Source organism: Chaetodon auriga, chromosome 5 (assembly GCF_051107435.1).
Source record: "Chaetodon auriga isolate fChaAug3 chromosome 5, fChaAug3.hap1, whole genome shotgun sequence".
Lineage (NCBI taxonomy): Eukaryota > Metazoa > Chordata > Actinopteri > Chaetodontiformes > Chaetodontidae > Chaetodon > Chaetodon auriga.
The window spans coordinates 21,523,632-21,803,371 of record NC_135078.1 but is presented as its reverse complement, the minus strand read 5'-3'; the positions used below and the strand labels follow the sequence as shown (position 1 = coordinate 21,803,371).

Genomic DNA, 279,740 nt, shown 5'->3' with positions numbered 1-279,740 from the left:
AAATAAGTGCGAAGGTACCAACTCCAAAAAGAGTAACGTTTTCACACCTTGGTGCGAACCCAGAGAGACACAACTCAAGTGATGAACTCGCCTCTGCCAGTGTTAATTTGGACATGCTGATTTTGCCGTGTTTCGCTTTCTCAACAAAATTACTGTTATCAAGCAACTGAATCTAAATCTGGCTTACGTGTAACTGAAATGTGTGAACACTACTAAAGCTAAACTGACTTTGTTTCACCATCATCATATTACAGTGATTAATCTGACATAACTTCATCATGTTGCATCCTGCAAATAGCTATTTAAAAAACAAAATACAGTGCTCAAAATAAGTTGCATCTTTCTTTCACTTGCCTCCACAACAAATTCACACACCAACAGATCAAGATCTTAACGACACGAGGCGGTGGAAACTTGTAGTTGCTTTAATAAATGAAAGAATACGGGTAAGTGTGTTTTGTTGATATGCTGCCGGGAGCTGCAGCAAGCATAAAGGTGCTGACAAACACCAGGAAAAGGTGTTAAAAAGTGTTTTATTTCCTTACTGGATAGTGACAGCGAGATGTGAGAACTTCTGCTTCAAAGCCTTGCAATTACTGGGACATCACTTCCTACATTAGCTGTTGCAAATCCAGATAGTCTGGGCGTCTCCTCCCGTGTTTCTCTGCTTTTTTATGAGGAGGAAGAGCTGCCATGAGATTTAACAGGCCCAGGTGTGACAGAGGTCACGTTGTGCATGACCCCCCCCCCCCCCCCAACCCACTCAAATACTTTTCTGCTTCTGTTTAATGGAGACATGTAAGGACCTGACAATGTGAAATAAACAACATTTCATCTCTGATCAGCTCCGTGTCTTGTCTAAAGCAGGTTTTGTATTAGAAATGTCGAAATGAACGTTGCTATTTTTTGTTTCCAGCTCAGTTTCTGCTTTTCACACTCTTATGCTATTGCAGTAATTTGATTTTGCTGTCTTTTAAATTACATACGAGTCCCCTGAATAGCAATAACAGTCACCATGTGAAAGCACACACATCCAGAGCATAAAGGGCCCCACATAACCTCAGCTCAGTCTGTCTGCAGACGGCTTCCTGTGTGTACGTTCGGGCTCCGGCTGGTGTCTCATGAAGACATCTCTCGCTGGTCGCACGCAGGAAACCAGATGCTTTTGTGGGTTGTACCAAAACACTGTTCAAGAAAACAGCTTTCTAAGACATAAACATGTGACAATCCCCATGTCAAGTCAAGTCAGCTTGACTGAAACGGCACCTTGAATGAAAGAACGAGGTTACAGAGCACTTCACACACAATCACTCTCAACCAAACGCGTTCAGGAGCACACTGTCCTTTTCAAGCACGAAAAGGTGACAGACTTTCTGTTGAGTCAAAGGCGTTTGTATTACAGCTTTAATACAAAGCCCTGATGACAAAAGACCACAAATAAATAGACCAAAAGTAGAAAAAAAACATCAAAATGTCACCATCTTTGCAACAGCAAGGCCATAGGAAAGAATGCGTCTTATTGCTTTTACTAACATACCAACCGAACACGTTTCTGAAGGTTGCTCCACGAGCAAGGGGCTGCAATAGCAAACACATAGTTCTCCTAGAGAACAGTGTGGGACGGGCGATTGCCAACAGAGGAGACGGAGGGATGTTGTAAAAATACCAAAGTTCAGGAGTAACACTTCTTCGTCTGGATCTGTGTGGCTGCTCTGGCCTCTGATCTCTGTCCTGGCTTCCCCTCTTCTCAACAACATTTGGCTGTCAGTACAAAGTCTCCGGGGAGACATCTATTTGCCAATTGCTGAGACTTAAAATATTGCAAAAGATGCTTGTCTTGTCAAGCACTTGCAACAGCAGGATTTGATATATGCTTACTCACAGTATTATCGTAGCCAACAGCCTTTGACTTCACACTGAATCAAATGGAGTTGGCCAACTGTGGTGCTTATAGCTGCTGAAATGGGGGTCAGCGATGTTATATTCGTTTAAGATGTTGATACTGTCAACAGGACGGAGAAGTCTTGGTTCTAACTGGTGTTTTGGTTTATATGATGGTTTTCGCTTCAGGCCTTTTGCTCTTTCACTCAGCTCTCTGCTTTCATGTTGATCTCTTCTCACTTCTGTCAAAGACATTTAACGCAACACTATGGAGACTCAACCCCGCATAGTGGCGGTGTCATCCTCGCAGCATTATCCCCTCTTATCAAGCCTTCCGTCGACCGTCTTCTTCTGTTTGATACTTCGTGCCCTTGCTCCCTCTCCAGTCTGCTCTTCCTCCCCTGCCACCTCTGGCTGCCCCCGATCTCATCCTCTGTGTCCTCTAACCACTTGACACCTTTTCAGATTCATCCCCATCAGTTGGCAGACAGCGTGCATTTCACCCCGGAGGGCACAATGCAGCGATCCTCACGAATCAATGGCAGATAAATCAATGCTATCTCTTTTTTCCATGCCTCTGCTGCCATCGATTTTTTTTTTTTTTCCTGTTACTTTGCTGTTTGTGGAGACTTGAACTTTGCTCAATTAAACTGAGTTCACTTTCAGGAACAAATTGTAACAGCGTAAGGCTTTCAGCTCAGAGACAGACACTAATGTTAGCTCTGGATGGGGTGTACAAGAGCTTTATTTATGAGATGCCCCATTTGAACAGAAGCTGCAGTGGTTTTTACTGGAGCTGAACCTGGATTTATTGGTATTGTGAACCCTCTTTCAGATGAGGCATGCAAAAGGCTTGCCTTGATAGTGAGGTCTTTGATTTTGAACCAGAGCTAATACGTAAAACAGAGACAAAGCAAATACCCTTTGATCATATTTACTAAGAAAGAAGGAGGCCCAATTAGCATGTGAATAACCCTTGCTTTGGTGTTTTAGTAAAACGCTCATAGGTTTTTTTCTGGCAGGGAAATATCTAATGTGATTTCATATCCAATCTCCAGCCTCTAGATCCTGTCACTGGGAATGATTTCTGGGAAATGCACAGACTCAGACATATTATTTTGAAAACTGCATTTAATATAGCCCACAGAAAATTATCCACTGTGATATTTCGCTAGTCTCTCCATAAATAATTCATTGTTTTTATGTGCCCTCATGCTGCCTTGGGGATTGGAACAGCTGAGTGTTTTCACAACGTATTTGTGTCCAATCTTCTGCGTATTGGGCGCACTCTAATCAAACCACAGTAAACATGCCTTGAATGTTTGTTGAGTCATCTGCTTATCAGCTAATCAAATGGCTTATTTGCCTGCCTGCCTGCCTCACTGGAGCACAACACAGCTCTGGTTGAATATTTTTCAATTAATTGTTCATCTGTTTGATTGACTCAGCAGCCACACGGCGTAGGTGATATGATTGAACTCCACAGGCTTTAATGTATGCTCTATAGGTCCACTGCAGCAATGAGGGGGAGATGTGATTGCAGCGAATACATTTAAGGGATTGCCTAATTCAGGCGCTCTGTCTCTCTGGAAATTTTCACCGTGCCAGGCACACTTTTCACTGTTTTATTTTTTTTTGTCATGTAGCTGTAAGATCACATAAAAACCCCACATGTACATACAGTATGCACCTATTTTCTGTGGAAGAACTAGCATGAAAGTGCAAGTCATAGAGAGAATTTCAAAGGCAGAAGCCAGGACAGCGACATGGAGCTGCCAGGGATTGGTGAGCAATCAGATAGGGCAGAATTGATGACCTGGCTCAGGATGGATTTCTTGGAGCGGGCTGCCAGACCGAGGTAATACTTTCAGGCTCTTATCAGCACTGGCATAAGCTGAGTGCTGCATCACCCACTTCCCAGCGTCAGCTTATTATGAGAGTCCATGATGTGTGATTGCTTGTACTGCCTTTGTGTGTCCCGGGGTCTGCGTGCACTGGACACAGTTGGCAAGAAGATGATGAAGAATACTAAGGCCCTCTGTCAACCCTCCACTTGCCCACTGTTGTAATGCCATCTTGCAAAAATAGGTGTTTTGCAAGGTTTCCTGTGAGTCATATAAGCTGGAGGTGTCAGTGAAGGCATTCTGCAAAGTTAAGTAGACAGTCACATATATGTCATACTTTTTAAAAGATTGTCTGGCTGAATTATATTTAGGTAATTTAACATTTTGAGGGAGTCGGTGGATTTAAAGTACGTGCTGTACGGGTGGCTTTATGCATTATTTTAAGAGTTGTTAAAAGAAATGATCAATATTGAAGGACTTTTTATGTGCACGTGATGCATCCTACATTATAGATGATTTAATAAATGTGAGCTCGTCAAGGACAGCGAACTGTCTCTGAGGTCGTACCAGGATGATCATTCACAGCAGCAAAGTTTCACATTTTGTCCTAAAGGAGTTTCAAACCAGTTCAGTTAAATATCATTTTACAGGCACAATTCATGAACTGTAGATTGATTTTGCATGCTAATCACTGATGATCGTGTCCCTTGTCCCTGTAGACCAGCCACAGAGCAGCATTCCGGCAGCTTGATGTGATTGCTCAAGGGCACGTCTGCAGAGCAGATGCCTGCAGGTTTGAGCTCAGGTCTTCTCATTAAGGGAATGGTGCCTTTAACCTTTCACTGGCTGCTGATAAGAAGAAAAGAGTGATTAAAGATCTCAATCTGCATTCTGCCACGGCAATTTATATCAGACGGTTTTTTTCTTATTCCGCGAATAAACAACGTGGTTTCAGACGCTTGGACGCCGAGCATCTCTATGGTAACAGTCCTCAATTACCGATGATTGGCCAACCCGTGGGAATGTTTCTATTCCCTCAGTACAGTGATTGGTCGGTGGGCGGTCTGTGCAGCCTGACAGTCTGCAGCGTTCCGGGTTATTGTCAGTCTCGGCAGCTCGGCACAAGGGCAGGACCGCATCCCGGAGCTGCCTGAAGCAGCTAGCTCTTTATTCAGACGTAACCATTTCCTATTTGGTTAATATACCAAAGAGCGCATCTTGGAGCTTTGCTATCGAGGTTACTCCACAGCCTCAGCTGGAAATCTGAGTCTGAATCGGGAGGCAAGACATCTCCGAGAGGCTGCCGACACCACGGAGAAAGTGACGGACGGAGCAGAGGCTGATCACCGGGATTTTACATCGCATCAGTTTAGGATATTTCAGGCAGCTGCTTCGGCCTAGCCTTGATTTCTTTCAGGGTACCTTCACACAATATTGCCTAAATAAAAATACTAACATTTGCATGAATATTTCACCTAAGGTCGTCGGCAGTGAGCAGGCGGACCACTTTAAACCCATGCGTAACAGCGGTGGATTTTGGAATACTGCGTAGCAGTTCAACCATCCAGTCTGTCGATTCTCAGTTCTGTTATTTGGAGGAATCTACGAGCGACAAGAAGAGCAACCAGGACCTTTTTATTGTGTCCCGGAGGCTAAACGGTGAAAACCCGAGGCGCACTTGGTGCGCAATCCTTCCGAGGACGCTGCTGAAATTGCCGACCTGCGCTTTTGCCCTCGACAAAAATTGGCAGCCGAGTCGAGAAAAAAAGGCAAAGCTTATTAACTTTACATGCTAGAGGCTATAGTGTGGAATCTAATTCGCAGGGTTACCGGTACAGTGTATTTGCATACCGTCGGAAGAGGAGGATAAACTTAATCAACATTTGACATCGACAAAGCGGCTGCTGGATTTTGGAGAACAGCATGAATCCTTTTTAATTTGGACCACAGAAGTATGAGGCAGATTGCTCAGTGAATGCTACAATCTGCATGGAGTTCTAGTCTGCACTACGGAGCAATTTATGGTAAATATGTTTTATGGTACATTTCTCCTTGTCTAAGTCTTTCGGGTTCAGAGCGGTTTGGGTTTGTAACCATTAGCGTGCTCACTGTCAGAGCCTCGCTGGGTCTTTTTGGGATGGCAAATAGACGAACGGCAGAAAATAACGAATGTTTGTAAATGCTCCCTTCTCCCAGGATGCTGCTCACATAACGATGTCTCAGATTTAAACCCTTTGTTTCCTTGCGTGACCCACAGTAAAGGAAGTGTTGTAAAAATCGACTTGTTAGAGAGCCGCTCCCGAATGGCTTTAGGAACTGCTTTGATGTGTAATATTGGTCTTTTCAAGTATGGGTAGCAATTAAGTGTATTGTCGAGGGTATTGCACCGCAGGCACCGCAGGCAGGAATATGTGGCACTGGAGGAGTTTGCGGCTCAGAGCAAAAGGTGCGAATTTTTCATCTGTACGCCCCCGTGCGTCACCGCGTGTGGGGAGGGCGACTGGAGTGTCTGCTGCAATTAGTGATTTTTCACCCCGGAGTGTTAATGATATACAGTCTCCTTTTATAGTGGGTCTGCATATTGTGACAGGCTTTTATGGAGGGAGTCATAAAATTCATGGAGATGTGTGCGTAACACTGTAAAACTTTTCACTTTGTGCTCGGCGACATGGATGATGCTCTGTGCTGCATTGAGGTCTGGAGGCAATTTGTCATTGTCCTGTGAATTCTTCAGCAAATTTGTCCTCTGCAGCCCAGGCCTTGAATGCAAATAGAGAAGTCTGATTGTGCTGAATGTGAGTGGAGTCCGTGCGTTATTTGAATGTGAATGCTGGCTGATAAAGTTTAGGCACTTTCGACTCCTGTGAACTTTGAGCCCCGTGCGTAGGGCAGGTTGTTTTTGCAAAATTTAACTCCGTCGCTCCCACCGCACACAGATGAGCCTGCGTGTCATGCTGACTGTGCAGTGAGAAAGCCGCACACACTATGTTTTATCATTAGACTACAAGCATCCTCAAAATTTATCTTCCTCGCTGGCTCCAGTCATTCTCTCTCCAGCAGCCCTGCAGACAGGCAGCTCGCTGAATGTAATATGGGCCCCTACAGCAGGGCAGGCGCCCCCACAGTCAGGGCACCTGCCATAGAGCCTTCCTGGCTGTATTGAATAAAACATCCAGTGATGTATGAGGCAGGGGCTGCACCCGAGGGGGCAGAACTGCCTCATTTACTTCCTCCACTCTGCGCCTGTGACCTGCTGAGCAAATTGTGCTCATATTAGCTCTGCGGCTGCTCCTCACCTAAACAAATAGTCTTCCCAGCATAATGCTTGCCTTAACTCAACATGATGGTTGGACAAGGCAGGGGAGAACGAAATGGCAGAAAAGCTTTAATATCTAGGTCACTGAATTACCTTTTGGAGTTTGTAGCTCTTGTTTTGCCTCTTTATTTTCTGCCTTGCTGTTGGATCTTTTTTTTTTTTCTTCCTGTAACATTGGACCTTCAAGTGTCCTGCTGCAAGACTTTCCTCACATTTCATCTTCCTCTTACTCTCAGCCTGTTTCCTGTTGCTCTCTGCGATTGGCTCTCTAACAAAGGCAAAAGTCCATTCGGGCTTTGCAGGTTGAAAACTTGTGTTGCATAAATCCTGATCACAGCAGCACTTTATTCTATTCTGCTTCACGTTCTGATGAAATTATGAAAAGCTAGATTACTAAAGTACTACTCTTATTTAAGATGGCAACAGTTGGAAGGTGGAGAGGATATTTTGGCATCTAGCTACAAGAAGTCTGGCATTTTTATCAATTTGCAACTCAAATTGCATCAGTTTGGTTGATTGATAGCGTTTGGGTTCCTTACTGTATTCTTTGCTTATTAAAGTGCCTGCCTGAAGTGAATAAGTGAGCTCCACTCATGAATATCGTTAAAGTCGCTGAAGTTTAATTTCCTGCACTGTGTATTAATCTTTTTTAATCCCTGCATGGTTTGATTGTCTCAACACCTACCCAGAGGCAGCAAAACTCATTTTGGCACTTAAGATGACTAAAATAGTAGATACAGATGTGTGTGTGTGTGTGTGTGTGAGAGAGAGAGAGAGAGAGAGAGAGGGAGAGAGAGAGTGATATTAAGCTAAGCATGTCCATTCTTGTCACGAAAGTGCTTCATTTTCATTCACTCAAATGAAATAACACTTTAAAAATTACTCTTCCAAACTCCTTTTATGTAAAAAAATATACTGTAGGCGTGGATTATCATGATAAATATCTTTCTCTCCTGTCAAAGAAAAGAAAAGACAGCTGCTCCGAGATGATCTGAGATCCTAGAAACGCACCGAGCTTCTTACTTGGAAATATCATCGGACACTTAAAGTAGCATGAACGTGTTCTCTCAAAGCCCCGTCGACAGCGGCTCATTAGAAACCCGATCAAAGTGCTTTGTGTCAGGAAAAGTCTCAGACATCTTCGTTTTAACACCTTTCATGTGCAGGCAAACAAAAGAGACGTGCCCTCTCTTTATAATATTACATGATTTAATACAAACTCTGTTGTCCTGGCAGCGAGGCTTGTCTTGCACATCAGCGCTCCGGATGTGGAGACAGAGAAAAGCCACATAAAACAAACGCATTTCACACAAATGATCACGGAGAAGCAAACACACCCTTCAGCCAGTCAGTGGGAATAAACAGAGGTGACAGGGATGTTCAGTTTCCAGCACAGATGACGCCGCTGATGTGGTTTGATATTAAATGTACAGCAGGATTAGCAGGAATAGTTTGTGTTTTTTGGCATTTGCAGGTTTTTGTTCTTGTTATAGCTGCTGCAATACGTCAGACTGCACACTGGATCTATTTTACTGCCGGATGATTGACCCTCAGTCTTATTAGCGGTGCTGACAAACTCAGATGAGCAGCTCTGGTTTTCTTCCCGGTCTCTTGATGTTTGCTCAATGTCGGGGTCAAATAATCAAACACAGACTCTTTTAAATGGTTCAGGGTCACTACTGGCAAAGGGCCGGTTCTCAGTTTTCAGATCAGCTATAAATGAGGCATCTGTAAACCATCTTTCCTGTGTTATTGACATTGTCCCAGTGAGGTATCTCATTTCCTGAATATCTGTCCAATCATGTGATGTCCCAGCGAGATTCCACTCATATGGTGTAATATGTAAAATTCATATCATGCAAACAAACTTAAAAATCTTTTCCACTGCTGTTCTTTTAGCATAACATCTTGTTTTCATACACTGGCGCTTAAGCAGTTCAGTTCAAGCATGTTTGTGTTTGACGTGGAGTAGCTCCACTAAAACAGACACCATGCATGTGATTACATACATGCACCCCTGCCGTGTTTCTGATGAGTGCTGCGTGTTAGCGAGGCGCTGTGCGGCTCTCAGCTCGTCGCTCCACAGATGATTTCCTGTTCTTTGGGGCTGTAGTAAAAGGTTTACCTGACCGCTGCTCAGCTCATGTGATCTGACCTGCTGTGATGCTGGACGCTGGCAGCTCTTCATCAGGGTTATCCACTTAGCGCATGACGGACAGCGATGGCCGTCCGACCTGCTCCCTCTCTTCCCCTCTCACCTCCTGTCAGACTGAATGGAAGTCACGTCTCGCCAGGCCCCGAGGTTAATGTACAGCCTTTTAATTTGGAAAGGTTAGGGCGGTTAGTCCATTTTTTTTGGTTTTAAAATGCTCTTGGGCGTGTGAAATATAGTCAACAGGAACTGTGCAGTTTATATGTGGTTAATGAGTACACTAGTATGGAGGGGCTGAGTGCTGTGCAGTTTATAGTTTGCTCCATAACCCAGCCAGAAAAGTGCGGGGAGGCATGCTCCTTCCAAAGTGTTCTTGGGAGTAGAAGGAGAATAAAGCAAATCTGACAAGCTCTCCAACAGCGAATTTGCTCTCCTTAAAAACAATGCCGCTCTTGCCTTCCTCATGGTCACATTGATTTGTTCTGGGTGACAGTGCAGGCTGCTGTGAAATCACCCCGGTGCCATTGATCTCAAGGAGAGGAGGAGGAGGAGAGGCAATGAGAGCCTGGCGACAGTGAGCAACATGGGAAAATCCTCAGCGTGCCCTCCTCAACCTTAACCAGTAATAAAATGAAGGCCTTGGTTGCTATCAGATCAGCCCCTGCTGTACTTCTTCAGCCACTGTATCGCAGTCTAGTCGGCCCTTTGATTTGTTTTGGAGGCCCGTGCATGCTGTTTGATTTGCTATTGTGCCTCGCCATGTTTCAGATTATCAGTTGAACTCTTTATTGCCACTGTTTTCCATGCCAGAAGCAAGGCTGTTTTTTATCTCACGCAGGCCTCTGATTAATCTCTCCCTCTATGCTGGTGTACTTTAATCTTGAATGGGAGATATCTGATTCTCCTCGGCTATTGAGGAAGATCAAACTTTAATGGAACAAGGAACTGCACATCATCCTAATCTCCATCTCCCTGCATTTTGGTTGACTGCTCTCCCTCGGGCTTTGTAGCTTTCTGCAGAAGCAGGAAATACATCAGACAGATAAGATGTTTTCTCTTCATGCTTTGGTAATTTATTCCCTGTTGACAATGGCCACCACTTTTTACATCTCTGCTGTTTGATTACCTGGTCGAAGGAACGGCGGGTAAAAAGCAGAGCAATTGATTGACACTTACAAATGGCTATCCTGTATGACCGAAACGTGTGAAACTTTTCCAGAAGCTTTAATTGGGGTTTCTCCACAGTTCAGTCATTCTACGGGAAAACGTGCCTCCCCTGTCTCTACTTATTGACATGCGAGAGATGTGACCTACGTCATCTGTCTATAATAGCCTGAGGAGGGATACGTCAGCTGTATGGATGTATTCAGGTTCAATGCATTTGATTACACTACAGCCAATCCAGGAATTAGCTATTGACCGCTATTTTCTCCATTCAGTTCCTCCATATCACTGAATAATGGTGCACATTATGCTGACCAGCATCCGGACTTTTACCGCCTAGATGCATATTGTTGCAAATGGATAACACTTATGGGGTGTCGCACCTCCCACAGACGGTTTGTGTCTGTGACAAAAAGAGGCTATTACCCAATTCTAAGGCGGTTGCTGTAAAGTAATGAAATTTCCACTGACTGGAGAAAACAATGTTGTCTGGTCCGGATTGTAATTGCAGAACCCACCTCACCATTTTCCTGAGTTCAGCGTGAATGCAACACGATTTAATAAAACTCTGGAGATTTTTATCATCTATTGCCAGGCCTGGCAGCCACATCAGGCAGAGTAAGCTGAGGCTTGCACAGATAAAACTCATTCAATTTACTTGTTGAATTTTAACCAAGCCGGAGAGCATTTACAAGAGAGCCGGCATGTGACCCATAGGGGAACGTTCTGTTTTTTTGTATAGGGCCGGCGCAGGTCAGCTATATTGTTTATATAAAGCCACCATTTCCTTAATCTAAAAGGAGGAGTAGCCTGGAATTTCCGTCATTTTCTCCAGTGTTATTATTTGTGTCAAGAAAGGGTTGAAAATCTGTGGGATATTAGGCCCTAAGGCCAAAGAGCTTCTGTGTGCCTGCCTCCACTCACATACAAAAACATAGGAACATTGACATGAGGACATGTATGGACACACACACACTCTCACACACACGCACGCACACACTCCTAGCCCTGTTTTATTACCTCCTGCCTGCTGCTGGAATTGCTTTCCTCCCTCGAGTGAGCCAGGCAAAGCCGGCTTTATTGTGTTAACCTATTTGTGTGTCAAGAGCGATTGCAGCGTTCTTTATCTCTGTTTGTATTCGGACGGGGAGACGGCAGAGAGAGAGAGCGAGAGAGCGAGGAAGAGGAAGAGAGAGTGGCAGAGGCAAAGGGGGGGGGGGGGGGGGGCGGTTTGCACAGGAGCCAGGCAAGCCACCGGAGTTAGACGGATGGCCGGTCACCTCGCTCCACTCTGGAGGATAATGACTGGTTGCTTAGCAATAACCCACCCCCACCCACTTCCAGACTTGCATCCAGAGTAATCACTTTTTTTTTTCCTCTAAAAGATTTCATATATAATTATAAGCCCACTGCCGGCCTTTGAAATCTGCCTAATGGGTCTTTTCATTTATTTAGCAGAGTGGGTTGAGGGTGCGAGCTGGAATTGGAGATTTTGGTGTGTGTGTGTGTGTGTGTGTGTGTGTGTGTGTGTGTGTGTGTGGGTATGGCAGGCTCCAGAATTGTGCATGTGTGTGTTAGCGTTTGTCAGCATGTGTTTATATCTGCTTTGTGCTGAGCAGTTGGTGGAGTTTGACCGGGATTACGACCAGGCCAAAGCTATATTTCCTGCTAGATAGCTGCTGCCGTACAACCTTTGACCTGCGTAATGCCGCAGTGGCAACGATGCATTCAAATAGATGCATCCGCACAAGCGCACACTTTCACGTAGTCACTTTTTTTGATGGGCGACCAGAGGCAATGAGTGCTTCTTCTTGTGAGCTCTTAGTTTTATTAACATTTTTATTGAGTTGAACAAATTGCTGACCTTTTGTGGCATAATGAATAGACCGGCCTGCTTGGGAAAAATGAGAGTTTTGGCAGAAGTGACTGGCGTCAATCCAAGCTGTTTAACACATGATTTGCGGCGTGTTTATTCAGCAGGTGACAACATTTAATACCGCTGAGTGTTTTCCAACATTTCAATTCTTTCTCAGCTGCTTTTTTTTTTCTTTTTTTTTTTCCTTCAAATCTTCCTCCTCAGTCGGGACATTAATCTGCTGTAAAGGCTGTCTTTAATCTGCACTGTTCTCCAGCAGGTCTCTATAATTTTAGGTAACTGTGTTTTTAAGTGGCAGGATAAAGGTATAATATCTGCACATGACCCCAATTTAAATTGCCTTTCATCACCAGCAGCCACTAATGTTGGCACAAAGTCCAGAGTCATTTTAATGCTCAGCCAATTATCCTCTCTGCTTTTGAAAATAGATTTTTTTCCTTCCCATCTTTTATGAAGATGTAAAAAATTAATTTGAAATTCCCTGTGAAGTTCATATTAAACTTTTACTTGTTTATGGTGATAAAAACGACGCGGCTGCTCAAACAGACCTCGTGGATCAGATGAGATGTTTTGACTTATGCCAGTGTAGCCAGTTGGCGATGCGTTGGATTGTTCATTTATGGAAAGACAAAATACAATTTACAGAAAATCTTTTTTGTTATTGAAGTTTCTTCAAATAATGTCAGCCGTGTCTGATAGTTACCCATCTGTGCTTCCTCTCCGTATCCTGATCACTGCCATCTTTCTTTATCCAGCCTCATGCACCATTGCTAAAACTGACAGCTATGCACGTCCTGGGAACTTCATACAGATAAACTAAACATACAGCACCATCCCCCACCCCCGTCTCTGTGGCATGCTTCTGTGGCTGCGTCTATAGGAACAGCTGTCCAGCTGTCACCGCAGCCAGCCAGTCAGCCGCTCTCCAAGGCAACATCTGTAGAGACTGAACGCACAAGGGCAGCCTGCCGCTCTGTGCTCGTCCCCGAAGACCACGGAAGTGTGTCAGGCCTTTTTGGCTGCACATTACCGCTGACCGCATCAACCGTATCACTGGGTTTTGATTGAACGTTATCTGCTCCTCTGCCACTTAAATAAGCTCTGCGAGGCGTCACACTGTTGTTTTTTTTGTCACCAACTTACAGCGATCTGTTACTGAAGCGATTCATATTATCACAGCAGTTCTTTAAAACAACGTGACTGTGCAGCCAAAAAAAAAAAAAAAAAAAAACCCACACCACATTATCGAAGCCATTAATAGTCATCTGCTTCTGCATGGGTATGTGTGTGTGTGTGTGTGCATGTGTGTGCACGCACGTGTGTGTGTAAACAAAACAAAATCCCAGCGAGCAAGGTGCAATGGCCTGGAACTGACGAGAACCCACTGGGAGAGTCTATCCTTGATGTAGCCCCCCGCTCCCCCTCCCCACCATCTTTTCCTCCTGGCAGCGGAGTGACGGTGAGGTGGGCGGCGAGGGGGGTGGGGGGGGGCACAGAGCCATGTGAGTGGGGAGATGAACAGAGCTGCGGTCCCCTCTGTCAGCCACAAACTAGGATCAGGGAGCTCGCATGGGACTCTCTCCGAGGATGAGCAAAGGGAAGAAGGGAGAAAGCAGCTGTTCGCTGTTTTTCTCTTACTTCTTCTTCACTTGTGCTTTTTTTTAACGCTCTCTTTCGTCTTCTCTGAGGCTGTCATTAGCTTCTGTCACGCTCTTTTTTTCGGTGGGCCTGTCTTTAAAGGAGGAAACGCTTTGAGTGCTGCTGTAGACATGGATGAGATGAGAATTTGCTCTTTAAAAGTGTCATAATCATCCGTGTGCCTCGTCTTGTTGTTTTTAGGGACTTTTAAAGGACTTGATGTCCTCATCGGTCCTCGTGGTAACCGAGGGCCTCTCAGGCATACTGTGCCTCTCCCCACAGACAGCTGCAGACTCATACAGGCTCTGGGCGAGGTTTGATGGATCCTGTTTACTGGAGCTGAGAGAATGCCTGGGTATCTCAAATTAAGTGTCACTTAAAGCTTGTCTTTTAGTCAGCTTTCCATTTTGTTCCCCCATCTCTAGTGACAGCACTGTGCTGCCAATTGTAACAGGGATTGAGAGGAAGACATTTGGTGATTACACATTCTGTCATGATTGAGGGGTGAAGCCAGCAACTCGAGGCAAAACCAAATTCCATATGGCTGCAGTGAAATCTCTCCACCCATAGTGAGTTACACTCAAACAGCCCCTGTCCTGATGACAGGGAAATCGCCTGCTCATGACTTATCGTTTTATCATTCAAATTTACCCCATTGATGCCTGCTGCTGTGATTGACAGCCGAGCTTGAAAGCCACAGCTATCTCAATTGAGCTGCGGCAGCCAGTTGGTAACTGTGACAATGGTCTCTCCTCTTTGCCTTGTTTTCACACTTTTTCTGCTGTCACAGAAACCTCACTGATTGCTTCTCTGCCAAGACAGCATCCTATTAATCTTTTAAATAAGGGCCGCAGCCCAGCAGCATTGTTTGCAGAAAACCGAGAGGACCTTGTGAGACCACACTGAAAGGGAAAAAGGGGCAACTGGGGCTGAATCTGTCTCATTGTGGCAGGAAAGCCGAGCCTCGGTAAAACCAACAATATTAGAAATCTAATAGCTGCTGTGGAGATAGATGGTGCAGGGGGCTGAATATAGCCAGCGCTCTCTGGCCCCACCTGATAACTCCGTGTGCTCTCTTGTCTTCTGCCGCTCTCAGCTTTGCTCTCCAGGTGCATTCTGTGCTTTCATCTACATCATGGCACTCTGAATAAAAGCGTCTGTGTTTATGGCCATTTTCTTTTTCTATGCACTTATTGATCCCTTTCAGCATGGGTGGAATAGGCTTTTTTTTTTTTTCAGTTCTGGCCTCAAACCGCACAACAGTGACATATTCTGAAATGGCAAACCATTGATGTATTGTGATGTGACCTAGGGAAGGAAGAATAGCAGTTCAACCTTTTGTCCCTCGGCTGGCAATTTGTTTGAGACAAACATAATGAAACGACGGTGTCCTTGCGCAAATCTATGTTTCTTATAACCCAGAAAAATCTCGCCTCTGCTTTCAAAAGGCTTTCTGCTCTCTGATTTCATGGACTCGGCTTTTGTGTTTAATTAGGTGTGATTTGTGAACATTTCCCAAGCGGTAGGAAGTCTTTTTTGAGTCTCTGTACTGTCTTGTCAAGTGGTTGTTAATGGAGAATTGCTGCAATGCTCCTGACACCTTCTGCTTTGTAATGAGTGCCTCCTATGCAAAATGGCCCCATAAACCAAACCTTTCAAGTAAGAGGAACATGTGGTGGCAGTATTTGGTATCTCAGTAGTTGCGGATGTTTACTCCACGTAAAGACCCTGAAGTTATGGGATGGTTATATACCTTCTTCACGTCTTTGTCTCGTCTCTGGCCATGGAAACCCAGTGAGGCACGGCAACCTAGATGACTAATTGACTCCCGGGTCAGAGCCACATGATAGCAAGACTGCAGGTGAATGGAAATTGATATACTTTCCCCTGCAGGGAGCACTGACTGCTTTGTGATCATCTGTGTGACCACGCACCCGCGCATGCACCCATTCATGAGAGTTTGAGTGTAGCTGTTCGTCCTCTGTGATGCAGAAAATCAGTCCCTTAATGATGATGATATATCACCACTAAAGCCGCGTTTACACCCAAAATACCCCAAACTTTTAGATCCAAGAACTTCTTTACAAGGAATTAAAAGGTTCCCTCAGCCCGTTGTTGTCTGCATTTCCACCACAGTCTAAAGACCAGCCAAGATTAGGCAAATTAGTCGTCTGAATGAAAAAGAAAGGGCTGTTTTTACGGCTCATTTTTGCATGCAGCTATACAGCGACAATGTATGGCTTTGTCGGTCGTATGCTCTCCTCTGTAACTCCAAGGCAATGTGTCAGAGCACATAACCCCCTGAGCAGGAACTTTTTGGGGGGTAATAATATCCCTGGAACTTAATTGAGATCCTGGTCCCTGTGGTGGAAACGCATTGGGTTCCTCCAACGGTTCCAAGTCTCTGGGAAAGTTCCTGCTTATTTATACAGGCTATAACAGAAAGCGTTTAAAAAATAAGGAATCTGTGAAGTAAAGCATTTGTGTTTTTTAATACTGTGCTTTAGCTATGCTGAATTGTGGCCTGGTTGTGTAATATTTGACACCAGTTTTAAGTGTATCCACTTCAGTATTTTATGAAGAAGTGTCCTCAGGGCGCAGCGACTGTTTTTCGGTGGTAAAGGTTTTCCCTGCTCTCCGTGCGTGTAGCCTCACTGCAGTGCTTTTTATCAACAATGAAGTGCTCTGTGCTTTACGTGCAGCTTGTTGTGCACAAAGACGAGCGAGCGTCTGTAACAGTTGGTCCTCGAAGTGTGCGTTAAACCGCGAGTCTGTGTTTCCTCTGAACATGCAAAATGTGTGCACATAGGGATGTCTTTTTGTTCTTGTTTGCAGGTTAAACACAAACACTGCTGTCCCAGATTCACACACAAGCCCCCCTCCACCTGAGCCTGATCCCCGGCAACCAGCCCGAGCGCCTCACACGCAGCCACGAGCCTCCTCCCCTCCGCCCGTCACCCAAAAGAGATCCTCTCAGTTCCTCCACTTTCAAAGCGCTCGCATAGCTCGGCTGTGTTGAAGCATGCCCCTCCTCCCTGACCCCACCTCCTGGAGACGGCACTCTTGACCTGCTGCCCCATTGTTTCCAGCGGGGATGGATGAGGAGCCGCCTCTGCCGCCGCGATCCTTCACTCAATAGCTGCTCCATCTGTTGACTGCGTGACTCTGGGTTACAAGCGGGGATTTTGCTCCGTCTGTGCAGGGGTGTGAAAGGAGCTATCTCAGGGGGCTTCCTGAATAGGGTTTTAAAACTGCAGTAGCAGGGTGTTGTGATGCCCCTCACACCCCAACCCCCCCTCCACCCGTCATCAGCCCAACACAGCCGGCTGGGTGTGTGCAGGATGAGAGGCCTTCATTGTGCCTGTTCACAGGCCCCTAGGCAACAGGGTCACCTTGTCCCCAAACAAATGCTGCCCTCAGAGGGATTGTTGGCACTGCATGTCTGTGTTTCTGTGTGTGTGTGTGTGTGTGTGTGTGTGTGTGTGTGTGTGTGTGTGTGTGTGTGTGTGCATAAAGGGGGAGTGGGTATTTGAGTGTAAGAATGCATCATCAGGGAGAGGGCAGAGGCCTTGGCTGTGAGGACATTTATCTAACATCTCTGCCTTTCACATCAAGGCCTATTCAGTGCAACCCGTCTGCGTCAGGCTTTCAAAGGACATCTGAGATAGAGAAACACTCTGGGCTGCTTTACAGGTCAAACTGCTCAGCATTTAGCCCAACAAAGCTGCGGATGTCATTTTCTATTTCTCTTGTAAATTCAGCCTAGAAAGGAAAAAGCATCATCTGCGCTCTGTCTCTCATGAATCCGAGTTCCCATCACTTGAAATAGTGGAATAGCGCTGCTTCAGCTGGTCTGTCCTGCGCTTCCTTCTCCTTAACAGAGAGCGTTTGTGAACAAAAAACTAATCCGTGGCTGCTTTGACTGCTGGTTCACCTTCGGTAATTAATGTTGAAATTGCAATCTGTCAGATGTTTGTGCTGAGGTCCTCTGTCTGTCTGCGTGGGAGTTGTTATTGGGCAAATTCGCTTAAGTGAAAATAAGCAGGATCCTGCCCTCTGGGATCCTTTTCTTCCCCCGAAATAAAATTCCCAACAACTAAAAGAAAAACCTGTGTTTGAGATGATTTTGTCTTTTATTGCAATGGAGATCCAAATAGTTGCACATACTTATCACTTCTAGGCTTTTAGAAGGTTTTCTCTCTCCCTCTCTCTCATGGATTAACTTGCTTTAGACAGACTGAATAAGTCAACTGCTGTTCTTCTTTTTATTTCGGTCTAATGGGGTGGTCCTCCTGGTTTGTCTCTTCTTGCCAGGAGCTTAGTCCTAAAGAGGCACAGCCAAGCACCCTCATCTGCCTTGTTTCCTGTTCTTTCCCTTTATCGCACAGCCGCAGCTTCACCGCTGGGGCCCGAACCCCTCAGCTGTCACAGGATGTCCCCAGCACACTTTTTACCTCGGCTAAGATGATTAAAGTAGCAGGATCCACTCTCCTCATGTCTTTAGCACAAGTGTTTCACCTCCACCTTTCTCCTCAGGCTGAGAAAAGACAAAGTGAGCAACAGTATCAGACAGGGAAGCAGGCGGCTGGTTCAGGCGTGGAGCCCCCTCGCCAGACGAGACGGAGTTGAAGGAGGAGGGGGATGTTGAGTGGAATGAGTGGAGGTAGAAAACTGCAGTGACAGCAGAATGAATAAATTGAAAAACTCTCTCATTGTAAATTGTCTATCGCTCGTGACAAACGATCTGATAGGCGAGCGGCCCGGGTTTCCGACGCATCCGTCCCAATAGAGCTGTGAATAACTGGTCTATCTCCACACTGCTTAGCACTGGCCCCGCACTTAATAATTCATACAGTGTGAAATATTTTCCCCGGTACAGATATGCCAAAGAGCTGCCGCCAGCAGGCGGGGGCGGTGAGGGGGGTGTCCCTGCGGTGCTAATTTGGGGGATGGTGACGTGCATAGATTTCTAAGGGGGCTGTAGTTTAGTGGAGATGCCTCAGACACATTTGCTCTCCTGTATGCTCTGTCTGTTATTGGAAAGAGCAGAACTGGAGATGCAGGGAGTGAGATTGAAAGAGTGCAGTTGACATTTAACTCATGGCTGATCTTTCTGGAATCAGGAGGAGAGAAGGGAAATACATTTCCATTTAAGCTGACTGAACACAGTTATCAGTGGCTGTGGGGACAAAGGGAGGCTGTAAACCTGCTAAGTAGTTTTTGCTGTTTGCCCCGGCGAGTGTTGTGGTCGCAGTTGACATCAGTGGCAGCAGGTGTCTGTGGACACCTGGTTTCTGTCTCCTGTTTCCATCAGGTGACTCCTCCTGCCTCAGGCTCCTGCAAGAGCTCAGCAGCCAAAAGCAGCTCTCATGGTCCCTGACCTTATTGTCCCCTTCATTCACAGCGCTGAGCTCACGCCGCCTGATTCTCCACGGCAATGAACCCAAAGCTATAATGGCCTTGCTCGCATGGGCGTGCACGAGCGTGCGCAGATGCGTGCTCGCCTGTAATGGTGGCATGCCATGTGTGTCATTTTTGTGCCGCGGTGCTGTGTGGTTTTGTCTGGCTTGTTCCGCAGCGCAGTCCTGTACAAACTGGGTTTTTATGGTTCGCATTCAGGCCCTGATACCAATTATGCAAACTATTAAAAATTTAAGGAGGACAGTCTTTTATAATTTAATCCTAAAGTAATAGATTCTATTAAAAATGCATGAGAGGAGCTTTATAGATGGAGCTAGAATTAGTGTCTATCAAAGAGTCCAGTCAAGGATGCAGAGGGAATGGGCGGCAGTAGTGGTGGTATTGCCTCATTATTCAAATAGGATATGATTACCATAGAGCAGGAGTCCCTCAGAGCTGAGGAGCAGAGCCCAGCTCGCTGGCCACTGTGATCACAAACAGGAGGAGTCTGGTTGGGCTCCTCAGGGAGAGCTCTCCCCTTTTCTGCTAAAATGAAACCGATTTTAGATTTCCTGTTTTAACTTTCACAGATGGGATTCGCAGCGGCGTGCGGTTCGCGGTGCTTTAAAGCATTCTGTCGTTGAAATACCCTTTGTCTTCTCAGGTTTCTCCTCTCTGGTGTTTCACTCGAGATTGTTTAGTCTTGTCCTCGCTGAAAGCATGTAGAAGGTGTTCAAGCATGAAAACAGGAAGCCTGCAGTGTTGTAACTTAATGGCTCATGCAGCAAGCGAGCAGCAGACCTTTCACTGGCCTCGGTACTCCTCGGTTTACCCCACAGAGCTTCCTGGACAGGTGGAGAGCGCAGTGAACACTTTGCACGGTGCCTGTGCTTTTTTAACAAAGCAGCCATATTTGCACTGTTTTTCTTTTAAACCTTTCAGTCATTTTGCACTCCACTTTATCCTCCTGTGGCAGGGGAGCGAGCTTAACAGTTTTTATGCACCACAGGTTTTATGGAGTGTAGATAGCAGTTGAATTTCACTCTGTTGTCATTGTGACTTGCTTCAATAATTACAGGTAGAGAACTGCAGTGATTCAGATACCAGAACCTCTAAAAAGACTCTGTGCTTATTAATGTGCTGCAAGAAGTGGATTGAAAAAGCCAATAAAAATTGGAACCCTCATGAAGCTTATATGGATTTCAAGTTCTGCCTCTGAGGTAAATTCCTTGCCTTTTTGATGTAATGGCTGCCTGTTTATGGAATAAATCCAACGGGCTTAATCGATCATCTCCGTGGAAAGGTCAAGAGGAGAAGCTCTGGTGTTTGAAGTGCTTATCCCATGGAGGAGTGCCAGAAATGTGACACCTCCTTATGAGTGGGCGGCGGCGGCGGGCAGATTAGTGACGGACAGGGTGGCCCAGGGGGATGATTTAGGGAGATTCAGCTCTAAATACTCTGTGTATATCAGAGAGAGAGAGAGAAAATTATAAGCTGCCTTCCTCCAATCCCTATTTCCAACCGAAAAGCATATTAGTAGATTAAAAAGGAAATTTCCAAAAGAGAAGAGTGGAAAAAGGAAACAAGGGAGGTCACAGCCGCGAGTGAAAGGTGAACAAAAGTTTATTTCTTTTGACCTCCTGTCCACACTTTCTGCTTAATGTTGCTTGAAGTTACCGGTCGGTTTCATCCCTCCGCAGTCTAATCTAATCTGGAGTGGGTGGCTGTGGGCAGCATCTGTGCTCCGAGTTGAAATAGGGCTTTCTCTCTGCCTAATCCTCTATCCAGGGATCACTCAGTAGGGTGAAGACAATTACCAGCCTGCTTTCTCATGCTAATGGAATCTCTAACTAGATCTTACAGAAAGAGGAAAAAATAGATGGAGGAAGAAGAGAAGCAGGGACAATGGCGCAGAAAGATGACCCAACTAAAATGGGTTTTTAGATTACCATTTAATTATTGATAGAGACCCAGTTGTAAGGCCTAAGGTCAGGATTTGGAGAGCATTTTCAGAGAAAAGAGATAGATTATCAAGTTATTTTGGTGTGTGTGTGTGTGTGTGTGTGTGTGTGTGTGTGTGTGTTGGGGGTGTCAGGAAGTTGCTGAGACAGGACCGATGTCACCGTCGGATCAGCAGCTGTGTGCCAGGTAGTCTGCCTTTCACCTTTTTATCACCTGCCTCCAGCAAGGTGTCTGGAGTGGTTTTAAATTGCATTAATATGCAGGAATTTATAGATTGCCTCCCTTGGCATTTCTGCAGGGAGGGGAAGAGAGTATTACAGTCTCCATCTGCACTAATTACTGGGTCTTGGCAGTGTTACCTGTCTCTTGTGAAGGACAAACCAAGGCACCGAGCGGCAGCACACAGAGCAGAAGGAGCTCATCTGCTGAGGAGTCTTCAGGAAGAGGGATGTCTCCGGGGCATTTTTACTCTGATATGTTTGATGTGTTGGGGGCCTTGACTGCCATAAAAAATCTCCGGTAACAACATCAATAAACTAAATGACTTTGTCCAACTTCCTCCGTCTAGCGCTCAGAGAGTAAAGCTAACAGGCTTTGCACCTGATTTCTCTGACAGTTAGCTCAAACTGTTGTGGTTAAATGTATCAGCGTAAATCTTCCGTTAATCCTGCTGGAAAACTTAAATTGACTGTCTCCAGTGTGTCAGAAGATTTAAAGTCGTGGCAGCTCAAGAGTAAATCTTAACAGGTGTACACCAACTGGTTCTCCTTGAAGTGTAGCTCTGAGACCTGAGACAGGAAGCAAGAGTTCGGTCCACCAAATAAATCACGGGAGCAATGAGATGTATCAAAAATCCTTGAGAGGGAAGAGATAATCAGGCTGCACGTGCAGCCGTTATCTCCGCGATGACCTCGCTTCTCAATTCTCTCCGTGCCTGGTCAAACTCGCTGATAACAGGACACCTTATCGGGTCGCTTTTGTCATGGAAAGCATCTACCATTTTAAATCATTACGACCTGCCCACTTTTTCACTTTCCCCAATCACTGAGCAGTGACACTGAGACCTTGCCCGTGGAAACGGGAGATCAATGCTTTAACTCTTCAGGTGGCTCTCCGGCTGCCAGCTTTCTGCCTCAAATCTGCATGCAGTAATTCCTCAGCTGGGTTTCTCAGGTTTCTGTGTTTGTCTGTCGGCCTGTCACGGAGACTTCTTGGATTGCTGCTGCACGAACATCTTGCTGCTGTTTGTGCCATCTGTGCCTTTAGCCAGCAGGTGATTACCAACTGCAGCCTCACCTCCCACTCTGTCCAATTGGATTGTCTCTGCTGGCATGGTCAGGGCCAGCTTTCAGAGGGAGCGGGATGACAACAGCTGGATAGCACACATTATGGCGCAAAGGGAAAGGCTGCTGAGCCTCGGCGTCGGGATCTGCAGCGAGGAGAAACCGTGTGTGCCTGCTTCCTCTCCCAGCTAGCTTAGCTGTGAGCGCTTGTGTCACCCTCTCTTTTATAGTCCTTAGCAAAAATGGCTTTGTCACACTTCAGATATATCAAATGAGATCAATGTCAACATTTCTACGGTGCACCGTTTGATTGCCTCGCGGGCTTCACAACACACTAATGCTATGCATGACTGACTATTGGATCTGTGACACCCTCCAGTGAAAGACGGCGGAGTTGTCCTTTGGACCATGGGAATTGGGGTCACCTTAGGCCCTGCACAGAGCGATGTTTGGAGTCAGGCTCCGGCAAGTGAGAGAAGAAATCACATTGTTTGAATTTAATTATATTCCATTGATTTATTGAACACCCATTAATAAGCATACATTTGGAGGCAGGGCCATTTTGCGCGAAGGTTTTCTCCCCCTCTCTCGCTCCCTCGCTTCTCTCGCCTGCTCACTCCATTTCATCATAAATTGACATAAGCCTTTCTTTGAAGTTCAGGAGCCAAGCTGAGGAATGACAGCACAACAAACAATGAACAAAACACAAAAAGACAATGAACACTGTTTGAATATTCAAGTGAGCCACCGTAGGATGGGTAGAGGCGGGGGGGGAAGCCTTGTTTTATTGTGGTTGTGTTAAGCCGTGAATGGACCTGTCTGGGACAATAAAGGATTGTGTCACACTGGGATAAGAAATTTTTGCAATATCAACAATGCTTTACAAATGAGTGTGTAATAAGGTTTACAGAGAAAATATAAATCCTTGCATGAAAACCGAGAAAGCGCAGCTCATTTTTCGCATCTGGCTGAAGTTACCGTGGAAGGTTTGTGATTTATGTTTAAAAGTCCTGCCTTGTGCAAATAATCTGTTTTGTGCACTAGAAGGATATTTAGTTTTTAATGCAGCCAGATTTGGATTCAATTAACAGCAGCCCTCTGGTGTATCTGTGATCAACAGTTTAGTAAAAACTCCACAGCTACTCTCCACATCTGCTCAATATGTCACAACATTCGCAGGGTTTCTGTGTGAAAGTGGTATTAGATGACAACCGATGCTGCCGCCTTACAAAACAATACAAGAAAGGCTGAGGCAATAAGAGGAGAGGAGGATGTGTTTCCCCTGTGGTTTGTCTGACAATCTTAAGCCACGCTCTCGTTGCTCAAACTCCCTCGCCGGCAGCAGCAGGAGCGCAGAGGCTCAGGCATGTTGGAAGAGCACCTCGGTTGCACCGTGCTGGTGGAGACGAACAGATTTTACCGAGGGGACTCTCCCAGCGTGGGATCGCAGGCATGCGCTGGGTTTCAGACGGGTGATTAGCCCACAGGATGCACAACTTTTAAAATTCAAAATACACGGCTGCAACCGTTATGACTTGTGGGTTTTGTTTGTTGGAGTGTTTTGTCACGTACTGTGCATTTAGACTCTTGTCACACTGCTGTTGTTACTGCACCGTGTTGTTGAGCTTCAAGCTTAATGAGTTTATACTATCAATTAAACATCATTTTTCATGCTCGTTTTAGCTTCTTTGATTGTGAATACATCTCAGCTCTCGTAGCTTCAACTGGAATCTTCTCTCCCGCTTCCTGCCGTCCTTTTCCCTCGTCTGTCAGGTCTGTTGTAACTTTTCTTTTAGGTGGCAGAAATGTGTGAAAATGTTCGTCCAGTGCCACTCTGGCATCTGAATTAGCTCAAGTAAGAGCAACAAAAGAGCTTATCAAACAGCAAATTAGCATTTTCCTGCACCGTCACATAACCTATTCATGCTCAGGGCACTTATTTGTAAACCTCACATGTGATCAGCTGATGTCAAGGTCGCACTAATCGCTGCTTAGCTCACTTTACGCCCCTGTACATGCTTCTCACGTCTAGTGAAGGTGTAAAAAGAGCAGCATGCAGAGCCTTACATAACTGATCCTTTGGTAAACCTCACCAAAAGCTGCACATGTAATACTTAAGAGAATTGCAGTCTCTGGTTGTTTCTGAGGACGGCAGTGGAGGACGCATTGTTTTCCCCAGAAGCTCGGGCTGCCGTGGTAGTCGAGAAACAAGCCTTGTTTTAAATATATGGAGACATTTTTGATTTCAAAATCACTCAAGGAAAGTATGTTATGAGTCCATGGTGCAGGGGCAGGTGCTGAGCGTGTGAGCTGGACCGAGCTGGACCATGATGGGGATCTCGTCTCGATCCTAAACCAAACAAAGATCCCCATCACCCACAACCACCTGTTGGCTAGTATCAAACAAAACTGTTTGGCTGGTGGACCTTCTGCACCAAGTTCCACCTGACAGGTTTCAATTTTACCCTCACAATGCAGCTCAGGTAGTGGCTGAAAATGTATAGTTTAATTCAGTATCGTACTCTCAGATTTCTGCTCAGACTCAGAACTGTCTCTGTCTGAATCTGAATCTAAATGTCATTCATCTCCATTTACTTCAGCTCTCTGCATTTTCTACATTTTGAATGTGGTTGCCACATACTCATAATGGCTCACTGCCTTCTGAGCCCATTATTTACTATTAATGAAACCTAGCCCAGCACAAAGATGCAGCAGTTGGCTGTGAAGTCAATTAGTCCTCATTGCTATTACAGGGTTGACATTAGCCTAGGCAGGCGTGTTTTGATTAGAGATGACAGACGACTCACTGCTATTGGATTGCCAGACATTCCTCACCCTTCATCCCACGGGTGAAGCTATTGAAGCTGACTCGAATATGGAAAGCTAACAGCTGAGTGTTTTTGCCAAGATGCCCTTCATCTGCAGAGAAACCTCTTATAAATACGACTGCACGGCATACGAGGCTGTATAAGCCCCAATAACTGTGACACGCTGCATCGTATATATAAGAATCCGCTGCCAATATGTTATTCCAGGGCTGTATATCATGGAAATAATACCCAAACTGTAGGCTTTTACACACAATGGCCTTTTGTTGTGCAGGTTATTTATTGTGCTGGTGTGAGGTTGTGCAGAGCTGGTGGGTGAGTGCATCCAGGGGCTTGTATTGTTAGGGAATCAGTGGCTCTTGTTTGTGGAGCTGGGAGGGTTTGTTAACAATGCCTTTTTTATGTCCCAGAGTGCGTGCCTGTCGGCAAACGTCCCCTCAGAATTTTTGTTTGTGTGTTGTTTTGTTGTTGGTGTGTTTGTGGATCAGGGTCGGCGAACATAACCCTCTCATTGTGTGCCACGTCCAAGCAGACCAGTTTTACATCAGGCACATGTGAGCATTAGTGTGCGTGTTCGTGTGTATGTTTTGAATATACAGTATGAGTGCAAATTATTTAGTGCGGATGTGTGGAAAGTGCCGAGCAGAAGGGGTTTACTGCCAGTCCTCGCTAATGGAGCCTTTCACTCTCCCTCCATTCATGTGACGGCATGGTGACGGAGAAGGGGGAGCCGGGGATTAAGGGGGTAGAGGCAGTGCCTTGTTAAAGAAAAAGAAAGGGTTTGAGTGTGTCGATTGGATTAACTTGTTTGGGCTTATTAAGAGGGGAGACACAGCAGCTTGTTAAAAGCACTGCATGGGGCGTCCCACAGTGAGACGGCAGGGTCACCATTCAATTAGGTTGAAGCCCCACCTCCGCTCATTGTGGCGGCTGTCTGCCAGGCTCCCGGACCACGGCTGGTCCTGAACTGGGAGGGGGAGTTTCACCGGAGACACTTAAGCTAAGGCAGTCAGACCTATAGAAGCTTAATGATTGGTTTTCTGGAAGGACCACTGAGGGATAATATTAGCTAAGCCTGGCAATTGTTTCTGCTACTGCTGCTGGTTTAATACTTGAGTTTCAGTATAGATGCCAGAATTATACCTGTTTTGATACCTTACTTTGAGAAATATTTGCATGTTTGAAACACCCCAACAAGAGCGTTGATTAGATGATTCTGCGAAAAATGATTGATGATTCTGCACATCATGCTTAAAGTTATGTGCAGAGGTTTGCCAAATAAACTGAGGTTACAGTGTTGTTCAGGCCAGGAAAAGATCGTGATTCCAGTTAATAAAAAGGGGAACATCAGTTATAGGTTGGAACAGGAGGTGAACTCTGATTTCCTGTTTAATCCAGACATGCTTCCTGTCCATCTACCTCACCGCCCTCCTTAGCTTTCAGCCTCGCTGTATAGAGGGCACGCTGCTTCCTGCTCAGCGCTGAATGTCTGCACTGGACTTGCCTGGATATGCCGAATATGAGCCTAATTCTGAGGGTACTTGACAAAAGAAGCCAAAATTCACAACTGTTAAGCGTTCCTAAAGCACAAGCAGCCATACAAGAGCGATCTGATCAAAGAATGAGCAAACAAGACTGTGAGTCTGCCACCATCAATGCCATCTTTGGTGCTTAACAGACTTCAGCTCAGTGAGGTTCGGTTCCCAGTATCAGCTGCCTCACTCCTTCTTTCACCTGAAACGCGTGGAGCTCAAAACACACACACACACACGCGCGCACACATACACACACACACACACTCACACACTTCGTTTATTCACCCATGACCACCCTGTTACACCCCGCACTTGGCAGGATGCTTATCTGGGCACACAGCTTTGGGCGCGGGGAGCCATCTCCTCTGATCTCCTCTGCAGTTTAAGAACCTTTTAACTTAGAAATAGCCCTCTGCCAAGCCCACCGCCTCTTGATTCCGGCTTATTCCCTCATCTCATGGGACTGATCTTCCGCCCCCATTGCAAACCCTGCAGCAGCGTTAGCAGAACGGGGAAGAGCCGATAGACATCCTGGCTTTTGAGATATCCCCGCACTGGTGTAATAGGAGACCTGTGAGTGGATTTGATGAGTGAGTGAAGTGCAGGTGGTTTTTCCAAAGGCGTGCAGGGCAGTGTGTGTGAGTGCGTGCTCACACACATCCTCCTGCACCTTCAGGGGGACTGACCTGGGTATGACAGGCTGTTTTAGGGCAGCTGGATGGCGGGTCACAGGGTTTTGGTTTGGACATAATTTCCTGCCACTGATAGACATCTGCTAAGTAGTACAATAACCTAATAGGGGGAAATGAGGGGAAAGGGGGACATGACAAACAAGCCAAAGACTTGCTCCTTCTGCTTCGCTCTTAAAGGCAATAATAGGAGAAAATTGGTTCTTGAAATTGAATTGAAAAAAAGTGGGTCTCTTTCAGCGAAGTATAATGCCTCAGAATACATTTGGTGAGCAGCAAATGGAGAAAAATGGAGGGTAGTTACACGATTGTCTTTCCTTTCAGAGAGGGGAAAACTGTGGAGGTATCCCCCGTTAAGACTAGCTTTTAGTCTCAATCTACACCGTGTGTCCCTTTCCTCTCTCTCAGCCACTATCTTTTAACAAATGGGCTGCGAGGATGGGCTCGTTGTGAAATTAGTATCCTCACAGAGAGGACACAGAGAAAGGATTATGTGAATAGCCAGTAATGAGCTCAAAGTGCCAGTGTGTTTGGGCCAGGCCTGCCTGTGTGTGAGAGGAAATGGCACTGCATGCGACCTTTTTTGCTCAAGCACCTGGCGAGAAATAGAGTGGCCCCTCTCTTCCATCTGCAATGTGTGTGTTTGTGTGTAAGCGTGTGTGTGAGAGAGAGAGAGAGAGAGGGCACCGTGAAATTCTTAGTCTAAAGGTTTAATTTACTTACATTTATTAGAGAGAAGCATTTTTTTTTGTGAACACCATTTTCACACCGTCAGGTTTGTGCTAAAAGTGTTGTTTTGTGCTGCTTCTGACAGGTTTTAAAAATACACATTTGACTCGGAGTGTTAAGTGCGTTATACAAGCCTCGGGGTCTGAGGTCAAATTTAATGTCTTGTGAAAAATGTTTTATCTAAAAACGCGTTTTGTGAGTGAAAGACTGAATTCTTTGCAGGGACGGTGCATTTTCTTCTGTAACACCTGCTTCTAATCTTTAAGTATTCAAACCAGGAAAGTCATTCAACGTTAATTATAGGCAGTAAATTTTGTTCTGTTTGTCAATCACGCTTCCCTCCTCCATTTCTCAATCCATACTTTAATCAGGTTTTACTTTATCCGTGAGAAAAGAAAATGTATTTGCGACAAACAGTGCAGTAAAACAGCGGCAGTAAACACGGATCGACTGCTCTCAGCTCTGTTTTAAAAAGTTGAAATCTGTGTGAGGATGCTATTGAAGTTTATACAAATGCACCTATTCTGGAAAATCTAGTCCATTCTTTCACATTCAAAGTTCAATTATACTTAAAGTGGTATCAGTCCATGTGGTGGATGTGGAATGGGAACAGCGTAAACACTCAGACCAAGACTGTTTAATTATTTTTCAGAGGATTTGTTGTTCGAGGTCAGATGAAGAGAAGGCGCTAAATTCACTTGATCAAATCAAAATGAACAATAATCTTGAATTCTGGGAGACATTTTGAGCTGTAACCTTCTATAAAACTGCATGAAAATGTATTGCACGGATGTGTTTTTTAACTTTCAAATCAGTTTTCGATATCGATCAGATATTCTGGGAATGTTCTGCGAAGGCTGCTTTGATCATCTGCTTCTGTTGGCGCTTTGATATTTTGATGTGTTTCACTGGTGATCTATAATGTCCTTTATTCCTTAAATGAGCAAGAACAGGAGCTGGCGCTTTACAGACTGCCATTAATTTATCTCGTAATCATTGTAATTGCTTTCTTTCATATTAAAATGATAATCTATACAACTCAGTAATGGACTGATGGCAGGTGGCTAAATGTTCATTTAGTGATTCACTGAGAAAATAAATAACAGAGGACAAGCCTGTGACAGGCGCATGAGAAATCATTTTTCAATAATCTGCCACGCATCATGGCAGGAGACGCTGGCGCTGACAGCATAGATGAAATATTTGCCTCTGTTCTTTGTTTTAATATGGGAGGAGACCAGCCCAGATGGAAACGATAGTGTTTCATATCGATGCATTTTTGGACAAGAGACTCAAACGCATTCAGAGCTTTAGATGAAGGCCGCAACGGCTTCTGAGCTTCTGCAGCGTACAGTAAGAGCACATTTTTCCTGGAAACCAAAGGATATCCGCTAAGTGAACTATAGAGGAGTGAATCTCGATCCTTATCATATAAAAACACTTTCTGAGCCTAAATGGTTTGCTTTAGCTGTTCTCATCCAGCCCATAATCCAAGTAGAAGACTTTGTAATCAGTCATCATTGTGCTATGTGACACTGGTATGTTGCTGATGAATGATACCCTCCATGCTACTCGATTGTCCCGTGTTTCCACCGGAGCTGTGATGGGCTTTTTGAGAGGAAACTGGCGGCGACTGCCTCGCTGTTCCTGAGTGAAGGTGGCTGTGGGGAAAAGGGGGAGTGTAGAGCTGGAGATTTATGGCCTAGAGGGAGATTGATTAGTGCCGTCACTAGCCCTGATGTACGGCTGGCAGTCTCCCCCACCCAACCCATCGCATTTACTCACACACACAGACACACATGCAGCCATACGGTTCAACACACAGCTACACATACATCCAGACACCGCTCAGTCCCCCAGGCCTCTCCTGACAGTCCCCCAGAGCTGTTGCATGTTAAGTTGTAGCAGACAGACTGCTGTTTTCTCAGCATTACCTTCTTTTTTTTTGCTGTCTATAGATAACGCCATCAATCACCGCATACACACTGCCCTGGAAGGAATGTGCCTGAGTGTTGCTACTTTCTGTCTGTGCCTGTGTGCTTGTTTTGAGGACGGTTTCACAGACGGGAGATGCGGTTGAATGGCCGTGTGGATGTGCCGTTTGAGGCTGCAGAGTGACTGGGCTGGTCTGTGCTCTGAACCCGTGTCAAACGTGCTGCCCCAGTGCAGGTGTGTGTTTATCATTCAGCACGCAGAGCTGAGAGGCAGGCAGCTGGAGGCATGCGTTCCCAATTAAATCCTGGGTGAGAAACCTAGCCCATGTAGCCCAGAGCCAGCTCCCGCTGCCTTACCGGACGCGGCCGTGGAGCTTTGACCTCGAATCATCCTGCTTAACTCACCCGGTGTTCCTTCCTTTCTCTTTTTCTTGCTCTTTCTCTGCTCCAGGTTGGCCGCAGAACTCCCCCGGCTGTAGTACTGTGCCCACCTCGCCATGCTGGCCTGTCTGCAGAGGAGGCAAAACCCTCCACCCCAGCACCCGGTGTGTGCCAGCAAGACCCTGGAGCCCCCGCAAGCCCTTGGACGGAAATGTGAGTTAAGAAAGTGACAGCGGGCGATGGAGGTCAGGAGTTCAGCTCGCCCAAAGCTAAGGAATGAGAGAGGCTTGTGTTTGGCGTTTGTATTTAATCTATCAGTCACGCTGAATGATGGAAACGGGTAGTTAACCCTGACTGTGAATAAGTGAAGGAAAATAGACTTTCCGGTTTCTGTTGTTTGTCACTGTGCTCTCTCTCCACTCTGAGGAATTCTAAACAGTTTCACTTGCTCTGCACTTAGACCTTGGATTGCCATGTTGTTTGGCTACTCATTGTGAGGGGGCCTGTTTAGCTGTGCTGATTGTGCAGTCGTGGCAACAGGGCTGGACAGACAGTGTTTAACGTGCCTCACTGGCCCTGGGTGACCCTGAGGGTCTGTAAACATTTACAGTGTCTGGCCCTGGCTGTGCCGGCCGCCTGTAAAGCATGACAGCTGCTCTGTTTGCTCCCCGAGCACCACCCTCTGTCCACTCACAAAATGGTGTAAAGGGACAGAGATGAGCCAGGGATGAAAACTGTTACAGGGCTGGCAAAACTAGTTCTAACCAGTTTGGGATTAGAGAGAGCTGCGGCAGTCAGGCATCTGGAAGGTGAATTTCTCCCTAATTTTGTCAAAGCTTTTGGATAAGCCTTTTTCACTGAGAGTCTGTTTTCTGATGACGGGGAGAAAGGTCTCTCCTCCTTATTGAACGCTCCGAGGGTCTTTAATGGCCTTTGTTTACATGGCAGGCCTATGAGCTACCTCGAGCCGATTAAAGGGGCTGTCTGGTGGAGAGCTGGGGAGCACTGACCCACCAGACTTTACCTCATTTCAGAGAGGCTCAGTGGGAATAGCAGGTTCTGTGCTTCTTCATCAGTGGGACATTGTATCAGGCCTGTAACCAGTCCACTGAAAGGCTTTAAAGAGGCTCTGATGGGCTCTGGGTGAAGAAATGAAGCACTGCCTGCGCTCTTTCTCAGCTCCTCACCGGCCAATTAGCTACTTCTCAGCTCAACATCACACTCCAATCGCCTCCTACAGAGGAGAGGAGAGTCACAAACAACAGGGTGACTGGGTGCTACCTCTGTCCTCAGATCTGGAGTTGTTTCTGCTGGTCTGTATGGATGTTTCATATGGAGCTGTGTAGGTGCGTGTGAAACAAGAGGGGGGATCGAAAGAGATAAACAGAGCTCCGGGCGCATTTGGATGGGGCAGCTCTTCAGCTGAGTGGGGTTCAACTGGGCCCACTAATGAGGTTTCCGAGAGAGGTGAAGTGAAAGGGAGCACAAAGAGAGGCTGCGCAAAATAGAATTAGAGAAGGTAAAGATGGAGAGGAAGGGAGAGAAATGGAGGGAGTCCTCAACAGTCGTCTTAATCGATTCCCTCCTTCCAATTTCGCAGGATTAGCCCACTTCCTCCCAGGGTCCTTCATTGAGGAGCAGCCAGTGGGAGTCAGGACTCAAATCAATAGAGAAAAAGAACAGTCTTCCCTTTCGCTCCCTCTTACTGACCCTCTCTATCTGACTCCCTCTCTCTGTCTCGCTCTCTCTCCACCTGTTAAATCCTTTGATTGAAAGACTACCACTGCGACTGACTTGAGGTTCATAATGAGGATGTTTGAACATAATAGCCTCCTTTCTGTCCTTGGAGGGGGAGGGGGGAGCAAGTGTTGGATTTCCACCACTGTGCAGCTCTTGGCCTCAATAAGGCAATTGTTCGTCCAGGCCCAGAAGGGGTGCAGAAAGGCAGACAGTGGGTCTGGCTGCAGAAGTGGGCACACTCAGGTCACCATGCTGAGCAGGTCCCCATGATTGATTGTTCGTGGCCCAGTTTGTGCCAACATGGAAGGGGGTTGTGGGTAAGGTGACCTGGGCTCTCAACAGGAGGCTGAATACCAGAATACACCCCTCAAAGAGACAGAGTGAGTGAGAGCACAGGAGGGGGATTACCTGGCAGTGAGGCAGAGGTGAGCTGTGTCATTTGCATCTTCTGTCCTTTACACACAAGTAGTGAATGTGTGTGTGTGTGTGTGTGAGGACTAGGGTGGCAGAGCAGTTGGGATGAGAGGGCGAGAAAAAGCCCCTGCATGCAGATGCCGAGTGGCTGCACAGTTCATTGATGCGACTCCCATTAAAAATCCCTCATACCCTCAATAAAAAAGGACTTAACTGGCTCTACCATCAGCTGGAAGCGTTCAGATCGGCTCGCCAGACAATCAATTTCCCCCAAGCGCACAGAGCTTAGCGGGAGAAACGGGAGGCGGAGAGCGGGATGTTTCCATTATCACAGCCCGCTCTGTGTCTGGACTCGGGGGGTTGGGGGTTGGGGTTGGGGTACTGTAGAGCGGGGAGTGCAGGGGAGAGAAAGGAGGGAGCGGCAGAGGGAGGTGGGGAAAGACAGACAAGTGGAGAAGAGAGCGAGAAGCAGAAAGGGAGACAGAGAAGCTGGCTTTTCAAAAAGCCATTGACCGCCTGCCCTTAAAAATATCATATTGGATTAGCCTCACAGAGACGGCCTTTTGATATTTTTTTCTTTGGCCGTAGAATTAAAAGGAGTGCGGAGCATTACTTGAATTATAAATCATAGGCACTTGCTTTCACTGCGCCCAAATTCCGCGCATATGTGGCTGCACTCTCAAGCGCCAGCCCCTGTCATTTTTAATTAAATCCCCCCTTATGGGTGACATTTGTAGCTTGCCCCCTCCTTCGTCCTCCCCTCCACATCTCTCTACCACTGCCCTAGATGGAGACATGAAAGGCAGAGGCGGCAGCGGAGCCAGGGCCTCTCATCGTGTTGAGCCCCAGAGAGAGGGCACCCATCCAGACAGATGAGAGAGAAGGACCCTGCGAGGGGAGAGGGGTGAATGGATGCCGCTGACCCCAGCCACCCTCAGCCACCCTCAGCCAGCGGCGACCTCCCTCGCTCCCCGTCCCTCTCCTTGATTGTCGTCCTCCACTTTGGGTCTGAAGGTCCGGGGAGCAGGGGTGAGCAGAGCAGCCCTGCTCCTAGAGGGGAGAGGGAGGTGCGCCAGGCCAGTGATGAGCAACACCGAGATGGCTGGACAGGAGGCTCAGCAGCCCCCACCACTACCCTGCCTCCTTCCTGGCCCAGCCAGCAATTACTCTGCCACATGTCAGCTAAAGGATAACAGGTCCAGAACCCCTCAATTGACTGCTTGATGGGAATATTTCTGCCTGGCTATTTTCCAAAATAATATCTTTTCAGATTTCTGCAGCTTTTCATTTGTTTATTCATTACTTAGCAGCTGCATTTGTCTCAGGCATGACATTTTCGAGGAATGGCATTGTCACACTGGGCGTGCGCTTTTGCTTTCTTTATCCAGCTGTAGGTTCTGCCCTTGTTAACCACACAGGTCACTGCCACTCCCTATTTGCCTTGCAATTGGGTCACGCTTTGGGCAAAATCTGGGTGTTCCCTCCTGTGTCAAACCCCAGCAGAGCCTGGCTGCAGTTCACACACACACACACATACTTTTGGTTACAGTGCAATGACTTATGTAAGTCTAATTAAGACAGAAACTGTTTCTCATCATTATGAATGCAATTGTGGTGAATTCAAACTCAGAAAACCAGTTTTGTCCCTTGTTAAATGTCTCACACCTGCAGCCATGACGCTCTGTGACACCACCCAGGAGGCCTGAGGTGCCAATCAGCCAAGTGTAGATGAAAAGTTCCCAGAAGGCCTGATAGCGCAGGTTCATGCTATGTCAGGCCATGTTCAGCCTTCCTCCAGCTTGAACGACAGAGACAACCTGGCCATGTCACACACAGCCTGAGGACATGACACGGAGGTTCACCTGGGGATTGTAGTTTTCCTAATAGCCCTGTGCCTCAGCAGGCAGAGCTGCCAGAGCCATTAGTTTGCTTTGCTTTTAGCAGCTTCTCTTCCTAAGCCACACTCCGGCGGAGAGGGAATATGCTCAGGTAATGACCTCCAGCCACCTCTCCTCCACTGTTGTCTGAGGCCGTGCGAGACATAACAGGGGAATTAGCTGGCATATCAAATTGCAGCGCGTTGTTCCAGCGGCTGTTATGTGGGGGGAAAAATAAAACAGGGGGAGAGTTTTCAGTTGAATATTTAAAAGTGGTCACGAGTGGCAGCAGAAATAACAACCTTTTCCCTGATTGCCTCAGTACCCCGAAGGTGGGGGGCATAAAGTGGAACTGGGGGAAAAAGACTGGAAAGAGAGCGAGGGAGAGAGAATCTGCATGCACTTGACCTTTTCCCACTGATTGAACCACCTCGTTTCTAACTCCCATTTGGAATTCCACAGAGTGCCCACAGAGACTGTCATTATTGCACAGTCTGCAGCAGGGAAGCAGAGGTCATGAGGTATTTTTCATAGTGAAAGGTGATTGACAGCTATCCATGGCCTGCCTCCTCCTGGGTGCCTACTTATGCAATCTCATTTTGGGGATCACTGGGTTTGCATAGCCACATGAAACGTGTCATTCACACTTTCATCCCAGTGCTATATTGCAAAATCCCGAGCATTAATGGAGTTTCACTTTATTTCAGAGGGACAGCCGTGTCATTTCGGTTGTACTAGTCTTAACTCATGCATACTACAGGCCCTCTTCTGTCATGTTGGCGTCTCAGTGCTGGCACACGGAGGATCATTTCCGGCTGGTGGCATCCCACAGAGCCATGCCTTCCCTCTGCCCTCTGCCTTCTGCTGTGAACACGGGGGGCGAAGCAATCTTATTGCCTCGGGAGGTGAGCTTGAGGAAGAGGGGCTCTGCTTTAGTTTTGGTCACAGCAGGATTTGGGTTGAAAAACAGGTTCCTGGTTCCAAAGCCTCCGAGCTGGCATTTGGGCATCCCAGGTGCAAGGCATCGACACCCTCTGTCTTCGCCTGCCAGAGAGTGGGGGTGGGTTGGGGGATGTGAGCGAGGGTACAGAGAGTGTCCGCGCTCCCTCGCCGTCCCACAGGAAACGACACGCAGCCTTGTGCCATCTCTGAGCTGAGCCCACCACAGACTGACCATGAGAGGCGTTCAGGAGGTGTCGCACGCTCCTGGCACGCTCCAAGTGTGTTTGAGTGGTCTCTTCATTGCAAATCTCAAAATAAAAATGTAGTTTTGGTCCAACGTTTGAATTACAAAGTGTGCAAGTAGGAAGAAAGGTTTCATTGTCCTTTTAAACTAGATTGCCAGCCTTTAATTGCTCTATTTCTGTCCAGTTCATCCAAACTCATCAAGAAATTACAGCACATTTAAAGGTGTTCATCAAAATTTCATTATATCTTAATATATGCAGAATAAATATTTTTTATGTTCTTTAAGTATCCAAAAAAAGTCTTACTTGATTCTGATTTACTCGTAAATTGGCCAACACACTCTAACATTTGCAGAAGGTAAATATTGATCATGGCCTCCTTTAAAGAGTCACCTTACGCTGGGAAAAGAAATGTCGTGCGATCCAATCGAGTCGCCAGCGGCAGAGTTTGGTGTTTTGGTCCGGACGAGTCATCAGCTTGCACCAGATTTTAATTCCATCCCTGGCTGTGGTTTTTCAGTGTGCTCTAATAGTGCAGAGGGTTTGGCGGAGAAAGCATGGGAGTGCAAACTGACCACAGCACAATGCTGAAATCATCGCTCCTGTGGGACATTTTACTACAGTTTCTGCGGTTTGCTCGTCAGGCTCGTTCTCATGAAGGCCATCTTCACATGCGTCGGTCTCATCGTCGTGTTTGCTTGGTTATTCGTTCAGGGTTAGCGTGTGTGTTTTTGTTTTTTTGCTGACCTCTGGTTGCCAGATCTAACTCTGGACCTCGAGTCCTTTGAACAGACTTTGGCTAACCTTCTAACGCTGGAGGAAAGCCAGGCCTGCATCCCGAAGTGTTTGATCTGTGAGGTCAATTTTATGTTTTATCTTTGTTTTTGACCAACCAGGTAACGTGAGGGCAAAAGTGTTACTTAATGAGCTGATGAAAGCCCTGCCAACCAGGAAGGTCTGACCCCACATTTGTCGTTCATTTTGTTTCACAGATGCATGAAATGAAAGTATATTAATTAAGAAACATTAAGATTTCAGCTTTAAGCAATACTTAAAATATAACACATGGCGTCTGTTAAATCCCTGCCTCCACAACTCCATTGACATTAAATCTTTCATAATGTTTTTTAATCTGACTGAAAACTTCCCATTTATGTATCTCTTTCCCCCTCGCCTCTCTCCTCTCCTCTCCCCTCCTCTCCTCTCCTCTCCCCTCTCCTCTCCCCTCCTCTCCTCTCTCCTCTCCTCTCCTCTCCTCTCCTCTCTCCTCTCCTCTCCCCTCCTCTCCTCTCCCCTCCTCCCCTCTCTCCTCTCCTCTCCTCTCCTCCTCTCCTCTCCTCTCCTCCCCTCTCTCCTCTCCTCTCCTCTCCTCTCCTCTCCTCTCCTCTCCTCTCCTCTCCTCTCGCTGGCATGTGTACTGCAGCCGAGTGCCTTGTTGTCTGTGCAGTGTTAAATATTAATTGGGAATCAGTGGAGGACTTGTCTCCTAAATGATAGAACAGAAGGGCCCAGGCTTGCCTCAGGCAGCCTGCAGGCGCCTTTCTTCTTCCATTTACCTGCAGGCCTGCGCACCAGCACTTCCTCCAGTCTGACAGGCCTGCCCAGGCGCCTCCAGCCTCCCCTCATCTCTCCCACTCTCTCCCTTTCTTCCTCCTCCTCTGCTCTCTGCACTGGTTCCTTTTCTTATCTCTGTGTGCGCTTACAATCTCTACCTCTGGGTTCCTTTACTCCAAACCTGTGTGTGTGTTTGTGTTGTCGCTGTGTCCATTTGAGTTTGTGCATGACTGTGAATGCTGCTCGCTCTTGGCTGTACATGAAGCCCTTTGAGAAAATAGTGTCACAGCGTGGCATATTCTCTTAAAGACAGGACAGGGAGGGCACAACATAAATCTTTCAGGTCAGGATTTTCACACGTCGTATTTCTTTCTTGGCTGTGTGTCCTGTGCTGCTCTCTGCCTCGTTGCTGAATGGTTTTATCTCTGTTCCTTCTTCCTGATGTTTCCCCATATCTGGCCTCGCAGTTTGGCTTTTTTTTCTTCTGTGAGCCTCCCTTTGTTCGTCTCTATCAGCCATGTCATCTGGAGAGGTGTACCGAGACAAAACAACTGGCACCAGCTGCTTTTTGGTGCACTGGCTGCCTCTAACTTGCAGATGACCCTTCTGGACCGCGTTAATTACGCTGCGGAGATTTGTTTTGGGAATCAAAGCCGTCTAACCTGTTGTTGTGTTTTGACTCCGTATCTGTTTGCGCTGGAGCACAGCTTTCCACAAGGTTCACTGAGGGTGTGTTGTGAAGTGGCAGGGCTGAATGTAAAATGGAAAAACCTAGAGAAAGAGGAGAGGGCAGCAGAGAGGCAGGGATATAACTGGAGGAGAGTAGGGGGTGGGGTTGACTTTGATGCCATAGGAATGAGTTCACAGGCTCATGAGCACAGGCCTAATCGCACATGACAATATCGGCTGGTGTGCCAGTCGCAACGCATAACCACCCCGCTGCTTGTGCTGACTCGGGGTATTTGCTGATAAAGCTCTGCTTTCTAGACCATGCTGTATGCACAATGAGGGTGGCCCAGGCAGGCCCGAGGGCTGGCTCATCACAGGCAGCCCGCAAACCGGGGGCTAGGTCCCCCCATCTATACAGAGCTGTGCACTCCACTAAGCCCTTTGGCCAGACTTGATTATTAAACAGAGAGCCGTTTTGTGATGAATATAGTTATTTTTTCCATTTATAATCTATTATGTTGCCCATCCAGGCCCATAAATTATTGCAAATGGAAAGAGCCTGGCGAAACTGGTGCCTGAAATGAGGTCGTGGCTGTGTTCACACTGTGAAATACTGAGGGATGATATTTCTCTATTGAAATGCCTTCTTTTTCCCCTTCTTCATCTTCTTTTTTGGCTGTCATGGGAACAAACATGGAGCCGGTTCTTTTTGTTTGGTCGTTTTGTTTATGGAGTGCAGCGTGTAGTGTGAGTTAAACATGTTGCCCCAGTTTCTGTGTTTTGTTTGGTGCACGGGTGTCCCACAAAAGGCCTGACATGGCTGCTGCTGGCCTGCATTCCTCTGTGGCTCAAAGAGGACATCAACTGCACACGGCGGTGTTGTTTTTGCTGGACAGACCATCAGTAATTAAGACGTGCAGCGATCCTGGGATTTCTTGCTTTAAAACACAACATAAAAGGCCTAATAAATCTGCCTAAATATCGTTTTGTCCTTTTAAATCTTCACAAAGGTTCGTGCTGATAACAGTGTTTTTAATTCCAGAGAGAGGCAGCAGGTCTGCTTTGGTGGTGCCAGTGGTGTTAATGGGGCAGGAATGCAGGACGAGCGCTTTCCCACGCTGTTAGTTTTCTTCTGCCGGCGCGTTTGAGACGAGGCTCTGGGCCGGCTAGGCTCTGCTAATGCAGCCAGAGTGCAGACAAATGGAAAGTGACACTTGTGTGTGTAGAATGGTATTTGTGGTGACGCTTTGACTACAGATAATAAAGTGTTCGCCCTGAGGTGATTTCGCCCGGCAAGCACCCCAGATGAAACTCACTTACTCAGAGAGGGAGACGGAAGAGACAGAGAGGGGGAGAATGAAGAGACAGACAGGGGGGAGGATGAAGAGATGGGGTGGGGGGGGGGGGGGGGGGGGGGGGATGACGAGACAGATGAAGCAAAAGAAGAGATAAAGAAAAATATAGAGAGGAGGTAAAGAGGACGAGGAAGCAGCAAAAAGATCAAGAGATGTGGAGAGAAATTCATAGATCAGAGGGTTCAGAGGTCATGGAGATTTGTCCCTTTGGTTTCATCCAGTTTCACCTGCTTTTGGAAAAAAAAAAAAGTTGTGCAGATCTTGCATAGACTTTATGGTTTTGACGACTAATAGGCATCAATGCTGGAGCTACTAAAGAGAAAGGATGTCAGGTTCATCCGGAGGGTAAAACGTTCGGATCAACTGTTGTTAGCAGGAGCTGTGCGTGTGTGTGTGTGCGAGTGTGTGTGTGTGTGTGTGTCTGTCTGCCAGGCCATGTGTACAGAGGAGTCCTTCAGGATCAATCAATTCTCAGTAATTTCCCCTACAGCCCATAAAAGCCAGGTCTGTCTGGAAGGAGCATGAGGTTGCCACATCAAACCAGCTAATTAATTTTCATGGCTGATTCAGTAACATCTGGCTTTAGAGATAAATTGTAACGAGAAAATGTAAACATGACTGTGTCCTGGCGGTATAATATTTCAGTTTCTTGGGAGGAAACCTTCATAATAGAAACCTAATTAGCTGTTTTGATCTGACACATTGACCACCATCAAGTTCTACACCAATGTGAAACAGGGAAATAATTATAGTATCAATAGACAAACATGTTGCGCAGAAAGTGTCAGTGGATCTTGTTTTTTTTCTGCTCCCTCCTGGTGCTATCTGTACCTGCAGACCTTATCTCAGCCTCAGTGTACTGTATTAACCGCACACGTGTACTGCCTCTCTGCAGGCTAACTAAATGACCTCATGCTGCAGTCTGTGTGAGGAGGAAGCCCAAATTAGGCTCTCAATTTGGTATTTCTTCCATCTGCTTGTGCAGGAAATAGATAGATTAAATCTTAGATGAGATTGGGTTTAATGAAATGAAAGATTAGATTTGGGAGTTTAGTCCAAGTTTTTTAAATCTCTTTTAATGATTAAATCCATTTTTGACATTGTGCCATGTCTGCGTGCCTGTGAAGGATCAGTGTGCAGATTGCTTTAACATTCTCATTATCCTCTTTGCTATTTGTGAAACATGTTGGCAGGTTAAAAGTCCAATATGTGATTGCAGTATGGCACCCCCTGTGATTTTATGTATTCATTCGATTCACATATTTTCTTGTGATTTAGTGTGTGACATTCGAATTAGACGTAGCACGGTGTTGACTGTGACATATACGGTTTGTTTACTTTGCAAAAATACAAATTTTTGACTTCAAGAATTGCACGAAAAATTACAATCGGCCCCTTCAAAAATAAACGAGAAGAATTTGGAGAAGACAGAGAGGAGTTTGGTGAAGAAGGCCGCGCTTTCTTTTCTTCTTCCTGGTGTACAGTTTGCGTTTGTTTGATGATTGTGATGACACAAGCAGTCGTGAATTCAGACAGCTCTATCCTCTGAGAAATCATTGCAGTTTGATTTTTATCTTTGCAATTATAGATAGCAAAGGCCTGACAAATAATTGCCTTGATTTTTTTCTCTCTCTGTGTTGTTGCACAGAAAATCAACCTTGAGATGAACAGAGGGAGATGAGTGTTCCTAAAAATGGCTTTTCTGATATCAAGCAAGCAGCAGGGTTCCCTTTCCCCTAACGTGCACTCGAATTGATTAGTCCTCTGGCTGAGGGCATATTCAACATGTCTGCCCCCCTGCAAGGCTGCTCTACCCTGTTGATCACTGGCTCATACATGTGCTTCCTCTGCTCCCTCTCTCCTCAGGAAGCTCCTGTGGGGCACTGAGGCTTTGATTGACTGGCGGCCGAGTCCACAGGACGCCTCTATTATTATCATCTCTACCTCTGCAGAGGGGCGGGGGGCTATGTCCAGGGGGTCTGGCCGACAGCCCCCGCTTTGTGTGCCCGATAGTCAATTAGAGGCAGCGCACTGCCGGAGACGAGTGGGATGCAGGGTTAATTGCAGAGGACCAAACAGCTGGCTCTATCAGGGCCCATTGTGTTTGCAGCAGTTGTCACGGCAATTGAGGCCTGGCTGTAATCGCTGACTAATCAGCCCTGTGCCAGATGACACCTCCATTAGCACAAGGCAGGTATTGTTCAGGATGCGAAGCTGCCTCTGGCTTCCCCCCGCCAGCCCGTCCTTTTACGGCAGGCTCATGGAGGTGGAGAGAGGATGTCATAGACCCTGATCCTATCTGCTAAGAGCTAAACAATAGCCGCGGGTCAAGGGTCCCTCCATGGCACAATGCTGTTGAATCTGCCCTTTCTAGGCTGCAGCGCATTTGACAGGTCATCCTTTTTTTTTTTTTCTTTGCAAGTTGAGGGATTCTGACGTGACGGACTGTTCTAGCCATGAATTATTAATTTGAATAACTTACAATTAGGGCAAAGTGTCTGTTAGTAGTGGAATGTGGAGAGGGGCATCCTGGTGGTCCAGCGGTGTAAAATGCATAGCACATAATTTAAAAATCCCCCATTTAAATCCTCTGTTGCATGCAAAAGAATAACATTTTGGGGGCGGAAAAAAGACCCAGCACACATAGCTGCATGTAGGTTGAAAAGATACACGATCAGTGTAGCAGCTAATGTCCTCTCTGGGCTCACACACATTAAACAGGAGCAGTCCCTCTCAGGGGAAAAGGCTCCCACTGAACCCCGTGTTTTCTTTCATCTTTCTGGTTCATCTCTGCTCCCGTTGTTTGCCCTAACCTCATCACAGACGGCTCTGTTTGTTTGGGCCGAAGTTAATGTGTACTATGCACTCGTTGTTCTGTGAAAACTTAATTGCAGTTCAACCAAACGATCCTCTCCTTTCATTTAAACAAGCGCTTTTCTTTCCCCCCACTGCTCACCAGTGTACATGGTCAGAGGGGATCAAAGCGTGTGGTAAGTAGGGATACAGGCTCGCAGGAGTGAGTGAGAAAACGCCAAGGGCTTTTTGATGTGTTGGAGCGTTTTCTCCACTAATAAGAAGAAACTTCTCCAACCTGCTCATAATTTTAGAACACTTGGAACACTAATAAATGGGAGCAAGGGCATTTCAGGCAGTTCTCTCAGATTTTTTCCTCTGCTTATTCATTTAAACCTCTAATTAAAATGCAAAGCATTCTCGTGGTCCTCTGGATTTGGTGCTGCACTCTCGCACAGCCTCTGACTCCCTATCTCCTCTCCCTTTTTTCTCCACTCCTCTGCTACCCCCCACCCCCCCACCCCTTTCCACCTCACCTAACTCCCTGCTCTCATACTCTCTCTGACTGCCTTTGCTTCTTGTGATCAACACAATTTGACCTCTCACTTGGAAGAAGTGCACAGAATTTAATGGATTTTTTACAGTCTAATCTAACCAGTTCCCTCTTTATTGCTGTTTTGTACCCAGTGGACCTCATCTTTACCAGCCCCCCCCCCCATGCCCACCTCCACCACCACCACCACCACCACCACCACCACCTCCTCCTCCACCCTCGCACCAAGAAAATTAGTTCATCAGAATTCAAAATGTACTGCTGGCTAATTAAAGGAGTGTTAATTGAGTGTTCAGAATTGGGTACCCCCTTCACTAAACGCACTCAGATACACACACACGCATGCATACACTGAAGCACACATGCAATCACAGTGACAGCACGGGGGTACACCAAGGACGTTGCGCTTGGGGAGTTTCATGCCAATCAAAAATGGAGAGAAAGGAGAGTGCCCATCCTCCAAGTGAAATGGGATTTCTAGATCATATCATGGCCTACTGCAGCTCAGTCTGCCATGTTATCCTATCCAAGCCTTGCTATCTCTGTCTGACCGCTGGAGAGTGTAACACTGCACAGATAGCCTCTCTCACTGCGTGCATCGTACTAATGAGGGGTGGCATTTAGAGATGTGCTGCTCTGACACATGGGCATTGTGTGCCAGGCACTGGGTGATTAAGGACGAAGGTCAGCCCATTAATTGCCTCCCTGCCATCTCCGCTCCCTGGCGCGTGATCTCTCAGAACTAATGCATGTGTTTGCCTGAGCTTTTATCTCATCTCCAGTGCAGTTCAATCATATGCTTGGTTTGTTTACATTCCTTTCATGTGAAAGTTTTTTTTTTCCTTACTTATTGTAAAAGCAGCACTAGCCCAGGTTTCCCTGTTCATTTACTATAAGCTGTTTCATGTGCTTGTGAGTGCACATAGCCTCCTGCTCTCAGGAAGGGAAAAAGCATATTCTTCCATCCCCAGGGGAAATAATTAATCCTTACAAGGCTGTCGCATGTCGAAATGAAGCGAGTGTGAAGCATTTAGCCCAGGAGGCATTGCAGGCTGTCGCCCGCACAGGCACCTGTTGTTGTCCCTGCCCTACATTTCATGAGAGAGCGCTGAGCAGAGGATAACAACATGCTCCACTGATGGCAAATGAGACACACAACTGCACATGCAGGTTTGTGTGTGTATGCGTGTGTGAGTGTATGTTTTTGCGCCCCCCCCCCCCCCCCCAACATTATCGTGCATTGTGTTTGCATGCACGACCACGCCGGGGAGTGTGCACAGGTGCAGGAAACCCCCTACCTTATGAGGAGGTGAGGGCTCACACAAAGGAGGCAGTGTTGGCTGCCTCAGAGGGTGTTTATCAGCCAGCACCATCTGTATGCTGCTGCTCATAGCTATGATCTACTGCAGCCTAAACCAATAAGTCACAGAGCGCCAGCCTAAAAAGAGACTCTCTCCTTTAACCTCCACGTCCTCACTTATAGACTTACTGCTCTGGAGGAGAGAGATGTGGAGACCCTGCGCATCAAACACACAGTGTGTATAACAGTGTGTGTATGAGAGTGAAATTACACCTCAGTTTGTGGCCATACTTACTGTAATCAACTTTGCTATAAAATTTATACCATGGAACTTTTTAAAGAGGAAGCTGGAATCAGAAGCATCCAGATGCTCATTTGCCTCCTCCTCCTCTTCTTCCTTTATGCCTGTGGGTTCTAATAACCGGAAGCCTTTGTGGAGCTGAGATGGGTTTTGTAGGCCTGAAAGGCCTCTAATCCCTGTGGCCTGTGAAGTGTGAAACCCTTTGATGCCAGGTTGGTGTGCCAAAGGCTCTGCCTATTGACAAACAAGGGCCAAGCTGGGAAAAGACGGAGGGAGAGGGCTTTCTCGTCTCTCAGAAGAAATGCAGGCTCAGGCATGGAAAATATGGACTCAGTCAGTGAGAAGGAATAGAATTAGCCACCCTTTAATGAATTTCCTGGCTGTTTTTATAGTTTTTTTTCCTCATGTGGCAGTAATTAGGTGGAATGATGGGCATATTGCAGCTGGGGGCTTGTAGGGGCGGCAGGGCACAGGCCCTTGATATGCCTGAAAGCCAAGTATCTTTCCTCATTTAGACCATGTGATGATCAAAGACAGGGTTTTTTTGCCCTCATGTAAAGAAGATCAGAAAAAAATGCTGCCATTCCATTTGCATGTGGATCAGCAATGTGCTTTGAAATGAGCATGTTTTTCTCTTCTGAGCAAATGAAATAAGTCTTCTGTCAGTTTTCCACTGCAAGTCAGAACATCAAAGCAAATGGCACTGCTGTCACCAGGGAAGCAGAGCTTTGCCTCAGTAAGGTTGGTTAGATCTTTGATAGGCTGACCTGGCACACTCAGCCTAGCCCATTAGGATGGCACCAGGTTCCCTCACTCTGATTAAAACGAAGTCATTAAAGCCAGGCTGGTTTTACAAATTTAAATTCTAATTTCAAGTGTGGTGTTTCTGATTTAGAGAGCATGTTTTCTGCAGGATGAGCCAAACTGACTGGAATGGGTTGTGCACAAAATTTGACTCGGGATATTCACAGTCTCTCCCCTCTGCTGTTAAATTCCCAATTTATTTCTTTTATGATATGGATCTTGTAGATTTAATCATTTTCACAGTTGGAGACCCATAGGGTTGTTGAAATGAACTCCCCATGCTATCTGTAATGGGAGCAAAGAAATGAGAATTGTGACTACTTGGCTGTGGAGTCTCTTTAAAATGATTTTGCAATTGCAAAGGAAATGGAGTGAGTCCCAGTCACAGCCTGCACCCTGCAGACTCCTTAGGTCGCCAGGACATTTGCTGACGGCACAGTTATGGCAGTTAATTTTTGTGCGTTTTGTTAGCTTTTGCATAAAAATGTCATTTTTGAAGGGGTTGCAAGTCATTTGTGGCAGCTGATATATTGCTTGTAAATTGAGTTCTTTTCCCAACCCCCCACCCTTTTTGTTACACTGAGCTAAGTAGCCATGAAATTGCCTGAATAATGTCGTTTAAATCCAATCTCACCGCGGCCCCTCACCTCCATGCCCAGCCCCCAAACAATGACACATGGTGCGGTTTTTAGAAATTGCCATTTTCCTGTTTGCCACCTCAATTCACAATGGCCAAGCCTTGGCTCATTGAGCGAGGGCCATTGCTAGTCTCGCTCGCCACGTTCACTGCTGAATTGAATTTTGGGATTGGATTGGTTTCATATGGCAAACAGTACAGATCATTTACATGTATATTTATAGCAAAGTCTTGTGCCTGCCTTTTGTCTGTTGTGCCATATATTATTCTATAATTGTAAACTGAAGACATGTAATAACAATCTATATAACAACACAACACAAGAACCTTTTTTTTGCTACTCTGTGTTCAAGGAAAAACCATTGGCATGTCTGATGTTTGAGTTGTTTGATCTCAATGATAATGAGTTTCTGTCTTTTTCAATACTTTTCGGCATGTGTTCATCTGCAAACCAATTTTTTCATTTTATCCTTGACTAAGTTTGCAAATAGTAGCACTCCAGCATTCTTGACTTGACTCTGGTCTGACATAGTTAACCTTAACCAGGCTAGTAATTCCCCATAGATGTTTAATTGGTTTTTTTCTGAGGGCCTCTCCACGTACTCCTCGATTGAATAAATGTGGAAATTCTGTGGCCAAGGGTAAGACCCAGTAAGTGATACCACTTATAAATCTCAAATGTGCCACTGCAATTAAACAAGCTTTTATCCCCTCCCCTTCGTCCCTCCTTGCCTGGTATCCAAGGCTAACCCAATTCAATGCTAAAGAGAGTCCGAATTAATTTCACAATGGACTGATTTAACAGCGCCTAAGGTACCAGGCTTTGACAGAATGAGTTTTTAAAAAGATCCATTTGTCTAGGGATGAACTTCCACAGGAGGGTGTGAAAATGAGATGGAAAGAAAGCTCAAATGGAGGAGGGGAGTGATGGAACATAAATGAATGTCAGCCCTGATTTACGATTTGCAAAGTCTGATTGGGTTCTTCTGCTGTGTTTCTGCTGTTTGCACCTGGTTTTATTCACCTGCTCTTGTAGAATACTGACGTTTTTCAGTCTGCTTTAGATGTAGTCACTGTAATGCTGCCAGGTTTTACTGTTGTAGCAGAGTAGTGGTTATTGCAATTGATTGATTGATCTGACTTTGTGGCTGCCATTGCTGTCGGCTCCTTCGATATTTGTGGTAATTAAACTCCTGGTCTGCTGTTCTGTTCTTCTACACAGACAGCCATCTGTTTTTTGTTTTTTTTTTATCTCAATTATTCATTTGACTCACACTCTTCTCTCTGTTTTGTCTTGCAGGTGAGCTGGTGGTGCCCACACATACCCCACGTTACCCCACCGCAGCAGAGCTTGATGCCTACGCTCAGAAGACGGCCAACAGTCCTCTGTCCATCAAGATCTTCCCCACCAACATCAGGGTTCCCCAGCACAAGCACCTTAACCGGACTGTGAATGGGTATGACACCACAGGGCAACGCTACAGTCCCTACCCACATCTCCACACAGGGGGCTACCATGGTCTGCTTGCTATTGTCAAGGCCTCCTCCTCATCGTCATCATCATCAACATCCACCTTTGTCCCTTCAAAAGGTGTTCTCAAGAACTCGGAAGGCAGACGGACTAAGCTCTCTCCAGCCCACGTAGCTGTTGCCCCATACCCACCCCCTAGTAGTAGCACTTTAGCCAGTGGCCATGGCCAAATGGTATACCACACTGGGCCCTCAAAGCCTCCAGAAGGCCCTGGACTGTCGGTTCCCCCAAATGTCACTGTAGCAGGCTCAGTGATTCCTGTAACAGGGGGCCGAGGCCTGGCCCTGCCCGCACAGTCCAACCTCCCCTCCATCCAGAGCATCATCTACCAGATCAACCAGCATTGCCAGGCCCAGGCTCTGCAGCAGGTGTGCCAAGGAGCGGCGACAGCACCGTCGAATTCCAGCCCCTCCAAGCAGGGCACAACTGTCATGGGGCTCTCTTCTAGCTCCTCAGGTGGAGGCTACGTGGTAGGAATGGGTCCCCAGGCTAACATGGTGTACACAGGGCCCGGGCTGCCGGCTCAAAATGCAGAGGCGATGAAGACCGGTGTGTACGCGGATGGTATGGACTATATCCTTTGGCAGAAGCAGCAACAACAGCAACAACAGCAGCAGCAGCATCAACAGGCCGTGCTCCGCATGTATAGTGGTGGTAGCGGAGGAGGGGGCGCCATCAGCAAGTCCCCCGAAACTTGTGTTCCAGGGGGCGGGATTATGGCGGCCCAAGTGTCCTCCTCTTCCTCCAGACCTTACCATCTGACGGCGAGTGCCAGTGGCGGAGGCGGGTTGGACAAAGTCAGTTCTTCCCCTTTGAACTGTGTGGGTATGCATGGAAATTTCTCAGTGGGTCAGTACTTTGCCCCACCGTGGAACAGTGTGCTGGTGACACCTGACAGTGACTGCTACAACCCCCAGGAGCTTATGGGCACCTCCACAGGAGGGCCAGCCACGGGGCACAGAGAGATGGGCTACCCCCATCACCATCACCTCTACCACCACCATCATCATCATCATCACCCCGCTATAGACAGCGGGGGAGGTTTGTGCTGCAGCCTGCCCAGCAAGAGCTTGTGCAACACGTCTGTACTGAGCAGCAGCTTGCAGTCTCTGGAGTACCTGATCAACGACATCCACCCACCCTGCATCAAGGAGCAGATGCTTGGCAAAGGCTACGAGACTGTGTCTGTGCCACGTCTGTTAGACCACCAGCATGCACACATCCGCCTCCCTGTTTACAGATAGAGGGGGAAGAAGAGGAGGAGGAAGAGAATCAAGAGTTGCGAATTTGTGAAGAAAATCAAAGTTAAAGAACAGAGATGCTTTTCTGGGTACAGATTGTTGAGAGTGGCACTGCTTTAACTAGTGTGGGAGCTTAGAGAAGAGCAGTTGATGTGCTGTGCGACCCTGGGTTTGGTGGTTTCAAGGCAGGCTGTGGGAATCCCAAATATGAAAGGTGGTAGTGATTGCCAGTGGGAGTGAAAAGGGATTTCAAGATTCTCCAGATGTTCCATTGTGTGGTTTGCCAATAGGAATTTTGGATTGATTTATTTTTTCTTCTTTTTTTTTGTTGTTGTTGTTGTTTTTTGGTTTTTGTTTTACTTGCCTGAACAGTTTTGACGAGAATCATAGGTTGACATGAAGTGCATATGCCACTCGTATCCCCCTTCCAAATACTAAGGATGAAGCTACTGTGTAGGTTGTCACTGAAACGGTCTTAAACGGGCCGACATTTAGGGCTGCTCTCAAAATCCAAAACTCTGTAACAGCACACACATAAACACTCACATAAACACACATACAGATACATGTGGAGACTAAAATTATAGGCAGTACTCGAGTGGGTATGTACAAGGATCATAAGGTTGAATTAAAAGGATAGTACAATATTAGTTATTATTGCTGTTATAATTGATACATAAATTGCACTGCTTGAATCTTGTTAACTTTGAAGTTTGGAATTGGGTAGTTTGAATATGATATATTTAAGAAACTTGAAAAACTTGAACCTATTTTTTGTTGTTTTATATATTTGTAGGTATATTATATGCATCGGCTGCTATGGGGAAAAGTGTCTCAAATGCTTTTTTTATTTTATTTTTTTTCCACTTTTGTTTTTATGGTTTAATGATTCCTCCTTAAGCTGATGTGCAGTCTCTTATGTCCTGGTGCGAGGCATAGTCGCTGCTTTGGTTCTGTAAGAACCCGGTCGGAGAGCTCTTTTTCCTAACCAACACTGGAATCTACAATAAATCTTGAAATACTTATTTAAAAAGAAAATGTCGCAAAAAAAAAAAATACAAGATAAAAAGAAATGTTACAATGAAGAATGTGATTGGGAGGTTATCTACATAACCTGTATGTTTATGCGTGTATGTGGCTGAGTGCATGCGCGTGTGTGCATTTTAGTTTGTGTTCTTCAAAATCCTCAGACTTTTTTTTTTTCTTTTCTTTTCTTTTCTTTTTTTTTTTTTTCCAAATTTTGTCATTACAGGATTTCTACCACCAAGACTGAAAAACTGATTCACCAGTCCCATGAACATCATATCTGAGTAATGTACAGGAGACTTGGCTCCCTGCTGTCGGAGGCTTTAGATATTCTCTGGAGCGTGAGTAGAGCTCACAAGTTCTCACGAGACTCCTGTAGTTACAGTGCTACATCCCCTGCTTCTGTCCAGTGTTATCATCAGGACAGAAAGAGGTGGGAACACATGGAAGTCCTGTTTTGGGGGTGCCGTTCACCCCTGATCCTGCAAACAAAAACAAAATGAAAACAATCATGCCCTGTCCTCTGGCATCAGATGAAATGAGACGAGGCTCACTGCTTGCCCTTGTCCGTTTCAGCCCCTGGTTGGGACACATTTAGCCCAGGCCAATCTTAACTTGATGATTCAGAGCAGTGAAATATTTATTATGACTGTGAGATTCCCTTGAATGTACTGCACTTAAATTACTGCAATGTGTTATTGCCTTGTGGGACTCAAGTGAAAGAGAAAAATTGGATCAGTGCAGCAGTCCTCTGGTCTTAAATTAGCATTTCTTTTGTCCGTCAAATTTCAATGGTAAATTGAATTTAGTAACTGGAGAGAGAGTGACGGAGCTTTGTTGTGGGGAAATACTGGCATCAGTCTAGATTTATGAAGTGCAATTATTATGACTGTATTAACATTTTTCTCTGAGCTTACACCAAAAAATGTAAACTACAGTTGTCAATACATTCCCAATGTACCACATCCCTAATCCCTCTCCTTTTTTGTTTTGAGGTGTAAAATAAATTTCTTTAAGAATATATTCAGAAGCCACATCTTGGCTTTGAAGTCTGTCATTATTTTTTAACGTATGTCCTCTAGAAGTCAGTGGGAAATTGGGCCCTTGTTTCTGCAGCTCTGTGAGATCCAGAGTGGAGCGTGACGTGTGATGTAGATCCTTTACTGTACTGTAGCGATAAAACCTCAACTACGGAGAAAACCTAGATTTTTTTTAACTGATCATCATTTAAATGTTTACACTTTGGCCATCCAAAGATAAAGGACAGACAGCATTGTTGAAAAAAGAAAGGATTCACTCATGAATATTGAACACAAAGTGAAAAGCAGGAAATAATGTTTCTTTGATCATTTGCACTCCATAAATAGATCAGTTTCTCCCTTAAGATAACCCTTGTTTAATCTTAACTGTGAGCCTTAAATTTTGAGCTAATGGTGTTTGTAGACACGCTGCTGTGTTTGAAGGCTGACAAAGATTTCAGTCGAAAGAATACCAAGCCCCTTGGCTTAAATTTGCACAGTAAGCCTCCTTAACATTCCAGTGAAAAATTTTCATGTTGTTTCAACAGCTTAATACCCCAGCCACAGTGTGATTCCAGCATATTTTCTGTCTTGTAGAAATATTTTGACAGATTTACAGATACATCCCATCCCTAAATCCCCTCCGTTTGGCTTCTGCATCCAAGCATTAAACCCTGTCACATGATGTTGAAGTGAAGAGGAGACACTTGAGGCAGTGGAGTTTCTAGTGTCTGGCCTTTCCCACCAGTGGAGGTCTGAGACACCAGGCCTCTCTGCTAATGGGAATATTGGGTGACGCCTGGCTGCTGGACACTGCCAGTGGAGAGTATTCATTCACTCAAAGGGTTGAAATCAAACCCTTTTCAAATAGCAAGGGATTTCCTATTAGGCACTGAGAGGAATCTCGCCATTTTGAGCCAAGTTCAGCTGAATAAAACAGGGAAACAAAGACACAAAATAAAGGAATTTCTATTTTTAGCTGAAATGTTTAAGTCGGTTTCATTGAATTGTATGAAATATAAGGTGGTGTTTAGTTACTTTTACTATCTTTGCTCTGTGGCAACATTTTCTACTGGAAAGACTCCAAACTGTCTGTCCCCCTGGTCTTTTACACACATTAATGAGCTCCTATTGATGGGATGCATCTTAGCCCTCCAACTCTGGTCCATTCCACAATTCCCGATTTGGACAATGGACGCTTAGCCCATATTAGGATAATAGAATTAAATTTCAAATAGATTTGTGCCTGAGCTGATCCATGCACGGCTCACTCAGCTGCAGAGGCAGAGTGGCATATGGCACGTCATTATCTAAGCCCACCCTCCCCCTGTCCGGGGCCAACAGGGTTCAGCAGTGCTTAAACAAACTGAAGGTTAGGACTGGCTGGCTGGTGTTGAAGGGGAGGACGGCAGGGTTTGTAAGGGGGGGGTGGGAGGGGGGGGTTGCTAAATCACAGCCTCCACAGCGTCTCAGAGGGCCTCAGCACCGCACCATGGCGCCTGGGCTCAGAGGCCTGCTTGAAAAGCTGGGCTGTGTTTGATGGAGGGGATTTGTTTTCTGTTGGATTATACATGGTTGCTCCCTGCCTGGCTGAGGGGCCCTGTGCAATGTGACAGATCTCCGCAAAAGACAGAGAGAGGGAGAGAGATACAGGGAGGGATTTTGGGGTCAGAGAAGCCTCGAAGCATCAGTAATCAGGATAATTGCCATGTTCCTGGTGCTGCTTTCAGCCCCCCCTCTTTGGCTCTGCGGCCTCATATTCAGATTCGAGCTCTGAGGAAATCACGTTCCTCACTGAAAGACTTACTGTGCCTCAGTTTACTGAAGTCTGCTAAGTGAAATCTTGATTTGTAATTAAGTTTTTAATGCTTGGAAAAATGTTGCCCAGGAAATGATAAATTACACCATCCCAACACCATCTGAAGGGGGGCTTTTAGATCTATAGCGTATCTCTGTGGCTGCAGACTATTGACTGTTAACACGTTTTCAAGGGCAATGAGACACTCACGAGGATGGCCTGAGGGCAAAGTAGAGGGAAATTGACTTATGCCGTTTGTAAAAATCCCTTAGTAAATCCCAATAAGTCCATGAAGACCTTTACCCAGTGCAGACGTCCAGTCGCATATTGTGCACCTTAAATACTGCTGAGGAGGAAGGGGAGTGGACGGACCCGTTCAAAGCAGGGTCAGCTCTTTCACTCACAACAGAGGGGACGGAGGGATAGAGAAAATAAAGGCAGCTGCTCGCTCTGTAGAGTCTTGGCGCTGCTTCTCTAACATACAGATGACAGAGGGAGGTGGGTGGTGGGGGCTGACGTCCCCTCCACACCGCTTTGGTCAACCCCAGTCATGTCCCCTGGCTGCCCTTGGGCCCCTGGGGCTCTCATCTAAGAGTCCTTCCCAGCATCCCTCCTTAACGTCGGCAGAAGATAAAGTCATGAGGCCAGTCTTCTCCATTTGGCTCCTACCTAGCAAGAAGATACTTTAATCAATAACACAGACGGTCCAGAGGAGGCTTGTATCGTCGGCCCACCGGCCTTATAGCTGTATTGCACAATGTCATTAAAAATTTGTTGTGTTTTGCCACAGAATTAGAGCACAGTACCATCTCTTTAGTGCGACTGAATAAAACTGGATGGGTCACATGTGAGCACCGTACAATTTAAATGTTGCTTTAAGCATTTGTTAAATATAACACAAGATTTAAAAAAAAAAAAGAAAAAAAAAAAAAAGAACAGCACAGATCGCAAAATAAATCAGGATCTTTCTTCCAAAGGCACAGCCCCAGAGCCCTTTTCTAAAAGGCAATGCAGCAGGTTGTAATTCCAGAAGCTTATAGCTTTTTCTTCAGCGTCACAACTATGTATGTTCAGCTGATAAAGCTTATGGCCTCCAAATATTCATCTAGTTTATGTGGTGGGTACATTTCTGTATCCAATCCAAACACAAAAGTCTGGGGATTTTGCTTTTTTTCTTCCTGTTTCCGTTTACTGTTTGTGTGGCTCTCAGAATGTTCCTGTGGACAAACAGGGCTGTTTTTCCCGAATGATCTCAAATGCACCAACGCTGCCAAAGTCTGAGGGTGCCGCAACCTTGAGAAAATCATATATATGGAAATGGGAAATCTATAAAGCATCTCTCTTATTGTTCTCCCTGCAGTGTTGTATTTATGTTTAAAAAATGATTTTGTCTCCTCAGGATGAAAAAATGTAAAGAATACCTTGCTTTTTTTTTTGAAAATGATAATATATGAGTCTTAGATTTCGAAATAAGAAGTCTGAATATAAAAAAAAGCTGTAAAATCCTTTAGTCGTGGGGTTTTCAACTTTTGAATGTGCCTACAGCCAAGCATCCCAGTGATTGCTTACCTTCTTCCCCCTCTGCAGTTCTGCAATCTCCCCCTAATCTCCCCACAACCATCATCTTCAATTTGCTGAAACTGCCACTGTCCCCCCTCCATCCCAACGACCACAGTAGATATTTTGTCTGTTCCCTGCTTTTTGTCAATCTCAGGACTGAAATTTCTTTATTTTAATGTAGATGGTTGGTTTTCATTTGACCTCTCCTCTCTTACGTATTATTGTTTGACATAAGTAAATAAAGCAGATGACTTCTATGCTTGTCTTGTTGCTGTGCTCATCCGTTGTTGTTCTGTCTCTCTCTCTCTCTCTTCCTGTAATCATCTTCTTAAACATTTTTTAAGACTCTGGACGAAGCCTTACTGTAATGAAGGTAAGCATATTAGTCTTAGGATTCACTTTGCACATCACCGCCATATGCCAGCCCCTACAATCCTGTTGTTCACTTGACCTTTTTCACCTCTGCAACAGCATGTTTGGCATAACTGAGGCCTCCCAGTTCACTAAAGATGTGTCCTCTGTGCCATCACTGGAAAACAACCTCATGTTGGGTAATCAAGAAAGAAAGAAAAAAGGGGACAGAAGCCTCAACTCTGTGAGAATGGTTGACATTTTTCCTGGATGAGGACTTGGAGAAACTTCTCTTAAGCAGAGGCAAAGGCGAGCTAAGTCTCTTAACATGCAGTTGACCAAAGTGGCAAAGACAAGGCAGCCTGGCTGTTCAAGCCATATAATGAGGAGACATCAGATGTCTCAAATAACCATTTTTCTGAAGCTAATTAGCTACAAATCAAAGCACAGCAACTCATTTTTGTCTCTTTCTGCAGGTCACACTTCATTCAAAAACACACTGAAATGCCAAATTAGTGCTTATTTCTGCATTATATTTTAATTTCATCATTGATAGTAGATATTCTAATGCCAAGCTATCAGCCATACTCTTGTTTATCCTTTTTGTGAGCAGGATTACACCTGTGCAATATGGTCTTAGTCCACTTCCTGAAGATAAGGAACACAAAATACACCCAATCTAAAATGTTTAACAACACATGCGCCTTCAAGAACTCAATATTGACGCCTTTCTTCCTTTCTCTCCTCACTCCCAAACCTCTCCACCCACCTAAAACATCAGATAAGCCGTGGAGTGATGAGCCGGCCGCCTCCACCAGAGCGTGTGGTACTGGGAGACTGCACACTGATTTCATACACGCTCGCTCAGACAGAAAAAGAGCTCTGTGGAGCAGAAATGCTCCTCTTATTAGCAAAACTCATTCACCTGCACGCCACATTGAGTCCATGGCAATTTCACAATAAATCATGAGAGATGCCTATAGAGGCCGGGCAGCAGGCTGACGCTCCGCCGCAGCCGTGCCCTCGCCTGTCAGTTTAGACACTCTGAATCATTTCGGGTTCAGCAGCCTCGTTTCATCTTAGATGAACTGAAAGGTCATCTCACAAGCCACCTAAACAATATGTCTCTGGCTCCTCATCTCCCAGCGCTTGCAGTGATTGCTCATTCCATTTAGAAATACCACACCTCGTGTTGTTTCAGCGGGAATCATGGAAGGAATTTCAAGCAATTATTTGAAGGCAGAAAATTAGCACTGACTTAAAAGTGTGAGAAACCTGCTCCAGGAGTTTTCTTTTTAGTCTTAACCTGACTTCATCTTTTAGCCAAGAGAATCAGTCAGTGATGATCAATGCACCTGTTTTGCAACATTACTCTGTGAAATGATTAATGAGACTGTGACCCATATGTAGAGGGGTTTCGCTCCCTGTATCAGACTGCTGGACCTCAGGCAGACAACAAATGTTTCTCTTGAAGCCATCAGACAGTCTGGAGTGTTGTTTAGTGAATAAAGAATGAGTTGGCCCAAGTCCAGCCCAGTAACCGCTTGAGACTCATCAGCCTAAACACCTTAAAGCTTAACTGGCTGGACAATAGCTGAACAATCTGTACTGCCAATACCTAAGCTAGTTAGTTTACTTAAGACCTTTGGCTGAGACTGTCAACTTTCACTCATGTGCAGTTACTAAATGAGGGCCGTTACAACATGATCCTGCTTGGCTGTCACTTGGTTTGTTGAGACACATTTGTGGCAGCGAGCACACACATGCTGCAAGCGAGTGAGCCATTTTGTTAACAGCTCACACTTCCTGTGCAAGTGTGCGGTTCCAGAGTTGCTGACAGTGACACTTGCAGGACCGAGCCCTGCCCTACTTAACAGGCTGCAGGGAGGAGGGCAGGCCAAGTTGTCAGCAGCGCTAGGTGCTCGCTGCTTAGATAAACCTGGAGGATTAGTGGCCCAGTTAAAGTTGGGGCAAAGAGGATTAGCCTCTTCTCTGAGGTGGTGAGAGATTCCCTGTGTCCTTCAGCGCTGCCCGCCTCAGAGGGGAGAGAGAGGAGGAGGAGGAGGAGGATGGGAGGTGAGGGGTGAGGCCCTAGTTATCATGAGTGAGAATCACCACTGTAGCATTTTAAAGAGGAAGAGGAAAGGTGAGGTGTAATTATGAAAGGTGAAAGGAAATGAAGCAGTTCATAAATTGTTGCCAGCTTGTGGTTTCATTAGGAAGGCAAAAGCCCATAATTACTGGCTGTGTTAGAGTGAGGTCAACGAGACCTGAGAGCCACAGAAAAAAATGCTCCATAAGTGGACTGCATTCCACAAACTATAACCTATTATAGTAATAACAGTTAGCACTGACAATACAATATTTACAGCTATGATTAAAAAAATTTGTGCCCTCGCAGTAGATGCACGAGTAGACGGCTAACGCTTGTCTGTCTCAACTGGGATCTTTACACCAACACGGCAGACGAATTTAGACCTCTGCAGCCATCAGCAGGCCAGAGAAGGAACTGCACAGATGAGGACTGAACAGAACCCTTCATCTTTTTTGGGGTTAAATTGGATTGAATGTAGAGTGTAATGACTGTACCTGTTGTTTTTTAGAAATACACTGAGATCAAGAACATGTTTTTTACACTGTAATGTCATAAAATCCCTCTGGGAAAGATTGTTAACCTCCAGTATGGTACTATAAGATGTGGGTTTTCATGCAAAGAATTATAGAACAATATTGTGGTAATAGTGAAATTGTATCACCATAAATATAAATATTTAAAGGTTTGTCCAGATATACTTCTCTACTATCGTTTTGCTAAAGCACAAATGGAAACAGAATGAGAAACCAGATTTTAAAAACCCAGAGAAAATCTTATTTTCCATGTGAAGCTTTTCTTTCTATTTCTCTTTCATCATCTCTTTCATTCATTCCATATTGTTTTTGATTAAATAATGAAATCAAATTAATAAAAATGAAAGAATTTCCAGCAGATGCTGATTAGTAGCACAGGCTAAAATAATACCCTCGCTGAAGTAGCCCACTGATTGGAAAAATCTTCTGGAGAAAAGGATCTCATATCTATGCAGGAATTACAAGACAGATTAGGGTTTATTAAATAAATTCAGTGTTTATTGTTCTGTGCAGCAACGTACAAACAATACAATAAATGCAAAGACACGTCTCTTTATAAAAGTAATGCAAACATAGCGAACAATGACCTGTGACCTTCAACAGCAATGAATTAGTGAAAATGAATTGTAGGGTCTATCTGCTCTTAATCAAACACTGTCATGCAGTACAATAACACGAATACATGCATACATACAGTAGTTGCGCATAAACAAGATGCTATATAGGGCAAGGAGCCAATTGCAATGAAAACACTGCAGCAAATATGGGAAGCACATAATGGCAAGGCCTGAGAGTTGATTATGCAAATACCCCAGCTGCAAAGGAACAATAACTCTGGAAATTCAAAGACAAACCATAACACGGGACGCTATTGTCTGCCATTTGCATATTTGCTTGACAACTATAACCTGCTCATCATGCCCATCTTGTTCAGAACAATGTCTTTGTGTTCATATAATAATGCACACATCAGAAATTGTCATAGTGCATTGTTTCAGTTCAAATGAGAGCTGTGCTGCCTGAGCCGGCAGTCCAAGTCAGAGACTTCCGTAGTTTTGAAACTATTTGATTAATACAAAACAGAAAACAACGAGAAAATATACTTTATAAAATAGATATATGTCCTGTTTCTATGCTCGCTGAGCTTGAACAATAAACATTCAAATTAGCATATACAATATAATCTGTATGATACATCATATATGAACCTCTTAAAGATAAACCAAGCAAATAAAGGCTGATTGTATTCTATTCTAAGTCTATGAATATTTATGGAAATGTTGAAGAAATATCTCCCATTGTGATTATATCTGTAGATGGCATTTCTCTCAAAGCTTTTGTTTACACTGCTATAATATAGTAATTATGCTTCTGCTAGCTATTAGATAAACCACGATTCTGTTTTCTGTAACACTATAATGAGACTGGAAATGCTGAAATATCTTGACTTAAATCCCTGAGTGGTCCGCTGCTGATGTCTGAAAAGCAGAGGTACAGTACGTTTATGAGAATGAGTCCTCTATTCTTATGTGACAAGTAAAAAACATATTACAGCTCACTGTGCCATTCATTTTGATCTCAGGGTTCATTTTTAAGACATTGTACATCCAGTGTCTCTGTGCTCAGTTCTCTATGTCCTATTACACTGACTGTCTTACTGTAATATTTACTAGACTTCCTCTTAACAAAAGGCACTTGAGATCTGTGCAGATTAGTACTCATATTGGCCAAATCGTCCCCTGCAGAGTGATCTCACTGGTACTGATGGCTCTCTGCTGTCTCCTCATAAGAAGGACAGTAAAAGTCATGTGCAGGGGTCAGTGTCTGGGCGTCAGTGGCTCCATCTCTATCACCAGATCACGAGGCCGCGGACCCTTACTTAACTCCACCACCCGCGGGACCACTGTGGACCAGCGGTCTGGAGGGGGGTGAAAAGAAGAAAGATTTTCTTTTATCTTTATGAATAAATTAGAGTGAATATATACGTATTTGTCTATGAATTTATTCATGAGAGCACGGTGAGAATCTCACCTCTCCTCAAGGCTCTGACGCTCTGCTGCAGCCCGTTGGCTTGGCAGGTCTCATTCTTGCCTGGATCCTCGTTGATTATCGCTAGGTTCTGATTCCAGTGGCACCAGTTCACCTCATCCACCCTGATATGACAAGACGCCATTGGGATTGACAGTTTTCTTTGAAGAGGCATTGGCATTGTGATTATGACTCGTGCAAAATACCTGAAGCACCAGCGTCGGTCAGGTGTGCCATCCCAGTTCTTCCCCACCGTCACCATCTCCCCTACTCGAAAAGACCTGCGAAGGCACACCGGGAAAGAGCGCTCGATGTCCAAGATGGTCGTTGCCCACTGTGAGTACACATTATGTAAACGTATTTAATTATTTAATTCATTAAAACAGCAAAAAAGCATTTCTTTATTCACCTCCCAAAATTAAAAATTGACTTTCGATAACTGGATGGATTTCTTTGAAATCTGGTGCTAGAGGACGGATCCTGACGAGTTTGGTGATCACTTTACTTTTCCTCTAGCGCCACCATGAGGTTCACATCTGTGTTTTTAAGGGAATATCTAAGCAGCTATTTCAGGGATTGCCATGAAAATGTGTTCATGGTTAAAAGATTTTGTCCTTTACTATTTTGGTTTAGGACCAAAAAACTGGGAACTGAAATGGTTGATAAGGTAACGGTAATGTATGGTAAGATTAGCACACTGTTAGCATTTAGTTCTCTAAGTAACTCTAAGAGCTGCTAGCATGGCTGCAGGAAAACGTAACTTTTTTTTAACTGTACAACAAACAGAATTTTTTTTCACCTCACATGTTGAGATTGATGCAGACATCTCAGAGATGGATATCTCAAAACCCACAAAAATGAAGCTAACAATCTGGCTTTATACAATGAGTCATTTTTTGGGAGAACTTGTCCTTTAAAGCATTAGATCATATTTCATTGTCCCTGCCCACCACAAACAGGTACTTCCAGCCCACCTGAAGCTTCCAGATCTTCTTGCTCTCCTTCGACACCTGTCCCACCGTCTCCCCCATCAAAGCGATCAACATGTTGAGCAGCAGCACAAAGGTGAGGATGATGTAGGTAACCAACAGGATGAGGAAGACTGCAGGATACTGTGCACTGTGGATCATATCCAGTTCTCCCATCCCAATGGTGAGTTTAAAGAGGTCCAGGAGGAAAGTACTGAAGGTGTCTGGGTCCCTGCAGTTGGGGTAGGTGGGGCAGCCCCCGTCACACTCTGTGCCCGGGGGAGGACACACTGTCAGCAGGGACACCAGGGCTGTGGGGTGGAAGCAGAAGAGGCTGGATTATGTGTCTTATTATGTGATAGCTGAGATCCAAACCACTCTCATGTCTTTCTGTTTAATGTGAAACTAGAGCCAAGAGACGTTAGCTTAGCATTCAGACTAGATGCAGTAAAACCACAACTTGACAATTTTACACTACAATTTTTCTACAGACAGCTCAGGTACAGTTATCTTAGCATAACAAGATGACTGGAAATTTGGGAAACACACTGTTTGCTTAATGCTAAGCTAACATCTCCTGGCTGTCGCTTCATATATACTATATTTATGGACAGATACGAGAGATACTAATGACTCCTAATCTTCCTCCTGACATGAGTGAGTTTCCCAAGATGTCAAACCATCCCTTTGAATAATGCAGACAGACAGTACACCTGTAGAGGTAGGTGACCATAAACCTACCTGATGCATATCCAATCATAAAGAGCACGTACACCAGCAGAAATCTGAAAAGGTCTTTGAAAAGAATCTGAAAACCAAAAATAAAAAGAGTGTTTACATACACATGGATGCTGATGTTCCATTTTAATTCTATTTCTGTTCATTTGCTCCATTATCTAACCTTCTGTATCATGATGCTATAGGTGCCAGTGAGCTTCAGGCCTCTGGTGAAGTAAAGAGTGTTCATCCAGCCCAGGACAAGTGCAAACACCATCACAGACACATAAGCCTTAATGCCAGACAGGTAGAGAGCAGCGGTGACTACAATCAGTACAGAGTAGATGAAGCTAGAGAGGACAGAGAAAAAGCTTGTCAAGGAACTGGTTCCAATGCTGAAGTCTGTGAGACTGAAGTGATACATGAAGGCATGAAAACAAGACTGCTGGCATTTAGCATTTTTAAGAGAACATCACAGCCATGTTGCTAATGATTTAAATCAACACAGTTCAGAGAGGTGCACGACATTCTCAGCTCTTTGTTTGTATCATGGGCTTAATTAAAGATGTAAACTACAAAAACATGCCACGGAGGAGGTTGAGGAATTAATTAGATAACTCAATTAAGAGGAAGCAAAAATTTGCCTCGGGTAACAGTCAGCATGAGCTACAGCAGAGGTGATGAAGAGACGGAGCAAGGACAGAGGATGGAGACTTACTACAGCAGTTGAAAGGACCCATCAATAAATAAAGACTTCACCCCGGGGCACTTCTTCAAGAAGAGGTCCTTAATCTGCAAAATGCAGGAGAGATATTTCCATAATGACAACAAACGCTGTTGTTACAGGTTTGAGTCTGATGCAGGAGGCTGGGAGACGGCAGCGAGCAGCCAATGATCAAACCATAAAGAGGCATCAGAGCGTACTGACTCACATTGGTGAGGAAGAAGAAGATTCCTGATGCCAAGGTGACAATCTCTCCCACCATGCGCAGGTAGTCAGAGGATGTTGTGTAAGGGTACGGAGGCTGGGAGGAAGGAACACAAAGTTTATCGAGCAGAACATATTCATTTAATTCAGATTCAACTCAATCTGAACATGTCAGCAATATAACATGATGCATACAAAACATAAGCCATACTGAGAATTAGCATCTGACAAAACCAAACATTTTGGGAACTACACCTGTTTGCTGTCTTGCCAAAGGTTAGATGAGAAGATTGTTATCAATGTAAGACTGCAGCCAGATAGCTTAGCTTAGCATTAGCACATAATTGGTATCAGTAAACAAATAAAATGTAATGTTTTAATTAGAAGAAAATAGAGGTGCCAATAGATGGATTTCTTAAACTTTGGAAGGAGCCAGGCCACCTGTTTACCCCTGCTTCCAGTCTTTATGCTAAGCTAAGCTAACCAGCTGCGGGCTGTGGCTTCATATTTAAGATACAAGTACAAGAGTGGCATCAAATTTTCTCATCTACTTCTTGGCAAGAAAGCAGATAAGGATATTTCCCAGAATGTTTACATTTTCCGTCATTTACTGCAAGAATTCAGACTTTTCAGGTCTCACGTGCAAACAGTATTAAACCATCTAATGTAAAGCACATGTGGCCTTCATCAAAAACCCAGAACAGATACACTAAATGAGTGAAAAGTACCTAACAACAAACAACAAATACCCGCTATGATACTAATATGCTCATGTGGTGTCCTGAAAAGTGCCGCATCGGCACGTTCATCAGTTTCTCATCATGAATCATTGATCATTTCCCATGCAATCTGGCCACGCTGTGAAAACATCTACATTTTCAGCAGCTTCTCACCCACCGTTTCCTGCGTTGGGTGGTAATATGCCACTAAGGTGAAGATGATCATGGTGATGAGGTAGGAAACCACGCTGATGTAAAAGGTGACTGCAGCAAACTTCTGCCATTTGGCCCTCAGCAGCTCGTTGATGGGCTCCACTGCCAGCATCTCGTGGCGGTTCTGACATCAGGACCAGAAACAAAAGATTAAATAAGAAATCTTTGTGCACACACACAATCTGTGTGTGCACAATTTTTTGTGTTGTGTTGCTCTTAATATACTGATCAGCAATATTTCATGTAAGCTCTATTTTCTAAAGTAGGAATGACAGACTTTTCTAAACAAAATCTTCCCATTCACCTCATTGCGATTGTTGTAGACGAGGATTTCCAGGACAGACGGTTCCTCTCCACATGTATCCAGCGAGGACAGATCATAGAGGGAGGAGTACACTGGCCCATAGGCCCAGTCCTTAAACTTACGTGACAGGTGACGAGCTTCCTCATCTTTGATCTCACGTCGGATAATGTGCTGAAACACCTGGAGGAATATGGAGAAGCTGACTTTCGACTTGGACTTAATATTATTACGACCTGAGGAAATGTGATGATGCAGATGTATCATAAGATGTATCAGTACCCCTATCTTGCCCAGCTGGGCGGCCATCATGAGAGGTGACATGCCGTCGTTGTTCAGCACTGTCTCCAGGTTGCAGTCTGGGTAAAGCTTGGCACTCTTGATTAGCAGCAGGTCGTACATCTTTGTGAGGAAACGTGTGTTGTCCTTGGTGTTGTCTGCGATGTGCACCAGGGCGTGCAGCACCGTGTTTCCACGTGAATCCTGTCGCCGCAGGTCGGCCTTCTTGTCCGGATTCTCAGTCAGGTAGTGCACTATGTCAGGCTGGTTAGTGCATGCAGCCAGTGAGAGAGGAAGCTCACCTGGGCACAGAGAGAGAGAGAGAGAGAGAGAGAGAGAGAGAGAGAGAGAGAGAGAGAGGACACACTTCATACTGGATTCACAGGGGATTAAAGGAACTGTATTTCAGATTAAAAATAAGCAAATCAACAGGAGGGTTAATTAAGAACTGTAGCTGGCATCTGTATGTTTTCGCAAAGCGTACTAAACATGGATCAAAGATTTGACTTAAATCCCCGCTATGAAAACAGCACAATTAGCAGTTGTTTGAGGGAGGGGCGCAAAGGGGCCAGAGTGCCAAAAGCAGCTGCTGAAAATGAGCCGTTGCCATGGGTGACAGATTACTTTGTCACCTCACATAGAAACGCTCCTCTTCATGGATTTGCACGGGTGCATGCAGAGTGTTAGCGTGAGTCTAAATCCCATTAGCCATCAGCCCTGCCAGGTTCCTGTTCACCTCACTGCAAAGCTCCGCAGCAAATTACTCACACTGTGCCCGGACACGCTGGGATTTGGGAATGACAACCGTGCTAAGTGCAAATAGAAATCATCTCCTCTGTGATGAGTGAGGAGTAAAACGCATGAGTGTAATCAAATAAACTGTTCTTAAAATTGGGTTGGGTAAAAAATAAAACAGGGTCCATAACAAGCTTTTTCTACCTTTTATTCAGTGTTGTTGGTGAGTAACATTAAAATCAATTATATCTGCTATAATTATCATCGGGCGGTTCAGAGGACACACTTTTATACATGCAAAAATGTCTTTTTCTGGGTACCACGTACTGTGATGCGGGTGGTTGGGCGTTAACAGTCGCCAGCAGAGGGCAGTGTGCTGAGCTTAATTTACAGACTCATTAATTTCCAGGCCGGTGAGGTTCTTCCCAGAGGAGGCTCAGCAGAGGATGTTTACTTTTCTTAACTGCAGAACACTGACACCTTTCACTGGACACACCTCTTGAACATATGACATAATGGTTGTCTTTTCATGTGTTTTTGGAGCACTACCAGTGACGGTTTCTCGTACGATACTTCAAAAAACATTTGGGCATAGGGTGGACTTCACCTCTGGACCACAGCAGCATCCTGACAGTGTTTGCTCAGCTAAAACCTGCCAGGTTAAAAAGAGAAAGGGTGGGGTCTAACGTCACACCATTTCTTCATGGAAACAGAGGTCTCTTGCCAGGACCGTGTACCACATGTTAACTATTTTAGTGTATCCTGGCAGCTGCTGCAGTCCACATCACAAAACCTTGATGTTAAAGACAGAACAACCGCTTGATAGAAAGTCAGAGCCAAAGTGGAAACTGAAAGATTTACCAGTGAAGTCATAGAAACCACAGACACACTACATCATTTCCACCATATGAGGCAGAAAATACACTAACGCTTTTCCAGAACTCTTTGTGTGATCCTCTGCCTGCAGTGTTTTATCAGTTAATGATAGACTATAGGGTTTGCTAGAAGCAGAAATACAGGAGCACAATGAACTCTTTTGTTCCCAGACTAGATTTATGTGCTGCCAAAGGTCATTACCGAAGTAGAAGTAGCCCCCCTCGTCTCTGGGCTGGAAGAAGCGTCCCCTTGCCTGGGCGTGAACATCAGCTCCCATCTCCACCAGCAGCTTCACATACTGCTTACAGCGGCGCTCTATAGCAATGTGGAGCGCCGTCTGGCCTGACAACAGCACAGAAACATTTGGACTAGTTATCAGTATCAGCTGCTGCTTTGTTTGCCGTGTTCAATTAAAAAATATCAGCTGAAAGAATGTGTTTTCCAACAGGTCATTACTGAAATGAGGTGCACAGGGTTAAATGTGTTGACAGGCATTGTGTAAGCAAAAAAGCACAGTTACACAACAGAAACGGTGTCGACTCTTGCCATTTGTCTGCAGGATTTTTTCTTTTTTGAGAAACTGACGCCCAGTTATGAGCTTGAGGGTGGAGGTCATAAAAAAATGAACTAAAAGCCATGAGGGGTAAATTTATGTGCAGGTTGTTTCTATGCGGTCAGAACCCATTAAAAACGAAACGTTAAACATTTTTTATGTTGTCTCATAAAAAATGTTTCATGCATGGGCCAAAAAAAGGACTTTTCAAACTGACTACCAGACTTGTGTGAAAGTGTGATCATGTAAATAGGCCGATCAGACAATCATGGAGAAAACAATGAAGATCAGCACGACAGTTTGTGTAACAAGGTGTTCCTGAAACCTAAAGGCGAGCTTTCCAAGGCCTGGATCTTCTCATTTACAGAGCTTTAAATAGCCATCGTTCATATACATACTGTACTGTAAATACAGCCCTGTTCCCCATAATTGGGCCTCACCCACCGGGCGAGAGAGCTACAATAACAAAACACTGTCTGTGTCAGTGGAAGATGAAGGGATCTTCCACAAAACAGCAAAATTCAAATCAGACCATCATTTATTTAAACGACTCCCCTAAAAATGACAAATGATTATGTGGCTGCATGTTATCGTTAGTGGTTTATTTCCACACCTCTGTAGTAGACATCCCTGAAGGGCGAGTTTATGAACTCTCTGAGGTTTCCGGTCTTCTCTGCTATGTCCACCAGCAGTGGGATGGTGACGTTCTGCCCACCGTAAAGGTTCAGCAGGGCTTTGGGCAGACATGTCTTACCTGTGGATGGCTCTGGAAAAATGAAATTAAAACAAAGAATATTTTTTGTATAAGTACATTTATTTATGTAAATTGTGTAAACCTTCATCAGCACTACCCATCCAGTTCTAACTATGTAAATGTGGATATTGTGATTAGCATTTGTCCTTGCCCACTGAAGCTGACTCTTCTTTCTATCTTTAATAGTTTTTATTTTTTTATGATAAAATTATAATTTCTAAATATTTTTTGTTAATTAGTTGAACAATCTTTCCACAAACTAACTCCAGAAGTAGCCTCTAGTAACCCCTGATTGGGCCTCTACTGTCATGGCCTGTAAAAAAAAATGACTTCCTGGCGCGCTCCTCTAAATGTTCTACTGGAAACGAGTAAATGACAAAAGACAGTCAGAGTTGTCGGGAATTGTCGCATGCAAATAAGCATTCAGGGTTCATAAGATCAAATTGTAAAGGACGAGGGTCAAGCAAGCACTATTTTTAGTCTCTCAGTTTTAAAAAAAAGTCATGTTTAACTCTCTGAAGGAGTCGACAGTTTGCTGTGATTTCTCTCTGCTCCCTGTTATCAGCCTGAAAAAACTTCTTAGACACACACAGGAAGCTTCCCCTTGGCCTGCCTCTATCAGAACAAAACCCCTGATGTCACCCCACCTTCTCCCTCTCACATCCTCTCACCCAAAAGCAACAATGACAGAGGAGCAGGGGAACAGAAAAGGTCAGTGAGTAACGCCGAGTTTACAGCGAAGACAGTCGAGATTGAAGAGAGAAATGAATCTGTGTCACAGACATCTGATTTGAGTGACAGCACATGCTAGTCTCACCTCTGAAGTCCTCATCAGTTAATCTCTTTTCGTGAGTTTGCAGGTACTCCAACAGGCCCTCGAGGGCCTCGGTGTCTGCACGTGACACACACTCGAAGAGGATAGAGCGGTTGAATATTTTCATGACTTTCGGCGGGTCCGAGCTTTGACCGTCATCACAGGACGCCTCAGTTTTACTGAGGAGACACAAAAACATGACATGACGTTACTGTGTCAAACATTCACCGTAATTCATGGATTCTTTCTACATTTCATTGACAGAAAATAAAGAACTGAATGGGCGTTTGGTGCTCAAACCATCTTTTAAGCAAACGGCCACACCCTCGAGTGCTCCAGTAAATAGACCTCTGTGTGTGTGGGACAGGTAGAGCAGCCAGGAACAGCCAGCAGCCTAAATATTACCTCAACTGCTGCTGCAGGGGGACCAACAACATGTCCTCTGTTAGATCAGTGAATGGGCTGAATGAGGGAGCGCTTGGCCTGCAGTGTGTGTGTGTGTGTGTGTGTGTGTGTGTGTGTGTGTGTGTGTGTGTGTGTGTGTGTGCGTGTGTGTGTGTGTGTGTGTGTGTGTGTGTGTGTGTGTGTGCGTGTGTGTGTGTGTGTGCATACTTCCTCATGTGGCACACCTCTGTCTACAGAGTGGCACTTGTAGGAGTTTTTTGTTTTTATGACATTTTTCCAAACCAGCCCTTTTGTGCCTGGGAAAAAAACAGTCCAGGTTCCCAACTGTTAAGACAGTAAAAGTAAACCCTTAAACTAAGAAGTCTAAAGGAACACACATTTAAATCCTATCGTTTAGAGACAGTGCGGCCCTTTCTCACCCTCTTGGGAGCTTCTTTCTGCGTCGCTTCTGGTTGCTAGTGTTCCTGTAGGTGCCATAGTCAAAGAGCGAGTCCATGGGTGCTTTCTTGGGGCCTGGAACCACATTTGACTCATATATGGTAGATTCCAGTAGGTCCATCGGGTTGGAAATGCCCTTCTTGAAAGCACCCTGGAACTTCATCCGCAGGTTCTGCCTGCTGTCCGCGGGCTGGCCGGGCTGAGCCAGCTCCAGGGCCGAACCCTGACTCGTGTCCTGAGCGGCCGGGGAGGCGTCCTCGCTCTCAAACAGGTCTGAGAGCTCGCCCAGGGGGAACGCCGCATCGCTCTCAGGATGAGCGGCCCCGCCATCTCCCGTGTCAACAGAGGCGGCAGCTCTGGAAGGGACAGAGCCGAGGGTGTCGGCCTTGGACAAGGCGAGGTGGCACCTTCTGAGGAGAGCAGAGCGGCCCTGGAACAAACACCATGACAAAATGATCTGAGTGAGCTGCGTGGCCTTCAGGTAGCAGGACAGTCTTGTTCCCTGTGGAATTTCCTTCTAAACAAACAGAAGTTATGTTTACATAACTTGTAACTTGTCATGTCAGCATTCAAATATACAAAAGCTGGATACTTTAACTGCATGTATCCCAGGTTAACGACATCAACATTAGCACATTTCTGATCTGCTAGAAGTACCTCTGCCGCTACAGCAGTTTGTCTGGCATTTCCTTTCTCTTAGTCGTAAGTTAGAGATCAGCTGTCATTTCCATGCATGTGTGTGTGTGCGCAGTCTAGGAAGTAATTATTACAATTTACTGCAGGAAACCCAGAAATAGCGACAGTGACATTGGGTTTTTCTATGCTACAATCAGAGCAAACTGGACAAAATAATAAAAAACTCAACTAATGAGACACTGCACTACAATTACCAAAGAGACCCTAGAGACTCCCACGTAAAGCTGAAGTTTATTTTAAGGTACACATTTGACCTTTAACCCCTCTGTACCTCATTCATCCCTTTTATCACAATGATGTGTCAAATTCCTCTTCAGGGGAAACTGGAAATGATGCTGAAGCATGTGGGCGTCCTGTAGAAGCCAAAAAAAGAGTAAAAATCATATGAATAACACACAGAAGTCCAGACATCTGTACGTCCTGAGTGACATAAAAAGAGCTCTGTTGTTTGGGGCTGGGATATATGGAAAAACTAGGAGAGGACTGATGCCAACACCAATCACACGGCTGTGAGTCTGGCCTCTCATTGGTCAGAAGGATGTGTTTCCTCGAGCAGGCGGAATCACACCACCTGTCTGTTCAACACATAAATCACTACACACATTTACTCACTTCAACTGGTGCATAAGCACAAGCTTCTCTGCACACACAATCAACATGACATCCTCACATGTCCCTCCACGGCTTCCTTTTGAATCACACAACTTTGTTCCTGACACTGACAGCTCATCTAAGCCAGACTTTGCTGCAAAGGAGCAACACAAACACCAGAGCTGGGGTCCCACCGAGGGAGAGGCATGACTCACAGCCCTGTCTGACGTCGGGATTATCATGCCTTTACACTTCAGCGGGCAATGGACAGTAAAAAGACGGAGAAACAAAGAGAGGCTGCCCTTGATAAACTATTAGACAGACTAAAAGCGAGGGATTAAGTTGTTTGGTGGAGGTGTGTGAAGGCAGAGAGGACCAACTGCATATTAAACCTGTCCGAGTGATAGAAAGGGATCATAAAATACCACAAGGACCCAAAGCTCACATATCATCCACTTATTGGGTCATGTAGTGGAGACCCTCTTGTGAAAGTTTCTAAATGTGAGTGTTTTTAATATTCCTCAAGAGATGTGGGACTTCCTGCTCTGTCACTGCTGATGTGACATTATCCAGAGCAACAGAAGCTGGAAGCCGCCCTCTTAATGTTTTAATTGATAACAGATTTTAAGGTTTTAAAGGCCATACCATGGATTAAAAACAAATAATCCCACAGAGGTAAGGATGCATGGAAGGAAGTATAAATGAAAAGAAAGATAAATAATCAGCATAAAAATATACATTTGAAGAAAGGAGTGTGAAAGTGATGAATGATAAATAATGAGATTCAACACAGAAAACATGTGGAAAGTGAGGAATCACCAAAATCTAACTTTCTCTTAAACAGTGTCTCAGTAATTAAACTAATCTTGAGGTCAGTTGAAAAGTTTTCTCTCACACTAATTTTGGGTAAATCGAGTAATTTGCCTTGGAGGTCATCTAATGAAGAAAAAAGGACAAAGAATAGAGATTTGTTACTTACCTTGCTCTAATCTGGGGATCTTGTTTTCCGTTTCTTACAGACAAATTATTCCGCAGCTTTTCATAGTTTAAAAGTTCCCAAACTTATTTTTTCTCTCCAGTGTTGAACACTTCTAACCTCTGCCAGATTCATGTGCCCGACCGCCGGTAAAGTCCAGCAGAACAACGGATGCTTTTACGTAAGTTAGGGTGGGACAGAGGCGCTGCTCACGGACTCGCCTAAAAACCTGGAGTCGACCATGAACGCAACTGACGCGGAAATGGGAGGTGCAGTACCAGCGGGGGCCGCTAGGTGCTGGCTCAAAACTTCAGGCGAGGAGACCACTGAAGACTGGTGATGGAAGAAGTATTCAGATCGTTTACTTATGCAGAAGTACTAATACTACGCTGTAGAAATACTCTGTTACAAGTAAGAGAAAATGAAAATGTATTTAAATAAACTAAAGTGCTCAATGCAGGGAGCGTCTCCTGTCACTATTAAACTATGATTAGGATTAAGACTATATCATCACTACTCATGCATTGATGTAAAAGCAGGATTTTGCTGTTTGGTTGAGGTGGAGCTAATTTCAGAAATATTTTCCATGTGAATGAACTAATGATTGTTTTCATTATGATTTTCACAATGATCTCTCCAGAAAGTCCATTTAGTAGCTGTTCTGGAGCTTTCATCACAGCACAGGGTCTTCCTCATCAGTTGTCCTGAGCTGTAGATGTTCAAATACTCATTTTTCTATCCATGCTGATTGAAAAGCTGAGAGTGAAACCTCATTTGTGACCTTGTTTTCTAACCCAGAGTGCCCTTCATAGGTGGCTTCACTGCTGAACAAACATGCCTGCAGGGAGCAAAGTTTCACAAATACTGACCCATTTGTCAACTATTCAAAATCACACAATAAAGTGGAGTCCAGTTAATGAATCTGTGGAAGGGGAAGGTGAGGCTGCCAAAGGGAGCATGAGGAGCCTCACACCAAAGAGAACAAAGAGAAATAAGTCCTCTTGATGTAACAGCGATGAAATGCAAGGACCAGTTGAACTTCTAAAGGTTCATCATCACAAAATATTATCACAGTTTTAACCAGTATTGGGTAAAACTAATTAAAATGAGAAATATGGCACTTCTTAACGAAAATATACCATTAATAATTTTGTCAAAGAAGAAATACAGAAGTATCAGCAGCAAGACGGATTTAAAGTATCGAAAGTGCTCATTAGATAACAAAAAGGCCTGTCGGGGTGTCACATTTTATTACTGGACTGCTACTACTGATGCATCAACATGTGAACAGCAAAAGGTAATCTTACTGTTTTATTTACTATTAAACAGTTTAATTCATGACGATACATCATAAATCATACATAAATGGCTAATCTTCAAAGTAAAAGTATCTAAGATGTCAGATAATTGTTGTGGAGTAAAAAGTACAATTTTTCCCAGTAGTGGAGTAGAAATATAAAGAGGCAGCAAATGAATATACTAAAGTACAAATACCCTGAAACTGTAGACTTGGAGTATGTATGCACAGTACTTGTGTACTTCCCATGTCTGCTGAAAGAAACTGAAGCAAAAAAGAAATTGCATGAATATTTGCATGTATTTTTATTGCAAATTCTGGTTTACACAAGGTGAAAATACAAGGTTTGTTGTACACGATACACACACTGCAACATATAGTTTCAGCCCCAAGAGACACCAGACAGGCGTTTTAGGACATGCACTCAAAACAGTATTGATGAACCACCAGAAAAACCTCTGTTCAAAACATCACATTTGACATCTCAGGTAGCTTTGAAACACCTGAAATTCTATCTAATAGCTGTGCAGAAGGCAAGAAGTCATATCGCAGCACTTTATATCCCCTCGACAATGAGGTTAAAAGGAAATACACGTTGAGTTTAATGTGAGCACCTGAGAGCAGAGTGGACAGAGAAGCACTTGCTTTGGACAAATCGTGAAGACATTCAAGTGAATAACATAGAAGTAAGAAAGAGGCAGACCACACCTTCAAGTCCCAATTATGTGTTCCTAATTAGCCTGCCTGGTTTACACAGAGTGACACATATAAAAATACAAAGCACTAAAGGCAGAAAAGTTGACATTATTTAAACACTTTGCACCTCGAGCTTAAGGCACAAACAGGCGCGCAGCATTACGAGCCAACAGTGTACATACGTTTTCTTGTGTTTTGAGAAGTTTTCAAATATAACATCTGCAAAATATTCTCTTCATGAAGCTGTGAAACAAGCTAGAGAAGTCACAGTGGTGGTTAAACTCATTATGTTTTGTATAACTACATAACTTAGAACTGGGACAACATAATTCAAACATTAAAGTAGAATCCAATCCCCATAAAACATGGACAGCTGAACAGTATTTGTTGTGTGAGATGAAAACATGGCTTCTTCAAAGTATTTGTAGATGATGTCTTTTAGATCTTTGTTATTTTATGTTAGAATAACAACCATTGCTGCACCACATATTGAGTCCTTGTTTTGTCATTTTTTGATATTTCCTATGATTACAAATACAATCTAAATGCAGCCCTTATCTTTCCCAGAACACAGAACAATATTCGCTGGTTGGTTGTGGACATTTCAAACTGAACAAATTAAAAACTCAGTATCTATAGCATAAATCCAGAAAAGTAAACAAATCACTGTAAGTTAAAATGAATTCTAACAAAGATTAGATTTTCTCATTATGTTCAGTTTTGATGGTGATGTGGCTCATTAACTCACACCACACTCATTTACTTAAAGTCCAGGGGCCTCATTTATAAAACTTGCTTACGCACAAAACGGGGCTTGAAAGTTGCGTACGCAACTTCCTACGCAAAGGTTGTGATTTATAAAAATAAACTTAGCGTGAGAATGTGCGCACCGGTACGCCAACTTTGATGCTTGCGTACGAACATTTTGGAGACGGGGGAAACTGGCGGTGCAGATGGTGAGGTGGTGAATTGAAGCCAGATTGATCTCATACATTTAATGTCATCACATATCAGACTTATAGACCCGCGTAATCATAAACACCCAAGTCTGCAGTGTTATAGATGTGTTCCTTTAATGAGCCGTTAGGCCTACTACTGTATGCACAATGTTCATATATCATACTTCCATCTTCAAATGATACAGAGCGGTGGATGGCACTGATGGATTAGTAGTAATTCTGACAAGGTGTGTAACAATCATTCAATTTGCTGAGTAAGCATATAAATAGTGCGGTGACACTCGTGCGTAATGCTGCACAATGGATGCGCTGGCACTGCTGGAAGATCACGCAAATGGTAGGATCAGGATGGAGAGAAATTTTAGGGACCACGGAGATTTGCTGGCCCATGATGATGACTCGCTAATAAGCCGATTTAGATTCCCTAAAGCGGTGCTGTTGGATCTATGTGCTGAACTGGGCCCAGTGTTAGATAGACCCACCCGCCGGAACCGCGCCATCCCGGCGCATATCCAGGTGCTGACCACTCTGGGCTTTCTGGCGACTGGCTCCTTTCAGTGGGAATTAGCCGACAGACAAGTGTTTGATATGATTAATATTATATAATGTTACATTGTCTGTCTAAAGCCCCTTTTGGGTATGATATAATTCAGTTAAATTGTGTCCTTAGGTCTGGGATATTTGCAGCAATGTCCGGTTTCCCAAATATAATCGACGCAATTGACTGCACTCACATTGTTATAAGGGCTCAGAGTGAAAATGAATTTGCTTATGTGAATCGAAAAAATGTGCATTCACTCAATGTACAAATTATTTGTACCTCGGACATGATCTTGACGAATGTAGTGGCACGGTGGCCTGGGTCAGCACATGACTCATTCATCCTGACGCACAGTCGTGTAGGGATCTGTAATTTCTGCCACACATCGCTCTGTGGCTCTGGAACTATTCACTGCGGTGACGATGTGCCGCCACTCTTTTTTTTTTTTTTTTTTTTTTTTTTTTTATTGTATTCGTGACGCCACTACTGTGACCACCAAACAAAATATCCTTTCTGGCCTCCACCTCACCCACAAGCACCTCGATTTCAGTCTCCGTAAAATTTCTTTTTCTTTTCTCTGCCATGATCGAACGTAAAATGCCATTGATCAGCAGGCGTATTTATATGCAAAGCCATTCATGAGGTACTTTGCATTGACCATTCATGGTAAAATGTGGGTGTGTCGGAGGCGGGATGTGAGGTGAATCCACCTGCGCAATCTTCCAGGTGGAGTGTGATTTATAAAGGGAAAATTGCGTGCAGGTGTGAGTACGCACGTTTTATAAATCCGAATATTTTTTGGCGTACGCCATTTTCAGCTTTTGGGCGTACGCACACTTTTAGTATGGATTCTACGCAATGTTTTATAAATGAGGCCCCTGGTCTCTAAAACATTTGTTGTGTACGTAGCACTTTGATTCTTGGTGTGATCATCACACATTTGTGAAAGTACTTACTATCACGCACATAAACATCTGGCTGTGCCACTGCTTTAAAACATAACCTGTCTCCCTTTAAGGACACATGACTCTTCAAATAGAGAACAAATACAGAGTTTAAATCTGCAGCCGCTTTGCCCTCAAACAGTGAGAAAAAGGTGCGCTGAGAAAGCCAGAAGAGGCACACAGGCGATTAAAAGTGCAAACATTTGATGTGTAGTGACAGAATATTACAAACACACTCCGCAGAGAGCTGTCAGATGACCTGAGGGGAAACATGTCGAGATGCAGAGAGCAGAGCTGCAGACTGCGGGATGTAAATGATGTTGTAAACTGAGTGGATCACTGGAGGAAAGAGCGTCCTGCGGTCACACTGTGTAATCAAGATCAGCATTCATCTTATTGTACATCTCATAAATAGCATCAACAGTGGCGGTGAAGTTGATGAGGAATTTTCTGATTTTTTCCAGGCACTCCTCTTCCTTGACTTCCCGACCCTTGGAGAGAGCCTTCAGGAAATCTGACTTGTATGGAGCAGCGAAAAGAGCTGCCTAAAAGAGCCAAACGAATTACACATTTATACACAACTCTATGCATTTTATACTCGTATGCTTCTCTCATAAAAGACTCTGAACTCACCTTGAAGAGCTGTTGCACCAACCATCCATGATACTTTTTCAGGGCTATTTCATAGGCTTTGGTGACGTTGACTCGAATGAGGTTTGGGTTGCTATCATCCTTTTCACCATCTGCCAGGCTCTGAAGGAAGACTTGAATGAATCGTAGACCCCTGGTTGATGAAGAAGACATGCAGGGTGAGAAGACAGTGGTCAAATCTAATGAACACAACCCAAAAATCTGTGAACCTGAAGTGCACAACATCTCAAACCTCTTTAGCCACATAAGAGCCAACGTCGCTCCAACTTTGGGCCATTGTGCTCCATGCATTTCCTTCTCTGCCTCCACAATCTGCTGGAGTGTCTTGAACCGTCCTGGGTTGGTATCATAAACCGCCTTGATTTTCTATTAGGTAGAACAGAGCATCTTATTGTCTTACAACGTTACAGAGAAATGCAAGAGTAGACTGACAGATTTAACTCATACTTACTGTGATATTACCGGATATGTCAGCTTTGATTGGTGCAAAAATCGTAGAGCCAAGGCAGTCTGAGGAGGAATATTTACACAGAGAATGGCTGAGAATTCAAGGCATGAATACACAGAAACAAAAACTACCGGGTCTCCATGAGCTTATCAGCATTGTTTAGAGCTTCTCTGGATGAACAACGACCTTGATCAATTAACAAAGAAGCTTCAAACAGATACACGCCTGTATACAAGGCTCTTTGTTGGATATTATCAGAAAGTGTTGCACATTTCCAATCATGAAAATCTTGTCAATACGCCATGCAGTTACTGAAATGCATTGACTGTCCTTCATGGACAAATAGACTATTGCAGGCAGAAAACATCATTTTAAAAGTAATCACTTTATAAAATGTCGTGATATGTGTAAATATTACTTAACATTAAACTGTCATTGCAGACATCTCAAATGTTACACTGAATTAAAGGGACAATATGCAAAAAATGATGCAGAGGACATTCAGATTTTTTTCAAAATTAACAAATTGTGCAGCTATTAAATTGCACCCTGGATCTGAATATTTTAAGTGATTTACATTATGTATGACAAAGCTGTAGTGAAGTGCTGGATCAAGCAGATAGAACAACACTGTATATGTACTGTTGTCAAACCCTGTGAAAACAAAATGTACCTCAATGCTGATCGACATAAGACACACGCTGAACAGTAACTTAACACCAGGCTGAAAAGTTGTGTTTCTCTGCCTTCTCTGGTTCAAGGCCTCAGGCCTGTTTCATGTTTGCCATTGGTCTGAAATGTGCTCTGTTGCACCTGTAACACTGCACAGTGATGTCACAGGGTCCTGGAGTACACCTGTACATCACTGCTGCGAGGTGAGAAGTTAAACCACTGAAGTTCAGCAAAAACAAGATTTTAAGTCTCTGGCTGACAATAACAGTACAGCGCTGGGAGGTGAAGCAGGTCCAGTTGGATTAGACGTTTTCACAGCCACTTCATCACAGCATCATCATTAGGTGTCCTTTAATTAGGTTACTGTGGGACCTGAGTATTTGGTGATGGGATAGTGAACAATCAGACCTTAGGAGTGTCGACTACACAGAGCTCCTGGCTGACCCACTGACACATCAGCAGCTTTCAGCTCCTGATCTGTTAGAGGAAACAACTCATGACAACGTCTGATGTGAGCCATCGCCACAACACTGAAGGCAACATGTCTTGTTGTGGAGCCATCCTCGTGTCTTATGGCTTTCTCCATATATTTTCCACTCTCTTTATGAGATTTTGTTACAAGCACACAATTTCTCCAGAGACAGCATGCAATTAAACTACTCCCTGAAAAGTAACAGTATCTATTTCTCAAAAACACTGAAATAAACTAAAAGCTTCTAATAACAATTAGTCCCAAACAGCATCATTTGTTCAGTTCTTGGTTCATTAAACATGAACACACAGGTGTTAATTATTCTGGCTAATTAGACCTCTTCTCAGGTTGGAGTTGGACAGAGTTTAATGAGGTCACGAAGGGACTTATACCTAAAAAAAGCATAAAGATGTGAGTTGTCCTGCTAAAACAGGAGAGTCAGGAAACACTGTCCTTGCAGTCCTGAAGAAGAGGTCTAATTAAGCACATTAATTTAAAGCACTCGTGTGAATGTACTGTGAGAGCGTGCAGGACTTTAATAGCTTGTAGGAAAGTTGGCCAAGAAATTTCTAGGTCAGAAAAAACAATGGTGACAAGGAGGAAAGAGCTTAATATCGACATCAGACTTGGTTCCTCTCAAGGGTTTCACGTGGCAAATTCAATAGAGGACCTTTGGCATATTAATACAGAATGAAGTCGCACAAAGATGCCCTGGTGCACTGTGCCGCCGGTGAATGGGCAAGGGGAACTCAACACCGTACTAATCATTTTCACAACTTAAAATCCAGGCCAGTGGATTAAATAATGCATGCCAAAGGATTGTGGACAGCTTGATGGAGAGAAATACGATCCAAAAAAGATTATCATTTGGAACGAGCAAGATCGTTTCATTAGACTTGATAGAGGAGTTGTGACAGATTTCCCTCACAACAAGCTCCCTGTTTATTAATCAAAGTTAAACAAATCCCACATGCAGAATGTATGATGGTGGAAAAAGGTCCGTTACAGGGGACTTCTAGAAGATAAAATCCTGCAATTGTGTGCATGTTTGGTCAATTTCGTAATCAGTAGGCTTGAGTTATATGAATCCACAAGCTTAAAACTAATTCATATTGCTTTCTCGCTGCCTTTGGTCTAACTGTAAGCTCTGACAAAGTCAAACATAATAAGTTGAATAGAAATAAATGTGTGCATAGAGCTGGCTCTTTTCTCTGCAGCCACTGACGTCTGAGGATTATTTTTTTCCACCTTTATTTCCACACAGCTTCATATGCAGGAATGTCAGAGGTGCCTACACGGTCTCTACTGTGTCACACTGTGGAAACTTCACTTACCAAAGAACGGTGGAAGGTATGACACGGCCTCCAGAAACGGTCTGGTTTCCACCTGTCTGTCAGCTGGCAGCTGCCTGAACTGGTGCTCCATCAACAGAGCCATCTCCTTGGTCCGGACACACTCTTACCTCTGAAATGATAGCAACAGGCTGTCAGCCCTCTGCTGCAGATTTACAGTGACACAAGAAAGAAGCTGTGTGTGTGTGTGTGTGTGTGTGTGTGTGTGTGTGTGTGCCATGCCCCACCCTGAGAGAACCAACACACACACACACACACACACACACTCCAGTTACACTGAATCCAGGTGGTGGTGGTGGAATATCCAGCCGACGGCTCGTGTGATCGACTTGTTACTGATAGATCCGGGTCATCGCCACCTGTCGGGTAAAAAGGCCGATAAACGGCGCTTAGACTGAAGTCCAGAAGAAACAGAGAGGCAGCTGATGCACTCTGATCAGCTGACACTGGGCCTCCTGTAATCACACATGCTGCTTTACCGCCAACTAATGGAGTTTTGTGGAATATCTCAAAATGTACAGTTACAGTTAATGTAAAGCAGCCTGATCATCAGCTTATATGTTTATCTAAATACGCATATCAAATATTAATCATTTAACTCACTACTGTTGTTGTTGTTGTTGTTGTTGTTGTTGTTGTTGTTTTCTGAGTTGAAACAACATGAAGAGAAAACAGTGTCACACTCAAGTGATTATCGATACACAGTACTGGCATACTGTATTACGGATACTCATTATTAGTACTTCGTTTTCCTATTGGACGAGCGCTAAAACACAAAGCAGGATTTATGCTGAGAAGGTTTATGTATTTGCTGTTTAAGTATATAATTGTAGACAGCTTGCGAAGGAAATACGGATTCGCTTTTTTGTGCCAGTCAGCATTTTTGACCTTTACTTCATGCCGTAGCGTGGGAGTAACTAGGAAGTGTGTTGGTAACTAAGGACATCTCGGAGGTTGAATAAAGGCGATTTTTCTGTGTGGAAATGCTAAACATCGACTGATTTTTACAAACACCAAGAGAGGGCGATCCACGTTACCACCGAGAGGATAAGTAAGTATTATTTATCGATGTATTAAGTTCCATAACTTCGTTAAGAGTTGCTGCGTCGTGGCTACGGTGTAACATACGCTTTGTTCGTATTTTCCTTTCTTTATTGCCCGTAAATAATAAACGTTACATTGCGAACAACGTATATAGCATTAGCAAAAACATAAAGGTAACGGGGTACGTTGTGTTTCTGTGTGAATGAGTGGCCTTTAGCGTCGACTCAACAACACATAAACAGTGTTGGTTTAGTGTTGAGTTGGCAGGTAACTTAGCGAATATAAAACAAGCAACGTTAGTTAGGACCAGACTGAGGTCATCACTGTTGATGATGCATGTTAATTATGATTCAGGTCCATGGCTTTGCCGACCTTCTCGGCCCATGTGCCCAGTCGGTCCCGGGTGCTGGCCGGACAGCTGGCCCGGCAGCGGGAGCAGGAGGCCCGTTGGCGGCAGCAGTGGGAGCTGCATGCTCAGTACTTCAAGGAGCAGAGTGTCCGCAGCCAGAAACAGGCGGTGTGGAGCTCCCGTCACTCCTACCAGCAGAGGTAACCTCACCGCCATAGCTGGACAGGCTCGGTTACCACATGATTTCACCATCAGAAATATATATCAAGGATAAAGCAATCCAATCAAAACAACTAATGGTTATTGCCAGTTAAAGTTTTTGTTGATGCTTTCCGTTTTCTTCCATTTTCATGCACATATTTCATATAGGGGGTAAGTAGGGGGCTTCTACACTATCTTTTATACCTTTTCTCTTTCAATGCCCTTCCTTAGATGGCTCTGTAAGTAATCATCCAGTACATTTAATGTCTCTGTATTCCAAAAGTCACAGAACTGGTCAGCAATTTGTAAAGAGGCAGTGATTCACAAAGCAATCCTCCCATTAAATTAAAGCATATGTAGGCAAACAACTATGCCAAACAATTCACCGTAAGGGTGATCTTCTGGGTGTTTATCATACACAAATACAGTGTATGTTGAGAGAGAACACTAAATACAAGTAAGTCACTGCCTCTTTTTCAGCATTTAGTACTTGTTGATTACACTGTAGGTGTAAAGAATATCAGCATGTGTTCCCTTTAATCTGTGTATTACCCTTAAATGTGTGGTATTATCATGTCTGTTTGTTTGTTTGTTTGTGTGTGTGTGTGGATAGTAAAAAGACACCATGCAGGCATAATCTTGTAGCAGACAAATGACAGACAAATATGCCAGAGAAAGACAACCCAAGTCTTTTTTTCACCATTTTGTCAGCATGTCAGCATACCATAAACAGAGACTGAAGGAGGAAAAGCAGGCCAGCCTGGAGCGGCGCAGGAATCGGCTCAGAGCCATGCTTCAAGAGGAGCAAGACCGGCTGGAGGCGGAGCTCAGGGAAGTGCTTCCTGACAGGAACACATTGGAAAGTCAGCTGGTGCAAAAAACTGAAGAGCTCCGTTCAGTGAGAGAGGAAAGAAGAAAAAAGGTTGGATATTTCCCTTTAAGTACGGCATCATGATGCTCTGCTGTCAGTGTATTATATTTATTGCTTCTGTTTTTTATCCCTAGCTTGCACAAGAGCTGCTGAGGGAGCACTGGAAGAACAACAACCCAGAGTTGCGAGAGGTAGCCAAGTTTAAACTATTCATGCAAAACTGACAAGCTGCCAAACCTCTTACCTAAAAGTCTGACTGTTGATGATAAATGGGTCTCAGGAATCTTGTGACCATCCTGTGCGCCTGAACAATTCTGCAAGGAGAGAAAACAGACACTTTTTGTCAAGACATCCACTTGATCTGGAAACTAATAGGGCTTGTGATGCAGATATTCCATTACTTTTTGGTTCACCTGAGTCCAGTGTTGACTCAAGAGAGTAAAATGTTCTGGTATCCTTTCCGCTAAGGGTCAGGCTCATCAGTATCTCTGTCTTGTCTATGTCACTACTCGCTCTTTTAATCCGTCCACAGGTCGAGTCAGCATTACATAAAGATCACGTTGTCAGCCAATGGCAGGAGCAGATATCTGAGAAGAAACAGGTAAGACATTCATCACAGCTGTCAGACAAAATGGCTGAGCTTCTCTTCATTCAAGTGTTAATAACCATCTATGGATAAGAAGTGTTCTTGTACTTTTGGCCCTTTGTCACACTTGTGACTTGTGAGTTGATACATACTCCATTTCACCAAACCCTATTGTGGAGAAATTGCATTGTCCTCTGAAGTGTCAGCTCCATCAAACCAGTGATGACACATAGGACCCACACGCCTTTAAACATTGTCATTGTCCTTTTACAGGACTAATTATTTATGTAAGAAATCAATTTTTAATTAAACGGTGCTCATGTGTAAGCACAGTATCAGGTCTGAAATCTGCTCAGCTCAATCTCTTCCATGTGGTACATAATTGAGAAAGTTTAGACACCTACTGTAAGTGACCCATCTCTCCACATGTGCAGCACGAAGTGGCAGAGCAGGAGGAGAAGAGACGCTTTGAAAATGAGTACGAGAGGACCCGAAAAGAAGTCCTGGAGAGGATGAAGCAAGCAGAGGAGAAAAAGAAAGTAGAGGAGCAGAAGAGGGCGGAAGAACTTCGCAAACAGATGGAAGAACTGAAGTTGAGAGAAGAGGAGGTATTAAGAACTTGGACAACGTATTTCTACTCTGCAAAATGATACAGCAGATGTGTTTTTTCAGCATTTTTTCTCTCTCAGGCAACTCGTCTAAAAAAGGAGCAAGAGGCTTTGCTGGTCAAGCAATGGGAGCTGGAGAGGATAGAGGAGGAAAGGAGAGAGGTGGAAGAAAGACGAAAGAAGTCTGAGATGGGGTAAGAGAAGCTCTTTCTGCAGATAACCGATCACAAGTGAGATGATACTTCACTCTGCTGAGGCATTAGGTTCATTGGATTTGTGTTCCACCAGGCATTTCTTGATCCGGCAATATCGTGCTCAGCTGAAGCGGAGAGCCCAGAAAGTGCAAGAGGAGCTGGTTAGACAATTCACCCTCTTTTGATCCACTATACTTCTCTACGTGTAATCCAACCTGCCTGGCTTTCACACTTACCTTGAATTCCTCTGTGCCGACCAGGAGGCTGACCGTAAGATACTGGCAGCCTTGCTGGAAGGAGAGCAGGAGGACCGGAGGATGGAGACTGCACGAAGGGAAAGGGCCATCGCTGACACTGCCTGGATGAAACGTGTGATTGAAGAGCAGCTTCAGTTAGAGCAGGAGAGGGAGGCTGAGTTTGACATCCTTCACAGGTGAGCATCAAGATTCAGTAAGCTCAGACTCTGCAGGGAGGGACTCCTGCTTCTCCTCAAATACAAACCAACGAATTTCATCCATTTTAGAGAAGAAGCTCAACGTGTGTGGGAGAAGCGAGAGGCGCAGTGGGAGAAGGAGAGGAAAGCCAGACAACGGCTCATGCAAGAGGTGAACGGGCTTCAAATGAAACTTCGTGTGTGTAACTCAAAAGATATGACCACTAAAAAAACAGGTCTCCTTTCTTCTTCATGGGAAGGTGCTTGCCGGCAGACAGCAGCAGCTGGAGCTAAAGATGCAGAAAAACCGCGAGGCTCAGGAGGAGTCCCTGAGGAGACGAGAAGAGCTGATCCAGGAGCTGGAGCTGGAGAGGGAGCTCAGACGCCAGGAGACGGAGCGAGACGAGGGCCGTAAGACCGCACGGCTGCAGGAAATAAATGCCCAGGTTAGCACATAGTGCAGCGGTTTGTGTTTCCATAGCACGTTTTTTCTCCACAGACCAAAGTTAATTATTTAGGCCTTAAAAAACCTACTGAGAAGCCTCTTTCACACGTAGCTCCTGGTAAATTTCTGCTAGTGATTTCCCACATGCAGCTATATTCAGGAGCATTTCCCTGTTGCACCTGTTCACACATGCCACAGCGGTGCCAGAGTAGATGGAGCAAGTTGGTAATGCAACACTTAGAGACGCCATCCACCATAAAACTCCACAGAAGAAGGAGATGGGGCGAGGCCGGATGTATGTGTACGCGGCAGAAGAAAACAGAAAACAAGAGCTTTAATTAGTTATCAAATCAGCCGCAAAGGTGTCGGCAAGTCACAGATTAAAATACGTCATCAGTGGAGTCTTGTGATTGGTTCAATATTAACACTTTCATTCACAACACAGCCGTACCAGGAACTGTTCCTGTACATCTCAAGGTTAGGCTGCGTATGTGAAAAGGGCAGTTATCTCTAACTGTGTGCTGTAGGTGGAGGAGCAGCGCCAAAAGCAGAGGGAGGAGCAGTGCAGGATGGAGCAGGAGGAGGAGGAGGACAGGGAGGCTCTTCGAATCCAGGAGGAGGAGCTGAGGCTGGAGATGCAGAGGATGGCCAAGAAAGGGTACCAGGAGAAGGTAAAAGATGAACGTGAAGCTGCAGGAAACTGACGATCCCAAATGTTCATATTCCAGGTTTCAAAAAGCTCGTTGATATTAAAATCTGCTTGAAACTGTCTCTTTCAGATTCACAGCAGACCTCGATCAGCCTGGACATGAGCAACCTGCAAAACTGAAACCAAAGCAGAACTGTGGATGTATGTTTTTCTACGTGAAATTAGCTTTGACGTGTGTCTTAAAACAACACTCACGTGCTCGTATGTAAGTTGAAAAGATGGTGGATTCTGTAATCCTTCCATTCCTGATGTGAGTCCAAGTAGCTGACGGGGGACAAAATCCACACTTCATAAAATCAAGCAAAGACTTTTAGTACAAAATTCCCTCTTTTTGCTCTCCTGCATGTTTTCTCTTTGAGCGGCAGTGAAGGACAGTAACACAAGCAGAGAATTTAGATAGAAGAAGAATATTTGAGCAATGCTGACTCCTGAAGCTCCAGATAATCTTTGATTTTTCGCACGGATCAAAGACTGTTAATTTTGTGCCCTTCTTTCACATTGGAACTGCGCTGTGAAGGACAATTTTATCAACCAGTAGCTCTTTAAATGTACAAATGGGCATTATTATAGATTTGAGTACCTGTGAGCCTCTCCTCTAATGCCTTTTAAGACTGAAGCATTTATCATTTGTGCCATCCTGATGTTAATAATTTAATGCTGTTTTTTTTGCATATGTAGAAAAGAATTAGATTTTTTTTTTTTTTTTGCACTTTAAGAGCTGTGTATTTTCTATTCTGAATTTGTAGACTGTTTTTAATAAAAGTATTAAAAAAAATAATTCTGTACTTTGTTTTAAGACAACAAAAATTGATCATAATCAATACAAAATCTGGAAAACCACAACAAGCTATAGTTATAAATTACGTTTATTTAGAAAATAATTATTTTTCCAAAGTGCAACTTAACAGCTGCATCACATACATCCCTGCACTCCATTCAGGTGCAGAGAGGGACATTACCTTGATCAGATTTCAAAATGTCAATGAACTCTGAAACACTTGGTGAGGATGAACGTTGGGTTGCACAATTATACAGGAGACGAGTTCTATCCCATATGTTGCACATTAAATACAAAACTAGCAGCAACAGAACAGAGCACAAAACACATGGACATACATACAATATGGCTGTGAGCTCTGAGTAACATCAACAACACTGCAATGGCACACAAGACCGCAGAGTACAATGCAGTGTGGCGCCTGTTAGAAACACACCGAACCGTTTTAACTTAATACAACAACATCTTGGCGCTGGTGAAGAATATAAGTTGGCCCCTGAACAAGTGTTATTTGCATTCACTGACTTGACAAATGGGCGTACATAAATAGCTGCAATAAGTGCACTGCAGACTGAATTACACTTGGACAGGGGACAGACCGTATAAATAGCTTTTTCGATTGCAACAAACATTAGCATTGCAGAGCCACAGCGTGTGCATGAATGAAGTCCCAACATTTAATGGAAGTTTAAATTTGTTTTTGGAGAGGAAACTTTACAGTATGATGATGCTTGCACAGTGAAATTGATGAGAGGAAGCTCCTTTAGCTACAAGAGAGTTAGCAATAGCATTCGATGACAGTGGATTCATGAGTCCTTTATGGCTTTTCAGCATCCATGTCTGTCTTTGGACTGATAACATTAACTAATATCATCATGTGGATTCTCTGTACTGTGCTTAATTCTTTCTCTCAATAAAAGGTATTTACAGTATAGACTGATTAAAGATTATCTGTAACTAAGAGATAGTTTTACTGTAATTGTTAAAGAAAATTTTAGAACCCATTACAGTTCCCAGGCCTGCTAGCTGCTGCAACATGATCTGTTTTCATTTTACCCCAAGAGAAATTGTGCTATTACAACCGCTGGGTATCCCAAAGTAAAGTTTCTGACTTTTTCCCTTCACGCTCAGATTTTGTCCAGAGTTGGCTTTAAATATTGTCAAGATTTATTCATAAATTAAAAAAAACAAGGCATGCATATACCACAAATACGAAAAAACAACAAAATCATTAAAAATATTGATAAGAACAAAACTGAGATGCTGACGGCTTTGCAGCCCTGTAAGTGCTGTTAGTTGGTATTCTCCTTTGTGGTGATGGTGACAAGCTGCTTGGCTGCCTTGGCAATGTCATAAGCACATTGGATGACCTGCTGGGTGACCAGCTGCATGTCCGGTCCCGGGCAGCCCTCTGAAGGCACCGCCTTCCTGCACTCGCTCTGAAGCCGGTACGCACTGGAGGTCAACAAGCGCAGAGAGCCTCTCACAGTCTCTGAGCGAGGCTTCTGCAGAGGAAGGTTCAAATATCTTAATAACTAACGGGAAGTGTCTGCTTAAAAGTCAACAGATTTGTGCAAAGAGGCAATTTAGGGCAGATCATGTAGAACCACGCTGACCTCTGCTGGCCTCAGAGTGAACCTGGTCTGAACATTTTGTCTACCGTTTTCTCTTTTCTTTTAACACTCATACATTTGAGAATATGTATATTTAACACATTGTATACATCTAAGAGTAAAGACCTCGAACCTTGAACCTCAGATATTTGCTAGCTAACTGGCTGACTGATCCATTCTCTCCAAGTAAAATAGACACAAACTTGTTTCCGTACCTTCGGAAAGAGGGCAGCCATTTCTGTCACAGCCACATGTATTCTTTCTGAGCAGGGTATGAAGCTGTGAGGAGAAGAGATTTGTCGATGAGTTCAGCATATTGATGTGACATTCATGAAATATTATTAAAATCGTAGAATGAACATTGATAAAATATCAACTAACCAAAAGCTTTAATGTGCAGGTCAACTAACAGAGTAAGGTGCTATATAGTATTCACAACACGCCATGCAGGCTAACATCAGCTAACAGAACATGCAACAACACATTTTATGTATTAAAAAATATCGTATTATTATATCATTATTCATTATTCAGCAACACCAACCTGAAACATGTGTTACATCAAATAGTCACCTACATATGAAAAGCAAGTCGCTCCACATATGTAACTGAATTAACTGTCATCAACATAACTTATCATGGACTGACTGAAGCAAAGTCAGTGCTTAAAGAGGAAAAATGAACACATTCAGCAGCACACCAGAGAAAAAGAGTTATCTTGTTAGCAGGTGAGGCAGAGGGAAAAGGACGAGGCAGAAACTGTGAGGGAGAGGAAAATAAAACTGTGCCTGGGAGGCAGGGACAGAGGCCAGAGTACCAGGAGGCGGGGTCAGGGGACCGGAGGCTGAGCGGCTGAAGGGGAGGGGGGGCCTTCTCGGCCCAGGGCACCAGAGTGCTGAAACATCCCAGGCTGTGCCTGAGTCGACGCACGCCTTCGCGTTCGCATGGTCTGCTCACAGGGGTGAGGGACGGGGACGCCGTGACACCACAACAACATAACAGCGGAGCAGAGTGGAAGTAGAATGAGGGGTGAGAGTGCAGATAGCAGACAAAAGGGAAATGATGGGAGATAAAGGCAACTACACATAACAGAATAATGATGAACGTAAGAGGAACTTAGGGCTTAAAATGGAAGCAAGGAAATGAAAAAAAAGAAACAGGCCCTTAACTGCCAAAGAAAGCCTTTCTGTTCTGCTCCTGACCTGTCATGTTTGTTCTCCTGAGCAGCTCGCAGCAGCTCCTGGATATTCTTGGTGATCTGCTCGGTTTTGCGGATGACGTCCTCTGTGCTGGGAAGCGTGGGGTCTGACTCCATCTCCAGGTCATCCAGCTCAGGGATGGAGCTGCCCTCACCCAGCCAGCCGCTGCTCCTCAGCCTCACTCTCCGGGACAAACTGGAGAGAGAAATTCAGAACGAATCAGGTCTGCCGCCAAACGCCCTGCTTATTGTTATTAGTCTAAAGACAAAATTGTGCCTTATTTCAGAACAAACTAGCTCCTGGGTGATGCTCTTACCCTGAATCATCCATCTCAGAGTCATTGAATGTGTTGTCATAGTCACTTTCTGGCATGCTGCTTTGCTTCTCTAACTTGGAGGCCTAGAGAGAAAAGAGAAGGCAAAAGCAAAAGCTCACTGTGCAAAGCGTCCCATGTCAGATGATACAAACCAGAAACAGCTGTGGTGAAATCAACAGTTTCTGTGCTACATGTCAACTTCATCGACGAAGAACAAACACATACTGCAGCCCTGCCCCTTTCTGTTTGCTGTGTGTCAAACTGGAATATAAACCAGTGAAAGCGATGCGGATGACTCTGAATGAAACAAGGCAATAAAGCTGTGAAGCAAGAGCACATGATCAATTGAAAGCAATCAATATAGGATTAGCAAGACAGATTATGCAGAGTTCAGATTTATTTATTCACACCAGTATGAGATAATCACTGATGCAGACATTCTTGCTTGAAATGGAGCTGATCCTCTCAGTAACAACGTGTAACTCTTGAACTTGTGAAGTGAGGATGGATTCATGGACGACAAACAAAAAGCCAATACTAATAATCAGCAACACATGGCTAGAAACATTACATCAGAACCATGACACACAAGCTTTACTCATTCTCCAAACTGAAGGGGAGTAGACCCAGAGCGGCCTACTCCCCTCAGGTTCAGATCCCACGCAACACCAGTGTATCACACCAAACAGGAGTGTCTGAGAAGCTCACTGTAGCTTAACTTTATGCAAATTCACTGCATTCAGAAACAGGAAGCAGAGGCACACAGGACCTACTGTACAACATGTTCACAGCCTTTCAATCTATGTGCAAGAATCTACACAAACTCTTCCTCACGTATGCAGCACAAAACGCAGCACGCATAGACTTGCCTCAGGAAATGTGGTTTAGATAAATCTCTGTTCTGCTTTACCAGAAGATTAATCTTTTTAGACTATAAATAACGGTGTTTGTGTGCTACTGGAGGAAATGAGAGCATGCTGTTGGAAGCTCACTGTGCAAAATGGCCAAGCATTTGTTAGACAACGGGGTAAAAAGGACTCCTCTTTATCCTGAGGGCGTTTGAAATGAAAAACATGGTGAGTTTAACAACTACACAGAAGGGTAAAAGACACGTTAAATAATCGACAACAATCTTTTCACACGTCATCTGCTACACAGGTTTCTGAAGCCAAGAGAGAAAGTTTTCAAATTAGCAAGTGCTGCATCGCAAGCGCAACTTTCTGCTCAAGGCACAATTCCAGCTGTTTAGCCGCGCCGTGAAGATGATGCCGATGAAGGCGAGTGTCTGACGGTGAGGGCAGCTGGTGGTGGGGTGGCTCATGCAGCGGGGCAGATAAGGAGCAGCATATAGGAGGACAGAGGAAAGCGAGGGGGGGGGGCAGAGGTGAGAGTGGTAAAGGGCTCCAAGTGGACTCGCTGCCGAGTGAGGATGTACTTAACCTTTTGAGCACTTTCGTCCTTCGACCAAGACAGGGTGGATGGAAATGAGGGGAGGGATGAAGAGGTGGTCACATAAGCGCCCCTTTCCGTCTAAAGACAGGGTTCAAATCACATTTTAAGGACACAGATTCCTTAAACCACAAAGAAATGTTTATACAAACTAAGTGAGATGAATTTTCCCAAAAGTCTCTTCAAGCCAACTGTGGCTCAACTGAATACAGTGAGAATGGAACTGATGGAAAACTGTATCTGTGCAATGACCATGACCACTAAGTTCAGCATGAGAAAACTTTAATTATTTAAGACAGTTGGGCTTAAGATAAACTGATATGAAGGCAACTTAAAAGAGCTTATTGTTTGATCCTCCTACATTTATTCCCCGAGCTCACAACCATTTCCTTTCTGAGCTCAGCGTCCTGGAAAAGAAATGCAGACTGGAGAACCGGGGAAGTTAATCCATCGAGAGAAAAGTACCAGAGAACTATGATTCACAGGCTCAAATTTCAATGCACAAGTATCTCATTTGAATCAAAGAGAGAACTGAGAGATGAGAAGATTGTGAGTTTGTGAAAATATCATGCATTACAAAAACACAGAGTATTTGTATGGTAGTTTTAATGCTTCATCAACATAAAACACAGTACACACCTTCAAAGTATATCAGAATAAGTACACAACTATGTTTTGTCTGACAAACAAGCAGCACTCCAGTGAACAACAGATATATGCAGGATAATGGTTTGGAATATGTTTCTGGACAAGATGAGATGTGACTGGCTCTGTCTGAACGCATGACATTGTGCTTTTTGATGACTCTGTCTTTGATGCTGCAAAAAACCGCCCAGTGGCAAATGAGGAAGGAAAAAGATTTAAGAAAAGAAAAAAAAAAAAAAAAAGGCAGAGAGAAAGGTCTGAAAGGTCTGCAGACAGGGTGAAGACATGAGGGAAAGTGGTGGAAACAGGGCAGTGGAGAGGAAACGGCAAAGGAGAGCAGGGAACAGGTCTTACTTACATGAGGTGGGAAGGGTTGCAGGGTGGGGATACCCTCCTCTGGGTAGGGAGTTTCCCCTTTAGGGAGATAGGGCTTCAGGCCTGAGCCGGTCTCATACATAGACATGGGCCGACTGGCCCGCGCAGACTGCCGGAGTTTCAGGTGTGAGGGGCTGGAGGGGTCAGGGTAGTCTGAACCGCTGGGGATCTGATAGATATTGGTTGTGACCTGCCGCCTGAGAGAGGTGTTCTCGCTTTGCAGAGATTGCAGCTGGAAGAGACGTTCAGCAACACACTAAGAGGCGCTCTCAGCAAAGCAAGCTTTGTTCCCTGTTCTGATCCACTTTACCTGAACAGCATAACATATCAGCCTTTATCCCATTCTTCCTCAATACAATACTCTGACAGCCTGCTGCTGTCAGCGTGCTAAAAGTCCTTTAGTTTTGCCAAGCTTCCATTTGGCAGGAATAAAACACATCTTTGCGGGCATCATATTGTAAAATTTGAAAATCTAACCCTGTTACTCCCATGATATAGAAGGTACAGTCAATATCTAGAAGAGAGAACCAAGTTTCTGATATGTCACGTATATATATTAAACCTAAAGCTGCTTCAATGACTTAGAAACACACCTGAGAACATTTTCCCATAAGCATCACATCCTCCTTCAACTTCATTGCAATGACCGTTACTGTAATTGTTACTAAACCTTCTAAAATCATAGGAATTACATGAATTTTGCACTGGGAGGGATTTTTCTCTTGGTCTGAAAAATGCAAAGCAAGTGATAAGCAAGCAAAAGACTGTTGCATAGGTCAGCAACACAGCTGCAGCTTAAGTCAAAGATGTAGCCACAGTACAGATGGACTGACTCAAGAATTATGAGAGGATAAGAGGCATCCAAGAACGAACAAAATCAAGACGATTTTGTCAAGGATGTAACAGTTTGGTGAAGAAAAAATGGCCTTAATTGATAAAACTACTTGCGTTTAGTGCAAAGTAAATGGTAGATCTTGTGTACAGGTCAGAAAAAGGAGTTGGATGGTTTAGTTACGAACCTCAATGTTTGGTAAAAGCTGTCAATCCTATTCGAGCTGAAGGTAAACTACATTCACAGTGTGGTGTGCGTGTCTGCTGGCTACTACGATATGTCATCACAAGTCACATGTCCTGCTTTCTCCTCTCTAATATCTTCATCTGTTTGTGGTTTCCTTTGAGAATCAGTCCCACCGTCAGCTAACACAACACCAAATCACATCATCAAAAACAATACAGTACGCTACAGTGCTGTATGTGTACTGCCGCAACCTCGTGTGCAACCGAGAGTCACACAAACAAACTGAGAGATGAATGATCTGCATGCTCCTCCCAAACAGCCAAATTAAAGCCAGTTTAACAGAAGGGAAAAAAAAAACTTGAAGCGTCAACATGCTGAGATCATCTTTGGCCAAAATGATCACTGTCCAAATAGTTTGCGTACATTTGTGCAGAATCTCGAACTTAACAGTGTCTATAAATGGGCAGTTTGAAGCAACACAGTAACAGTATGCAAACGTTTGTGTCTTTCTGTGAAATCTCTAATGCGACCACTTAGAAAACATGTCAAACAATAAATCAGTAAACACAACACATGTGATGAAGCAAGGCACACACATACAGTTTCAGTTAGTCACTATGTACTATGAAGGGATTAAAAACACTGTCAATGACGTCATGCTTTTTCTAAAAACATGCTTGTTAGTAACATTAGACAGCACAGCCTGAACTCTACTTTATTCATTACAAAAAGAGGGACTAAACTGTTTTTGTTATTGACTGGATTCAGGGTGTATTTCTTCTCAAATCCAGAAAACAAACCAACAACAACAAAAAGAAAAAAAAAAAAAGCAAAGAAATCTCCAGTTTACATTCAAGCTTTGAGACTGAACATGCTGGCCAAAACAGAGGGCGGACCAGCAGGGTGTCGCAGCAGCCTTATCTCGCAACAGAGCATTCCCACTCAGATAGCTCGGCCCTCGTTACAACCCGCAGGCTGGGCCTCCGCGCCAGAGGGCGATCACGCTGCTGACCACTGTGGCCCCCCCTCAGTCCGGCCCCCGGTGTTAGTGATCTTATTGGTGCAGCACGGTGGATACCTTTTTCTGCATCAGCCTCAGCTCATCGCTCAGGTTGTTGTTGGCTTTCATGAGGTGCTGGATCTTGGCTTCAGAGGCGGTCAGCGCATTTTTCACCTCCATGTATTCTTGCATAGTAATGGGGCCGTCCGAGAGGTCGGAGTCCAGGCTCTGTTGGAGGGAGGGGTTAAAAAGGTGAAGCCAAGAGAGAGACAGGCTGAGTGTTTCAGGGTTTTCATCTGTGAAAGCGATGCTGATACCTTGGTCCGATCTCCTTTGCTCGAGGGGAGCTCTTGATCTGTATCCTCGTCGGACGCCACGCTGTCATAGTCAGGCTGGTCGTTGTCCTGGCTGTCGCTACAATGCCTGACAGCCACACTCTTCAGGATAAACTCAACACTGTCTGGAATGAAGAGACACAGAGTTGAAAAGTTGCTGGATGTCTGCACTACACCTCCGAGTCAGTAAGGTTTGGGAATAAAGTGAGAGTAAGATGCTGACCTTTGGGGCTGGTGATTGAATTCCCTTGCTGTCTGCGCTTCGCATCGCTTAATATGTCAATCACGAGAGTTGCAAATTCATGTGCATTAAACCTTGCGAGCTTCTGTCGTCCCTGAGCCAGAAAAAGAACGTTGCATCAGCAGCAGTCGAACATCAAAGTGAATGCGTGCAGCAGGAAACGGGGCAGCGTTTGACTGGGAGTTGTGGGACTTGCCTGGTTTCGTGTCGATGAATACTCTGGATTCACGGGAAGGAAAGGCACCACAGTTGTCTCCGTCACCAGAGTGCTGTGATTCTGTGTAGCCAGCCACACTACAAATAATAGATTGAGAGTGAGATCAGGTGTCTGGTTTGGAGGCAAACACAGCTGCAAGAGGTATCAGAGTGAGACGACTCCGCTTTTACTGGATAATTTTACTTCACCTGCATCAGTCTCTCGTCTGTCCACCTCATCATACACATCCATGGCCAGCTCCTCGAATAAATGATTACTGAGCTGCATGAAAATGACAGAATGACACTTTTGAAGTAAAAGGGAGAAGAGAGAGCTCAGTACAGCGAGTCTGTGAAAATACTTACAGACTGAAGCTTCTTCTTTGCAGCCTTGGCCAGTTCTGATAAATCTAAACTGCTGCAAACAGACAGAAAACTCTCATAAACATGTGCCGAAGGGTCGGTAGATGACATCATGCGCACTTCAGGCTGAGTAATACTTACACGTTCCTTATCCATCAAAAGAGAGCAAGGAAAAAGATCAAACGCATCATTTCAAGTGCAAAAAAAAGCACAGTGTCCGTTCTACAGTGCCTGTTTGCTCGTTTGCTGATAAGACTTGTTTGCAATGTTAATTATTTGCAACAATTACAGAGCTTTTTGGGTCTGTCAACTACTTGAGTGGGTCTGCTTCCCCTCACACAGATAACAGCTGCTGCAGTGATCTCGCCTGCGTGTCTGAACAGGCCTCACAGCTGCCTCACTGCGCTCACTTCGTTGGCTCGATTCAAGTTGTTAAACGCACAGCACGTCATTTCTGCCGCGAGGGGTCTCTCAATCAAAGCGGTGAAAACCAAAGATGTAGTTTGAAGATGAAGCAGCGTGGGATTGTGGGAGTTGCTGTCTTCACTGTTAAACAACCACCTCTGAAATGTTCACAGAGGTAATGTATTAAAGCTTTATTCGGGTTAGCCAACTTCCTGCCTCACTCTCTGAAGTACCACCTGGGGTTTCCTGTGTCACCACTGAATGAAAGTTTGAACGTTGTTGGAACCATTTGGGCTGATGTATGTACACAACACAACAGAATACAACATCGGTCTGGTAGCTTTTAGTCATTGTAATGCAGAAATGTGACGTATTAAATCACTTAACGTCGATTTGCATCATGCTGACTTACAGCTTATGCTTCCTTACCTGTCAGCCATCTGTGGAACAATGAAGTGCTGGCCGTTTTTATGATCTGAAAGGAACAACAGTGTTCTTCTGAATGACTGCCAACGACATCATCGATACTTGTGGGAAACGTAAACACTTGATTTAGATGAAGTACATCATCAGTGTCCAGAAAGCAAATTAAATACTATGAGCAGATGTTTTGGTCTGCTTGGAGCGCCGCACAGGTGAAATCTGTCATCAGGTAACCAGGTTACTTGGTTGCTTACCTGGCTTTCTCCCACACAGGTAGAACGCCAGTCGATCAGTTAGTTCATACTGAACCTCCACCAATCTGTCTGCCAGCTCATGGTGGCCCGCTTCCCTACAAAGACATGTTCAAAAACACTCTGTAACGCTTCAAAGGTGGAATTGAAGCACTTGTGCTTGAATTATAAAGCGTCACTGAAAACAGCTGACCTTGCATAGTCAATGGGAGTTTTGCCATTGCTGTCAGGGGCTCCAGGATCTGCCCCATAAACAGTTAATAATTCAGCCTGAGATACTTGTCCTGCCTTTGCAGCTACATGCAAGGGAGTGTTTCCCTTTTCCTGGAGGAGAGGTTGAGCAACAAGATAAGATAATCTTAATAAGATTAAAAATAAGATAATCAACAGAAAAGTAAATGTAAAGTTTTGAAATACAGCAGGTGACTCTTACAGGGTGAAAGAAATTCGCTTGTGCTCCCAGGGATAGCAAGCGCAAACAAGTCTCCAGATTCCCGGTGCGCACGCTTGAGTGAAGTTGCTGGAAAAAAAACAAAACAATAAAGAAATTTTACTATGACTTGATCAAACTTATCAATGAGGCTTTGTGCAACAACATGCTTCAGTTTCCTCCTCACACCTGCAGCAGCTCCTCCTCCTCACCTTGCTCAAATCCTTAGCCGTCGAGCTGTCGTCCTCCCGGCAAGGCATGCGATGGACAAACGCCAGCATTTGATATTTGGCTTTTATAAACTCTGATTTGTTTGGGCTTTTGGGACGACATGGAAGTTCAGACAGAAATAAGGAGGCAGTTAATGAGTCAGCGGCACATGTTAAACTTAATAAATGAACATGGAGTGAACAAAAGTCCTCTTTCATTATATCCAAACAGGATGACTCACTGCAGTTTGTCCTGAGGGTTGGCCTTGCGTTTTCCACTCATCACAGACGCAGGGTCCAGAAGAGAGTGCTCCCATATTGAATTTGCACCATTGCTGTATAATGTCTGCACCATCTAGGGTGAAATGAAAAAGAAGCTTTAACATTGATTGAGACTGTAGAACGCTGACCGGCTGTTAACAGTTCCCTTCCTGAATAAACACTTTCTATATTTGGACAAAATCAATACAACTCAGTGGGATTTGCTGTATAACTGCTGTCAACAGATTTATCTCGAGCAAAGATCAGAGCTTGAGTGCTGGCTGCCGGCCAATCAGCTGATTACTCGTTCAAGTCCAGCCGCAGACTTTATCATATTAATTTTTGATTGTAATAAAATAGTTCTGATTAACAAGTTGTGATTCGCCATGTGTGTGTGCTTCACAGCCACGAGCCTCTGCTCCAAAACAACGTGAGCGTAATGATAGAGAAATGTGCCCATGTGTCGATCAGTCGTGCCTCCACATGCTCTATATGAATGTGTGTCTGCGGGCTCAGCTGAGAGGTTGTGTCCCGCCGAGCAGAGAGCAGAGTCGTCTTCAGCGTTCAGCAAATATTAGCAAAATAACTGGTGACAAAACACATTAGGAACTGCACAGACAGGGGACGTACTCATTAGATGGACTGCTTTGGAAAACACCAGTGGCAGCAACTTAACGACGGTGCAGTCCACTGAAAGCTCTGCATCTTCCACACAGACGTTTATGGGCTTAATGAATTAATCATCTTTATTGACAGCGAGCGCTTTCCAGCAGAGTCATCTCTAACACAAACAGGCAATGCTGTCAAAGCCATGGGCCTGTGTCATATGGGGAAAATGTAGGCTATGCCTCAGCCTCACACTAATGTTCTACAATTAAAAGTGTCGTTTTTGACCCTTGACCTACTATGCAAACTCATTGTGACGATGTAATGGAACTTCCTGCAGTAATATATATGATCAAGTGCAGTGGTTTGGGGGGCTTCTGAGCCTCTGAGAGCTCATAAATTACAAAAAGAAGACAAAAACTTCACAGCAGAAACAGCAATATGTAGCTTTACACAGGCAGATATAAATATAACATCTTCCTGCTTGGGGTTATTACCTGTAGCTGCGTGGGAGGCCACGGCGTGTGCGTCAGGTGGCGGACTTGTGAGCTGTGTCTGCCCAGACTCCGATGAACGCTGCAGCACTCATCGCAAATCAACACACCCCTGTTGACCGAGGCCCAGCGAGGCTCTGGGAGGGAAGAGAAAACCGCAAAGTGAAAGTCATGACCCTTCACCTGATGAACCACAACTGATTAAAGATGTCATTTCAGGAGTAGCTAAAAGCACAACGTTGTATCCTGCAGCTCTCACAGGTTCGATTTGCTCTGGCTTTATCTGTAGATAGTCTGGGCCGAGCGAGCTGGAAAGGTATCACAAGGTATCACACATTATTTAAATCACTGACACGCTCCCTTTGGTCTTTGCTTTCCACTTCTCCTTTTCCTCTGCGCCTCACGGACCCTGAGAAACTCTTACTTACAACTACTGTAAGAAAGACAGGCGCTTAATGGATAAGGCTGGCCATATTCTACATTTTCACTGTCACAAATCCCAGAAAAAGATTTAAAACCTTTCAAAATCAGTGAGCCATGCTGTTGTGATAGGTGTGCTAGGCTATCATTACATGAACTTGGGCATTGTAGCTAATTTTGAGTCAATCCCATATACAGGGTACTCTAAATGTGTATTAATCCATGGCTGAAAATAGTCTACATACACTACTTAATCCTGCTTGTGTAACATTTGCTGAAAAACACAGAGAATTGGTGTGTCAGGAAATTACAGCGCCCTTTAAAAATTTTATTTCATACATTTGACCTGTTTTTAAAGATTTACGTCATGGTTAAGATCAAATTGAGGCTGAGTGCCACGCACAGGGAAGAAAAAGCAGGGAGTCATGAGAGACAGACTAACACAGTGTTGGTTTTGGTCTTTTCATGACATTTTTTCTTAACAATGAAGAAAATACAGGATGATGCCAGTCTCATCCTTTAAAGCCCCTGAGTATATGTGCCCAGCTCAGACCAGTGGAGGCATTATTCAGGCTAATGTTACATGAACCATTAACACAACACAGCGCACAAATACCACTGACTGCAAAATTCAGGTTAGACCATTGTTCAGCCTTTTATTATCAGGACCTGCCTGGAGGCGGCTTTCAGACCACATGCAGACAAACACAATCTAAATAGAAGAAAGAAAAGACAAAAGCCAAACCTCAGCGGGCAGTAACAACAGTAGCCCTAATAAGCATGCGAGGCCCTTTCAACACCAGATATAGGTGAAGCTATGCATTGTCTAAAAAGGAAGTGAGGACTAGCAGCTGTAGGTTAAAGCATCTCAACCTTATTGTTGAGTAACAGAGCAGCTTCCTCTTTCCAAACAGCACAGAAAATGACAGACAAACGCTATCAAGAATGTCAGTGCTGCACATTCAAGAGAAGCATGGTGATAGAAACCGAGACAGATACAGTATACGCTGAGACCAAAATAAATACGTTTACTTAACCTTGACCTATTTGGCATACTTCACTTCATGCAAATGTCACAGAGTTGTGCCATCTGCCACTAATACCAAGACTCTTATGACAGCAAACATCTCAGGACCAAAAATACTGTAAATTCATACGACACGCCGATAGCCAATAAACTGTTAAGCAGATTGAGTGTCTGGCACCGTGACAGGACAGACAGTGAAGAAGTGTCCCAGCAGCAGCTGAGGAACAGCTGCAGGGGTTGCTGGTCAAATTCTGGTCCCCAGTTTTCAGAGTCTCCTCCTAAATTACTCTCCAGCAGGACCTGAGAGATTGTGCGGCCGACATGCCTCTTTTACCCTTTCCTCAACAAGTGCTGCTAAATTTAATACCACATCTTGAAACTCTAAAAATATTCACACCCAGCAACTGGCAACAGTTGTATAGAAGGGCAATCCAGGCCAGCTGCCGTGGAAATCTGAGGGGTTTAACGAGTTTGAATGACATGATGAGAGACTAGGCACTAAAACTAGGGGGAATACTGAATATTTTGCATATTTGTTATTGTTTTCTTGATTTTTACTGTGCATTAGACAAGTGACCAGTGCAAGGTTTTTTTTTATATATTTGGAAAGCAATTTCTAAAAATATATATTTCTGACAATAATTCATATTCTGATCTCACAGTTTATCATATTTACAATACACTGTGGTGCCACAATAGAGAAAAAACTCCTCTGCATTGAAAGCATACTGCCGCTTCTCTCAGCATCCTGTTTTGCTTCCTGTGCCTGCTGAAAAACATCACGTCATTTCTATATAAATGGGACTTGAGAAAGTACCTCACACACAATGCAACTATTACTTGTTGAGTTTTCACAGAAATGTCTGATTGTAAATGCTTAATTCTCTCACTTCTAATAGTATTAAGACCAGCAGACCTCTGTCAGAAGGCGCTGGCATTGCTCTGTTGTCATATAATGGACACAGGATGAAGTTGTGATCAGTATTTTATCTGCATTAATGAAATCTGCTGCCAATCAGTACAGATCAGTGCACTGACTGGTTCAATCTGACAAAAAGAAAATAGATTTGGGTTTAGGATGCCAATCAATCAATAATTCAACAACAATTCGCTTCATTTTCCACAGCAGTTAACATCCAAAAAGAAATCTGTAACATTAAAAGTCCTTTCATCCTGTCTTTCCTCATCAACACAATTAGTGAAGTTCAGTCTGACAGTGTCAACATGGGTCGGCTTCTTTTTACACCCGACATCCCTGTGTGGTGTCCAAAAAGACCACCAGACCCACTGACTTTTTCTGAATCATGCAGTCATCCTGGTTGTACTTCAGACATGACAGAGAGATGGCAGAGCTTCTTCCTGCTCATCTGATGAGCTTTCATATTGGATGATTACATTTCAACGAAGCAGGAAACGCCTGCAGGTCACAGACATCACTCCGAGCATACACAATGTTTGTTACCTGTGACAAACATTTGCAGATACAATGAAACAAATCAAAAATACCTGACTTTAAATACTTAAAGTGAGTAACACCGGATGGAAACGGTTAAATAGACAGCTGCATCCTCAGCTGTGAGCTACATTAGCGACCTGTCAATAACACCAACAACTTGCCCAGAGCAGCACTGCATATTTAACTTACTGTAAAGAAGAGAGCAGCGTGGGCCAGCACTGATAATCTGATTTAAGACAGATGAGTTAAGTGCAAATCTTCGGATTACCAAACGTCAGTGGACAAATGACGGCTAACAGCTAAACCCTGCAGGGATGGTCTGAATTTGCTTACCTGGAACACTGCAATCAGCGCAGAGTTCAGTGTTTCGCAGGCGTTTAGACATCCTTCACTCAGGAAGATATCCCTTGTAATATGAGCAGACTGTTGTGTCCGTTACGTTATGCTAACCATTGATTACTCTGTGAGGATGCCTTCCGCGTTAGCTAGACCTAGCTAATTAAAAACAATCCAAACAACGACCTGCTTCTTCATTCAACTGTTGCTAGCCTCTTCGTTTTGGCTAGCGGTCGCGTTACAAACATTATAACGTCACCCCACAGGAGTAAGGTACAATGCTGCTTGCCTGCAAGTTAGCTGACTTAGCACATGATTAGCTTCCTAGCCTGGGCTCGCTTAGTACTTCACTCTTCGGTCTCTGGTAGACAGACTACATAGACCTAGAGCATTCCCAGTGGCAGCTGCAAATGTGACTTATTTTAAATGGGGGTACTGTGCCCAGGGTTGCGCCTCTCAGGAAGTAAACTTCCCCCCTGCTTCATAGAAGTGAGGCCTCATTACTTCTTTCGCTTGTATGAGCAAAAACCAACCGTGGTACTGATATTTACGTCTATAAAAAATAATGTGTTGTATTCCAGACCTAAATACAACACATTATGTTAGGTTGAAATCCTCTGGTTTGGGCGGTACACAACCTGATTGACCCAACTGAGGGCAATTAAACACCACAGTAAGTACGTAGGTGAGTTTGATCTATTCACCTTAGTGGCACGTTAACAAAAGAGTACTTTTTATAACAAAGGGACGACGCTTAATGGACCCCCTACCACCGGCAGTCATCTTTGAAAGCACTTCGCACGTCAATTTCACTGCTGTACTTTTATATAAAATAACGAGAAAACAATAAATCAACAATATTATACAACTGTGGTCTGCCTTGCTGTATGATGGATCAACATCCAGTGTGTTTAAAACCATATCCGCAGAACAGCCACCATCCAAGCATACGTGAAGAACACACCGCCACATGTTAACGTTATATAATATCAGCTGTGATTAATGGTTTAAAACTACCAAGACTTGTGTGTGTGTGTGTGCATCCATTACACTGTAGCATGCTGGTGGTAAAGTTTCAGATTTTCAACCTCCCAGTCCCTCCCCGAAACGTAAAGGCGCCCGTCTCATTTTGACATTATGGCCACAACAGTTCGCATACAGCAGTTATAACATTGGTTTTATGAATTTTTGCAGGACAGCAATGCATCAAAACCAAGTTATTTAACACTGAACGTATAAAGGCGGCACGCGGAACAACGTTTATACAGGAATTACACTTTAAATTTAACGTTCTGTAACCCCCCTGCGGACACGTTGAATGGTTCCGTCCAACTGGAACCGACTATTCTTTTTTTCTACAGGCGATTGTTTTATTTACAAATTAGGTTTCTGTCTTGTAGCAACCAAATAAATAATTGTTATAATGCATGAATTACATTGGTTTGTAAAGGACTTGGAAATATAGTCTTAAATAGATGACATTAATTAGATTGTGAGTCGGTTTCTATATAGGACACCCCTGTCATTATTGGACACTATTCTCCTGGCACTTCCTTGTTCAAAAGTTTTATTTAGGGGAAGGCTTGGGGAAAAGTTGGACACCGGTTTCGATATTTCGACGTTGTTGTTGTCAAATATTAAGGGTATGGATCATATGTATCGTACATTTTTGGCACAAGTAGCGTGAAGGTACTGCAGTTTTCCCATGGCTGTAATTATTAGAAGCTGGCTAACGTTGCACTGAGCGGCTCCATAAAGAGGAAGATGTCCACGGCTAACGTTAGCGAAGACATCCGAGAGAAGTTTCCTCTGCATTCCGCAGTGTGGGAGAACGATTACCGGAGACTGGATGAACAAATAACGTTGCCACAGGTTGGTAAAACACCGAACAGGTCACTAACCCATGGCTTCACACCGATGCTTGCTAGCTAGATGAAGCCAGGAGTATGATGTTAAATCTCCGGAGCTATCCAGTGAAAGTAGGCCAGTCGTGTTGACAGATGCTCCGTAGTGTCACACAAAGATAACGTTTGAAATGTCTGCGAGGACGCAGCTATTCACCGATCAACAGGTTCGGAAGTTAACTTTACGAAAATGTATTCCAGAATAGATTGATTGCATGTTTTCAGATGTCAATTTAAAATACTAACCCAGTTCACTGGATTACTTGAACTCATCATGTAATCGGACGAGATTTGGTAACATAAGAGCTGCTTTACCAAATAAATGAAGAAGTTTGTGGTGTTTTGCGTTTCTGACACTTTAAAGACAGGCATGTGAATTGTGCTGTTAGTATGCTCAATACTTTACATTACGGTGGTTATTATGTCCTGTCATCTCTACCGTGTCATTCCTGTCAAACATGCAGCAAACGAACAAATTATGAACAAGTATAACAAAATTTTCAAAAGCATCTCTAATCTCACAGTAACTGATCACAGTCAAATACCGTGTATTGTCGCAGTATATTTACAATGATCCGGTCGCTATGACTGATACCACCCAGCATGGCTGATCAATAACACATTTACCTCAGTAGCATGAGTCATTTGAGGACCAGACATGATGCTCGGTCTTGTCAGTGTGCTGAGAGCTGTGGTCCTATATCATTATGTGTGATGACGTAAAGTGAAAGGTGTAGAACTATGACTGTGAGTTATACTCTGAAGGCCCTCAGTTGAAAGTGAAGCAGCATTACAAGCCCATGTTCTTTTGTTCGTGTAACAGGTTGTCATGTTGATACAGAAGTATTTAGTCTAAGCAGGTGCCTAGTTTTTCCTAAACAAATAAAGGCACATTGTTAACGTGTGTTGGTGTCTTCCTGATTCTGTCAGAATGACATCGAGGCTGTGGATCCCAGAGGTCGGACACCTCTGCACCTGGCTGTGTCGCTCGGGCACCTGGAGTCAGTGAGAGTCCTTCTCAGACACGGGGCTGAAGTGACTAAAGAAAACGCCAAGAATTGGACAGGTTCGCTAAAAAACTGGCTACCTAACAGACAAAGACTGCTATGATCCCATGAATGTTTCCTTTGCAGTTGTGCTTTCTGATGATTTGCGGGTTGCGATCACTTAGAGCCCTTCTCACATTATCCTCCAAGTGATCTGCTGTTAATGGGGTTTCTTGGAAAAACACGTCTCCACTCCTCTGCCTGCAGTAAAACAGTTTCCTGGGTTATTACCGTCATTGTTGAGGTTTTTTAATGGATAGTTGCTACTCCTGGGGAACAGATGCTGTTACCTTTAAAAGGTTTAGTGGTTTGTTGATCCTTGTCTGCCTCTGTGTAGTGCTGCAGGAGGCAGTCAGCACCGGAGATCCAGAGATGGTTCAGTTAGTGCTTCAACGCAGAGACTACCTCAAAGCCTCCACTGCTCTGGGAGGAGTGCCTGAGCTGCTGTCAAAGATCCGAGAGGTTTTGCTTTATATAGTTTCCCTCATTGTCTTGTTGTCCATCTGCACCTGTGCTTGGAAATATTTAGTGGCAAAGGAAATAATTGCTCTGTCTATCTTCTCATCCACAGTCTCCAGACTTCTATATGGAAATGAAGTGGGAATTCACCAGCTGGAGTAAGGCCTTTTTCATGTGTGGATATGTTTCATTAAAGTAAAGTAGACTGTGTGCGCATGCTGACCTGTTCATTTAACAAAGGCTGCTTATCAACAATTCAGTATGCAACAGAAGAGGTTGCTTACAAATGCTCTCCTGTGCTGTGCCCCCACAACATACACCATCTTCACTGGCCAAGAGGTTTTCAGCAGGTCATACAGGAAAGACTACATACCTGCCTCTTGTTAGCTGAAGCATTTGTTTTGGTTCAGTAATGAGCCACATTGTTTGTCATCTGCCGATACATTTCTTTCTGTTGTGTGACATTCATGTGCCGTTGCTTCACAGTCCCTCTTCTGTCCCGGGTTTGTCCGAGTGATGTTTGTCGCATCTGGAAAAGTGGCGCCAGCCTGCGAGTGGACGCCACTCTTCTCGGCTTTGAAAACATGACCTGGATCAGAGGGCGCAGAAGCTACATCTTCAGAGGAGATGGTGTGTGTTTTAACTTGCTTACACACTAAAAAGTTTTCTGAGTTCGCTCTGTGATTTGTAATTTTTCTCTAAGGTGACTTAAGTGTATCCCTGACTGTATTTTGGCAGATTCATGCGCAGAGTTGATGGAGGTGAACCATGACGATGAAGTAGTGGACACTGAACGCTTCAACATATCCCAAGAAATGGAGGATGTCACACTAGAGTCGATGCAGCCAGCTGAGCAGGAAGTAGCAAAGAGGCTGACTACTCCGATTGTCAACACCTACTTGGACACCAAGGATATTGCTTTTGAGAGGCAAGAGCTGTCCTTTTTCTCACAGCATTCATAGATCTAACTCACTTTAACCAGCCAAGAACAAACTCCACTATGACAGTATTTCATGACAGCTGGCATCTCAGTGATTTTCACACTTGCTTTGGTGTCATTAGTCACTGAGTGAGGTTACTGTGTAAACAGTGATTCCATTCGGCTTATTTATCATCATTCTCCACCACCGTCTGGATAATATTTACAGTATCATCCAAGCATCTAATTGTCTGAAATGCAATATTTACACTGACTTATTCATCCAAAGGTTGTCTTACCGTCAGTACACATGTTGTGCAACCCTGCAAATGAATAACCTGGAGTTAAAATAGATAGTGATAATGTGAGCAAATTTAATTTGGCATGTTAGTCAATAGCATGAGGTGATTTTGCCTTTATATCATCTTGTTAATCTTCATGGGGATAATTTCCTCAAACACAGTTGACGATTTTACTTGGCAGAAACTGTGATTATGTTTGTCTTGGACGGAGGGCCTGTCTTACAGTGGACACTTGTCAAACACTCGTTTAACTAATAAAAGTAGTGATGGCTGCACTCCATCCAGGTTCAGCCTCGGTGTTCTGTACAGTGGCTCAGATGGATAACTTAACATATGTTGTGGAAGGTATTCTGAACTGAAGTCTGTGATGGTGGATATTGCCTGTAATGATGCTTCTGTTTTTGCAGGACCAAGTCTGGGATTTGGGGCTGGAGAAGTGACAAAACTGAAATGGTCAACGGATTTGAAGCAAAGGTTCACAGAAGTTCCATATTTTCTTTCCATCATAACTGAAGTGTAGTCATTCTTAAAACTGTGAAGCCCATTTATGAAGTTTGACTCTGATTGTTTTGGCAGGTTTTCAGTGTGAACAATGTAAATGTGGTAATCAGGACAAGGACAGAGCATCTTACAGACGAGGAGAAAGCCAGGATAAAAAGTAGGTGGAAAATCTTCTTTATGTGTTACGTTTCTGTCCTTCGGTGTATGTGTGTATTGTACTGAAGCTGACTTTTGTTGTTCAAAGGTGAAAGGAACATCTTGGAGTCTCTGCTGGGGACTGTGGAGCAGCACATAAGTGCACAGGGGGTAAGACGTGTGTTCAGCAATCGAATTAAAACGATGTGTTTGTTTCCCACTTGGCAGCTGATTTCATATAAGTGCTCAAATTTACAGGATCTGACTCTAGAGTATGCAACTGCCACCAATCCTACTGCCATCACTCCAGAGGAATATTTTGATCCTGACTTTGACCTGAAAGACAGAGACATCGGCCGGCCCATTGAACTGAGCATTCGAACGCAGAAGTGAGAAATGCAGCTTTATGGCTATAATAACCTCAAACTTTATCCCTCATAGCTGGGCGTCACCTATATCAAGAAATTGCATTCTCCAATCTCGTCTCACGCAGGTTCAAAGGCACACTGTGGATGAGCGAGGAGCATCCTCTGTCCCTGGTGGAGCAGGTGACCCCCATTATTGACCTCATGGCTCGGACCAGTTCCCATTTTGCGCGCCTACGAGACTTTGTGACCCTGAACTTTCCTCCTGGATTTCCTGTTAAAATAGGTACGCAACATTCTTTTCAAGTGTTACATCCTGAAGTCTGTTTTTACATCTGATCGGTTATATTTTCCTCTCTTGCAGAGATTCCCCTGTTTCATGTGCTGAATGCCAGGATTACATTTGGTAATGTCAACAAATGCAGTACTGAAGAGGAGGCGAACACAACGCCAGCAGCCACGCCAACATCCTCAGGAGAAGATGAAGAGTCTGCAGGTAGGAACGCAGCCAGTCTAACCTCTAAATCTGACGCTGTGTTCGGAAAGTTACACATCTGTGATTCCTGGTCCGCTTCTGCTTTTCATCCGTCCAGCACTGCCTCCGTTTCAAGTGTGTCCTTCAGTGTTTGAGGTGCCTGTCAGTTACCACCGTCGAGGAGGCAGCCGACACGCACCCGTGTCCAACAACGACGAGGAGCTTTTGCAGTACGCCATCCACCAGAGTCTCCTGGAGTCACGCAGAGGCCCGAGCCCGGTCAGAGCCACCATCACTGAGTCACCTCACCGCACACAAATCTGCTCTCTGCATTTTTCCATTGCTCACCTTGATTTTGTGCTGATGTTTGTGTCATTCTAGGAGGGGATTTGGTATGATACTGATGGGGAAGTCACTGACGTAATGCCCAGTAGCCAGAGTGACAGGTAGGAACACAGGTTAAGGTTGGTGGCATAGAAATGACATAATCATATGTGGTGACAGGAACACTCCTTGAGGCTTGCGTGTCCTGCAGGGATTTAGATGACGCTGTGTATCTGTTCACCTCTTGTATGTGTCAGTAAAAGCTAGTTCGGTCAGGATCGCCCCCGTTCAAAATAAACATACTGACTTAAAGCCACGGAAAAGAGCTGATTCTCACTGTCCTCTGTCCATGTCATTCTAGGAGTATCCCAGAGGGGGTGCTAGTGGAGTACGGAGACACCCCCAGCCTCGTCAGCTCTCTTTCTGCCTCTAGCCCCGACACAGACCTCCGCCTGGCCATGGAGCTCTCCGCACAAGCTCAAGCAGAAGAGGAGAAAATGAGGAAGCAGGAGGAAGAGGAGCTGGAGAGGATATTGCAGCTATCGCTCACTGAGAAGTAAAAAGGAATAAGAGGGAATAATAATAATAATACGACTTTTCCAGATCCAGAAGCAACCACCACACCTCAATTTTCCTTCCTAACCACTGTAGTCATCTATGCAACCGCAGATTTCTTTCTGTAACAGATCATTCTTGCGCAGGCAATATCAGACTCTCAGTATCCAATATTTTCCAAAAGGTATTTTTGGTAAGAGCATACTCCTTTATATATATTTCTATCTCAGCATAGTGTGTCTCCATCGTCAAGCTTAGACTCTTTCAGATCATTTTCGGGTCGGTTCTTCTTTCTATTTATTTCTTTTCATTTCCAAATCAGAGTCACTGCAGCAGCCCACATGTGTTGATCATGCTGTTGTCCGGAGTGGGGTCCAATAAGTGTAATTAAGGTTCTACGAATAAAAATGTTTGACTACTTGAGGTGACTTCATATAGTGCTGGCACTCAAATGTGACATTTATGGTCCAGAACACTGTAGGTTTCTATTATTAGTATTATTAGTAGTAGTAGAAGTAGTATTAGTATTATAACCTCAGTCCCTGATTTTTAGAAAGCTGGAAAGAAAGCAGCCGAGTACAACAGAAAACTACACATACTGTGGCCCTGAAGGGACAGATTTGAGTGTTTTCACTATGAAGTCTTCCGACAGAGTCACTTTGTTGAGGACCGTGGGCTCACTGAATAATGGAAATCTCAGGGTTCCAATTTTACACATTTTCACTTTGGAATTAGTTTGTAAACCAGTTGTAAAACTATCGGAAATTGTAGCCTGACAAATGTTTCTTTGGTGCGAAATTGTATCATTAATGCATATCACTCTATGCCATATCGATATTAACTGAGCGAGTTGAGTTCAACGTGTCAAAAGTTCATAAGTAAAAGCTTTTCTTGTACTTAGTGAACGTAGACTCTGCAGATGGGTAAACAAAAGCATGTTGCTGTGAGAGAAACTTTAAATCAGCTGCATGGTAACGTAATCTTTGCTGCAACGAGGATGGGGGTTAACTTTCCTGCCTGGGATTTCTTCCTTTTTAATTGAACATTTTGTCAGATTTCATTGAGGAAAGGACATTTTTCTAAAATGTTACTGAGAAACTTCAAGCATTATCAGCTCATTTCAAAACGCAATAGCGAAGACCAGTCTGTCTGTGGATTCACAGCCGTCATGCAAGCAGTGCTGCAGAGATTATTCAGATTCCTCAAGGCAGTCTGTTCACCTTTTGTAGCCATGAACAACTCGAGACCTCTGAGCAGGAGAAAAGACAGCACAGACTCAAAGATCAAGCATGCCCGCCATATGTAGGATTAGTTTCTTCAGCATGTGCCAAGCTCTGACAGCGCTTTGTCTGGGCAAGAGGTGGTGACAAATTAATGCAGTGCCACTCCGACTAAACTTTTGAGCAGATTTTTAGACATTTTGTATCTTAAAAACAGGATAAAGAGGTTTCAGTTGTACTAGGGTGATGCTGAGTTACATGCATTAACCACTATAGTTGATTTCACTGACAACCAACCACTTACGAAAGGTCCCTCTGTGTCGCCGCGTCTGACTTTCAGGGGCTTCGGCTGAAAAACTACTAATTATAACGATCAAGTTTCCAAACTGACTGAACAGTCGACTTTAAACAAAGACTAGCTTTGGTTAATTTAATGCAGCTGTTTGTAATGCACCGTTCCGGCTGCAAAGGTTTTTTTTTTTTAATATGTTAAAATTTTAAGAAAATGTGTCAGTTTCAAAGCATTGTTTCTTAAATAAAAGCACTTTATTTCCATGAGGATTAAACGTGGCTTTGTTCGTGTGCTTTTTTCACAAAAACACAGCTGATGACAAAGGAGACAACCTGAAGTACCCAGTGATGCAGCAAATCTTCCACGTTCATCTGACTAATCAATCGCAGAACAAAATGATGTAGACCAACAGTTTTATTTCGGGAAACTGAGCAGATATTCAGTCATTTCTTGGTATCACTTGATTTCATCTGAACAGGAGCCTTCATTAACATTATTTAAACTGCAGATTAAAGCAACGACAGCTCTCACATCATAATCCCACCGCTGTATATTTAATGCACGTTTATTAACAAATTTCCTTTTTAAAAAGCCATAAGCCTCAAAAGCAAACCTGTACACAACATTTCCTGTAAAGTTCTGTCACATAATCAAAAAAGAAAAAGAAAAGAAAACAGGCTGGCAGTTTGTGTCTGAAAAAAAAAGAGCTGATTTCCACAAAATTTAAGGAAAAACTGGTTTAAATGATGTAGATTTAAGCAATGACAACTCTCACTCTGTAGTCCCACTCAGATGTATTCAGTGATTGCAGGCCTCCAGACTTAGTGACCACATTTCCCTTCAAAAGGGTGAATAAGACAAACAAAATACACCTCATTACTGCGTTTCTTTTAGAAGTGAAGTCCAACGAAAAAACAAAAATCCAATAAAAGGTATGTAATATATGTAATAGCCAACATTATTGGGAGTAACAGGCAAATATTTTATATCCCTCCGTTTACAGAAGTCGTTTGAAATTAAATAAAAGCCTAATAATAAATCCAAGTGAATAAATAATTGTGCAGTCTTGTTTTATGCAGCTATTGTATGGTGGCAGTGTGTGTTTTCCCTCAGCTCGGTCTGGCAGGAGGCGGCTGTGAGACCGGGGCTGAGCTGCTCGGTGCAGGGCGGACAGCAGCCTTGTCTCCCGGTCCTTCCCTCCTCCTGGATTTCGGGACAGTTTCACCGACGAGGCAGCGGTTTGTAGACACACACAGCCATGATGATCATCAGCAGCAGCAGGACTGCGAGGACGCTGCCCAACGTGACTGTGAGGACAAAAACACGAGCTGTAACTGCCGATCTCAGCCAACAACAACAGACAAACAGGCTGCCTAGCAAGGTGGATTAACCTCTTTTGTTGGCTTTGATTCTCCTGTTTAATTAGCAAGTAGCTGTCCCTCTAGGATAAAGACAAAAAGACCATTTTGGACCCATAAGTGCCCCGGAGGAGCCTGACTGTCAGCATCCCTCCCTGCACTGATTGGCCCTACAGTCTCCAACATCAGGTCTCACCTAGATTCTGCTTCTGTAAGACCACATAAGCTCTCTCCGTCAGTCTGGAGTCCTCGAGTTGTCCGTTTACTAACATGCTAAAACACATTATTAGCGCTTGTGGGATGAGGCGCAGCATCATAGCGATGGAGGCTGGAGGATGATGATGATGATGATGATGATGAGAGTGAGGCGCTTCTTCTTCCGCTGTAGGATCTGGGTCCTAAGCCCGTTGTATTATTTTATTGACTCTTGGAGCTGAAACGACTGGCTGATTGATCGATTTGTCAATTGACAGCTACTTTGATAAGGAATCAGTCATCACGTCATCTTTGGAAACACTGTCACTTACAGGTTGATTATTTCCAGGAAGGAACTGTGTACCTTGGTGCTTGAAGTAAATTCAAGTGAATGTTTATTCATGTGGACTGAAAGCTGACTCCCTGTGTTAAAGTATGAGTTAATGGGAATTAGTCAATTAGTCATCTTCCAACTCTATATTTATGCTATAATTAATTACTACCAAATTGTATGATTATTTCCAAGAAAAATGTGTGTAAAATATGTAACATGAAATGTTTTGCAAGCCAAAAGTGTCAAACATTTACTAGTTCTGACAACTCAAATGTGAATTTCTGTTGGTTTTCTAAGCCTATTATTATATTTATAGTATTAAATTTGGAGGTTTGGGACTGTTTTGACATTTTATCAACCAAATGATTTATCAATTAATCTTAATCTTAATGTCAGGAAATTGAGAAAAAGCTCATCACAGTCAAAATTACAGTTAAAAAACTCAAAGATATCCAGTTTACTATTAAAGAGGACTGAGAAAACAGGAATATTCATATTTCAGATTGTTGAAACAGTTAATTTATTTCGCTTAAGAAATGACATTTGTAAGTAATTGATTATCAAAAATTTCTGCAAGTTATTTTGTGGACCATCAATAATTGATTGATTATTTCGTCTCTAGCAGCTTGATGAGTATACTGCTGCTGTTGGTGTAATTGTGAGGGTCTCTCTGCAGCCTGGACTGCAGCAGGGCTCTGAAACTTTCAGGTGTTTGCGGACTGTGTAAAATCAAAGTGCATAAAATCGCTTCTCTTACTGGGAACCATCAAACAAGTGTGAGGCCCCCATCACATTTCCCATTTCTGAAATGTCAAAGAGCAATGAAGAATAGATATAAAGGTCAAGCTCCTTGGGGTTATGTCCTTATATAATTAGTCTGCATGACTGATGTATATGGCCTTTACCTCCATCCTCTATAGAACTTAAGTGTAGCCACCATTACAAACACTTAGTGCTCTTAATTATATGCCAGAGAAGCTTAATGAGCGTTAGGAAATGTCACTCACGGCAGCCTGAAATTAAAACTGGAGGCTTCCTGGATAAATCATCACAATAAGAAAACATTTCAGCACAGCATGAATGCAAAGATCCTGTTTTAATAGGCCACCCAAAGGCATTTAAACTGAATGAACTCAGTTATGGTGCAGGCTTTTTGGTGCTAAACTTATTATGAGCATGATTCTGTGACTGCCATTGTTCTTATCTGTTCCTGTTGATTCATGACAGCAGATGTAGGGGAGCATTACATAAGCACAGTGTATGTGTCATGCCATTACATCATGTGACACAAATGCACAGTAAACTGAACTCAAAGGCTTTTGTTAACACAGTAACTGGAGTAATCTTCACTGAAGACCGTCTGGCAGATCGGTTTTTCAGGCCTGATGCTAACATTTTGAGCTCTGTGGTCTTCGTGCATTTTGCAGTTTTAATAGAGACGAGGGGAAACAGGTTTGTGTGCAGGGAGAACTGCTCGTGTCTTAAAATCAGGGCATCAACCCGGATTCAGCTGTTAAAATGCAAACAGGTGAAGTGAAATATTGCTGTGAAGACAACAGATAAATGACCCTTTTCCTAACAGGTTGGTTGATGGGAAACAGTGTTAGTCTCAACCTCCAGTAAGGGACGGCGATGTGGTCCTGAAATAATATCACAGTATTTCTGGGTATTTCTGCAACAATGATATTCTTGATGATGAATATCATGATTGTGAAGTGATGTTACTGTAATTTTCAGCCGCGCTTGTCGTTGTGTGCAACAGTATGATGTTATTATGTAAAGTCGGAATATTGGCATTATCACAATATGATCTAATATTATGATTTTAAAAATGACACCAATATTATTGTGAATAATATGACATGGCACACCCCCAACCTCCACCTCTCTGTGCGGAGAGTCCTCTCTGCTGATTTTGTTTCCTTCCACAGTTTGTGCACATTTTCGGGCCTTTAGGACTCCATCTTCTACTGTGTCTGCACTATAATCTGACAGATACAGGATTTTTTACACCAATATCAATGTTTTAGTTTGTTGTTTTTTTTTTTTTTTAAATCTAGTAATGAAATATGTACCAATTGTAATCCTGATGCAGATCCAAGACATACGTACTGGGCCAGACATATTTTAATATTGACAAATCCAGCTGTCAGTGCTCCCTGTTGGACCTGCTGTGTGATCTAAACACTAAATTACCTCCAGCCTAGTTTGGTATTTCTGCACTGCAATGCCCTCATATACACCCATACTAAGAAAGTATTGGCTGAAAATATATAATAAACAGGTGAATGTGAATTTAGATTTGTGATCTCTAATCATTCATATGCATGTGAGTAAAGAATATATCGACTGGTGCATGTGAGGCTGGGGTCTAAAATGTGTGCAAAGGATCACACACTCATGGTTCTCCTGCAAGTTAAAAAGTCCTGTGAAATTCTGTTTTTTATTTCCACCCTAGCATCTGTGTTTTGTCAGGATTAATGGAGGCAACGTTTCAGTCAGAACATACACGTACACTATCTATGCTGTCATTTTTTCCCTTAATATGCTGTTTGTCAAGCTCTTCGTGTCAGGTAGAGAAGAAACCGTCTATTTAGCAGCGTCTCTTTTATGTGTCTCCTGTGCTTGCCTGCTCTCTACTTCAATAGCAGTCAGTGACACAAAAGGGCTTTGATCTGCGCGTCCATCAACCAGCAGCTCAGTGGAGAATCATATGTTCCAAACCACTTTCTACTCTCGTATACGTTCATACCTGTCGTCCTTGAAGTGATCGGGCCTGGCTTAGGAATGAAAATCAGTTGAATAAGTAAAGATCTGAAAGGTGCTGTAAGTGGGACTCATGTATTATTTGTGTGTGTGTGTGTGTGTGTGTGTGTGTGTGTGTGTGTGTGTGTGTGTGTGTGTGTGCGAGAGAGAGATAGAGAGGGTTTGGGGAGTATTTGAAGGGGAGAGGCTGCTCTGTTCCCTTGTATGTTGATGGATTCTGGATATTGCAAATTAGCTTGTTAATTAGAATATCTAATAGAGGTGAGCAGCAACAGCCAACAGCCATTACAAAGACATGAGGATCACCATGTGGAGATTTACAGAAACATATCTCTGAGGTGGTCTCCCACATACTTACAAAACAAACGCACGGCCTGCTTTAATATAGATAATGGAATTTAACTGCCTAAAACGCTGTATGATGTTGTTGGTTCGTATTCATGCTTAACCTGCAGGAATGAAAAGAGTCACAAAGACCAAATGTGTAATGTATACAATAATGAATTTATACACATCTGACTAGTACATAAACCAGGTTGAAACAGACTGAAAATCATCACCTTGCTCATCATATTATTCTCTAAATAGAAATAAAGCATAAAGTGCTTTTAAAGACCCAGGCGATATAATGCTGTGTGTCAAAAAAAAAAAAAATCTTAAATTAGAGAGTGAAACATTGGAGAGGCACAATATCAATACAACCTTTACAATTTTTGTACATACAGTGAAATATTTAGGCAGATTAAGGCAAAACAGGCTATCTGGAGTTAAATGAAGCCATCAGATGAAGACAAAAAAGTTCATTTTGATTTTAAAGAACCAACACACTTACAGTTGTACATACTGTAGTGTATCTCCAGAAAGCACACAGACTCTGCTTTCTATAATGCTAATACTAAACGATAGTACACATATATTTTATCTGAAAGCATTAAATGAACTGATGTGGTCTTTGTCTGAGCTCCTCACTCATCTCCATTTCAAACACTTGTAGGGAAAAACAGCATTTTTTAGCAGATATATCCAGCAGCTGGCATGAAATCCTATACAAGCCTTTTATTACAGTACAGAGCTACTCTATAAATATTAAATACAGCATTGACAAAATAAGGGAGGGACTGTAATTTACAGTCAAGCTGATTTAGGTTTGGTCCCATTTAATCTCTCTCCTCGTGGAGATGTACTGCCCAGTGGAAACAAAAAAAAAGTCTTTACACAATCCACATATAATATCTGTTAAAACTGCCATTAAAATACAGCAGAGCTGGTAACACATGGTGTGAAAAACATTAGCTTTTAGTCTACTGATGGATAAACAGCCCGCTGAATAAAGTTTTTTCAGTATGTGAAATTGCACGCAGAACACTGCTGCCATGATTCTTGTAGTGGTGCAAACCTGTGTTAACCTGTGTTAACGCTGCGGTTTCCGTCGTTGCTGTAGCTGAGCATGCAGAGCCGATGTCATCTAACTTTCACAAACTACAGAAAATACAGAACTTAACGAGAGAAGACGGCCCCATGCAGTGCTGCTGAATCTTACATAATAGAAATACATGTTTTAATTTTCCTTGGCATATTGTTCTCATGAGATGAAGACAGCTGATTAAGGGGATAAGCAGACCGTTATTTAAACACAGCTCCTACAACCACATGAACGCAACATCTGAAGGCTACATACTGTCCTGGTGGCGCGGGTCCATCTGAACGCACACAGACCACACAGTAAGGTTTGAGTATTGCTATCTCAGCTCCTCTTGGGATCATAAATTTAGCAGCATTTACCATTTTACAGAGTCGACATGTTCAACAGTCATGATGTCAGATAATGTTCAGGTTCACTCACAAATAACTTAAAGCTGAGGTTTAAATAAAAAAAAACTACAAGCGGGGGATGAGTGTATTTTTCATGTGTTATGGTGGTTTTTCTTTCTATGGCACAGTGGCCATGTTGAGGCTGTCAGCGTGGATGTCCGGTATGGTCCTCTCTGGTCTGAGACACACCGCCAACCTCTGTGGAAAACGAGAGCGTGGGAGAAGAAGAGGACAGACGAGGTTCATGTCAAAGAAAGTTCACATTTTCAGCCTTTTGCACAGGTTTTCTCCCTCCCTTCATCCACTGACCTGTTTGAGAGATCCAGGAGTCCACACCAGCTTGTAGACCATGTAGATGGGGATCCACATGAAGGATGAAAAGCCAATGATGTATCCCACTGTGATGCTCCAGTCAGGGTACTTATAGTCAAACAGCGTGAGGGGCGGCGCTTTGAGCAGGGAGCTCACTATAATATACTGAGAAGAGTTGGGATATATAAAGATATTTAAAATGTCCATATATGATAATGAGAGTTTTATATTCTTCCATAAGACATAATATTGGGAAAGGGTAATATATCTGTCACACGTCCATACATTGTGAAAGAAATATATAAAGGAAGCCAGTGTAATAATGCAAAATGTCAACTGGAAAACAACCAGAGAGATGGATGCAAGTAAGAGACAAGGATATTAAACTGTATGAAGAGGAGGGAAATTGACATTTGCCAAGGCGTTTTTGCAGAAGGTAGAAAAAGTTTGGAGGAAGACATTTCAAGCACAAAGGAGGGTTAAATCTACAGAGAGAGGGTCAGCTGTTAGGTGACCGCGGTCCACTCGTCTTTTGATCTTACACCCAGCTTGATTGATCTCCGCGTGATTTAAATATGTGACGCTTATTTGATCTTTTTAAAGGACCACATGTTAACATATTGTAAAACTCAAAATCACATGTTACTGTCATGTCAAATTTGTTCTGTCTGTTGTTTCCATTGTCGACATTTGGATCCACCTGTTGTAATTGTAAGGCAGAATTTTCTTACTGCTAGAAATGCTGGACTGATGGCGACCCAGCACACCCTCCAGAACAATCCTGGAGCTTTGCCCAGCATGGCCTGAACATCACTGCTAAATCTGTTGATGCCTGAAAGCAACCAAATCAACATGAATCACAGTAAGAGCACATTTGATTTGATATATTTGACATTGCAGATAAAAGAATCTGAGAAGCAGCCAGCTGATAATAATCTCTTGTTTACCGTAGAACCAGGAAACCGCGATGGCCTCAAGGAAACCCACAGCTATAATGGAGCATCCTACTCCGAATTCCTCCAGCAGCTTCACCACATAGGCACCACCCTGTCAATGACACCATCCATCATCACTCATTTCCTCCAACAGGCTGCAGATCTCAGTGTTTAATCCACCACAGTGCATCCAAGACCACCCGAACCTGACGGCAAATGCAACTGAAAACAATCATTTGAACTGACGAGGGGCTGAATTTCTGTTCTCTAATTTAAAATGTGAAAAACTTACATTTGTAAGGGTGCTTAGAGAGCCCAAAAAGCAGACAACTACCAAGCACAGGACAAAAAGTTCACGTCTGTGAGAGAAATGATCCGGGTATTCATCCAACACAGCAGTGATGATGGCCTCCAGCCCGCCAAACTGAAACACAGAGAAAGCTTAAAACATACAGTATCACACTGTAGTCTGTACACATTTCAGCCTGAATATCATTCATCAATAGATTTGGCTGCTTATGTGTACATTTTTGTAAAATTTATACTGAAATGTGACTTAAATCAAGTATGCTGTTTAGCTGCCCTCTCTGTGATACATGAAGTGATCCTGTGGCCCTCATGTACTCGGGGCGTCCACAGTTCGTACCGTGCTGTCCAGTCCCAGTGTGATCATCATCACAAAAAAGATGATTGCAAAAAAGGTCGAGCCCATCATGTTTGCAATGGCTTCTGGGTACGTGATGAAGAGCAGACTCGGTCCTGAAAGCATGTAAACATGAACAAGAAGAGATCAGAGTCTGTGTGTGATTTTTCTTCTTCATCTAAAACTCCTTCGCTGACCTTTATCTCTGGCCACATCCTCCACCTCCACCTTCCTCATCTCGGCCATGTAGCCCAGCACCGTGAAGATGACGAACCCCGACACAAAGCTGGTCAGACAGTTCACCAAACTGGTCACGATGGCGTCACTGTTTGGGGAAGAAATCGAACCCTGTTAGAGGACATGTTCCAAAGCACTGCTGTCTGAGGTGAAAGCTGACCTGACCCTTCTGACCTTCGTTTAATGGGCTCCTTTATATTTTCTCATTATCTTTGTGCATGACGCATGAGGATGCTCCTAGCTAGCAACCATCCTGCGACAATGCTAATGAGGAATACTCTACTAAAGGATGAATGTCGTGTGTTCATTCGAGATATCAAACTCTCTTACCAAACATCCAGCCGGTGTTGGAGTAGTTACCAAGTGTCAGCCAGCAAAATGCTTTATGTGACAGAAAATCTTCAGGAAAGCTCAACAGAAACAGGAAGCAATGGTTTTCAATGAATAAGTGTTTGTGTTAAAACTGGAGCACATTCTCCCAAAAAACACTGCCATTACTTTGTCTTTTCTTCCATTGAGAAATACAATGTTTTGAGCAAGAACTGGCAGTTAGTCAGGTATGTTACAACTGAAATGTATTTTTTATGTAATAAAGAATGAAATTTAATGGTAATAAGTGAAAGAAATGAAAAACATCCCTCTCACACTGACTCATTACATTCTTGAAATGCGCCTGAGCTCTGTGTCCAGACGCGGCAGCATCCAGTTTCATTCATGATCTGTGTGTTTACTACTGTTTCCTCACATGCCACTCCGCTCCGCTCAGCCACACACACACTATTCATCATACTGGGAGTGTACAGTTTAATTTCGTCTGTGTACAGCTTGGCATTTATACCCACCATGCAGCATTCACCACTCTAATATCACCGTCTCGACCACACCATCTTGTTTAATTCATAGGCAGTGAATCCCACAGCTGCTCTCATGCTGACCGCATGCTGTGCGCTAAAGTCTTCAAACTCAACCCTTAAATTCAACAGGAGCTGCGATTTCTCATCATCCAGAGAGCAAAGAACGTTTAAAGGTTTTGGCCTTTTATCTGGACCCTCTGCCTCTACTTGTGAAGCTGTGTTCAAGCCACAGATGTGGGTTCACATGACTCAGCGTGTCTTACCGATAGCAGTTATTTGTGAAAGGGTTGTAGCTGGAGAGAGCCAGGAGCACCCCGAACCCGGGCCCCAGCGAGAAGAAGATCTGAGCCGCAGCATCCACCCACACCTACAAAAGACCACAAGAGAGACAGAAGGAGACATTACTGTACAGGTTCTGGGATGCTGCAGGTTCTAAGGGCAATTAACGGCATAAAAATACAGTATTTCTTTCACAGATTAGAACCAATTCAGTTTTTTCCTTTGAGTGATTTAATGTCACCCTTCATATTTTCATTTTCATATTTGTGTTCCGATCCCTCAGTATTTAATTGGCCGAGCAGAGAGGTGTTGTGTCAGTCGTATAGAAATCTAGCTGCCGCACAGCTGGACGCAGGGAGATCTGAAGAGGAGCACGCATTCGGCATTAAAAAGAGGAGGGCAGCGTTGGATATTGGTGAGTGAGACAGAAAGGGAGGCCTTTGTTAATGGGCAGAAAATCTAAACCAATTATGCATCTTATTATCCTGCTCTGTGGCTTATTTATGCATCTCATTTCATCTCATCCATATTCCCTGCCAACCAAAGCACTCACACATGTTTAGCAAACAACCACAATGAGCCAGAGAGGAGGAAGAGGACGCTTCACAGATCGAGAAGAAATATAGGCAGATCCTCGAGGGACTGCAGTGAGCAGAAGCAAATGAGGATATACTCTATTAAATTACTGCCTCTCATGTTTGGAAGATCCACATGTGTTATTTCATTACACCAGTCCAGCAAGTTAAACACGAATCAGAGACTCCTAACTCTTGCCAGGACAGCAGCGAAACACATCTTAGTCAGTCTCTGGTCTTGCCCAGACATAAAGACCCTTTATGCACAAATTATACACAATGAAATACAGCATATCATTTGTGTGTGTGTGTGTGTGTGTGTGTGTGTGTGTGTGTGTGTGTGTGTGTGTGTGTTCATCTATTTAAGCTTTTATTATTATCATCATTATTGAGTCTTCTCTCCCCATAAAGATCATTTGAATTAAACCTATGAGGATGACCATGTTTTTCATGTAAGGAATGAGGGAATTTCATCCTTTTCTGACAAACAAGCTGACCAACCAACTTTGTAGAACTCACACTGGTCTCCAGCAGCTTCCCCCACTGGGGTTTTAGGTAAAACACCACACCTCTCCAGGCTCCCGGCAGAGTGGCGCCTCGAATCAGCAGGATGAAAAGGACTATGTAGGGCAAGGTGGCGGTCACCCAGACCACCTGGTGTGGAAGGAGGAGATAGATCAGGAAGAGTTGGAGGACCTACAGGTCATAGATACGAGATTAAAATAATCTACTATATTGTTAGGGCAGTAAAGCAGCTGCAGTTACCTTTCCTGAAGTCTTCACGCCCTTCCAGAGGCTGAAGTACACGATGGTGAAAATGAGGAAAAGGCAGAGCATCAACTGCCAGCGAACACCCCCAACGTTTCTCAGCCCTGACGACTTGTGGATCTCAAGAACGTTCCTCCTGTAACACATAAATCATCACCTTACTATCACCAGCTGACAGTGTTTGTGTAGAGTATTACTGTAAAACTATTTATATATGCGGTTTCTGTTACTCACACTTACATGCACTTACGTGTAAAATTCCTCTGCCGGAGACCTGGAGGAATTCGTCCAGGTGACGTTGTCCATGCCAAAATAGTTAGTGCAGTCGGGGGTATTCCACACATTGTCGCAGTTTGTCCATGGCAAGATGCTGGAGAAAGAGGAGTAGAAGTAGAAGAGGGCCCAGGCGATGATGGTGTTGTAGTAGAAGGACACATACAGAGCGATGATGCAAATGGCGTATCCTATACCTGAAAGAGAAGAGGAGGATAGACAGAGGATTGTCTTGAGTTGGTTTTGAGTCAGATTTCTTATGGTAACTCAGTTTCAGTGTGTTGAACATCTGCTTCTGAGCAGCGCAGTGTGAGGCCTTACCTTTGAAAATGGGACAGATGTGTTTCCATATGGATATGGCTCCGGTTCTGTGGAACTGCCCCAGCGCCAGCTCCATGTAAAAGAGCGGCACCCCACCAAAGATGGCCATCAAAATGTAGGGAATGAGGAAAGCACCTGCACGGGGACGCATGAGGGTGCATGTTATGGAGGGCTTTCGCATGAAGGTCACGATGAGTGTCAGTCTCATGCACAGTGACATTCATAATCAGAGGAATTAAGAGGGCATGAATCTGATTTTAAAAAAAAAGAAAGAAATCTGAATGAAACAGAGACCTCTCTTTGGTCGTTTACATTACGTTTTCAATAGCTTTATTTTGATCAAACCATGGACAAGAAGAGAGCTCATTAAGGCTACCTTTCATGTTTAAAATGAAATATCTAAATAATCTTCCGTTGATTCCCTTTTTTTAATCTTCTATTTGAGCTTTTTAAACAAATTATTTTAATAATCCTTCATTTCTTTTAAATCTTAATGCCTTTTTATGGTATCTGCAGCACTTTGAATCGCCTCGTTATTGAAAGGTGTTAAATAAATAACCTTTCTTTGCAACCAGGTCTGATGCTGTAATGTGACTGACTCAGATGCTGATTGGCATGTGAGTAAAGCGCATCCTTTCCCAAATCCAAAATACAGGATGACTTCAGTCTGTGCACATCTTTTTGAAAAAGCAGATATTAATTTTTCTATCATAAAATAAAACGCTTGTCCTGATAGGAATTTGTCAAGCTCCTGAATTGTAAACATAATGGATAAAAAGCGACCAAAGACACAGGATTATGTCAGAGGAAAAGTGGTAAAACTTTTTCGAGGACTTTTCATTGACGTGGAGGCGACAGATGCGCACTTCAGCACCATGGACAGTTTCTGCTGTCATGCGTCGCTTCAGCCTTTTTTCTGAATGGGTTGAAGCCATTTCGAGCACAAATACGGACATTTAATCGATTGAGGACTCACTAAGTATTCGTCAAGTGGCTCCACACGTAATATTTGAAGTTACACAAATCCTAACTTGTGAAACAAAGCTTTAAAATCTCAAAACCACTTACCGCCTCCGTTTTGATAACATATGTAGGGAAATCTCCAAACATTTCCCAGATCCACCGCAAAGCCAATGACAGACAGGAGGAAATCCATCTTTTTGCTCCACTTGTCCCTGGAGTCCGTCTGCGTGATGACCGGCACCGGGACCGCGCTGTTGGGGCTGTAGCCGGGGCTCGGGGAGCCGTGGTGGGTCAGACTGCCGGCCATGACTGCTGAGTCCTGTCGGGGCATCGGACTGTGAAAAGTCAGCCAGAGGACCAGAGAGGAGGATGTTTCTCCTGTAATGATGACAGGCCGAGTGGGAGGAGTTGGTGGAGCTGCTGCGGACTCTGGGGGATACCTGCGAGTGGAGGCAGCAGCTTTCAGCAACTCCAAAAGCTGATTTTACACGTGCGCTGATCGATGGCATTGATCACTTTTTAGTAGCTCTGTAGCTTTAGCTGCATGTCGAAGGGTTTGACGTTTTCACTGCAGATCAGTGGGTTCACCAGCAGCTTAGACTGACAGGACTGCAGCTTCGCTCACTTTACACATACTTTTGGCAAAATCCCATTTAATTCATATTTAACAGCAACAGGATGTGACAGGCAGAGCGCACAATGGTCCCTAATTTAGCTGTAATCAACTTTATTGCTGCAAATCACATTGACACAATCACAGTATGTGGCAGATTGTTGATTGAACTTTCCAGCATTTAACAAGAGGCCCTGAATGAAGGATTTTCCATGAGGTTTCAGGCTCTTTTCGCTGAGATAGTTTGCTTCAATTTGAGTTACCATTTCAGTAATATGAAAAACTGTGATTAATGTTCTGTGAAGTGGTTTGCAGCTTCTACATGCTGCCAAGCCTCCACTCGCACAGCAAAATTGTGAGTTCACAATGAACCATGATTTCATTCTTTTGAAGCAACAGGTTGGCCTGCAAAGTAATTACAGTATAGGAGATTTATGTCTGCTGTCTATCATTCGTCACTAACACTGATGTGACATGTAGCTCATGAATCACACTATCACAGTGGATGCACCAGATTAGACATATTTTACTTTCCAGCTTCTAAAAAGAAGTTGTGATGTTTGATGTTTTCAGGATCAACTTCAGTTCTGATACCATGTGAACAACACATGAAATACAGTGATTACAGCCAGGCAGTAATCTCACCACACGGTCCATTTAGTAGCTGTTCTGCAGCTTTCAGACACGATCATTTGCTGCTTCTCCATGCAGCCAACCCTCTAAATGTAAAGCTACCCTGTAACATGTTTAGTTTCAGGGACTATCTATATTCTTCCATGTATTTATCGACAATTTTTTATTTTCCATGTCCAATTCGGAAGGTAAAAGTACTTTGCGATAAAAGACAAAAGCAAAAATCAAAGTAAAATACAGACATAATATAAAAGTAAGAAATAAAATAGAGATAGCATAAATAAAACAATGTTAAGGAGATAAACAGGTGGGTCAAAACTGGAGAAAAAGTAAAAATTATATTAAAAAAAAAAGGGGGTCAAGATCTCATTCAAACCAATGAGCAGGCGGTCCAAGTTAACTTTTGAAGTTTGATACAGAAAGCTATAAATAGCACCTTGAGCCATCTTGGCTTCCTAATCCCATGTTAATATAGTTTGGTGAAGACAGCAGAATAGAATCACGGCAGCTTAACTGCACTCATTAGGAAAAACCTAATAAAAAGACTTCGTAATCAAATCCAGCGCTTTTAGCAGTGAGCACTTCGAAAAAGGCTGCTAACTGCATCTTCAGAGAGCAGCGGTCACGCAGGTCTGCAAGCGGAGACGGAGTGCATCAAATGGAGTTACTTTGGGAAATGGATATGACACAGAGATAGGGCAAGAGGCATCAGGAAACTGTCACTTCAAAGCCAAACTGTCTGGCTTGGCTGCGTCACCTCAAGCTGGGAAATGCAGATTGTGTTGTTCGATAACTGTCACTGAAGTCATTTTCTGCCATAGAGTGCATCAGAGGAGATGCAAAATCCTTTTCATTTCCATTAGATAGATTCTTTGTTCACGGTTCAGATTCCCTCAGATCCAACATGTCCTCTCACTGCCAGAGCCAGGATGGGCAAGAGTAAACAATCAGCTGGTGGGAAAAGGCTGCGGTTGCTCAGCCGAGGTGCGGGGCCCCCGAGGGCCAAAAGCCTAACAACAAACCATATAGCACTGGCCTTCTCTAACATACAATCCTGTCAATCTGCATTGGCACACATGGGCAGAAGAACATCAGACTGACAGGAGCCTCTATCACATGCCCTGCTGCCTGTTAGAGCACGTCGACTCTAATCACACATGGACATGTTGCATGTTGGCCCTGCCCAGAAACTCTGCTGACAGGCAAACAGACATGGATATGACACAGCATTGTTATTTTTAAATGTGGGATTTTATTTAGTTTTGAACTGATTCCCCAGCATTCAGTCATTGTAAATTCTTCTTATTGTCTCCTGAGCATAGAAGATCGCGTAAATGAGACTTTCCACTTCATTGGTGTTTCTGACTATTTCACTTAAACGGGACAAAATCAATTCACAGTCTTTGTTTCTGCATGTTATCCATTTGACTTTTTGACTGTTAACACATTTGGTGTCTTGTGAGCCTTGAACCGACAAATAAATAAAAGCTGTTGTTTCCCCATTGACAAATAAGCAAGGTCAAGCTGCACAGATGCTCTGGTGTGCTGTTTACTCAGGCAGAAGTCCTCGTATGGCATTTAACAAGACATGCTATTACCTCATATTATCTAAAGCCACTGCAAGGGATGAGTCACCCAGCGAGGGAATCCTGGGTTGCTTGTGAGAAAAAAAAAGGAAAAAACAAGATCAGTCGTCACAAGGAAGCCACTGCAGGAAGAGGGCCCCTTCATCTCAGCCGGGCACACTTAGACTGCGGCTCTGGATTGTAAATGAATATCCTCAAAATGGCATCATCCCCAAATCACACTTGAATGTCTGAATAGTTTAGTTATTCTAGTTTGGTCTGTCATTATCATGTAACACTGTCAGATTACAGGTCCCGACATGTGATTAAGACTTAAGACCAACCTCTTGTTTTTTCTGAAACTATGAAGGGAGCTTTTTTGGGGGCGGGGGGGCTCCTGCTCCTCTCAGTCTGTCATCCTGTGTTATCCCTCCATCCTTTCACCACCTGATCTACCTGACAGCTCAGTCCTGCAGGCTGAACTGGACTTATGGCTCAAAGGAGCTCCACACTTCACTGCACTGACGCCTACCAAGCCCTCCTGCTCCCATTCTGACTCAGACTGGTTTTCCCAAACATGCCCTCACTCACGCAACACACACGGATTCTTATTTAAATCAGAGTCCATATGGAGTCATTTGGGAGGTTTTGACAGGTTTCATTGTCCTTGTTCTTAGCTCGTCCTGAGTAATTACACTGAGAGCAACAATTGGAGTCAGAATCTTTCTATGTGCACACACTTGGGCAATAAAACTGATTCTGATTCTGTTTAGGGTCTTGGGCATCAAAAATGACACAGTCGCCATCTTCTGGACAATATTTGATACAGCTTTTTTCCAAGCATAACTTAGAAATAAGTAATTAAGCACACCACAAAAGGATTAAATGTATTTGTAGATATTTTTTTCGAATATTTTCACGTTTTTTTAACAACATTGTTGAAGTAAAGTTGATAAATGTCTATATCAGCATCAGTATTAATGATATTTTAATGTGGGGAAGCCGGATAGCTTTGTTTTCTGAGTTCAAATAGATTAATTGTGCTCCGTTCATCCTAACTATTGATATTAACCCAGAAATTTGACCTGATATGCCCCAAGTTTTGAACTCCAGGCATTTTCCCCAAGTGTCGCCTATCCAGCAACAGGTGCTCTGCATGTGGAGCAGGAAGCACGTTTGTTTTGAAAAGCAGTGTGCCCAGTTTATATCATATTTCACAGGATTGGAGCACAATAAGGATTACATGGTTTGACTATAAATCACTTTTTAAAGATCAGTGTGATTTGCAGATAGAGTATCAGGTTCATCCCAAGAGTTTGTCTCCCGGTCATTCCATATCTTGACCACAAGATGGCGTAAAGATAAAATAATTTAATTTACAACAAGCGCGTATGTTTTCGTTTTCAGTTCACGGATATTTTTTATGCGTTTGCGCTGAGTATCTGCATAAAATGATTTCTGTTGAAACATAATATGACAACAGGAAGATCACAGCATTAAGCTTGTGTCAAATTCAGTGAAACTTATATTGACGTTTCAAGTTAATCAACCTTATGGACAGCTATTCAATAAATATGCAACCACAGCTTATTTAGTGAAGAATGCAATCAGATTTTAATGCTAGAAAGCTGTCTTTACCTTAATTATATGTGTGTGTGCTGAATTGATGTTTGGGCCACCCAATGGACGCGCTGTGTGTGTCTTTAAGAGGCGTGTGTGAGAGGAGGTGGAGTCGTGAGCTTCATCGCAGAGTGCAGGCAGCACTCAGCTGATGGGAGGAGTGGCGCTCGCAGGCAGGAGACAGGATCCATGGCAACAATCATGGCAGGTGGGAGCAGAAGAAAACCATGAAGGGAAATATTTCTAAATTATGTGCTTTGCGGTGAACGCAGAATAAGTTAAGTTTTGACTAACTGTGAAAATGTCCCGTGTGGGGCTGTTTGTGTTTCAGAGGCAGAGACCCGTCAGAGGCTGCTGCGCACCGTCAAGAAGGAGGTGGGTGTTTTCAGCTCAGCAGTTATCGAGTCGGAAAAACAAACACGTTGGTTTGTGTGTAGTTCATCCTGCACACGGAGAGGCTGCCCAGCTGATCCCTGACAGGGACTGGCTGACCCCTCTGTGTCTGCACTGCATGTTCTGTCTTTTCCCGATGATCACTGACAGATGCACGTCTGAATCCCAACCTCTTTGACAAGATGAGAAAGCAATACCATGCTATAATACTAATAGTAGTCAGTAAAGTATAGGGTGTTGCTTTTTCTTTAAAATCAGTGTTTCTTATTCGTTGTTGCATATCTGAGAGTTGGTGCTGCAGCTCAGTAATTATTCGGGTGGAGAGGCAGCGTGAAGGAAACAGATTGTCCGCATGTGTTTGTGGTGTTCAGAGCAGAGCAAACCATTAGTGTGTGTGTGTGTGTGTGTGTGTGTGTGTGTGTGTGTGTGTGTGTGTGTGTGTGTGTGGTGCCACTGTAATGAGCTATATGGTGTTGAGTGGAAACAAATATGGAAGCAGCTCTGGTGGTTTGTTCAGCTGCTGCGTTTTGTTCATCATTTGAGCTTCCTGCAGAAAACCAGAGTCCAGCAGGGATCAAATGAGACGTCCCAACCATTAAGACTGTCTGACATTACATCTTCTCAGGGTCCCAAACAGGACATGGAATCAATGAACGACCTGTTATTGACTGTTTAAAAATGCCACATGAAGCCTGCCATCATCTCACATGGAAGAAAACAGGGCTGATGCTCAGAAGCTCACGTTGCATGAGCATCCATTCAGAGGAAGAAGACCAATAATTTGTTATTATTTTGTCTTTGTCTGATATGGAGGGTTGGAGGACATTTGGACTGTAAGTGTCAAAAATCGCAAGCATAAATATGTATTCAGGTGCTTTTAGTCATTGTAAACCTCCGAGTTTAGACCACAGGGTCGAGTTTCACCGGCGACTCATAAACCCATAACTGTGTGTGTGAAGTCCTTCATTAAGTCTTAAAACCAGCTAGTTTCAAACTAGTGATTGACCGAAACTGAAACCATCAAACTGAACCATTAAAACTTAAAAATGCCTCATTGAATACTTTGTAATGTGTAAACAACTACTACGTAAAAATGTAAACCAGCGTCCAACCAATAGCTATTAATTAGGCAAACAGGAAGTCACTGTCGCATCACTAAGTCATGAAAAAAGAAAACGAGTTTTAGCCAGGAGATGTTTTAAACTTACCAGACAGTCGTTTGCAAATGTAAGTATGAACATGTTTATTCACACATGGAAATATGTGGGGGTTTTTTAGTACTGTATAGAATGAGAGCGAATAGATACCTTAACGTAACGGACGTTATTTGGACATTTCAGGCTAACGTTATTAGCCTAATGTTTTTGTAATATGAAGTAGTTGAGTTTTATAAAATTGTAAATTACAATTTAAGGACATTTTAGCTAATTGTCAGGTCAGATATCGGAACCACTTATTTTACTCGTCTATCTAAAATGGCTAACTCACATGCACTGTAGTTCCAGTATATTAGCAAGCTAACGTTAGCTTTATCGGTTGCTTCTGGTTGCTGCCCAACAGTTAACTACGCCGGATGGTTACAGCGTAAAACTATTTAGTAATGCTTTCTTTGGTAGAGCTAGTTTGTGTGGTGAAACCATTTTTAATTTGCGACGCGTGTCGTTTATCGTTATCATTTTCACTTAGTTAAAACCTTAATCATAACCGCGCTAAGTTTGAACTCAGCTGGTGCAAATGGCAGGAAACTAAAACTCCACAGAAACCCAGAATTATAATGACCATATTCACAGCATTGTGATTAAATATTTACACCTGAGCCAATCTCCTCTCAGATAAACATCCACTGTATTGGAGACGGATGATTAGTAATTTTTTATTTTATTTTTTTTGATGAAAACTGAACAGGTCCCTCCATTGAGCCTGCAGCGGTGTGCGCTTTGAGGTCACTCCCGTTGAATTTTTCATTTCCCTCTGGGGCAAGTTCTTCTCAAAATCACCAACACTTCACTCAACATTTGCACATTTACAGTCAAAACATTCAACCCTGGGAGCTTTCCAACGTAACGTAAGCTCTTCCACTGCTGTGGCTTCCTGGCAGTAAAAACCAAACTGGAGCTGAGGCACAACAGCAGTTTTAATGCATCAGAGAATCTTACTTGTTTCCTTTTCCTGGCCAGATTTACCTCAGTTCAGACCGCTTTTTTAACTTCCTTCCGTTAACAATTAATAGATTTATTTCAATAGTTTCACCTCAGATGGCCTCATAAATTACAAGACTTTATTTCTGCCAGACATACAAAGATAAAAATCACATTCTGGACCTTCTGAAAGGAGGAATGTAGAGACTTTAGTCTCCTTTGTTTACCTCAGAGTCCTCTTTGCAGTCTTATCAGTGGAGACCAGACCCTTCCCATGATTAAACCTGCCTCCTGTGTGCTGATACGACCTCGCTGACATTAATTCACAGTGGCCCTTTCACTGTTAAGCACAAATGCAGCCTGATAGAGTCTGTGGATGGACCAACAAAAGAGTATGATAGCTCACTTTATTCACAGATAGCACTGTAAATCACCATTAATCTGGGCAAGTCAACAAAGGATTTAGATTTATTTGCTGTTCATGTTTTTCAGATGCATCTATTCCTCTTAAAAGAAAGAAAGATGTTATTGCTTGTACCCTTTTCCCATTGGTTTATGCTTATTATTACTCTGTGTGGGTTATACCATATGGTGTCTCTATGCTGTGTGTTCTCACGCTCTCCTTGGCCAGCTGGTTATGTGCCACCAGTCTGCTCAGATATACCTGGATGTGGGCCATTATCCAGAGAGCGCAGGACGTCTGTGCCAGCAGAATTACCTTCTGGCACAAAATTGGTTTGAATGACATCTCTTATTTGTCTTAGCTTTGATGCAGGACCCCTCTCGTTCTGTCTCTTTATCTTGCTCTCATCGTTCCTCTGAAGTGTGCCCCGCCCTCTGTCTCTTTCTATATCACACGTGCGCACAGACACAAATACACACCTGTGTTTGCTAAAGGAGGTTTGTGGGGGGGGGGTTAGAAATAGGGCCGCAGAGATCTGCGCCATTTACTTTCCTGTTTCGGTTTGTTAAGGCTGAGTGCTTACTCAGGGTAAGGTTTCAAGCAGGGGAGTCTAAGATAATAAGCCCGTCTTGTTCTGTGTTTTCTGTTGAATAGAGATTTTCTGATTCCAGATAGCATGTTGGCAGAAAACATGAATACCAGGTTGATTCAGACTGCAGGAACAAGCTGTAGAGATGTCGTTAAATATTGCTGTTGTCATAGACACTGATAGAGATTACTACACTGAGACCATCATACAGTTTACGACCTTTCTCGGTCAGTCTTTTCAGAATCAGGTTTTGGTATGGTTGAGATCCACTTACCTGGCCGAAGCAGTCGTGTGATATACACCACGCCTTGTAGAGTTTGTATGCTACTTATAATCAGACAGAACTGCAAGGTGCCACTGCCAACTGGGGCAGTCGAGGTAATGCTTAATAAAGCAGACAACCAAAACTATGCGGCAGCTTTATGGTCCACCTCGACCAGGAGTGGTGTGTGTATGTGTGTGCCATGTAAAATTATTTCAGGTCGATGATGAAAGTTAAGCCACCATGGTCAAGAAGTCCTCAGAGTTTTCACAAATCGTGGACATTTTAACGCCTACATTTCCATGACAACTTGGCAAGCCCGTCTGCTGAGGAAGATGGTGTGATATGATCAAAAGCTCCAGCTCAGCGTTGAATGGAACCTGTGGTGAGATTGCCTCGTCAGCCGTTTCAGGCTGCGTTGTGGTTGCATTGATTTTGTAGTGGAATCACGTTTGCTGCCTTTTAATACGTGATCAGTCTGCTTATTCATTATTAAAGAATTTTTCAAATAATAAAGTCTTAATTCAGATTGTGATACGTACCCTTAACTCAGAAGTTCGGCTCTCTACTCATGGAATAACATCCATAAGCAACGATGGTTTTCCTTGTCTTTCCATTGTGTGCTCCCTTCATCAGTCTGCCTCAGAGATGATAAATAATGAAGGGTTGGATGTTAATGGATGGGCTTTCTCTCTGGCTCTTATTTCTTGGCTCTGCTAGTTCAGGAGTTAATTGGAATACTTTGAAGATCTTTTATCACTCTGGCTGATGCCTTCAAGCTACATTGGTTAGTTAGAGCAGATTCATCATGCTTCGCTGCTATAACAGAGACATTAACTGACTGTTGTCCCGTCACACACATTTTTATCTGTAAATATTGGTGAAAATATGTTTTGAAGTGGTATTTGGGATCTTATGGCTACTCCAAATGGTACACTTTGCGTGATTGTCCTTTATTGATACCAAATTAACACATTAGGACTCAAGGTGGCTGGATAATATATTTTTAGTTACTGTATTTGGGGAGCTGCCGTCATTTAGTTTATGTCAGAGATGAATGAATGTTTTTGACGCATCTCCTCAGGCGGAAGTGATCCACTGTGCGACACGTGCCGTCTCCATAGAAACCTGCAGGTTGTCTGTGCTTAGACACTTCACCATATTAAATTCCTCAGAGGCCCGATCTGTAGCCCAGATGAGAGAGACGAGAAAACACAAGGAGGAGTCTGTGTCCTCAAGTTGGCAAATCAATCAGCTTTCTATACGTCAGGTGCACTCAGAAAGAAAGCTGGTGTACTTAAGTCGCCTGTGTGTGTGTGCGTGTGTGCGCGCGCATGTGTGTGCATGCGCTTTTATATAATTGTGATCGTGAGCGGAGCGAGTGTGCATCTCATCAGACTGGCACTGTCTCTGTTGTGTTGGCAGCATGAATCATTTCTGTCGATGCTGAACATAACAATGGCACTGATGCGAGCAGGCCGAATTTGTGTAATGACTGCTGTTTAATTAGCAAATGTTTCTTTATAGAAGTGTTCTTTTGGGGCGGGGGGTGCTGGGTTCGGGTTTGTTTTCCAAGTGTTTTGTAAACCCTCTTTAGTTTTTTTACAAGAGAGAGATTAGCCAGTTTTAGGTCCCCATCCGGCATTAACAGCGAGGGTCTGAATCAGAGCTCAGTGGGCAGATTTTTCTCAGCTCCAACAAAGAAAAATAAGTTGTTTTGTGTCTCACAATTGAATCTGAAATCATGGTCATCATGGTCTGTTTTTATTGTTCTTTCGTTATTCAGGTGGAAAGGAACTGACTGATGAATGTGTATTACATAATGTGTGTTTAGTCACTCAATTTTAGACGTACATGTAGGATTTGACAATACGACGTTATATACTGTGAGATGATAGAAACTCATTAACTGTCAGAGATTTTTCACAGTACTCAGGTATAATCTTGAGGCACTTGTCTTGCTTTGGTTACCTCCATTCTGTGCTACTTTATACTTCTTCTTTTCTACCTTTCTGAGAGGAACTTTGTACATTTGACTCCACTACATTTATTTGACAGCTATGGCTGCTTCCTTTGAAGATTAAGGCTTTACATACAAATCATGTGATCACTATGATGCAGTGTCTCCAGATTAAACTACTCAACATCATATATAATAAAGTAGGTACGGTTAGCTCCACGGTGTCCAGCCACAACGTTTAATTGCAGCATTGTGGTTCATTAGTTATACTAATCTAATTAGAACATAGCTGTCTGACAGTGGCTACTCTTCTGACTAACGAGTACTTTTACATTTTAAATACATTTTACTCATACTTCCCTCTGCTTAAGTGAAATTATGAATGCTTAATGAATGACTCAAAATGGCAGCTTTTCTACATTTTATGTGAAAGTCACAATGCTCTTCCATTAATTACAGTTACAGGTATTATAATCTATTATTATATATTATGAACTAAATTGAATCGAAACTTTATCTCCTGGAAAACTTTTATGGTCAAGCTGTAAATATCCAACCATGAAAACTAATATTGTTAGACAGCAGGCGGCTTCATGACCACTGAACTGCCTCACAGAGAAAAGATTTGCTCACGCTACAGAAAGATTGAATTAGCGTGTAGACTGGGAAAAAAGGTTCAGATAGAGCAGAGAGAACCTCAACCACCGGAGCAAATAGCTGTGTGTGTGTGTGTGTGTGTGTGTGTGTGTGTGTGTGTGTGTGTGGAGAGGGTGAACTGGCTGTGCAATATGGTCGTTGTGGACAGACTCATTTCAACAGGAAATTATAGCTATCTGTGTGGCTCTGTCCGGAGGTTGATATTCCCCATGCAGATTGCAGAGCAGTGCCCACACAGGGCGACGTCTCCATAGCCACCAGAGGGATTGATTTATCAGTTGTCTCAACTGTCTGTAGCTGTCCGTGTGTCTGTAGCTGTTGTCGGGTCAGCAGGGAAAAGGACACATCCCCGTGATGACAACATCTAACAATGAGCGTTACCTTGTGAGCAGGTGAACTTGATGTCATCAGCCTTTGACGCAGTAGAATCAATTGCTCCTACTTAGGATTATAAACTGTTCAGAAAAGGGGGTCTGTGATGGATGAACCCGCCTCCTCTCCCCTTATCCCCCCCCACCTCCAAATGTACCAGCGCCAATTCCCAGAGGTCCTTGGGATGAGAGCTGGTGACTCATCCACCAACTTAACATGCACTCTTCCCACTCACTGTTTTTTCCTTCCTCTTAACTTTTCAAACCCCAGTTCACCCCTGCCCCCCGCGTTCGCTTCCCATCATCTTACCCTCTTGCATTAGTTTTCTAAATGCTCATAATTATTCTCTGATATATTTTTAGCACTCAGTCAAGCTCTCACCAACAAGCCCCTGACAGACTGTTTGTGTGCCGTTTGTGGCATGTTAATGAATGAGTCATCGAGCATCTGCCGTGTCATTGACAGGTGAAGCAGATTATGGAGGAAGCCGTCACCAGGAAATTTGTTCACGAAGACAGCAGCCATATTGTGTCCTTTTGTGGTGAGTAACCAAACATACAAATTAATCACATTGCTTTTGCTCATTTTTAACACTAATGCAATACCAGCTGTCGGAAAGTTACTGTGAATGTTTGCTAGCTTTATCTTAGGACAAAACTGAATACATGATTAAACAAAATAACACATAGGAAGGCAATTAGGAAAAATGCAGCATTGAGAAAGATTTCACTGGCAGTTGGAGCCTCAGGTAAGTGTTAACACCAGCTGCTGATAGTTTAGTTGTGTTGGGTCCAGAAACTGAAGACACAAGCCCAAAACCAAAGCTGACTGTCTTGCTTTGCCTGTGACTCATGCAGGTGTAGCCAGTAAAAAGACACATTCTGCAGCACATCCACAAGCGCTCCGCGTTCGTCATGTGTTCAATGTAGCCGAAGCGTAAGAATAGACAGTTACTCACAAAGTCAAATGGAAAGTTAAAAATATTACTTAATGTTTCCGTTCTCAAAAACTAGCAGAAGCAAATGAATATAACCAAAGGGTCCTTTAGGCTGTATTGAGCCAAACTAAGAACATCCCTCCCTTACCAACTAGTGACTAATGAGCTTTTTACATCTGACTTCTACATTAGGAGCCAGGTGGTCAGTGTCAGTCACAGGGTATTTCAGCAGTAATATCAGAATAACAAGCACCAAAGGTTAAACTATCACAGAACAAGAATTATTCACTATTACCAGCAGATCATTTGGACACAGAATTCTTCACAACAGTAAGATGTACAACAGTAGGTTATGACAAAGCTATCTACAGTCACATACACGCAGTGTTCTTTGTTAGGTAATTACTCAGGAGCCAAAAGTAGAATTCAGACTTAAAGACCATGAAAAGTTTAAGCAAGAGCACTTTATTATGAGATTAGCTAGTGGTGGAAATCGGGAGCAATGGAGCGGCGCTGGTTGCATTTTGTATCGTAAGTCAGAGGCAAACAGCAGAGCAGGGCAGGCAGTAGCTGGAACTGCTAAGAAGAACACTGGAGACTGACGAGGATCAGGGCGTAGCAAACCAGGAAGGCAGGAGGCAACGACTCATATGTGACCTTAAAGACAAGAGGATAAGTGCCCGGGACTGCCAGCCAGTCAGTTAGAACTGAAGAAGCCTGTGAGGTGAGAGGTGAAACATCTTCTAGAATCTCAAGCAAGTCCAGTTGCCTCTGTCAAGCACGTAGAAGTACGATGACCTGGACGAATGAGAGTCTTCACAGACAGCAGAAGCACCAGGGATGAGGGAGGAATCCTGTTAGACCCTAACACACCAATTTTAGTCCATCACAGAGCTGCCAGGGATATATAATATGGGTCTTTGTCCAACAATAACAATATATTTGCTGCATAAAACCTCTTTGATAGGCAAGGAAGTTGAGATTGTAGCTGCCACATTACAAAAGGGGAAGTCAGTCCAAGTGTATAATTAGTGTTAAATAGAAATAAAGAACATTTAAAGTTCAATATTTCACCAAATGTTATTGTTCTTGCCTCCAAATGGCACCAATGGAGTGCAGTATGATAACTGTGAGAAACACACTGCCCACATGCAGGCGCTCACACTAGACAGATATCTGGCTGAGTCCAGAGCTGTAATCAGTAACAAGATATATTTGGGGATTTCAGTGTGAATACAATGACTCTCGGCTTGCAGAAAATGTGATATTTTTGATAGTTACTAGCCATGTGTGCAGACAACTTCTTAATTCATATGATGAGACTATCAGAAAGCCATGTTTGGCCACGCGTTCTCATCCACATCGCAGTGGATATCCCTTGAAATGCAGCATGGAAAGAAACAGTGTGTTGTGCTCTGTCTAAATATGCTTGCCAACTAATGGTTCGTGAGATGCAACTGTGGGCTATTTTAGAGAACTGGTTGATCATCGGTTGATCTAACGCTTCACATTTTTCTTTTCATTGGTGAAAGTCAAGATTCAGCTCAACAGTCCAGGACATATTTCATAAAAAGTCCAATAGAAATGCACAGAAAAAGATGACTTGTGCAATGAGCTAATGCCAAGATGTTTTGGGGTGTGTGATCATTAAGCAGAGAAGCAGTGTAATACATTTTGATGATGGCTAAGAAATTGATAATGTAATTGTACAGAATCATCTGCATGAATGTACCAAAGCATTCGCATTTCGTTCAAAATAATGATAAATCGCTTTTATAATGTGCAAGTGACGAGGTAATGTGGAGGTTGAGCAAGCAGTTTGCAGAATTTCAGTTCTAATCTGAGAAATGTACCAAAGCTGCTGAGAAAAACTGTAAACAAGTGAACGGTGATGAAACTTTCCCTTGGCACAGACTTTTATTACCATGTAGAAAAATAGTGCCAATAAATGAGTCGTCTTCATCATGCCGCTGGGTAAACAAGTGCAGGGAGATTATGAAAATATGGAGAAAGTGTTTATAAGCCTGTCAGCTCTGTATTGTTATGAAAATGTAATTGCATGCTTTCATTGCACAGACTTAGTGTGGCAGTGGGCAACACTATTGGATTTGGTAAAAAAAAAAAAAAAAATATTGAGAAAGGAAAGTTAAAATCTGCATCAGCGTGAGTCACAGTTTCACCAACTGTTGTCAGAACAATAATTCAGCCTCACACACACAAATAGACACTACGGTCACAGTGGCCTGTAGCTTATATAATATAACTTCATACACATATGGGCGCAGCAAATTTAGAAAGACGAGGAAGTGAAACTAAATGTTGTGAAGAGGCTCAAGAAGGGCAGTTTTCTAGATTCAGCTTTAGATTATGGAGAATACACGATCAATGTGTGTGCTGCTTCTTCTTCTTAGAGGTAAGATCACGGCCTCATGATGTCCAAGTTTAGCTCATTTGGATTTCATAGAGTGAAGGGAACTTGAGATTGAAAACATATTAAACCAGCAGAAGCAAATGATGCTGGACGTCCTTTCCACCCAGTAGTCAGCTCAATGCAAATCCCTTTTTATCGTTCTATTTTTCTCTGAGAAGGTTGTGAAAATAATTAGTCTCAGAACACAGATTTTTTATGACAGTGAGATGAAAAGTCTTTTGCTTTCCATGGGTCAGTGCTTTATGTGTTTCCATTAGTGCTTTCATGTCTGCATATCAACAGTTTTCCTGCCCTGCGGTGTTCGCTTTATCATCTAACAGCCTGTTTTAATAGCTGCTGTCAGTCTGAGGAGTTCTACTCCCTTCGTACCTCCTCGTGGACACGTAGCAGCTCAGGCTCACCCTCTCACTTCTCTGTTTTGATGTCAGCCAGCATCCTCCTCCTCCTGACTCCTCCTGTGATCCGTATAGTGGCTCTTGTTACTACACATCCTCTTTCAGCTGTGGCCTGTTTAGAGATGAGTGAGTGGAGGATGGGAGAGGAGCTCGGCCAGATCACCAGGGAGCAATTAGCCTCCACCATCATGGCTACTTTGATGAGCTGCTCAGGCAGAATCTGAAATGTAGACGCTGTGGAGGGCATGTGTGTCAAAACGCCACTATTGAGTGGAGTTAGGAGGAAAGTAGCACAGCAACACTAAAAACATCCAGTTATAGTCATAGATAAGAAGCTCTCTCTCTAGATCCTTATTTTAATTGTTAATCCTTTGTTCACCCAGTTACAAATAGCACTTTCTTTCTTTCTTTCCCTGTTAAAGCCTTCGCTTCCTCCCATATATCATACAACCAAAGTCATTCAGCATACAGTGAACTGAAACTTAGCTGCACATTTCAGAAGTAATCAGCAATTGTGTGTTTTTATCATAGTGGATAAACAACACAAATGATATGTTATTGAAAAACATCATCAGATCCACTTACTGACTGACTGACTGACTGACTGACTGATCGTTTCAGCTGTGTCCATATGAAGACCTTTTGTTGGTGCTTTTTGGCTGCCCTGAGTGAAGTGTTGGTCAGCTGTGTGTCACTGTCCGAGAGTCTCTTAATGCACTCACTGAACACAGATACACCATGATTAGAGCCAATTTACTGTGTTAGCTGTTTTCACCAGGAGGGGCTGCACAATGGACTGATCCTACTGACATGATGCTCATTTTCTCCAAAGCACATTTAGCTGCTGTTTGTGATTATCATTATAGGAAAATGGTTTGGAAAAAAACACTTAATTTTACTAATAAGTTGACATTCTCTTATGCAACAGTGTCTTGTTCCATCTCCTTGTGTCTTATACTGAATTCTGAATTTTTATGTATACGAGCTCTACAGTGATAAATACATTCCCCAAGCGTGGGATAAACACAGTATTGTTTGTAACACAGCCACTTATGCTGCTGTTCATTTCAGATGCAGATATTGTGGCACACTGGGGATTTTCTCTATAGTTTGGTGGATAGACAGTCGATCTCAAAAAGTGTAAAGGTTCAGGAGTTGCTTCTTTGCACTTTGGCCACCTGAGGCTAGTTAGCAGAAATGATGAGCGAGTAAGGAAGATGAACTATATTTGGAGACCTTTTAATGTCCTGCTTTGTTCTGACATTTAGCTTCTTACTCTTATAATGATGTGGGGAAAAAAGCAGCTCAGACAGATGAAGAGCTAAACGCAGGAAAAGAGGGAGAAGAAACAAAGATGCAGAGAAGACGACAAGGCCGTATTTTAATGTAAAATCAAAAAAGTGGAAGTTGATGGCCGTGATGACACTTTCATTGCCGAGGCTGAAGCAAAACCCTGCTAACAGCCATCGTAGTAACAGCAGTGAGGGATTCACAGCGCGACAGCATGGAGGCAGGAGATGATGGGAAGAGAGCGATCGCGATGCCGACGAGTCGCCGCCGCCCCTCCCTCCGCTCGTCTCTCCCTGAGCTCTATCGCTCCATCATCATGGGGTTGCCATGGCAACCCCAGCCTTCCCCCTGACCCCATGTGAACAGAGCCACAGGATTAGTCCTGAAAGACAACTCAAATGTCAACACAGCTCCAGGCGCTGCCACGTAGGCCTGAGAGAGAAGAGGGGTGTCTGCTCCTCTGCGCAGTCGAGTGATTGTCCAAGTGTGTCATCATGCTGCCGACTTGTGTGTTCACTACAGGTCACTGGAGCTCATGCCAGGATGATTATGTGAAGGCATGAATTAATTACATTCGTCTGCACCTAAATAATCCATTTCGGAAATACGCAGCTTTCAGCCGAACAAGCAATGAACACAATCCTCCTAAAAAAAGTAGGAGAATTGATTTTGTTTCCGGAATATAAACCCAGCCCTGAATAGTTACCTTCTCTCATTCAGTCACATTTTCAAGATATGTAAAGAAGTTTGTATAATACAGTGACGCAGTGTGTGTGTAGTGTTTGTACGCTTATGTAAGACAAATACATACTTTGATCAAAATGTCACAAAATTGCGTTTTATGACACACAATGTTAATCTCAAGTAAAAAACTGAACTATTTGATTAGTTTATATTCACAATGGGTTACTAATAATGTTATTATTATCATTATTATGATGCAATGTTAGAATGTTTTGGTTCTGTGGATCGTAAATTTATTGTTTTAAGAGTCAGATATTTCTCCCAGTAGCTGGTGGAGACCAAAGCCGAGCTAGAAAAGGAGGGTGAATGTTGAACTTGACCACATCTTAATAGGTCAGTGTTGTTTTTGTAGCTTGTTCCGCTGCCCTCAAAGGAAATCTAGAATTGCTTCTTAATTACTTAATTGTATGGTGGTTACATTGTAATTACACCAATATAATGTTTTTAATTGCAGAGTAAATAATTTACTGATACAGCTTAATTGGACATGGATAATGTGTTTTTTGTGTTTTTTTCCTGTTAGTAGCAAAATCTGAGAATGACAAGTTCACTCTGTCCGTTTGCCCAACACTTTAATCCGGAGCAAAATATCTCAACAACTTTATGTGACACTTTTTCTGTGGCCAGTTGCTCACATAATGCAAAAACAAGTATTTTGTGCCACAAATTGTGGCTGTTGTTTTCTGTTATACTGTGGCCATTCATTGTTATTTGTTATTGTGGTGGTTTCTTGTGTGCTTTTTGTGAAGCTGCTCTGGCATACAGTTTTAATAAAGTGCGCTTCAGTAAAGATAATATTGTCTTTTGTCCAACCCTGTGTTTCTGTCCACACAGCTGCCGTGGAGGCATGTGTTCTGCATGGGCTGAAACGGCGGGCAGCAGGCTTTCTGCGCAGCAACAAGATCGCGGCGCTCTTCACGAAGGTGGGGAAGAGCTTCGCTCCAGCTGAGGAGCTGTGTAGGAAGGCCCAGGAGCTCGAGCAGATCATCGAGACAAAGTGAGAGACGCACACATCACCGCTCGTTCTCACACATCACAGCAGACTTCAAAGCACACATCAAAGCCTCGCACGAGCAAAAGCGCTGAAAACAAATGGTTGTCTGCTTACTTGAAGGGCTATTTTTTAATATGGAAAGCTTCTAAATAATTCATGCTTGGAAGCTTTTATGAATCATGAATCCCTGGTGCCAGTAGCTTTGTGCGGATGTGTACTTAATGGATTTTTTTTTGAACATGTCATACTGGTTTTGTTTAAATTCAAACTTGTGATTCTCTACTTCTGCAGACGAAGCCAAAGTTTGCAAAGTCAAGACAGCCTTCGCAAGATGCCCCGACTGCCCAGCCTCACCCCGCAGGGAGTCAAGAACCTGTGGATCCGGACGGCTCTTTTTGAGAAGGTGCTGGACAAGATCGTCCTCCACCTGGTGGAGAACAGCAGGTACGTTTAGGAGGGCCGGTGAATGTCTGTTCAGCTGTTTGTGTTGTGTGAGTCCATGTCCTTTCAAAAGTGCCCCTTCATGTTTGTCTTCCAGTAAGTACTACGAGAAAGAGGCTGTTCTAATGGACCCTGTGGACGGACCTATCCTTGCCTCTTTGTTAGGTAATTATGTGTGACATTGTGAGCACTTGTATCTTTTAATGTATTCATCTGGCTCGGGCTTATGAAAATATGAATACCCTTTACAAGGGCATTATGTTGCTCTTTTCCATTTTTCTCTCAATTTGCTCTAATAGCCTGTTCCTCCTGTACTGCAGTCTTTATCGCCACAAACTTCAACTCTTTACCAGAGAAGGTTTTAGACTGAAGCAAATAGTGCTGACAGGCTAACCAGTACAAGTGGGGCCGAGCCAGAAATGCTGATGCTTCAGACGGCTTTTGGGTTAACAAGATAGGAAACAAGAAAAAACACATTTCTGTCACAAAAAATATGTTTATATTTTGTTTTTCTTTCTCTTTGCCTGTGAATCATTTGATAATCTTGCATCTTAGAGTCCCCACAAAGTAACAACAGTGTGGGAGGCAGAAGGGGTCGTGAACTACAGCCCTAAATGATTATAAAATACTTTGTACCTTATGGTGGATCTAAAGGTTGATCATCTGACGCCTGTTATGGTACATCTGTGGAAACTCTAAAACGTACGCCTTCTACTTCTCTGTTTTTGAGTGTGCTCATTGATGTTTAAGGTAATCTGATTCCTACAATTAGTTAACAAAATCTCAGAGCTCGTGTCCGCCTCTTTGTCTCAGTGGGACCGTGTGCTTTGGAGTACACAAAGATGAAGACAGCTGACCACTTCTGGACAGACCCGTCTGCTGACGAGTTGGTGCAGAGACATCGCATCCACGGCGGCCACTGCAGACAGGATTCTCCCACCAAGAGGCCTGCACTGTGTGTAAGTGTAGAAAATGGTAAAACAGCAGCTGTAAGGCCCTATGAAGTCTTTGTCATTAAAGACAGTGTCTTATCATAAGGACATATTTAAGATATAATTAATATCAATTACTTTGATGTAACACCACATAGCACATTTTTTTTTTATCAAAACAGACCATTAAACCATCCACATTTTGCCAATTTCCACAATATTCCACATTTTGCAGTTGATTCTGTTTTTATTATCAACTGCTGCAGTCCTGTTTTCTCTATCATGGGAATCATAGGGCCCTACAGATAATCATACAGTTAGTACCAGGCTCCTTTTATTGTATCCCACGTGTATCCAGCATATATTTATTGTGGTATATTAGCAGGCAGGCAGAGTTTCAGTGGTGCGTCTCATCAGTTACAGTCCCTTCTGAGATGCTGTCTGTCTGATTAAAGAGGACCTGCCTAGATTACTGTGCAAAGTGAAGCACAGCACATCCCGGGAGAAAGAACAGAGTGTATCTGAGACCCTCACACTCGTTCAGTCTTCAGCATATCAGTAAAACAGGTCAACTCAGCCTTTCTTACAACAGCGCGATACTCCTTACACTTGTGTGGTGTTGTGTGTTCGTATGTGTGTATGGAATCTGGAACAAGGGAGGATGCGTGTGAATGAATGACATATTTCTCATTTGAAAAAGATTTTTATTCATGGCAAAAGGCTATACTGTGACTGACGGGCTGCAATGCATTCTGCAGATAGTCATCATTTAGTTTGCGATGTTTGTTATCTGATTTGACATATTCTGTGCTGTGCAGATCCAGAAGCGACACTCCAGCAGCAGTATGGATGAACGCCCCTCCCCCTCGCCATCAGCCCGTGAATATGTGGAGTCCCTGCATCAAAACAGCAGGGTGACCCTACTGTTTGGCAAAAACAATGTGCTTGTACAACCGGTAACTGTCCAGTTCCTCTTAATCACTCATAGAAATGTAGATGTGACGCTCCCTAGGAATATTGTCTCTGTTTAATGGCATCAAATGAAACCATCCATCTTCGTGGTGGTTTCAGAGGGATGACATGGAGGCTGTCCCGGGTTACCTCTCTCTGCACCAAAATGCTGACATCATGACCCTGAAGTGGACACCCAATCAGCTCATGAACGGCTCAGTTGGAGACTTGGACTATGAACGCAGGTGCAGAATTACACAGCTGTAAATGGATTGTGATGGCGGTGACTGTGTCTGTCTGCAAAGCCTGCTTTGATAATGCTAGCAGTCCTTCTCCTATTAAGACTAGCTAACATGCAGTGTGCCTCCTCAAAGACATGTAAACCCTCTGCATTATTTCTTTACTTCTTCTCTCTGTTGTTTGTGTAACACTCGGCTCTTACTGAATAATGCAGCGTGTTTGCGTGGGGCTCAGGGGCTCAGTCTGCAGCTGATCTGATGAGACTTATTTTCAGCACACCAGCAGCCAGTAGATGGCTTATTGACTGAGACACTGTCAGACATCTCTGAGACTAGCAAACCATGTTCTCGTGCATGGTTTCTCTCACCAAAAAAAATGGATTATTGCATGAGGCAACTCTTCGTCCTTGTCGTCTACATGCCTGACTACTTAATTATCTATTATATTATTAACCCAGTCTGGGTTGGTATTTTACTGACTATGTATTTGATTTAATATTTTTCAGTGTATACTGGGACTATGCCATGACAATCCCTCTAGAGGAGATAGTTTACTTGCACTGTCATCAACAAGGTGGGTCCACACCATCCTTAGCTTTGATACCACAATGCAGTGTTCGTGTGTTTTTACTGCCCTTTCTATTTATTGTCAGTGTCTGCAGTTAAAACACAGCTGTCAAATAAAATGTGAATGAAGTCAAGACATTGTCTCCTGTATATCTCCTGTAGTTGACAGTGGGGGGACAGTGGTGCTGGTCAGTCAGGATGGGATCCAAAGACCTCCTCTTCGCTTCCCCAGAGGAGGCCACTTGCTCCAGTTCCTCTCCTGCCTGGAGAACGGCCTGCTTCCGCATGGCCAGCTGGACCCTCCACTCTGGTCCCAGAGGGGAAAGGTCAGTACAGGAGGTCTTTCTATGGGGTCGCTCCCTGGCTTCAGACGCAGAGCACAAATTACACATATTAGGCATTCTTCTGGAGAACGAAATGCTAAATCAGCCTCATCTGATCAATAAATCAATAGAAAAGACATTTGGATTTGGAAATAGATGCACTGCCTGGTTTCATTCATTGGTTGGAGTGATATTGATGAATGCCTGACTTAATGCTCTCTCTCCGCCACCACATAAGAACTGTCTAATGAATGGATGTTTTTGTCGTACTGTGAGTAGCGCTGTATCTGCTGCTAAACTGAATAATGATAACCACCCACGCATGTTCAGCCACCATTAATAAGCTTAAGCACACGGATGCTCGTCATTTTTAATTCACATGGATGGCTCAGCTTGGCTCTAGTGGTTTAGAATGTTTTGTTGCTGGCATTAATTTAATAACAGTTATATTCTCGTCACAGGGGAAGGTGTTTCCCAAGCTGCGGAAGAGGGTTCCTCAGGGATCAGGATCCACTGACTCGGTCTCAGACAAGGAGGAGGACGAGGCCACAGACTATGTCTTCCGCATCCTCTTTCCAAACAGCCAGTCAGAGTTTGGTGAGATTCTCTCGAGAGAAGCAAATGAATATGAGCAGCACCCACTGGCCTCTCCCGATTGTTGCATTTTTATGAAGATGTTACTCATTTTTTACAGTGACTGTAACCCACCTGACTCCCACAATCTCCCCTCAACTGAGTGGACAGTCCCCCTCCAAAACAGGAACCCTGGTTGTACCCAAGAAGTCCTGCAGCTGTCCTGAGGAATCCCCCTCACTCACAGGAACCAGCTGTAACACTGTCACACCTCGGCTTGTCTGTCCCTCTGTCAGCTCAGCTTGCTTTAATTCCCAGCATCTAATATCCTCTTGGCCTGTCCTGCGCCTCCGGCAGAGTTTATTGATGTGTCCCGTTATTAAAGCCCCTCCCACTCCCTGCCACCTTGTGTCACACCCTGTTTACTGCGCAGTAACCTTTCAGCAGCCAATGGGTGGACCGCTGATTGATCGAATATGGTTCCTGAACTGAGAAAGGCTCTTGCTCGATTAATCTTTCTCTCTATAATAATGTAATTGAGTGTGATGGCTTCATCCTTTGAATTATGCACCAATTCCAGATTGCATAAATGTTTTTGTTGATGTGCTTTATCTTCGCTCTGACAGGAATCAAGCACAAACACATTGTGATCTGAGGTGCTTTCGGCAGATCACAGTTGATCAGCATAATTCTGCTTGTGCGAAATGGTTCCAGCTGGGTTTAAATCATCAAAGTGCAAATGTAATTGTTCTTGAAAGCCTGAGCAGCATGATGGTTTTAAAGTGACAATGATGGTGTCTGTGTGTGCATGTTGCAGTGACTCCTCCAGACTTGATGGATCAGGGAGCTACAATGTGGCATCCCACTCTCAGGAAGTCTTCGTGTTCTTCTTGTTCTCAGGGGAGCTTCTCCGATGGGGCGACACCTAAGGGGTGCAACCATGAGAGGTGAGCGATAAACACACTTCAGGCTAGACTGAGTTGCTTTACATCGTGACAGGGAAACAGCTGAAGGCTGCAGAGACACACAAAGCCACAAACTCATTACTGAAAGGGACGCATCTGATTTTGATTCAGGGTCAGAGGTCCGGAAAGATAAGCGATAACATGGCAACATGGCTCAGTTAGTCCATGTTTCTTTATTTCTTTCTTTTTGGGGTGGCTTTTGTTTATCCTTTATTAGTTAGAACAGCTGTGGAGATGGGAAATGGGGGGCCAGAGAGAGGAGAAGACACAGCAAAGATCCACAGTTTGGAATCGAACCTGAGCTGCTGCTGAGGACTCGGCCTCACTAAATTGTGTGCTAGTGAAAACAAGACGTGTTCTGTATCTGTGATTCAGGAGCTGATAGCAAATTATCTGGTGTAACATTAATGCATGAACACACAACTCTCTCTCCAGCAGTTAACGTGACAGCCATGTCAGCGAAGGGGAATAAGCCACATTAAAACCACATTAATCTGAGGACAAGGTCACCATGAATGATCTCCAGCTACACTGTATATTCAGCGTCAGTTCAGTAATTTATTGATCAATAGAAAATGTGTTTTACACTGCAGACCGTATTGTAGCCTAATTGTAACACGAGCTGTGGGCTGGACCCTGAGTGACTTGCTGTTCCATCCGGACTTTGAGAGTTCCTGCCTCAGTGCCAACCAGAAATCCTCAACAATACATATGAAACAAAGTAATTACCCAGAAGACAGTTACGTGACATTTGCCTCACTAATGTGAGAGTGTGTTGGGGAAATGAGGTGATAAGCAAGGGAGATAAAAATGGATGGAGGCTATGAAAAAGGGGGCCAATTTATTCTGTATGGCAGTGTAATAGTTTATCATTTGAGTGATAAAGGTTAGCCCCAACGCTGTAATAAACTCTACATTAGATACAGTATCTCTGACATTCAGAACAATGCGAATAACTTCTCATGCTCTAGATGATTAGGTTAATGATAGTTTAATGATAGTCTTTTAAGGAAAGAGAGCAGAGCCATTGCATAATGTATAAAATGTTTCCTCCACATAAGTGAAAAGCTGTGTGCTGTATCTCCCTGCAGGGCTCCTCTGAAGCTGCTCTGCGACAACATGAAGTACCAGATCATCTCTCGGGCGTTTTATGGCTGTATGTGATTGCTTATTGTGTACACTGGCAATATAAGATAATTATCAGTATCTATTCATGTTCACTTGAAATTGTCAGGAAGTAATGCATAATATCCTCATTTTAATTATACCTAACATCTGCAGCAGCCTTAAGTAATTAACTGAATTGTCAACCAGGGTTGGCATACTGCCGTCACCTGTCCACTGTGCGCACACACCTCTCTGCTCTCGTCAATCACACCATTGTGGCGCCCGATGTGCCGCGTGATGCCTACAAAGGGCTCACCACAGATGTGTGGCAGACGTTCCTCCAGGACTGCACAGTAAGCATCGCTGGTGTCACAGCACCGCAACACAAACTTCACACCGCTGCTCACAGTATGCCGTCCACACACACACACATGCATGTCCACTCCCAGGCTCTCTCTTTCACTCTGTCACTCTGTCTGTCTCATCCATATTCATCCTCTGCTAATCGTGTGGCTCACACCATTAGTCTCACAGCAGTGTGTGTGAAGCGTGACTAATGGACCTGTCAGTCTCAAAGTCCACGTCTACAGTTTATCTGGACATGAGTTACACAGAGAGTTTGACCTGAACATTAAAAGCAACAATTATAAATGTTTAAAAGCAAATATGTTCACTGGTTTCTTTTTATACATTTATCATACCTATGTAATATTTGATTATTATTGGGGTTGCCAATATTGGACTCAGCTACTGAACAAAAACTTCTGTCTTGACTATGGAAACAGTTGTTTGACCAAAAAAAACAAAAGTTCCACTTAAATTTCCCATCACATGACCCAGAAAATAAAGGATAAGATTACTGGTTGAGTAACAGCTGTGGACAGATGTTTTTAATCTAAACCTCCATCTGAAGTTAATAAATATTGAGCACATACATACTGTACAGTGACAGTTGGGAGGTGCACCGGTGCCTGTCGTCTCCCCCATCTGCCACCCTCTCGGATGGATTAATCATTAGCTGCACTGACAGAGTGAAAGCCACTATGATGCTTTTCTCTACAGGCTGCCTCATTGTTAATGTTGTTGTTCTGCAGCACAGTTGAGTGTTTTAAACATATGGTAGTGTTTTTGAAATGAAAATCCGAAGGTTGACCAGAAAGCAAGCACTGATTGATTGAAAGTGTGTCTTGTGGCTTCAGGCATATGAGGAGAAGGAGCTGCTTCGCCTGGTCTACTTCGGCGGGGTGGACGCCTCGTTGCGTAAAGAGGTGTGGCCTTTCCTGCTGGGTCATTATCAGTTTGGAATGTCAGAAGCCGAAAGGAAGGAGGTTTGTACTTTCCAACATTATGACTTTGCTCTCGAAGCGTCTTCCATCTGAACCACTGACCCTTGATCCCTCACCCGTCACCTCAGGTGGACGAACAGGTCCGAGTGTGCTACCAACAGACGATGCGCGAGTGGCTCGGCTGTGAGGAGATAGTCCGCCAGCGGGAGAAGGAGCAGCATGCTGCAGCATTAGCAAAGTGCTCTTCAGGAGCGAGCATGGACAGCTCCAGTCAGAAGATGATCCACCATGACTCCACTGTCAGTAATGAGGTGAAGCAGTAATGCACACTTATAGTCAGAGGCGGACACTGCACACAGAAAAGTTTACGCTCTGAAAAGGAATCAGTTGTTTCTGTCAGTATTTTGGTCCTTTAATGCAAACGTTACAGTATGCCAACCCTAAATGTGGCCAGTTTTAGTAGTTAAGGTCAGTTTTCTACGTCTTGTGAAAACAGTCATTTAATTTCTCCTGCTCTGGAGTGACCTTTCTGTTTGATAAAAATCTGTATTATTAAAGATGCATGTCAAAGACATGGTTATTTACTAGGTTTAGACGGTCCAAAGAAAAGTTGTTGGTTGCATTATGGGAAATGTAGAATCCAGCTTTTTAGGTGCTTGATCCAAGCTAGCCTGCAACTTTAAAAAAGTGACATACTAAAGCACTGGAGAATCCAGATAATGTGAGCACAGCACATGAACCAATGTGCAATAAGACTGTATATCAATAAAAACTAGTTTCATCATCATAATATCTTGGCCTTTGCTATGTCTTTATTACCCAGTCCCAGTCCTCCCAGAGCTCAGACAGGCAGAGTCTGGCTCGTCTGCAGAGTGACTCCAGCAGCAGCACACAGGTAACATATTACAGCCTGCAGAGGAGGTCTTTTAAACATGGGTTTTCAAACAAACTAAACTCTGCTTCTGTTACGCTTTTTAAAATGCAATGCTGATCTTTTGTGACACTTTTCTCAAGACATTCCCAAAGTAATGCATGTAATCTCAACTTTTTGAACCAATATTCCTCATCCCTGCATTCTCTTTCCTGCTAGTTCTTCACATCCTCCCATCCCTTCCCCTGGAGTAGCCTGCTTCCCTTTGGCTTGTTCTTTCAGGTGTTTGAGTCCGTAGAGGAGGTGGACCAGATCGAGACGGAGCCCAAGAACGAAGAGACCAAACAGGTGCCAAAGATACCCAATGGAGCTCTGCAGAACGGGACAAGCTCTCCTGACTCTGGCCATCCCTCCTCCCGCAACTTCTCGGTCACCTCCGGCCTGTCGGACGGCTCGCTCAGCACAGAGGACAGCGCTGCACCCGATACAACCTCCAGATCTGCAGCTGTCCCTCAGGTGCCACAGAGCCCCGTCAAACCTGCAGGGGTAGAGAGCGAAGGTCTGGCTGAAGACAGTCAGATGAAAGGTAAAGTGAAGGACAAAGAGGAGGAGGAGGGGAAAACAGCTGATGTGACCAAAACTGAAGAAAATACCAAGATTGAGGTGACAGGTGACAACAACATGACCCAAGCATTGGAAGAGGGGCTGGTGAAGGAACCCAAAACACAAGAAACCATTGAGGAATCTGGAGCAGTTATAACAGTGGGGCCCAAGTGTGAAGATAAAGGCGTGGTTGCACTGGCAGACGTTAAAGGAATTACATCTTCAGGGTCAGGGAAAAGAGAAAAAGAAATGTCAGAGGAGGACACGATGATGGTATCAGCAGCTGCTACAGAATCCAAAGGAGGACTCGAGCAAGTGAGTATTGAGGGAACATCAAAGCTCATGAAAACAGCAGGAACAAATGTGGAAAAGACAAAGGAAATGGACAAATCAAAGACAAGTGAACCACAAGAGGTTTTATTGGCAGAAAGAAAAGAAAATCTATCTTTAGATCCTCCTGAAGTTGAAAAGAACCTTGTTTTCTCAGCAGACATCAAGGACACGAGAGCAAGAGAAGCGTACTTTACGTCTCAGAGAGACGAGGCTCAGGCCATGACTGAGTCTGATGAGTCTCCCTCAGCCATAGAGATGGAGGAGATCCCCAAAGCCAAAGTTTCCATGGTGCCTTGGAGCAGGAAGGGACGCTGTGAAGCATCGTCTTTCTCAGACGACTCGTCGCCTCACGAGGAGCTCAGGCAGGAGGAGGAGCAGGGAAAACCCAGTCCAGAGGGCACCGAGTCCATCCTGTCTGAGGAGCCGGAGATGGAGAGCCTTTATCCAAACTTCGACTCTCTGGCTGGTTCTGAAAACACCAAGAATGAAGCGACCTCTCGAGATTCTGCTGGGAGTGCCTTCTCTGTATGCACACATATTCAAATCCATTTATCCTCAGACAGATCAACGATTTAATGAGCTTGTCTTATTTATTCATTCATGTATTGTTTTGTCTGTTTCAGCAAGAGCTTTTGGATTTGTACACATTAAACCTGCACCGCATTGAAAAGGATGTCCAGCGCTGTGACAGGAACTATTGGTACTTCACTCCTGCCAATCTGGAGAAACTACGCAACATCATGTGCAGGTAACACACGGGCAGCATCAGGGCTGTGACAGAGCGTAAACATGCTCAGTTTAAGGTGACCTCTTTTTCTCCCTGGTGCACCTTCACATAAGCCCCTCTACCCCTAACAAAGGACGAAAAGAAAATTTCTCTTCACACCTTAGCAAAGCCTAATCGTGTCAGCATGCATGATATTAATGCATTTCTGCACTTCAAAAGTAGTTGCCTTGAAACTCTGAGGTGGAAAAAGGTGGAAAGACCTGTAAATCTGGACGGCAGCGTACGATAGAAACAGCCGAGGATAGTTGAGTTCACACCTCTCGGTTGTGTATTTTCAGTTATATCTGGAGGCACCTTGACATCGGGTACGTACAGGGCATGTGTGATCTGCTGGCTCCTCTTCTCGTCATTCTGGATGACGGTGAGTCAACGCTCTGAATCACTTCTTATTTCCCCTCGCCTCTGACATTCCGTGTATTTTTACAGCTGTTGATGGAACAACAGAGAGCGGTTTGCCCACTCACTTTCTCACTCCAGCTTCCTCTCTGCTTCCTCCTTTCAGAGGCCATGGCCTTCAGCTGCTTCACTGAGCTCATGAAGAGAATGAATCAAAACTTTCCTCACGGAGGAGCTATGGACACTCACTTTGCCAACATGCGCTCTCTAATCCAGGTGAGACAGCACCAGTAAAGCCTTTACACATACTGTAGCAGTCAGGGACCACTAAATCCATTCATTACCCCAAACGCCTTGCTTTTTCACACTTTTCCTCCACAGCCAGTCTCATTATTTCTTTTCCTGAATCTCCTCTGATCCCCTCTCGGTACAGATCCTGGATTCCGAGCTTTTCGAGCTAATGCACCAGAACGGAGACTACACCCACTTCTACTTCTGCTACCGCTGGTTTCTCCTAGACTTCAAGCGAGGTAAACTGGCAGCATGGTTCGAAAGACTCTGTGCCAATTAGAGAAGTCGGGGATTCACGCCTCTCTCAACCGAGTTTGTGGATAAGATGCCAAAACCACTTGGCAGCTTGCTAACAAGACATGTGGTTATTAAGGCTTGGAAAGGATTTAGAAGTCAGTTATATTTTTGGAAAACATTCCTGGGAGTTGCTTATGAAATAGTTGGCATGAACTGCCGCTGCGTGGATAGGTTTGATAATTAATTATGATTCACAGTGAAGAATCAACTACGGACTTTCTTGTTTTCTGTAAACAGTTTTTCTGCGTATCTCAGTATATCCTCTCTCCCTCACCCCAGCAAACACCTGCTTCCACCTTTATCTCTCTCCACTGATAACTCCACCTCCTACAAACTCGCCTCCCATCTTGACCCTCAAACACAGATGTGCTTTCACTCCCGTTCCTTTGCTGAATGTTCTGTGTTTGTCTTCCAGAGCTCGTCTATGATGATGTGTTTGCAGTGTGGGAAACCATCTGGGCAGCCAAGTATGTCTCTTCCAGTCACTTTGTCCTCTTCATTGCTCTGGCGCTGGTGGAGATCTACAGGGACATCATCCTGGAGAACAACATGGACTTCACTGACATCATTAAGTTCTTCAATGGTAAAACATGCAGATTTACAGCTGACGTCGTCCATGTGAACGTCCTCTTATCCCTGCTAAAGTGGCCTTTCACTGACTTGTACTATTCAGCCTGCCCTCATAATGATATGAAAGATGTGGACACTTCCCAGGCATGAGGGGTCTAACAAGACATCAAGTTGCATTATGGGAATTGTGGGACCCAGCACTGTAAAAGCCTGACAGTCAGAATACTGTATGTCGCTGTCTGCCACGCAGATTTTGTTCATTTGTTTTTCCATCTGTCTCTCTCAAGTCCTCCCAACTGCAGATTTAACAGTTATGATTATTCATGCTCATCGCAGTTGATGCAGTCATTTCGGACCAGTTTTTGTGTGTGATGGGTGTAAACTTAAAAACTTCCAATATTCATCACATCAACGCAAACTTTTAGTTAGAACGTGATTTGCTTTATTTTAAACGGGCTGAAATGAAATGAAACTCGAGGCTAAATTTGAGAAAAACACATCAGATCACTTTGCTTCAAATGATTCTATCGCAGGAACTGAACTGGCTTGTTTGTTTGTCTTTCAGAAATGGCCGAACACCACAACATCAAGCAGATTTTGACCCAGGCCAGAGATCTGGTGTGCAAGGTGCAGATGCTGATAGAGAACAAGTGATTGTGCTGTTTGTCTTCTTTTCCTTCCAAGTAAACTATGAATGGCTGTAGCAGCACAAGAGTCAAATACATATGAGCGCACACACACACGCACACACACACACACACACACACACACACACACACTACACAAAGCCTTTTCAATCAGTTTGCTGCTATGAGCCTTATCGACTGTATCCAAGATGTTGTTTGTGTTGTCAGCAGGTGTGTGAGAATATTATGCTTCATATTTGTCAGTATGTTCAAGTGAAAAAAAAATATCAGAAATAGTTTCTTTAATTTCTCAATATTTTTGTCAGAAATCCCTTAAGTGTCGATCTCAACCGAGTGCACTTAATATTTTGAGATAAGGATGGTTTTAGTTGCACATTTCAAAGCAAAATGCAGAGCTGAAGTCAACCAGAGATTATATTTATGAGAAAAATACATTGTGATAATAGTTTATAATAATTATTTTAATAGTCAAAGTCTACAAGATTAAACATAAAATATATCAGAAAGTTATCCCTCTATTCCTGTCCCTTAATGAAGGAAAGAATGTCAGCAGACTTTTCATTTTCTTTAAGTACAACACCCCAAAATCCAATTAATTTTCACCGATGACTGATTGAGAACACTGGCCTGTCGTCCAAAATGTAACCCAACCTCAGTTTTAACACACAACATCAAGAAATTAATTTAGCTCGTAGCACCATGTCAGTGATTTAGCATCCAACAGTGTTTTTAATGTCCTTGAACTGCCTTGTCTGCCAAATATTATGTCTTTGTTATGTGTGAAATGTACTGTACTGAGAGAAAAATGTGTTTATCTTATGAGGATTATGTTATGTTAAGACTTGTAAAATCATAACCTAATATTTAAGTGACTTATGGATGTCTGAGCAGAGGTTTATATAAAGTAACAAGCCTGATTTGATAGCCCTCCTCAGTTATTTTTCATTATCCAGTGAACCACTGTACATTTTGTAAATTGTGCAGTTTTGCTCACCTTGATTTTTGTCCAGTATTGTCTGCTGCCTGTTTGTTGAGTGAAATGTTCATTTCAGCTGGAGCATCATTGAATATGGAAGATCAGGTGAGCTGGTGATAATATTTAGTCACAGTGACCAAATGAGACGTTTTGTGGTTCCATGTTATTCACATTATTTCGTGTGACTTAAACACAGAGATGAAAATGAAAGGTACAGTTTGACAAACTGAAAAAGGCCTGATGGCATGAGGGAAACAGTTTGTATGTTTTGGCAGATTCGGGGCTCATGAGGACGTTCAATATATATGCGTTTAACCATTTAAATTAGTTCTGAAGTGTTGCTTCATCAGTGTGGTAAGATGAATTGCTTTCAGTATCGATGTTTCTTTGTGAATGCTAAATCTATTTTAATTTATTGTGACATTTGCCAAAGTATTTATTTATTTATTTATTTGTTCATTTTCTCATTCAGATGCTGCTTTGTTTGTAAAGCTGATATTTTTATTTTGTGGCCAGTTCTAATTGTGTATTGTAAAACAATCAAATTCTATACTAAGAGTTCATATATATATATAATATTACATGGTATATGTTCTTATAATAAAAAATAAAAATGGAATCATTATTTTTCCAAAACATATTGCAGTGTGCATTTTACTAAATTCAGTCACACTGAAGTCAGACAGGTAAGTCAAGTGATGTTATCTCCAGTGTCGGTTTCCCTCTTGGAAATATCTCAACTATGTGGCACCATCTACAGGTCAAAATGTTAAGTTTTACACTTTTGTGTGACCAAATACCAGCAAAACAAAACATTCCTATTCACCTCAGCCAGTCTTTGCTTACTGCTCATTAGCAAATGTTAGCATGCTAACACAGTAAACAAAGATAGTGAACATGGTAATCATTCATTTACACCCGCTGAACATCGCCATCGTCACTGTAAACATATTAGCATGCTGTGGCTAGCATTTAGCTCACAGTGCTAACTCACAGAGCTGCTAGCATGGCTGAAGAAAAGCAACAACAGACAAGCTGTCGCTCCAACGGGATCCTTCAGATTAGGTCTCTGATGTTTCACTAACTCATCAGTATACACTGACAGCAAATATCACCAGCAGGATGTGTATCAACATGTGCTGAAACAGTATTTAATAGTAGCTGACTAAGATAGATATAAACCGGCAAAAATGTAGACAGACAGCATGTTGAAAGGACTATTGTAATACGTGATAGTGGTCATTGTACGAAATACTTTAATAAGGGTTTGAAATCTTGAAGATTTTAGAGTAAGTAGTCGACTACATGCAGCGCTATCCTTAAAATTATGGAATTAGGAAAGACCTTGACATAGTGTCAATAAAGTTAAGGGCTGTTAATGTTAAATTAGTGCCATTGGTGTGGTGTTGTGCTGCCTGTATGGCAGCGCAACTAAGCTTTGTTATTGCTGACTGAGAAGAATGAGTTATTGCCTGCAGGATGACTGGTACGAGCCCGGATAGCTCAGTCGGTAGAGCATCAGACTTTTAATCTGAGGGTCCAGGGTTCAAGTCCCTGTTCGGGCGTACAGTTTTTCAGCCGCGCAAGCTACATCAAAACATTTCCATGTTTTAAAAGCCATCTGCAAATATCTGCCTATTATCGCAACCACCATACTTTGATAATCGAGTCCCGTCCTTCTGTAACTCCTCAGTGACGAAGGATTACCTCAAGGTGCCAGACCCTCTGCGGTTACATGTTAGGGAAGGTGGAACCATGGTCAGTTTGCCAATAATGAAGGAATTTTGTTGGTTGCGAGAATAGGGAGAAAAAGTAGACGCCCGAACAGGGACTTGAACCCTGGACCCTCAGATTAAAAGTCTGATGCTCTACCGACTGAGCTATCCGGGCTCGTGTGAAGTTCTTCCCAAGGTGGCAACTCATTCTTCATGATGAGGGAACAAACTTGGTTGTGAGAGTACTGACACATATCGGCTTCTACTGATTTCCCAAGGTTGCACCGAACACCGTTAACAACCATAAACCTTATTGACACTATGTCAACGGATTTCTGTCTATATTTTAAGGATAAGCCATGTAATCGACTTACACTGATTTCATAACTATCATGTATTACAACAGTGCGCTAGCGCTAACGGCAGTGTGCGTCATAGGAAACGCAACGCCCGTTCGACAATGTTATGAGTGTCTTTCAAAGATGTTATGCTTCATGTGTTTGCTGCGGAAGTATTTTAAAACACCCTCATTGTATCTTGACTGAAATGAATCCGTCTGATGTCTGCCTGGCACCTAAGCGAAGAAGGAAGTACGTGGACGTGAACCCTCTTGCTTCAGCTCGTCCTGCATCCTGTTGGGTAGCAACAGGAAGTCATTAGCTACACACGAGCTAGGTTTTCCCCAGCGATTCCCTGATTGTCGACCCCAACGCGGGACTATCCCCGGTCGGCACTCTCCCGCTAGCCAGACTATCGAGCCCACCGACATATAACGGAGCTAGTTATCTTTTTTTATGTTAGTTTTTTGTTACGTACAAGTGTATTTGACATATAATTAGTGACATATTGTTTCAAATACACCTACAGTATGACCATTAGCCTATGAATTGACTTTGTCGTTACGTTTTAACAAGTGGTGGATAAATCCTCTTTCCGTTTCCGGTCAGTTAACGTCACATCACAGATACTCTTGAGTTCGCCATGCCTCTTTTCACCAGGTGAAAAGGTTACACACATGTTCTCCTGGCATGGGTGGAATTGGAGGGGTTAAATACTTTATGGTTCCAATCCTATGGGGAAATTGGTGTAAAAATCGTTCCCATATGGAAGCTTTTGTTTTGTTTTTGGTCGCTTGGTTTGGTCGCTTTCCGTTTCCGATAATTGTAGGCTACCCTCTTTCCGTTTCCGTTAACAACATTGCTAACTTGTACCGCAGAGCTAACGAAAACTCCGGACCATTCTATAACTCCCGACCATTTATGCGTGTAGATTCTATAACTCCCGACAATTTATGCGTGTAGAAAAGAGCGAACAACAACTCCGGACTAGCAAACCAGTCCTATTACTGGCCAAGAACGTCCTGTTACTGGCATTACTGCCGCTTCGACTGGCATACTCCGCCGTCGTTTTATCCAGTAGTGTTATTCTTACTGGAGTGGTGTTAAGAAATAATACGTGTGCCAATACATAATATATGCTATAAATGACACGAATACGTGAAATATAATCAGGGGGCAGTGTATATATATGATAATACGTGAAATATAATCCGGCGGGATAGATCGTCTAAACCACCTGGGGCTACGCGTCCGTGAGCGAACTCAGTTGGGAGTCTCCGTCTATCTACCTCCCCGATTCCCTGATTACGCGTCCGTGAGCGAACTCAGTTGGGAGTCTCCGTCTATCTACCTCCCCAGCATGTCCTTCCTGGTGAGTGATATTTAGAAAATGCGACACCGTTCTTACACAACTCGGACATAACTGCCTCGCTAAATGTGCTGAAAATGTCAGTGTTTTGCCTCACTGTTAAACGCACATGCTGCGTCGCGTCACTCAATATCACTCGGCCTTCATGTAGCCTGTTAGCATCGTTTGCTAACAGGCTACATGAAGGGTACCAGGTAACAAACGTGAACTTCCAAAGAAGAAGATACAGCAGCTGCCAAAAGGGCCAAGTCACAAGCGTAACGCATCCTATGAGCTCCCAACCACTTAACTCTAAGGTAAATGATTATTGTTTCAATTGCAGTCGGTTTATTCAGCAGCCAGTGCAGAACATTGACTTGTCGGTCTTGTTTATTGGTTGTCTCTCCTGATAGATACCACCGTTTCCAACATGGGAACCAGTACCAGAGGACCAACTTCCGCAGGTAATACCCTCATGACTGGGTGAATGTGAGCACAATACAGTGCTTGCAGGGTGTTAAGTACTGCATAATGCCTTGAAATTCATGTTGGATTTTAGACATTTAGTTGAAAGCCCCTGACTCTGTGTAGATTCTATTATGCTTTGCTTGATGTGATCTTTCCTCCTGTTCATGTTGGCCATTAAAAGATTCCTTCCTAATGCAAAATGTATTCGGGTTTATCTGTAGCAGTCTGATCATGTGAATATCTGATAAAATTAGTATTAGGACCATATTTCCACAGTGTTTCCTTGCAGAGCTGCAGCAGAGGAGTAGCTACACAAGGAGGAAGTTTCTTGTTTAAAAAGTCTTTTTGTTTTGAAGGACATCAAGACAAAGTCACACAATGACATCAGTAAAACAAAACATTACAAAACAGAAAAGATTGCCAAAGATCAAATGATGGCACAGGAGTCATGACAGTGTTTTGTCATTAGATATTTTAAAGGATGTAATGACTTTATTCAGTGGCTGGTTACAGTTTAAGGCGTCTTTAAGTGATGGTGGGAGGAAAGTGACACACACAAGTTTCTAAGAAGCACACCGTCCATTTTACAGCCTGCCCAAATCCCTGCTGACCTGGTGGACAAACTGGAGCGACTGGCCTTGGTCGACTTCCGCAACAAAGAGGGACTGGCCTGTTTGGAGAAAGCGATAAGATTTGCAGATCAGCTTCATGTTGTGGACACGTCGGGGGTTGAACCGATGGATTCAATTCTGGAGGACAGGTGTGGTACAGACAGTCATGAAAACAGCTTGTTTACACCTGGGTCTGTTCATCACAGTTATAACCAGTTGTGTTTTATGCGTGCATGCACACTCAGGGCATTAAGCCTGAGGGACGATGCAGTGACAGAAGGGGACTGTGCTGAGGAGCTGCTCGAGCTCGCCAAAAACACAGTTGAAGAGTATTTTGTGGCTCCACCAGGTAAGAAACAAAGCCTGAGTACAGTTATGTTTAAACATTAGTGTGACTTTTATGACTGGTTGCAGATTATTGAGATAAGTGACTAAAATGAAAGCTTATTGTTTTATTGTAGCTGGTTGACTGATGTTTATTGTGTTACTGCAGGAAATATTCCTCTACCGACGAGGGAGAAGAGGGTGGCCATGCTGAAACACTCAGAGTTCTGATGTTTAGGAATTCATCCTTATTATTTATTGTTCATTTTTCATTCGGGAACCTGTTGTGTACATTAAAAACCTGCTGGTGATGCATTCAGATTTGTATTTTTCCTGTTTCATTTGTCACCAAGGGCTGGATACCATTTTAGTTTCAGTACTGTTTTTTTAAAAGTGTGAGTGAGCAGTGTGATGGCAGCCTGTGCAGTGACGACATTCAGTACGACACAGTGTAAGCTCCATTGTTTTGATCTGTGATTGACATCTTTATGTGTCCTGGTGTCATTGTGGCATTGTTTAACTTAAACTAAAAATAAAAACGTATTGTTTTCTCTCTCTCACTCTTTTTCTGCTTTCCATAGAAAACATGTAAAACAAGTAAAACATATGTACACACATGAAGAGTATTGACATCACCTATCGCTCACTCACATACCACCTTAACAGCTGTAAACAAGTATGAGCCAATTACCACCTTTACACCAAAATGATCAACCAGGGCAAGAATTCATGAGCACACAGCTGCGACTTTCATGGCCAGAAGTAGATGCATATGGACAAACTATATATTGCAACCATTCACCTCTACATCTATGTGACCACCCCTCATATATATTGGAAATACCTTACTGGGTGATAATCATCATCATCATCATCATCATCATCATCATCATCATTGTAAAGTTATCACTCAAGAGTCACAATGTAAGAAAACATATTCTTTTTAAGTATGTGGCAAAATGTAATGATTCAGCTTTTCCCACATAAAACTAAACAGACCTTTTAGAGTCTGTATTCTTTTCCGTTTCCTGAAACTCATAAACATGTCTTTGGGCAATCTCGGTAAAGCTCACACAGTTGCTGCATCATTTTTGGAGAATAGAAAACGAAACTTAGCGACTGAAAACAGAAAACGAATGTTAAATGAAGGGGGGCGTGTCGAGCAGCTGAGGCAGCCTGTATATAAACAGGTGAGCTGAAGCATCTTCACAGCTGCTGCCCGGCGACATCCGTACGACACTTTTCAACAAGTTTTTCTGAGGATTTTCTCACTCGATCACACGGTATGAAGCTCTCTTCATTGACGCTTTACTGAAATAATCTCCGCTGAACAAAACCTGTTTCAATCAAACATACTGACTTATCTTTCAGACCGCTCTCATCATGGATCTAACCATCGTTATGCTGAACGGGACGTCCCACACTCTGAGGGTGAACCCGACGGACACTGTGGGCTCTCTGAAGCGCCTCATCCAGCAGAGACTCGGATTTGCTCCACACACGCAGAGGCTGGTCTTCGTCAACGGTCAGAGGACTCCGCTCAGCGACGAGTCCAGGCAGGTCTGCAGCTACGGGCTCCAGTCCGGCTCCCAGGTGTCTCTGCTGATCACCCAGCCGGCCACCATGCAGGTGTTCCTCAAAAACGAGAAGGGCCACCTCACCACCTATGATATCAAACCCGACGAGACCGTGAGCGGCCTGAAGCGCAGGGTCGAGTGCAGAGAGGGGGTCGCGGTGAGCCAGCAGAGGCTTGTTTACCAAAGCAAGGAGATGGAGGATGGTCGACTGCTGTCTGACTACGAAGTGGCGCCACTGAGCACCATCAACCTGCTGCTCCGCCTGAGGGGAGGCTGAGGACACTTCTGCTTAATGTATCAGCAGCTCCATGTTTTTATTTAATAGAAATTTAAGTCAATCGGCATTATTTATTTCTGTTTTCATTTGGAAAAGTCCATACATTCCTCCACATGTAATTCTGTCATATCTTAAGAACTTGTTCAGGCTTAATAGATGATTTTGTTTTGGACATACAAATGTTACACACACACACACATTGTCTTAACGTTTTTTTTTTATTTTCACAAATACATGTTTTAATTATGTTAAATGGGCACTTAAAAAAATAAAAATAAAGAAGAAAATGAAGTCCCAAATGTGAGTATGTGTCTTTGCATTTCCTGTTCTGTCCTGTTTGTTGAGCTCAGAGATGAAGCTGCAGCCTGTACAGACCACGACGGGTAACAAAAAGGCACTTAAGCATGACAGAGATCAACCTGACATTACTCCAGTACGTGAAAGACTGTCTCCATCATAGAATTCCAGGTTTACTGTCACGTCTTGGCAGTGCTCTGTAAAAAAAAAATACTTTTGTAATAAACTACATTCATTATATTGTGTTATTCCAAACTGTCATGTATTCAAACTATCACAGCAGCGTGTTACGATGGCTTAAAGTCTTTGGTTTGTTAAGAGATAAGGAGAGGAAGGTCTGGATTATTATCCAGATCAGGAACAGGTAAACAGCAGTTCAGTAAACTGCCTGAAGTCACAGTGAAGAAGCAGTTTTCCTCCAGATTCGCTCTCTGCTCATTTCCTCACAGATGCCAGGTAGGCGTACCAAAACAAGGCGACCATGTTGGCAAACAGCACTCGGAACTGAAAGCACCAAACGACACAGAGGGTAAATAAACATTAGTGGTGTCAGTGCGTGACTCATCATCTGCAGGATACCAGAGAAAAACATACCTGCACAGGCACAAAGTTGATGTTGATGAACTGGAAAGGAGTCCAGACTTTCCAGTTCATCTTTAAGGCAGTCCAATAACTCGCTCTCATCTTTTTCTCAAAGTCTGCCCAACATTTAGCCTGAAATAGATTGGAAGGACTGCATTTTTACATCCATTTTGCAACTTTAGAACGTGTTTAATATTTGATGTAACTTATCAAGGCAGTGGACTAAATACTGTGGTTAATATCCAAGATGCAACGCTGCATGAGTGCCAACTTTGATCGTCAAAAACAAGTCATGGGAAGCACTACTGAACCTATAAACTGCAAAAACAAAATCATAACAACAAAACAAGTGTTACAAACTCTGTGTATGGAGTTTGAAGAGATGGGTGGGTGAGGGTTTAATTAAATAGTACGCATTATGGGAAGCAGCAGCATCTGCAGCCTCTGCTGCAGAAATTTGGACCATTCTTGTCTTTTAATTTGTCTCTTCTAAGTCCTCCAACTTTATGGCAGTGCAGTGCATCAAACGGCTGAAGTGCCCCTCAAATGAGATGATTAGGAGTGACAGTTTGTGAGATGACCCACCTCCAGGACGTTCATAACAAAGAAGAAAAGGAGAAGAAAGCCGGGGGCAAAAAAAAGCCGATCCAGTATCAGACGTTTGACGATACAGTATGGGTCTGTGCTGGGTATCCACACCTCCATCAGCTGGTAGAAGTAATGGCTCACCGGCCCCGTAATAAACAGCCTGCAACAGACAAAAAGGCAAAAAAAGAAACAATACATAGATGTAAGAGGAGAGTTCAGACAAAGATTTTAACTATGTTCTCTCTTTGACTGTGATCATGTTGCCCCATAGTCGATGTATGTCACACTGTCTGGATCACAGCATCAGATTCATTTTCTTGTTGTAGGTGAGCCACGAAAAGCATGTCAGCCCTCAGTTTTGTGCTGTGTGAGGTCTCACCCGTAAATGGCATAGCGTGCAGCTCCAGCTGCGTGAATCGCATCGACCGGGGCTCCATTTCTGGCCTTTTTTCTCGCCTCCAAAGTCTGGGACAGAAGATTTCCTAAAGCTGAGAGGATGCCACTGAAAATATCAAGCGCACACACACACACACACACACACACACACACACACACACACACACACACACAGCTATATCAACATGCAAGAGGTGCATTCATAATCTGACAAAATCAACCGGTGGGGAGGTTTTCCTGGCCAAAGCTGATTGGCTAAAGCCAGAGTGCTGACACAAAAGGGCAGTCAGTGCAAACAAAGAGACACTTTGACGTCAAATAAATATGCTAACAAATGCTAATACGAGTTACAGTGTTGGAAACAGTAAATGACAGTAACAGTAGCTTTGTCAGTGCTTCAGTGAGTAAGAAAGTCTTGTTTTGCCTGTCAAACTGAGGAAACAAGGCAGACAACAAGCACCAGGTTGCACAACATGAACCATCCAGTCAGTGAAGTAAGAATATAAAGATACTGACCTCGTCACAGACTTGGTGAGGATGGGATATTTCTTCAGAAGAAGCAGATACTGCTGCAGTAAACGCAAATGGACGGGCGCATCCCGGACGGACACACTCTGCACGGGCATTGTCACTTGTTGGACTGTACAAACATGACCACAACACGACTGACTGGGGCGAAGTTGACAGGAGAGCACTCTGCCGAACCCTTCCGGTCGACGCCACTGCGTCACAGACGGAGCCACGCCTTCACGCTGACGTCAGAACAACCAGCGCAGATTCACGCACAGAGACATTATTTTAACGTGCTGGTTAAAATTCCTCCTTTCAGAGGCATTAACATGGGTTACCGATTTTATCTTAGGGCAGCACTACTTTATCATATTGATCTTTATCATTTTGACTGAATTTAACTTCATCTTCATGTTTTAAGGTTTTTCAGCAATATTATTAGCTGAGTTTTAGCATTCAGATATTAAAGCATAAAAGTATATTTGGTATCTGTAACCATTTCTGTTAATCTGGCCACTCCTGATGACACAGCATGGTGACTTCTAATAAAAGTACTTACCTTTCTCATGGCAGATTATTAATGTTATCACAAAAGTAGAGATGGCCACCATCAAGAGAAAGGCTTATTGGATACCAGGAATCATGTAACACAAAAGGTGTCACCACACAAACCAACAGTATTTGTGTTTGAGACATTTTATGGAAACCATGAATGCATCGTGCTCAAAAGCCAAAAACTTGACCGGGTGTCTTTTCATACCTTTCCTGTTGATTCATTTGACTTTCATTTTCTTTAGCCTTGTGTATTTATCACCAAGATTTTAACTTTCGCTGAAGCTTGCTGCACTCACAAATTCACAAAAACTGATGACAAAGTGACCCTAAAACTCTGCAGCAGAGCTGCAGTTTCAGACTGCACTGAGCAAATTTAGAGGCATTAATATACAACATCCATTTTTGGAACCACTTTAATAGAACCAAGCTTTCAATAAAAAACAGTAAAAAAAAAAACAAAACACAAACGTATTTACAGTGTTGAACCAGACAAGAAGTGCAGATCAGACAAACATGTATCAGAACAGCTTGCGATGAATATTCAGTTTATACTGCCAACATAAACTCTTTCATAAACTAACCTCCACACATACTTTTGCTAAAACAGGAAACGAACAAAGCTTATGGGTGGGTTTTGGTCTGTAGTTCACAAACGTACATGTTAGAAAAGCTGACATGCGTAACAACTTAAAGTGCCTTCCAGTTCACGGGAGACTTTCCGGATTTCTTCAGCAGCTCGTTGGCCTTTGAGAAATGGCTGCACCCGAAAAAACCTCGATGAGCAGACAGGGGAGACGGATGCACCGCCTGCAGGACGTGGTGGCGTTTCTGCAAAGCGAGAGAACATGAACTCAGATGAATGGACGCGGCAGAAAGCGTTGGCTTAAATGGGTTTGCATTAAACCAAGCGTTGACCCACCCTGTTAATAGCGGCTCCTTTCTTCTGAGCATAAGAGCCCCACAGCATGAAGACCAGGCCTTCCATGTTGTTGCTGAGCCAGTGCACCACGGCGTCGGTGAACGTCTCCCAGCCTTTGTCTTTGTGGGAGTTAGCCTGGTGCGCTCGGACAGTCAACACAGCGTTGAGCAACAACACGCCTGGTGAGCGAGGTCATGGACGGAGAAGACGGCAGGTCTGTTAATGCCAACTGATCTCTGGCTGTGTAAACATTCAGACTGCTCTTTAAAAAAAAAAAAACAAAAAACCTTGTTTGGCCCATCCAGTCAGATCTCCATGTCCAGGGTGCTGAAAGCCTTCAATGTCCGACACCAGTTCTTTGTACATGTTCTCCAAGCTGGAAACGAAAAGATGCAATAAATACGTCGAAAGTCTCCACAGCTCATGTGACCTGAAGAGTGCAGATCACAAGAGTTTAAAAGGGAGAGAAAGACACTGAAAAGGTTCAGACCTGGGCGGAGGAGGAACTGGCCTTTTGACACTGAAGCACAATCCGTGGGCTTGGTTTGGACCATGATACGGATCCTGGCCAAGAATCACCACTTTGACCTGGAATGAGAGACAGAACTGGGACAGTTAAGACCAAACTGAGGGACACTTCAGAGAATACAGCTCCAGATAGATGAAACGCAAGCAAATTAAGAAAACACCGTCGTTAATTTGGCAAAAAAAAGAAAAAAGATGAACCCAGGCTTGTTGTTGCCGTGGTTTGTGACTTTTTAAGTTATCGAACATAACGTTAGCATATTTCCCAACCAACTGTGTATTTTGGATGTGTTGTGATATATTTGCAGTGCAGGTGTTGTCAAACTGTGGAAGTGTTGCATCCCCTGTTAAACTCAGATTCCAGCATAGATTTAAAGCCCGTCTATATCAGATAATCCCACAAAGTCTCAGAAAACCCAGATGAGTGCAAATCTTAAAATGTACCTGATTTTAGAGCTTTGTATTTTATGTTTTGTGCACATCATTGCTCCTTGATTTTGCCGTAGTCTCTTATATCACCTTTTCTTCATTCTCCCTTAACGCACTTTGTAACTTCTGTTTGAAACGTTACACATAAATGAAATTTGCTTGCTGAGATCACAGGACTCATAAGAGTCTGCTAACTAGTACTGAATGATTCACACTTTACGCTCACATTCAGGTTAAATACAAGTGTCAGTGCAGCTCAACTTACATCCCGGATGTTACACATCTGCGTCCAGGTGAAGACATGCTCGGCAGGTGGGTACACAGTGTGGCGTTTCCTCTCCTCGGAGACAAAATTCATCAGCTGTGGCAAAGATATGAGGTTAATTAAACCGCTCAGAGCATCAGAGACACAGTGCGCAGCAGTGTGGCGACTTCTCTTCTCACCTGTTTGAAATACGGCTTTCCAAACTCCGCCGACAGACTTTTTCTCCAACTTTCTCCAAACCCCGGAGGTGTCTGAGCGGAAACGAGTTTCTCCAACGCTGCCCTCTTGTTGCGGGCGATCCTGTCTAGCTGTTCCGGGGACAGAGGAGTAGGAGAAGTGCTGGACGGCTCTGGCTCCGCCGCGGAGGACTTCAGCTTCTTCTGCACAATTTTAGTGTATTGACCAAAATATAAAGTCGGTATAAAGCGTGCAGCTGGATGTTCAAGTGGCTTCAGAAACCGTGCACAGTGCAGCACAAACATTGTCGTACTGTCGAGGCTGTGGGCTGTGAGCAGCGCTTTTAACAACAACCAAGAACACAGCGGTGCTTGTGAACGCAGCTCGGATTACGCTCAAGGTGTCGCGGGAAAGAGCAAGTCCCCCAGTGTTTGAAATGCTCTACAACTCCACTGTAAGTACAGCTTTATTATGAATAAAGTTTAGTTGTAGCATTAGAAACTTCACATGTTGCTAATGTTAGCCGACAGACTGAAGCAGAAGTGACTCACCGGGTCTTTGGCATCCTCCTCGGCTTCATTTGAATCCTTACAAATCCTCTTTTTCGACACAGGCGTAAAAAATGAGTTGATAGTTTTCTGTCCAATCATTCTGTTGAAAAACACGTTGGCGTTAAGATGCCGTGAACTAATTAACTTCACTTATCTGCTGATGTGGGAGCGAAACGGTGAAATCCAACCACATCCACAGCCCGGGCACCGGGATCAGAGAGTTTCGCGCCAAAAGTGACGAAAGCAGAGTTATGCAAATGAGCTGAGGGCTGTTCAGGACGAACTGCTGTCAACTGTTCACCACCACAAAAACACAACTGACCATTATTCAACACCGTAACTCAGGAGCAGGACAGATTGTGACCATATTTCACATTCGACACTAATCTTGGTGTCCACCTTCAAACTGGGCGGACTGTATTGATCTTCTGTGCTGCCGGTTCAAGATGTGTGTGAAGCATCCATGTTTTACAGTTTGTCGCTTTGCAGCGACATCCATATTTGAAGCATTGTTGTCCACCACGAGCTCATTGGTTCTGCTGATATTGATCTACAGGTGATTGTCGTGAAGCTCTGCATCAGTGCTCCGTCCTGGTCTGTAAAAAAAGTATCTAAGTCAAGACAGCCTGTTACTCACTGGACACTTTTCACTGTTGTCATACATGTTGATATAATCATGTCTTCCATTTCACCAGGTCTTCACTACATGGTTAGTGGAGGCAAACAATCACAAGGCCGTTTCAAATGTATTCATACCTCAAAATCTGTGTTTCTAATGTTTAATTCTTCTTTGTATCATCCAGGACCTAAAAAAATACAGTTAAGAGCCGCAGTGGCAGGTTAGTGCAATGGAAAAGTTTGTGGTTCGCGTACAGAAGAAACGCTCCTGCACCGATGATGCAAGAAGTCCACAGAAGAAGCTCAAACTGGAGAGTGATGAGAGGATGAAGCACGAGGAGGAGGAGGAGCTGGAGGAGGAAGACGACGAACATGCTGCTTTTGCAGAGTTCTCTGATCCTGTTCCTTGGCGAAAAATAGAGGCAGAGGGCCTCGACTGTGATTATGCGCTGCTGTTCTCCAAAAAGGAGGCAGATGAGCTTTTTAAACAGCTGGAGGAGGAGGTGGAGTACTCAACAGGTACAACATCAAACCTTCCCTGTAAGGTTATGACCAGAAGCTGCCGTGTAGTTGAACGACTGTTGCCGTTTTTGTTCCAGGAGAACAAGCGAGGGTCCAGGTGTTTGGAAAGGTGTACGATATACCGAGAAAGCTGGCCACCTATGGAGATGCAGGCCTGACCTACACGTACTCCGGAGTGACGCGTTCAGCCTGTCCGTGGACTCCAACCTTGGAACATATTCGGGATGCTGTCACGAAAACAACCGGACAAACATTTAACTTTGTGCTGGTCAACAGGTGAGAAATGACTTGTAAAAGTCACAGTTTGATGTCCGTCTCCCTGCTGAAGTCATTCTTCTCTGCACCAGGTACAAAGATGGGCAGGATCACATGGGCGAGCATCGTGATGATGAGAAGGAGCTGGACCCCCTCTGTCCCATCGCCTCGGTCTCTCTCGGAGCAGCACGGGACTTTATCTTCCGGCACAGAGATGCTCGGGGAAAACAGGTCCGCCGCCAGATTGAACCCGTGAAGCTGGAGCTGGCTCATGGAAGCCTGCTCCTCATGAACTCGCCGACCAACACTTTCTGGTACCACAGCCTCCCTGTTCGCAAGAAGGTCTCCCAGCCTCGTATCAACCTCACCTTCAGACGCATCCGGCTGGACAGAAAGAAATAACTGAGCTTCAGTCATGAGCGGTGGGTCCACTGCACAAGATGATGAAGGGACCCTACTTTAGGCTGAATGGAGGACAAGCCCCTTACTGTTTTTGGACACATATACTAATATCACACTCTGGAGAATGAGCATATTTTACAGTTAAAGTGACCCAAACTTCCAGCTGATGCAGGTTCAAACTACAGCCTCAGCTGCTTTCAGTGGGTTATGTTGTTGTTGTTGTGTAGATACTGTTAATGTTTCTGCAGCAAACAATCAACAAATCCAACACTAAACAGTTCAGTCTCCTTGAAAAATGACAGCTTCTCACTTAGTGTGGACCATGTGGGCTGCATTTAGCTGCCTTTGTTGCACCTTTCATGTACTTTGACAGCAATGTACGCTGACTGCAAGTTCAGCCTTTTACATGTTATCGTTGAAGGAGAGTTCTGAGTATCTACAGTGAAAACCTTAGTTTGAAATCCTTCAGTGGTCAGCCAACCTATTTTTTAATACCTGAAAACAATCACCTTTACAGATTTCACACAAATACACACAGTCTCACGTGAATATACATTAGTGCAAATCAGAAACATTAACAAGGAGTTTTGCACCAGGCCAAATTTCTCAAGGTGACTTAGTTGGTTTGGTAGGAGCAAAATGGCAGTTATCAGTTACAGAATGAAAAATATTCAGGATAACTTGCCCAAAAAGCTGCAGTCATACTGCGGCTTTACGAACTGAGAGAAGATCAGGATCAATCTGTTCAACTGTTACACATCAGCACCAGGCCAGACGGCTCTGATGCATCATATTGTACGTTCACATTAGGTGATGCACACATGGCTTCATGTGTTAAAAGACAACATGGCACTTTGACCTCAACTGTGCAGCTCTGCAAATCAGTGTAAGGATTACTGGAAAAAATAGAAAAATATCAAATTCATCCGCTTTTGAACGGTGTCAATTGTTACAGTGTTTCCAGCACAGCCTACGTACGCTGCTGGGACCGATTAGGCAGACCAGACGATAGAGAACCAGAGTTAAGGAAAATTCTACCTATTTGACTTTTCATAACATGTAACAGCCTCTAAGTAACATCTCCAGGAAGTCCTAATCAGCTACTTCTGTACTTCTGCGTCTGTAATGTACAGGCAGTGGACAAAATAACAAGAACACCTTTGAGTATATGTTGCAATCAAATTTAACACCAGAAACTACAGCACCTCTGACGCCCTCAACGAAAACATTGTACGCTTCTCATATGAACAACGTGTTGCAGGGCTGTTATGTTGTATTGCGCTATGCTGTCAGGTGTTCCTGTTTTTTTGTCCCATTGAAGCCACATGTTATGTGAAAGAAATTGTTACTCTGTCAAAGAAAAGTACTTTACATGTTCAAAGATGTTTGACTAAAAATCCTCCAGGTCCATAATCTTTGGGATTGAGAGCCTCCTAATCTGGATCAGAGAAAGTGTCCACTCATGGATTTAGCATCAGAGCACGTTATACAACGACCATCAACATGTTGCTGTGATCCGTGACGCAAAATGAACTCTACACAACACTCTGGTCTCATTGTCACAAAGTCCTAATCCACCGCACTGTAACCGGCACATTCAGCTGTGACAGTCTGTCCGGAAAGGCAGAAGTCGCTCCGGCTGTCCGCCTCTGGTTACTCCTCTAAGCGCAGAGCAAGGTTCAGTCTTCGGACCCTCTCGTAGAACAGCATGTAAGCGTTGGAAGACAGCACCTCGTGCAGGCTGGCTTTTCGTACCGAGTCGTCCGACACCCACAGCCACTGAGAGCTGAAGGCTGAGGAGCTGCGAGACGAGGAGGGGCTGCGGCGGTACGTGACGAAATGTCCTGAGTGCATGTCACCGTGGTGAACCAGCACAGCCGTGAGCTGGAAAAGGTACTCTGTGGAACTGGAAGGAAAGACGCTGTGATCAGAAAATATATACAGACACGTTCATGTTCATGTTCACACTGTTAGCATTTAGCAGTTAGCAAAGGCGTTCATGGTACCATTCAGTCACCCCTCGTGCCCTGTATGTAACATCTGCCTTTGAACAGATAGACAAAGCCCGTAATAGTATGTATTTCATGTCTGAAAAGGCTTTTAATTACCACCACAACACTGAATATCTTGATATGCAGGAGCTTTTGTACAGTTGTATCTTGGTATTAAGCTTACCTGTAGTCATATGGGAGGCTGAGCTGTGGGTTCACACCAGGAGAGTGAAGAAATACAGACGTACAGGTTCCATTGGAAAAAGGTTTGTTGTTGTTGTTACGATGTTCTGCTTCTGGAAAACAAAACACATCAAATGTATGATGACAAAAAACAAACAAAGTGTGAAGCAGGATGTTACTGAGTTGAGAAATTCAGCATACCGGTCCCATTAGCAGTCAGCTTCTCCGCGGGATCGTCTAAATTTTCTGGCCTGATGGGATTTGGAGCACATCTGACCCGCTGACTTCTCTGCGTGGAAGCAGTGTGTTTGTAGCGGTCCATTGACAGATACTCTGCAAACTGCACGTGCTCCTGTCTTTTGATGGGGGTTCCTTCGCTGGACCACGTCAGCCTTTGTAAATGGATGCAGAGGCACTGGGGGAGCTGGCAGAGAGAGGAAGACATTAGATTTCACTGAAAGGACAAAACAATAAACATGATTTCAGGATACTAACACTTAGCTGATACTGACATGCTAAACATACAGAAATGTCAGTTACCTTTCCCAGTTTTAGCTGTTTAACAAATGTTGTCCTCTGACTTTCAAGAACTTGCCCATTTACTGTGGTCCCTTGTTGAAGCTGAGGAGAGAAGTTCATGTAACATGTCATAATATGAATGCAAACAGAAGTACATTGATACTAGTTCTGTCACAAGTGTTTCCTGTCTATGGTTTGTTTTCACTGAATTACAGATTTGGCAAGACACTGATGCTGCAGGAACGTACCTTGGTGCAGTTTTCACACTCCACTTCTTTGATGGTTTCTGAGGAGATGAAATGCTGAAGACACTGATCTAGAGACATGGGTCGGCCCTGAGGACACACGCAGGTATGTCAAGTTATGAGCAACAAAAAGTTTCATTAAGCAGTGATGACATAATAACTCTGAATTGTCATGTTTTCCTGGCATTGTTGCTCACCCACTGAGGTAACGGGATGGACAGGGAGAGGCTCTCAAATGAGTCATAGCGCACCGGACTCTAAACAAAAGCAAAGCAGAGATAAAAATCACCTCAAGAAAGTGAAAAGTCAAATATCACAAACTAACTTGTGATTCGTTTCCCTGGCAAAAACACAAACTCACTCACTTGTTGTTCGCAGCGCTTGCAGGACATGTTGCTTGTTAAACGACCATGAAAAGGATGCTGAAACTTCCAAGGACTTGGTATTGGATGAAGAGGGGCTACACAATGAAAAATGAACACAGATTAAACACTTTTCCTTTGTGGTTTGATATTCTAGGCTCCACAGTTTCTTTGTCTCCCTACCTCGACTTCTGCAGGTCATAGTTTTCTCATCTTGATCAGGGAGACTCTGGTATCAAACAAACACAGAGAAGAACTGTGAAGTGAAGTACAACAACAGTTGAGAGATCTGAAAAGGGATGGGAGGAAGAGTTTGGGTTAACATGGAGCAAAAACTTCCAAGTCACATTTTAAATGCCACTGAAATTTGTGGCACCTTGTGCTGTGCATTACGAAGATTATTAATAAAATAATAACATGTTTAACTGACTGCTATTTCCGGCATCGACTAGTGAGGGAAGCAAAGTTTTAATGGACTAGTCGACTTATGGTGCACGTCCTTAGAGGGCAGTTTAAGGGAAGAGCAAGCAGGGAGATGATAACTTGCCTCCAGGGACTGCATGTCAAAAAAGTGAGCGACTTTGGGTTGACGATCCCGCTCCTCCTCCAGAGAAGATGTAAGGACATGAAAAAGTTCATGTGCATCCTGAGAGAAGATAAACCAACACAAACAGACAACAGGTAAGACTTTGATAAATCACTGCACCTTACTCATATAGATATATATTAAAAAAAAAAAAATACCACTTAAAAGCATTACTGACACACCTGCTCTTCAAATGAACTGATGTGCCACCGATACAGTCTGAGAACATCAAGGAGGCATCCGGCATCAAGTACATCTTCCTCCCCAGGCTCATCACTGGACAGAGCTGTCAGCGCAGACACAACAATATGAAGGACGGCTGCATGTCCACTTGACTCTACCGAGTGACATCATAGACTGGTTTTGTATACCTCTGAGAAGCTGAAGCAGTGTCATGGACAGCTGGTTGTCTTTGCATGACTGGATCATGGGTGAGCCTGAAAACTTCTCCAGCCACGTGATGAAGGACGGACATGCTGCCAGACCCTGGAGCAAAGAGTTCAGGAAGCAGGTGTTGCCTAAGTTCAACAGCCCAGGAACCATGCCTATAAGAAAACACAAGTCATTATAAGTTACTGCTTTACAACCAGCGCCCTCCATAAGACGTCTGTCACACTGTCATACCGATTCTCACCTCTCTTCCTCTTCTTTCTTTCTGTAATTGGGCCCCACAAAACGTAAACTCCAGCTGCAATCGCAGCAGCTATCCCACCAATAACACCCCAGTTTTTTATCATCTTGTTTCTGAAAAGACAACATAATGCACAATGGATGAAAAGTATTTTCTATGACAAAAAGGAAAAGCTAAATACAGCAGAGTCTATTCTGTGTGACATCCTCTCCATCAGACCTTCAGACTGAGCATGTAGGTTGTTGGAAAAATGAGTTGGAAAAGGATTTTAGGAATTTATGGGAACCTTTGATCATCACGTTTTCTTGCTCAGGGTATCGTATTTACATGCTCTCTCCCCTTAAGACACAGACAAAACAACGCGTCAACTAATGCAAACTAAATGCATTAATAATGCGATCCATCTGAGCCGTTTAACAGAGGTAAAAACAGACTTCAGATAAGACAAAGCCTCTTCCAAGTTGGCCTCGTTTTCTGGTGCCACAGTAAGCACCTTTGAAAATGTTAGTTAGTTATTTAGGAGCCTCTACGCGACATTACCGAGTTAGTGACGATACTAACCACCCCCACCTCACCGACGTGTCACCATGAAGCAGCTCACATTACAATTAGCATACAGTGAAGGTGCTAGCTTTAGCAATTCGGCTAACTTACCGACAACACCGAGGTGAGGCTGCCCTCGGCGTGCTATGTCGCCGCCATAAATATCCAAGATGCTACCCTGACATATCAGTAAAAGTAATCATTGCTGCGTATCTTCGTTCGGAGTCGTTTTTTAAACTGTTACGTTAAAACGGACTCCGTGTCTGTCAGTCCTGTCTGCGCACGTTCGACTTCTGTGTCCAGCGAATGGCGACGTCGTGACCCGCATTTTACTTCAGTCCCAGTGCACTAAATAAGCTTTACTTGTTGTTTGCCAGGGGGGAGGTTTTTACCTGACTATGGGTCCAGTGCCAAGGAACTCCCCAATAAGCTTATCAGAGCTTTCTGGTCTGCACCACAACATCCTGCTTTCATTGCGGAACTCCCGTCATTGGTGCTGCGTTTCAGGACGGACCCACGGAGGAGCGTACCGATGTGTTCACAATTTACACTCCGACCACCAAAATGTTTGTGGCGCACATTTCTGGAGTCACGTGTATTAATTGAGCTAAAACCTTGCGAACGAACAGTTCAGCGAATAAAGTTAAAAGCAGATGTTAATAGAGCTTGTTCCCTCTTTAAAACAGGGTCTGAAACACTGCTGCATTTCTTTTGGTTTTGCTCTGACTGAAGAAAAATTAGGCAACATATTTCTAGATTTGTTATTAATATGTTCTCATATATAGTGTGCTCTTTGAAACGCTTACAAAGAAGCATTTTTCTTCTCAATGTATTTATATTGTTGGCCATGCATATAAATATCAATTTTCTGGTCACAAACCTCTTCATCTCTTTTCATAATTGCATTTGAATATAATTACTTGTATCAACAAAAGAGTTTGTCAAAGCTTTATGTTTGTTTTTTAAAAAAATCTTTTTATGCACTTTTGCGTTTACTCAAATTTTCAAATAAAGTTTTTAAAAAGCGTAATATGTTGTGGTCATACTTAAAGACTAGTAGTAGAAAAACAGAAGACTAAAACAACGTGAGGATAAATGGATTTTGATAGAATAGATAGCAGGAGTACAGGGGGGTCATCACAGATTTCATGGACTGGTGTCAGCAGAACCACCTGATCCAAACACCAGCAAGACCAGGGAGATGGTTACTGATTCCCAAAGGAAACCTTACCCTCACACACCGGTGAACATCCAGAGCTCGGTTATTGACATGGTGGACTCATTTAAGTACCTGGGTGTTCACCTCAACCACAAACTGGACTGGACAGACAATACTAACGCCCTGTACAGGAAGGGCCAGAGTCGCCTACACCTGCTGAGGAGACTGAGGTCCTTTGATGTGTGCAGGGCTCTACTCCGGACTTTCTATGACACTGTGGTGGCCTCTGCAGTGTTTTATGCCATAGTGTCCTGGGGAGGGGGCAGCAACGACAGAGATAGGAAGAGACTGAACAAACCTTTTAAGAGAGCCAGCTCTGTCCTGGGCTGCTCACTGGACTCCATCGAGGAGGTGGCGGACAGAAGGATGTTAGCCAAGCTGACATCCATCATGGACATCTTCTCCCACCCCCTGCACCACACTGTGAGGACCCTGAGCAGCTCCTTCAGCACAAGACTTTTACATCCCCAGTGCAGGAAGGAGCGCTACCACAGGTCTTTCCTGCCCACAGCCATCACACTGTATAACAGTGCACAATAACATCCATTCAAATGCAAGTTTTACTGATAACCTGATCACATCTCACATTTTTCCTCTGTTTTCATGTTCAATCGTCATTTTTAAATTACCTACGTGTGTATGTATTGTATATATTGTAAATTACCATAGGGTATATAACACTTGTGCAATATTTTTTTGTCTTCTTGTCCTCTGACTTCTTGCACTCTGTCTTGTTGCTGCTGTAACATGTGAATTTCCCCCATTGTGGGAAAAATAAAGTCTATCTTATCTTAATGCACTTGCATTACCTACATGACCCACTTCGAATTCCCTCTGTGTTTCAAAGGTGCTGCGCGCCACTTGCAGTTTTAATAAGAAATAAGCGGTTTAAATTTCATCAGTCATCTCAAATCTAGTTGTGCACAACGTGACACCAACAGGGCTGGTTTGGAGGTGTTCATAAATATAAATACTACTGCTCTGAGAGAAGATTGCACCTTCTTTGCATCACCTGCGCTCAGCTCGAACCTGGTGATCTGTGACAGTCAACCAGCCCGCCCCAGTGAGTATTGATAAGTCATGTGTGGGACCACAGTGATCAGCAGGCAGGTACAGTCTGATCCTCCTCGGCTCGTCCTATCCACTCTCCCTCTCTCCGGGTCTCGTGCTGTGACTCGCGCACGGCGGCTCCTCATTGGCTGTCGGCGGACGCCTGGAGCGGGTCGCTCTCCTCGGTGCTGAAATCGCTGCTCGTCGTGATTGTAAACGGCGATGAGGCCAAACGGAGCGTCAGTCAGCAAACACCAAAATGGACGATGATCTGTTCCAACTGAGACAGCTGCCGTGAGTAGACCACAGTCTGCAGATGAGCGCCGTTCGGGTTTTATTCAGTCCATTTTCAGCCGCCACAGCGTGTCCGGCCGACGCGTCGCCCTCCGGCAGCCTCGCGTCGTGTTTGTTTGATTAGCTCGCCGGACCACAAATAGCGAGACATTCCTTAAAAGCAGCAGTCATTTAATATCAGCTCTCCAGAGAAATAACAGGATTAAGGAGGAAATAAAAACAACTTAGCATGCTCGGGCACCGCGGTTTGTTTACACTCGTAGCATTTTCCTGAGACTATTTTGGTTTGATTTATTCATAAAAAGCAGGTTTGCTGTGATTCCTAAGCTGATCAGTTTTTTTGTCTTAACTTGTAATTGTGTTCGCTGTCATGACTCAGTACCTAATCTGATTTATTTCAGCCCCGCTGTGCATACATTGAGCTAAAGGCTGGCGCACACAAGACATCCAGACAAATAATCACATATTGTCCTCTTGCGAGAATTACATAAAGGAAATGACACATGGATTCAAAAAATGAAACATTTTGTATGTAAACAGTAGAAATGAAGGATTTTGGAATAAGTACACAAATCTATTGTAATTAGTAAAACAATATTAATTAAAAGACTAATTTCAAGAGGTTGCTGCAGTATTGCTCTACATTCATTTATATGCACTTCTTTCTAGAGATCTTGACAATGAAAATTAGTGGCTGGACATCTCACAAACTCATCTGCAGCACCGATACTTACCATTGAAAGTAGGTTATGTTATGTAATTACAGTGATTAAGGCATCACAGGCACTCTCCAAGTTCTCTTTGAGTGTTTCATCCTCAACAAACCATTTATTATCTACATGTGGGTGAAGATTATACCTTCCATCTGTAGAACACAGGCTTATATCTGGGTCTTTAGGCTTTATAAGCTTGCCAAGCTGTAAAGAGCAGTGTGCAGAGCTGTCAGTTGCCCTGATATGGTTCACCCATAGGATGATATTACCAGCCATTCACAAAATCACAGCGTGAAAAAGCTAAGCAGCAGCCTCTGACTCTCGTCTTTGCCCTGGCACTAATCATCTGAAAATCCCCCGATCAGATGAGTGTTAGAGATGTTAGTCTTTCTGACCTTTAAAAAATGTATTCCTTCTTCTTTGTAGTGTTGTCCGCTTCCGTCGCACAGGTGAGAGCACGCGCTCCGAGGATGACGGCGAGAATAGAGAACAGGTTGTCAAGATTGCAGAGCAGACCGACCTGGAGTCTGTGGCACTTGCAGATGGAGCTCCAGTTCCTCGGGAGTTCGCTAATCCGACTGATGGTACAGTATGACAGGGCTCCATCGTGGAACTTCTTTAACTTCCCCGACTTTCCTTCCTTTCCAAAGTAACAAGATTTCAGTCAAGTAATATTTCGTCATATCAGTTTCCAATATCAATAATGAACCCTCAATCACAAAAGTCACCTTGGCTAAGAGAGCAGTTTCTCCAGAGGCGTATTTGCTGTTTAAAGCTCCCGGTTTAACTTTAAAACCATCATCAGAAGCATGTAGATGTGAGAGGAAACACCAGCTTATTGGATCAATTAGGTGATGTCACAGGCCTAACTTATTTGTAGGAAATCAACACATATTACCCATAACCCCCCATGCTCTTGTCCTTGACTTCAGTTCCTCATAAAAGCTGTTAGACCACCTTTCAGAGAAGGTTCAAATCTGCTAATTGAAATATTTCCACATTGCTCATTCCCTCAGACACATTCATGGTAGAAGATGCCGTAGAGGCCATAGGCTTCGGGACATTTCAGTGGAAACTCTCCATCCTCACTGGTCTGTCCTGGGTGAGAACTGCTCTTCACTGAAAATACACCAGACACTGTGTAGGTGTGTGCATCCTTTCAGTCACCATATTGTGCGTCTCTTGCGCTTCTGTTTGCTCAGATGGCCGATGCCATGGAGATGATGATCCTCAGCATCTTAGCCCCACAGCTCCACTGTGAGTGGAGACTGCCCAGCCTCGAGGTGGCACTGCTAACGTCGGTAATGGCTCTCTAATGTCTGTAAAGTGCTCTTGCTTGCGGTGCAATATGACTGTCCTGATAGTTATTGATTAAGTGCTTCCAGATTGTTTTGAAATAAATGCTTGTATTGAACAGTGACAACCATGTGGGAAACAATAAGACCCCTAATGGTTTAATGTCACCAGATATGTGTTGAGATATGTTGATTTGAATGACTATCAAAAGCATATTTACTTTTCAGAGCATAAAAGTACAGAGGAGATGCGACAGATTTCATTGCATAGAGAGGCCAGTGCAAACAGTGCATATTTTTAAAGACATCACTTAACTGAGGTGCAATTAGTAGAAAATTCACGGTTCATGAGAGGATAATCAAGTGCACCTACAGTACTGTCTACAGTTTGCAAACATGCATGAATGGATGTTCATAAAATCAGATATGAGCAGTGAAATTGCTGCAACATGCCCAATTATCATTCTTTCTTTTATTTTCATCGATGCAGGCAGTGTTTATTGGGATGATGATCAGCTCTTCTCTTTGGGGAAACATATCTGACAAATACGGCAGAAAGACAGTAAGTTCTAATGAAAGCCTCTGTTTGACATGGATTTATATTTAGTTGATGCTTTACTTCATAGCCATTCAAAGATTAGCTTTTCTGAATGGAAGAAAGTGATCAGACACTGCACTGTATGCTCTCTGGAAGAGCCTTATCAGACCGCATCATTTATTTAGCAGCTTGTTGTGTTTTGATCGCGTGCACACACAGGGTCTCAAGATGAGTGTGCTGTGGACGATGTTCTATGGCCTGATGAGTGCATTTGCGCCTATTTATGGGTGGATCCTCTTCCTCCGTGCACTGGTGGGCTTTGGCATCGGAGGAGCCCCACAGTCGTGAGTAACCTTCATTTATGTGTCTAACAGGAGCACTGTAATTAATGATCTGAGTCAGGATTAACTGTGAAGTGTCTGTCATTATCAGGGTGACACTGTATGCTGAATTTCTGCCTATGAAGTCCAGAGCCACGTGCATCTTGCTGATTGAGGTGTGGACTACCCTGCACGACTGTTTCACTCATCTATCATCCACTTAGAGCTGTACAGCACTGAAATGCTCTGTTTGCTTGCAGGATTTTGCATCATTTTAATTTTGCCTTGCAGATATTTTGGGCACTGGGCACTGTGTTTGAGGTCCTCTTAGCAATCCTGGTGATGCCCACTCTGGGCTGGCGTTGGCTGCTCGGCCTTTCTACCATTCCTCTCTTCATCTTTGCCATCCTATGTTTTGTGAGTATGCCGCTATGAGTCTTGAAATGTTCTATAATTATGTAAGCATAAAAAAATGACAGCTTTATATGTCTGGGGGGGTGGTGGGAGCAGTGGCTTCCAGAGAGTGCTCGGTATGACGTGCTGACGGGGAACCAGGAAAAAGCTCTGGCCACACTGAAGCGCATTGCCACAGAGAACGGAGCACCAATGCCACTGGGAAAACTAATCGCTGCCAGACAGGTCGGAGCCTGTTCCTGCAGAGCACAAACTCTCTGCACATCATTCATGTAGCTATTGTGCTGTTGTGTTGTAGATTCAGGATTTTTTATGTCTGTGCTTCTAATTAGGAGGATCGCGGAAAGATTCGAGACTTATTTTCATCACATTTTCGCTGGACAACAGTTCTGCTGTGGTTTATTTGGTAAGTGGAGCGAACGATGATGCCACCCAGTCATATTCTCAGTCACTGGTTTTCTTTTCTTCCTGACTTTCTGAAACCTTGTGCTCTCCAAGTGCACAGACATATTGATCTGTGCTTCTCTCTTCTGGTGAACCAACACTGTTTCGTCCCGTGTCTCCACAGGTTTGCAAACGCCTTCTCTTACTACGGACTGGTGCTGCTCACTACGGAGCTGTTTCAGGAGGGAGGTGCATGTGGAAGTGAGTCACTGATCCAACACCAACAGACGCCCTCACACACTGAAGGACACACACTCATTTTAATTTGGTAAACTGATAAAAGAGACATTGCATTTCAGTGACTTGTGTGTCGAACCCCCAGGAGATGAATGTGCTTTACGTTTTTAAAACCAAAACAGAAAATTTTGTGTATATTTGGAACTGATGCGCTTCAAATGAATCATGCTTCTCAGAGTGAGCGACAGAATAAACCCTTAATTTAAAACATTAGCGACGGATACAAGAGCACGAATAGAACACAGCCATTCTTGATGTTATTGATTAAACCTGTGCTTTTTCTACTCTGCCCAGTCAAAATGTCTGCCATGATGAAGGTCTCTACATTTGTGCAGTATGTTTTTTTTGTTTTTTTGTTTTTTAAGACCAACAGAGACACCACAGCCCCAGCCCATGTTAGGTGTATCTATCTGTCATGTTTTCTGTTGTTTTATACCTCCCTCTAGTGTCCAAAGGTAATAAGAGGGAGCTCCGATGCAGCTTGGAGTGTAAATATCTGAACTCTGATGACTACAAAGACCTATTGTGGACCACCTTATCTGAATTTCCAGGTACACATCAGTTACTTCTTCATGTCTTAACAAAGTCAGTCAGTATGTCTATTTTTATACAATAATTCTAGTTATGGTAGCAAGTATTTCCACTCGATTATTACTGGATAAGTATCCAGTAAATACTTACAAATTGCTGCACCTATTGCTATGTTATTTCTTGGTACTAAAAAGGTAATCATAAGAATGTTTAATACTATGTATTTACTACACCTGCACTACATTACTTCAGGGTATTTCAGGGGCAGATCAGTAAAACAGAAGGATCAGTAGAACAGAATTAACTTTTAAGTAAATCATCATAATGATGATTTTAATAGAACTCTCTCACAGGTGACACTATTAATGTTATTAGTGACGTTTGTCTTGTTTTTCATGCAATGACAAGACAAAGATTTGTGCACATGATAATGAAAGCATAAATGAATCTGGGTAATTACTGCTCTGTAACATAAAGAGCAAACCAGCAGATTTTACAGACATGGAATTTTTCATTTTGCATTGTTACACAGGACTGCTGGTGACACTGTGGGCTATTGATCGACTGGGAAGGAGGAAGACCATGGCGTTGTGTTTCTTCATCTTCTCTATGTGCATCATTCCACTCTATGGTTGTGTTGGGAGGTGAGATGGATGCTGGTAAGAATGTAAAATGGGAAACTATGGATCCACCATTTATCCACTTTTACTGCTTTCTCTGTTGCAGAGCATCCATGACGGTGTTGATATTCATCGCCAGAGCTTTCATCGCAGGAGGATTTCAGGCTGCCTACGTGTACACCCCAGAGGTGAGATATTCAACCAGAGTACAGGTTTTTACTTGCAAACAGTTATTAGTAAGGCTCAGATCAAATCAATAGACAAAAGGGAGGCAGCATCAGGGCGGCCTCCTCAGTATTTTTTGAAACTCTGCAGGTGTACCCAACAGCGACCAGGGCTTTAGGTCTGGGAACAAGCAGTGGAATGGCCAGAGTTGGAGCCCTCATTACACCCTTCGTTGCACAGGTAACGCCCTTCACTTTTCTCTTTTAAATACAACACGAGGAAGAGGTGTTCATCTGCGGCCTTCATCCTGCAGGTGATGCTGGAGTCATCCGTGTACCTGGCTCTCTCCGTCTACTGCTGCTGCTGCCTCCTAGCTGCCATCGCCTCCTGTGCACTGCCAATTGAGACAACAGGCCGAGGCCTGCAGGAGTCCAGCCACCGCGAGTGGGGCCAGGAGATGGTGGGCCGGGCCTCCTCCCACGGCTCAGGGAGAATCCCACAGTCCAGCTCCGGCTCCCAGGGCTGAGGACACGTCGGCAGCAGCGCAACTCAGAGAGGTGACCACAGTGAGGAAAAGAGGCAAGGAGAGACAAAAAAAGCTTGACCAGCTTTCTGTGTCCATCTCCAGTCCCATCCTAAGACTCTTCAGTTTAGGCACCACAGTGGCTCCAGACAGCCAGGCAGCACAATATTATATATTATTATTATATAGTCTTCAACCACCATCGCTGTCACAGTTTTGCCACTGACTAACTGCACACGACTGCAAAAGTCCAAATGATCTAAAGGAGCGCGAGATTGAGAGAATAAACAGTGGATGACACGAAACAGTCCTGATCAAGTGAGAATTCAAATACTTCAGACAAAGTATTTGAATCCTGCTTTTCTAATGCAAGAGAAACAAACGAGAACAAAGAGGGTAAAAAGTGTTAAAAAATCTTTTGAACGAGCCTTAAAACTACCTATTCTGTTGGTGTTGGAGAGACGTACTCTCAACCCTATGAAAAAGCCGCGTCTATTAGCATAATGGACATAAATGCGTAGATAAGAAAGAGCATTATGTTGTGCACACGACTTGCCTGTTAAAATACACTAACTCAGCTTTATTAAAAGTACATTGCTGGAATGAACAAACCATCAGATTAAATAAAGTCTGCGGTTCCTTCATTGAAGATTCACTTCTGTGAGGGCAGTGAAAGGACGTGCTGCACAGGGAGCCACTGACTCGTATACTGTAAGCATCCTTTTGTAAACCCTGTGTTAAATATGTTTTTTCTTGTGTCATTATTTCACATTTCAACAAGGATGATATTTGTTTTTTGCAATAGAAACGAGGCAGGTAATACCCCCTCACGTGTTGATCATTATGTGGTCATTTTAATTACAATTACAGCAGGCTGACAAATCTGCCAAAGCCTCCATCAGAGCAGTGGCGTCTTACAGTGACAGTATTACAGAATTATAGCAGAACTGGAACGAGTCCACAGATCCTGGACTGAAAACTGAAAGTTTATGTTGAAGTATTAGGAAATCTAAATCTGAGTATTTTCCTCACCCAAAGCTGACTCCACCTAGTTCGTAAGGATTGCACAGTTTAAAAAGTGACATTAACATGAGCATATGGTGTTAAGATCTACAATCCATGCTGCATCTCTTGACCTACACGTGCATACACACCCATTTAGCAGGATGTTACATTCTGTCTTTCTGTAAATAATGTATCAATACCTGGTTTAGTTGTTGTCTTTGCTTTCATTTGTAACAAAGCTGATGTGGAGACAGACTTTGCCCGGTCTGCTTCTATGCAGTAAGTAACACACTGAGCAAATTTTTGTTAAAAGATTAACTAATACAGTCCAGCAAGCTGAGTCTTACCTGCCAGTGTTTGAGATATAGTGCTGCATTAAGTGTCTGTGTGCACAGATTCTTGTCAACACACTGGATGTAAATGTGTATGATACTATAGTAAATAATCTTTCAAACAGAGGAGTGCATTCATGTTGTTATTTATTACTAAAAAGTGTGATGAGAGCGAGAGACATTCAATAGAGTTTAAATGCTTTTATAAATTACCCAAACCTCCAATGGATTACAGTAAGTATGATTTTGTCACACAGAAAGGAATATCTCTTCCATGTTACATAAACATTACAGTGAAATGACCATAAGTTATCAAAGGATCACCGATCACTTCAGCCAGAAATAAATTCACAAACGAGCTTTTGGACCTTTGCCTTTTTCCTCCACGATCTGACCGAAGAGCCTCGCTGCCTCCTGGGCGCAGCCTCGATGAATGGTGAGTCCAAAACCTCCGTGGCCATAGTTGTGTATCACCTGAATGACAGCCAGGACATTTAAGAATATCCTGAATGACCAAAATGAACATCTAAAGTACGGCTTGGATATTAAAGTTTACCTCTATCTTAGCTGTACCAGACTGAATGGCCTCCCTCTCCAGTCTGACTTTGCTGCGAACGGGCCTGAGGCCGGACCAGTCCTCCACTATCCTGGCATGCTGAGGTTAGAGACCAACAAGACATGCAGTCATCTTTCTCGACATTTTGCCAAATTAAAGAAAAAACGTCAAGCAGAATGATCACCTTACAGTTTCTTTCTGTAGTCTAATCCAGTGGGTTTTATTTGGGGCAATCTGCCACCAAATTGTTCTTGTCACTGACATGTTTGAGGACTGAATTACAGAATAAGCATTCTAAATATAGATATGTGTTAAATACTTTAGCACTACAGAAGACTCATTGTAAATATTTTATTACAGATGAGACAGACAGTCTTTTTATGGCCTCTTAGACAAACAACATTTTGATAGCATCTCACCTTCAGACTTGGCTCGAGTTGGCAAGCACCGTCCCAGATGTTCTTGTGGTCGGTGGAGTTGTTGTGTTCACTCCAGTTTCCTAACTGAAAAGTCCCGCCGACGGTCACCAGTCGACTCCTGCAGTGTTAAAAAAAAAAAAAAAAGCACTGTAACCCAAGTCACAAGTGGTCTGACTGAAAGCAACAGCTGGTAAATGTTAATCCAAAAGTACCACAGTGCAGAGAAGGAGCTGTCTGCTCCTTAAACTCAGTGTTCAGAGGTGTTTTGGATCTACCCTGGAATGATGTACGGAGAATTGTAGATTCCTGCAGTCACATCGTGGGTAATGATCCAATGTTTGAGCCATGGAGCATCCACCTGAAAAACAAAGGAGCAGTAATACGGCTCGACCACTGTTTCCGTGGTGCCTGGTTATAGAAACTACAGACAACTGAAGCTGCTCTCTCTCACCTTCACTATCTGACCGCGACCTGGTTTGAGCTCTGGGTCCGGCTGGAGCTCTCCTGATCTCATCCCTGTGCAGTTTATTATCACGTCTGGCCCTGTTTCTGCCAGCTAAGTGCAGGACAAACAAGTATGACAAGTAATAACATTTTGTGAGTCTCTCTTCAGGTAAATAAGGATATATAATATTTTGGATGTTACACTATTACAAACTACATATATATGCAACTATGACACTGAAGAGCCTTCACTAACCTCCTTGAAGGACTCTATTTTCCTGTTATAAAACTTCACACCCCTTTTTTGCAACCTGAGAATAACACAAAACCAGATGCATATTATGAGCACTAGAAAAGCTAGAAAAAAACAAACTTTTTGACCTCTGTGGAAATGACACTACTCCAGATTAAGAACCAGTTAATCTAAACAATTTATGATCGACAACATATTATCTAGTAGGCTGAGCTCGCAGTCATCCACTCATTTACTATCCATTACACAGTGCATCAGGACTGTTGAGGACAATCTAGTGCGTCAGATGGAAATATCTGCAACACATTTTAGACACTTAACAGGTCATTCCCATCTGGCAGCTCTCTAAATCTACCTTTGCCCATGCCTGCACGATGAATGGAAGTTGTTAGCTCTCAGTTAGCGACTGAAGCACCACTTTATGACTCGAGTCTTTATGAATCTTTATGACTATTGTTGTTAAGTGTCATTCAGTCAGTTAGGTCATCTTTAATGGCAGCTAGGAATAACTGGCAGAATTTACACTTAATTACAACAGTCATAAACATTCATAAAGACTCTTTTATGTTCAAGAACGGTGTCAAGTCATGGTTATGACAGTGGTATGTCAGACTTATGCACACTCAGCACATTCAGGTGAGCCCTTTCATCTTTTTTACTGGCTAATAAATGATATTGCAAACAGGTGCTGCACCAGAGTTCAACACAGGGATTGTTTAACTGTGGTTAGAAATCCAACATTGGAAAGAAACCTGTGAGAGAAGTTAATCACTCACCAATCCATCAGCCAAGGTAAGTATGTTTTGCCTTCCACCATGAGAGCAGTGTTGAACCACCCAAAACTGGACATTTCAGAAGAGACAGATGTGTTAGAGCTGGTGGCACAGAATTATCCACCCAGTCCTAAATATTAGCATCCTTGATTGGGAACCACACAATGTATTGTTGAGTGAGATAAAAACAGAAGCATATTTTCTAAACATCAGTGATGCTCAGGGCATAGTTCACATATGAAACATTTAGCTGCCTGTGCTGTGATCCCACGTCAAATGTTTGCCATGGTGTGAAAACAGATAACTACCTAACTAATGATTAGCAGCTCTGCTTTTCATTCTTGCAGTGTTTTGCTTTCAGGCCACCTACTTGTATCCAGGGAAGATCTGCAGTTCTCGCTCTGTGAGCGGTCTGAAGCCCAGGACAATATCTTTAAATGAAGGATCCTGCATTCAGAAACAAGTCACTGAGCATGAGATCACATCACGTATGTCCTAAAGATGTTGTGGCTGTTTGCTAACCCGAGTTGGAGTTTAATCTAACCCTTGGTGAGGCCTCTCTCTTTTGTTTTACAATCATTGCAGGCACTCTGCTTTGTGCAGCTGAACAGAGCCCTGCTGTCAGTCAGGCTGAATACTAATGGACTTTGTCTATAGTAGATAATGCACTGGTATGTGATAAATATATGAATGGGTTATGTGAGTTCACAGCTGAACCATATCTATGTTTTCAATCACACATTGCCTTTGCTCTTGGCTGTAAAATGATTCTTTAACAAGGTCAAGTCTTACATTTGAACTCACTGTGCAAACAAAGCACAAAGTGCAGACAAAGCACTACTCACTGGAGTTGGTTCAGTGAAGAGATTGTAGCCAGACTGAAGGAATATACCCATTTTTACAGACTCTGGTGAACTGAGGCAGCCCAGCAAGTAGTCAAATGTCTCTTTATTCCATTTCCTAAATGTAAGGAGAAATGCAGCATCCAAAAAATGGCCACTTTTTGCAGATAAAATGGAGAATCATAAGAGGGTGACAGAGAAGGCACGTACGTCTCCTGGATCTTGCCCTCATCGTACAGATATGGTTGCCAGAAGCCGGCGGCTCCGTCACTTGTGGTCAGTGGAGTGAAACGGTCTGCATACACCTCAATGGTCAGCGGACTGACAACAGATTGATACTGCTCATAGATGCTCTGAGCCGTTGACAGGCCGATGACTCCGGCTCCAATCACTGCCACCCGCATGTCTAAATGTGAGGAGAAATGCAGCATTTAAAAAAAATCATTGCCACCCACATGTCTGGATTAACAAGAGACAAAACACAGTCACATCGGAGACTTACTCACCCACAGAGACATCCTACATGTAAATCCTATATGTAAACATGACTATCTGGATCTCTATTGCATTGTACTCTAATACACTTGGATGTGGTTGGATAAAAGGTTAGAAAAGTCTTATTTTCAGTCTTATTATCGTTATCAAACAATATGCTATATGAAATTGTTATTATTATTATTATTATTATTATGTAAAGAATAAAGAATAATAACTGTGTTTACGACGTCTAAAAATAAAAATTACCCGCTGTGCAAACCTGCAACATCTGAATAAAACTTTTGCAGTCTCGACAGTTTATAATAGGAGAGTGATTTAACGACGCAGCACTTCAGAGCAAATGGCTGACACGGAAAACTTGATGCTTCTGTAAATTCTGCATAATAGAGCTGATCGGATACAAATACTTCACTGGTTTCCAAAAAGTTCTGCTTTACCTTCACCTTCGCTGATCGGCCACGGCTGCAGGAGTTCTTCAAGTGTGGTCCTCCAGTCAAAACGTCTCTAGTCCACCGTCACGTGGGGAGGAGGGATGGGGGGGTGGGGCGGTGTGAGGCGGGGCGGTGACAGCTGCGGCTCTGTTTGCGCCAAGACACTACGTAAATGTACAAGTTAGTATATTTTTTCTAAGTATTTTAGTAGCTTGATGCCTTGTCGTCGCCGTGTAGGAACAAATGCAGGGCATTACCCACATGGATACTTTTGCATATTGTTGCACCACACAGTTGCTTTAAGGTAAACAAAGATGTTACCAAAAACATTAATGACGCCTGTGATAATGGCCAGTTAACTTCTGTATGGCTGCTGTCACAATACACTCACAATGACAGAATCACTGCCTCCAATACTACAAGTTTAACTGCTGAAGATCACATATTATTATTATTATTATTATTATTATTATTATTATTATTATTATTGGTTTACTTTTATGTTTGCCCCTGCCTTCCACTAAATCAATTTTGGGTTTGATGCATTTAATTTTTTTCTCTTTATTCTGTTTTATTCAATTGAAGCTTCCATAGTCATTCTTCTGTCTTATTTTATTAAATTCTTTTCTATCCTATCAAAGTCTTACTATATGAAGCACTTTGGATTGCCTTGCCTTTTTATTGCGGCCATGGAGGCTGCACTTCCTGCTCTGCATGCAGGATAATAAGGCTCCTCTCCCTCCATCCATCCGTCCATCCATCACTTCTATGTATCGTTAGCCCAGCAGCTAGCAGCTCACCAGGCCCAGCGGCCGGCCGGTCAGCTTCCAGCCATGGCGTTGGTTACTCTGCAGCGGTCCCCGACCCCGAGCGCCGCATCCACCGCCAGCACAGCAACCACGACCGCCGGGGAGGTCAGTTTGGGTCCTGGGTGGACAAAAACGATGCTCCGGTGTAGTGAGGTGTTGATTGAAAGGCTGAGGATGGGGGAGATGTTGCCGGAGAAAGGCCCGCTGAATGAAGCTAAATTAGCACCGTTAGTTAACGTGTACTGCCTAGCTAGCTTTAGCTAGCTAACGGTAGCTAGCAAACGTCTTCGTGACTGATAACCAGATATTGCCGGCCACTACAAATCTCAATACGACAAATATTTTTGAACATATTTATTTAATTCCTCAAACCCTTTCTACTTGTGGTGTGCTCTCTTTTAAATGTGCTATCTGAGTGTGACAGGTGCCTTATGAATGATGCTCTCTAAGCTGTAACATTAGCTAACGTTAGCAGTTTATGATGTGACTGATTTACATTGAGAATAACGTATTTGTGCCTTAATATAAAAATGTTAAAGGCGCACAGCGTTGGCACAACAATAGCAGGGCACTGACAACGCTGTGGTAGTGCAAGCACTGCTGTATTCACATTCATTTACTTAAATTAAACATTTGAGTCTGGTGGCTTGATTGAGCTATTTTCTCGTTAGCAGACAACACAGTAGAAACAGTCAGCTGCACAGGATGTTTCTGTGTCAATTTCCACTCTGCTGTCCTGTTGGTCCCTGCCGTAAATAAAGGAAAATATGAGATTTCCAGACTAGAAAGAGCCATATGGGGGAAAAGACTGATCTTTGACGCTTGCTTATGCTTGTGTATAGCAGTAGAGAGTCTATAACAGCAGTTTGAACTCTCTTATCTTCATGGCACTCAGAGCAAAAAGAAAAGAAAAGAAAAGTGATCTTTACCACAAAACTAAGATCGTTCAAAGATAACTTGGTTTGTTAAGTAAAAAGATTTTCCTCGTCCTTATTGCCAGAGGAGGGCGCTAACTACCAGCTATGGGCATGAAAGCTTACCTTACTCTGCCCCTCATGACCAAATCAGACCAAACAGGCTGATATCCATAGCTGGGTTTATTTACTGCCATCAGTGTTTGACATATAGATGGACTCAATTGCAGCAAAGTTTGACCAAAATACTTTCTGCAGCATTTTCACAATCAGGTGACACTTTAAATGTCATATGTAGTTGCTACCTATTTCAAACAGGTTGCAGCTGTTTGAAGGAGCTCGCTCTGTGGGTTTGACTGGGTTGCTTTCGTCCCTGTACCTCAGTGTCTTGCAGCCCAGCCAGCGGTGTGGTGAGGTGTGACAGATAAAGCTGGCAGGAAGCTGCTGCAGCTATGATGTCATCTACTCATGAGGGGTGGGTGGGGTGGTGGAGTACTACTGTAAAGGGAGGGAAAGGGAGGAGGAGAGAGCAGACGTAAACAGATTTAATAGATGCTGACATGAGGCGGTTAATGTGAGATTATTTCACCTAATACAGAATAATGGATAGCTCGTTATGAAGTGTTGCATGCTCTCCTGCAGAATGATTTTCTTACATGCGGTGGCACTCTCCATTTTTCTGTACGCCATAGCATTTCCTATTTTGTCCTCCTGAATATGCTTGACTTGCTGCGGCTGTACGGTGGTGGCTATAGAATTTCCCTGACAGTGTAAAAATATGTCTTACAGCACATTAACTTTTCTGTCATTTGTTCCAGTGGCCACAGCTTGTGTCAGTACTTTGCTTTGATTTAGTTCTTTTATGTGTGGACATGTAGGTATTAATCGAGTCACAACTGGGCTTTTGTTCCTAAATAACAGTCACTTGTTAATTTCGACATGAACTGTTCCATTTCGTGATTTGAAGTATTTTTAATTTCACGTGCAAAAAATCCACCACTTTATTATTAAACACAGATTTTTCTCAAAAGTGCTCAAAGAGGACTTAGTTTTAGTAAATCTAATCATGATACATAAGATGTGGATTGGGGTTTCTCCATAAACATCAAGCAAGATGTAAATCTGCTTCTGCTGTATTTGGGTGCAAAACCACCATGCTCACTTTCAATGTGGAGGAAATTTCAAGTCATGTCTGCTCCCTCTGTGTCTTGGAAGCTCCTCTAGGTGTTGTGGATGCTTTTAAATCCATATAACACACACCTGCATTTACAGTGACTACTCTGGTATTTTCTGGCATCACTGTATTTGACATCAGTCTGAGAACAAAAGACAAGATTGACTGTGCTCTTCTGCACCTACAATCCCTCTGTGATGAAACATTAAGTGAGCCGATTTTCACTACATAGGTGAACATTGGTCATAGGTCATAGGTGAACACATGAGGTTTCATATCACTGCTATAGCACAACTATACAACTTTCTCACAGATTTTTTTGATGACGAGAGTGGTGGCATCTGCCATAAAAAGTATAACAACATTGAGATTTAGCATCCTGGTTATTTTTTGACTTGAAAGTCCAAAAGGAAGGAAGGAAGGAATTGCTAAATTATTACATTTTCTTCTATTTATATTGTATGCAGCTTCACAACTTTTTGGGAATCAGGGTTGTGCAAGCCTCTAGTTTCAGTTTAAATGGCAGGCGTGTAATGTTTGTTAATAATGCCAAAATGGTTGTGATGCTGTATTCATTTTTTCCCTTATCTGTATTGCAGGATTTTGGGAGTGAAGATGAACGGCGAATAAATCAAAGGTAAGTTTACTCTACGTTTAGTGTAGCCCTTCTGTTGCATGGTACGTGGCAAAGCAGGTCATATTTTATGTGCAGGTGTTGTTGACTGACTGGATGCATCTGTCTTTGAGTCATTTAGTGAAATCTGGAGTGGCGGCAGACTAGCTGGCATCAGCATAGCAGGGCAACTAAGCGTCAGTGTAATAAAACACCTGTCTGTCTGTCTTGTTGGCGGAGTCATCGATTCCTAATAACCAACTGTAAAACCGTGTTGTTCTCAGTAGTCTGTCAGGTATTATGTTGACGGGTGCGTCTGCATTTTTATTGGCACCTGGATCGATGAACGTTTCCTTCAGCTGTGCCTTATCAGTTGAGTCACATCACTGTTTTCTTTTTCACTGAGTGCTTGTGCTGCATGGGATTGATGCTGATTCGTCTTGGCATTTGATTTTATGGTGTAAAAACTCCAAATACTTCCTGAATTTATCTTAAAAAGTAAACACTTACTTTTTTTCTCAAATTTGTTTCCTCCAGTCAATTTAAAGCATTTGAAAACTTGTAGTAAGGAATAGACTCAGACAAGCCACTTAAATGCTTTGACTGTGTAGCAACTATGGTGTGAAAAAGCATCCACAAGTGCAGTTTTGTTTTTTGTATTTTTGCAGATGCTCTACAGGTGTCCGACTGTTAATACTGAATGTTCTGTTCTGTTCTTAACTATTCGGCTTTGGAAACACACATTCCTAAAAATGAGCTGAAATGTGCTGCATGAACTCAATAGCATGGTATTGTAACTCAACTGCAACAAAGCTGTTTACTGGAGAGCTTTAATTTCAGCTCAGAGCACATCAGTACAAACACTTTTGTAAAAGCCTGCATGTATTTTGGTCCCACATACAATATGAGCTTGTCAAGATGGTGACAATGATGACAGAAAGTCAGTTTTAAAGTGTCATTCATACTGACAGAATCTCCGGTATGAATGTGAATGTGCATTCTTATTATGAATTTGTAATTTTCTCGTGACATTCGTGATGTTTCAGATCTTTGTGCAGAAAAGTTCACTTTGGATAGAACACTTACAACCCTGAGTTCATCAAATGCGTCATCCTAAGAGTGCAGTTCTTTTCGGTTATGCAACAGCCTATGCAATGTCCCTAAGCACTGCATGTGTGTGAGAGTGATCTATGCATGATGCGAGTCCTGTCTTGCCTCAAGATTGCTTCCATTTTTTTGGGCTAGTAGGCCACGTTATGCAATGAAACTGCCGTTAAATTCATGCTTTTGGATATTATGGCATATTAAGTTGTCTTTTATTTGACAGACGTATTTCTCTTAAGATCGGGGTGTACTGTTCGAGCACATTAGATGGATAGCTACATCTGTTGACGGGCAGGTATACGACTGCCAAGTGGGAGTACTTGCACTTGGTGTTCCCGACTGACCTTGATAACGATGACAAGCCCAACGGGTTGATGGAGGCCAACGTAAACATCACGCAGGTGTCGGTGGCACTGAACCAACGAATGATTTCATCTTACCACCTTGTGCGCAGCAGAGTTGGGCAAGAAGCACAAATGGACAAAAATATGTGTTGATGCATGTGTGTGTTTGCTTGTAGATATGGGGTGCAGTGTTTGGAATGAGGAGGAGGCATTCAGCACGGCGGGTACGATAAAGGATTGGCAGCTTATTGGTTTCACACAGAAATATGCTGGGACACTTCTAATGTGAAGTCCGTTTAAACTCATCCTGACACTTTCTCACTCAAATAGCACACTTGTCAAGACGGGTCGTCTTTTAAATGCCATAATAGGTCAAAAGGCTCCCTCTGGGCTTGAATGTAGAGTATGTGTGGATAGCAGAAACTCAGGCAGACAAACGGCAGCAGAAGCACCATCTCTGCGTCTTTATCGTAGGTTACCTTTCCTCAGTAACATGATGATGTCAGTGTTTCCTGCTTAGGCTCTCCATGTCCCCACTGACACCTGGGGAGGTTTGTTCCTCCCTGTCCTGCCCCGCTGCACCCCCACCCACCCACTTTCAGTGCTGTAAGTGGGGAAAATGCCACCATTATCCAACTGGCAACCCCAAGAGGAGGCCTTTTTTCTCTCATTGTGCTGGTGTGCGCAAAACAGTCTGAGACCATGAATAAACCAGCCTGGTTACTGCCTCTGTGTAGAGTTTTTGTGGTGAGTCCTCAGTGCAATCTAGCCTCTTACATACTGCTACACCAGGTGATTCAGGGCAGTGGCTTAGAGGACATCTGGTCTTACTTGGCCCTGTTCACCCATCCATCTGGCTGCTGCTGCTGCAGCAACAAACTATACCTTAACCCTTTGACATGCTATCATTCGTGCCTGCTGCTCCTAAACCTTAACCTCAGTTCCTGTGTCCAATCAGGTCCCTCCACTTCTACATGCACCTGACACACTGGGCTGTCCAAGTTTCCACCTGGAACAGGACTGCACCTGCGTCAGCTCGTAGAGTTCAGGGTCTGCTAGCGACCAGATGTTACAGACATTGTCCTATTGTCCGGGAGAATAGGAGGGCTATCTTGTTATCTGTGTCGCAGAGCCATTGTTAATGTCTGTCAGCAAATTCTCCCAGATTAACAGAGTCGCGCCACTTCTTTGTGTATGTGTGGGGTTTTGCTTAGTGAGAGAGGGAAAGTGAGAAAGAAAGTTATGGCCTATATTAGCTTTCAGCCCCCAAACAGAGTCTAATCTCTGGACTCAGTTTCAACAGTTCTTCTAGACCGGATTATTATATTTCCCTTCAGTTCTGCCTTTTGCTTTCTTTCCATGCATCTAAAAAGAACATTCACTGCAGATATATTAGATATAAAGGATGTGTCGTCCTTCACCTGTCGTTATACTCTCTAATAATCTAATACGTTGTTTGTTTGCAGTACATCTAAGTGAGTGACAGCCAGTGCTGGCCACTCGAGGGAGAGAGACAAGATAATCCCTCCCTTATAAGCCTGGGTATAATGAGATTTGGGAGTTTTGGGAGTTTGCCAGTTCTCACTGCCCTTTCCACCAATACTTGGCCCATGTGTTAAGCTCCCTGGAGGCACTACCTTGGATTCAGTTGACCCTTAAGGTGGCATCCACACAGAGACATCCCATTCGGAAGTTTTGGCCAAAATTCCTTTGGCTACTTTTTTTTTTTTTTTTGGTCTTCCTTCAATTGAACAAGTGGTCTTGTGCGTTTCTCCGGAAGACAGAGAGAGAAAGCAGCACTTCCAGTGGGTTTTAGAGAGATGGCTTCTGTTGGACAGCAACACAGGCTCCTGGAAGTGGACATGTTTTGCACTGGCTATAGAGGAAACCTGTTGTTCACTTTGTACTGAGTCAAACCTGATGGATGAGGAAAGTAAAGGATCAGAGTTCATGCTTACAGAAGGGGAAGTCCACCTCTTGAATTCTTCTGCTTATTGTAAAGCAAAGCGTGAAACATACTGTCTTTCTTTCTTACGGATGTGAACACATACTGTAAGAGTGTGACACAGACTGAAGCAGACTGAGGGACGGAGGAGACGAGCACAGTTGTGTGTGCCTGAGGCAGCGGGTGGAGACTGCAGGACGTCCCTCCAGGCAGGAGTCTGACTCGCTCTCACACACAGAGACGCTCAGATGAGGGAGGAGGAGGAGGAGGAGGAAACAGGAGGGTGTGGCATCAGAACAGACGGCACTTCTTCACTGAGCAGCACAGAAGAGCGCAGGCTGTCAGTCAGTCTGTCACTCAAAAAGCAACAGGCCGAGTCCTGAACTCGTCACTCTTCTTCTTTTGCACTTTGCTCCGTCGGTGTTTGTGGAGGCTGATGAAGAGGAGGTAGCTGACTGCAGAGAGGCCTGGGTCTCGCTACGGACAACAGGATGCATCTAGTTGCAGAACCCATTCAGGAGGCCGTGATGAAGATGCTACCGTATTTTGTGGAGAACGCCGTGTTGACCCAGAGTGAGATCAACCGCATGTGAGTTAAGTTTATCCTCTAACATGAGGTTTGAACTCGTGGGAACAAGGTCCTTCATGGATGAGATTTGAGATCAAACACTTGATTTGCTCTACACTCAGTGGATATGTTTGAAACAAATTTGAAATCTTGTTGCTGTTATATTGACATTTATCAGTTCAGTGTAGGAGTTGGAATTTTGGTTGCAGACTCGGATATGTTGATGTTATTTCAGGCCAGCAGACTGAATCAATCATTGAACATGTCCAGCTGATATGAGATATTGGACCTCAATCAAAATAAGTTATCATGCATTGGTAACTGAGATTCAGTGGAGCACAAATCACTGTATTTGTGATGTTTCTGCAACCGTTCGTCCGTATGACCTGATGTGTTGGCGTTCTTTGTCGTTCCATGCGTAAAGGAGCTATAGGTACTCTAAGTTGTAATCATGTGGAAGCTTTGAGGCAAGCTTTTCTGTCATAGTCTTTGTTTGCTTTGATACCAGATGTATTTTTAGCCCCAGTGTTTGTGGAGAAGCTGATAGCAGGGTGCTTCAGGGCAAGAGACAGTGGAGCTGAGTCTGTTTAATTAGGATGTCTGAGCGCAGCCTGTAAAGCAGTGGGACAGCTCGTGATTTACACACAAGGACAAGCTTCACACATCCTCAAACTTCACCGAAGTGCACCTTTTTTTCTGGGAAGTTATCAGCTATCACGGGCTCAGACCTGTGGATTTAAAGTTGGGACATAAAGTAGGAAAAATGTGCAGCGGGGATCTGTACACAGTCCTGAGCAGTAATGAGGTTGTAGCCCTCTTCGTGCTCTTGCCACTTTCATGCCATTATCTATCACTCCCTGACAGTAAAGCCTCTTGACAGCATCATACATCTCAAGCAGAGAACAGACTGCAACAAAAATCCACCAAAGTGAGACAAAGGCTCTTGTTGAGAAGTGTCCACCCCCGTGCTTTGTCACTGTGGAACTTTTTTCTGTGCTGCTGGGGGCGGAGGGAATTTATTGCGAGGTGCACAAACGAGGCCCATTGTTCCCACAGAATCATCTGTTTGGCCCAGGCCTGCTCTTCTCTGAGGGTTTTTGAAAGTCTGATCAGAGAGAGCAGGGTGCCTGCAAAAGTCTTCAAATGTTTGAGTTCAGTGTTATAAATAGTAGGCCTTGAAAGTCATTAAAACATCTTAAATTTGAATTTGTGAGCTCTTAATTGCCTCAAATTTTTTATCTAATGTCATGTATCCATCTTTTAATTTTTGTCAAAATTAGTCCATCTTTTCTGTGTGAAAGTCCACATTTCTGAATCACATTTTACAAATCTTCAAACCTATCACTGAACCAAACAGTCTTTTTGCTTTACACTTCTATTGACTCACTCTAATTACCCTATTCCTGCATAAGACCTACCTCTGGATCACATACACAGTATACTACTGTTAAACTTTATGCTTACTTTCATACTTACCTGTCCAATACCTGAAGGAGCTGTGGAGGGAACAGCTTCAGAGAGTGATGCTGAAAGTTGTAGTCAGTTTCATTTAGATGAAGGACTTCTATTAAGATCTGTCTAAATTGGTCAATGTGTGTGTTGTAAAAATAATGCAAGACTGACACCAGAATTGCTCTTTTAAGCCAACGTTAGCTCGTAATACTGACACTAAACCAATATATTGATGTTCTCACTGTACTTAGAGACAGCTTTGTCTTTAGTACCTGTTTGGATTTTGTTTTGTTCCTGTCACTCATCACTTCTGCTCTTTCCTAATGATGGCCTGGTTTGCCAGACTGCACACACTGAATACATGGTGCATGTGTTCCACCCTGCTGCCAGGTGGATTTAAGAGAGCGCTCACATTTCTTTTCACTGAAATGGAATGATTGAATTCAGCCCGCAGGACACACCTCACTACTTTTTTATTGCAGTTCCTTACTTATGTCATCTGTTAACAGCTCCAGTGCATAACCTAAAAAAAAAGTCATTTTTTACAGGTAGGTGTGAGCTGGTAATTGCTGCTTTTTGGTCATTGTGAAAGCATCACAAACAACTGCACTTAGGTCAGTAATTAAGGTCTGTGTTGCATTACAACAAGCCAGATCTGAGTGCAGCCCATGCAGCAGAAAAAGACAGATAAGCATTCAGGATCAGAGCTTGATTCATGGCAGCTTCAGACCTGAGGTCTGCCTCTGTAACGTGGCAGCTGGGCTTTTCCACTCAGCTGCTGAGGTAAATCACAAGCAGCAGGCAGCCGCGATTTATGCTCATCTCGTTGGCTGTGTCGACTGAACTCAACTGTCCTTTTAAAACCGAATATTTCATTAGTCCTGTGCCCCACTTCTCAGCCTCGCCGTCCAACAAACAAGCTGGCACGATCGTGCTGAGCTGTTGCTCTGCAGTGTGGCATCTGATGTATGGCGTCTCTGTTTCAGTGCTTTTAACCCCTCTGTCCTGTTTGCTTTGCAGCCTGAGTGAGAGCTTCTTCATGGTGAAGGGTGCTGCTCTCTTCCTGCAGCAGGGAAGCAGTCATCAGGGCCAGAAAGCACATCCTCACCACAAACATGCAGGTGAGAAGCACAAGGCACGACACCCAAAAAGCACACCTTGTTATCCACATCATTTACCCAGACTGTAGTTTTGATCTCTTTAATCTCCTCGTCACACTTCTCTGTCCACGTCATATGGAGCGTTTGCGCGATGAGTTAATGTGCTGCACTCCTCAACACCGCAGCAGATGTTTGTAGCGGAGGTGAGGAGGATGGAGGCTGCCTCGTTGATAAGCATGTTCCAGACATATAGCTTAGGCAGATTAGTGTTTAAATCCAGCGCATGGTGACACTGTGAGCAAAACTTCTGTTGACGATTAAAAGAGGCCTTTATTGTTTGTGTTACCTCGTGTGTCCTCCGTTTTTCCTCGCTGTGCTCTGCTGAGTAAAGGGTGCATAAGGTAAATGTGAATGACTGTTCTCAGCATGCCCTCTACGACTTTGTTTTCTAGTTTATTTGATGAATTTTACCGAAGCAACTTAATGACTAATATTCAAGTTTTGAATGAAATTGAGTCTGGGGGCAGGGGATGATGGAAATCAATTAACAGGAACAGGAAAACATTGATAGTACATAGTCAGTCTCACACCTACGGTGTTCACTGTTCTGGTGACTTATAGCGGCCAGTGTCTTTAATCAAAGACTGTTTCTAAAATGTCAACATTGAAAGCCACAATTATTGCTTTAAAGACATAAGGCTGACCTGACAGGCCACTGGCATGATGGGAAAACAGCACCAGCCAACAGCCAAAATGCTGCCAAGCCATTTGGCAAATCATGGCTGTGTGGCAGCTTTGTCCACTCTCCCAGCCACTTTGTCAGGTAACCCACATATTTGCTGCTCCTGCTTTGTTCTCTTAAACGTTCGGCTGAGGAATTAGTTGTATAATTTCCCAGTATCTGTGACCTTCAAAAAAAAAAAAAAAAAGGTGTGAGGTGAGGCAAAGTGCTAGACAGAGGAATCCCTCCTCTATCCAGTTTATATCCAAGCTGAACGTTGGTGGTGTCAGTCAGGCCTATCAGCTGAACTGGTTCAACCCTCTCACATCAACACAGACACATGATACATAATTCTCTGTAGATATATTTATGTTTCTGTGTATGACTCCCATATCTTGCAGCTGTTGTTATTCAGAACAGATGCCAACTTGGCTGCCACAGAGCCATGAACTCACTTGACTTTTTCAACAGTTTGATCCACTTGGATCCGTCAAAACAATCAAAAACACCCGTAAAGGTTTTTCTCTTCTTCTTGCAGCTATGGACAGTGAACAATAACTCAGAGCATTATAATACCTTGAGTATCGGTGTACAGTGTTTAAAATCTTATTTTTAAAATATTTTATTGGTTCGTGTGCAGTATTTGAAAATAGAGTTTGAGCTATTTAGCTGTTAAATATAACCGCTGTCTGTCATCACAGGAAATGTTGTTGAGGTCATCAGCAAACAGGAAATGGTGTTTAGATTTCAGCTGTGATCATGCTGCGGTGGTTGAGAGAAGCACAGTAGCTGCTTTGTGAGTGATAACACCTTAACTGATCTGATGCAGAATCTTTTCACATTTTTTATATTTAATCTTAAAGGACAGTTTTGGAACTATTTCAGTGTGTCAGTGTGTTTTTTTTTGTATGTCCAGTTTCCTTTTGACAGTTTCCACATGCATGTGCCCCAATCAGGCATCTTTTAACCAGTTTGCCAAACCTCTGGGTCTTATTGTCAAAGTCATCTTTGAAGTTTTGTCAGAACAGTAATCATCAGGCAAGATCTTTTTACACTTTGAAAAAAAGTTTCAGCATTGATTTGCATATATTATCTAACACCACACGAGTAAATGTTATCTTACAAGCCAGCTGCATGACAGTAATGTCATAGCATAGCATTCCTCTTTATCTATTACATACCTGTGTAGGAGGAAGAGGACCAATTCAGGATCAGTCTTGAAGCTTTTCAAATCCCACAATTCTCTCCATCTGTGGAGTGATAGATTGGTGGACTCATTTTTTCTGCTATGCTGCATCACTGTCTCGTTTTAACTGTTTCTTGTCCTAAGGTTGATTATTTTCTTTGTCTCTTTGCTGATCCTGCCGCGGTGTCAGCTGTAACCACAAACTATAACGTCAAAAATAAGATTCTCTTAAGACAAACTCTCCTCCTGCTTTCTTTTTCTTTGCCTGGGAAGATGTGATAGGCCCTCGGTCTGCGTGCTGACCTTGTTTCGCCTCATTTCACTGGGAATCAGATCTGGTGACAGGTATTAAGAATAACTATATAGAAAGAGCCAATCTGGTCTCTTTTGCTCATGTAGGTCATATAGAGGCATCAGTATTAAATTGAGACAGTTTCAAAACCTGTTAAAAGCTTGTTGTAGCTGCTCTAAGATAATGATATAAGTGATCAATGGCATGCTGTAGAGAATGTCACTTGTTCCATGTTTTTTCTGTCATTTTACTGAAGAGACATGTGGCTGTAAACGAGGTACAAAGAGTTCATAACCAGGCAGAGTCAGGCACTTTATCTGCAGGTAAAACCAGTCAGAGTGACATGATTTGTCTGCCTGTTGTGACATATATCAGCATAGCCAGTTCTCCGTCAGCTGATTCTGCTGGATTGCTGTCGGTCCATCTCCACACCCTGTTTTTATTATCCTGCTTCATTGACATGTCTTACATCAGACCTGGCACAGGGAGCGCTGAGGGATGGAAAATGAACAAAGACAACCTCTTGAGTTGTGGTTTTGTGGCAGATAAATTAGCTCATACAAAGACAGAAAATGTATCGTCCGTTCATTTCTCTTCAGTGAAGACACGTTAGCTGATTAAGAACCACTGAACAGGTTATATGTTATTGTGTCCAGGGGAAGGGTTTTAGAGTTAAACACTAGGGAGCGTTGTAACTTCACGTACCTGCACCAAACTACAGCAATGCCTTTAGTTCTAAAAGCATACGATGTCCCCAGCATGCATTATGTTCTCATTAATGTTCCTGATCATTGTTGTCAAAGTGACACAGGCTTTATCTTGTTTGTTTGGACCTTCTCTTTCAAGTCAAAATGTGTCGTGTATGTGTGACAAAGCACATTAATAATCGGTGACACCAACCAGCAGCACTCTTCATGGATTGCTTTTCTTTCTGATCCTCTTCAACAGGCGACTTACCTCAGCACTTGCAGGTGATGATAAACATTCTTCGCTCGGAGGACAGAATCAAACTGGTGAGAGACAACATGACTATATGCATACATCAAAACAAAAACATGTACACAGACAGGCCGGTGACTAACACCCTGGCATAGCAAACCCTCCAGAAGGCATTTTATTGTGTACTTAAGACCCTTATTTGTTCACTGCAATTACTAGTTCATGAGAGCAGGTTTGAACACACACAGGAGAGCATTACCAAATGTTTCCATGGTGTGTGTGTGGGTATGCGTTAGTGTGAAGCTGAGTTATTTCACTTTATGTTTTCCAGCTCTGCTCTCACACATCCTGAGGACTCGGTTACCCTATTACATCAAATTTGTCCTCCAGGTTTTTTTTTTTTTAAACGTCCAGCTCTGACACTTTGTTGGGCACAGATTTTAGCAGGAGGGTTAGTTCTCTCTGGCTTTTGCTTTTATGTACAATCAGAGTTTTGCTCTTATGTAAATGAGGCCATGATGATCACAAACCTGCTGCACTACATTTATTTGAATTCAGAATGGGTCAACCTGCAAGTTTTAAGTGTATTTAAGTATGTTTATTAAACACACTGAAGCATTTTTATACTAAAATTAACTCAATCATAGACCAGTTTTTACCCTTAACCAGAAATCTCCAACTTTGAATTTGAAGTAAACTGTGTTCTCCGTGTCCAGGCGGTGCGGCTGGAGAGTGCATGGTCAGATCGTGTGCGGTACATGGTGGTGGTGTACACCAGTGGGCGACAAGACACAGAGGAGAACATACTACTGGGAATCGACTTTACCAGTAAAGACTGGTAAGAGTAAGCCCTCTTGGTGTGTGTGGGGGTTTTATGATCTTTGTTTTCCAGACGGCCGGCCATCTGTTAAAAGCTAACAGAGGTCCGGTTATGAATTGATATTACCAGTAGACATGATGTATGAACTGTTAGACAAATCTGTATTTATGAGTGTGAAGAACACTCACCCACAGAGCTGCTTCCTGCACTAAATAGCCCACAGATTTTTGTTTTGTCTGTATTTAGTATGGTTGTACCTTAGTATAGCTTCCTAATTCTCTTATTTCTTGGATTCACAGCGATTCATTGAGTTTTCCTACAATGTAGTAGCTGTAGCAACAGAGGTTTTCAATGTGGTAAATCATCTCTATGTTGTCAGCTTTGCACATGTGCCATTATGGTATTTAATTTTCTTTCTGCGTTGCTAGCAAAAGCTGTTCGATCGGCATGGTGCTGCCTCTGTGGAGTGACACAAAGATCCATCTGGATGGAGACGGGTGAGTTCTCTCTGTTAGCGTGACCCCTGCTGTACGAGCAGAGAACACAGCTGCGGCATTTAACCCTCTGATATTTCCATACTTTTTACCCGACACTGCGTCTGCACCTGACACTGAGGATGAGCATGATGCACACGTAGCTACGTGGTGCTCAGGCAATGACCATCTGTTTTGTTTGCTCCTCAGGGGCTTTACTGTGAACACGGCAGGTCGAACTCACGTCTTCAAACCTGTGTCAGTGCAGGCTATGTGGTGAGTAATAAAACAACCTCTGGAGCCACAGTGGCTGTCTAAAACAATCTAGCTTCATGACACACCATAATAAATCTGATACACACATATGCCACTCTGCTGCAGTGAGGCATACTGAAGCAGTGCTGATTCAGTCTGCCACCTGCTGACATGAAGACGCATGTGCAGAGAATTGCATGGACCCTTTGACAGATTGTTAGCACTGCAGTAATATCATTATTTTTACTGAAATATCTCACAAAACCAGACTTCTTTGAATTATTTGCAACTATGACCTTTATCTCTCCAATCTAGGTCAGCCCTGCAGGTGCTGCACAAGGTATGTGAGGTGTCACGGAGGTATAACTATTTCCCTGGAGGTATGGCTCTCACCTGGATGGGCTACTACGAGAGCTGCATCGCTTCAGACCAGAGCTGCATCAACGAGTGGAACGCCATGAAGGATTTGGAGACCACACGGCCGGACTCGCCCCCCATGTTTGTCGACAAGTTAGTAAACACAACTTGAATCAGACGCCTTATGCAAAGACTGAAGCTAATCACTGCTGCACCTGCTGTTGAAATAGCTTGAACTACTGTTATTGTGCGAGTGCTGCGATTTTTACGGGACGTCATGTTTGGTAGGCCTTCAGAGAGAGAGAGGACAGAGTGCCTTATTAAAGCCAAACTCAGAAGCATCATGACATGCCAGGACCTCGAGAACGTCACCTGCAAACAGGTAAAATACATACACACTCACACACGCATTTTCATACATAGGATTTCATTTATTTTGTAGAGGTTTCTTGATAAGATTTTAGAAGTGTTGCTAATTTCAGGAATCTGATTTATCATGTTGTAGATGTTAACTTATTATATGTATATAATACACTGCTGCTACTTACCTGTCAACATTACTTGATTGGTCCAAACTCTGACACTGCTGTGTTTTAGTCGTCTTTGATGTTCCATCTTTTGACAGCTACATAAAATTTGTAGTTTTCAGGGAAAGAATTTAAGCTTATCCCAATAATTGACAAAAATCAACATATTCTGCATATTTTTTTTCTGCAGATCCGTACAGAGTTGGAACAACACATGAACTGTAACCTGAAGGAGTACAAAGAATTCATCGATAATGAGATGCTGCTGATCCTGGGCCAGATGGACAAGGCCACTCTCATCTTTGACCACGTCTACCTGGTGGGACAGCTCTTCCATCTTTCTGTTTCCTGTGAATAACTGAGATAAAACAGTTCTCCTTCCATCCCAAAGGAGGACTGCTTCCCTGTGAAATGATTGTTTTTGGAGGAAGGACAAGCTTACAAAGATTTGAAAATATACTGAGTCTAAACAGTATTTTCCCTGATTTGTTTTTAGGGATCTGAATGGAATGCATCTAATTTGGAGGAGCTGCAAGAGACGGGGTGATTTATTTTATAATATGGAGGAGCTACGATAGCCTCACATTTTCATGATGATTTGAGCAAGAAGGAATGTTGTTGATGAGTTTTCATTATCTTTCCTCCCCAGGGTGGGCTATATCCTCAACGTTACCAGGGAGATAGACAACTTCTTTCCAGGCACATTCAGTTATCACAACATACGCGTCTACGATGAAGACGCCACTGACCTGCTGGCCCACTGGAACGAGACATACAACTTCATTGTTAAAGCAAAGTGAGTCCCGAGTGGAACAGAAAACATGTTGCTCATGCATGTATCCGTTTAGAAAGACATCTCATCATCACAGGAGGACGGCCCTGTGAAATCTGTTTATTTATTTTTTCTCCGGATTCCTTTTTATTTTTATTTTTTACCAATTTCCATGTTTTGTGTTTCAGTTTTTTGGAATTCTGCCTTTTATGATTTAAGTCAATTTCATCATCAGAAACTGTGTCTAATCATGTGATGGATGAGTAAAATTTCAATAATGAAGAAAATATTCAACATTTAATGAATATCAGTGAATTTGATGTAACACACGCGCTGTTTTTTAATCAAACAGATCTTCTGCAGGACGTCCTCCATGTGCAGCTCGAACAAACGTGTGTGTGTGTGTGTGTGTGTGTGTGTGTGTGTGAGTGAGTGAGTGAGTGAGTGAGTGAGTGAGTGAGTGAGTGAGTGAGTGAGTGAGTGAGTGAGTGAGTGAGTGAGTGAGTGAGAGAGAGCAAAACATGCAGCATGCTTTTTTCTGTTCATTCAGCTTAGGTGCTGTGACAGAGCACATATAACAGTAGGTAAGACTCTGCGTTCACGTTTAAATTCCCTCCCACAGAAAAAACCACTCCAAGTGTTTAGTCCACTGCAAGATGGGTGTGAGTCGGTCTGCCTCCACCGTCATCGCTTACGCCATGAAGGAGTACGGCTGGTCGCTAGAGAAGGCTTACAACTTCGTCAAGCAAAAGAGGAGCATCACCCGACCCAACCCGGGATTCATGAGGCAGCTCGCTGAGTACGAGGGCATCCTGGATGCTAGGTACAGCCCCCGTGTGTGTGTCTGTGCGTACAGTGTTGTTCCCTAGTTGTCTTTTCTCGGTGAACCTGGTTTTTGACTTTTGTATTTGTGCATTTCCAGTAAACAGCGTCACAACAAGCTGTGGCATCCAGACGCAGACTGTGAGATGGCAGAGGGGCAGCAGGGGCTTGCTCAGTGTTGTGGAGGGGACGAGGGAGGCCACCTGACTCCAGAGCCAGGGATGTCTCCCTGCTGTGATGAGGCACTGTCTGATAAGGGGGCTGCATGTCCCTCCCCGTGCAGGACTGTTTCACTGGACATCGACCCCGCCTACAACAACTACTATTTCCGCCGCCTCTCTGACTCGGCGCTTGACAGCGAACCGTCAACGCCCGTGCGCGGCCCTCCCCTTCTCGGCATGGAAAAAGTCTTCATAGAAATCGAGGATGTGGAGCGGGACGCTCTGCTGGATGATGAGGCCTTTGATGGGCGTGAGGGTTTGCCACTCTCCCACTTTGGGACCTCAGCAGAGGGAACTGCTGCCCAGACAAGCTCTCGCGGCCCTGAGCCCCTGGAGGAGCTGCGTCTGAGGCTGGAGTTCAGCACAGTGGAGGAGGAGGATGAGGAGGAGGTGCAGAAGGAGGAGGCAGAGATGGAGGTTCTCATGCAACCAGATGACGGAGGTGGTGGGGAAGGAGGCGGAGGAGAGGAAACACAAGATGTGGATACAGAGGGTAATGGGATGGACCTGGCAACCCTAAATGAAAACTCCAACAATAACAACCATCTGAGCATGCCACGTAACCTTTATGTAAGTTTGACTTGTATGATCGTTTTCACTGACTGCTGTTATTCATTTCATTCATCCACTTTGAAAAAATGACCACATTCCCTGTGACATTTTTTTCTTTCTTCTTTTTATTTAGCAAAACGCTTCCTCCATCACTCCTCCAGCTGATGCTTCTGCGCTGTCTATGTGGGATTCAAAGTCCAAGCAGAAAGAAGACTCTCCACCTCTGGTCTCTACGCTTTGCCTTAATGCAAGTCCTCCTGAAGTCCCAAGTGCTTCATTCCCACAGTCCGATACCTCTTCTGAAGGCCTTGCGTCTTCAGTGGTACTGCTGTGCCCCTGCGGCCCTCTGGGTGCCAACTGTGCTGCCTCCACGCCCACAGCTCCACTCGACAGAGAGGAGCAGCCAGGAGACTCACCGCACTCGCTGGAGCCGAAGGATGATGGTGATTTGTTGGAAGAAAAGACGGAGAGTCAGAAAAGCAAATCTCCAGGCTCCTCAGATGCTCTCCCTGAGCTGATGAGAATGGATTTGGAGGAAGAGAAGCCTGCTGTGGCTTGCTATATTGGCCAACAGCAGGAGACTCTTTTGCAGCTGCAGAGGTCTGGGTTGGTCCGCCGGCGTGCAGAAAGACTAGAGAGACTTTCAGGTTTATCCCAGGAGAGCCTGCACTCTCTGAGGCCTCTGCACGCATGCCAAAGGTCCAAAAAGAGCCCCTGTCACGCTGAGGATGAAGAGGAGCTCTACGGCTGCACCGGGGACTTCCCTAAATCTTCTACACCATGCCAAGTGCGGTTAGAGCCACTGGTGGTGCCGCTGACCAATGAAGCCTTGCTGGGGGTGGTGGGGTCTGGGCTGCTCACACCCACCTCCTCGCCTCACGGCTCCACCCTGACACGCAGCTCCAGCAGCGACAGTCTGCGCAGCGTGAGGGGGAAACCCGGTCTCGTACGTCAGAGGGCGCAAGAGATCGAGACCCGCATGCGTCTGGCAGGCCTCACGGTGCCCTCGAGGCTGAAGCGGTCCAATTCGCTGGCCAAGTTGGGCAGCCTCAACTTCTCCTCGGAGGACCTGTGTTCGGCCTGCTCCTCAGATGCAGGAACACTACTGCTCCTCTCGCTGTCCCCAGAGCCAGATCCAGGCCTGGAGTGGGACTCCCCCACCACCTCTGCTCTGTCGCGGCCCTGCAAGGACCTGCACACTCCAGAGAGAGCACTACCAGGTGAGCCCAGAAGCTGACACATCAAGCGGAGGTTATATACACTCCATACACATCCCCTCATCGGTCACCCTGTCAGTCTGGAGCGTTGAGGCAAACGAAACAATTGAAAAGAAAGAAAACAATGCCAACTATTGTTATGAGGAGTGCTGTACTCTCTCCTTTGCCACATTGTTTCTCAAACTGCTGTTCACAGTGATGAAGTCATATTGCTGTATCTGACAAACGTTTAAAGCCATCAGTTCCCCTCTAACTAGGTTTGATTCATGGACAAACAAAGTGCCTTACCAATGAGACCAGAGGCACGGAGCTGTGTGTTAGACTGCAGGATGAGACGGTACAAAACGCTCTTTAACCTTTAACTTCACAGTACCTGATATGTACCAAATTATGGTATCCATTGGCACTTAGATTATTTTTCCTGTCTGGTACAAAGTGGTCGCCTACGTTGATGAACTCGAGTCCCTCAGTGGAGCCCGACAGAAAGCAAAGTGTTAATAAATGTAGAGTTGTTTACCGCACAGTTTATGTTTTAGATGCTAGAGGGTTGTAAAATTAATGGTTACCTCATGTTGCATTCATGGAGCTCTTTCTCAGATGAACAGAGCTGAACTCGGTTCATTTGCTGATGTCGAATTAAGGCGAGGAAATCAGTCTTTTACTGCAGAGGCATGTGTTAATGCATTAATGTGTAATGGAATGCGAGTCTGTGAGTGAATGTGATGAAAGACAAGAGAAAAAGTTGTGACTTTGTTTTGCCAGAGGCTTGCTCACTGTTCTCAACAAACAGAACAAAAACATTTCCGAGTTTGTTGTTCCTTTGCACTGCTTTTTTTATTGAGTGAATACTGGTACACAGCAAGCTATCTTCCAAAATAACATTACAGTAATGTTATTGACCTCATCATTCCCTACGAAGCTGTTGGGACAGCAGAGTGAGGAGTCACGCTGCATGGCTTGAAATCATAAGGCAAACACCTGGTGTGACAGGAACTGAGGATTTTTAGCAGTCAAATCATAAAATGAATGTCGGAGTGTTTTCCAAGCTAAACTTATCTGATCGATTTTGGCGAGAAACAAAACACAAAACATTAAACACTTGACATCCAGACATTCTTTACCATAAATGAGCTCATCCTTGAGGGTTGCCAACACTTTAAACTCATTCGTGCTTTTTGAAATGTGAAAGACCAAAGTTCTTTGGCTGTCTCGACAAAATTGGAAACACCATTGACGCTGTACAAAATATGTGAACCATATTGTCAATCATGTACGTATTTAAATGCTGTCACATCTTTTTGCACCTTTTGGGAGAAAGGAAAGAGACTCAGAAGTCATCGGGCTCATAGCTGTTAAGCTTTTATGCTCATATCATCAGTGAGTTTGAAAGCTTTTGTCACACTGACGTGACAGCGATCACAATGGGTTACTTCACAGTTTTGTAACCATTTTCTTTTTATATTTAAGTATGCAGTAACTTTTGTACTGTACATTGCTGTAGTTTGAATGCATATTGCACTTTTTATGTTCAAAATAATGTACTGTATGTGATCATTATGGAAATAAACATTTCTTTTACATAATACAGCATGGGTTGTGTTTTTTCTAATGGTGTCAGAAGAGCAGAAGTGGGATCATACAGTGTCACCCTGAATGTTACAGAGCTGTTTACAACCTCCATCAATGGGAAACTATCACCGATACTGTGATATGAGTCATGTGGGGTCTGTACCAAACAAGCATGTTCCTTGTACATCTGGAGGAAATGATTTCGAGGCATCTCTGCTGCACTACAGTGCGTCGTTTTATGATTGTATGTTGTGACACATTTTACTTTTATCAAAAAATTGCAGCTCCTGGCATTTGGATATTGCACTTGTTATTGCGATTCTGGTAACATTTTTCAATTAAATGTTCAGCCCTATCATAGCAATAGCTAAATATCTGTGCAGTGACTCGACTGTGATGGTGTCTGTATCCTGAAATTACATCATCGTGCCCCCATCTGTATGCTTTGGCAGGAGAGCCGTTCTCTAACAGCCAGGTTATATAACATTTGGCTTCCCGTCACTGTTTGCATGACATCAGTGAATTACTTAAGTTACACGCTCTTGTTCCTCCTATATGACTGTGCATGTCTGTGTAATGAATGGTTGGCCCTGTGTACAGTATAGCATGTGGTTGGGGGGTAATGAGGCGGTCTGTGTGAAGTGACACTGGTATAAAGCATTTCAGCGTCTGTTTTCTTGTGCATGTTTGTGAAATCTGAGACTGGTATTTCCAGAAATGTGAAATGGAAAACAAATGTGTCTGACTACTGTAAACCTGTAAACACTGAAATGACAGAGACTAAATAAGAAGCTTTGTAAAGTTCGTCGGTGTGCCAAGAAGCCTGTGGAGTCCGACTTGAATTAATGACCATCTTAAATTAGAGACAGATTGGCTTTGGTCTAGACAAGATTGAGAGTGACCTGCAACCCTTTTCAAACACAAAAACACTGGTTGACAAGAACATGAGCTGCCCATCTGTCAACACGACAGACCTCAGTGTGCAGCCTCTGGGTGTGGGCCGTCTTCCCCTTCTTCTGCCGGTGAATTCTTGGCTGCTGAACCTCCACTTTTGTTTTATTATCTGAGGACGTATCCTGTTTTGGACGTTACTAGAGAGACCAAGAGAAACAAAAGAAAAAAGGTCTGAGCTATTTTTCAGATGATTTCCCACACTCCTGGATGTATCCAGGTTGGCTACAGCTACTGACCCTGTTTTCTTTTCTTTTTTTTATACTCCTCTCCTGCTTATCTTAACTAGGTTTGGGGAGTGAAGTAGTATCTGTGCACTCCATGACACCGGCATGCAGTGTTGTGTAAGGAAAAGAAAAAATTAGGCCATCCCTTAAATTCATTCTTACTATCAGGATCTCTACTGGTCACTGACCATAACATCCACTTCTATCCCCTTGTCTTCCACTTCAGTAGGTGCTGAAAAGGTCAGCTCTTATGTATCCGAAATCTCCACATTCTCCACAAACCTGAATCAACATAAACAAACTAAGACATGGAGATATTAAAGATAACTTCTCCAAGGTTTCTCGAGAGAGCAAGAAGCAAAGCTACAAGTTCCCCTGATTGTGTTAGTCAAATGTGCTGTGACATCACATGGAACGATAATATAAGGCTCCCATTGCTTGTGCACTTGAGGGAGGACTGAACATCACCAAACAACCAACAAAGAGCACTCTGTCGGTCCTGAGAGAGAGCGATCGACTCGGCTACGACGTCTAACTGGTAAGTGTCAGCCTCAACATATGTAGAGATCAGTATGACATGCATCTCAGTGGAAGAGTAGGGAGCTGTCAAGAGCCAGGGCTGTGCCCAGCTTGTTGTGTCGTACTAATCAGAGCCCGGAGCTGCTAAAACACGATAAGTTGTCTGATTTCCAGAGACTTAGACTTGCTTAGACTTGGGAGAGGTTCCTGGCTCACTGGTTATGAATTCCTGTCTGGATATGTTGAGGCAGCAGAGCACATGGTGATCAAGTGATCAGTTTTGAGCATTCAGGCAGGATGAGACAGGATAATAGAGCAGTTGTTAACAGGGATAGACTGCCTTAGGGGAAGGGGTTCCCTACTCCGGCTGAGAGTAGGTGGATGATAATCAATGAATGCAAATTCCACTGAGGTCTACTATGAACCTGATTCTGATCCTGAGTCCACCTAATCTGTTCTGCAACCTGTTTTATTGACGTCCTCGCACATTTCTGCTCTCTCTCTGAGCATCGCAGCACGAAAAACAACGTATTTGTATCTTCTCACACAGCTATGCCACCATTGTAGGGTGATAACATTAGCTCCCTTAGCCATGTGTCTGGCCAGTGAGCAGGCCTGTCAGATGATAAGACAACGGCAGTCATATGTTGTCACAGAGAGGGGGGATGAGGCCACAGACAGGAAACAGACTCATGGTCCAGATCATTGTTCATTGTGCCCCACCATGTTCTCTGCTTACTGCTGCAGTTTGGTGGATGAAAACTCATTAAACAATTAGACGATCGCATGGAAAAGTTTGTCTCTGCAACATGAGCCTCGCTCTGCTTTCTTGTTAGCTATCACCTCCTCCTACTGCTACTACTAATACTTTTTGACCATTAATCATCATTAGCGTTGTAATCACCAACATCATTGTTATATAAGCAATAACTGCAGTCAATAGCAGGATAATATTCCTGAGAGAAGCCCAATTAAATACAAAACATATTCAAAGTTAGATTAATATGATGCAGGGCTTTTTTTTCCCGTTCCTGCATGGAATATTTGCATGAACTGATTTTACCATGTGTTCCTCATACATGCAACATGTGGGCACTCACACACACACACACACACACACACACACACACACACACACACACACACACACACACACACAACAGACTTACTGGCACCTAATCAATGAATTAGGTCACATGAAACCAAACCAGCAAGAAATCCTGATGAGAAGAAGTATGAGGAAAACAATCTGGCTTGCAAAATGCAAGCAGTCACAAGACTTTTCAAGACCTTCAATACAAACAGAGAGGGTTTAACCAATCAGACAGACTCAGCGTTCGTGTTGTTCCTGTCACTCTTAGTCCAAAGATGAGGCTTTATGTCTTAAATTCAAATAATCTATTCAGTTTGCGTGAGTGAAAATACACCATCGCATGGAGTGTGAGAGGAAAATAATGCCCTGGTGATTCTGCTGAATCACGTATCAGTCCAAAACAAAGGATTCAAATTCAGTCAGATTGATGCAAAATCTTGTGACTGTAATTTAACTGAAAGCTGAGCAACAGGACAAGTTCATGAATAACCCAACAGAGGGTATACTATAGCAGTTAGTGTCATAAGATGCTCCAATTCACCACTTCCATGAAAACAGCTCCTGTGTGACCATGAGTTGTTTGCTACATGCTACATGGTCTCTTCCAAAGACTGAAACCATTTCTAAAGGTGTCTGCTCCTCTTCTCTTTCAGCAACTTCCAGTTTTCAGTATATTATTCAAACAGGAAATATGAGTGGGGATGCTCATAATAACAGAGGCTCTGGTAGAGCACAGATCAATCATGGTCAGCAGGCAAAAGAAACTACATCTGGGCTGCCCTTTCTAACGCATGGCATAATTTAGGAGGATTGGTGTCTTGTTGTGATTTTCACACTATGTCTTTCTCTACAGACCACAATGGGACAGAACCAGGATAAACTGGAAGGGGGAGAGCAGGTCCTTAGTGAAGGACCGGAGGAGACAAGGCCAAGCCCCGACTCTGACGGTGCAGGCAGTCATACAGGTGATGTCATGGAGGGAGGAAGCTCCTGTGAGGAGGAGGCTGGTAACACCAGGGAAAATTCAGGGGAGCCAGACGTTCAGGAGTTGGACGGGAGCCCCGGCCAGGAGCCAACAACACCTTCCACCGAGAAGCACATAAATTTGTGGGTGAGTCCTTTCGCTGCAAGGGAGGTGAGACAGGGAGGGGCTGCAGGAAAGGAGGGAGGAGGAAGAGGAGAAGGAGGCAGGACCACTCCGGTGGTTCCACAGGAGACAGACGAGAACCAAAAGAGTAGTACAAGAACTCAGGAGAGAGCCAGAGCATACAAGCTGTACAATCAAATCAAGAGAGAGGAGAAGACTGAGGAGGGGCTTCACACATCCTCAAAGATCAAGATGGAGTATCAGGACAAGGGAACCATCTCACATGATGAGAGCCAAGATGAAAGCTTCTCAGCTGGAGTTTCAGATGACAAGTATGGCCTTACTGTTACTTCAGAGGAAGCAATCAGAAACACTGAAGAGGACTCTATGATGACAAAGATGAGCAGATATGGAGCTCACGCTGGAAGTGACGTGCTACTGTCTGTTCAACAGGATCAGAATGACGACATCATGGCTGACGATGAAGATATTCAACTCTGTGCAGGAACAGTGGGCCGCTTGATTGAGAGGAAGGGACCGCCCACAGCTCAACCCCAACATCCTTTGAAAAACAGTCTGCAGAAAGAGTCTCTATCAGACATGAGTGATACCATTCACTGCAGACCTCCAAAGGAGAGAACAGAGAATAACACAAAGGAGGAAACGCTAACGTTTGAGATGAAGCCAGGTTTGAATGACTACTCTTCAACACACCCAAAGGTCGTAGATACCGATGATCAAAGGGAGTCATTGAGGCCTTATCTACAGATGGACACAAGTGAAGCAACTGCAAATCAAAAGATAGGCTCGAATTCAGCACCAAACCCAGCTTCACCCACTGAACCCAGTTCTATTTTGGAGAGGCTACTGAAGAGAAATAGAAAGGAGACAACCGCAGAGCTTTCAGAAATAAAAGAGGTTGACATAAACGACAAAGACACCACGGATGTCACTGCAAAGAGGGTGCTTGAAAATGCAGCAGCAGAGCTATCTACCGATAAACTCGATCAGTCAGCTGTAAATACACCTCTGTCAGTACGTGACATGAAGGGGTTGAAAGAGACACCACCTAAAGAAACCCTTGCAGGCAAAGATCGTCACATTAAGAGCCTGGGCATGAAACAGACAGACACGTCTGACACCTCAGATGTAGTCTGTTTTCAGCCTGGAGTGATGGGAAATACCACGTGTGAGAGCTCACTCACAAACCCACATTACTCCAAAGCTGATTCTCAGAGTTCAAAGAAGAACATCAACCTGACAGATGCTTCAGTTATGGAGGATGTGGAGATGAAGCCAAATATGAGTGCCTTGAAAAACCCGTCCTCAGACAACTTACAATCAGCTGTTTCACATGAAAGCAGGTCATGTGAGGTGAGTGGTGTGATCGCTCAGGAATCTGCACCTTCGTCACTGTCTCATGCAAAGTCTCCACCCACAAAAACTGATGAGCAAGTTGCAGACCGGGGCCATTTACTTACAACTGAGAAGACAGATCCCAGTACTGTAAGGCCACCTCTACAAAAAAAGAGTGACAGTCAGAGCAAAGCTGATTTGCAGTTATCTGGTTCTGCATGCGCAGATGATCCATCTGTGAGGAGGAAGAAGGTGAAGGCCTCCACTGAAGACACTGCTGCACCAGCTATGGAAGCTGGAGCCGTTTTAGTTGTAGCTGGCACGGTTACATCAGAAGAAAGCCACCAGGTCACAGCAGGTATTAAGCAGGATCTTCATATGACACTCAACGCAGAAAATATGACACCAGACCAACCTGAAGAAAAACTTGTCAAAAAGAGCGATGACAGTGTCTCAGTGAGAGATAAATCCCAAAGCACTCCCAAATCTAGGCCTGTTTCAGAACTCATAAAGGAGACCATTCAACTGCATGAAAAACTGCAGCACCAGGACTGGCCAAAGTCCGCTGAGGTCAAGTCTGATGAGCAGGGCCAGTCTGTGAAGGTGGCACAGATGAAGGCGGCTTTCGATTCAGCTCAGAAATCCCCAGACAAGGCAATCGAGAGGAAGCCATCGGTTAGAAAAGGTAAGGATGAAATCTAGCTTGCTTGCATTTACATACTATAGAATCAAATGATAAGAAAATATAGATAGGGCAGAACACACTGGGGATAACAGGATAGCAGGTAATTTAATCAGTGAGTCATCAATCATTGAAAAGACAATATAACAATAAAATCTGCTTTCCTGGTGGGTGAACCAGGAGAATTTGGGCTGCTAGATTCACCACAAACACTTGCATCAACCCTCATCTATAAGACTGAAGGAGGGGGAGGAAAAATGGACTGTATGATGGAATACAGCTGTTTTCTTCTGTATAAAGGCTCCGTCATTCTGCATTTGTGAAATAATGCCATCTAGTGGTGCTGTAAAACACTTGTGGTACACTGTGTTCCTTGCATATATTTTTGATATCATGAAATGATACCTAAAGCAGTAATACTGTCCAAACATGTTCCATTGTTCCACTGTCTACCACAGACTGTATATTTGAGGTTATATTCATGGACATTAGATGCATCCTGCATAAAAATCTAAGTGGATCAAGGAATTGCTTTCTCACATAGAACTATTCAGCAGAAATACTTGTGTTTATATCCTTATATTCAGAATCCATATTTTACCTCATTTCACTTACAATTGCACACATAAATACACACTCTACCATTTTACCTTATTTTATTCATCAGTATTGTCTCACCCTGATATTTTCTTTATGTATATATTATGGGTTCTCTTGGCTCATTGGGTTGCTCCTAAATTGTGTCAAATGAGTGAGTAGGATGTACTTGTGTACCTAAAAGAAAATAACATAAAACCTATTAATTGATTAAATTAAATTACAATTCATTACATTGTATCTTTTGTTGATTATAATATATTATATTATAATATAAGCATGATAAATAGATGGTAAATATATTAAAAAAAACAAAACAAAACAAAACAATATGTACATCACAATAGCACTGGAGATAAAAATGTCAGAAAGGCACCATAAACTCACAACGGATGGTGATTTTCTCTAACGGTAAACCTGGAGAAAGGAGGCGTGAGTTCTGCTCCTGTTACCTAAAACGTTATTCTGATTGGCTAGCGGTGCTGTCCGTCAAAACCCGTTTATCCACACTGGGCTCGCCAAGCCTAGGCAGTGGGCGGGACTAGCGGCAGAGTAGGGAAAGAGCAGACCGAGCGAGTGTCAGCACAGCGGCGGCTCCGGCAGAGGGAGGACTCCAGTGGGATACGCGTTGGGCTGTGTTATATCATTCGGCTTTCCGGAATACTTTCATTTCCCTCTCAGAAGGTACGTTAAAGATTTTGTGGATTGTTTAGAATTTGTTACGCTGTCCTCCCCTTATAGTCTGTTGCAACGGTCTTCGTTTGTTCGCCTCCAGCCATCCAGACGGGAAAGTGCACGCGCTAGCTAAAATGAATCAGGATCTCAGGAATGGGAAGTGTTTTTTAGCTAGCGTTAGCTTTCGGCGGCGGGTAACGGACAATGACAAAAAGTTTCTCAGCGATAACCAGAGAAATGGCTCTTTTCGAGCACAGTTTTTGTTCCGTCTGGTGTTGGGTGGATAATTCACCACATGAAATGTGCTGCTGAACGTTATTGAGCGGGGTGGGGTGGCTAAGCCACAGTGCGGCAGGAAAACTTATCTCCGTGGATCCACATACACGGAGGTGCAGGCAGCAACAACCGCGCCCTGGCCCTTGGCATCCTGATTGTTAATGTAGACTATTCAAACTGAATAGTAGGCAGCAGATATAAAAATAATGTAAGATTTAACTCTTTCATTTCAGAGACGATTCTTATTTTGTTAAACTTTAAATCCAATATCCGCGATAATCATCCAGATGCCAGGTTCAGATTTGACCCACTAACACACTGGTGTGGAAGATGAATGGAAAAGGGTCAAAGCATAGAAGTGGTCGTTGCATCCAGCAAATGTTACCCAGATGCATAATCACTGTGTCCCTCCACCAGCTCTGCTTGTTTGGCCATAACACGTGGAGAGCCGCTGGGATGAAATTATGCAGAATCTGTGCAGATAACGACCTCAGTCTCCTCCAGTTCTCACTGTCAGTGACAGACAGAAACATCGTGTGGCTGCACCTCACTGTTGCTGAGTCCATCAGTATTATGTTGACAGATGTTTTTAATTCTGCCCTTTTTACAACAAATCAAGGGTTTGGTTCAGTAATGTTCACGGCAAATTAAGACAGTATACATTATTTACTAAAAAGTCTTGCTTGTGTTCAAATGCTGAAGTTTCCACAGATGATATAATTAAATTGTGTCTGCACATTACAGGAAAATTTGATGTTTAGAGTGTGTCATAAGATGGTCTGCAACTATAGATTATTATTATTGTTGTTGTCTGTTCAAACATTGGTTCAAATCTGGTACATATTCAATCAACAATGACGCAAAACAGAAGAATTTGGTAGTTTTGGTTGCAAAAATGACGCAGTTAATTCATTTCCTGTCCCCTGATCCAATCAATTAATTGACTAATTCTTTCCGTCTTGGTCACAAGTATTATAAATTAGGCTCATGCCTAATTTGACTTTGTTCTGCCTCAGAGCTGTGAGTAATGTGATTCTCAAATACCAATGCCATTCTAGAAAAGCAGTATACTAAAATTTAAAGCAAAACTGAAGGTTGCGGGGCGCTCCCCTCCTCGTTTGGCAGTTGTCAATAGTCTCTCAGGTCGAGCCTTAGTGGCTGGGTGTTGACCCAAGTAGTCCTTTGTGTGACCCCTCTATCTGAAAGTCTCTACTGGCTCATTTTCTTGCTCATGACAATAGGGCAGTTTGATTTGTAATGACTGTGGTTAGTGTGCCGAAAGGGCAGCGTGATTTGAATATATTGTCCCTGTCTTGAACTAGGTTACTCAGCTTCCGTGTGTGATCAGCGTTTGAGTTGCGGGAGTTTCCCTGGCCGAGACCCGCTGTGGGATGCAGAGCAGGTGAAGGCTGACAGAGCGACCCCAGGGTCAACAGTCAGTGGTACTACAGTTGTGTTTGGGCTTGTTAACCATTCCAGACGCATCAACCTCTACTGGTTGTGCTGCAGTACAAGGTCTTTAGAAGTGCATAGCGTGCCTTCCTATGGCTGGGCTGAGAGAGGAAGTGGGTCAGGAAGCAGAGGGAAACTAAGCATGAGATGCGAGGGAGTGTTGGTTCCTATCGGCTGCAGCAAGGCATTCTGATGTGGGCTGTAGTGAAGTCTCGAATGCATTTTTAACGTTGTGAGTTGGTTTCAGGAAGATCATTACATTTATATCCAGTATCCAACATATCCATTACATTTATTTCATCAGTGTTGATGGAGGGTGTTTACTGCCAGTCATGTCAAGTCATTGTTCATTATTGTGCTGAATTTTTTAAGAAGTAACAATTCAGGCTTTGTTTTATGGACGAGGAAATGCGTACATAAGATAGAAAGTAACTTAGTAACGTTCTGATATCTCTGCTGTTCTTAAATCAGTATGTTTGAATAATCAGCTTTGTGTAAAAGAAGCTAAATATTTGGTCAACAGTTCACTCTCAAAGATTGCATTCCTGTAACATGTCTGACATACCTCAGTTTGTGTCCATTCCTGCCTGTGCACGATGTTATCTCAGCCCACACTTTCTACTAGAATCCCTCAGAATGACATGCCATAACTTGAAAATTCAACTAATTGATGACTGATATCACAGGTTTGATGTGCTACAAATGTATTTCTTCAGGCAAGATGGCCAGTAGGTTTTTCTGAGGGCAGGTGGGAAGAAACATCTCATTAACCAACCACCTACTTGGCATATTGGTGTGTTTGTTTGTTTGGACGAGACTGGTGATAAAGAGGATCACCTGTCTAAATCTGTCCTGTTAATTGGTTACACAGTAGAAGACAGACACACATCCCACCGGCAGTGGATTTAAAAGCCACAGTTAGTAGTGAACTGTAAACTATGATTTCCTTTCATTAGCATTTATGTCACAGAGTTTTTAGGAATAAGTTTGGTTGGAGTTCTCTCTCTTGTTTTGACCAACCTCCCCTTTTGTAGCTTAGCAATTCCAGCAGACGCACACAGACTAATACTATTTCTTCCATTGGCCTTTCCCACCACAGCTGACAACATCTGTTGAAATGGAGCAGCGGTTTGTGCATTGCTCATTGGGGGAGGGGGAAGTAGCTGATCAGGAAGAGGAAGGGACATGCTTTGTACTCTCAGGCTGTAATATTTAGGGATTGACTTAAATTTTTGTCCATTTGTCCTCTTTTTGTGGCATCTGTTCTGTTGACCACCTGATAGGAGAGGTGTATGCTGTTGTGTTGGCGATACAAAAACAATCCTACACACACAGAGAGACTCATAAAAACTGCAGCTTTTCCTGTTTTGAGTACTTTTATAGGGTATCTTATAAATCTTGACTTTTAAGTAGCATAAGAAGTTTAGGAGTTTGTCTTTTAAGTCTCATAGCACAGACATCGATAGAGAGTTGGGGAGGAGGTTTGTGCGAGAGTGCAGTTTAAGGCATGGTGAGTGTCACACTAAACATACAGACATTTTCTGACACTTTTATATTTCCTATGTCTGAATCTAAAGAGTCTGTTTTGGAATGAGGAAGTTGGAAAAGCCTCATCATTTTACTTCTGGTGTTGAAGCCTCTAGTCAATCTGTCTGACACACTACATGCTATAGATACATTACCATTACCTAGTTTGGGAAATTTGGTAGGAGCTGTTAATTGGTTCTGTTTGTGTTATCTAGCTCTGAGTTGGACCTTGAGCCACATTGCTCATGTGTCTGTAAATCTCATTTCCTCTCGCAAGTACAAGAGAATAGAATAGCATTCCTTGAAACACTGGTGCGTAATGTATTGTGTTCCAGCATTTAAATCTAGCGAAGCAAAGGCTGCATGGTCACTTGGGGTTGCACAGAGGTGAAAAAACAGCACCTTATCTCATTGTTGCAAAAAGCACTGGAATGTAGCTGGAATCTGATTACAATGGTGGTCCGTGGCCTTGGTTACAGGACGGGGATTTAGGTGGCGTCTCGTGCGGTCTTGGTGACAAAAGGCAAAAGGCAGCCAGTGAATGGGAAGCACTGAGGCAGCATCACTGATGTGTGTGTAGTGGCGGTGAGGGGTGGCGTGGGCCGCAAAGTGTGGGAAAGAGAAGTCTGTGAACATTATGGCTGTTAAGTCTCTAAAGTCACAGTCTGGAACTTTCTTACAATAAAATGCAGGTTCTGTCTAATGTGTATACATTCATCACATGCTGGACTCGCCGTGTATTATTGGCCAGTGAGACTCCCAGTTGTTTGAGGGATGTACCTTATATGCATGACCAACAGTGACCTGAACTGTGGTTCCCAAGATGACGTGAGCAGCCACATTGTACGGAAGTCGGTAATTACAGCAATGATGAAATACACCAACAAACAAAGGAATTGCAAAACGAAACATGTAGCAGATAAGACCTATTGAGAAACATGGCTGAGCCTTGTTTTATTTGCTGATTGCATGTAGCCATTTCGGGCTCTGTGCATGCTCTCTGCTTTAGACTACATGCCATTTTCAAGATAAATGGCTCAAGATGAGACAAATGGGCTGTGATGAACTTGAAAGGTGTATACTTCTGCTTTATAGTGAAAAGATGCATATTATTGTTAGGTCACTGCACCTGCTGCAGCCACTTTGTATATTTTGTTGTGTTTAAGCCTGTTGATTAATCAATTAGTCAAACAGTTCTCCTGAAAATTAATGGTTTTAATCAAGGTTTACCAAGGTACACTGCCAACCATGTGTCTTTATTTATTTATTTATTTACTTACTTACTTACTTACTTGCTTACTTATTTGTGTGTGTGTGTGTGTGTGTGTGTGTGTGTGTGTGTGTGTGTGTGTGTTAACATGATTTCTGTTTGGACGTGTCATTGTCTCAGGCTGCACCTTAAGGCTATGGAAGGACTTGTGGGTTTTTGCTGCCTTGTCAGGCTCAACCAGTCTGTTTTCTGTCAACACTACAGTCCATAACCCTTCAGGGCAACAACCGCAGGAAGTAGCATTTCAGAGACATTTATACTGGGCATGTGTGATGATAAAAGCTTATGGAGTAGTACTGGTAATACTTTGATGCACGTACACAGTATGCAGTATTTTTGTAAAATACGGGAGACTGGGGAAATGTGGAGACCGTTTAGGCTTTGTCATAATTCTGCTCTAATTCTGCTGCCCCTCCCTCACCCACATCAGCTCATCCTGATTTGTGGCTGGGATTTTCATGTTATGTCACATCTCATTCACCAAGCGCACTATGAAGTACTGAGCATCAGGGACAGTTTTGCACCCCAGCAGCTAGGAGGTGGAAAGATAACAAGGCTGTCTATACAGTTTGTATTGACAAACGTTGTTCACTCTTGTTTTGGCTGTTTGGAATAAGGCTTTATCTTTGGGTTTCACATTGCCGTATTAGGCAGTGAGTTTTAATCCTGGTTATGCTGTTTATCTGCCGTAGCAGGGATCCTATTGTCCAAGTGTTGTAGGTAAACACTTAAGTAAATCTCATCCCCGTCCAGACGTTTCTCTTGGAACTGAAGCCTGAGTTTTGTCTTCTGACTTCTTTGTAAACAACAGCTTCTTTCCTACCACCGCGTCTTTATTTTCAGGGTGGGGCAATGATATGTAATAATATTACTGTTTAGTGCCTTGACAGTGAGAAACTAGTTTGAGTACAAATAGCTGTTGACAGAATGGGGGTGGCCCCACGTTTTAATTTCAGCGTGTGAACATAACTGAATGTGACAGGGATAGGCAGCATTACATGTGTCCTGTCACTGAGGACGTGTCTTAATGTTGCATGTTTACGCACATATTTCAAAATCTATACACAGTTGCTTCCAAATGGTGATGTCCCATTTGGACCGCTGATGACTCAGTAGCACAAAGTAAGAGGAGAAATTTAGATTTTCCTGGACAATGGTCACCCTCAAGTGCCTCATTGACTTTAGTGCTCAGTTACTGAGATGCGTCTTGGATCAAGTGATGGACAAGGTGCTCTTTCTTCCAGCAATAGCAAATGTTGTAGGAGGGACATTCTGGCACACAGACCAAACATGAGCCCTCCGTAAGCTTACTTTTTTTTACTTGCTTCCTCTCTGTAGCTGTTTTGCAGTCTTATGTCAGAGCAAAACAATTTCCCGTTGCTTTAATGGAAGGCAGCAGTCTGTACTGTGACTGTGAGGTAGAGATGAGGGAAACCGTCCACGGCCTAACACACTGAGCTCAACGAAGACCTTAAATTCTTCCATTTTCACCTTCCTTTTCCACATCGTTTGTGTTTATAGCCTTGAAAGTGCGGTGAGAATAACCAACGAAAGTCAAGTGTAGCCCTCGATTTGCCGTGACACCCAGGTTTCCTCAACAGAATTGTCAGATGTAAATGGAGTTGAGGAATGGAGAGAAGGATGCTAAAAACTGTGTCACACTGGTCCCATTTCCTGTTGGTGATTTCCTCAGGCTGTGGGGTCCTCCTTCTGTCTCTGCACATCAAGGTCAGCTCTGCTGGCTCAGGAGGCAATAAGGTACACGGCTCTCTTTTCACCCGATTTGCCCAACAGATACTTGAGGTCTTTTTGCTTGAATTAGGGCTGCATCAGTGAGCTGTAAATCTCAGGAGAGTGTCACTGAGTAACATGGCCTTCCCCCAAGGTGTGTCTCTATCTCTCTCTGGTGAATGTCTGAGGCTGTCAGACTGGTGCCAACCTTTTACTGCCTTCGCACAGCCTCTGCTGACTTGGTTGCATGCAAATGTCATGATCATAATTATGACATTAATGTTTGGGAGAGGGAATGGGTCATAAAATCTGAATACTAAATACCTGATTTACAGGCTTCAGCGTTGACTCTTTAATTAGCTCCTGCAGTTATTTGGGGTTTTTTGTGTTTTATGGCTTTGGTTTTTATCATTTTGATGGATAGAAATGTAACTTTATCATTCAGTTTTGAATTATAACTTGGTTTATTAATTACCTTTTGATCCACTGGGTGAGGAAAATTGCTGCTGTGGTGGTTGTTACATTAGATGCTTCCTGCATTTTGACAGTGACTGTCCTCTAGGGCTGAACAATTAATCGAAATATTATCAAAATGGCAATATGCAAAAATTCCAGTTTCCTCTGAAATTGTGACTCATATTTTAATCACTATACTACTGTGTTCAGTAGTAGTTCTGATCATGGACTTCTTACCCTTTGCCACGTTATCGGTTCTTTCATAGTGCCCTACCCTGGACAGCACTGTTCAACACTGCAGTGCTGATTAGACTGAGCTATTACTGAGTCCGACCCAAGGCTTCAGTTTCAAATAATGTGAGAAGTGTACATAGAAGGTAAGATTTAGATGTTCACAAAGCACCTTTATTATTATAACAATAAAAACGGTTCATTTCAAAGAGGCATAACCCGTCACACATGCTCATTTTAATCATGCAACCTTAATAAAGTACTTTAATAAAAATTGCAAAATCAAAAGTCTCCAGGCAAATTATGGGACCTTGAAGCTACAAATATTAAATGATAAAAACTGTATTCCAAGAGAAGCCTCTGACAAGAACAGTATTTGGCTCACTGGCTGTGTAAAACTATCACACAGATAAATGAAGCAGGGGAGGACCCCCTCCTGGTCATTCCCATGGAGCTTTGTCCTCCTCCACAGCTCTCCTCAGGGGGATGGCTGTGGAAGACATCTATACTTCAGGCTCATGGACTTTACTGTGTCCTGTTATTTGGTTCTATCTGCATGAGTTTTCTCTAGCTCGTTCAGTACTGAGCGTGCTGGACGACCAGCGACACACTGTCAGCTCTGGGCTCATTATGCACACATGACTATAGAGAGCTGATACATGCACTGCAAGCTGTCATGTCTAACCTACAGTTTTTGAGAATGCCACAGTGCGTAATGATGGTCCCTACGGCTCTTCCATCATAAGTTCACTGCGTCTGAGTGTGTGTCTAAGGTGCTGGCCGTGCGCACCCACGCACCGTGTGATATCCTTCTCCGTTCACACCTTCGTGTTTCAATGAGTTCTTTTGCCCTCCCGTCCTGCTCTGTTTGTGTTTTGGAGCTTTTGCAGTGCATAATTATCGTGCCCGCTCTCACACAGCAGCGGGTAAGTAACACGAGTGGAGTGCAGTGCTTTCAGACAGGGCTTGGAGTAGGCGAGAGTCATGGCGCAGCTTATGTTCCCCTTTCCCATGTTCACCTTCTCCGTAATTAAAAAAAGTTTGGTGCAGTCAAGTGTCCAACCACCGTAAGACACACAATCATTCACCTTCATATTCCGCTGTCCCTGGTGTCTTTATTGGGTGAGTGGGGGTAATGATATCCTCTACCCTTGTGTTTCATCAAGGGCGGGGATTAGCCCCTCCATGCACACAGAGCGGAGCAGAGGAGAGACAGGTGAAGATAATATCGGTACTGGTTGCAAGCAGGCTCAGTAGTGAACCACATGCTGACAGATTCTGTGTTTTTGTGTTTTTAGCTGTCCAGAGAATATTTGGTTAAGAGAGATCAGTGATGCAGTTTTTCCCTCATTGTTTTCTGTGAAGTGATGTAATGTAGCCCCGGTGCGTTTTATGTGGAGTGAGCAGCGAGCCAGAATCATAGCTTAGTAACTGTAAGCACTGACAGGCCTGTCAAGCTTAGCATTGCTCTACATGTTGATGTTACATGTTGTGCATGAGGCTCTAAGACGAGCGATACTTGATCTCAAGAGTTTGGAGCGTGGAGTTTTTTTTTCTAGTCTTTGAAAAAACTAAAACACAAGAGTGCATGCGTGAGGAATGCATTAAACATTGTCTTTTTACCGTAAAATGCAGATGTTAGCATGGCTGCTAACTAACTTACTAGTTGTAACCAAGCATTATGTCCAAAGACAGTGGGCACGTTTTTTTGTTTAAATTATCTGCCATTGTCTTGTCGGTAAACTTTTCTTTCTTTCGTTTCGTGAAATCTGACTCATGCTACTCTGTGCTGCTGTGTGGACCTGAGTACTTTGACTTTCACTTCGGAATTATTGCATTAGTAAGTATTGATAACACGCTTAGTTTCTTACAAATTAAGAGATTTTTTTGTGTTATGTGTTTTATTTCTGTCAAAAAAAGGAAGGGGCAGTGGCCAAGCAATGTAATCAGTCTTTGTCTGAAAACAGTGTACCGAGATGACTTTTACATGTACAAAAGCACGGACAACGGTGAGTCAGCACGGTGGATGCTGAACATTAGTGATGTTAAGTCTCTTTTCAGTTTTGGTGATAATGCACAGGACTTATTTTCTGTGACTATATCATAGGTCACATTCAGGTATCATATTGGGCATATTGGGACAGAACTAGCCTTGAATTGTTCTCTTCAGAGTGGTTGGTGTTTACAGCAGTAACATGTGATATTGAACATTTCCTGCTGTTCGCAGAGCTAAAGGATAGTGTGACTGCGGATCTTTGTGAAGGCCCAGACTGACCTCAAGAATGCAGCGATTGTTTGTCTAGGCTAGTCACACTATTGTGGCGATAAAACAGCACATCTTATAAAAAGCTCTCTGCATTAAACAGTGTGCTGTGCTGCTGCTAATTAACAGAGCCAAGAGCAACAGGATAGATTCACAGCTGGTTCTGTATTAAGAATGGGGAAGGCTCAGTAGAATGTACATGGGGTAGGGGTGTCACCACCATGAAACTGTATTGCACCATTTTTGTGTCCACGTGACTATTGCGGACATCAATTTTTAAAATTGGTTCAGTATTGACCAAGAGCAATGCAGCCACCGGCCACGAAATGGGCTGTAATCCTCTGTACATTTGTGCACCATCAGTGTACATCCACTAAAAGTGCTTGTTTTTCGCCAGTGTCTGACAACATTATGGAAAGGATCCCTGCAGAGATAGACCTTTCTGTTAAAGAGTAAACTCCTTTTTGTTCAACCAGAAACAGCTGTTATATTGCTCTCATCAAAGCCACCAGACTCCATTTACAGAAACAGTCATTTTATCATCATAAAACACTCTTCAGACTTGACAGACAACAAAAAAAAACTTGCCAAAATCTTCTTGGTTTGTCTTTCCACCATTCCAGCAATTGCCACCAACTCTGGTTTGGTTGAAATAAATCCTTAATTCTGAGAGTTGGATGTGGAATACTGAAGAGAGGAGTGAGAGAGAGAGAAGCAGCAGGGAAAACAGCTTGTAGACCTGGAATATTTTCACATCCTAATCAGAAATTATTTACACTGGATATTATGACTGGAGAGACTTAAATATATCAGACTTCAGTAGATTTTCTCTGTTAAAAATTGGTAACTACCCGGTAACTGAAATCCTGCCTGATGGTTGCCCATTCGCCACCATGAAAAGATGTGGTGGTTGTTGGAAAATGACACATTTCCCCTAAATATTCCAAAGTCGGTTTACATTTCTGGTGAGACATAGGCCATGCATGATTTCATATCTGTAACAGCTAAATTATCTCTGTCGAGGTTCAGTAGTAAAAAGGAAGTGTCAGTGCTCGATAAAAGATCTGCTTGTTTTCACCAATATCTAAAACTCTTCCTATAGTTTTCTGATTGGTCTGGTTTACAGCTGCTTTGCACAGTCTTTTGTCCGTGGATAACCTCGTGGAGAAACCTGAGCTTATTAAAGTTTGTCTGGTTTTACAAGATGAGGAGTAATTCCAAGTGGAGATATAACTAAGTTTAACAGTTTGCATTTTGACATTTATAAGTTACCTTTTCAGACATTAATTTGTATTTGTACAATTTTATTGCGTTTCTGTCCTTGGTTGGTCATTTCCCTGATGTTGCTAAGCAGCATGACTGTGTTACCAAACATGTCTTGCAGACGGATTGCAGCCAACTTAACTCCAATCAATTTTGCCAGTGGTGTAGCGATATACTTCATATATTTCAAGTTTTGACATTATTTTATTTTTTTGCATTTGTTTATCTCACTTGCTTTTGCAATGTAAACATCTGTTTCCCATGCCAATACAGCCCCTTTGAATGTAATTGACTAGAGTGGTGCATACAGACAAGCAGAGGCGGCTACATCAGAGCCAGAGTAGCAAATATAACCCTACCCTTGTATTGTCTGATCTAATACCCAGCATTAAGAGCAGTAACAGAGCAGTCACTAAACATTTACAGAGATGCAGACTGGCAGGAAGAGGAATTGTAAGGTACTTAACCCCTTGATGGATACAGCATAGATGATGGGAATGGCAAGGACACTGACAGTCACCATATTCATTATATGTACTGGCCCATTGCCACATCCTTACTCTAGTTCATCGAGTTATGTAATTCTAAATTATCGTTGAGAAACACATTTTCACATCTTAGCCCAAACTCAATACAGCTACAACACTCCAAATGATCCTAATAGATTCCCTGTCTTTCTTCTGCTCATTAAATTGCTGATGAACCGGTAATGTCCTCATAAGTCAGTTATTGCTTTGCTCATTTTGCTGCTTCCCTTACAGGAAAAACACTCACTCCAGCCAAGAGAGCATATGGTTCCATTAGACAACCAGTGGGGGCTGGCTCTAATTGACCACTTGCAGTGGCCAGCAATTAGCCTGTCAAACACTTGACAATCATTCACTTTAAGATTTATGCCAAATTCAACTTTCCTCCTGTCCCATGACATATTTTTCCCCAATATCATATTTTGAAGTAAATCATGTGAGACCAAGGAGATGAACTGAAACCTTGTGGTGCTGCAAATCTTTGTATTTTCTGACAGAGCATGGAATAAATCTCGGCTCAGTATCTTAATAACTTTTGAAACTATATTTCCACAGTATGAAATTTATATCCCTGATTGGAACATTTGCCCAATAATACATTATACGTTATAGACTGTCGTCAACTCTGGTTGGACCTGGAGTCTTAAACTGTGAAGACATTCCCACGGGGCACTCACTGCTCTCTGATGAGCACAGAGTGGCATAATTATATATTAGTTGCTCTTTGACAATGCATAAAACCATGTCAGCAGAATGGGAAATTAGGGTAATTAACCAAATCGTTCAGCCCAGTGGAAGTCAAAAGAAGCCAAATTCATGTTCTTCTGGCTGATTTCTAACGAGGCTATGTAGCAAGCTGCTAAAGTCCCAATCTGTTCTGTCTCATTAACGGTCGTGGTGTTAAACATTTGGCAGGCAAGTCGGTCGATTGTTCAAATAACCAAAGCCTTTTCACCACTGCGTCGGTTTATGCACAAGCATGCCTGCATCGGCTTATTGTGAGAGGTGAATGCAAAGAGGGGGCCTTCTACCTGAGGGCAGATACCGTGATGTCCGTCTTGTCTAATGCAGAGTATACACAGTTTCTTATTTAGGATTGCATGTGCAGAGAGAATTCTCTGTACATGCAATCAGCACTAATGCACCCATGCTGTGGAAAGCTGCCCTGTGTATGCCTACAGGACAATTACATAAGAGGAGAGGATAAAAATGATCATATACATATTGTAAATATTTACTAATTACCTAGATATAAGAGAACCTCGATCAGCCGACAGAGTAGAGCTTCCCTTAACAGAAAACAGCAACGGTTTCTACTCAAACCATAACAAACATTTTCTAGCCACCCGTCTCCCTCTCGACAGGTAGCTGATTTAGGTGTCTGTTCACATGTAGCTTCTACTTCCAAGATTATGTGACAAATCTATAGCTCCAAAGGTAAGCAAACAAGCCCTGCTGCTCCTGAAAAAGTTGTCCTTGTTGAGTGTTGACCCAGACAACCATCACATTACTATAAGAATGAACAACTCCTTTTACACACTTGAAATGCAGTCATATCTGATTATTAAGGTTTTCTCAGCAGTGGCTGATAATGACATGCTGTGAAATTAGAGAATTACCTCTAAACATTTATATCAGAGTATCCATATTTTAAGTATAATGCCTGGATTTCTGGAGATGACAGGCACTTGGTCTTTCCCAGAGTAATCAAATTCAGTTTCCTCGACAAATGCACTTCTGATCCAGATAAATTTAGAGGAGGTTTTAGAGAATCTTACGTAACTCAAGTGAAAACAGGAAAATCCTCAATTTAAGGAGGATTAACACTTAAGTGTCGTAGTATCTAGTTTGAACAAATTTGTCTTTTATTGGGGACGTCAGAAATAAACAGTTGTAATGACTGACGTGTTTTACAGACCAGTCGGGCTGTTAGGACACTCCTACATCCCTACAGGAAGAACTTCCTGCTTGTGTTGTGATCCTTGTCATGTCGGAAACATGCCATACAAGCGTTTCTTGCTCACTCTTTTACAGACACACACGCGCGCACACACACACACGCACAATGGAAAACCACCTCCAAAACATATCCCACATCCTGTGCTGTGATTTTATCGTGTTGGTGATTCAGGCTGGAAACTGTTGCCATGTGCTGCGTCAAAAAATAAAAAAAGATTGAAGAGCTTCACAAAACCAAGACCGCTTTTTGTCTTTCTTTAGGTTACATTGGAAGTTCTGGTCGATTATGTGAAACTGGCCAGCTTTCCATTATCTTTGGAAGTGGTCTGTTATTGTAAGTGCTGCACTTGGACTTGGAGCTTTTGAATGGGCTTGTTTTCCAAAGCTCTCTTGTGTGCCAGCAGATTCTTGTCTTGGTGAAGATTTTAGCTGAACCAGCTACAAAGTCTGTTTTTGTTTGGATTGGGTATGTCCTATTTTCCTTTGGATGTGGCTCCTTCTAAGTGTGCCACATATAAAGCATGTTAGGGTTTCAGATGTTTAATATTTGGCACAACGCAAGATGAAAAGAAACAACTAGGCAGTGCAAAGAGTTTGAAGCACTATGAAATATCATGCGTATTTGTTTTGTTGTTTATTATTCATACGCTCCATCTTTGTGACTTTTGAAGCATTTAAACCCCTTTTGAATACTAGTTTTTGCTGTCATCAAGATTATTAATGAGTGAATTTGTACCACTTTTCCAGGGGACCAATACCTTGTTGGAGCTGTTCCCCAGTGTAGCGAGTGAACTGTGGTGTACTGCTTGTTGCTTGCGTGTATTGTGAATCCTAGCCAACAGAGGAATTAAGAGTAGTGAAGGAACATGTAGAAGGGTCTGTGTCAGAGCAGCAGGACCCTCCTTTAAAGAATGAAACAATGAATCTGCACCATCATACTGCACTGAAGCATCATCACCCCCTCTCCACAATAGGATTTTATATTCATATTTGCCAGCGACAGCATGCGTGGGGTAATACTCTTCTTTGAAATTGTCAGCACTACGATGCCCAGAAATTCCAGGGAGACCCCTGAAGCAGGGAGTAGCAATGGTTTGTTAAAAGGCACACTCAGAGTGAGAGACTCAAACACATCTGCCAAGGGAACGTGTCGAGGAAAACAGCTCACATATGATCGCTTTGCTGCAGTTTGTGGATGAGATGACTTGTCTTTTCAAGTCTATTAAATGGCTTAAATCCTGGTTGGTCCATATTGCAGTTCTCTGTCCTGTATACTTGTAATGTTTTTACTGTGGCTTTAAACCTATTCACTGATGCCTTCACTTCAACATTGTGTGTCTTTGAATGAATATGCTCACTAACATGTGTTAAATCCCCCTCTCTGCACAGATATGAGACGAGTTGTACGGCAGAGCAAATTTCGTCACGTCTTTGGCCAGGCGGTGAAGAATGACCAATGCTACGATGATATCCGGGTGTCCAGGGTCACATGGGACAGTGCCCTCTGTACAGTCAACCCCAAGTTTGTTGCCCTAATTGTTGATGCGAGTGGTGGTGGAGCTTTCCTTGTTCTCCCTCTTCATAAGGTATGTTTATGGTGTGTCATGTGGAAATGTGCTGTTTGTGTGTGTGATTGGACAGAGCAGTCAGAGCTCCCTCTAAGACAACAAGATAAAGATAAACTGGATGTGTAAACATGTATTCACTGCTTTTTTACACCACATCAGTAAGGCATATATTGGTTAATCAGAGTTTTAGTTAGCAGATTTCTGTATTTTAAGCACACACTCGTGCCCTTTATAATTTAGATAATGAGCAATGGGGCAAACTGCACATTTAACCCCACTACTGGTTAAGCTTTAAGAATGACAAAATTCTCTGTATGGTATCTGTTCTGTGCAAAACATAAGATTTGTGCTGTGAAATGAATTTATGTACAGAAAAGTTTGAAGGTAATCTTCGTTGTCCTTATTCTAAGAAAAATGGTGTAATGCTAACCTTTTAAAGGCATTGTGTGTCTTTTTGATTGCGGTTATGCATGTGATGCTTTTGTTACAGCTGATTTAAGTGGATCAAATTACTTCTGGATATTTTTAGATGAGTGTGGGGGAAAATCTTGATATTAGAAAGGGAAGAAAAGCCGTGCTCTCTGAGGGATTATATTTGGACTGACATGAATGCAAACAGAAAGCACTTAAAAGGTAGAGAGAGTTCAACTAAAAATCTTTGTTCCCCTTTTTATTTCTTGAGAGTAAAGGGCTCTTTCCTGTGTGTTGTGGACAGTAAATAATCATTTGCATAGGATACCTTGCTGTTTAAAACTGGACTGCTGACTCTTCTTGTCAGTGTACATTGGGATTAATGTTTACCAGCCGGCTGTTTAACACACCCTCATGTGTACAACAGAAACTACTCCAAAGCCCTGGAGCGAACAGTCTCCTGATCCTTGCCTCCATATAAGGAATCGCTTCACTCTAACTGGAGTTACTTTTGGGTTGGGCAAGGCGGCATTTGAAGAGTGTTTAGCTATAAACAAGTTAGCTGGGTGAATACATCCCTCTGTTTCGTTTTAACCTTGCTGTCATAATTGGGCTAATTAATAGAGGTCAAACTGCATCCAACAGGGGGCTCTGGCATGTACCCCAGAGAGCCCCTGGGTGCCATTATAGTTGATAATGGTGAATTGTTGGCTGCTGGTCTTCTGTTTGGCAGCTCCAAGCGGTAGGCCCTGACACTGTGAGTGACATAAGTACTGCAACACTGTTGACAGACCTAACCTGGGCCTGTAATTAGTGTACACCAGTACACTGCCATGTCATCTGAGAAAGCTCTGGCATAGGCGACCGGATCCTCAGGCCTGTCATCACACAGCTTACACATCTCAGCACCTCATTCAGTACTGGCCTTTTACTGGAGGTGAGCTGCGAGCTCGACTGGTTTCACACTCCTCGTGCCCTCCTCCCTGTGTCTGTGTTTGAATGAGCTGCCCTCTGCATGCCATGTCCCGGTACAGTAATGGTGTGTCTATTGAACAAAATCTACTTTCACTACTGCACTAAAAAGTTGTGAGAGACTGAGGTCTTTATGTGCAGAGCAAACCTGTGGCCATTTCCTCAAGTGAGAGATTAAAAAAGCTCCCTTGATTTTTAGATCTTCCCACATATGAGCTGGCAGGCATGATACAGTCTTCACATTTAGTGTTTTCCTCATTTCAACAGACCATGTATTGAGAGACTGGGGCTAAAAGGGGAATGCCATGTTATTTAAGAATTATAGAATGTTGTGTATGTATGTTACACTGTGGACAGTGTGACCAGTATGCATTGCCACCAAACCAGTTGTGCAGCTTAGCATACGAAGAAAAAGTGTTGATGGGACGTAGGAACAGCGTTCATTTCAGATCTTAAGTGAATGGCCATTCCCTTTTTGATCTGTTTGTTTTTTCTTCACCCATTTTTGGCATTTGTCAGCATGGTATTCTCAAATGATTTTTACTCACAAAGCAGGTCCATCTGGAAATCTCAGTATAGCGTCAGCTGGCAAAAGTGGGGCAAGTCTGTTCTTGCAAACGGTGTGGCTAGACTGCACTGCAGTGCATCCGTAATACAGAGTTGTTCTCAGCACTTGAGATCATTTCAATTAAACTGAATTGAGAAGGATCATGATGCTGCCTTAATTAGTAAATTGTTCAGCTAATTTGTAAGTGAATCAGTATGTTTTTCCATTGGTTATTGTGCTGACTGCACAAAGTTTTGCTTTATGAACTTTTGTTAGACACAGCTCTGTGCCTGATTGAAGGGGACTTGCAGTTTGAATCACCTGGGTCTCATTTCATTTTTGTTTCAAAGCCACATATCCCCTCAACTCCCACACCCTCCCACCCCTTCCCGTCCCTAATGTGAGGGTGCATCTGTCCGGCTCACCCATCTGCCTATGCTGTGTTGCTCCCAGTCTCTGTGGGCAGCCAGCTGCTCAGGGCCTTTGTCCTACGCTTACTCCCAGCGCAGCCCTTTGTCATTACCACACTTCAGCTGGGGGGAGGCAGAAGTGTGATGACGCTCCTTCCCCCTTCACAATTAAGCCATATGCAACCGTGCACCATATTTATGCAAAAACAGTAAGAGAATGAATTACTGACGTTCTGTGCTCCCTCTGCTTACGCTCCGAGAAATCTCCCCTTTGTTATAATTTGATGTGTCTGGAAATGGACAGAAAAGTGTCTCTTGGAGTTCAGGGGTTGATGTCGTGGATCTGTGACCTGACCTGAGGTCTGAGCCACATTTTGAGTAGTCAACCAACGGAGCCATGTCTTTGTGTGACACAGTAGGGTGAGGTTATTGCGGCAGGCTGCCGTGACTCAGCGCAGCCGTGAGTATTGTTACTTCCTCCTGTCAGAACACAGGGATTTATAGAGAGGGCATCAGATGTCCAGCTCAACATGTCATTCCCTTGCCTCATGCTTTCAGTCTCCCCCTTTCTCTTTCTTAGCAGGATGTCTGCTAATTTATTCCCTGATTTCCATATGAAGGAAGCTGTGGGAGTGAATGCAGCTATCAAGTGTTCAGTGAAACATTCCTGATAATTCCTCTCTGCTCAGCGTACGAGAAGGAAAGTCTCACTAAATCATTACAGTTGTTGTGATTTATATCCTTAACCAGGAATGCCTTATTTGATTTAATCAAGCGTGTCATTGTTAAAAATGTGATGCTGTCTATCTTGTTTTAGCCATCAGCATCCTTTTTTTTCCCCATGCAAACTGCTTGGTAGTCAGTTGTCAGCATTTTTGGTTCCCTCTTTTGTCTATTTCTTTTTAAGATTGACTGAAACTACATCCATAACACCACGTAGTGAATTACTTAACCCAGAAGGCATGTTCAAAATTCAGGCTTCAAACACTACCTCTGTACAGAAAGGATGATCAGATGTGGATTCTGTGTTTTATTTGGATTCGATCCCTAAATGCTCCATTCATCCAGTGCTAAACCTTTGCTGTTAGAAATCCCTGGGTGTGTGCACAGTGACACATTATTTCTGTTCTGTCTCACATACGCCAGTTTGGCTGCTAACTATGGCTGCTACACTCTGTCTGTACACACAAAAATACACTGGGTGTGCATAATATCCATGGTCTTTCCCCATACTTTGGTCAGTTTGTGTTCCAAGACCTCTATACTGCTTAGTTGCCTCTGCCTTTGCCGCTTCTGCCGCTCAGTCCTGCTGACTGCAGATTTTACCATATATGGTCATTCACTGCTCCCTGCCTGACAGCCTTCCAAGACCATTTCCTCCCTGCCCTGCCATTGGCTGCTTCATGCAGTGTCAGTACACATGTGAATTCTGGGATAGGCTGAAATATGAAGAGCGGCCAAGATGAGAGAACTGGGTTGAAGTCAGATGTTGTCTCTGTCACAGAGTCACCACAGTGCCGTATTAAAATAATTATTAGAACTTGATCATCAGTATGACGGCAGGATTACTGAATATTATTTGGAATCTGTTCGTAAAGAATCCAAATAATGAGCTGTGAGCCCTGATTGCTTTGTTAAATAAACCAGACAGTTTTCTTTAGCTGCAAACCTCAGAACAAAGCTGTGGTGCTTTTTAATAAGAGCTGGTGTGCACAATGTCATTTTCAGTCTTGATGCATTTGAAGTCTGCTGCAAAAGCGCAATTAATTCACAAACTAACTACGGTTGCACATGAATGCACCAATCTGGCGAAAAGAAATCACAAAATATTTCTGGGTGGGCTGCCTTTCATATATTCCAAGAGCTCTCTAAAAATATCTCTTCATTCACATGTCGCGTGTTTCTCCACTTTTTCTGGTCACAGTTGCTGGACTGTATCACAGCCTGCACTGGGAAGACAGTGGGGAGATGTGGAGACACTGTGTCCAAATGACCATCCTTCACAGGAATACAATCTACTCCATAAATTCTCAGCTAAGAGATGACAGATGGCCCTTCTGATTTTCTTTAGGTACCTTAGATATGAGATGTCTTAATGGTACTTGCATGGACCTACTGGAAATAATAATCCCCTCTCATCAGCCATCAGCAGTCAGCTAGTTGTGCCTTTAGACTATGCAAATGCATTTTTTTGTTCAGTGGTCTTGTGTTGCAGGAGTACTTGGATACTGATAATACATGTGGTTCAAAATTTCAGCTGACCCAAATACTTCCTACAGTAGAGCAACCATTCTGTTTTCAGAAACGGTGGACTTGTCTTAGATGGTATCTGGAATTAATACCATGACCTAGATTCACCAGAAATTTACAGAATATCTATAGGACATCACTGTGTAGGTACATCTGCTTTGTCTCTTTAGCTACGTACAGCTCAGGTTTCCAGTCAGGCTGTAGTGTGCTGCACTGTATTGTTCCTGCCCTATCATACAGATGCAGAGACTGGTAAAAGTGGAAATTTCCATAGAGCTCTGAGCAGCACTGGACAGCATGCAGACCCTTCAGTGGTGTGCATGTGTGAATCACATGTTGAGCTGCAAGGAAAGGAAGTGTGCAGGCCTCTTGTGTGAATGAAAAGAATGTCCTCTCTTGCCTTGAGGGAATGTTGTTCATCCATTTTTTTGTGTTTCAGTGTTGTGCTTTGTATCCATCGCTGTGTGATTCACTCTCATTTTCTGCACTCCTACTTGTTGCCATGCAACTGGTTGTTTTCTAGGCATCAGACATTCCTCGCGGAGGATACAAATGTCTGTCGTGTGGTTATGGACATGTTAGGTATTCGGCTGCACAGTTTAGTCCCTCGCTGTTGGTGTGGGCGTGTTTCTTTACGCTGGTGCATTTGATTTTTTTTTTTTTTTTTTCTTGTTCTGTACAAAATCAGTTGCAACTCTTGTTTTCTTGTGTGTTTCCTGTACCTGTAGGCTGGTTGCCTTGGATGTGATTTCTGGCTTGGTTGGTTTAGTCTGTTCGGGCCCCTTTTTTTTGTTTGGTTCTGTTTTGTTTTCTTAAGCAGTGTTGTGAAAGCGTGACATTACTGAGAGTCCTATGAAACTGTTCACCTGCCTGCCAAGATGTGAGGTGTTGATAGATCGCAATCCTGACGACCGATTACACAACTAAAGCAATCTTCCCCACGCAACAAACGAAATCACTCAGCAGAATGAATATTTATGACAGATTAATTTGGTTTCTTTTTAGTCAAATCATACAAGAATTGGCACTAGGTTTTGATAAAGGAAGGACAATCAGAATTGATAAAATCTTGATATGTTTTTGTGTTAACCTGCTATCTGGCTTCACTGTAGCTTGCTGGGTTGGTAGTCATAGTCTACACTATTATGCTGCAATTTGTCAGTTTTCTTTTGCTCTTAATATGTTTAACCAAGGTATGTTTTCCTGCCCTGTAATTAGAGGAGCAGTGAGCAGCAGCTGATTCCGCACAGGTGTAAACTGCTTGCTGTCAAATAGCTATCCGCTGATGAATACCTTTATGTTGAACTTGCTACAGATAGAAAACACACAGATTTCTGGTTGACAGTCATGGTTGTCACTTTTGACGATGGATGGATGTATTCAATACTATCAAGATATTTTTAAAGCGTGGTGTAGGTGGAGAAACAATGCTGGTGTAAACTGTCTAAATGAATGGAGGTTGTTTTGCCCTCCGGCAGTGTATTCAGTTTTGTCTTCCCCCTTTGAATCCACTCTCATTAGCAGTTTCAAGGATTGCTGTCATATTTCTTTCGTTGGTGAATCTGTGGCCATTTGATGCTAATAGACCTCTGACTTGCAGGTTAAATGTGCTCAACAGAGTGTGTCATGAGTTCCTGATATGAGACTCCAGTCACAAGTTAATCCGTGGTCATCACTTTTCAGAGTTTGGTTCTGCAGCAGTAGTTTTCTACGCATCACTGCTAAACCACTGAATTACATAGAACTGTCTTACATAGAATAGGTACTGAATTAAGTTTCAGTTTGCTTTGACACTTCTCACTTGTGATGTCCCTCTCTTTCCTACAGTTTCTCTTTTCTCTAGTCTGAGTAGGTGGTCAGTAACGTTAAGCTAAATTTCTGTCTCTAACTGAAGTATCTGTTTTGCAGAGCAGGGTATTGTCCAACATGTGTTTGACGTGGTGTGAAAGGGGTCTAAACAAGTCCTGTCAAGACTAGCTCTAACAAAATCAGATATATTTCATTCATCTTATAGTGCTCCAAACTGATTTGTTGTTTTTGGGACATGAATCTGTTTATACTGAAGAAAAGTTTGAGGCAATCATTGAGCTAATTGCCCACCAGCACTTACAATAACCTAAGGGTCTTATTTTTGACCAAGCCACCACACATTTATCACATTTATCACATTTTATCTGCCTCTCCTGAGTGACTTATCATTATGCTTGTGGTTGTTATGCAATTTTCTGGTAGATGTTTTAGTTAGAATGTCTCGTTAAGACAAATACAGACTTGTACATTTGCCTGAAGCTCCACTTTTTTCCAGAGGTACAGAGGCGGGAATGCAGCAAGTTGCTACAGGTTAACTTACCTGCACCGCTGTACTCAGGTGATTCCACTGCAGGGAGGCTTGTGTTATGAAATATCTTGTGTGCCGCCTTGGTTGTTATTTCCACTATTGACTGGCAGTGCAAACAATTTTATTTAGGCTGAAGGCAAGAACCACTTGTGTTCACGCTCCAGACCCTGGAATTCCTAATCGTGTATATCAGACACAAACATCATTAACACCTCAATGGGTGCCATATTTGACACCCTATCGGCCCTCTTGCTCTCATTAGTCATACCCATACCAGAGCTGCCCGGGGCCGAGGTGTGGAATGTGAAGAACGCCTGGCTCTCTGGCCGAACTGTCTGTCTCCTCTGCCCTGCCCGGGTTGATCAGGAGGTCGAGCTGCAGAGCTTAGCTCAAGTGTTACTGGGGTGTCAGAGTTCATTGGTGCAAGTCAAGCGTAGCAACTCGTTAAAGTATAGATTTTCCTTTTTCTAAGCTTATGCTGGTGATTTAAGAGTGTTGATGGAAAATTGTAGAAAACAGAAAGTAAAGTCAAGAGGTCATGTTGAGTTGACATGTGGGATGTGCTGGGAAGTGTCAATCTAAGTGTTGAGGTCTAAACCCTGATTGCTCCCATTGGTGGTCTTAATCTTTGTGGGCTCTTTCGACCAGGCTTCTGCAAGGACAGACCTAAAACATGAATGTATGCTCATCAGATATGTTCTGTTTACATAATTGCGTTTAAACCCGTCATAAGCAATAAATTTAACATCTTCACACACCACATGGTTTGTGTACAGTCAGTTGTGAATTTCTGAGGCTAAATGAGTTTTACTCGACATTTGTAGTAAACCTTGATGATATGTTAACATGCCCCGTCTACTCCCTTTTTGTCTTAAACACAACATTGCTGGGTAATTGCAACAGATCTTATGGTTTATGAATGTCAGTTTAAAGCATAGTGGCAGCCAAGTGAACATTAAGACCACAGTGTTTCATTAAGTGTTTGTGCATAGTTTAACATCCACCCATCTGGATTATATACCATAGATGTACACACCGCCAAAGCTTTATAGCGCCAGCTGATGTTGAAACAGTACTGACGGTTTCATGGCATGATACTCAGTCATGCTTGGCTTTTGTGGGCTTGCAGAGTTTTGTACTAGACTGAACACGATCAATAATAATTAGCATTTTAATGTTGCGAAAATAGTTTGAAGTAATTACTGTAGGAACAGTAGCATTACTAAAGACAATTAAGTACAGTTTCAAATGACTTTTAGTCGTTGCTCATCTTATCTCTGTGATCAGTTTGTTTGTCGTCAGACTTGTTTATGCTGTTCCTGTTGCTACACCTGGTCATCTGTGTCCTTCCTGCTTTACATCCTGTTCCTACTGTCTTCAGGAAATCATGTGCAGGAAAAGTCCAGTGGACCTGGCTGTAATACACATCACCACTATGTGAGATGAAGTAAATATGCACAGATATGGCTAATGCAAATATTTTGTGTTATGTGATCAACAAAATGAAAGTGCAATATTGCCGTAGACTCCGCTGCAAACCGGTTAGTCTCATATTTAATGGCGAAGTTATCTGATACCGGATGGTGGCTCATGCATCCTATTGACAGCAGTGTCAAAGTCTGCTTTCTTTACTCTCAGTGTCAGGGTAGATTTCAGGGTGTGTTCAGCAGTCAGGGTGAGGTTTAGACAAGATCTTGTGATTTTCACATACTACACGTACACACACAGTACAGAGTTCATTCTCACATACGCTGGACTTTGATCACTACGCTTGGAGTCGGAGTATGTCTCACAGCCCGACTCTGCATTAGTCAGGTGACTGCGTGGTTGCAGGCCTAATATTTTTGTCCAGCGCAGTCCCTTACTGTGATTTGTATAGATGTCTACCCATTGTAGGACTGTACTGACCCAGGAAACCTGTGTATCTGATAAGTCTCACTGAATATGAACAGACCTTTTGAGATGGGAATCATGTTACTTGGTGATATCAGACACACCAGTGTGTGTGTTGTGCTCTGTAATAGCAGCAGGTTTTAAGTGCCCTCTGCTAGGCTGCATTATCTGTTGTAGCAGAGGCAGGGAAATGTCTAAGAGCAGGGTACTTGAGCAACATGACACTCATATCCTGCACTGGACTATCCCTCCAAGGCTCTCACCACCTTCCTCTGCTTGCCCCAGGGGTTTTTGTACCAACATTAAAAAATATGAGTCACCCTGTCAGAAATGTGTGTTCAAGAGGCACACAACAGGTCAGTTTAGTCCAAACTTTCTCCAATTAAACAGCTGATGTGAACACAATCTGTTTGCTACGAAACTGGATAAGCGTCTTTGTTTATTTGCTGCTCTTTTGAAATTCTGAACATTGTGTTTTGCAGACAGTGAAATGCACCAAGAGGCTGAAAGGCCATTATTTCCTGCTTTCTGTATTTATCTCTCTGACAGCTGCATCCTTTTGAAAGCTTTAAGTCACATGTAATCATTTGGCTACAAAAGCCATAATGTACAATTTAGGGTGAGCTTGGTCTCTTTGGAACTTTGAGACTGTCACTTTACTCGCACCAGTAGCCCTCCCTTTGGTAGCCACGACTCACCGACTAAAGTAACATACAGCTCTTGCCAGTTCATTTCACTACTGTTTCACAAATGCAGTTAAACTGAGCTTGTTGTTAAACTGCTGTTCTAAGTAAATTGTAGTAAGCTCACTGGTTCTCGAGATCTGTTTTTGATGTCCGCACCAGGTGCAGGAGCTCTAAGCTGCAGTGGAAGAGGACGACTCAGTACCTTATTACTATAAGAAACTGAGTAAAACAAAAAAGATTAAAGAAATGAAAGCAGTGACATGCAGCTGCAGGGAGCAGTGTATTCAGGGTGTTGAAAAATGCTGGTTAAAAATCTGAAGCTCATCTGGTCAGTCAGTGACAGCTCTTGTCCAATGCGGTGCTGGTTTTTGGTCAAGGAAATGCCGTTTTGATTGTGTGAACTCCAAATGTGTTTGGAGTAAACTGTCATAATAAATCCTTTGAGCATACTGTTTGGCTATTTAGCACATCATACATTTTATGAGAACTACTCTGTTGTTTGGATTAACATTAGTAATTGTTTCCAATTATGTTCTCATAAGGTTTCAATCTAGTTTTGGTTGTACCTCTTACTCATTACTGAGTATACAGTTCTGAGTTTTCGTAGCTCTTCTCAAGCCATTATTGTTGCTATTCCCATTATGGCAGAATAGCTGTGGGCAGTGACTCTTTTCTTTTTTGTATTAGGGAAGCCATCATTCTTTAAATAGGGCTGCAGCAGCAGGACTCTTTCCACAGTAAGTGACATCATCTCTCCGGCCCTGCGGTGGTACTTGGAGTCAACACGAGACAAGGGTGTGTCTCAGACACCCATCCACCACTGCATGGATTTGTTAAGTCACCTCAGCATGTAGAGAGAGCACCTGCGTCCCCTGGTTCACAGCGTTTGGAGGTCAAATCCACCATCGGGCTGATTTTAGGAGGATAGAGGAAGGGTGCACAGTGTAATTGAATGTGTGTGTTTGTGTGCATCAGAAATTGTAGCTATCCAGTCCATTAGTTGTGTAAGTATGTTATGTAAAGAGCGCAGTTTAGTGTTTGATTCAGGGTTACCATTTTGAAGTAAGAAGATCCTTTGGAAAACTAAGCATCTGTTGGCATGAGTCGACTGTGTAATGACGTCACCACTAATAACTTTCCTTAATTACTGTGGGTGGTCCAATAGGGGGTAAATCTAATCTCAGTTTGCTCCTATGAGGCACCAATAAAACCTAGCTCTTTTCTGGCTGAGCGATGGAGTGAGAAACCAAGGCTGGTGATTCTCTGGCTTTAGGCACTCAGGTTTTTTTTCTACTCTGTGCTCATAATTTATTAATCAGCCATGTAAGAGGACTCAAAATGTAAAAAGTTGCAGTTGCTGTTATTTAAGTGCTCTCCCCTAACTATTATATATTGTTGTACAATCAAATTTCCAGTGTATGTTCTTTCTTCTAATGTTTTGAACTAGTTTAGTTTGTGCATGAGGGTTGTTCTGGTTTCTTTAGATGTGTACAGTTTGTCAAAGTGACTTCCCAATCCTCAAACGAAAAAGTATTTTGTGTGTCAGATTCAACAAAGCAGCTCGACAACATTTTTTTTTTCGATGTATTTTGTTGGATGTGCGGTGAATTCTTTCATGTCGTCCTTGGTTCTGATTCTCAGCTCAGGCAGCATCACTCACGTGGCATTGTGAGTTAGTGTGCCTTTTCTTAATGTGTGTGTGTGTGTGTGTGTGTGTGTGTGTGTGTGTGTGCGCGCGCGCGCGCGTGTGTTGTGCAGGTGGGATTTAGGATTATACTGTAATTGTCCTGTTTCAAATCATCCTCACTCCTCCAGCATAGACATTGTTCTCTAAGCAGGACCAAACTGAGACTAATCTCATTACTTGCTCTGTGTGTTTATCTTTGTCTTGACAGACGGGACGCATTGACAAATCCTACCCTACAGTGTGTGGTCACACAGGCCCGGTGTTAGACATCGACTGGTGCCCCCACAATGATCAGGTCATCGCCAGCGGCTCTGAGGACTGCACAGTGATGGTAAAGTTTTCGTCACCCTTTACACCTGAACTCAGACTTTTTTTTTTATTGGGGAAAAAACGGCACACATTCTTGAGCCAATAAATGACAAGAGACTACATGCTTTTATTGCGAAAGGCCAGGCTGTTGTAACACAGGGATGGGTGCAGGCCTCACCCTCTGGATTAGATTAGGCTCAAATATGTGTTGTAGGAATCAGAGCTGGGGAATGATTTAGCTGTTTATTGAGCTGAGGTCACCGACTTTTTTGAGACTGTAGTTGTACTTTCCTCCATATGTCCTTATTTGGGCCGTGAAAGGCTGAGATTAGTGTGCAGCTGTTTACGTTTGCTGCTGCCACTTCCTCACCTGAAAGTCCTGACTTCCTGTTAAACCCACTCTGAATCACTGCCATATTTATTTCATGTTTGCAGAGGTATAAGCCATGTAATGGGAGCTTTCAATGGTTCCTCTCTTCATAGCGTTTGACCTTTTGAAAGGAAAGTTTGCTGCCTAAATAAGCTCTTCGTAATGTTTAAATTAGGTGGGAGTGGGTGCATAACTGGTGTATACAACAGACTGGTAGAGATGTGCACCATGATGTGGATATCGAGAGAATGCCCTTTAACACAAGTGACTTCAGAAAAAACGCGCAATGAAAGACATCAACAACTGAGGCACTGATTTGTTGGTCCTCCACATTAACTGCATCTTCAGGATAGAGCCCTGATACCCTTCCAACATGTGAAGAAAAATAGCTTTAAGATAGTGGCAGATCGGTATGAAACAAGCCGGAAGCATTTTACGGAAAACAAAATCCTGTTGTAGAGCAGCTGTTCGAGAAGGTGCAGCAAACACACACGCTGACTGGTTCACTGTATTTAGCTAAATTTGACTGTTTATCCCATCTGCCACTAAATCATCTGCTGATGTGAGCAAATGAACTCTTGCCCGCTGCTGCCCCCCTCAGGTTCCTTTTGATACCTACCATTTATTGTTGTCATTGTGCAGCAGTACAGTTGGTAGGTTGGGGTTGACTGATTTGCATTAAAATCTCTGACAACTTCTATTTTACAAGGGTGAAAATGAGTGTCCCTCCAGCAGGCTTCACCGTCCTGATGTCCTGTTCATGTCCTCCACAGGTGTGGCAGATCCCTGAGAATGGCCTTGTCACTTCCATGTCTGAGCCAGTGGTGGTACTGGAGGGCCACTCCAAGCGTGTTGGCATCATCACTTGGCACCCAACAGCACGCAATGTCCTTCTTAGTGCAGGTAAGAGCTCTCTCTTTGTGTCCTTAAGTCTACGAAACAACGCTGCTGAAATCCAGCCGTCCTAAGAGTTAACCTTCAAAACTTGCAGAAATTCATTTTAAACACAAATCTTCAGGCTCTAAGCATATATCCATGTTGGCAACTGAGACAAAATACTGTGTGTGACTTGGCTGCGCTGCTCACCTTACCTTACTCTTGTCAGGTTGTGACAACCAGATCAAAATCTGGAACGTGGGCACAGGTGAGGCTCTGATCAACCTGGACGACATGCATCCTGATGTCATTTACAGCGTGTGCTGGAACCGCAATGGAAGCCTTATCTGCACCTCCTGCAAGGACAAGGCTGTCCGTGTCATTGACCCCCGCAAGGAGACGATTATTGCTGTAAGCAGTTTTCAAAGATGTATTTGTTGGGACATTTCTATTTCAGTCTCTCTTTTGGGTTGCTTCATTAAGATTGCTTCAGCTGGAAGGCCTGCAACCTTGTCCCTTAAAATTATTGACCTGTAAACTCTACCTCATAGGAGAAGGAGAAGGCGCACGAGGGCGCTCGACCCATGAGGGCCATTTTCCTTTCTGATGGCAACCTCCTCACCACAGGCTTCAGTCGCATGAGTGAGAGACAGTTAGCCCTCTGGAACACGGTAAGCTGCTTCACTTAAACTGCTTCACTGCGTTGCAGTTTATGTGACGTGTGAGCAAAACGTGAGTCTTCGAGCTACCAAAAGAAATTGTAGTACTTGACGTCCACCACAGCTTTTCAATTGTTCAGAGAGCAAACTTTTCATTTATGTCAACAGCACACGCACGTTGAATATGAATAATCACCATATTCACAACTTTATGACTTGGAACATGCTACATTATTCACTTAAAAGTACAACCAGCAAAGCACATTTTCCTTGGCAGTACATTTCTGTATTCACACTGTCTCCGACTGAACTTTGATTTATCAACATGCTTTTTTTTCCAGCAAAACATGGAGGAGGCCATAACTGTTCATGAGATGGACACCAGCAACGGTGTGCTCTTGCCCTTCTATGACCCAGACACCAATGTTGTTTACCTCTGTGGGAAGGTAAGTTCCCTTTTAAACACTCAATTGTCAAATTAAGTATTATAACAGCTGCACAGAGGTGGAAGTCTAACCTTGATGTCCACATGGCTGAATACAGAACTAAAAGGCGTCTTCTCGTTTCTTGACAGGGAGACAGCAGCATCCGTTACTTTGAAATCACAGATGAGGCTCCATATGTCCACTTCCTCAACACCTTCGCCTCCAAGGAGCCCCAGAGGGGAATGGGCTACATGTCCAAGAGGGGCCTCGATGTCAATAAGTGCGAAATTGCGAGGTAAGCTAAGACGGATGGCGAATCCTCATCTCTTACAGCAGACTCCGTTTTGATTGTAGTCAACCAGATCTAAGTGGAATTCCATGTTTCACCACTAGGAGGCAGAATGTAACCATGACATAATCAGTAACCTCTCTCAGCCTAATGTCTACTGTCTGTGTTTAATAATACATTGAATTGTGGGTAATTGGCTTGAATTTGTATGTTGCCAGGTTCTATAAACTGCACGAAAGGAAGTGTGAGCCTATCGTGATGACTGTACCTAGAAAGGTGAGTCCTCGTCCTAAGTGGCCACTTTCCGCTGTGGTACTCGACCTCTGATCTGCTCGTTGAATTACGGGCAGCCTGATGAGGCCTGATGATGTGTTTTAATGAGTTTTTCTCACAGACTGTCGCTCTGCCCTTCCCTTTCAGTCGGACCTGTTCCAGGACGACTTGTACCCAGACACCGCCGGACCCGACCCTGCCCTGGAGGCTGAGGAGTGGTTTGAAGGCAAGAATGGAGACCCCATCCTCATCTCCCTCAAGAACGGCTACGTCCCGGGCAAGAATCGCGAATTCAAGGTGGTCAAAAAGAACATTTTGGACTCCAAGGTGACCAAGAACTCAGAGAACTCAAGCCCTGCCAACAAGTCTGCCTCCCCGACTCCATCAATTGTGAGTATTTGCTTTGTAATAAACGGAATATTTCCCAGCATTAGCGCTCATCACATCACATCATCACCAGACATCAGAGTCTGTCCTCCTGACCCACCTCCAGCTCGTCATTAATGCCCCTCCCTACTGGCCCTCTGTTAAACAGACAAACTGTATGGGCTTGAAGCAGGGCAGAGTGCTGCCTGTCTTCATGAGGTGCTTTATAGATGTTGTTCAAGTCACTCTCTGACCCACAAACTGAGGGGTCTGCCGCTGCTCTGGGCGCCTGCTGCTGGGCGTCCTGCCGCACCTCACCCACAACACAGCCACCCGCTTGCGACCCAGCCCATGTGTGTCTCTGCAGTTCTGCTCTGTAATCACAGCCCACTGGGCTCTAGTGCTGGTGAAACATGTTAACCCCCAGAGTACCAGACCCTGCCAGCTGGCATACACAGTCCATACTGTAGGTCGCAGCTTTGAGACTGGAAGTGTCCCGTGCGCTATTGTGGCATAGCTTAGGTTTGACATGGGTTCAGATGGGACTGTAGCTATGTTTGTGTCACAGCAGGGTGGTTGTAGCCATATTGTGACAGAAATGGGTACAAACATACCAGAGAGTCTCACTGGTCTCCTCTGTCTCCCACAGAAATCTGAAGCCAAGCTGGAGGAGATCTTGAAAGAAATCAAATCCCTCAAGGACCTGGTCAGCAGTCAGGAGAAGCGAATCATCAAACTTGAAGAGCAGATGTCCAAAATTGCCATTTAGGGACCCTTTACCCAACCCGCTACAATTCAGGACGTTCCATTGGCTGGGGGGAGGGCGGGACCAGTCACTGCCGATTTCGATGACAGTGTTTCGTCTGAGGCCTGCCTAGCAACGATCCCTAGCAACATTCCAGATGAACTTTTCTTAGCCAGCCCCCAACCCTCACTTTAACACAGGTGGAATAAGGACGTGTGGCAAATTTAGCAGAAAATACTCGACTTGCTTTTTGGTGACAAGGGACTCTGTTCCTTTTATTGTGTGGCAGTCATTTTTTTATGTTGTCTACTTGCATAAAAAGGTCTTACATATTCTTTTGCATTTTAGAAATATGACCAAGACAATTCCAATGTCGATGATCCCCATTTGAATATCCAAATGTTTTTTTTAAGTAGGTATCAGTGTTTCATGTTACCGTACCCTGAAATTATAATATTGCCAAATTTGACGTTTTGTTTACACCTCCTTAACAGTATTTCTCTCTCTTTGTGGGGACGATTCAGAACGCAAACAGGGAAGCTCAGTGCGGTAGACTGGTTACATCAGCAGGAGGAGAGTTTCACCAATAACTAACCATGAAAATGAAATAATTTAAATAAATCGGATAGTCACGTGAGGAAGATTGACGTCTCAAACTCCGTAATTAGGAGGAAATAAATTCTGAGTGAAGACACATCTCGCTGCCACAGTCTACACCAAGCCCACAGACGAACATGACCAGTCTGCTGTCTGTTGAAGCTGCACTAATTAACACCTGCTTTCTGCCATTTCTGCTCCTTCCTGCTGCTTCCTGTCATTCTGACTGTGGACGATAGTCCACGTAAACATGCATTCCTTCTATCTTGCTTCATTAACATGCACCGTGTACTTATTTGAGAAACATGACAAACACATTCCACAGATCTCATCGGCAGTTCTTGATGCAGGGGGAAAATACTTCTAGAAAATTCGTCTTTCTGTAAACACTCTACTGTAGTGACTCGGTTACACTGGTTGGTTGTTGTTGTGACATTCATGTGCTGCCCGTGAAAAGACCCACTTTGTGGATTTTCAACCTCAGCCCTGCTTTGTTTGTGTGAGAGCTTCAGTCACCGACCTCAGCGTTAGGGTGTCCACGGGTTCTGCTCAACACAAGTGCAGTCAAGTGCAGTGGGATTATTTTTTGTCAGCGCCCTTTCAGGTCTGTTTTCTGCACTAACAAGACAGGAACAGAAAGGAAATGACACCAAGTAATCACACATGGGCTTGACTGTTGTAAACCATCGGGTGATCAAACTGGAGACTGCTACAGAAACTGGTCATGATGGACCTCAAAGGCCTAGATAGTGTGTGAATATGTGCCTCATGTCTTTGGTCTTTTGGGTATCTGTCACTGTGGATGTTCCTGCTTTGTTTCTTTTTGGGGAGGGGGATTTAGGAAATGGACTCACAGTAGAACGTCCAACACTTGCCTCTAACTTGGATTGATTAGTTGGGTTACTGCTTTACTGTTAATTTTAGCCTGTGTCTTGTTCCAGCTGTGCTTATATCCCTCTTAGCACATCCACTTATTGTTTTTTTTAAAAGCTTATTTCTCAGTTGCCCCTCTTCAGTATACCAAATCAAGGAATCATCGAATTGTCCAATCTGAGCTGTTTTGATTGGACAGCCATGACAAAAGCTCTTCCTGATGTTTGAGATTTGTTTCCCAGTGGGAAGCTGAGACGGGTAATGGTTCAGTCTGTTGTTTGCCTTCAATATTTGTTACCACTGTAAAGACCTGAAAGTGCCATAGAGGTGACCATGGAAGTGTTTGTAGGGGACTGTTGTGTGAGTAGATTTGTGTAGTAAATGGAAGAGTTGATAGTTGCCCGGATTTAAAACCACTTTGAGGTGCTACACTTAGTGCAAACGCTATGTTCAATGGACGCTGTTCCTAAAGTACTGTATGTCAGCCCCTGGATGACCCCGTGAAGTCCTGCCAGTCCACGCCACAGTACACCAGGCAGCCTCACTGCTCGGGGAGTGGGTGGGCGGGGGCTTGTGGGAAGCATTGCGCCCCTGACATTTTAACACTTTCCACCTCGGTACGGGTATTCAAAACATCTTCGAAAATGATGTCAAACCGAGAAGCTGTCGGCCGAACGCGCAGCCTTTTCAGTCATCGTGGCTTCAAAATGCAATTTGAGCAGCGCGTCGTAGAATATTAGTGAGAGGAGATCGACAGAGTGCCACGGAAACGTGGGTCTGACAAATATGACTGCCCCGTCTTGTATATCAGACTGGCACTCTGTGGATTCTTCGTAGCACTGCTGGGTTTTGAGGAGTAGTAGAGAATAGCGATCTAAAGGGACACTGTAGGTTGAAGAAATGTGCCGTTGAAAGATAGATGTATGTTTGTAACTAAGGTCTAGAAAAATGAGTGAGAGCTGTGTAAATAACATGACCATATTTTCTGTAATTTCTTTTTATTTCTTTTTTTTGTTCTGTGGTTGTGCTGAAGAGGGTCTTCGTGTGGGAGGTGGGTTTTAAATGTTTCCCCTTGTCTGTGTTCCCTGCACCTTGCCATAATGCATCTTGAGAAAAGCAGAACCTCTGTTACGTTGGAGGTCGTATGAATATCAAGGAAGAAAATCAGACGAAAACGAACCAAGATGAAGCCTCGTGTGGAGGTCTGCTCAGCATTTTTGTTCATTATTCTTGCTTCAAGTATCAAACATTGATTATAAGAAAAATTAATAAAGAATTTTTAAAATGGGCTCGTTGTGGAGTTTTGAATTGGAAACTTGGCTATTTTTGCATGTTCTCATTACCGTTAACTAGTTTTTATGCAACAGTTTGGCTCATTTATGTGTTTTTAATATTATTTTAGGAAGACAGGAATAAGAGACATCAGGCTCTGGATACTTGTTAGCAGACTTCATGTTTCTTGGTGTTTTCATGAGGATTTGTTAACACTAAGAAACATTTATTGCCAGCTTTGTCATTTTAAAGGTCAAATTCAAAATTAAATGTAAAAATAAAGTATGTCCATATTCTTTGTTTTAAATATTGCCATGCTCTTGTATTGACCGACCCCGACTGCAGCATCCAAAGGCGGATAATCAGTGAATAAAGAGCATAGTTATGTGAATGTAAGCTAAAGTTAACATTAGTTGAACTGTTTCCTGTAGTTTGCAGTACACTTACACGAGTAGTAGTATTGTTTTGCCATTGTTGATAATTGCATTTAGTCTATTGTGTTTGAGCCACCAAAAATAACCAAACGCTATTTCAGTGCATGATGACAAGTGTCTGCTGGGCTTGAATTAGAAAGCCAGAACTATTTTACAACCCTGATTCCAAAAAAGTAAGGACGCTGTGTTAAACATAAATAAAACAATGTGATAATCTGCTGATCCTTATTGACATATACTCTATTAAAAATGGAACAAAGAACAAATATCTGCTCTCCTGAATTTGATGGCAGCAACACGTTTCAAACAAGTTGGGTCAGGAGCAACAAAAGACTGGGAAAGTTATCCGAAAACACCTGTTTGGATCATTCCACAGGTAATCAGGTTGATTGGTAACAGGTGATAGTATCATGACTGGGTATGAAAGGGGCATCCTGGAAAGGCTCAGTCAGTCATAAGCCAGGATGGAGCAAGGTTCACCACTTTGTGAACACATGATTGTATAAAGAGTATTACTGTATGGGCTCAGGAGCACTTTGTAAAACTTGTCAGTAAACACATTTTACACTGCAGCTCAACTCTCTTGGAATCAGGGTTGTATTTCACTACTTTGGAACACTTGATGACAAGTCTCAGTTACAGCATGAATTAGAAGCCCTGAACTATTTTAAGACACAGACTCATTTGGTGTGCTGTAGTGGTAGTTAGATAAAAGTGGTGCATTGATTGCAATAATAAGCAGAATCCCTTTCTGGTGTTCTTGATTGCATTGTGGACCTGCAGAAATTGCTGTCTTGTTCACGCTTCAGCTCTCAGACTGAGCAGTTATAATATGAACATCTCACACCGGCTGTCAAACCAACTGAATGAAATAAGAAAGGAGGCATGAGCAGCCTTAAATAGATGCCCTGCATATTTAGAGACATATCCAGAGATGAGTGCCCAGAGAGACCATGAAGTTTATATGTTCGCTCTGTACATGTGTTTCAGGATGAAAGGGGTGCTTTCTCTCTGCACTGGTCTTGTATGCCCTGTACAGACAGGCTGTAATCAACGGGGACTTAATTAGAGAGGACTCAGTGGGAGGCAGAGGAGTCTTGGGACTCGCCCCGCCAAGTACAGAAATACCCATTTCCCTGAAACATGGGACTGATGTACCAACTGCAACGTGTTTGCAGTGAGTTTGAAAGCAGAAAGTTTTTAACGAGTCCAACTTTGAACAAATGAACGCACATTGTGGTGAATGACACTTTCATCCAGAATGAAGACCCTCTCTGGAGACGGTTTAGCAGTGCGCCGTGTTTGAGAAAACATCATTATGTACAGACTCTCTTCGACATGGCCGTTCCCTCTGTGATAGTTAAAAATGTGCAGTAAAAAAAAAGAAAAAAAAAAACTTGAATCCCAGATGGATGTCCCATACGTGCAGGAGGGTGAAGGCTGGGAGGTTGAGAAAGAGGGAGGAGAAGCTGAGAGTGGAGGGATGGATCATCGTGTTGCAGGGAGCAGACTTTTTCGAGCTCAGTGTAAAAACACTCAGTCTAACTGAGCAGGGCGGGCGAATGCTTGGAAAGCCTCCTGCACTCTCACTTTCCTCTCGTCAGCTTGTCTCCCCTTTATCCCCCTCTGTGTCCTCTGCACCGCGCTGCGCTGCTCAGAAGGAAAACCCGGGATAACACACGCTGTAAGTATTTATTTCTACTTATTGTGAGCTTAAAGTGGGCGTTCTTAAGAAGGACAAAGTACAGCCAAAGATTTCATTTATTTCAGTCTCTGAATCCAAACTGACAACATGTTGAGAAAATGGTTTCCTGATCCATTTGGTTCATATTGTTATTGAAGTGCTTAAGTGCAATTTTAAGATACTTTGCTTGAGTATTTCCATTTTATGCCACTTCATACTTCTACTCCACTACATTTCAGGGGGACATATGTGCCATTAGATTTATTCAACTACTCCTACTATAATAATAATGAAATAATATGATAGAAAATGTCTTAATTCTGCAAAACAAATACTTTAACTTTTGATATTTTAACATAAGTAAGTATTAACATACTTACATTTTCATAATAATGCTTTTACTTAGTTAAAATTTATAATGCAGGACTTTTACTTGTGATGGGATCTTCTCACATTGTTGTGTTGTTGCTCTTACTTGGGTAAAATTGGAGACATTGATAATGTTTATGTAAGCGTGTGCTTTGCGATGGTCTAACCGCTGCCGCTGGCTCCGTCTTTGCAAATATGTGTCGTCTGGCCAAGCGTTGTTAAAACATTCTTGCCTTCAATTTGGATGTCATGGTTGAGACTACCACGCATGTCAGGCTGGATTTTGGGTGAGTTTGATGGAAAGATGCATTAGTGGTGTCTTGATTTTGAATATTTCACACCATGTAAGCTTTACTGAACAAACACATATATGATACCATCATACAGAGTGGTCGATGCTTTTTAAATGTTAAGAAGGGGGTTTGAGTTATTAAGTACTCAGATGTCATGACATGGATTAATTGCATGTGTGGTGTCTGATGGCCTTCAGTTGACGGTGATGTGAACCTTCCAGTGAAACACAGGAAATGTAATTATGGCTGTAATTATGAGGATTCAGTGGGCAGTGCCATCCTATAGCTGCACATCCAAGGATGGAGACCCAGCCTACCATCTGGTCCAGAGTTCTATATGTTCGACCACACAGAGAGAGGGGGTGGGGGTGGGGTGGGGGTGGGGGGGCTCACACTGTACAGTAAATCAGAGCAGGTTCACTCCAGCATGGAGCTGATTAGAAGGTAGTCTTTACTGCTTCGCACTGTGTGATTACATACTGTGTTAAGACTTAAACAGGTTTAAATGGTGACAGACTGAACCCCCAAAAGCTTGACCTGACATTGAGAACAATGGAGAGAAAAGAAGTAGAAAAGTAATACTGAGTCAGGAAGTTTATTCAGTCAGTTGTACTGTCAGTAAATGCATGTTTCCCTGGAAACAGAAATATCTCCTTCAGGTCTGTGCTGCTGTGGCCTGGTGCACAGCAGCTGCTGCCCAGCGTAAATATAGAGGCCACGGCCGCAGGTCTCCCACGCCTCTGTGCTCCCTCTGGAATATAGCTTCCTCCTGGCTTTGGTGTGGTGGATGGGTGGCCGTATACTTTACAAATTATAAGGCCTACAGTGCCAAACTCACTGTCTCCACCCCAAATAAGTAATGGCTACTCTGCTGCCTGCTAAAATAGATCTGGTGCACGATGAGAAACAGCAGAAAACCTAGAAAAACCTGAGTCAAGATGGATACTGGAGTTACATTTCAGATGGAAACAGCTCCATAAAACATCGTTTTATCTTCTCAGTATGTGTCTGCTGCATGAAAGACTGCTCTACTGTAGTTACGTAGTTAGTAGCAGTAGTGGTCCCAACCGCTGGCTGGGACCCACCAACAAGTCGCAATAAAAATTTAAGGGGTCACAAGTTGATCTGGAGATCAATACCACTCACATGTCTGTACAATAAATACTAGCCAGAGGAGATTAGCTTAGCTTAGCTCAAAGACCGGAGATAGCTAAAGTTAAAAACTACATCTACCAGCAGCAAACTGGAGTCTTGTCAACCAGCAGACTCCAGGAAGTCACAGCACCTGACCACCAGTCACCAAGAAATACAGCATGTAACGCCTCATGAAACTTTGTTTATGTTCAGATTAAACAAACTGGATACGACGTGTTATTAAATGAGCTTTAGAGGTGCTGGTAGATGGGTTTTTTGTACCTTTGAACAAAGCTGTTTTCCCATGTTTCCAGTCTTTTGCTAAACTAAGCTAACCACCTCCTGACTCTAGCTTCAGGCACCAGAGTGCCATTTCCCCCTGTCTAAAGCCACTGTGTTAGTGGATCCCTCCAAGACTAGATTTGAAAATATTTTTCTCTTTTGATCTTAAATTCAGCATGTACTTTGTTGTTGTTGCAGGACGACAGAAGATGAAGTCCCGCTTGGTTTCTCTCGTCACCTGTGTGACTCTGCTCTCACTGTGGTGCAGCGTTTGTCACACCACTCCTCTGTTCTACAACATTTCCATGGACGGCAGTGGTGATGAAGCAGAGCTGGGACTCCTTTTCCCAATCTCCTTCTCCACTCGAGCTCCTGTTCACGTCACCGCTGCCACCGGAGCTCCCACCCTCACCAACACCATCACCACCACCATGATCCGCCTGAAGGATTTCGTCCTGACCCGAGTGGTGGACTTCCTGCAGCAGAATTTGCTCATCATCATCGTCGTGACCTCTCTTCTCATCGTCATGGTCTTCATCATCTGCTGTGCCTCTGCTATGAGTCACAAGCGCAAGCTGGAGGCCTACAAACCGCCTCCGAATCCACCCAGGAAGTATGCGGCTGATAAAACAGGCGGACGCAAGAATTCAAGCGAGCTTCAGGAGAGGCCGTACGCCGTCGACCACGTCAAGAGGGTCCAGACTCAGAGCATGGCCTCGCCCAAGAACCTGCGCATGCCCTCCAAGGCTCTGGTCGGAGAGAGGGGGAGAGACGTCAGGTCATCGCCTCGCCAGGAGGTCAGAAAGGTCAGGCAGGCGGAGGAGGTGGAAAAGCGAAGAGAGGAGCACAAGTACAAAGAGCAGCCAAAGCACAGGGAGGAGGTGCAGCAGAGCCCCAGCACCAGCTCCGGTCAGCCAGTCTGCACCTGCCACCTGAAAAAGGCCCACCACTAGGGCATGTTCGCTGGCACAAGAAGTGAAATGTTGCAACCATGACATAAAAACCAGATCAGACAGGTTGGTCAAACCGCACACGTATGAAAAGAATCGTGATTCAAATCAGAATTTTTTTTATAGCTGCCAGCAAGAAATCTATTTATGAGGCTCGTGCCGTTAAATGAGAAACCATGAATGATGTAAACAGTTAAATCTAAATGTTCCTGAGAATATGAACAGCTGGTGTATTATCTAAAGTAAAAATGAAAAACAGCACGATAGAAGATGTGAGATGACGAATCAAAACATTCATGGTGCACCAAAAGATTTTTGATTCATACAAACATGAAGAATTGAACACATGATACCAGTGGATGTGGGAAAATGGCTTATTTATCTTAATGCTGCAGCCTTTCAAATTAAAAGTGGCTCAGCGGTCTGTTTGTCCTCCTGCAAAGACTTGCAGTTCATCAGTGATCTCCAGAGTCTCAACAGCCTAATGTCACATCACCAGTGAAATTGTGAAGCAGTGAAATTAAAGTGTCCTCATTAATGGGCAGCCGGAAATGAGAAAAATAGTGAGTTTTCATGTGTTTCTGACACAGACGTGTATTAGTCCTTGTGCCTGCCGACACAGAGGAGTCTCCTCAGTATGTCCTGCTGTACACCGTGGCATGTTTTTAGCAGCTTTGCCCGAACCTGTATGTCATTTAGAGCTAACTCTTTGCTGCTGTAAATAAAGCAAAGTGACATGCCAGTAAACTTGATTTGTCGGATACGTAACGAAACATTCTCTTTATATTTACATTCATATTTACTTCATTTTGTTTCCATAGTGTTATTTCATGTCGTATCATTGTATTTCACTTTAAGAGCCCTAATTCACAAAGTTTTTCACCAAACTCAATTTGTAACTGTGCCATTTCTGGGAAACTGAAGTAAAAACACACATTTATTATCCTCTTTCTATCTGTCTACATATTTATTTGGTTAGTAATTGTGATCTGCCTTTAAGTGACATTAAAAGCAGGCTTTTTTGGTTTAAAAACTTTGTGAATCAGAGTTTGAGCTTTTAAAAAAGCTATATACTTATATATAAGATAAATTATGAGTTTTGTTTTTAATGTAATAACTTGTAATGAGTCAAAAACTTGAGTGCAGGGATGGTTAGCTGGCCTGTTTTGCTTGTGTAATGGGTTTTTGAGTCATGGTGGCTAAAGGAAAAGATAATTTATAAAAACTCTCCAACTCACCGTCCCATTCCTCAAGTTAAAGACTCCGAGCATCTAAACCAAATGTGTGACGTTCAGTTTGAACGACTGATGGGCCAGACGTTTGTCCTGTTTAAACACTTTCCTCCGTTGAACCTCAGATTGTTGTCCTCAGATGTTTCCAGACAGATGCTTCCTCTGTAAGTGACAGTTCCATGTTTACACGATGACAATGTTGTTTTGCTTGAATAAAATTGTTGATAAGGACGCTTCTGTCATGACTGAAAAAGTAACAGTGGAAACTTTCATGATGAGAGACAGACTGCAGCCCTGAAGAAACCTAACATTAGAAAAGGCGAGGAAGGTCTAAAAAGGGGATGCTCGCTACGTGCACATTATGTTCAACTCGGGAATCTGTAATTTTGAGTTGCGTCCACTCAAGAATCATGGGTAACTATTTTTAAGGTAATTACGCAAATGTCAGATGAGTGATATCTGCTCTTTGGAGGCATAATCTGTCTTCTAACTTAACTTTTTAAGCCTAAGATGTGCACACACTACACGGTAACATGAAGTTTTTAGGACTGGCCTTGATGAGGCAGCTGGCACCATCACACCCAAACGCAGGCCTGCAGAAGGTATTAGAGCCTGGAGATGACGAGAGCCCCCTTTGTCCTTCACTGGCTACTGTACAAGATTGTTTAAATATTTCAACAGCAGTAAACCAGATCCATACAGAGCGCTTTGCTCCAACACAAGAGCTCATGTATAGTCAATGCAAAACTTGGTGACACTGATTTGTTCCAGTGGAGTTCAAACAAAAAGTCAAATAACTTTTGAGCCATTTCTGTTGACTGAGCAATGAAATGCTGCCCTCCTGTGCACAGAACAAGTATTGATTTATCAGTTATGTATTTCTTTTTGCATTACTTATAAATGCAAACGGGCCAACACTCAGACCGCGTGAGAAATCTATTGTTAAAATTAACCCCAATGTGATCAAATACTGCTAAAGCGGCTGAAGCACAAACCATCTTGTGAATAAAAAAAGCTTGATCTGAATCATAAGTGGGTCAACTTGCCAAAGATCAAAGATGACAGCACAGCAGCTCAAAAGCGAGAGCAACCCTGTGGCGGCTGAAACGTGAGCCCTGACAGAGGCTCGCACCAGGGTCAGATTCCCCGCTCTTTTGTCAATGAGGTGCTAAATAATTCGAGAAAATACTACCCCTTCACTTTCACTCTTCCCACCAGGTGACGGGAAGACACACGGACACAGGACCACCCGGCCACGCTCTCTGTCCGGGGGCCTGTTTACTAGATTCACGGCCTGTTAGGGTTGTAGGAACCTTTGGGATCTCAGACAAGGGAATATCTGGGACACCTGTGTCATTTCTTTCTTCTTTTTTTTAACATCTCTTGCTGAACTTCTTACCGTGTGTATATTTTGACTCTTTTCGTTGTCTGCCACTGACCAACAATGGGACCTCTTGATCAAACTGAATGGTGAAGAGGATCCAGAACAGGTAATTCAGCACCTTAAGGCTGTCGTTAAACTTTGATGAGCATCTGCCTGAAAACAGCAGCAACAGTGGTTTTATCTTTAGATCTGTGAGGACCATGAGATGACAAGCCTGCCCATCTCTTCGGAGGAGCAGATAATACAGGAATAGAAAATGGTAAGTACATGGGCCTTCATCTGTTTATCTATATATTATAATAAGTCATCCTTTATAAGATTGTTAATCTTGGCTTTATAAATGTAAATAAATAATGATAACGATAGTAGAGACTTTTCTTCCAAGCAGGTGAGTCACTAAAAGGCAAGTCTTTCCCCGTCTATCTAATAAGCAGTTAACTCAGTTGGAAAAGATGACTCACTGGAAATTCATTAACGAAGGCTCACAGGTTTCTCACGTCTAAGACGGCAGCAGTGAAAGGTAGTGACTCATCTGCAATTATAAATGTTAATAATCATTGATGGATTGGTTTTATAATAATCCAACGACCCAAAAAAACAACAGTAAAAAAAATACTGGGATTAGCCATTAAAAAAGCCAATTACTATCTTAACTTAGCAATCTAACCTACCATCCCTTTGTAAAGGGTGCCTTGTTATAAAGTGGTAACCCTTCTTTAGTGAAATTGAGGCTTCAGCACGTTGTCTGATACCATTTGCTCTGTCTGTGCTCTGTCTTGCTGTGTCTGATGTGGTCGTCTCTCCTCCTCGCAGTGAGTCATGCTTTGGTGCAGATGTGGTGTCCTACTGGTTCTCTACATCTGTCCTTTAGCCTCCCTCATAACGTCTCCTTGTCCTCCTGGCTGCTGCTGTCCTCATCCAGGATTTTTGGTTTTGTGCGAGTCCCTGGGTCTCCGGTCACTTCCTCGTTCAGTCCCTCTCAGTACCTCGGCTCTATCTGTGGCCAGAAACCAGCTCTGTAATGTGGACCACCTGCTCCGGCCCTTCTCTGGCCTGCAGGAGCTGAGCCTCAGTCACAATCTGCTGGCCCGCTTCCCTCGTGGCCTCCCTCCCAGCCTGGAGTCCCTGCTGCTGCAAGAAAACCGCATCACTTACATCACCTCCGGCGCCCTGCGGCAACTGGGGAACCTCACTCGTCTGGATCTTGAGGACAACCGTATTCGCGCCATCCCACCCGGGGCACTTCAGGGTCTCAGCAAGCTGCAGGTCCTGACACTGAAGGGGAACGAGCTTACAAGCCTCCCTCTGAATCTTCCTCCATCACTGACCCATTTAGACCTCTCAGCAAACTGCATCTCTGTCCTGGACCTGCCCTCGCTGTCCGCCCTGGTCAACCTGCAGGTCCTGAAGATCAACAGCAACTGCCTGCGTTCAGTCCCAGAGAGCGCCTTCGACGGCCTGCCACGCCTCAGATCTGTGGACCTCACCAACAACCTGTGGGTGTGCGAGTGTGACATTTTGTATCTTTACCGCTGGCTGCTGAGTGGCAGGCTGAAGATGGCCACAGACCTGGTGTGCACTGAGCCCGTCCATCTTGCTCACCGTCTGCTTCTGAACCTCTCTGTCATGATGATCTGTCCTCGTGTCCTGAAGCCAAATGAGAGGACGCAGCAGCTGGACCTCGACTCTCCGCTGGAGATCCTGACAGCGAAGCCAACGGGACCAAACTCAGTTGAAAACAAGAAGTATTTGGGTAACTCATCAAAGCAAACATCAAAAGAAACCACAGTTGGACTCATTTCCCAAGATGCTCCCAAGACTCGGGTCTTACTTGAACACTACTCTTTAGAAACCCTTACGTATGAGGAGTGTTTGTCTATGAACAACACACAATCAGTCAGCCCACCCCATTCAAAAACCACTACTTCTCTTGCTGACAGGGAGGAGAAATGCAGAGACAACATCACATGTCGGTACCCTGAGACTAATGCAACCTCTGCTGAAGGGACACGATCATTGTTTTCCACAAACAGAGACGCTCCCTGGCCCACTCCTGACCCACGACCTCTCATACAAGACTCTGCAGTGGTCATCTCCCTGCTCACTGTGTTATGTGTATTAGTAGCTCTCCTGATGCTGGCAGTGCTACTAGTACTGAAAAAGGTACTTGTGCACCAACAGAGGGTGGCGCCGCTGGATGTAGGGTCTGGTGGATGACATCACAACAGACGCAGTGAAATTGTTTTTCATCATTTAATTCACAATAAGCACAATGTAATACAATATTCTGGATTACATTTTTGTATGTGTACTTAAGATGTTGACCTAACTGTATTTTCATACTGAATCCTCCATGTGGGAGCAGCGACTTCATACAATCAAGCCAAATGAAACCAAAATGCCACAAAATATACAAAACCCACCTCGACCCACAGCTTCTGATTCATGATGTTCCTCCCCTGTGTTCTGTGTAAAGCCCTTTACTTAAATTTAAGGATCAGAAAATATTCACCATGACCTTCCGACTCAAAAATCAGCATCAATTAACAAACTTTCTGATCATCTGATAAAGGCGAATAAACACCATTAACACCTGGCACTTGAACAATTTGGGAGTCTTGGCTTGAATTCAAGACAGTGACTCCACAACCCTTTTACATGGAGATTTTTAAAAGGTATAAAACTCCCAGTAGGGTGAAAGCCCTGATGTTATATTAAGGTTAACCCATCTTCCAGACAGCACTGCAGTGAAACATTACAGGGCCCATAATGGACAGTTAAAAACATCATATTAGCTGGTGGCTTATCCACGTTCCTCCTTCTTGTCCTGTTGTTTTAGTCTGTAGTCAGACAGCGCTGCCTTTATGGCATCTTCTGCAAGCACTGAAAGAAAAGGAGCGACAAGGCTTCAGTTTGAGCATGACATAAAGCACAAAAATAGACTTTACTGAGAAATGCAAAACCAGGTTGTACATTCAAGGAAAACCTGAAAAACGACCTGAGAAAAGTCAAACTGAATAGTGTGTACTAACACCTTACTGACACACTTTCTCCCTTTAAATTGACTCCCATGTTAAAGCTAATTTAGTTTTGAGGTGTATGATAACACCACCTTTGTGTCAGCAAGCATATTACACTGCTTTACTTCTTTAATTGTACTGCTTTGCACTTACTAGAACAATGAAGCTTGACTGGGGGAAGGCACAGCTCTTTGGCAATGTCTGTGTTCTTGATCTTCAGAGCTTCATCAACCTACAGGATGACAGCAGCCTTATCAGATCATCAACAAAGAAGGAGGATTTCTAAAGCCATTGTCCTCCTTTTCCTTCTCATCTGTGCTAAACAAACTCACCGACTTCCCCTTCACCCACTCTGTTGCGAGAGAACTGGAGGCAATGGCTGATCCGCAGCCAAATGTCTTAAACTTTGCATCAACAATCTTGCCATTTTCGTCCACCTGGATCTGGAAACAACATATAGTCAAACGTCGAGTTGTGCAACAGGAAACTGGAAGTCGTAACAACAGTAATTGGGGTGCAGTGCAGTGAATCCTTTCTCGTGACCTCCAACTTACCTGAAGTTTCATTACATCACCACAGGCTGGGGCACCCACCAAGCCAGTCCCCACATTCTTGGACTTTTTGTCTAGAGAACCCACATTTCTTGGGTTTTCATAGTGGTCCACCACCTCGAGGAAAGCCACAAACAGAAAATGAATACATTACTGCTATACCGCTGTTAACTGGGTTAGCTGCTGGTAGCTAATGTCAGACAACACACGTAGCTAATTGTCAATAAAACTCGGGTGACATATGCTAGCTGCAATTATGAGTTAATAGTTTAGAAAATATATTTAACTGGTTACCTTTTCGTGGTATGAACAGGCAACATAAAGCTGCGGGCTGAATAACCTTCTGCTAAATAACAAAAGCGAGGACGCAGAGTTTCGGAGCGACACAACCGCCATGTTTAGATTACGATGATGGTCGGAAATCAACGAGTGACAACGAGTGAAGAAGACGACTTCTGTTGACAAACAGGTGAGGACGGAAGGTTTCACCGATAAAGGAGCACCTACCCGCGGTGAACAGTAGCCATTACACGTCAGGGTGTCCACGGTGTTTTCAGTGACAGGCTCCACCTCTCACGATGGCTTGTTAGGTTGTTACCAGGCAGACAGACAGCATTTCCAACATGGCAGCGTCGAGCAGCGCAGAGCAAACGCAGTTGCAAGATATGGAGGAGGAAGATGCAGGAATGGAGGAGAGAGAGATGGAATCGGACGAAGAGGAGGAGGAGGGCATGGGAGTAGAAAATTCAGACGACGAAGAGGACGATTCGTCAGAAGATGAGAAAGAAAATGAAGCCGAAATCCAACGGCTGGAGGAGCAGGTAATTAGGCAACAACCATTCCAAGCTTGGTTAACTAACGTTAGCCAACGAGCTAAGTTAATGAGAATGAATGGATGGTAAACACAGTCAGCTACAGCAAGTCAGGGGCTTTAAAAATGCGAGCTGCTCAGTCCTGCTCCGGGTTACTGGACACTAAAAATATACTGATGTTAGCTTCTGTTATCCAAAACAATTAAATGAGCACGTATGATACGACGTCACACACATAGCTAGCTTCGTGATTAGCCGCCTGCTAATGTGTGATGCTAATGACTGCTCGTGTCACACGCGCCTTTTTTTTTTCTTAATTTATTTACTATGCCAGAAACGTAAAGTGTAACATCACAACTTCCAGCACAGTTAGCAAGAAAGTACATGTGTCAGTACAGTACACAATGTCCTAACTTTATTCTGTATCAAATCTGTGGGATTAATAACATCTCACCGTGACTGCAGCATTACTTACATGATGCTCCGTTTATTCATATATTATTATAATTAATACAGTTTATTGTTGTAAAGCGGTCTAATACAACAGCCCTGCAACAAATATAAGGTTATAAGATTCAGTATTTGTTGAAATACTTGAATCAAAAAGTCAAAATTCTCTGATTTCAGCTTCACGTTGGGTTTAGAGAAACATGGCTCAACGCTCTTCACCATTTTCTTACATTTTATAGACAAAACAACCAATCGAAAGAAGAAAAATTGACAGATCAATGAACAATTAAAATATTTGGTAGTTAGCAGCCCTGTATTCCTTATAAACTAGTAACTTAGTGTCTAAGTGCTGTATATATCATATTAACTTTCCGTGTGTCATTGTGTAGATGGTTTGATAATCATAATCTGATCTGTCACTAAATCTCTTAGGATATATTTAATTGCATTGTTCCCCTTTCATCTGTGTAATTTTTATTTATCTATTCAGCTGTCAATCAACGCTTTCGACTACAACTGCCATGTAGATCTCATCAAACTCCTGAAGCAGGAGGGAGAGCTTTTCCGCCTGCGAAAAGCAAGGCAGAAGATGAGTGAGCTCTTCCCTCTCACTGAAGGTTGGTGCACGTCTAATAAAGTTTAGTGTGAGAAGAATCATTTGACAGCAGCTCCGAATTGTTTGGAACTGAAACCCCTTTTTGTTGAATCCTGCAGAGATCTGGCTTGATTGGCTCAAGGATGAGATCCGTCTGACTGAGGAGGAGTCAAACCGGGAGAAAGTCTATGAGCTTTTTGAGAAAGCTGTAAAAGACTATATCTGTGAGTGCATCCCATCACTGCCTTCAGTGGGACATTCACTCATTATTGCATGATGTTAACGTTTAATTGTGTGTTTTTTCATACCCAGGCCCAGATATCTGGCTCGAATATGCTCAGTATTCAATTGGTGGCATGGGCTCACCAGGCGGGATAGACAAGGTGAGATCCATCTTTGAGAGAGCTGTGACCGCTGTGGGGCTTCACATGACCAAAGGACAGACGGTGTGGGAGGCGTACAGAGAGTTTGAGAACGCCATTCTGTCCACAGTACAGGTTTGTGTTTCCATCACTGGGAGAGATGTCATCAATGGTCTGTTTGTGCTACGTGTATTTGAGAGAGAACGATTTACTGTGAGTAATTTCAAAAACGGTAATAGAAAATGCAAGATAGAGACTTGTTAGACGTTTGTCAATAAATAGAATAAAGAATAAACACAAATACTGGAGATGCTGAATTGAATTCCTTTGGTGTTTTGGCTTGACTCCACCAGGCACGGCTGCATCACATGTGGTTTTGTTCCGTCCTCTGCACGGCTTCGTACCCCACCGAGGGCATTTCAGAAGCAGAGCGTTTTTCATGTCCTAAATATATTTTACACTTGCTCAGATTTGTTGATTTGGTCATTTGTCCTTGATGTTTGTGCCTTTACCATGGGCAAGTATGCTACGTAGTAAAAGGTTTCATTTTGTCTGGTTTAATTGAGTTTATTGTTGATATTCAATCAGGAGTCTGCACAGGGTGTTTTATTTTGGATATGCCAGCTTCCCCGTGCCGTTCCTGTGTCTGTCTTCCTGCCTGGGTTGATCCAGTCTCTGCAGCTTGTTGAAGCTTCCGTCAAAAATAGACTAAGTATGTATTCTCCACGGAGCAGAATGGAGAGCTGCTAGGACGCTTCTGAAATGTGCTGCGGTGCTTGTGATGCAATCACAAGCGCTGTCTGGAATCGTCGTGATCACCTCCAGTGGCTGTGCTGCAGCCGTGCCCGGTGGAATTTGCGGGTTAGACTAAATGGGCCTTTGCTAAATTTTGACACCATTCTCTGCTGTGTTTCCTCTCAGCCTCCCCCTGGCAGGATTCCCAGCCGTGAGGAGCAGGAGCTGCTGAACACTCAGCTCGAGCGAATCCATACTCTGTTTCGCCGCCAGCTGGCCATTCCTTTAATGGGTGAGCATGACGCCTCTCCGGTCCAGACGGGCTGTAAAATGGGCAGGATTCTTGTTGTGAAGGCTGTCTGTCATGGACCACCTGAAAAACTGTGAACTACCCCATTTAAGAAGCTTTGCTGCCTTGTGTGATCAGTCAAGTGTGGTGTGGCTGTGATGTGGCTTTGGAGATGCTGTACAGATTTAGAAAGAGAGCGCTCCTCTCTACACCCTGACCATGTTTTTATTTTACTGCAGGAGTGGATGAGAGATGGCCACATGGTCCAGTATTGTGTTGATTTGTTTCTGGTCCAGCTGAATGGACAGCAGAGGCATTTTTGCAATGTTTTAAATCTGTTTTTATCTGAATTTATTTGAAATTTGCACATTCCTGCAATACAGTAGATGAAAATGTAGATTTCTTGCTGTTACTGTTTTGTGTATTGGTGTATGTGGTGTATGCACGCTTATTGATAATGCTGAGAAAAGGAAAAGTGTCTTGAAACTGAGAATTGTGCTCTGTTGCCTTGCAGACATGGAAGCCACATATGCAGAGTATGAGGAGTGGTCTGAACATGGGGTGCCTGAGACGGTCATGCATCTGTACAAAAAGGCTTTGCAGCAGATGGAGAAGTGCAAACCGTTTGAGGAGGCACTGGTAACTGACTTGCACTCATTTTCTAACTTTCTTTCGGCTGAAACAGCATCCGTTCAAAGTAGTATCTGTGGTTCTCTAACATGTGCATGCTGTGTCGCACGGTGCAGCTGGCAGCAGAACCTCCTAAGCTGGCAGAGTATCAAACCTACATCGACTTTGAACTAAAGGAGGGCGACCCAGCACGGATCCAGATAACCTTTGAGCGGACTCTGGCAGAGAACTGCCTGGTTCCAGACATGTGGGCAAAATACACCACCTATCTTGTGAGTACTGGTTAGTGTTTGGCGTGATGCTGCCTTTAAAGGTCTCCCAGTCAGAGTGTTGTGTTTGCTGTGTAGAGTTTGGACTAATTTCATGTGCCATTACCTCCCAGTCTGACTGCTCTTATTCAGTGCCTGAAACTTGCCAACTCCATCGTCTGCCAGCAAGAGCTAAACAACTATGATCACTGTGTTGCTCTGAGTTTATCTTGATAAATTACAGCCAGTGATTTCTCTCTTGAAATGGATACTTGGGTCTTTAATTCCCTGTAATTTAGTTTCTGACATTTTAAACACTAAGCCTGGACAGTAACCAGTGATGCATCACGCTGACGGTTATTTTACTCATCTGAAGAGAGTAAAATGATTCAGTTTGACAGTTTTTTCAATTACTGGTTCAAGTGTCCAGATCCCTGTTTGGTTAAATGTGCACTGCTCATATTTCAAAGTTAACAGTTTGCCTGGTTTCCTCTGTGTTGAGCAGAGTGTGAAAACATCCAGTGTATATCAATAAGCTTTACAGTAATGAAGGGAAATCTGGTGGGATGTCAGAAAATGTGGTTACATATTTCATTGATAAATCTTTGAGTTCATTCTAACCATTATGTTATTTGTTTTCTCTGCAGGATCGTCAGCTGAAGGTCAGAGACTTGGTTCTCTCCAGTCACGACCGCGCCGTCAGGAACTGCCCCTGGACCATGGGTCTGTGGAAGAGCTACGTGTTAGCTCTGGAGAGGCATGGAGCTGACCACCAGACTGTCTCAGGTAACAGCCATGCTGCCTTACAGTGGACTATGACTTTGAATATGTTTAGTTCTTATGTGCAAATATCTCAGACCCTTATTTTTGAAATATTGGTCTTTTCATGAAGTTTTTTTTCCTCCCTCACAGATGTTTTTGAAAAGGCGCTGAATGCAGGTTTCATTCAAGCGACGGATTACGTGGAGATCTGGCAGGTGTACCTGGACTACCTGAGGAGACGTGTGGACTTCAGCAAAGGTGGGAGCAGCTGTGTGTGAAACGAAATGTGTCTTTGCGTTTGGAAACCTTTGATTTCACCTGTTGCTCTCTGCCCTTGGTGTTTCCTTTTTTGCAGAATCAAGTAAAGAGTTAGAGGAGTTGCGTGGAGCTTTCTCTCGATCTCTAGACTACATGAAACAAGATGTTGAAGAAAGTAGGTGGATTTGAAAGTGACTGAGTTTTACTTTGCGCTGTTCTTGGTTTGGTTCTCATGTATTTCTTTGTCTTGTGCCTTCATAGGGTTTGGTGAAAGTGGAGATCCTTCTTGTCTCATTATGCAGATCTGGGCAAGGATAGAGGTAAACAGAATTACTATGGCAACCATTTTCAAGATTTGGATATCTGTCAGGTTGAATTGCCTCTAGTGTGTGTGTGTGTGTGTGTGTGTGTGTGTGTGTGTGTGTGAGAGAGTTATTTTAACTTCTTAATTGTTTGATATTTGTGTGTGTGTAGCGTAATGACATCACTAATAAAGGTCGATTGAGATACTTGATGAAGGACTAAAGGCGCAGTGATGAATCCATGGCAGTTTTAGTTGAATCATGAGTTATTATGCGATGATCTTTATGTGTGTTTAAAGTTTTATCCGGATTTTAACACAATAACACAAAACCTCACTGTTGCATGTGTGATGTGGAAACCGTCTGCTCAGTTCTTGTGTTTTTCTCATAAATCGTTTCTCCCTACCAGGCCCTCCACTGCAAGAACATCCAAAAAGCCAGAGAGCTGTGGGACAGTATCATGACAAAAGGGAATTCCAAGTATGCCAACATGTGGCTGGAGTACTACAACCTTGAAAGGTCTGTCAGTCCATGTCTGATGCCTTTGTGCCTAAACATTCAGCTGAAACGTGTATACGGTGCCCTTGATGTTTTCCTTTATCTGTAGGTCTTATGGAGACCCTGTTCACTGTCGGAAAGCTCTCCACAGAGCAGTTCAGTGCACCTCAGACTATCCTGAGCACGTGTGTGAAGTCCTGCTCACCTTCGAGAGGGTGGAAGGTGAGTCCCGATACAAAACTCAAAGTTAACATAAGAATAAAGGAGATTTTCATAACTTCCAGTGTGACCCTGTATTTTGCGTCCTCGCCCTCAGGTTCCCTGGAGGACTGGGACGTGGCAGTGCAGAAGACGGAGACCCGGCTGAACAGGATTAATGAGCAACGAGCAAAGGTAGGAGCACATATCAGCACGGCACCGTGCCGGTGTATCAGTTAGCTGCCTTTGGCTAATGTTAGCATGTTCTGCCCATCTGTTAGGTGGCTGAGAAAGAAGCCAACATGGCTCGCCAAGAGGACGAGAGAGCTGATCAGCGGCGGAAGGCCAAGTCAGACAAGAAGGCTCAGAAGAAGGTCCAGAAGGGAACTCGAGCAGGAGAGAAGAGGAAGGCGGAGCAGTTTGATTATCACGTCGAATGGAATGAGGATTCAGGTAAATAAAGATGATATGATCGATCTTTTTAGTTGAACACTTGAGAAATTATGTGTTGACTGATCTTTGTTTCCCTCCTTGACAGAACAAGCTCCTAAAAGGCACAGAGGAAACGGGGACCAAACCACAGAGGAGTACATGGAGACCGAGTCCGGACTCTTTGGGCGGAGCGCTCCCCCTGGAAATAAGAAGGCCCAGCAGGGAGTTGCAACCGCTGCCAAGAGGCACATCGAAGACAAGCCGGAGCTCCGCAACGATAAGAGCAGCGTTTTCATCAGCAACCTGGCGTACACGCTGGAGGAGCCGGAGACAAAGCTCAGGACGCTGTTTGAGACCTGTGGTCCCATCAACCAGATTCGCCCCGTCTTCAGCAACAAAGGAAACTTCAAAGGCTACTGCTACGTACAGTTTGAATCCCCAGTGTCGGTCCCTGAAGCCCTGAAGCTGGACAGACGGGAGGTGGAGGGCAGGCCCATGTTCGTGTCACCTTGTGTCGACAAAAACAAAAATCCTGACTTCAAGGTAAATATGAAAAATGAACACAACTAGAAATGTGTTGCTTTTTGTTCTAACCAGATTGTCTACAGATCTCGAAGCCTCAAAAGTCATTGAATCCTTTACAGTATATTACAATAGGTTTTCTGCTGCCTTGACTGTGGGTCATATCGTCCCTACCTGGTCTTTTGTCATACGTTGTCTGATGTGACTGTAAAACAGGTGTTAATTGGATTCTGTGTGGATTGAAAAGGTCTTTAAAAAAAGTCTTAAATTCAACCGATGAACTCAGCAGAAACACTGATAATAATGCAATACACCTGACCTCTTCATGTGAATGTCCCTGTAGGTGTTTAAATACAACACGTCCATGGAGAAACAGAAAATCTTCATCTCCGGGCTGCCGTTCTCATGCACGAAAGAGCAACTGGAGGAAATCTGCAAAAGTCACGGCACCATCAAAGATGTTCGTCTGGTCACGTATCGCTCAGGAAAACCTAAGGTGAGGCATCAAGAGGAGGACAGTGCCCAGATGTTTGGCTAAAAATAGTCCTCCTGATTGAGCTGGTGATAACCTCCTTTGACCGAGCAGATGCTGAAGATCGAGGTGTAAAGAGCCTGCTGTTGATGTGTTAACCCTCTGTCTGTGTGGCTCTGCAGGGTCTGGCATATGTTGAGTTTGCAGATGAAGCTCAGGCTTCTCAGGCGGTTCTGAAAATGGATGGTATGGACATAGGCGGCAACAACATCTCTGTCGCTATAAGTAACCCTCCTCGCAGAAACACAATGGATAAACCTGGATCCACGACAGACGCGATGCCTCGACAGGTCTACGGAGCGTAAGTTTGTCGACTCGTTTCTCCGTCACGCCAGCTGAAATGCTCTGAAAGCCGCTCTCAGATCCGTACCTGCACAGAAACAAGGCTGTTCTTTCTCTTTCCAGGAGAGGAAAAGGACGCACCCAGCTCTCATTACTGCCTCGCTCCCTGCAGCGACAGAGCGGGCCTGTCAGCAAAGTGGAGAACGGGACTGCAGCTGAGGCGGTCTCGGCAGCAGCCGGCACAGCGGCGAGTGCAGCCGGAGACACGAAACCTTTGTCAAATTCAGACTTTGCCAGGATGCTTCTCAGAAAGTGAGGAAACGAGCGAGAGAATTCCGCCTTCACACTGAAAGCCATCTTGTGTCCTTACAAATTGGTGTTGGTGATTTTCCTGTATTTGGTTACCTGGCCTCCCTTTAATCTTGTTCTCATCATCCGTTCTGCGAGATTGCCTTAATCGCCGAGCTCCTGCCCTCCATCACAAACCCTTTTCAACTAAGACTTTTCACCAGTGTGACAGATTGTTTTCGTTCTGGTCTGTTTGAAGGTGGCCGGCAGGCTTTTTTTTTTTTCTTTTTTTTAATAAAAAGTGTATCATATTTGTGTGTAAATATACCGTATCTAAAATTGTACGCCTCATGTTGCAGAGTGTCTTCTTTTGTTGTACAATGTGAAAGGGATCTGAGCGGGGCATCTGGGAGAGTATTTTTTTAAATATTCAAAACAGCCAAACCTGTGAATGTTGTTTAAAAAGGTTATATGCAAAAGTGCAGATGTGGTGTAATATAGTTGGGGTGTGTGTGTGTGTGTGAGTGTACATAAGTTGTATGTGCCGCAGTGATGAAAAGACATGTCGTCCAGATGTTTTTAGGAAACCGAGGACTTTTGTTGTAACTTATTTTGACCTTTTGAGGACACAGCTAACAAAGCTAGCAATGATTTTCTGACTGTGTAGTACAACTAATATGTTTTTACATGATATCATCTGAGTTACCGTCTGCTGCTAATGGTCTGTATTATGAAGCTGTGGACTGCCCCTGCAGGGTCCAGCTGATTAGCATTGGTTGGCTTAATCTCAGCCCGAGGGCGTGTTTTTACAGTATGAGAACTGCCCCAATGTCATGTCACTGCTAACGCTCGATATCAGTTATAGTATTTACAGAACTGCTTTAAGTATTTGGTCTCAACACTTTCATCACTGTTCGTGTTCAGGGTGAAAACATCCAATCACGTCCGAGTATCAGTCTGATTTATGTACTGTGAACCGAGAGAGATTCAGAGGCAAATGAACCACATTCCTTTCACCTTGTGAAATTCAAAACGTGCACACAAGCAGGGTGTTAACAATGCTGAAGAAATGCCTCTGATTGGCTGCTTTGGTGGCCAGACACGCCCCTGACTAACGTGTCTGTACTTTGGTTTATATAAAGTGTTTCGGACAGTTTTGATCTTTAGTTTCGCATGAAAACGGATGTGCCCATCAGTGTAGAGCAGCAACCCTGTCAACCATTTCCAGCATCTCCGAAGTGTTTGCTTTCCCTTCTCTTACATTATCAACTAGATTTGTGTTTTAGACTGTTGATGAGACATCTGATGACGTGTTGGGCTTCATGAAACTTGATGGACTTTCCTCAGTTTTCTCAAGTTTCATAGACAATTGAGGAAAAGATCTGCAAATTGAAGTCCATTGATCTAAGAAAAGACATGACTAGATGATAAAAAGTTAGATAATGACCAGAAATGCTAGAAAATACATGTAGAACTTTGTTGTTTATACAAGTAAATCCTTAAGACGTCACAAACTGAACTCTTAGTAGTTTTCTAAATGTGGTTTGGATTTGGTTTGTACGAGGAGCCACAGTTAGCCCACAGCTCCTCTGAGCTGTGCTGTTATCTACACATTATTTAGGTCTGCAGCTCCTTCTACACAACAGAAGAGAATCTATGCAGTTTTTCCATCTCAGTTTTCCCACCTAAGGGTCAACCATTTGTCCACCTGTCTTGTTTGGATATTAACGATTCTGTTTCTGTACATATTGTTGAGTATAATATTTCAAATAGGTCACTATAGTTTGTAATAAGTATAAATCTAAGTTTTCAAAACAGATGGAATACAAGCTATATGTATTGCTCTCACCACAGTGGCCTAATCTGAAAAAAAAAAAAAAAAAAAGAAATATGTTGGTCTCTAGAAGTCACCCGTTTTCTGTTCAGTACTAAAAGGTGATAAATGTGCATTGCTGTTGTTTTGTATCATTTCTATAGTCAATGTTTTGAATTTGGTATAGAGGTAAATAATAAATGGCTATTTTTTGTTCACAGTATTTATTTTCCTGCTCGTTTTATTATCTCTCCTCGTGTTTTGGGTCCTGTTAGAAAAAAAAAAAAAAAGTCATGTTTTTTTTCTGGTCTAAACGTTGTTTTAATAAAATCATGTAAATCATCTTTGATCCCAGTTTGGCACTAACAGCTTTGTTTGTTCGGAGAAAAAGTTTATAACCTAAAGACATATTGAAGTTAATAGCACGCTTTTATTTTAAAATAAAATAAATAATACATGAAAGTGCTTTACAGTGTTATGAGACATCATCTGTATCCCAAAGGTAACGAACTACACATTCACACACGCACACACTACACATCCGCAGTGGAAAACGCTGAAGCATCTCCAGTCGAACGACATGAGAGAGCTTTCTTTGCTCCTCACGTCAACAGTAGTCAAACTTCAGATTGTATTCTGATGGGAAATAAAACGCATTAAGACCCCGATGAGAATATGGCTACAAACTAAAAGTGGGAAGAAGGTTTGTTTTCATTCTGCAAGAGAAAGATTATGATACCCAAACACAACAAAATCAGATTTCAATTCAACATCCTGCAGCAGTTATAATGAATTCAGCAGGTATAGAACCCAAACTGAAGCACGGGGGCGAGTGACAAGGCAAGTCAGCACGTTTTATGATTGTTATTAAATAGCTTTTAGATTAATAACGAGCTCTCCCTGCATGCTAGCATCTCGTGCTCCCTTTATCCTCCGGCTCAGTTGTGGATGGGGATGGTCTGTTTGCAGTCCGGACAGGCCTGGTCCTGACTGGCCGCTGGCAGCCCCACGGCGTGCTCAGTTGTAGAAATCAACAATGTGTCCAAAGTCATCTCTGTACATTTGGCTATAAAGCGAATGAAGGGCCGTACATCACCCTCATTGGCCGTGTCTAGAGCTGCGTAGTATTCAGCCCTTTGTTCTTTGCGAATGGTGACGGGTGGGTAACGCGCTTGCATGAGCACAAGGTTCATGAGCAGCCGTGACGTGCGTCCGTTGCCGTCTACAAACGGGTGCACATATACCAGTTTGTAGTGGGCAAGAGCCGCGTACTCCACAGGGTGCAGCTGCAGGGCCTCCTCGGAGTTGAGCCACTGAACCAGCTCCTGCATGTGTCTTTGCAGGTCCTGAGGGTGGGGGGGGATGTGGTGGCCCACAAATACCTGGTTGGTGCGCAGCCTCCCTCCCTCCACGGGGTCGACATAGCCGAGTACCCGCCGGTGAATCTCCAGGATGTCACTGACGGTGATGGTTCCCATTCTGGACAACAGCGTGGTGTTGATGTACTTCATGGCTGCATCCACACCGATGGCCTCGTTCTGCTCCTGCAGGCTCTTCCCTGGGACGGCGTAACGCGTCTCAATGATGTGACGGATCTCAGATAGAGTGAGCGTGCTGCCTTCGATGGCCACCGTGTGGTAGATGTGGTGGTAATAGGTCTCCTCCATCACTCGGCGGAGTGCAGAGTTACCTTTGGGAATGGACATAAGCCGCTGCACTTTACTGTCAATGATGCCAAAGTAACGCTGGTCTATCTCTTCCACCAAGGGAAGAGTTCGGTCTCGGCTGATCAGAGCTCTCTCATTACATGGCGAGATGGCCAAGGCTTTGGTGTAGAGGTGGTCTGCCTGGACGACGTCCTTCTCCTCCTCCAGAATGGTCCCCAGCTCTGTTAGTGCATCCACAAAGTCTGGATTCATGCTGAGTGCATGCACCAGCAGCTTGTGAGCCTTCTCCCTCTTACCCAGTTTCTTCATCTCCAGAGCCTGCTGCAGCGCCGCCTTGGCCTCCAGCTTCATCTCTGCAAGCAGAACATGAGGGCAACGTCAACTCCGGCACGGGCGACAGTATAGTTAACAATGCAGCAGGTCTGTTCAACAACGGGGCCATGGAATACTGAAAATAAAGACCATGACATCCAGAGGACCTTAACCTAGTGGTGATCATTGTATATACTGTGCCTGTAATGTCATTGTTTATTTTACACTGACTCACAATGCAAACACAACCTAGAGGTGCCATTTCCAAGAACTTCAGAAAACTAATACTTAATCCCTGAATATGACAAGAAAAACACGCAAGTTACAAGTGGTTTGAAAGGCAGAAACAGGGCAAGTATCGACTCTTGTCTGTAACATATGGAAGCTGAGGTGTAATTTAGTGAATCACTAAATTATACCTCTTTATGTTTGTACCTTTGCTCGGCTTGGACCTCTGAGGCAGCAGATCAAGGGCAGTAAAAGGGACAGTGAGGCTGGTTGACTGCACAGCTGGAGGCTGCTGAGAGCTTCCCCACAGCTGGCAGCGGAGCTGAGCGATGCCCTTCAGGGCGGCGCAGCACTGGTTCTCCACCCCCACCAGAGGCATCAGGAGGGCCACCAGAGAGCCGAGGAGGACACACAGCAGCGGGCCCCATCCTCCGAGGACACGGCCGCCGGGGTAACGCCACACCGTCACAGCAGCCATGGTGATTCCAGGTTAAATACTCCATCCTCTGGTGATACGGTGCCCCATGTATGTCCACCCCAGCTATGAGAGCCGAAGGGCAGCTGACAGGTGGGAAAACACCGTCAACATGATATCTGGGAGTCACCGACACTACCGACGAAGTTCAGCTCAGTTAGCCAAATGTTACAGCTCGTATGTTAGCTAGCTAGCTCTCTGTCGCACTTACGCAAGTCTAACCTGAAACGCTAAAACACCGACCAAATTACCGACCAGCCGGCTGGGGACTTGCTCTCAGCATTAGTAAAGCTGTGTACAAAACACACACGAGCGACTTTCCCGGTCTACGTGGGAACATTCTGGAATATAATTGGTCCGAGTAACATTGAAGAGCGGCGCCGATTGGCTGAAAATGCAGCAATACAACAAATGGTTCGTAACAGTTTCTGATTGGATAGACTGAACACATTTCATCCCTAATTTTAGCCTTTCAGGCAGTACTTACGTCAGCAGAAACGTCTCCCGGAAGAGCAACCAAAACGTGCTTAATTTTGTGTAAAAGTATGTGATAGATAGAAATTTTTCCTTCTAAATTGTGTTTCCCTGTTTGTAATGCGACCATGAAACGTTTTGTATATCATGTATTTATATGTAATGATGAGATTTGCACTTTTTTTAAATTTTCAGTGGATATTTTTACATTTCACGAGATTATCCCCACACGACAATATTTTGTTATTGTATTTTATTTTTATTTTATTTATTTTTTTTTTTGGGCTCTGACAGCTTGCTCTGTAGAATTTGTGACTACTCCACAGCAAGGACCACCTGACAGGAAGTACCCAGGGCAAAAACTCTCCATAAAAAGATAACAGACTGCCCCCCAACCTGTGACTTCTACAGCCCCAGAGTTAATGACCAAACATGCCAGGTGATTCACGTTGTGAGGCTGCTTACATGATGAACAGGTATTTCCAGGGCAATTAAACAGCACTATTCACTCTCTGGAAATGGGAGGTGTTTGATGTGCCTTTGCATAATTTTTATTAAGGAACTTAGCGTAAAGTTATTTTGCCATGATACTTCTAATCACTCAGTATTTTCGATGATGCAGATATGTGCAGCTCCAGCTTTGCCGCCATCATTTTAATGCAGATGCACTAACGAACAGAAGAGGGCAGCATTGCTCTCTGATGCAAACATCCCAGTTGTAGCAGAGCATAAACTGTGTGGACTGCAGTGGCCTCAGAGCCAGTGTAATCATTACTTAGTCTTATGTACGGTGGCCCTGAAGTGCAAAATGCTAACGCAAAAGAGAAAACACGAACACAAATGAGAAAACACGAACACAAAACAGAAAACACGAACGCAAATGAGGAAACACGAACACAAAAGAGAAAACACGAACGCAAAAGAGAAAACACGAACACAAATGAGGAAACACGAACACAAAAGAGAAAACACGAACACAAAAAAGAAAACACAAACACAAAAGAGAAAACACGAACGCAAATGAGAAAACACGAACGCAAAAGAGAAAACACGAACACAAAAGAGAAAACACGAACACAAATGAGAAAACACGAACACAAAAGAGAAAACACGAACACAAATGAGAAAACACGAACACAAAAGAGAAAACACGAACGCAAAAGAGGAAACACAAACGCAAATGAGAAAACACGAACACAAAAGAGAAAACACAACAACATTAACTCTAACGGAAGAGGTAGGTACCTTCGGGTGGCATGACTTGACGCTGATTGGACGACGTCTCCTGAACAATCCAGCTTCCTTTAAACGACTCTTCAGTGTACGCAAACTTATTTTAATGTTGTGAAAAGTTGACAGCATATCTAGTATGACGTCATATGTATGCCCGGCATCAAAGTACTCTTTGATAATACCAACTAAGTCTGAATCACCAATCGCACTCATGTTTTGAAACCGATGCGTTGAGGTAGGTTTACTTCCTGGTAAAGAGACGGGCAGTGATGTCGTCCAATCAGCGTCAAGTCATGCTACCCGACGGTACCTACCTCTTCCGTTGAGTTAATGCTGTTGTGTTTTCTCATTTGCGTTCGTGTTTTCTCTTTTGCGTTCGTGTTTCCTCTTTTGCGTTCGTGTTTTCTCATTTGCGTTTGTGTTTTCTTTTTTGCGTTCGTGTTTTCTCTTTTGCGTTAGCGTTTTGCACTTCAGGGCCACCGTACTTATGCCATCCAGTTTTTGAATGCAGCAAAAATGAACCCATATTTGCATGAAGCAAGATCCATATCCTCAGCCTCTTGTGTCTCCTCTTTCTATTAACATTTGGAACTTTTCAGTTGTATTCAGCTTCATTGGGTTTCATGTATTTTTATTAAAACTTTTGTAATTTTATACATGTCATCTATTTATGGAGAAAATGCCTTTATGGAAATCACCACCAGCTGGGAACAGCCTGTGGTGATGAGGATTGATTCGTGGCTGCGTGCCAAAGCCAACACTATTAGACATTTCTTCAACAGATGGCTGACTATCAGCTCTAAATAGCTAATATTCACAGACAGCCTGAGACTCTGCAGCACCACACTGTCTCCACTGACGTCGCACAGAAAGTTATGAATGAACAATGTAGATGATTTTCTGTGGAGTTAGAGATTTAGTGGTTCTGTCTGAAATTTGGGGCTTTGAATTTGTCAAGTTATGTTCCACAGTGTACTCGCAGTGAGCTCCGGCGCTGCACACTAACATCATTTACCTCCACAGAGTCCCTCTGTGCTGCTCTGACCCACAGCAATTTCACCTTGGAGGATAATGGAGCAGCCTGTTCGAGTGTGCTTGAGCTGCATTATTTCTCTACTCCTGTTATTCATGTGCTCGATCACACACTTCTCAAAGCAAAGAGGAGGCTGTAGGAAGTTGAAGTGGCCATGAGTATATTTACGTTGATTTGTCTTTTTCTGAGAGTGAAAAAAGAAAAAGAAAAAAAGAAGTGTTGAGGAATATTTAATCAGCTTCCTGCCGATGATTAACTGTGATGGGGACGATGACTAACTGCTGCCTGTGGGATACAAGCTCAAAATTTAGTGTATCCGTGGCTCAAATCAGACTCAGTGCTGTATAATTTTGCTACTGCACCAAGACACTTCTATTATTACTCTTTGGCTTGGAAGCAGCTTTCACTCCACTATGAATAAAACCAGGCCTACAGCTGGTTGCAATGACAAGAAAAAAAGAGGACAAAGCCTTCACAGCTTTGTATTTCCATATGTGCTTTTTCTATTACAACAAAGCGAGAGGAGAAAACCAAAAAGTCCTCTAGATCTGCATGACAAATGTTCGCTGTGAAAGTACCACATTTTAATAAGATGATGAGCACAAGATGATGGTACAGAAGACACCTCATGTCACAAAACTAATTCAGTCCTCCTCCAAATGCTGAATCTCTGGGGGATGGAGTTATCCTCCACCTCGACTCAGGCCTCCAGAACCTCACAGAAAGGGTTAGATCAGGTATCTTAGGTCAGGTATCTGGGGGGAACTACCATGGCTTAAAGTTTAACCAACAAAATACTTGGTCTCAGTTACTCTCTCCTCAACTCAGGGCTTCAGGTTTTATGCTTCTTCATGTCATTGAGTGTCAGCTCTGGGTCAAGTATTAGCAGCTCTCTGAAGCTCATGAGGTGAGGTTTTTGTTGAGTCACAGAAGTGCTGATTCAGCAGGGAGGAAGCAGTCTTGTGGTCAGCAACAGTCTCGCAAGGTGTCCCAAGAAGTGATGTAGCCTCAGATAAGACCGTGACATTTAGATCTCTGCATTTTAAAATCAGTTAGTGAATTTAAAGAAGAGACATAATTACAACAATCCCTAAAGTTTTAAATATTAAACTTCTGGCTTGCTTCACAATTCTGTTTCTAATTATATTTTTAGTGAAGAGATATTGTAAAATAACTTTGCGCCTGTGAAATGTTATTCCCTGTTGCTTGGTTTTGTTTGTTTGTTTTTAGAACGTCCAAAAGCAGCATAAAAGTCTGGCATTTTCTACCATTTGAACGGTCCAGAGCCCTGCTGCAGGATGCCAGCAGCAGAGATGCAGCATCCATTGTTCTTATATGTTCTTCTGTAATTTTTTAATGACACCTGATTGGAGAATCAACGCCGCCGTTTGCACTTTTTCCATAAATGCGGTTAAAGTTTGCACTACATTTTAATGGAAACCTGCAAAACGACATCGTGGCTGCTTCAGATCATGTAGTGGAGCTTTACATGGCTCCACAACAGTCGAGTGTAGACTCTGCTTTAGTTGAAAAGCAAGGACAAATATGGCAGAATGGGCGACTGATGAAGGAGAAATGATGGCATGAAATGAACGGCCCTCGGGTCGTCTTGTAGAGTAATTCTATGCCCATCTGGCATATGCTCACACAAGCTAAAACCCCCTCAGCTGTGGAAACAGATAAAACCACATGAGTCTGAAGTGAAAATCATTGACGAGTGCTAATTCTGTTTTCGCAGTGTTGATGCAATTAAATGCCTCATGTCACTGTGGGATTATCATCAGAATGGAACAGTCTCACTGAAAAGTTAGCCGTCTGTTGTCTTTAATGCATTCCTAAAGTGTGATTTTATCTCCTGTATCTGTGTTGTTAAATGACTATGATGCGTGCAACATGAATTACAGGCTCTCTCGTTAATTGGTGTGACAAAAAACAGTCGTCTCCACTGAATATTTTGCGGATTATGTAAAGGAATAGGTCGCTTACGTGCATCAGCATGATCCTCACATCAGCTGACACGTTAACTTGAAGCACACTCCAGAGATGACCTGTCAGAAACTATTAAAATAACACCCTGTCTTTTCACTACTTGCTGGAACTGTACTTCAAGAGGTAGAAAATCCATCTGCCCACCTGGAAAAAAAGCGACCTGTCAGGGCAGGAAATAAATCCCTCTGGCACAGGCGCCTCGCCCCCTCCCCTACCGGCTCGCGCTCCTCTCTCCAGCCTCTGTGGAGCCGTCAGTCTGCCTGCCTTTCTGTCTGAGAAGAGGCTTTGTTCTGGGTGACAGAGCTGGGTGTCAGAGATAGAGGATCTCGTTAGGCAGTCAGAGGGAGAGGGATGGTGGCTCTCTTTCCACTCTCTGAGTATGGATGGCTCAGAAAGGAGGGATGAGGGGGCCGTAAAATGGATGACAGGGTGAAGGAGAGCTGCACTGGGAGCAACAACTGTCCTCAACTGACAGCGTTCCAAATACCTGTTTAAATGGAGGGTTTTCTCCAAAATGCAAGATCCACAAACTTATTGGCAGGCTGACAAGTGCTGTTACAAGACGATTTGGGAGGTCGGGATGTCTTTTTTTTTTTTTTTCCTCTGGTGACAAGAGGACAGAGGGGTTGTCCTTGGTTGCCCTCAGCTTGTCCAGCAGCTCCTGCATGAAATCAGAGAATAAAACATGTGCAACAAAATAAGCAGTTTACCCATTCACTGTTTCACAACAACAGTAATCTGATGTTTCCTCCATCTCCCTCTGATCCAGCAGGATGCTGAGCCTCACAGTGCATGCTGAGCCTCGCCTCTGCTGGACTCCCCTCTGCTCAGCGTAGGCCAGAGGAAGGCAAAGAGATGTAGCTGCCTCCCGCGGTGCCAAACAGGCAATTACCGAAGCTCTGTCCCTTCAGGTTTCCTGCACTGGGACAAGGGCCACTGTCCACGTCACTGTCACGCTGGGATTAGACGGCATGAAATAAATGATGGTGTTTTTGTTAAACTTAACAACTTAACTGATTTATAGTTAATTTGTTGTTAATAAAATTAACAGCAATGGACGAGAGGCAGAGTCAAAAACACCAGGATTTCATAGGTCACATAAGGAACCAATCCTGTCATTTTGCAGGTTGGGGCTTTCCATCTCATTAGCATAATGCTGCGGTGAATGACCATCCTGATATCAACTAGTACAATTCGTTCTTCTTCTTCCTGGGAATTGTTTTCCAGTTCGAACATGTATGGCTGAATCACTCCTATATTACCTCTTGCCATTGTGTAGCGTACAGTTGCTAGCCAAAGAGAGAACAAGCAGAGGTTTGTGTGTTCGATGAGCTGAGTCAAAGGTGAGCAGGTTTGCTCAAGGCGCAGGCGATTGGCGGAGGGGTGGGTGGAGATATAGCTGGAGTCAATTTGCATACAGATAGAACCTGCATATAAATGAAGGCAAAGGTGTAGAGTTACAGCCAAGCATTTTAAGGCAAGAGGCGATTTAAGGAGCTTTAAGTTCATTGGCAGAAAAATATAAAATGTACTCATATTTATGAAGTTAAATCATGTTAATTAGGTTCTTTATTTTGTAAAAACAACCTTTATTTCTTGAAAACTGCTTTACTGTAACCTGCAGCCTCCTCCTCTCATAACAAAGCTCTGGTGGAATGTGTCCGTCTACCCCTGACCTTTAGTTCTTAATACATCAATGTCTGCAAGGTTGTTGAGACAGACAATTGGCTGCAACATCCTGTATATCAAACACACCCGTTGTCTGTGTAAGCTGTTAGTTCTCCACCTCCACTCCTCTGCTCACTTTGTTTGTCAGTTCTGCTGCAAAGTACTTGCTGCTACCACTGGTGTGTCTCATCTGGCATTTCCTAACGAAGCTGTCCCACCAGCAGTCTGTCATGTCCACAAGCTTCATGAAGACTTTGTGGAGGAATATATCTGACATCTTACACAGAGTATTAAATGCAGGGACACTTCGACCAGGGGGATCATGGATAATTAAATTTACTGAGTGATTGAGCAGTAAATACATCAAAAGTGAGGAAGGTAGTGTGGATGCTTTTTCCTCATGACTCCTGGCCTGAAGCCCGGAGAGACCGGACATGATTTATTCAGTTCATGCTCCTATCTGTCTGCCCTCTTTCTCATTGTCACATTGTCCCCTAAAGGGAGCATTTCACATGGAAACACCCTTCACGAATGGCTGAGCAAAGACGATGGTTTGCGGTTGTGTGCGGGGGAAATATTTGTTTTGGGGCAGTACAACAGACTGGCAGGTTTTTGCATCTGATCTCTGGTCTGGGTGATTGGTTTGATGTGTTCAACATTGTTATATTTGCTTGTTTGTCAGTTGTAGCTCATACCCTCAGATTAGACACTCTCCCTCAGGCCTCGTCTCGCGTGCCCGGTCAGGTCCTGCAGGCACCTGCTCGAGGGCCTCAGCAGGGCCAACAGGTGAGTAAATGATCTGGTAGAAAGACAGGAGACAGAAATAATTATGTCTCCGCTGACGGCCAGCCATTACCAGGGACCTCCCTCAGGTGCTTCTTGATGTTTCACTTATTATCTCACTCCACGCTGGCCTGTGCCGCTCAGTGAAGTGGGTGCACAAGCCGGTGGCTCTATCAAGTGAGCCAATTCTAGCGCTAACAGGCATATCTTACAGCACACAGCGATGACTCAGCAACTGTGGGAGGCTCATTATTTTCTTCACCCACCACGAGATGACTGGCTGGTGACTTTGTTTGGTTTCTTTGGTAACATACAGGGGGAGTACAAAATAAAATTATAGCACCTTATAACATGATTAAATACAACACAATGCTGCCAGATGACAATGTTTTCTTACGTGTGCTCCCCTGAAAATGCTCACCTTTAGCTGTTTTGTACCTTGTTTATGAGGCTCTGCAAATGCAGATGATTTTGCGGCAAGGGAAACTAATCATACTAACTGAGTGCTCACATCCCCAGTTTGGATTGCTTTTTAAATGTGTCTGTCTGCAGCAAACCCACACATACAATAAGTATAATTCTGCACCAAATGCCTGCTGCATCACAAATCAATCATCAGGTTTGTTGCTTTTTGGAGACCAATCAACTGTTCAGGGGCACCGGAAGTGAACTGTGTAATGTTGATTTTATTACACGTACAACTATGAAATTTTAATCACAAAAATTCATGTGAGTTGAAAACATTTGTGTTATCTGGACACATGTCGTTTTTAGCCATGCTAGCCCCACTGGCCCGTCCACTTTGGTCCAGACTGAACAGCCACTGGATGGATTGCTGTGACATTTTGTGCAGACATTCACGATGCCCAGGTGATGAATTCCAAAGACTTTGGTGACCTAATTTGTGTGTTACTTTGTTTTATGAGCAAATACCTGCAAAAGTAATGCCATTCCCAACAGTCTCAGCTGTAGCCTACTTTGTGTTTAGTGCAAGCAGCAACGTCCGGGGCTGAAACATGAAGACAGTGTGGAGGGGCTAAATCTGCACTTCTTTGAATGGCCACTTGAGGCTGGCTCCAAAAACGAGTCAATCCCTACATATTAAAATGCAGACATAAATACATTTACAGCCTAACAATCACTGGCTTGGCCACTTTGAGAAACAACTAGTGGCTTGGCACCTTTATGCCAATTTTCAGATTAGCTGGGAGTTTGGCGGAGATGGCAACGGCCGGAGTTGGTGTCACTGAACTTCAGTTGACAAATGGTGGCATGCCAACGCGCTAAATGAAGATAGTTAACAAGGTAAATATTACACCTGCTAAACATCAGCATCTTAGCATTGTCACCGTAAGCATGCCAATATTAGCATTTAGCTTGAGGCACCATTTTGTTTTGTTTTGTTTTTTTTTTTCACAAAACTGTCTTGATTGACATGTTTTATTTGTGGAACTTTCACATCTTAAAGTGAAACAAGAAGACCACATGAGAAAAAAACCTCTCATTTGAAAACCAAAACATTTCTTCACTCGACAGGATGATCAATATACGTTGCTGGCAGGTGGTATTTGTGCTCCAGAGGCAACAAACGCCAGCAACATCTGATAAATGATTGTGGGCCCATATGGTAATCATAAAAGGTCCCCATCTGGAAGCTGGCTTCGACATATTAAACAGAAACAAATAGCCGGCGGCAGCTTCCTCTCCATCCTTTCGCTTCAGCTTCACATTGGTAAGTCCTGCATGTCAGAATGTGGAGGCCAGAGCGTCGTCATGTGCTGCTTCAGAAGACGCGAGGCCTCGACCCAGCTGCCATCTGAAGGAAGTTTCTCTTCTTGTTAAAACTTCTTCCAGATGATGATTTTAAGCATACTAGCATGAGTCCTGGTATTCCTCTCATTTATATGACTCCACACATGTACAGATTTCCAACTGATGTTCGATTTGACGTGACAGTGTGAGTACGAGCAAGAATCCCATGATCTTGAGCTTCGGTCACTTTGAGGATTATGGTTGTTAATTGACTTTTTCACTGCCATAAGATGTGTCTGATCACTCTAACAGGATTTAGATGGTTAAAAGCAGCACAGATGATCACATAAAACCACAGATCTTATGACTTTTCTGCTTTATCCTATTAGTTCAAGATGAAATATACTAGTACTGTAGTACAAACATATTTACAGCAAATCTTATTTTACATTCAGTTTATTCACTGTTTTCCTGAGTGGATAACAGTCAAAAAGAGGGTTGAAAGAAAGTAACGCCAGCATCATGTAATGTAGCACGGTGCTGACGCTGTCTTCCCCATTTCTACATCACAAACCTACTTTTCTTCTGCACTTGCGGTGATTTGGAAAACTCTAGTGTTTTCTTGTGTGTTGTGGAGAGGTGTGGGCCTTTGTTTCCTGTGTGTCCTTATTTGGCAGAGGCTGGGCGTGGTTCTCCAGGTGGCTGGGTGCTGGCTCCAACACAGCTGGGACTCATCACAATCAAGCACAGCATAAAGACTGTGGACTGCAGAGGACTCGTTGCTGGGTTGTTTCTGCTGCGTAGTGGTGTAGTTGATCGTTTATCAGTGCTACCTGCGAGTATCTGAACTGCTCTCCACCTCAGTACCTCGTGCCTCACCCGCTGATCTCAGAACTTCCCAGCTACGACTTTCCTGTGTACCTGGAGTCTCCACTCATTGTTCTTTCAATTACTCTCTATTTTAGCCTTCCTCCCTGTCTGCGTGTCTGCTATTGAGTCCAAATCCTGCCAAAACATAACAGCACTGCTGTTATCAGTGCTAATACATGCTCACATTATCCATTTCAGCTGGTGCAATACCATTACATCTATTTATATTTTTATGGCACTTAGTATTTTTATAATCTGTACATAATGTACATATATGTAGTTGTTTTTCTATCCTGTATACTTATTTATCTTGACCTTGACCAGGCTAGCTTCAGATACAAAACAGATTTCTATTATTATACTATTGTTCCACATTTCTTCTAGTGGTCGGCTCAACCTCTGCATTTTGTACTTTACTTTCCATGAAGCTATATACTCGTATGAAGATCCATCAGCGGTCTCCAGTACAGGCTGATCTGTCGCTCTGCATCAGCTCTGCTTTAGATTCTCCTTTA

The 279,740-nt window shown here is 43.6% G+C and overlaps 21 protein-coding genes and 2 non-coding genes across 36 annotated transcripts; 12 read left to right on the top strand and 11 right to left on the bottom strand.

Annotated features, from left to right (window-relative positions):
• The first annotated feature begins 4,829 nt into the window (after nt 1–4,829).
• Nucleotides 4,830–50,615, top strand: fam222aa (family with sequence similarity 222 member Aa). The gene is made up of 3 exons (XM_076729939.1): nt 4,830–5,749; nt 30,683–30,825; nt 47,097–50,615. The coding sequence occupies exons 2-3, from the start codon at nt 30,729–30,731 to the stop codon at nt 48,569–48,571; spliced, it is 1,572 nt and encodes a 523-aa protein (XP_076586054.1). The 5' UTR covers nt 4,830–5,749; nt 30,683–30,728; the 3' UTR covers nt 48,572–50,615.
• Nucleotides 50,616–57,451: 6,836 nt separating this feature from the next.
• trpv4 (transient receptor potential cation channel, subfamily V, member 4) lies at nt 57,452–69,973 on the bottom strand. Its single transcript, XM_076729765.1, has 17 exons — nt 69,945–69,973; nt 68,646–68,727; nt 67,660–68,108; nt 66,839–67,014; nt 65,881–66,033; nt 64,916–65,056; nt 63,107–63,405; nt 62,828–63,007; nt 62,489–62,647; nt 61,596–61,688; nt 61,382–61,455; nt 60,848–61,013; nt 60,688–60,754; nt 59,953–60,257; nt 59,185–59,312; nt 58,982–59,103; nt 57,452–58,868 (listed from the first exon to the last, which is right to left on the bottom strand). Exons 2-17 carry the CDS (start codon nt 68,652–68,654, stop codon nt 58,768–58,770), a joined length of 2,622 nt encoding a protein of 873 aa, XP_076585880.1. The 5' UTR covers nt 68,655–68,727; nt 69,945–69,973; the 3' UTR covers nt 57,452–58,767.
• Nucleotides 69,974–73,902: 3,929 nt separating this feature from the next.
• gltpa (glycolipid transfer protein a) lies at nt 73,903–78,421 on the bottom strand. 2 transcript variants are annotated; one of them, XM_076729948.1, is made up of 6 exons: nt 78,249–78,421; nt 77,956–78,085; nt 75,481–75,539; nt 75,262–75,395; nt 75,012–75,162; nt 73,903–74,923 (listed from the first exon to the last, which is right to left on the bottom strand). In XM_076729948.1, exons 2-6 carry the CDS (start codon nt 78,056–78,058, stop codon nt 74,741–74,743), a joined length of 630 nt encoding a protein of 209 aa, XP_076586063.1. In that variant the 5' UTR covers nt 78,059–78,085; nt 78,249–78,421; the 3' UTR covers nt 73,903–74,740. The 2 variants fall into 2 exon arrangements, with proteins under 2 accessions (XP_076586063.1, XP_076586064.1); XM_076729949.1 differs by lacking the exon at nt 78,249–78,421 and having other exon boundaries at nt 74,622–74,923; nt 77,956–78,126.
• A 444-nt stretch (nt 78,422–78,865) lies between these two features.
• Nucleotides 78,866–84,181, top strand: tchp (trichoplein, keratin filament binding). The gene is made up of 13 exons (XM_076730346.1): nt 78,866–79,024; nt 79,372–79,566; nt 80,279–80,489; nt 80,573–80,629; nt 80,971–81,039; nt 81,459–81,632; nt 81,714–81,826; nt 81,921–81,987; nt 82,087–82,259; nt 82,350–82,431; nt 82,520–82,705; nt 83,232–83,375; nt 83,484–84,181. The coding sequence occupies exons 2-13, from the start codon at nt 79,376–79,378 to the stop codon at nt 83,514–83,516; spliced, it is 1,500 nt and encodes a 499-aa protein (XP_076586461.1). The 5' UTR covers nt 78,866–79,024; nt 79,372–79,375; the 3' UTR covers nt 83,517–84,181.
• An 80-nt stretch (nt 84,182–84,261) lies between these two features.
• On the bottom strand, nt 84,262–99,654 carry git2a (G protein-coupled receptor kinase interacting ArfGAP 2a). Of its 5 annotated transcripts, none has more exons than XM_076730342.1 (20): nt 99,256–99,633; nt 96,023–96,156; nt 94,901–95,013; nt 94,662–94,767; nt 94,453–94,539; nt 94,213–94,343; nt 94,023–94,117; nt 93,775–93,820; nt 92,944–92,995; nt 92,788–92,860; nt 92,579–92,676; nt 92,365–92,476; nt 92,124–92,266; nt 91,885–92,034; nt 89,772–90,020; nt 88,760–88,849; nt 87,320–87,402; nt 87,007–87,198; nt 86,020–86,083; nt 84,262–85,696 (listed from the first exon to the last, which is right to left on the bottom strand). In XM_076730342.1, the coding sequence occupies exons 1-20, from the start codon at nt 99,305–99,307 to the stop codon at nt 85,484–85,486; spliced, it is 2,283 nt and encodes a 760-aa protein (XP_076586457.1). In that variant the 5' UTR covers nt 99,308–99,633; the 3' UTR covers nt 84,262–85,483. The 5 variants fall into 5 exon arrangements, with proteins under 5 accessions (XP_076586457.1, XP_076586456.1, XP_076586453.1 ...); XM_076730341.1 differs by lacking the exon at nt 88,760–88,849 and adding an exon at nt 86,622–86,756; XM_076730338.1 differs by lacking the exon at nt 88,760–88,849 and having other exon boundaries at nt 99,256–99,654.
• A 1,160-nt stretch (nt 99,655–100,814) lies between these two features.
• Nucleotides 100,815–108,027, top strand: ankrd13a (ankyrin repeat domain 13A). Its single transcript, XM_076730343.1, has 15 exons — nt 100,815–101,130; nt 102,093–102,228; nt 102,546–102,670; nt 102,780–102,825; nt 103,154–103,297; nt 103,406–103,595; nt 104,296–104,362; nt 104,465–104,546; nt 104,634–104,695; nt 104,783–104,913; nt 105,018–105,175; nt 105,254–105,385; nt 105,483–105,643; nt 105,746–105,810; nt 106,050–108,027. The coding sequence occupies exons 1-15, from the start codon at nt 101,023–101,025 to the stop codon at nt 106,246–106,248; spliced, it is 1,806 nt and encodes a 601-aa protein (XP_076586458.1). The 5' UTR covers nt 100,815–101,022; the 3' UTR covers nt 106,249–108,027.
• A 6,180-nt stretch (nt 108,028–114,207) lies between these two features.
• slc6a4b (solute carrier family 6 member 4b) lies at nt 114,208–120,687 on the bottom strand. The gene is made up of 13 exons (XM_076730344.1): nt 120,486–120,687; nt 119,418–119,552; nt 119,074–119,293; nt 118,821–118,959; nt 118,575–118,709; nt 117,465–117,568; nt 116,308–116,435; nt 116,114–116,226; nt 115,760–115,891; nt 115,480–115,579; nt 115,264–115,364; nt 114,530–114,697; nt 114,208–114,418 (listed from the first exon to the last, which is right to left on the bottom strand). Exons 1-13 carry the CDS (start codon nt 120,685–120,687, stop codon nt 114,338–114,340), a joined length of 1,758 nt encoding a protein of 585 aa, XP_076586459.1. The 3' UTR covers nt 114,208–114,337.
• A 4,244-nt stretch (nt 120,688–124,931) lies between these two features.
• Nucleotides 124,932–152,111, top strand: sgsm1a (small G protein signaling modulator 1a). 2 transcript variants are annotated; one of them, XM_076730337.1, is made up of 25 exons: nt 124,932–125,019; nt 125,143–125,186; nt 132,051–132,126; nt 138,217–138,379; nt 138,668–138,820; nt 138,915–138,982; nt 139,631–139,776; nt 140,568–140,705; nt 140,821–140,945; nt 141,446–141,513; nt 141,669–141,832; nt 142,291–142,426; nt 143,220–143,349; nt 144,459–144,523; nt 144,682–144,827; nt 145,674–145,802; nt 145,889–146,071; nt 146,584–146,655; nt 146,914–148,092; nt 148,191–148,315; nt 148,633–148,715; nt 148,857–148,966; nt 149,124–149,220; nt 149,694–149,861; nt 150,414–152,111. In XM_076730337.1, the coding sequence occupies exons 1-25, from the start codon at nt 125,001–125,003 to the stop codon at nt 150,500–150,502; spliced, it is 3,876 nt and encodes a 1,291-aa protein (XP_076586452.1). In that variant the 5' UTR covers nt 124,932–125,000; the 3' UTR covers nt 150,503–152,111. The 2 variants fall into 2 exon arrangements, with proteins under 2 accessions (XP_076586452.1, XP_076586451.1); XM_076730336.1 differs by having other exon boundaries at nt 146,851–148,092.
• An 852-nt stretch (nt 152,112–152,963) lies between these two features.
• trnak-uuu (transfer RNA lysine (anticodon UUU)) lies at nt 152,964–153,036 on the top strand. Its single transcript has one exon. It is a non-coding gene; the product is annotated as a tRNA-Lys (tRNA).
• A 252-nt stretch (nt 153,037–153,288) lies between these two features.
• On the bottom strand, nt 153,289–153,361 carry trnak-uuu (transfer RNA lysine (anticodon UUU)). The gene has a single exon. It is a non-coding gene; the product is annotated as a tRNA-Lys (tRNA).
• A 31-nt stretch (nt 153,362–153,392) lies between these two features.
• gatc (glutamyl-tRNA amidotransferase subunit C) lies at nt 153,393–156,835 on the top strand. Its single transcript, XM_076731875.1, has 6 exons — nt 153,393–153,871; nt 154,884–155,189; nt 155,286–155,336; nt 155,931–156,100; nt 156,197–156,300; nt 156,445–156,835. Exons 2-6 carry the CDS (start codon nt 154,971–154,973, stop codon nt 156,504–156,506), a joined length of 606 nt encoding a protein of 201 aa, XP_076587990.1. The 5' UTR covers nt 153,393–153,871; nt 154,884–154,970; the 3' UTR covers nt 156,507–156,835.
• A 654-nt stretch (nt 156,836–157,489) lies between these two features.
• Nucleotides 157,490–158,391, top strand: isg15 (ISG15 ubiquitin like modifier). The gene is made up of 2 exons (XM_076729776.1): nt 157,490–157,558; nt 157,647–158,391. Exon 2 carries the CDS (start codon nt 157,659–157,661, stop codon nt 158,127–158,129), a length of 471 nt encoding a protein of 156 aa, XP_076585891.1. The 5' UTR covers nt 157,490–157,558; nt 157,647–157,658; the 3' UTR covers nt 158,130–158,391.
• On the bottom strand, nt 158,355–160,699 carry pxmp2 (peroxisomal membrane protein 2). The gene is made up of 5 exons (XM_076729775.1): nt 160,509–160,699; nt 159,976–160,098; nt 159,594–159,756; nt 159,021–159,140; nt 158,355–158,930 (listed from the first exon to the last, which is right to left on the bottom strand). Exons 1-5 carry the CDS (start codon nt 160,616–160,618, stop codon nt 158,862–158,864), a joined length of 585 nt encoding a protein of 194 aa, XP_076585890.1. The 5' UTR covers nt 160,619–160,699; the 3' UTR covers nt 158,355–158,861.
• Nucleotides 160,700–161,453: 754 nt separating this feature from the next.
• On the bottom strand, nt 161,454–164,022 carry unga (uracil DNA glycosylase a). 2 transcript variants are annotated; one of them, XM_076731013.1, is made up of 7 exons: nt 163,924–164,022; nt 163,375–163,575; nt 163,196–163,291; nt 162,467–162,564; nt 162,264–162,352; nt 161,977–162,155; nt 161,454–161,885 (listed from the first exon to the last, which is right to left on the bottom strand). In XM_076731013.1, the coding sequence occupies exons 1-7, from the start codon at nt 164,020–164,022 to the stop codon at nt 161,745–161,747; spliced, it is 903 nt and encodes a 300-aa protein (XP_076587128.1). In that variant the 3' UTR covers nt 161,454–161,744. The 2 variants fall into 2 exon arrangements, with proteins under 2 accessions (XP_076587128.1, XP_076587127.1); XM_076731012.1 differs by lacking the exon at nt 163,924–164,022 and having other exon boundaries at nt 163,375–163,677.
• On the top strand, nt 163,475–166,620 carry alkbh2 (alkB homolog 2, alpha-ketoglutarate dependent dioxygenase). 2 transcript variants are annotated; one of them, XM_076731014.1, is made up of 4 exons: nt 163,475–163,826; nt 164,727–165,060; nt 165,141–165,339; nt 165,411–166,620. In XM_076731014.1, exons 2-4 carry the CDS (start codon nt 164,772–164,774, stop codon nt 165,718–165,720), a joined length of 798 nt encoding a protein of 265 aa, XP_076587129.1. In that variant the 5' UTR covers nt 163,475–163,826; nt 164,727–164,771; the 3' UTR covers nt 165,721–166,620. The 2 variants fall into 2 exon arrangements, with proteins under 2 accessions (XP_076587129.1, XP_076587130.1); XM_076731015.1 differs by lacking the exon at nt 163,475–163,826 and adding an exon at nt 163,957–164,479 and having other exon boundaries at nt 165,411–166,086.
• usp30 (ubiquitin specific peptidase 30) lies at nt 166,185–171,290 on the bottom strand. Of its 5 annotated transcripts, XR_013077191.1 has the most exons (14): nt 171,173–171,290; nt 170,241–170,350; nt 169,978–170,151; nt 169,789–169,892; nt 169,568–169,666; nt 169,204–169,249; nt 169,024–169,118; nt 168,856–168,915; nt 168,662–168,748; nt 168,435–168,515; nt 168,096–168,318; nt 167,896–168,007; nt 166,911–167,641; nt 166,185–166,878 (listed from the first exon to the last, which is right to left on the bottom strand). XR_013077191.1 is itself a non-coding variant. In XM_076731007.1 (13 exons), exons 1-13 carry the CDS (start codon nt 171,241–171,243, stop codon nt 167,374–167,376), a joined length of 1,530 nt encoding a protein of 509 aa, XP_076587122.1. In that variant the 5' UTR covers nt 171,244–171,290; the 3' UTR covers nt 166,185–167,373. The 5 variants fall into 5 exon arrangements, 4 of the variants coding, with proteins under 4 accessions (XP_076587122.1, XP_076587123.1, XP_076587125.1 ...); XM_076731007.1 differs by having other exon boundaries at nt 166,185–167,641; XM_076731008.1 differs by having other exon boundaries at nt 166,185–167,626.
• Nucleotides 171,291–173,043: 1,753 nt separating this feature from the next.
• Nucleotides 173,044–180,606, top strand: svopa (SV2 related protein a). The gene is made up of 16 exons (XM_076731005.1): nt 173,044–173,343; nt 174,483–174,640; nt 175,073–175,158; nt 175,259–175,357; nt 175,842–175,913; nt 176,109–176,233; nt 176,322–176,385; nt 176,501–176,626; nt 176,720–176,848; nt 176,956–177,029; nt 177,192–177,268; nt 177,751–177,855; nt 178,368–178,479; nt 178,562–178,643; nt 178,771–178,860; nt 178,934–180,606. The coding sequence occupies exons 1-16, from the start codon at nt 173,309–173,311 to the stop codon at nt 179,144–179,146; spliced, it is 1,647 nt and encodes a 548-aa protein (XP_076587120.1). The 5' UTR covers nt 173,044–173,308; the 3' UTR covers nt 179,147–180,606.
• A 4-nt stretch (nt 180,607–180,610) lies between these two features.
• Nucleotides 180,611–184,778, bottom strand: LOC143320951 (D-amino-acid oxidase-like). Its single transcript, XM_076731006.1, has 11 exons — nt 184,703–184,778; nt 183,978–184,173; nt 183,771–183,885; nt 183,296–183,372; nt 182,929–182,994; nt 182,156–182,210; nt 181,907–182,011; nt 181,731–181,813; nt 181,456–181,573; nt 181,037–181,135; nt 180,611–180,954 (listed from the first exon to the last, which is right to left on the bottom strand). Exons 2-11 carry the CDS (start codon nt 184,169–184,171, stop codon nt 180,829–180,831), a joined length of 1,038 nt encoding a protein of 345 aa, XP_076587121.1. The 5' UTR covers nt 184,172–184,173; nt 184,703–184,778; the 3' UTR covers nt 180,611–180,828.
• A 585-nt stretch (nt 184,779–185,363) lies between these two features.
• ssh1a (slingshot protein phosphatase 1a) lies at nt 185,364–205,456 on the top strand. Of its 2 annotated transcripts, XM_076730883.1 has the most exons (15): nt 185,364–185,610; nt 188,193–188,230; nt 194,640–194,740; nt 197,867–197,931; nt 198,574–198,695; nt 199,106–199,174; nt 199,361–199,426; nt 199,721–199,915; nt 200,051–200,144; nt 200,480–200,608; nt 200,786–200,832; nt 200,939–201,085; nt 201,684–201,884; nt 201,984–202,674; nt 202,790–205,456. In XM_076730883.1, the coding sequence occupies exons 1-15, from the start codon at nt 185,530–185,532 to the stop codon at nt 203,891–203,893; spliced, it is 3,150 nt and encodes a 1,049-aa protein (XP_076586998.1). In that variant the 5' UTR covers nt 185,364–185,529; the 3' UTR covers nt 203,894–205,456. The 2 variants fall into 2 exon arrangements, with proteins under 2 accessions (XP_076586998.1, XP_076586999.1); XM_076730884.1 differs by lacking the exons at nt 185,364–185,610; nt 188,193–188,230 and adding an exon at nt 191,872–192,188.
• A 7,068-nt stretch (nt 205,457–212,524) lies between these two features.
• coro1ca (coronin, actin binding protein, 1Ca) lies at nt 212,525–245,416 on the top strand. The gene is made up of 11 exons (XM_076730471.1): nt 212,525–212,638; nt 226,974–227,170; nt 238,555–238,677; nt 239,799–239,928; nt 240,131–240,312; nt 240,453–240,572; nt 240,902–241,006; nt 241,135–241,280; nt 241,493–241,550; nt 241,695–241,937; nt 242,563–245,416. Exons 2-11 carry the CDS (start codon nt 226,976–226,978, stop codon nt 242,680–242,682), a joined length of 1,422 nt encoding a protein of 473 aa, XP_076586586.1. The 5' UTR covers nt 212,525–212,638; nt 226,974–226,975; the 3' UTR covers nt 242,683–245,416.
• Nucleotides 245,417–255,402: 9,986 nt separating this feature from the next.
• iscua (iron-sulfur cluster assembly enzyme a) lies at nt 255,403–257,259 on the bottom strand. The gene is made up of 5 exons (XM_076730391.1): nt 257,028–257,259; nt 256,737–256,850; nt 256,515–256,625; nt 256,336–256,414; nt 255,403–256,045 (listed from the first exon to the last, which is right to left on the bottom strand). The coding sequence occupies exons 1-5, from the start codon at nt 257,127–257,129 to the stop codon at nt 255,966–255,968; spliced, it is 486 nt and encodes a 161-aa protein (XP_076586506.1). The 5' UTR covers nt 257,130–257,259; the 3' UTR covers nt 255,403–255,965.
• Nucleotides 257,260–257,327: 68 nt separating this feature from the next.
• sart3 (spliceosome associated factor 3, U4/U6 recycling protein) lies at nt 257,328–266,964 on the top strand. The gene is made up of 19 exons (XM_076730389.1): nt 257,328–257,554; nt 258,486–258,612; nt 258,710–258,814; nt 258,903–259,087; nt 259,874–259,979; nt 260,491–260,615; nt 260,723–260,878; nt 261,502–261,640; nt 261,767–261,874; nt 261,972–262,049; nt 262,136–262,194; nt 262,586–262,695; nt 262,784–262,896; nt 262,991–263,067; nt 263,154–263,325; nt 263,411–263,847; nt 264,170–264,322; nt 264,481–264,659; nt 264,764–266,964. The coding sequence occupies exons 1-19, from the start codon at nt 257,357–257,359 to the stop codon at nt 264,954–264,956; spliced, it is 2,820 nt and encodes a 939-aa protein (XP_076586504.1). The 5' UTR covers nt 257,328–257,356; the 3' UTR covers nt 264,957–266,964.
• Nucleotides 266,965–267,151: 187 nt separating this feature from the next.
• Nucleotides 267,152–269,746, bottom strand: ficd (FIC domain protein adenylyltransferase). The gene is made up of 2 exons (XM_076730390.1): nt 269,156–269,746; nt 267,152–268,761 (listed from the first exon to the last, which is right to left on the bottom strand). Exons 1-2 carry the CDS (start codon nt 269,424–269,426, stop codon nt 267,680–267,682), a joined length of 1,353 nt encoding a protein of 450 aa, XP_076586505.1. The 5' UTR covers nt 269,427–269,746; the 3' UTR covers nt 267,152–267,679.
• Nucleotides 269,747–279,740: the final 9,994 nt, after the last annotated feature.

What these genes read in the sequence shown, in the direction of transcription:
- fam222aa (XM_076729939.1), top strand. Translation starts at nt 30,729, where the DNA reads ATGCTGGCCTGTCTGCAGAGGAGGCAAAACCCTCCACCCCAGCACCCG. An exon ending in GCAAGCCCTTGGACGGAAAT is followed by an intron (nt 30,826 to 47,096) that starts GTGAGTTAAGAA and finishes TTTGTCTTGCAG; the next exon opens with GTGAGCTGGTGGTGCCCACA.
- trpv4 (XM_076729765.1), bottom strand. An exon ending in ACCACCCAACGCAGGAAACG is followed by an intron (nt 61,689 to 62,488) that starts GTGGGTGAGAAG and finishes CCTTCCTCCCAG; the next exon opens with CCTCCGTACCCTTACACAAC. An exon ending in ATAGCATCATGATACAGAAG is followed by an intron (nt 60,755 to 60,847) that starts GTTAGATAATGG and finishes TTTGGTTTTCAG; the next exon opens with ATTCTTTTCAAAGACCTTTT.
- gltpa (XM_076729948.1), bottom strand. Translation starts at nt 78,058, where the DNA reads ATGGCTCTGTTGATGGAGCACCAGTTCAGGCAGCTGCCAGCTGACAGA. An exon ending in ATACCTTCCACCGTTCTTTG is followed by an intron (nt 75,540 to 77,955) that starts GTAAGTGAAGTT and finishes ATTCCTCCTCAG; the next exon opens with ACTGCCTTGGCTCTACGATT. An exon ending in ACATATCCGGTAATATCACA is followed by an intron (nt 75,396 to 75,480) that starts GTAAGTATGAGT and finishes TCTACCTAATAG; the next exon opens with AAAATCAAGGCGGTTTATGA.
- tchp (XM_076730346.1), top strand. Translation starts at nt 79,376, where the DNA reads ATGGCTTTGCCGACCTTCTCGGCCCATGTGCCCAGTCGGTCCCGGGTG. An exon ending in GAGTTTGACATCCTTCACAG is followed by an intron (nt 82,260 to 82,349) that starts GTGAGCATCAAG and finishes CATCCATTTTAG; the next exon opens with AGAAGAAGCTCAACGTGTGT. An exon ending in GACAACGGCTCATGCAAGAG is followed by an intron (nt 82,432 to 82,519) that starts GTGAACGGGCTT and finishes CTTCATGGGAAG; the next exon opens with GTGCTTGCCGGCAGACAGCA.
- git2a (XM_076730341.1), bottom strand. Translation starts at nt 99,307, where the DNA reads ATGTCTAAACGCCTGCGAAACACTGAACTCTGCGCTGATTGCAGTGTT. An exon ending in CGCTGATTGCAGTGTTCCAG is followed by an intron (nt 96,157 to 99,255) that starts GTAAGCAAATTC and finishes CTTCCCTCCCAG; the next exon opens with AGCCTCGCTGGGCCTCGGTC. An exon ending in ATTCATCGACACGAAACCAG is followed by an intron (nt 92,477 to 92,578) that starts GCAAGTCCCACA and finishes TTTCTGGCTCAG; the next exon opens with GGACGACAGAAGCTCGCAAG.
- ankrd13a (XM_076730343.1), top strand. Translation starts at nt 101,023, where the DNA reads ATGTCCACGGCTAACGTTAGCGAAGACATCCGAGAGAAGTTTCCTCTG. An exon ending in CTGAGCATTCGAACGCAGAA is followed by an intron (nt 104,914 to 105,017) that starts GTGAGAAATGCA and finishes CGTCTCACGCAG; the next exon opens with GTTCAAAGGCACACTGTGGA. An exon ending in CACGCAGAGGCCCGAGCCCG is followed by an intron (nt 105,644 to 105,745) that starts GTCAGAGCCACC and finishes GTGTCATTCTAG; the next exon opens with GAGGGGATTTGGTATGATAC.
- slc6a4b (XM_076730344.1), bottom strand. Translation starts at nt 120,687, where the DNA reads ATGGCCGGCAGTCTGACCCACCACGGCTCCCCGAGCCCCGGCTACAGC. An exon ending in ATGTTATCAAAACGGAGGCG is followed by an intron (nt 119,553 to 120,485) that starts GTAAGTGGTTTT and finishes GTCCCCGTGCAG; the next exon opens with GTGCTTTCCTCATTCCCTAC. An exon ending in GGATGTGGCCAGAGATAAAG is followed by an intron (nt 116,227 to 116,307) that starts GTCAGCGAAGGA and finishes ACATGCTTTCAG; the next exon opens with GACCGAGTCTGCTCTTCATC.
- sgsm1a (XM_076730336.1), top strand. An exon ending in GAGCAGATCATCGAGACAAA is followed by an intron (nt 138,380 to 138,667) that starts GTGAGAGACGCA and finishes CTACTTCTGCAG; the next exon opens with ACGAAGCCAAAGTTTGCAAA. An exon ending in ACAATGTGCTTGTACAACCG is followed by an intron (nt 140,706 to 140,820) that starts GTAACTGTCCAG and finishes TGGTGGTTTCAG; the next exon opens with AGGGATGACATGGAGGCTGT.
- gatc (XM_076731875.1), top strand. Translation starts at nt 154,971, where the DNA reads ATGTCAGTGTTTTGCCTCACTGTTAAACGCACATGCTGCGTCGCGTCA. An exon ending in CAGAGGACCAACTTCCGCAG is followed by an intron (nt 155,337 to 155,930) that starts GTAATACCCTCA and finishes TCCATTTTACAG; the next exon opens with CCTGCCCAAATCCCTGCTGA. An exon ending in GTATTTTGTGGCTCCACCAG is followed by an intron (nt 156,301 to 156,444) that starts GTAAGAAACAAA and finishes GTGTTACTGCAG; the next exon opens with GAAATATTCCTCTACCGACG.
- isg15 (XM_076729776.1), top strand. Translation starts at nt 157,659, where the DNA reads ATGGATCTAACCATCGTTATGCTGAACGGGACGTCCCACACTCTGAGG.
- pxmp2 (XM_076729775.1), bottom strand. Translation starts at nt 160,618, where the DNA reads ATGCCCGTGCAGAGTGTGTCCGTCCGGGATGCGCCCGTCCATTTGCGT. An exon ending in CTCACCAAGTCTGTGACGAG is followed by an intron (nt 160,099 to 160,508) that starts GTCAGTATCTTT and finishes TGATATTTTCAG; the next exon opens with TGGCATCCTCTCAGCTTTAG. An exon ending in GCACGCTATGCCATTTACGG is followed by an intron (nt 159,757 to 159,975) that starts GTGAGACCTCAC and finishes TGTCTGTTGCAG; the next exon opens with GCTGTTTATTACGGGGCCGG.
- unga (XM_076731012.1), bottom strand. Translation starts at nt 163,677, where the DNA reads ATGTTTGTGCTGCACTGTGCACGGTTTCTGAAGCCACTTGAACATCCA. An exon ending in GAAAGCCGTATTTCAAACAG is followed by an intron (nt 163,292 to 163,374) that starts GTGAGAAGAGAA and finishes TCTTTGCCACAG; the next exon opens with CTGATGAATTTTGTCTCCGA. An exon ending in GACTGGATGGGCCAAACAAG is followed by an intron (nt 162,156 to 162,263) that starts GTTTTTTGTTTT and finishes CTCGCTCACCAG; the next exon opens with GCGTGTTGTTGCTCAACGCT.
- alkbh2 (XM_076731014.1), top strand. Translation starts at nt 164,772, where the DNA reads ATGGAAAAGTTTGTGGTTCGCGTACAGAAGAAACGCTCCTGCACCGAT. An exon ending in GGAGGTGGAGTACTCAACAG is followed by an intron (nt 165,061 to 165,140) that starts GTACAACATCAA and finishes TTTTTGTTCCAG; the next exon opens with GAGAACAAGCGAGGGTCCAG. An exon ending in AACTTTGTGCTGGTCAACAG is followed by an intron (nt 165,340 to 165,410) that starts GTGAGAAATGAC and finishes TCTCTGCACCAG; the next exon opens with GTACAAAGATGGGCAGGATC.
- usp30 (XM_076731007.1), bottom strand. Translation starts at nt 171,243, where the DNA reads ATGTTGTGGTGCAGACCAGAAAGCTCTGATAAGCTTATTGGGGAGTTC. An exon ending in TTGACATGCAGTCCCTGGAG is followed by an intron (nt 169,250 to 169,567) that starts GCAAGTTATCAT and finishes GTTTGATACCAG; the next exon opens with AGTCTCCCTGATCAAGATGA. An exon ending in AGTGTGAAAACTGCACCAAG is followed by an intron (nt 168,516 to 168,661) that starts GTACGTTCCTGC and finishes TTCTCTCCTCAG; the next exon opens with CTTCAACAAGGGACCACAGT.
- svopa (XM_076731005.1), top strand. Translation starts at nt 173,309, where the DNA reads ATGGACGATGATCTGTTCCAACTGAGACAGCTGCC. An exon ending in TTCCAACTGAGACAGCTGCC is followed by an intron (nt 173,344 to 174,482) that starts GTGAGTAGACCA and finishes TCTTCTTTGTAG; the next exon opens with TGTTGTCCGCTTCCGTCGCA. An exon ending in AACTAATCGCTGCCAGACAG is followed by an intron (nt 176,849 to 176,955) that starts GTCGGAGCCTGT and finishes GCTTCTAATTAG; the next exon opens with GAGGATCGCGGAAAGATTCG.
- LOC143320951 (XM_076731006.1), bottom strand. Translation starts at nt 184,171, where the DNA reads ATGCGGGTGGCAGTGATTGGAGCCGGAGTCATCGGCCTGTCAACGGCT. An exon ending in CAGATCTTCCCTGGATACAA is followed by an intron (nt 182,995 to 183,295) that starts GTAGGTGGCCTG and finishes TGAAATGTCCAG; the next exon opens with TTTTGGGTGGTTCAACACTG. An exon ending in TTACCTTGGCTGATGGATTG is followed by an intron (nt 182,211 to 182,928) that starts GTGAGTGATTAA and finishes TGTTATTCTCAG; the next exon opens with GTTGCAAAAAAGGGGTGTGA.
- ssh1a (XM_076730883.1), top strand. Translation starts at nt 185,530, where the DNA reads ATGGCGTTGGTTACTCTGCAGCGGTCCCCGACCCCGAGCGCCGCATCC. An exon ending in CGGAGGACAGAATCAAACTG is followed by an intron (nt 197,932 to 198,573) that starts GTGAGAGACAAC and finishes CTCCGTGTCCAG; the next exon opens with GCGGTGCGGCTGGAGAGTGC. An exon ending in TCTTTGACCACGTCTACCTG is followed by an intron (nt 200,609 to 200,785) that starts GTGGGACAGCTC and finishes ATTTGTTTTTAG; the next exon opens with GGATCTGAATGGAATGCATC.
- coro1ca (XM_076730471.1), top strand. Translation starts at nt 226,976, where the DNA reads ATGAGACGAGTTGTACGGCAGAGCAAATTTCGTCACGTCTTTGGCCAG. An exon ending in CTGAGGACTGCACAGTGATG is followed by an intron (nt 238,678 to 239,798) that starts GTAAAGTTTTCG and finishes TGTCCTCCACAG; the next exon opens with GTGTGGCAGATCCCTGAGAA. An exon ending in TTGTTTACCTCTGTGGGAAG is followed by an intron (nt 241,007 to 241,134) that starts GTAAGTTCCCTT and finishes GTTTCTTGACAG; the next exon opens with GGAGACAGCAGCATCCGTTA.
- iscua (XM_076730391.1), bottom strand. Translation starts at nt 257,129, where the DNA reads ATGGCGGTTGTGTCGCTCCGAAACTCTGCGTCCTCGCTTTTGTTATTT. An exon ending in GTGATGTAATGAAACTTCAG is followed by an intron (nt 256,626 to 256,736) that starts GTAAGTTGGAGG and finishes TGTTGTTTCCAG; the next exon opens with ATCCAGGTGGACGAAAATGG. An exon ending in AGTGGGTGAAGGGGAAGTCG is followed by an intron (nt 256,415 to 256,514) that starts GTGAGTTTGTTT and finishes GTCATCCTGTAG; the next exon opens with GTTGATGAAGCTCTGAAGAT.
- sart3 (XM_076730389.1), top strand. Translation starts at nt 257,357, where the DNA reads ATGGCAGCGTCGAGCAGCGCAGAGCAAACGCAGTTGCAAGATATGGAG. An exon ending in CAAAATACACCACCTATCTT is followed by an intron (nt 260,879 to 261,501) that starts GTGAGTACTGGT and finishes TTTTCTCTGCAG; the next exon opens with GATCGTCAGCTGAAGGTCAG. An exon ending in ATCGCTCAGGAAAACCTAAG is followed by an intron (nt 264,323 to 264,480) that starts GTGAGGCATCAA and finishes GTGGCTCTGCAG; the next exon opens with GGTCTGGCATATGTTGAGTT.
- ficd (XM_076730390.1), bottom strand. Translation starts at nt 269,426, where the DNA reads ATGGCTGCTGTGACGGTGTGGCGTTACCCCGGCGGCCGTGTCCTCGGA. An exon ending in GAGGTCCAAGCCGAGCAAAG is followed by an intron (nt 268,762 to 269,155) that starts GTACAAACATAA and finishes TTCTGCTTGCAG; the next exon opens with AGATGAAGCTGGAGGCCAAG.